The sequence below is a fragment of the Eleginops maclovinus genome, chromosome 4, assembly GCF_036324505.1.
Source record: "Eleginops maclovinus isolate JMC-PN-2008 ecotype Puerto Natales chromosome 4, JC_Emac_rtc_rv5, whole genome shotgun sequence".
NCBI lineage: Eukaryota > Metazoa > Chordata > Actinopteri > Perciformes > Eleginopidae > Eleginops > Eleginops maclovinus.
This window is the reverse complement of record NC_086352.1, coordinates 21,587,149-21,875,506: the sequence shown is the minus strand read 5'-3', so window position 1 is coordinate 21,875,506 and position 288,358 is coordinate 21,587,149. Positions and strand designations below refer to the sequence as shown.

Genomic DNA, 288,358 nt, shown 5'->3' with positions numbered 1-288,358 from the left:
TTGCGATAAAGCTCAGTTCACGGTGGTGAGCCACATATAGAGCTGTGTGTGTGGAAGAACATGTGGGATTCAGGCTGAGGTTACATTCAGCTCAGATACAACTTTCAGACTCCTGTGTTAATATTTCTTTTAGCGTTTATGAAACTTACTCTGAAACAGGAAGTAAAGTGTAGAGTCAACAGAAAAATACTTTTAAAGACTCGTTTAATTCATGACTCTTGACACCAGTCTGATTCAGTGAGATAAACTGAAAGACATTCAACAGCTTGTTAATAACAGCACAGTGCTGAGGCTCTTCACAGCAGCTGCACTTTTGTTGCTTAGATGAAAAATCACTGTTTAAAGGTATCTCTAAAATGCAGTTTAGTTCCCAATCTGCCACTTCAAGAAACAAAGATCTGACATGGGGGCAGAAAATCTAAGATGCAGTGCAAGTGAGGCTAGCACTTGTCTCCAAAACGTTTGAACAAAATTACTTTTCTTCCAAAATGAATGGAGTTTTATTTAATTGGTGGTGAAAGACTTCATATATCACCGTTTAGGCATGCAGCACTGATTAGAAGAGTTTAAATTGATACAGACACATGTTTAATTTTCTCAAATGTTCTTTTATCCCTTACCCCTCAGTAATAAAAGAAAATATGATTAAAAAGACTATTACAAATATGAGAGAGACACTAAAATGGAGGGTTTTTCAAATGTACTGAAAAGGGTTGAAAGGGTCTATCATCCTTGTTTGAGATTAAATTTAACTGATCCCCATGGGGAGTTTGGAATCTTGCAGCAGCAAAAGTGATTTATCAGGAAACAGAACAGATGTACACACACACACACACACACACACACACACACACACACACACACACACACACACACACACACACACACACACACACACACACACACACACATACAGTACAAACAGTATGAGAGTATTAACACTGCTATATATGATTATATTTGAAAGGAAAATAATGTTTTACATACAGATTAGAGCTATTTATAAAAAACTCCTCTCTCTCTAACAAAACATGCACCAACAGAGGAAATACACATTTTAGAAAAAGAAAAGTATGTTTAGGTTTAGGCCTGAAGCCAAATGAATACCAGTTTAACACTAAATTAATTCACTACCTAACATGCTGATAGAATATTATTCTCTGCAAGTTGTGATTTTTGGAGGTATGAAACATGTACAATCTAACATGTGCAAACTCTGAAATCAAATTAAATAATGTCAGTCTGTAAACTTTGGTATGAAGCAATACAGTGGGCGTATGTTCAGTGATACAGACGTTGTCATACGTGTACGAAACTGTGGGAAATTGTCTTCATAGCGGCATCCCTGGCTTTTAGGGAAAACAATCACTGGCTCTAGAGATGGCATTTTGAGCAAGTACCTTGCTTCTAGATCCCCGCAGGATCTCTGATATGCTTGGAAAGGGGTATTGAATTGGTTTAAATCTGGAACCTCACTACTATATGCCACTAAGTACACACTGGTCCCTTATCTGTTCATTTTAACATTCATTTGATGGATAAAAACTTTTATGCAGAAATATATCTAGGAAAGAAATGCAGCCGTAAATGATCAGAAACATATAGATGATTCCAGGGCCTGTTCAAGCAGAGATGCTAGGCAATCTCTGGTCAGGAGGGACAGCCTGCTTCTACACCTTCCCCGTTTGCAGATACAAAAGGGCCATTTAGAAATGAAAGTGTATGGTGGTGGGTGTAAAGCATGAGGACCAGGAGACCTTCATGCTGCCACCATGGGGTGTTTAAGCAGATGCTGAATATCACCATAGAAGCGGGGGGAAATGTTATCAAGGATGGAATTAGTTTTTGTTGTTTTTGTCTTGGTCTGCACTCTCCAGGTCTTCTGAGTTCAGATAATAGAACTTTTTCCCCCCTGAATTTCCCTGGAGATAAAGGTTGTACAAGATATTCATTGCAAGGTATTTGTCTCAGAAAGTATCACAGTTACAAGGTTTCTTTTTCAGGTTACTTTACTTAATCCTGTCACAGAGCATGTTAATAAACCACTTAATAAAAATTCCCAGCTTGGACTGGGAATCGTAGGGTCGCCGGTTCAAGTCCCCGAACAGACTTGAAAAATGGAAAGTGGACTGCTACTTGGAGAGGTCCCAGTTCACCTCCTAGGCCCTGCTGTGGTGCCCTTGAGCAAGGCACCGGACATCTCCAATCCCCCCCCTCCCCATTGCTCCCCGGGCGCTGCACGATAGCTGCCCACTGCTCCTAGTACTAGGATGGGTTAAATGCAGAGGACTAATTTCACTGTGTGTGCTCTGCTGTGTGCATGTATGTGACTAATAAAGAGGGTTTCATCCTCCGATTCTATCTTCTATCTAATACAAAATAACATCTGCTTCTCCAGTCTTCAACACACACACTCAAACATGTCAGTTTTTTTTATATCGTTGATAAGCAAATGTGGCGTCAAGCGTTAACTTAAAGGTCTCCTATTATGCTATATTTCAACAATATAAGGTAGGGCAATATCTATACAAAACTTGTCTCTGAGGTGTTTTGCTCAAAATAACAAACAGATCACACATTCTAGCAAGCCTCATCCCCCATATTTCAGCCCTGTTCCTGAAGTGCTGATTCTGTGAATTTTGCATAATAGAGGACCTTTAAATACCAGGTTTTAACACAATATTGGTATTCAACACAGCTGCACAGTTTGCTGGCCACCAGTGATAGAAGGTATAGTTTTGAGGAACAGTATCCTGCCACCTCTTGTTTTATTAGTCCTGTCTGGCCTGTTGTTGATATGCACCCCCAGGTACTTGTAGAATTGCACCATGTCCACCTCCTCAGCCTGTATTTTGACAGGTGCCGCTGACTTGCGCTCAGTAATAAGCAGTAAGGCCATTGTAAATGACAACCTTCATTCCATAAGGACAGATTCTCTCTTGATGAGGGGCCACTTCAGAGGTGAAAACTGCCCGAGAGAATGACTTGTCAGTGGATCGTTTCTGGAACACAAGAGTGACAGCCCATGTATGGCGGCGGTTTCATTCCCCATCTCAGTCCAAATGAACACTTGGCTGTGGATTTGTCAATTGTTTTTCAACACCACATAGCAAAACACCAGATATAATAATAGCTTGTGGAACAGTGGTGCTACATCCACCAGGCAGAAATCCAGACATTTGGTCAAAGAGAGCCACATTATAACTGCTCTGGTGGTTGGTAAAAGCTTGGCTGAATTGGTAATGTCATTTTTAATATTAATGTTGCTTCTATTTTTGATCTCATAAAATATAAAAACAATCATTAAAAGTAAAGAAAATTGTTCATTAATATTTATTTTACACTGGCAGCAGCAAGGACAAAATCAGATGAATCCAAATTAAACCTTTTACTAAAGCTGGACTTTTTTTGGGTGCAGTTTAGTAAAGAAGCAGGCAAAAACATATTTGTGTGTTTGTTCTTGCTTCCTTGGATACGATGAAAATTGTGTGGTTAGTTTAAACAGTAAATTAAACTTTGAGGATGCAGAATATGTAAATCCTGAACAGATGAGGATTGTGTCCAGGAAGTAAAATAATGTAAAAGTAAACTTAACAGCGAAGCAGCTGTCAAATAGCTTTCCAACTAAGGCCTGCAATAGCTTTAAGGCTACTTGAGGGCGATGACAGTTAATCACCAAATAAAGTTGATATTGAAACAACAACACATATGTGGAGGAATGCTTCAGGCGTAAATCCAGTATTTGTAACCTTTAAGCTGTTTCGGTCTAAACAAACTCCTCAGGGAAATATCTCTCTTTCTGAAATGCTTCACCATGGTCAACAACAAATCAATGACCTTGTTTATCTGCCATTTTGGGCTGGGCAGGTAGCGTAGTCAATTAATCAGACATCTAAAAATGAAGCAGATGGAAGCAGTAGAGTTGCAGATTGTGAAAGCAAATGAAATCAAAAAGTTAAAAGACGCTAACGACTCATGATCCTTTGGGTTGGTCTCTGGGAGTAATTTCTTTCACAGCACATCATCTGAACTATTGCTAACAGGATAGACAGGAGCAGATAGTGCTGTCAGTATGATAGCCCTGTATAGCATACATTATACAGAGGGGAATCCTAGCAGCTCTCTATGACAGCAGCTTTGTTGATGCTGTAGCTAAGTGTGTGTCATTTGTAGATACAGAAACCATATCAAACATGCTGCTAATAAGCATAATGGAATTGTTTTGATAGGATGTTTATTGTGTAGGTATACAACCATTTATTTCATTCTAAATTATGTGTAGTTTCATTTTTATATTACCAACAACTTATATATTTATCATCAAAACTTTAACAAGAAAGTGCTGTTACATGGAAAAAAATTGGATTCACTATATGTAAAAAGTTAAATGCTGATGAACATTGTGCACATAATATTCATTAGTGCAGAATCATAGCTGGGCAGAACTTTCATAGGTGGCAGAATTTGTTTTAAAATGTTGTTAAATTAAAAAGACATGGACTCTACATTGCATAACATTAGAGACATGAGAGTAGAGTCCCCCCGCATTCAGAAGTGTCTCTTAAAACAACAGGATTTAAGGTTGGATTTGGACTCGCTTAAAAAAACACTTGTACAGCAGTACAAGAACAACAGGGAGTGCAGATCGCTTGTGTAATGAGCGATGACCAATGAGAGTTCATGAATAAAACACATTGGTGTGTCTGAGGGAGTTAGAACAAACTGTTAAACAGTACAGCACACTGCATGCCGCCATTCGCATACAGATTATGTTTCCTTATTGCAGAGCTGACATGAATATTGTACATTAATTATAAGTGTTCATACATAAGAGAAACCTGTGTCTTGTGGAGGAATCCTAAGTCATTCGTTTCATTTTACATTCCAAGATTAACATGACAGGGCAACAGTAACATCAACTTTGTTAAATAAAATGATAGATGGGGATAATATATTTATTTCCAAGGCTAGATGATTATGACTGTGAATGAAGGCAGTTTTCTGTTATTGGGTCCATTTTTCATCAAGCATTTTTCTGAAGAATCTGGTAGTTATTGTTAAAAACACCAAAGCTGATATCATGCAAACAACATTATACACTGTTGCCCATAAATATTCTTTACCTCTTCTCATGAAATGATTGTGACAATGTGATTTATTCTTGATAGATAAAGTGTATATCTTCTCAAAAGGTGATTGATCAATCTCTTCCAAACATATCACAGTGATAATTACATAAGAATAAAAAGAGAAATGTGTCTGAAAACAAATTGATTCCAACTTTATGGGCAACAGTGTATTTCTAAGCACTATGGAATAACGCTTATGTTAGTTCAAAGTCAAACATTTGGCAGCTCTGCAACATTACTGGCATCTTCCTACTATGCAAAGAGATGTAAATGAGCCGCTCCAGGCTGTAAATGCTGATGGTACACAGGTTTGGGCTTCAGATCTCTGCTTTCTGGATTTTGGAAACATCCAGACTAACAATTACTGAATGGAAAGGACACGGGGGGAGAAAACTGATGATTTCTCATTAAATTGTAAACATGTTGTGGTCTATTAGTTTGCTGAGATAAGTAACTCTTTTAATCTACATGTCTGTCTACTCAGAGAAGTGACATCATGACAAAATCAAGTTGAATCTAACTGCCAGAAGGTAGTTTTCTTGAATGATTTAAGATACTTTATCATCATCTTGCTCTCAAAGAGTCCCAGGGATTTAAACACCTGCAGGTCGGTAACGCACACCATGTTGCGTTAGGGGTCGATGAGGTCTTAAGGGTAATTGATTTAAGGTTAACAAATTAAGTCATTCATTCAGTCACTTAGTTCATGTGACACCCATGCAGAGCTAGAAGAAGATGGTTTTCTCAAGAAAAATACAACAATATAAAAATACTTCAGTGTAAGATCACAAAACTATATAAAAAAAAAGAATGTTCCTAAAGTATCAAATGAGAAAGTGTACTTATTACTCAGAATGGTCCCTAACAGGGCATCACTACTGATTCATTGTACTTGACCATTGCTAAAATGACCACATTATTCACTAAAACAGGTTTGTGGCTAAACAAGAATACATTTGATACAAAGAAGTACCTTGAATTTAAAGTCAAAGAAGACATTATTCATATCCCCTCTTCTAGAGATGCATAAATGTATAAGATGCAATTAAATGTAGAAACTCTACAAGGTGAAGTTATATAAATACTTGATATACTGTTGGATTGTTGGAGTATTTATGAAAATACTCATATTTAAATTAACATTTATATAACGGGGAAAAAAAACATACTTTATATATTGGTGATGTCTTTTAATTGTCAAATCCTTTCCTACAAAGTAACTGTCCAATAATTGTAGTGGAATAAAAAGTATTTCCTCAGTACTGTGATACTCAATCACCCACAGAGGTTTAAATACCTGAGTCTACAACACCAGCCAAGAGCATCTCTAATGAAGCAGCTTGGATAAGTGGTGAATTATCCCCAAAACAGAACAGCGGATAGTTTATTTTCAACTTGGCAGTCTTCCAATCCATCATCTGAAAATTGCTTGTTTGGAAGAACGCTAACAATGCATACAACCCTTTTTGGATTAAATAAAGACTAATCTCCTGCTGAATGTACAACAAATTACTCTTATCCATAAAAGTGCTTCTTAACTCTGACATTTCAGTTCTTGCATTCCTCTGCATTCATAATCCTTAAGCACATATTAATGAGACATACTAATCATGCAGAAAAGAGGTGGGGTTAGGGAGGATATTAAACTCTTCTACAACATTTCCATCACTCAGTCACAGTGCAAACACAGCTCCTATACAGCCATAATCTACTGTTTCAAAATCTACAGCAACATCCTTTCTATTCAATAACCAAGATGATTGACAACTCTGTCCATAGCTACTGACAACATAAAAGCAAGCCTGCCAGTAAATCGGCCAACGCTCCTAACATCCGCACAACAACAATCAAGCATCCCTCCACATTGCCCTTCTAAATCAACCGCCAGAGGGGACTGCGTAGTGCATTACAGACAAAGCAAGTTTGGACACACAGCCTTCTCAATTAGAGCCACCAATTATTGGAATAGTCTGCCTTATAACTTTCAAAAGCAAACTCAAATTTTGGATTAGGGAAAATCCTATATCTGTAACCACATAGCAAATGCTTAAAGCCATGTAATGTTATTCTTCTCTTTCCCTCCTTTCTTTATTCATACTGTAACCTACTGTATGCTGTAATTTGTATGTGGAGGGTGTAGTGAGAGGCGTGCATTGTCTGTGTCTGTTTGAGGGTGTGTTTATTTGTTTTTAATTATGGTTTTATTTGTTATCAGTTTATGTATTTTTATATCTCAGGGTGCCTTTTAAAATCTGGCTAGGGCCAACAGATGGAAATTAGCATAGCAGCTAACTCTGGCTTATTTACAGCAACTTGTCTGTTAATCAATGAGCACTGTCCCTATCAACTGAATAAATAAATAAATGCCCGTCGTCCATCCCCCAGGATTGAGGCGGCCCTAATAACAAGCAAACCAAGGCCATGAGCCCCGCGATTATTCCATCCCTTAATTAGAATTCTCATTATTTACAGAGTGAAGGGAAATACTCTGCAGTCACATTCACATCAAAGGCGTCATCCGAAGGCAAAGATGATAATTAGATAGTCTAATCTGATCTCTGAAGTGTCTGTTCCAAATCAACATTTCTGGAGTGTTTGTTTTCCTCCCCCCCTCTGCCTTTGCTTTGCTAAGAGACTGATCAATTAAAAAAGATTCACTGGTGACTCATTTTCATTCTGCCATATGCAGCTCTTTTTCTTTGCGCCATTATAGCTGACGAATGTGATTTCTATGTGTCTCTCTCCCATTTGTTTTCAGAAAAGAGGCCTGAGAATAAATGAGCACTGTTGTGATATAGTAAAAAAAAAAATGATACGCGTGTGCCAGGTATGCACAAGCATAAGAAATACCCTTAAATTATTTTCTTTGCTCAATTGTATCTCCCCTCAACAATGTCAACAGATGGCACTGTTTCCCTGCTCAGAGAAACACCACTCTCTCTCTCTTCTACGTGCTCTTTTCTCTCCGTCTCTGCCTCTTTGTCTGTCTCATTCCCCTTTTCCCATTTACTTAAGTAGAATGAGGGCAGCGGAGAATCATTAAGTGTAACCGCTACCTAAGATTAGCGAGAAGGGCTCAAATCAAGTGTCACTAATATGAGGATTACAACAGCAAAGCCACCTGAAGTCCTACCGGACCTGCTTCTAAACATGAGGTAGAGAACGTGGTGGTGAGAGACGTGAGGAAAACATTTACAACACTTTTATATTTCGGAGAGATGACATTTACTTCCCGTTTGATTCTATATATTACATATAGTTACTGCATGGAGATCCATCACTTCAGATAATAAAATAGAAATATAACCAAAACTCGAAATAGGCATAAGCTTTCTGTGATACTATAGAAACACTGAGTTTAAAACACAATAACTTTGTGCATCTAATAAGGTTCTTTAATAACATTTGCTCTATTATTTCATCAAGATTTTAGGCTATAATTCATGATAAATGCTCCAACGTATTATTATATAGATATTCATATATTATTCATATGCATATTCATTCTTGACAAGCATTTCAATATGTATATGAAGGTAAAACAAAACAAATGTAGGTTTATAGATCTGTTACTGTGTTGGAGAAGCTACCGGATGTTAAACAACGCAGAAAAGTTGAAGGATGATCTCTTGGTTTAAGCAATGGGCACTGTAACGGTTCGCGTCACAGGTTACTTTGTGGTTCATGAACCAGTTATAACACTGCCAGTGATGTTAGTTAAAAACCAGAGGCTGCACTGAAGAGCACAGAACCCAAGATCTCCGTGGGATATACAACTGTTTTTGGCAACACACACACACCTGAGTCTGTTTGTTAAATTTTAATCATTGTGCATCTCAACGCACATGCACAAGCTTCATTTCCACACCAACATTTAGACATGAGTGGATGTCGAAACGTCTTTACACAGCCGTTTGCTCATTGACACTTGTGTCCGCTCCCCATCTCATTAGACCTGTCAACGAAAAATATGGCAAAGAAAGTCCAAATTCGCCGACTGCGTCACCTTATCGAGGTTCTTCAGCTACACCACACCAGGTGTCATTACGCACGGCTGTGGCTATTTGTGGCTTGCAAACCGCTAATTCCTCACATGTTTCTGCACACCATCATGGCAGTAAGATCTCAGTCATCAGTATTACGAAACGTCAGAAGGATGATCCATGATTCATTCATGTCACAGAGGTTGGAACTGACTACAAAGTGCTTCACAGTTCAGGATCAAATTAAATGATCATAAACAGGGCGATGACAGCTCAAATGTAAATAAATAAATAAAAAGAGTGATGAAAGTCTTCACCCATAAATACATTTAAATTAGATCTAAAAATTGACCTTTGAATGATTTTACGGGACGCTGTGTACCCCTGCAAAATCGACACGATCAGTGAAATTGGCAAACAACAAAATACATAGTTTTCTATCTCAATTTATGTTCAATCTCCTCATCATTACATCGCCCGCATAAATGTTTATATGTGGGAAAATATTATTTTTAATGGATACATATCAGTTATACATCTGGCCACTGGACTACTTTAATTAAATTGCTTTCTGCTCATCCCTTGTCCCATTGAACATGCTTTGGTAAATTTAGTCAGATTTCTATCATTATTTTGTTAAATACAGTGTTATTAAAATCTATGAACTAAAGAACAACAATCTTTTTAAAGCAATGAAATCCCTCTGCAGTGTGCATCTGGAATACTCTGTCCCCGAAGGCCCATGGCTTGACCTTCTACTCTTCTATTCCTGATGCAGCCCGTTCTGCAGATCTGTTACCTGTTTAGTATGTGTTCACGGGAAGCCATCACCAAGAAATCTCACCAAATCAATCAGTGGCAGTACTTTGCTGAGCACTGGGAAAATAAAAAGCAGTGAAAAGAAACGTGTTGTGACTAAACCGAAGTTCTTATTCTTAAATCATGAGCTCTTGTCCTTGCTTTGCTACGAGAGGGAATGCTTTAGTGAGATGATCAATAAGTGTAGGCTGCATCAGCTGGAGAGCACTAGAAAGAGAGATACAGAGACTTTGAGATCTTCAAAAACTAACCGAACACAATGTTTTATTTGCAAAGGATATTAAAAGAGAATTTTTGATGGCTGCACTCACACAACAGCCCTCTACGAGCCTGAATCCTCAGTTACTACAGTCCACATAACAGGGTATTGAGGGCTGACGATTCTGCTTTCAAGTGAATCAGGCCCAAGATTTCATCAAAACAGAGGACTTTTTCTAAATAATGATGCTGACTGAGGATTGGGAATTGTTCTTATTTTTCAGATTACTTTTGCTGCATTTTTTCCTTCATTAGCTGGAACACGGAGGAGAAAGACAGGACAGCCGTTTCCCCACCGTTCAAATTTAATGCAGCATGTTGTGGTTATGTGGTGTTTACTGTAGCAGTATGTGATACAACTGCACAAACATCCTTCTGTGAGATTTACAGTATACTGTATAAATATATATAACTGTGTATAACTCAGCATATATATATTCAGAAATATAATCATCTCAGAGTGATTCCTGCAAAGTCACTTCACACTGACAATGTCCAGCTTGCAGGTACATGAGAAAGGATCAAAGCCAACACGTATACGGTTTCTCCCTGAATACACTGATACTTTTACCATTTGCTTGCACAGGCACCGTCTCCCATGAAGCATTTGGGATCACCTATTCTCTTGCTCTTTCAATACTGTCTTTGCCATCTTTCTTTGGGTAGAACCTGTTCAAAGTGCTCATTGATTGAATGTATCAAAGGGAATTCCTCACATCAGGGAACATAAATAATGGAAAGGTGTGCAATGAATGGCTGGGAGGAATGTGAACTTTTCCCTGTGTCCAATTAATGTTTCAGCTGACTTCAGCTAGGGGCAGGTTCACACAATCAAGATAACAAGGCGTTCAACGGAAGAAGGGACAGCTGCATCGCACAGAGGGGAGCAGTCCCGGTAACAATAGGCAGTAGTTACATGGATGTTCTTTTGTGTATGTTCATGGAACTGAACAATCAATAAAATTATAGATTTCTATGAATGAGCATTTACTAGACATTGCACGGTACATTCAAATCTCAGCAAGGGTGTCTACAAAATGTATGGAGATGTTTCAAAATAATATATGAAATGGGCCATCAGATTATATTCAAGCAAAATCAAAGAATGTTTCTACAAAGATAAGCTTTCACTCTGGCCCGCTGTATAATGTACAGTATATCGTACAGAAATATTTGCATAACATACCTATTTACATGAGTCATTGTACTAGCCATTTATTTGAAGTTAAATATAACCTATTTATACGCTCATTTACACATAAGTTTGTTTTGTTTTGTTTATTCTAAATTGCAGACACATTAGAAAGGCTATGACAACAAAAGTACCCCAGTGCCATTAAACAAACTCTAATTGGGCAGTATAACACTTTCAGCAGTTGAGCTACTTTAGAGATACATCATACTTATAATACAAGAATTAGGGGAAAGTGAAAACAAAACAAAAAAACTGTTCTTCAAAGCTTATATTCAAACAGAAGCTTCCACATTTCTTTTTTAAAGTTATTTTTGGGGGCTTTTTGCCTTTAATCGGATAGGAGAGTGACCGGAAAGTGGGAGAGAGAGTCGGGGTGGAATCTGGAAAGGACCACAGGTCGGGAATCGAACCCGGGTCGCCGGCGTACGGTGCAGGTGCCCCAGCCAGTTGCGCCACAGCCGGGGCCAGCTTCCACATTTCTGAGTGCACTTTTTCAACACACTTGGCTGGTCCACAGTCTAGTGTCTAGTGGCTTACTCTAAATATTCTGGGCACCATAAAAGGTCCAGGTTTCCCTTTATCCATATTTATGGCATTGAAAACAAAAGTTCTAAAAAGAGATTGATAATATACCATGATGATTTCAAATACTAAAGGAAAACAACTTGGGTATTACTTTCCCACAACTGCTGATTGGTTCTGTTGGTTGTAACATTGTATTCACTTAGAAGTAGAAATGCAATGTTATGAATAAAAAATAGGTACATTAAGATGACAAGCATGATCCGTAAAATGATCATTCATGTTGCAAACAACACCTTAGCGCACCTGTAATTCACTAACCTGTTTGAATGCATGTGTTTGTGGCCCTGTTGGACTTTTTTTTCGTGAGACTGCTGCCTTGGAAGGTATTGTTTTAATGAAATTACCTAAATCATTTTGGTGTCCAGTGGAGATCCAAACAACGGTAAAGCACAACAATATCCATTTTTCTGGAGCTGCAAAACAAATAGACATGGATACTAAAAGTCATATCTCATAAAAGATTCATGTGACTGTCCTGCGATTAAGGCAAGAGAAATGGACTCAATTAATTTCATGTTCAATTAACTTTATTGCACATTCTAATGGTTTCGAGCACTGTGCTTCCTTTTATCTCATCCTTCTCCTACTAAGTCACAGACCTACAATAACACTGACTTTCATAAAGACACGCATGCACTCTCATACCCTTCATACATGTACAATGTTCTCATATTTACTTGCCTGGTTACGTACATTACAACATCAACACAAGCTATTTAAATTAGGCCTCATGAGACATCATCATTCCTTGGACGAGTAAAAGGGGGAAGATGCTCATGGAAATGTACACATGCAGATGGACTGCACATGTAAGTTGATTAATCATTAATGATGCAATTACAGCCTGTATTTTCCTTCACGTTTGTATGGAACTTTGTTTTGATCTTCTTGAATCAACATTCAGTCACTGACTGCTGATTGCAGGGAAAACAAACCCAATGCTCAGATGAATAGACGAAAGTTAATGTTGACACTTTCTGCCTGACTGTCATGATGTCATTTTCTTATGCTGCACCCTTAGTTTGAGGATTCAAAGTTTTGCAGGAGTCAATGCGCTGAATTAACCAGTGCACACAAAACACAACATCACATTTCAGATCATTTAGGCACAAAAATAGGTTCGAGTGGTTCCAGCAGTCGAAAATCTAGTTCCAGCTATCATAAACGTCCACATTGCTGTCAAGAAAACCTAGTTTCAAGTACTGAATCTACTAATCCCAAGTGGTTCAAAACTCATAACCAAGCACACAAGACAGAAGTAAGGTTAGCCTACAGGAACAACAAGTAGTATGTTCACATAAAGTTGATGCTACCCTCTGATTTAGGACAGACATTCATCTTTCAGGAACTGGTAGTAATTTATTGGGTATTATGGAAACTAAAACAAGGCGACAGCCACCTTTATTTTTTCCGGCTGCCACCATGTCTACTACTGCTATAAAACAACAACTGTAAAAAGAGACAGGCAGTTGTCACTTCTTCCAGCACGTCCGTGTAACGAGGCACAGATCAATGCTCGCATCAAATGGGCACAAAAGTCTTATAAAACTCTTACTGCTTCTCCCTCTTTCATCCCTGTGTAGGACATGCGCATGGACATGCTGTCAACTAAACACACTTTGAGTGGTTGTAATATTTACTGCTGGAAAAGCCAGTCTGAGAAAGCCTCTGGAGATTCAGCTGTGTCGTTTTGACAGAATTTATAGTGGTAGTATAATGGCTGTGATGACAAAGTAATGCCCTGCCTTAAGATTATCTTATTGCTATCATCCTTGGTTTGCAAGGGGCTAAAGAATTCTTTAAACGGTGCAACATCTATGAAAATGAATTCTATGCAAGAAGTGCTTTATAGTATCCATTTTCAATGAACCAAGTAAGAGTCAAAGCTGGACATATTTATTGTATGCAAAGTGAAACTTAGAGTGATCGCCTTAATCAGATTGTCTGTCACTCACTCACAACTTCACCTCCATTATTTTATATTCTTCAGACGTTCTTCAGGCATTTTATGGATATTGCCAGTGGATAGCCAACCTAATGTGCACTGCATCTAAAGCTGCGGCGCTTAGCTATGCTATGCTGAGAATTTATGTTTGAATGTTGTGTAGAAGTGTAACACATCTCTGCTTTTCCATGTGTGACAGCTTAAGGAGCACAATCATTATCCAAGACATTGCCTTTAACTGACAAAGAATCTGTAGCTGCCCTGCGCATAATAGAAATCAGTTTTAGCAATGGGGATGATGGTGGGCTGCTGCCTGATGAAAAAAAAAAAAAAAAAATCCAAGTTCATCATGCAAATTCATCCTCCCAACCGTGGCACATTCTTCAAACAGACACCTCCTCTGGAGAGAGGGAGACACAGTCTGATAAAGAGACAAATGAGCTAGTGATCTTCATACCAGCCTCCTTCCTTGTGTGCTCTATTCTCCCTGTGTGTGTGTGTGTGTGTGTGTGTGTGTGTGTGTGTGTGTGTGTGTGTGTGTGTGTGTGTGTGTGTGTGTGTGTGTGTGTGTGTGTGTGTGTGTGTGGGACAGAGGGGCGGTTTGGGGATTGCAGGGTGGGGGCTTCAATGACCTTTGCAATGATGACAAGCATGTCCAGGAACAGCACTGTGCATGCAGGCTCTATTTATCCTAAATGATTACTGATCTCTGCTGTATGGAAAGCCGAGTCCATAAATAGTTGTAGCTTCTCAAGAAAGGCAGCATCTACACCGGGTTACTGCAGCAAGAACCATAATTATATAATTACACATGATTATACATAATTACATGAGGGTATATTGCACAATACAACAGATGTAATTGTGACAAAAAAAACCTTCCTCTGCTGTTTGTATTCAACAACAACAACAACAACAACAACAACAACAACAACAACAACAACACAGCAATGTAGCTGGTAGGACTGCAATGTCTTTTAATTACTTATTAAGTGTAAATAAATGACAATCACAAGCTCAAGGGGCAGTCTTTTTCCATTCAACAGACATAGAGTATTTAATATACACTGTTTAATAACTAATATAAAATAGAGAAAAGGCGGCTAAACTCTCCTAGACTTAGCAAATGTGTATCATATACAGTTGTTTCTTTTAGTGGAGCTCCAGTACAGCAGTAATGATGACTAAACACCAACAATCCTATGTCTAACATGTGTCCTCCTCTCCTTTCCTCTCCTCTCAGCAGATAATGTATTCAGATATTCCAACAAGGTGATAACAAAATTGCCTGACATTTCCAGATTTATTGCTGTATTTTCTTATTATCGCCAAAGAAATATACGGAGATTCTGTCCCATAAATCATAGTGAGAGAGCAATGCAGACACTATTGTGTTTAGCCCATTTTTTGGATTAGAAATAAATTGCCGGCTCATTTTCACAAATGGAAAAGAAAAACCAGTGCTGGGGCCACAGCGTGACTTTCTCAAGAAAGTGTTTATCAATGGATGGATTTCCTGAGTGTTGGTGCTACGGGCGGATCAATTCTGATTAGCTCCTACTGGTGTTGACAATGCATTATGATACTTCTGCATTTTGTAATATGTGTTTCCTCTCTTCTCTCCCCTGCATTTGCCCGAGTACCACAGCCAGTGTTAGATTAGAATACACACATCTCGTAACAGAAAAATACACTTTCATGTATTATAGAAGAGGATTTATGTATACGTGTCATGACAACGGATGACATACATTTTGTGATGAATGTGCCAGAGTTGCAATAAACATTTCCATAGCCGCACAATCAATGCTCTGCGAGGGACTTCCCTATTTCTTTCCCTCCGTGTTGCTACTATACATACAAATGCATTATGTAGAATGTGAAACCTGGTTCGGATTTTCTAGGAAATCTGTAAAATAAATATTTCACGAATTAAACTCTGGCTGGTTTCATAATGCAGTTTGGCTTTCTGGCACAACATGATGATGATAACATTGCTCAAGCAGAGACATTACACACTATACACAAAGTGTAATTTTTGGTGTTAGAAAACAGATTCAGCCTGGATTGGGCTGTGACCTTTCCCAACGCTGTTGAGGGCAAAGGATCCGACACAGACTTTTTAAATATTTATAGGCTTTTTGATGCCATACAAGGTCAAAGCTGATTTTCTTCCTACACTACCCAGATAGTTCTCCCCTTTGAATCTGAGAAGATGTTTTCCTGTTTAGAAATCACTTTTTCAAGCTCAAAGTCAGCACATCACTGGGAAGGGTACTGAAAAGGATTTTAGGCAGTTTACTTTCAACTCGGGGACAAGGATGTTGGCCCAAAGTTTAGGATCTGCCTGCCTGGCTGCTCTGCTTTCCACAGCTCACATCTTATATTACCATTTTTTGCAAGGTTAAAAGCTTTTGTGCTCCTCAGACCAGAGCGTCAGTGACAGACTGGTGAACAGATCGGTGCAGCATTGCTAGAAATTCTCTGAATCTTTTGATTAAGTATTTTAAGAGTAACTGAGCACAGACAAGTGCCAATGCATTCTTCTAATTGTTCCTATTGAGAATGAACATAAACTTACTCACTTTCCATGCCATGAGGGATTCAATTCCTAATTATAAGGATAATTGAGTAAACGATTGTTTATATTTTTAACATAGACAACTCATAAAACATTTCAACTAAACCTACAATAGAATACTTTCTCATATCAAGCATTGCAGTTTCTAAAGTGATGTATGGCCATTGTGACGACTCAGCAAGGAAGTTGAGCCAAAATAATGTATGAGGAACAGAAGTCTGGACACATGTTCATTCATTTCCATTCATTGAACGTATCGAAGAATATAACATTTAAAACCACCTGGAAAATGAAATCTATGTAACAGGGAACGATGTTTCTCACACTCAGATGTATTCATGTTTAAAGGGAACATCTAAAATGACACCGCTCGCAAGGTAGTAAAGCAAAAAGGACTATAGAGGAGGACCTCAGTTTATGATGTAAACACAATACTATAATGAATGCAATAAAAAAAACACAGTAATGTAACACATAATATAAACATTAGGTTATACAGCCTCAGTACCTATTGAGCCAGGATATTACCTGCAGATACACTCGATTGAGTCCCTCAGTAAACATAAAGCACATTTCAATTACTTCATTTCCTCATGTTTACTTTTAAATTTATTCGGTCAAATAATGCTTCGGCTCAGTCAGAGTGGTATATACCATGCTCTGACTGAGCCACATCTTGGCAACATAACCAAAGGGAAGTGTTTTAAAAAATGCATACAATATCAGATCATTTATTTAGTCCACTCTCTCACAGTATGGAGGGTGGAATTAGAGTCTGGAAAGGTGGTCCTCATATTTCATTCAATGTTATACTTTATAAAATAATGATCAAGTATTTGATGATCCAATTATATTTTCAGGAATTATTCAAACAGAAAAAAGCAACATTCAAGATATTCCACAATTCAAGTCTTTAAAATGAGAGGATTTTTCTGGCTTTTTGAATTTGTGATTAACAAAAAGTGTCATAGACTAATCAGAATTTCAAATTGTCAGATATAGTCATAAAATGGAGGGAATAATGGTAACAAAACCACAAAATCTATAAAGTTCAAGTGTAGTGATACATTTGGGAAAAATACCTCAATAGCTTAACTTGGTAGGTGGTTCTTATTCCCAGCAAGTATCAACGTCATTAACTTTAGTTCTTTCTATCAATCTAGCAGCTGAATAATAACTAATCTTGCAAAGGAAAATGAACACAACCATAAAACAAACAAACACCCACTTTAGAGTACAGCAGGCAATATCACCTGTACACCTTCCTCTCTCTCTTCAATCTGATGTCTGCTCTCATAACTGTCTCCTAACCATATGCCAGCAATTTTCAACCACGCTGTGCAGTCACTATGGACTTAAGTATGATGTGTAAATGGGTTTGTCAGCGAGCCACATGTATCTACTTAACTCTTTTAATTCAATACTTTCTAGCTTGGAAAAAAACACTTGTTGTCTACTTTCACTAAAAGATCAACTGGAGCATTTGTTGAAATTCTTCCTTCCATTTACAACAGCAAAGAGGATTTAGTGTGCTAGGGCCCATATCAGATTTTGAGAAAGTATTGTGGCCACAGGTCACTGCCTGATGGCAAGGTGCCATGGCAAAAACAGTTTAAGATAAGATATAAATTCAGTTTGCAGAGATATTTGTTCCAGTTTTAAAAAGATGAACTCTGTGACAGCAACGACGGGGATTCTATCTTTCACCCTACTTAGCTTGAAGGTTTACTTACAGTAAGAGCTCTGACAAATTGTTAAAGGTATAAAATGAAACATGTTGAAATGTCTAAAAACGTCCAGACTTAGATTAGTATAGTATTTACAAACTGAATCAAGTCATCTGAACTAAGGTAGCGTTCATTTTCATTTGGTAGCCTATAATGGTGGCAAATCCCCTTTATGCATGCTTCATAATTACGGTTGTGTGCCCTGAGTTGTCGTACATATGATTTGAATCCAGTTTAAAGCCACATTTAACACTTTTTTGATCTTGGTTGTTTAAAACTCTAAACAAATCCATAATGTCATTAACTGACATCTTGATCTTGAGTTATGAGAAAAACAAGATGAACAAATGTTTGCTGCAGCTGAATTTATGTCAGGGGAACACACATTTTAACATGAAACTTCTCATTTAGTGTTTTAACTCGTTCTAATTTTGTTTTGGAGAGAAAGACATCTCTACTGATAATTCAGCTCCCAGTTTAATAAAAAAGGAACAACGAAGAGCCAAGAGAAGCTGACGGCAACAACAGCAGTCCCGGGGAATACAACAACTCATCTACTTTAAATGTCACACAACTTGTTATTGTTTTAATGGAGAGACATTTATTGGCAGAAAATGACATATTTAGAGTAAAAAAGGTGGGTCATTTAGCTCCCTTTCTGAGAAATAGATGAACAGATTGATACCACTCTCATGTTTGTCTGTAAATTATGAAGCTACTGCCAGCAGCTGCTTAGCTTGGCATAAAGACCCAAAATGTGAGTACATTCTAACTCTGTCCAAAAATAACACAATCTGTCTACCCGCTCAATAAATAACATGTTATATCTCATTGTTTATCTGTACAGATAATCTGCACAGGTTATCAGTCCAAATTCTTCTTGGCAGGGAGCCGTCACATTTATTTGAGTTCAGCGACTTTAACAAAGTTGCTTTAGAAGCGTACACTTTAATAATAGCCTTTCAGGTGATGGACAGGTGTAAATGGTATGCCCATTTCGTGCTGTCTCATTATTATTCTCTAACTTGCAGCCACAAAATGCAGACTGCATTACAGACTTTTCTTTGTTGAAGCTCTTTACCCTGCACTTCATTTAACATCTTTTAACTCCTTAAAAACCCTGGACTATTCACATCTGCAATTCATTGCTAGGAGGCATGATAGAACACAAGTGAAACTCAGGAAGAAGTTTCTTGTTTTATGCAGGAAACTAACAAATACAAAGAGTCATGTTTGCATGTATTGTTAGCATGCTGTCTCATATACTGTTCCATTTGAGGGTCAAGCATTTCTCTGAGAAAGCAGCCCTGTCTAGAGAGATAAGGTGTAATTGTTTTTGATGAATTCTGCCTCGCTTAGCATCAAACATACACACTGTAGAAAATAAACAATGCCTCTGTTGGAATTGTCTGGATGTTGAAAAGGAATACATTGCTTACTAGACTGTGTTCGCCACAAAGAAAAATCCCTGATTGAATACCCTGACTATCGCAAATTGGTGCCATGAAATAGTGTTAGACCATTCATGGCTGGATTGTTTCCTTTTAGAGACAAATTGCTCAACCGTTATTCAGATGATGGCTGACGTAACACAAGATGAGAGGTATTTGTTTGCATCGGGGGAATCTTACAGTTACCTCTGCTTGTTTATGAAATCTGACAGGCATTTTTAAGTCTTCTTTTTTGGATGTGTTATTGAACAAAAAGTGCCTTGTCTGCCTCTCAGCTATATCCATCTCTTGACTTTGTTTGTTTGACCCTGTGGTCTAAAGCAATAGAATACTAAAGGAGTATCATTGCAGATCACAATTTACATCGTCAGTTCAGAGAGGCACTTATCGTAAATTCACCTTTCCTCCATCAGTCTCTGTCCGATTGCGTCTCCCTTGTTGTCTCTAAAGTTATTTCTCTTCCACACTCTTGATATCTTTTCCCCCACAGCCCTTTTGTGTCTGCTGAAACCACAGAAAGAGGCACAAGAACTGAAGTCATGATACATCTGTCTTTCTTAAATAAGAATTGGGAAAATAAAATATTTAGACATTTAACAAGGGTTACTAGTTTGCATGTAGAAAATGCATTAGCTATGAACGTGTTGTCAAAAAGTGTTTGATGTAAAAATCTGGGGATCCACAAATAATTGATGCCCCTTTATCGCTGTCTGATACACATTTCCCTGAGTGGATGTCGGGTTTGAAGGGAATATGCGTTAAGAACGCTGATACAGCAGAGTATTTACAGAATGGTTTGTGGTTATTATTTTTAATTCATAAACTGTCACTCTGAGCACTGTGTAAATTCAGCCATAAAGCCTTTTGTTAACTCTGAAAATCTGATCGCCAAGGGGGACCAATCAATGAAGTCGCAGCATAATCAATACAACAAAAAAAAAAACAGGTCCAATTAAATAACATACTGCTGAGAGTTTGCTTCCTTTTTACCAGGCTAGTTGAAATGCTAGATGCTAAATCAAGCTTTGAAATCAAGAAATGGTGTATGTTATGTAGTAAAAAGAATTGGTTTTGGATCATATATCCCAGAAACAACGATTGTGAGAAGTGGAAGTTCTCTTTTTACACATTAGTAGCTGAAGCTGATGGAGCTTTACACAAAGATGTGTCAAGATCTAAACTCAGCTCGCTTGGTAACTCCCATGGTGAATTAAATGAACTCCCTTCCATAAAGTGAAAATAACAGTGATGGGTTATCAAACGTAGCCCAACCTGCAATAATAAGGTGTGTTTTAGGCCCACTAAGATATATAACATAATTCCTTTTTAGTAATCACAGGGTCACATGGCGAACATTTAGAGCACAATGGGGCCATTCATACACCAGGCAGTGAATAACATCAAGTTAATTGAAGTTTAATTAACTCAACAAAAATCCCTGAAAGAGACAGGTTGTGTTATCAAATGTCTGGTAGTCATGACTGTCCAAATGAAACCCAATTCTAGCCAAATTCAAATGAACTAGCTGTTACTGTACTTACAAAACAAGACAGTATTGGCGCATTTTTGTTATTATTTGTATCCTTTGAAAACGATGTATTCACATCCATGTCACACTCTATCAATCTGAGACATCATGACTAATAGCTGGGTTAATCTAATGAAAAAAAAGAAACAAAAAGCAAGTTATATTCATTAGTCCTTGGAGCACACTGTAATTGCTTTAGAGATACATTAGGGGCAGCATTTTAAGTCTTGGTGATGAAGTCCGGAGCAGCATCAGACATAATTGAGAAGCTGAAATAGTGTAATTGTGTCTGTGTCTCTAAAATAACTTCATTTTCAACAATATATCCATTTCAATGATGTCAGACCCCATCTAAATCAGTACAAATGTAAACGTGACCTAATCCATAATTCTTGAAGGCTACAGGTCATTTGCTGGAGCTCAAAAGTATCCTGGTGTGTGGGGGAGGACCATGATGACATGAGCTTGCAAGGCAAGGGTGAGTTATTGTCTCATTGAGGCCTTTAAACAACAAAAAAAGCATTCATACTTGTGTGTGTGTGTGTGTGATTCAGAGAGAGAAATATCTTTACTCAATTGGCCATAGAAATCTTTCTTCGAACATCCTCTACTGTAATCTTTATTAGATGTAAAATAAAATACTTCCAACAAGCGGAATTGTGACTGTCCTCCCTTGTGTAGAGAAAAAAATCTATGAGAAACTGGCAACATCTCAACCAAGAGTACTAAGAGTCTATTAAATGCAAAGCTCTATTAAGTAGTGCCATGAACCCTGATACAGACCCACTCTGTGAGCAGTCCGCAGCAATAATTGGAGGCGTGAATCATCCCACATACTGTAAACACAGTATATATCTCAAACACTGCACTTACAACCAGACATACTTTCAAATAATCCAACTCAGTAAAGACAACCTAAACAGGAGAAAACACTCCAATGCTTAGACAGCTTAGAAGATGTGTAAAAAACTGTAAACCAACAGGATCAGAGACAGATTTATTATAATTGCTTGTTTTTTTGTTCTTGTCTGAATAGCAGAATATGTGGCAATACGGGACAAATGTTACTCTGAACTTCCGAAATATATTCAATTAGTCCTCTCCATGTCATGCAACCTCTTGTAATACTCTGAAGAGAGAATATCGTGCGGCTTGACAGCTTGCTTCCTAAGCTTCAAGGTATAAATGTTTGTTTTTTTACTGTCACGTTTTTATTGTGTCAGTAGAGTACATGCCACAGATTTTTTTCAATTGGTACTTCAGAGGATTCTTGTCTGAATTTCTTGTTCCTTTTAATTCCCACATAAATAATAAACATACGGTAATATACCGGATTCTGATGCTTTGAAAATACACTGCAGGCTCTCTTTCATTAATACCAATAAAGTGTGATTCAGTTGCACTGAAATTAAATAAATGTCCTTATGTCCTGTCCATGACATCATGCACTCTTGATATCGACACCACATATTACAACTTTTAAAGGTTTGTAATATCACCTGTAAATGTGTACTTACTACTAGGTCTTTATTATAGTAACCATTTGTGTTACAGTAGTTTTAAAGACTTGTAATTATATGAAGGGGGTTTACTCACATAAAGTACGTTGTAATAATTATTCACTTGATTGGTTATGTATATTCTTGGATCTGTCATGTGTTTGCTACTGACAAATAATACATTCCCTCCATTCATTTATGCTTTTACATTTCTTTGCTACCCCCCATTTCATATACGTTTTTTTGTCAATCAAACAATGAGGAGAAGATGTATAAACAACCTGGATTGTTCGGACCCAGGCCTAAGTAGGGTTTGATAATGCCCTAAATGAAAAAGCAAACCAGCACAGCAGCTATACATGTTATGAGACCTCACCCCAAAAACCCAACTAAAACCTCATCAACAGGCACCCCTGTGGCTTGAAGGGTTTAATGTGCAGACCATAAATGCCCCTCGAGTCATAGCAAGGACCTTTGCATTTCATTCTCCATCTCTATCCCTCCCTTCATTTCCTGTCCTCTCTCCAGCTCTCTGATAAAGACTTTTAACATTCCCAAAAATATTTATTTTTAAAACCCTAATACTGATTAATACAGTGTCATAGTTATAGAGAGTCCAATTTCAAAGTACATAAAAAAATCATTGTACTTTATGGTTTAAGACAACTTTTACAAACATCAACGTATTGAGCCAATCTGATGTTTTCGCTCTGCTATCAGCCCTTTTTAGATGAGACTGTGGGGTAGTTAAGAGATTTTGGCTGGAGGACCTAAAGGGCCTAATGGTACTATAGGGTGCAGGTAGATCTGTATTGTTAAGAGATGCAGGACCACAAAGGGCTTTAAAAACAAATAATAAAACTTCAAAATTAATTCAATATTTAAAAAGGACCCATTGCGAGGGCAAGGATTGTGGTTTTATGTTCTGTTTTTATGGCTGGAGAATAATCTACCAGCAGCATATATTGGAGGCTGAAAACATCCGGGCAAATTCAGAATATAATGAAATGAAACGCTTCAGTCTGGAGGATATTGGTGCATGCATGATGACTCAAGGCCTGATGGGCAAGGAAGTGTCCAATTTAAAATATAATTCTACATTGAAAATGAATATCACTTTAAAGGTGTGAGCACTATCTGTTATCATTCACAGGTTCCTAGCATAGAGGCTGATGTATGAAGACATACATGCTGGAATATTATAACCTCTGTTGTTATATGTTGAACTCGTATAATTACCATTTATCTGGAGTAATGTTTTAGCCAAATCAGATTTTTGGGGAGTGAATTTGTAGCATTTGTAGATTTTGTAGCACGAAAACCATGTTACTATGTGACCAATTGTTAAGGGATCATATTGTATATAGGCACTGATTGTGGTATTGCCAATCATATTTCAGGGATTTTCATATCTGGTATGCACTAAACATTAACACATGGGATGACCACTGAGACAGGTTATCAGTAGAGACTGTGAAACCTTTTGCTGAGATACAGTTTCAAGCTGTGCCAGAAAAAACTGGGAAATGCCCAGAAGCAATCTTCAACATTATAGCTAATGCTGCAGTGAGGTCAAAGAAAAAGAGAAAAGTACAATCAACATCATCTGCTCCAAGGAAAAGGATGTCAGTTTTATTGTTGCCATACCTTTTTTTGTTGTTTCTATTTTCACAAACAAAACTAAATTATCACAGCTAGAAAAAAACATGTAGGGAAGTGGGGTTGAGTCTGGGTTTTCCAAGAACAAATAAGGCTTGGAAACATGGAAATGATAAAACTCTAACCAATGCCAAAATGTTTAAACTCATTGTTATTTGGTTGAGGATTAAAAACCTTTTCTTTTTCACATATTCAGTTAATTTTGGAAGTGAGTAAGAGCCCTATGCCCTCCCTGCTGGTAATGAGCATATTCGTACATGTAAAGTGCATGACATGCAGCTCTCCCCAGTGTGGCTTTGCATGATGCTTGAAAGGGAGGGAAGAGGGCAGAGAGATGGGAAAGGGAGTTTGTAGCATGCTGGGCTTTTGTGTATTACATTAATAGGCCTCTAATTCCTCTTTCTTTCGGCGTGGGTGGGCTGTTTTTTCCAAGTAAGCCATATATGGTTGTTAGTCTTCAGGGAAGTCGAGGCATTAATAGAACCCCTGACCTGCATGGATTTCTATCTCTTAATGAAATATATTGTGCACACAGTAGGGAATGCACTCAAGAGTGAAGTGGAACTTTCAGAATAAAGTGCACCCTTTGGCCAAATCTAAACTTTTTTTTTTCCATTAAGAGAATAGTCATTCACCAGTGGCAATTTAAAACTATTAATTTTGTTTAGATGTTCTGCAACTTGTGAAGAGTGACTTTTTGTTCCTCTGAGAAATAGTGGCAGGATATTATCTGCTGCTATCTGAGAAAACAGAGTCTGAAATATTTTCCTGTTGCTCTGTTTACTTAGAAAATTAGAAAAATGGCATTAAAATACTGATGGCTATTTCTTCTCGGTAATGTGGTTGATCTACAGTTATGTAGTTGCATGATCACTGTTGTGTTTCAGCAAAAACTAGTCTTTAAGCAGCATTTTCTTTAGGAGCCAGACTTACTCTGTTCTCCTCGTCTTTTCTTCTCGATCCTCCTCTTCTCACTTGTAATCTGTATTATTCTTCTTCTACAAACACCTCAATACCACCCACTGCTTGCTTTTATTAGCCATAAAATAAGCAAAGATAAGAAATCATGAAGATAATGTTTAATTATGTATTTCATATTAATGTTTTAGCTTTATTTGCATATTATAATATAACTTGTGTCAATAAGAATTTCAATAAGCTTTGACAATATGTATGTTTAAACCCATGAATACTAAGATGAATGCATGCAATGTACCATGAGAATAAATACATTCAATATATACATTACAATTTTAAATAGATTTATGTAACTTGTTTAAAAACACCCACAAAAAGAACTAATCCTTCGATGCTCAATAATTTTCTACACTTATAAACTCAGTATCTTATTATTTATTGGAGTTTCCAAATGTTAAAAAAAAAAATCAGATGGTCCTCTGAATAGTTAGTATAATTTGTGTGGGCGCAGTGAGACCTGAGTCCACTGATGTCACACTGAGTCATCCCGGACTCCCCACCTATTGTCTCTAATTTTATCCCACTACATGCGATAAAACAGATTATTATCCCAGATACTCATTTTTGTTCCTAACATCCAACGTCCATTGGATAACTGCTCTGATATTATGTAGGCTTGAGGGCACACCAGTGAAATAGGAAGGTCACCTTGATGTTTGAACAAAAAATAAATAAATAAAAATGTGTACTCCATGCTGTGTAAAATAATGAACTGCTACTGGGCTGATTTCTTCCTTAAAATGCCCAGTGCTATGGAACAGCATGTTACTCAATAATTTAGTTTGAAATCATGGCACGTGAAAATTACAATTTACATTTAATTTTACATACACAGTGAAGTATGTAAGTATATGCATGCCACTCGTCATGCCTTAAGGTGTGCCTTTAGACAGACAGACAGACAGACAGACAGACAGACAGACAGACAGACAGACAGACAGACAGACAGACAGACAGACAGACAGACAGAAAGACAGACAGACAGACAGACAGACAGACAGATCATTATTTCATGTATTCATTTTTAATTGCTTTCCAATAAGAATAAAACTGTCTCAGTTGAAGAGCTTTGAAACGTGAAGGAATAAAGTGCAAATCTCTCACATACACTGCAAAGTAAAAAAGCTTCACAGAACCATAGCAATTATTTGTCTTGGCCTTGGTAGTTTCACTAGGTATGCCCCCGTGAAATGGTGCTTTAAGATGTTGCAATAAAGGTCTTTTATTCTTCACACATGCCTACACCCCCAAGGTAGTTGCAGAAACACAAAAGGACAGCTGCTCCTCTATATGCTGATCAATCATAATGAAATATTGCAACAGTCCCTCTTACAATGCAAAATGCAAGCCAGTGCAAACAGGGCTTAGACATAGTTGTCAGATTCTTCCAACATTTGAAAAATAAGTATTAGACCTGAGACTAGAGAGTAGACATGTACCCGGGCTGTTCCTGTATAGCTTTCAAGTGCAATTTGGGGCACATTTCAATAGATTGGTGGTGCTGATCAGAAAACATCTCTTTCTTTGCTGTGCTCTTTGTTCTTTTCTTATATGACAGCAGGGCTCTGAATTGAGTTCAGACACTGAGGATGGCAAAATGAAGGGATAAGCTAAGTTCCTATATGCTAATCATCATTAGCATGTACTCTTGTCTTGTGAACGGCTGCTGCAATTTCTATCAGATGTGGAGGAGGCTGAAAACAATATCACCCTGAAGGCTACTCAGTGGGAAAATTGCATCAACAGCATTGTCCTCTGGCACTAAAATACTGGCTCATTGTCTCTGTAATTTGGTATTATATGTGATTGTTGCAATCTACTGTAGAACAGGATTGCATTGTGATACTTTTCGTTCGCTGCTAAAATCAGTATATTTATCAGTCAACAATATAGAGGATTAAATTAGTTCATAAAATGGTTCTCTATGGCACTATGTCGGTTTATGAAGTACAACTAGCTTACACCAATGCAGTTTAATACAACAGCCCTGCAATATCCTAGTGGCAGTGTTAGGAATGTGATTGTGAAATGATTGATACAGACAAATGTTTGTAATATGTTGTCCACCCTCATTGACATGTTTGAGCTTCTAATAATCTACAAATAGACATCATACAGAATAGGAGCAGCATATTAAACACAACTCATATTCCACAATGCATGTATCAAATACATGACTTACTACCATCTACTGTACATATATGCACCACATGCTGCTTATCAAGTTTCTATTGAAAAGTAATTACTCCGTGCCCTTGTGCTATTATTCCCTGCAAAGCGCTAAGTCACTTTGCTGTAAATGTTATTTCTTTATCAGCGTTTCTAATAGCTACACATATGCACTCATTTAAACAAAACAAGGAAACATTACATCAATTTGTTTACAATAAATGTGAAATTAGGGGATTGAAACTCGCCGGAAAAGATGGTGCATTAACTTATGCAGTAAAAAGCTAAACCACTTTAACACCGGAAAAAAAACCGCAACGTTTATGCAGAGTCGTAGCCGGCCATTTAGCCAACAGTAAAGCCACTGATCAGTGGACAGAGAAGAGAGGGATTGTTTGCGTCTCCGACCTGTGTTTGAAAAAGACGACATGGTGGCAAGGGGTTCAAAACATATATCATATAATTTCTCGCTGGACTTGAGGTTTTCCACAGAGGAGATTGCTGTTAATTTACGGTGATAAAAAGTGTAAATATTCGTATCACCAGTGCTTCTGTGTCCTCTTTTCCATCGTGTGCAGTCAGTCATCGGGTCAGTTTAAACGTATTCGCTTCCACCCATTGACTGTGAAAAGGCTTCCACCGCAGCGAGTTTAACTTTAAGCGCCAGATGTTGGTCTACCACACACTTCTCGCGTGACCTTGTGTGATATCGCGATAATATTAGTGTCACGAAAGGTAACTTGTAACAAGAGCTGGGAAGTCACTAAATACTGTACTTAAGCACAATTTTGAGGTACTTGTACTTTACTTGAGTATTTTCATGTAATGGTACTTTATACTTCTACTACATTACATTTAAAAGGGAAATAATGTAATTTCACTCCACTACATTTATTAAAATTATTAAGCTCCTTTCAACAAAATGCATCCCTAACATTTTAACTAGTGGACTATCTCTTTATGTCACAAAAGAGTTGAATTATTTAAATATTTTACAAAAATTCAATCATAACTGTGTTTATCTACAACAGTAGGCTATGCTTCTTGATGCAAAAATATTATCTAGAAATAGTACACATGTAAATAGAATTATATAAAAACATGAACTCCATTTTTCTGCACAAGGATTTCTTTACTTTTAATATTTCAATCACATTTTGCTGATAATACTTTTGGACTGTCAATCAAGAAATATTTTGAATGCAGAACTTTTACTTGTAATGAAGTATTCTGACAAAAATGTATTGGAACGTGATGCGATCACATTTTAAACCACCTAATTTTGGTAACATTTACCGCCCAGAGGACACGCTGTTTCGCTAATTGGAAAATAGTCATGGAAAAGTGGAGATCTACTTAACTGTGCAGATGCTAGGCTATATGACAATGTATGACGTTTTCACTCTTTTCCTGCCTGTGAGTACACTGAATACAGCTATCAACTTTTTCAATAATCCAAGACTGCAGTTCCATGAGGTAAAAATAAATCTTTATTAGCAAAGAAAACTTGAGATCATAAAACATGTTTGCAAATGTTGCACAACGCTACTAAAAATACTTCTGGGCAATTCTCACATTGTAAATGTCAAGAGCTATAAACCTTCAATTTATGTAAACACCTTCCGCCCACATATTTCAACAACTGGCACGCTGCAAGTTGGTGTCACTGGCATGGATTAATGTAACACAACTGTATCACAAAATCGACTCCAGCAATGTATTGCAACTGTATTTATCTTTTGGAGTTTAAGCTGTGCTGCTGCACCTCCATGAAACAAGATCGTCTACAAGTTAGTAACTGAGAAATGCATTTCAACTCAAGAGTGATGAACACTAAAAAGCCAGTGAATGTTTTTTCTCCACAACAGGGAGCCACCAGATCACAATTTATTTCTCCAGAGGCCTCGTTGAGCATATTTCAGGAGGCATGTTCGATAAGTACAGTATGTCATTGAAAAATGACCAAATGATCAAATAATAATAATAATAATTCATGATATTTATTTTTGAGCTTTTCCAAGTGCTCAAAGTGCTTTGCATTACATATTACATATAGACATGTAACACTCTGAATACCGTGGACAATTCCCACAGGAGCAATTTAGTGGGAAGTATCTTGTCCAAGGACTCAACAGCACGTTGACTGCAGTGGCGGTCAAGGTGGGATGAACCTGTCCCTGGTCCACTGATCTGAATATCGGCACACTAAATCACTGCGCCACAGCCAGACCTGAATCTGTCTTACTGCATTTCTTTTAGCCATGTAATTATTTTTCTTTTCTTTTTTGACTAAATTATGAATTTCTTTTGACAGTTTGGATATCCATCTTGACAGCTGTCACATACAGTACTTGATCATTTGTCACTTGACAAATATTGATTTTCTTTTTATAATTTCTGTCATTCCAGTTACAACAGTCTTGGCAGAGTCATGTATCCACAATGATTGATTGGGTGTGCAATTACTTTAAACATTAAATGTGACTTTCAAACTGAGATTTACATTTAATTACATAATTTGTTTTCATTCAACTTGAATATAATTTATTGCGTGTTGTTGATTCATGCATATTATGCATGAATCAACAACATGCATATTATGCTGCATAGTGTTTTTCATATTGATGATAAAGCAGTATAATTTTTTTCTGTGTAGAATTGTCTTGTTTTGGAAATCAGCAATGGTGCTACAATTGAAAATAATCTTTAAAATGTGAATACATAGGTTACAAAGCCCTGTTTTCCCCCTTCAAATTGCGGTTTCCCTTTCTTTCCGCAAGGCTGTAACCAACAGCTCATTGCTGAGTGTCCAGAGAAATGTCAGAATGCCGACAGGTTGTTATCATCAGTGCCCTTATCTTCTCCTTGCAGGTGCACCAGCACAGAAAAAACAGCCTGCACATCCCGACAGCTAAGGTTTTATGGTTACTGCAGCAGACGTGTAATTCTATCAGATGATCAACTTCACACTATATAAAATAGTAACATCTTGCATATTCCATGCTAAATTATAACATACTAACCGTTTTTCTCTTTACAAATGGGACACCATGGTTGTGGTAGGACACACGTGGTATAGAACTGGTCTAAATGGTATGTCATGGTGAGATTTTTGCAGGGAGTAAAACGTATTATTTGCTCATGACTGGAGAAATGTGTTTTACCCCACTAGTTTCACTCAAAGTCACCTCATACACGTCTGGGAAATTAATGTTTGTACAAAATTGCCATTAGAAGTTGAAATATTTCACTATATAAGAGAAAACTTTAAACTACTGGGAGCACTAAAGGGAATTTCAAGGGATCTCAAAGTCATTATAGGATTCGTCCTTGGGGGACCATGAATGTTTGCACAAATTTCAAAGAAATCTTTCCTGTAGTTGCTGAGACATTCAGTCTGTGAACAGTTTTCACAAGAATTTTTACTTTGTCACAAATGAAAAAAAACATTGTGTCTGGAAAATCATTCTGCTTACTGTTGATTATGTGTTATGTTGTTGTCTGAATGTTGTGAGCACCACACACCAAATTATTTTCGTCGTAAAATGTTTTGTAATATAGATGAACCAGATATTTTCAGCTGTATTATTTATAGTATTTCCAAATATCAGTCTAATTGGAAAGGAAAGCAAGGTCAGGCAAGTTTTGAAAATTGTAAAAACAAATATAAAAAACTTCTAGCGAGCCAGTACTCGGCCAAGGGACTCCACTTACATTTTAAGCATCCAAATCAAAGCATCATCATTTGTAAAAGAGATCAAGCAATGTTTCTGCATTAAAAATTAATTCAAACTTAATACAGGAAATGATGGGACCCTTTTCTCTTCTAAAGGTTTGTTTAATCTTCACACACATGCAAAAAGAATCTCTTTGATCCTCTTCTCCCCTTTAATCAGGGTACATGCTCTCATGCCCCCCTCTTTTTCAGTCTCTCATTCAGACTTGTTTCTCCTCAACCCGTCTGTCTCCTTGTACTGGTTTCATTCCTGTTGACAAAGCATTACCGAGCCCCCATGTCTTGTCTTGCCTAATTGGTCCATGTGGACTAATTTAGCATCTAATTACCAAGCTAGTTTTCATGCATCTGAATTTTCAGGGTCGTGTTTTGCCTTTAGATAACTTTCCTCCCCCTCAAGGCTATATTTGCTCACATTTCAATGAACCATATGAATAATTGTGTTTTGTGATATCAATAAAATGTTCAATACAATAATGTCCATGACTTGGGAGCAAGACCTAAATACACCCACAAGTAGCAACAGGGGGGATAAAGGGCATCTCTATCAAAAATCCCACCCATCTGAAGCTATAGGCTCGTCATTTCATCATTGTTTGGTTTAAAAAGGCCTCTCGGGTTCAAGGCAAATTTTAGTTGAACAAAATGTCAAATGTTGTAGAAAAGTAATTCAAATAAAGGGCTTATCTAACAAAACTAAAACTTCAACTGATACGTTCTTGCTTTAACAAAGAGTAAAGTTTTATTAAAGCTCAAATAAACAATAACAATAAACACACTTTTTTCAGTATTGGATATAAGTCCAATAGTGAAAAAAGTTTGAGCTTTAAATACTTGCATTTATGAATAGTAGGCTATTTACTTAACCAAATGAAGTTGTTTATCAGAAAGCCAAGTTGTTGTTATTCATGTAAGTACCCTGACTTAAATCAACATGACATTAAGAGCATATAAATACAATACAATAATTCCATTGCTTTAGGCAGGATTGGATAGGCTCAGAAATGCTTTCTTATTTTCCTTGTTTATACGTCGCTATTATATTTTCTGTTCAGCTGATTAGGCTGGTGTACGTTTAGGGATCATAGGGATGCGACCATCACTGAATGAATGCACCACCCGCACAGTGTGCTTAGTGACACAAATCAAACACCCCAAACACTGTGATTGACAACATGCTAAATGCTATATGTCCATGGCTGAACTGCACACAACCCTCCCGCGGCGGATTTCTGTTTAAACTGAGGCGGGGTTTGAGGCCTTTCTGCATTTTGACAATTGTTTAAGCAGCAGTACGATATCTTGAGTGGACCGGGAAGAGTATAATAGCAGAATAGTTTAACCTGGAGAGGATTTTGGAGGACGTCACAGTGCCAACACGAGGCAAAGTTCTGACTGGTGAGTAAAACTGATGACGGTCTGAATCTGTCGAGGGAAACCTAAAGAACGTATTGTGTGCATCTTATGGCGTGAACATTTTCAATAAAATACATGCAGTTGGGCTCTGACGCATATAGCCTACGTTAAAACGGTTTTAGTAGGCTACTGTACTTTGTTTGATACACCAACTGTGTTCTTTAACGCCAGGCACCTTTACTCTCATTTAACATAAATTCTTACTGAACTATTGTGAGTGCCAGGGATATGTGAGAATTTGTGGTAATGGTTTAGTAGTGGCTTTTTCGAGACGTGGGGTCCTCTAAGACTGACAACAAAAGCTAATTCTGATTTGTCCACTCTGGGGAGCATTTTTCTAAAAAGCAACACTAATGAGTAAACCGCTGGTCTGTGTGGACATAGCCTGAGGCTGGAACGTGTATATTGCTAACTGCAGCTTGTTCAAGAAAGGCAATATCTACTGTTGTTGCTATTGGTTCTTGTCCTCATTACTTGTCGTCATGGTTTCCAGCTGAACAGGAACTTAATGTCTTCCCAGAGTTGCTGCAATGCTAGGTTGTACTAGGTAATGTTATGATAATGCCAGTCTTTGGCCTGTGTATTGTATATTTTGTCTAGCTCGCAGTTCTATAGAAAGCCCCATGAGATGTGACATTTGAAAAGATGCAGAAGTTCAATAAGCCAGCAGGGAAGGCAAAAAGCAAAGGTGTGTGTGTGTGTGTGTGTGTGTGTGTGTGTGTGTGTGTGTGTGTGTGTGTGTGTGTGTGTGTGTGTGTGTGTGTGTGTGTGTGTTTGTGTTTGAATGAGCCAAAGTTATCTTTTGAATTAAGATTTTTGGAGCATTCCTTGAAGATTACAGTGTCGACTATCTGCAGTGGCTTCCAGTATTCAGCACTAGTACATACTTTTTCGCATTTTGAACTGAATTTCTGATTGTTTTTGCCATTTATCTACAGACAACACCAACAGAAAATAAACCTGCAGCAAAGTTAAAGATAAATAGATAGGAATACTAGATTTGTTGCCATAGAAACCATTTGTTAAATGTAGGGCACCTAGATGTGTTAAAAATGTCAATACTCTGAACCCAGCAGTTCATGTGTTATACCATCACACTGGGTAAATTAACACACTGAAGCCAGAAACCCGTTTTTACTGAATGTGGTTGTTCAGATTCATGGCACAAGTGTCTCCATCAAAACTCCATAAACTCTGATTTAGGGTGAGCCTGGATAAACTGTTGATGGTGCTAAAAATAGGACAAAAAGATTTTAAGAAAATATATTTAAAAAAATGCAAGGCAATTTAAAGAACAAAGTCTACAACAAAATAAAACCGAAGATACAATTACTCAAATAGTATAAACATTATAGGGAAACGTATAAATTTTCCCTCGATAAAATGCTAAATGTGTTGCATAAATGCTGCAACTCCGTCTGTTCAACACGTTTAAGCTCTTTATAACACAGCAGCAGATCAAAAATGTATGTTTGGCAAGGACCCCGTCTGTTTGTACGTCATTTCTTTTGATGGAGTGGCAGATCTGCTGGGTGTTGATTTAAAGGTCTCCTATTGTGCTGTTTTATGGCATATATTATATGTATCAAATATATATAAAAAGATGTCTCTGGTGTGTTTTGCTCACAATACCAAACAGATCATGCATTTTAGTATGTCAGCTATCCATCTGTTTCAGCCCGTTTTCGAAAGTGCTGATTCTGTGACTGTCGCTTTAAATTTGAGCTGTGCTGAAGTTGGCCACGCCCCTTTGGAGCGTCATGATCTCTCTATCTGAAGAGAGAAGTTTCTAATGGAGAAGCTCAGCTAAACGCTGCCGTGATTAAACGCCATGTTATGTTCCAAACCACATCAAGCATTATTTCTGAAACACTTCTCAGTTTTTACCTCTAGAACAGTGACATTATATGTATTATATATACAGCAACTCTAAGTCCCTCCTGCAGACATTCTGCTGAATACACAGACACACAGAGGTGCTGCAGAGGGGATTCAGCTGGACGATAGGTTGAGACGTGTCACGTGGGGGGGGGACGTTGCCAGGAGTTCAAAGTAAAGCCAGCCCACATTTCCGATATGACGTCAAAAGTGCATTTTGCATAATAGGGGACCTTTAAAAGCACCATATTCAAGATACGCCAACACAGCTTTGCGTCATCCATTATCAGAATTAATATCACAAATAACTTATTGATGCATGCGGGTAAATCTGGCAAATAATATCAGAAAGCTAAACATTGAAAATAATAAGCAAACTTGCAGAAGCCAACTGCAACAGGCTTACTGCATGGTTGCTGAGTTTGCACTCACATTCAGTCCCTCAATCCCTTATCTCAGTTTGTTAGATATATCCTTATAACGGGATGTAGGGAAAGACTGTTGAGTCAAGTTTATTCTGACCTTGCTGGCCTTATCAATCTGGCACATTTTTGCACTAGGGAGCTGTCCTCTCGTTTGTCGTCTTTGTTATCAGCCATGTTGGTGATACAGAATGTGTTTGGTTTGGGTGGCAGTGACCGGGGAATGAATTGAATGCCATCGTTCACCAGCATTTCCATTTTATCAGCCGATTCCAAGAGGGATGAGGCCTGGTAAAGGGGAGAGGAGACAGTGAAGGAAGGAGGAATTAGGCTCCTGATCCATGAGCTGGTTGTCAACATGCTGACATTTAAGACTGTGTTTTTTTTTTCTCATTGTAACAGAGGATGCTTTTTGTCAGGATGTATCATAGTTATTAGCCTGTCCGATGGGTGTCACAGACCAACCCAAATTCGTACCATCAGTAGTCTTAACTCCAGATCTGTTTGTGTGTAGGCCATCTGCCCTGAAGCCCGTGTCCCCAAAAGAGATTAAAGTTTTTAATGGAGTTTATCCCTCTCTAACCGAAGGCATTGCTTAGCCATGTGTTGAGTTCCTAAGCATGTGCTGAACCTGTCGATCCCTCTTTTAACTGCTAGCAGTGATCCACTAATAAACAAATGGGCTTCCAGTTTGGCAAGACAGTTAAACAGTTTAATGGTTTATTTCCAATTGCTCTCTGCAAACATTGTTGGCACCCACATGTAGAAGGATTTGATTAACTTTGTCCAGGGTGTTTGATAGGTCTGCCCTAGTGCTCCTCAAATGCATTACCAGGAGCCCAAAGACAGTGTGACGGAGTGTTCCGGTTTTTATAATACACATTACTTTGTTAAAATTAAGCTACCCTACCCTATAACTTTTCCTAAAATCTAGTTTTTGTTGCATTCTGAAGCCCAGAATTTATAAAAAAAATGTTCTATTTAATCTAATGTAATTCTTTTATAATACTTCAGGTCAGAGCTGCATCGTCAGGAACACAATCTCTGATTTGTACTGTATAGGCGTTTTTGTTTTGACAATAAAGTTTTAGATTAGGATTTAATCTACTTAGTTTTCCGACACATTTTCAACCTGCATTAGTATTTAACTAAACACAGGTTTACCACAGCAATTTGTAAGTGTATGTATTTATGTCTAGCAGCTTAGGTTTCCGATTGTGGTGCCCCCCTCCACAGTCACGGGTTAAGTCCCCTGTGGAGTAAAAGGGTGGTCCCTTTCACTCCACAGGGGACTTCTTTTTTTTGTTGGTCGGCTGGCACTCTTCATTATATTCCCATATTCAGAATTTATGAGTGTTCATCTCCACTTCTGTCTCCTTGAGATTTATTAATGGTTCAAACCTGTTTTCCAGGTGTAATGTCGGGGTTGATTGAGGTCTGTGTTTATGCACCTTTGGCTGTCTGCCAGATGTCTGCAGTCAAAGGGGGCTGAACTGAATTCTTCGTTTTGTCTAGTCAGTCTTTAGGTTTAGAACCATGATGTTCCCAGCAGATGGAAATCCCATTCACATCGCATGACTCCGCTAGTTTTGTTTCAGTGGGTCTTTGGAAGTTATAGTGTCATTTATAGATAGCTGTCCATTTAAATCTTGTTGGGTTGAATTCTGATGAACTGGCTCACCGTCAGAAGACATTGATGGAGTGTCCTGAAGTTCAGACGACTTCTCCAGCACGAATATCCAATCTTCTGTAACAATTTATGACAGTCTGTGCACTTCATCGATTCTGAGAAACAGAGTGGCATAGTTCAGGGCGCGAATCCTGTCAGCAGACTACTAAGTTACTGTTTGGGAATGTTAACATTGTGGGAAGCAGAAGACAGTTAAAAAGTAGATAATGCCAGATTTGTCATAAATAATTCTCCAAACAATTTAGTTGTTATTGAAAACTTCTAAATGCTTTGTGGTTTGAGACAAGAAGCAAAGAATAGGATAAAATAGAAACAAACGGAAGGAGTTTCTGCACTGTAGCAACATCAGCTCAAACTTGAAACAAAGAATATGCACTCATTGAGTGAAAGGTGACCTTAAAGAGGCCCTATTATTCTTTCGGGGTTTTTCCTTTTTCTTTATGTGTGTTATATAGGTTTTGTGCATGTAAATGGTCTGTAGGGCTCCCCCCCATGTTTATTTGCATAACATAGTGACATCAACATATAACACTCGGACTGGACTCTCGTTTTAGACAGAGGGTGAAAAGAAGTCTTCCAGCACAGGCAGTATGAGGAAAAATAAAGGATTAAACATTATAGCATGTACACTTGTCAGAGTTCAACAATGAAATACACATCTGAACCTGAAAATGAGCACCATATGTCCTTTTTAAAGCAACACATCTATTGTAAGGTAATGTAAGTGGTCATTTACTGCAGAATGGAACACAAGCTGTCATCTTCTCAATGTACTGTGTTCACAGGTGATACTTTGTAAAGGAAATGCCAGTGCTGCTTTATAAATGTATGCTGATTAACTAGTAATTGCCATTACATAAAAAGTTATTGGATGGCGGTAAGGCTTGGGCTCAGGCTGTTGGCAGGCCCCCGCTCTGCACAGAGTTAATAGCTCCACTAATGGTCGCGGTGTTTCAGAGCCAGCAGGACTCTCGCATGAGGACATACCATGTGCTATATATTACCGTCTTAGATGACACTTACTCTTCTTAATATAACACATAATGCTCCGAGTTCAGCTATATATGTTCTCACTAATTACTTTCATTGTTCTGATCAAAATATCATATTGTGCAACCATCTGGCCATGACTTATTTCTTAATTTCCAACATAATATTTAAACAAACTTCCAATGATGTTCATTTTATGGAATCCTATGGTGAGACCATCATGCAACCTCTTTGGGACTTTCATGTTGAAATTAATTTGAAGGCAGGAGTTTTTATCAAATACCTCATAAAGGACACAAATAAGCAGGAAGCAAGTTTTTAATTGAAAAAATAAAGTATTTTTAACTGCTAATATAGTTTCCTAATTTGGGTAAAATGTGGTAAAACCCTCCAAAACACCAACACAATTATTAAGGTAATTTAAATTATTTCTAAAAATAAATATTGATATTGATTTCTTTATTGACTGTGAAGCGATGTGAGGAAATGTTTTCTTTAAGATTTCAAAATTGCTTGGGAGTAAGAGATATTCAAATGCTCATTTTGTAAATGAAATATTCTTTTAAGTACCCTTTTTCAGCATTTCTGTCAGTTTATGTGAAATAGAAAGAAGTCAGTCAATACATTTACGAAGGATACATTATAGAAAAGAAATATGATATTTACTAAATCTTGAAAGAAACTTTTATACTACAATGTTATGGAAATTAATGAATTCAAACTCCACATCACCATCATCCATCCATCCATCATCCATCCATCCATCCATCCATCCATCCATCCATCCATCCATCATCCATCCATCCATCCATCCATCCATCCATCCATCCATCCATCCATCCATCCATCCATCCATCCATCCATCCATCCATCCATCCATCCATCCATCCATTCAAACATAGAAGAACAAATCACTTTGAAATAAAGGGATATGGATTAATCTCCACAACACATTCATAATGTTTGAGCAACTGCAATATATTCTTCATTTTTGTATTTAAAATGGGGCTGTTTAAAATCCTATATATCATTGACCAAAATAGTCTGTGCAGTCCACAAAAACCATTATGTTTTCTACCTGTTTAAATTAATCTCTTTGCATCAACTTGGCAACAAAACGGGTGGTTAAATGTTAAATAGAAGCTTTAACGCACATGTTCTTTTTGGCCTGCCTTCAGCTAGTTGCTGCTTCAATATTAGTTAAACTGCTCCCCACATACAGTTAATTAATAAGGGGATTAAATGCACCCGTGGGTGCAGTCGGTCAATATGGGAATGGGCTGAACTTCCTTTTTTCTATGGATTCAGGAGAATAGAGGAAATAAGGATATTGGTTTATCTCTAGCCGACCTAATGATTCACACCCCAGAGTTTGTTCATATTAAGGACAGCAGTTATCTGTGGTGTACTGATGCACTTGTGTTGTGATGTTGACAATTGGGCAATATATACTTTATTAAATCTACTGGGGAGTGGGTGGAAAAATAACATACAAAAACCAACCTACATGAATACGTATGTCAATGAATTGCCCAATGTCTTTTAGATAATGCATGCAATAAGAAGAGCATCAATCTCCAGGCTGCTGAGTTTGTTATAGGGGTAGCACAGTTATTTGGCCATTTCATAAAGTTGTGTGAATTATTATTTTCCCTAAGAGAATGGCAAAATGACATGCAAAACTCATGAATCAAACAGTCAAACAGTAGTTTGACAGTAAAATAAAGAAGGGTGAGAGGTAAGAGCATGAAACAATATCAGAATTATGTTCAGTGATGAAGATGCAAATCAAAATCATGGAGCTAAATGTAATAACCTTAAGAAAACATTGTAGTTTGGCCAAACATAGCTTTTACCAAGGTTTTGATTATCAACACATGAACTAAACTGCAAACAAAATAGTTTGAAGTGGCCTAGATGTCACACTTAGATTGGTTAGTTTATCCGTCAGTGTTTAAAAGTCATCACTTAATCTTAGATTTATAGAAACGTATGATCTTCACTTTATTCTTGTTTACAGTAACTGGACCACAAACACGGTACTGATCTAAACTGCACAATGTAAATTTAGAAATAAATCTGATGCAAGACAATGAAATGTTTATAAAAAAATAACCTTATTGAGGATCATGGCACACTGTGCTTCACACTGAACCATTGTCTGTTTTTTTCCCCTCCTCCTCGACATGATCTTCTACATTGAAAACGCAGAGTGTTTTGCACATTGTTTTAACGATGCTGTAGATTATTTTTAATGGAAATATTTCTTCATTCCAGGATCACATTGTTTTCCCCTACAGTTCTTTTCTCCCCTGTCTTTCCCTGCAGCCTTGTCGTTTAATTGTTTTGCCTGCATACTCCCTGGTGTAGCCTAGCACTGTCATATGCACTCATACAGAATTCTCCGTTTAGAGCTACACACACACACACTGACGAGCACACGCAAACACACAGTTTTTGATTTGATGACTGTGAGTATTATGATGTTGAAAATTAGAGGTACTTAAAGGCTCAATGGGAAACTGAATAGTTTCAGTGTTGAGCATGTTGATCACTGAACCCAATTTGAACACCTCCTCAGTTTGTTTTTTGATCAGACATTAGCATAGCGCTGTCGAGGTACTTAGTGTTTTTTAGTCAATTATCACTCATAAAGTTTTGTCAGTTGATCCATTTGTTGATTCAATCATTTTAACTTGGTTATCGTTGGCTGAGAAGAACAGTGCACAGACCGTACCAATGAGCACATGTCGGTTGGTCTATTAAGTTTTTTCTGTATCTTTGTAATATATCTTTCAGCCATATTATGACAACTTGCATTTGGCACTTTTTTAAAGTAAATATAACAAGGATACAGTTTTGAACGCTGTCTACTAGATCCTTGACTTATAATTTGCTGGAAAATACTTCTGTAAAATATACATTTATTTTTTAGAAGACAGTTTGCAGTTTGACATGATTATTATTTTTTATTTATAAATTGGCATCTTTGACTTATAATAATAGTGCTGGTCAACATTTTTGTCCCTTTTAGTGCATATAAGTTGGCAAAAAACATACTTTACGAGTACATCGTTTAATTAATTAATACAATTATAACCACAACGAAAGGTAAAAAATATATAGAATATATAGAAGATATTTATTCTTGATATATTTCTTTTCCCCATATATTTATCAACGCTAAAGCAAAGGAAAAATACAGAATGGAGTTTGACTGAGGCAGACTGTATGGTTACACACATACTCTAATACCGAACGGCATTGGATTTGATAAAAATGTAATTACAATTCTAAAAGACTTATTCAAATATCCTTCTGCATAATGAGATTAGATCAGGCACTAAACAAACATATTCACAGCTTCCCAAGGGCAATATAGGATCTCTTCCAAAACTGTGTAGTAATCGTGATGTAGGGGCGGTGGACAAAAAGAAACACAAGACTGCAGTTTACAATTTAAAATACTGATGAATTACAGGTCAACCACTCCTCAGTGATTGTATGTGTGGACAAACAGAGGGTAGAACAGGAGAACGGACAGGGGCAGTTGTGCTGTAGACCGTAATCTCTGCTTACCAGTGCAGCCCTCTGTGGCGGGGAGCAAATAAATCTGCCAAGCAGCAGCAGATTCATAAAATCCCTCTGGTGGCTCTGTTCATTTATCTACATTTGCCAGGGCTTCCAGCTGCCAAAAGCAGGTGGCACACTTTGGCTTGGAAATTGCCTGTTTTTAAGATGTAGAGCTCTTTAAAGGGGTGGGAGAGCAGATGTGGAGCGGCTGGTAGGGGTTTAAAGAGTCGTAGTGGGGTATAGGTGACAAGGTCGTGAGGTGAAGGTTATCAAGTGAGTGGAAGTTCTGTATTGTAGCCACGGAAGACCGTATATCAAAATTGTCTCTTTGGAAAGATAAATTGAAATGAAAATGCCCTCATTTCTAATTTCCTCCCTTCAAATTCAATTTCTAGATTGGTCGTACACCCAGGGAGTCAAATGCTTCGCCTGCAGGGGGGTAGCAATAGAGGAGAGGAGGAGACAACCCACACCACCAGATAAGAAATTATGGATGGAAATAATCTGGGGATCTATTTCCTCTCCTCCCCTCCCTGGCCTGCTGCAAAAATGATATGGCGAAGAGGGAAATTAAAAGTCACTATAATGCACCTCATTGCAGCTAGCACTTTTTGGGAACCAAGGTGCTTCTTGGGACTGCACTTGGGGCCCCAGACAGCTGCTAGCAAGCAAACACTGGCTGCTTATAAGTCATATTAATGCAATGCTACCTTAAAACGCACACTCACTTACACCGTTCTATCCTGCAGCCAACCATATATCTACTTTGGTAAAGTAAATGCATCAAGGACTCATTTTAATTAAAGTTCAATATATTTGTATATAAATACTCTGTTATCTTCGTCGAATAATAGTCAACTCGTCCGGCAAATCTTAGATTTTTGCTCTTTTATTAGGCCTAGTGGTCAGCAGCCGCTCTATAAGGATGTAATTACGCACGTTTTGTACTAAATTTAATGCTAATCCTTTGAATAGCTGTTGAAGTATTCCAGGCCTTGATTAATAGACATTGCGATCCTTAAGGCCACTGTGTCAGCATGTCAAATAATAATATTATTTATCAAAATTCACGATATGGTAATTTGTCATAAAGAAATTATAGTACATTGAAAGAAAAACAATATCACATCACAGGGTTTTTTCATTTGGAAATGTCACCCCGTTTTAGGGTGATCCTGTTCATTTAGCGAATTCCAGATCACATTTGATACAATGTCACTATTTCTCACTTTGAGAGTGTCTTTGCCATGACACAGGGAAGTCTGTAATGCATAAACATCCCCATAGTCATATTCTCCCCAAGTCTGTTTTTCATTTAATTGCATCTACATTTGAATTTATCTGCGGCAGTACTTTCCTTTGAGTTGCTTTGAAATGGAATAGGATACAAGGCGGAATGAAATCAGCATACGCAAACATGGATATGAGTTTTCAAACAGCCTTGCTCACTTTTTTTTTAAAAGAGCTTAAAGATTGACATGAATAATTTTGATGGTTTTCTCTCCATGCAAAAAATGATGGGATACACATAGCACATTAAGGAGAAACATCAATCACAGCCATTCATGCAATTTTCAACACACAGTATAGCATCAAATCATTAAGAAATTACGCTAATTCATGACCTCCTATTCAAATACCGAATGAAGTCAATGCTCTATTAATTGAGGTGTGAAAATATATCTTCTCTCACTTTCTTTGTTAAGCGAAGTAGAGTTTTACCATCTGCCTAAGACGTCCCTGGATATCAGTGGTGCTTGATGGGTTTTCTACCAACATTGAAGGCATTATGCAGGAAACCACTGTGATTACACATCATTAGAGGGGGGTGCAATGCTGCTGACTATATTTTTTTAAAGAGCAGGTCAGGGGTAAGAAACAAGGAGAAAAGTGCAGAGTGGCAGAATTCTCCCTATGCATGTGGTCAAGTCTTGCAGCATCACATCATGCCCACTTTGACACTGCTGCATTTTTACAGGAAATTGCCTTCAAAGCAGTATTATCACTTCAGGAGGAGGAGAGACTTTCCAAATAACTCACAGTAGCTTTTATACAACCTGCTGTAAAACATAAAGGATATTTAATAACTGCTTCATTTTCAATAATTTGTTTTCTTCCCATTGCAATGGTTTCTACTTAATCCACTTTCTTTGGATGATACGATAAGGAGGCTGAGCCAATGCTTTGATTGGCTGGCTGTAAAGCGAGTAAGGGTCACTACCTGTCTTTAGCCCCAATTACTTGTTTTGTCATGTGGGAAGCAGTGTCATTGCTCATGACTGAAAAGAAACAGCAACATTTCCATGGGCGCAAAGCTGGAGAGGACCCAGACAAATGGTCTTTTGTAAAATGTATTTTATTTTTGAAGTTCCAATTCAGAGAGTCTTATGAGGTTTTGGACACGTGGGGATTCTTTTAGCCTCAAAGGAACTGTTCGATATTTTAGGAAATATTTACTTTCTTTTCCAAAGGGTAGATTAGAAGATGAATTTATGTGAAGCTACAGCTAGTACCAGCTTAGCTTAGCACAAAAAAGAAAACGGCTACTGGCTGCATAATCACATTAAGCATACAGAGGGAAGCTTGGTATAATTGTTGGTGACAGCCTATATCCAAAGCATGCAACATGTCGACTTCAATAACTAAATAAAAGTAGCGTGTATGATATTGGATATGAGGTCTACAGTATTTGATCACAATTAGATATATATAACTGTTGTGTATTTCTGTCTCTGTATATGTTGTGTTGACCCACTTGTGATGGATATAAGGAGAGGCATATTTGTTTGCTCAAATTAGGATGGTCTGTGTTCTTTTGGGGGGTTTTAAAGGCCTTTTTAATGAATATTTGCATAGCTTCCTGTTGTTGTCCATGGCTCTGATCATGACATTCTGCCAGACACTGAGAGGACATGCTCAGGGCATCAAAGTCCCACCAAGACACTAAACCATGTGTTGCAATTTGGGAATAACAAATTATCTAGAAATGAAGCCATGTCCGTGTTAATGACCCTGTGGCTGCACGGCTGAAGAGAGAAATTAATTTACTCTAGTCTATTTTTAGTCCTGTCTACTGTTCCTTTTTCCATTAGACATTTCTTATAATAAGTTGAAATGTTCAGAGTTTTGATCTTTGTATTTTAGGAAACCTATTCTTAATAATTTTATTGTATTTGATATTTGTATGTTTAGTCTGTACTGTATAAATTCTCCTCATTATCATCCATATTATTATTATGAGAAATTGAAGGTTATGACTCAAAATCCATATTTTCAATTTCATCCCTTTTTTCTCGGAATGGCAGCACTGTAGAAAAATGCAGCATGCAGTGTGACAGAATTTCAGAAGGGAAACCGATTAAGCTAAATGACTGCCTTGGTGTCCATTTATTTTTTGAACCCTCAATCTCAGGGAGGAATTTGCAATATCACGCCTAGCTGTTAAAATATCTTGAACTGAGTTATTTATGAACTTGTGCTCTGACCTGCAGATTATTACATGGCATCCTGTGAGAAAAATGAAATAAACAGTTATGGAAGTCATCTGTTGAACACTCAATCTGCATCTTAAACATGCCTCCCAGGATATGAGTGAATGTAATTACACAGTGTATCGTGCAGGCTTTCCCGTTTGACTGGGCTGCTTCTCCATTCAAATACATGTATGACAGTATTATCATTTTTAGAGAAAAATGTGGGAATAAAACGACTGCAATACATAATAAAACTACAAGCCTGCTGTTGTGGTATAAAATAGTTTTCCACTCAGTAGATTAAGGTTATTCTAAAATAGGTTTATGAATATTGTTTGTTGGCTCCAAAATATTTCACCGTGGTTACTCATTTTCCAATTAATTCTCCCCTGCATGCACAAATGTTCCGATCCGTCATCATCAATCATAATGAGTTTTATAGTGTCTCCCATTGACCCCGTCATCTGGTCTACCTGCTGCCACCCTTTCATATTCTTTTCATCTCATTAATTTAACAAATTTCAATTGTGTACGTATTTGACAGGTTTCATTTTCTGTCTGAAATTTTAAACACTTTTTTTTTTTTTTATCAGTGTGGAATTAAGGACTGCCAGCTCATGCATATATGTAAGGCTGAGTAAACAATGCAAGGTTAATAACACTCATTCAGACATCTCTCTCACTCACATCCCCCCTCACACACCAGGAAAGACCAGGGTATTTAAAGAGGAATTAAGAAAAGAATAATGGAATAAAAAGGAAAGTGACATACAATTGTGGTCGACAGCGTTCCAGGCAAGGCAAACAAGTGAGAGCAACCGAGGTTTTGAACTATGCAAAGACGGATTAAGCACCTCTGTATGAGCACTACAATATGCCAGCCATCAATCAAGCCATGAAATTACCAACTGTGACAGCAATCTATTCTCCTGTTTAGCCCCCTTTGTATATATTAATCCTTGCGGTCAGACCACCTCCACTTCAATCTGCTCCACCACAGGAATCCATTTGAACATTAAAATAGCCTCAGGCAGTTATCCTTTTTACTGAAATGCCTTTTGAATACCTTCATTATGACTTAACTTTACATGGAGCATACACACGGTCCTTCCTCGCTAAATCTCTTTAGAATTAAGAAAGGATTTATACATTTTCTCTATCATACATCCTCTGAAATAAATACCAATATGAAGTTAAAAGCTTTAGGAAAAGAAAAGAAGCCACTGTGGGATGGACAGATGGGTGGGTGAACAATACAGTAAATGCAGTACACGTTAACCTAAGAGAGCCCTGTTTGTTTCTTAATTACCACAGAGAGACAGCGTTTCATTCCTACGATCTTTCCCCAAACTGGGTCATTGTTGTGTTGACACATTGTGTTTCAATTAAGCAGTCTTGGAGTCATTTGCCCTTGTTGTCAAATGGACAATAAAATGCTAAACATTTGGCTCTGAAATGAAAAAATGTGTTGGTGCAAGAACTAACCGAGGCACACACTCATTTTGCTTTTTAATGTCATCGAGTTATATTAAAAGCGATAAACACAAAACAAAAAAATGTGCTTTAGTGACTGTTACTCTTTCAGATGTCATAAAATGTGGTAAAGAGAGCGTAGGGTAAAGTCTTATTAGGGACTTGACTCGCACTTCATAGCCAAGACTTGTGACTTTCAAAACAATAACTCTGTTGCATCCGTTCAATATTCACAGGTTTTATTTGAAAATGCCCAATAGCTAGCGTAGTTGTTGGTAATGAAAATGTTATGTCTCAGGCTTCTCCAACATTGCAACATACAATAAATACAATATTCTTAAGACGTAAAAAGAAAAGAGACTTTGAATAGTGCAAGTGACACAATGGTGCAAGTTAAAATGCAGAAATAAATGAAAGTTTGACCTGTAAATGTTTGCATTTTTGAAAAAGTTTGCTCTGTTGCGTTCTAATTCATACCATTACTGGAAATAAAAATAATTTAGCCATTTTGTTTTCATTATCAACAGTCTTGACCAGTGTTGCCATCCAGTGGGTGAATCTTAAGCTGCCCAATTTGACCAATTAAACTGTTCCTCCACAGCCCTCACTGTAGTTACTTTTTGAGGAGCTGCACATCAGCGATAACACAGATTTCCCATGATGACATCACAAAGCGTTTTAGTACTTGTTTGATCCAATCAGAGGATTGTTATTAAGAGTATACAGTAGCTACAGCATCAATGAAAAATGTTGTAGTTGAATAATTTATGATTATTTTCTCCTGTATATCTCAGGATGGAAAAAATCAAATAGAACTTTTCTGATGGCCACAAATAGCTCATTTCTCTTATTCACAAGTAAACAAGTCGAATCCATTGATTTTCAAAGCAAACTGCTTGATTATGTCTTCATTTTTTAAGCATGGTTGATTTTTAAATGAGGAGAGGGAATTTGAAATACAAGAGGGAGTCTCTGCCTTGTCAAGGTTGCTTGCATGTACACATATATTTGCAGGCTGTGCTTAATGTGGCAAATGGCTTTTGATGCACATTTTGATTTACATAACTTCGGAGGAGGGATGCGGTAAAGGATTCCCTCAGCACCAAAGGACATGGAAGATATTGCGGTGTATTAATGACTCCTCTCCCCAGTGAAGAATCAAACAGAAATTTCAAGCAGGACACACAGAGAGTAAGGCCGGGCAGAGAGATCTGACTGATTCCAGCATCACACACAGTCTGCCATATTCTATTACTGAATGTGGATATGTACTACCATGACCTTCTTTTTCTCAGCTTCGTTCCCTTGTTCTCCTCACCCCCATCCCAAAACATCCACATCTGTGTACAAACACAGACGCATCCCAGCTTGTTTTTATCAGTAGAACATTTTTCTAGTATTTTAGAAAAAGTTATGGAGAACCCTGAACCTGCATCGGGTCTTTCAGGGTCAGACTGGGATTTTTTCTGTCACTGTCATGTATGCAGACTCTCGCCTCAGAACCACTCGGTGGATCAATAAGAAGTGTTTGCGTATTCACTCTCCCAGGCTTTAGCAGCACAAAGCCCATCATTTACCCAGACTGCATTAGCAGGGGGATAAAGGGCTATGTATTTTCTTGCATAGCCAATTGAAACACAAGGGGAATGTATTTATATTGCCCCCATTAATATCAAACATTACTAATGAGGTGTGATTATCCTGTGCGCTTATTGTGATAATGATCACGGATCACACACTAAGCGAGAAGGCTTGGTTTGCTTTTCGCCCAGTGTCATTCTTAGTTTGATTCTATTTCAATACCTGTGAGCATTTATAACTTCCATAAAGCAGTAAATCAACTGTAGTGCAGAGGAAAATCTACCAGGAAAATAGCTCCCACTGGAGAGTGCAGCCCAGACTTTGCAATGCTTTATGATAATGATGGGACTTATCTATCCACCTAACATAAACATGACACAGTCTCCATTATCTGCAATAAGGATCGTGCAGTACAAATGGCAGCATCCGAGTGTAATTAAAGTCTAATCATTTAGATGGCTCTCCACATGCAAGTGCACATTAATAACATGTTTTTCTTTTTTTCCCTTTTTGTCTGTTTCTCTGTCTCACTGCCTGTGGCATTTGGTGTATTCATGGGTTGCCATGCGTTACCAGACTTGGCTCAGCCTCCCTGCTCTTGTTTAAATGTGGTTCCAAATCTTGTTACCTATCCGGGTACCATTTCAAGTCTGTTTATACAGTATCAGGTTTGTGTTACAAATGTTTGTGGCTCTCATTTGGGTTTTGTGTAATTTCTTCTGTGTTCTTGTTGACCAAGCATTCCGTTTTGGTGAAACAAGTTTTGTAAAACTTGCCTTTATTCCACTGTTTTCATCTTTACTGGCCATCAGCAACAGCCATGGCCATTTTCTGTTTCTCTCTGCCACAGTCAGCTGGTTTGATGGTTTATTCAGCATCTTGCCTGCCATTCCTTTTGCGACTGATGAGGCCTTGACACTGGTCACAGCTCTGTTCACAGCTTTTCTGCACTTCACTGTCAATTTCAAGCATTTCAACCTTTTCATTTTTTTTTTTTTGCTTTCTTCTCCCGGCTTCTGTGGCAGGGCTAATATGATGGTGTTCCTTTTCGATTTAATTTTTACTAATGGTGAGATGTCTTCATAAGCTTTTTAAACAGATTAAGTATTAACAGTGTTTTTCATTGTTTTTGCAGTGATAGTGTCAGACAGACTAAGTGCCGTGCAGTCACACTGGGTTGCCTCGCATTTATCATCATTGTTATTGTGACCTTAATAATATCTCTGTGATTGTGTGCTGTGTAATGTGCTCAGTGATTAATAGCGTATGATTATCTGTTCACTCAGTCTTCGTCATGGCACAAAAAAAATGAGATTTGTTGAGATTGGAGTTGAGATGTGTCTCATTCTAGACATTTAAACACTTTGTATTCCAGATTTACAGAAACCTGGATGGATTTAGAATGAAAAGCTTTTTGTGTAAGTGCTTTTCAGAGATGTCTTGTATTTCTTCCAACTATCCACTTCTGGTTCAAACACAGGTACTCCTGCACTGAACAGCTATCAGTGGATAGACATGAAGAGATACTGAAGATGGACACATTTATAATGGACCTTGTTACAGTTTAGATGAAAGCACAGGATGAACACTCTGTCATATGAAATGATTTTGAAACAGGTTAGTTCCTGTGCTGGACTTTTATAAAATGGAGGGTGGCATAGTGGCCTTGATGTTCTCCTTCCCATGCAACCCTGTATTGTGTTTTGGCCTGTTCACTCCCCATGTATAGGTTCCCTATTAGTGTTATGTCTAAAGCTTTTCTTTCGGTATGTTTTAGTGTTGTTCCTGCTCTGGCCAACTGTCCTCTTTCAGGAACTCGGTCATGTCCTCAAGCAGTGTCCGAACTACGGGGGGACTCGGGGGATCCGAGACCCCCTGAAACTGACACGAGATCCCCCGAAAACATGATTTGGGAAATGTTGGGGGGTCTCTAAAATAGTGTTTTCGAGATCCGCGCTCTGAGTCAAGCGCAAGAGCAAGCGCTCCCCCCCCGAGAGAAAAATGGGACCCCCCGAAAATCTCGGCATAGTTCGAACACTGTCCTTAAGCACTGTATGACATTCACTTTGCATGTCAAACAAACAATGGGGGGTTTTGAAAGGATGTGAATTACTCCAATTGATGATATATCTAACAAGATTAGGCTAACCATTTTCTCTCCTTATCTTGTCAATCAATAGAACTCTGTGGTGCTTTTCATGGCCTTCGTTCCTCAGAATGCTATTTCATTGACTTCTTTTTTTCTGTGTACTTCTGTCAGCTAAATGGTATTGTGGCATGAGCAATCGCTTACGAGGAGGCTTACCGAACATCAGGCAGAGAGCGCATGCTGGAAAAAATCGTTCTATTAATTAATGGTGTAATTAAGGTTTTGTCATTGACATACCACTAGCTGACAGGGATGGATGGGGTACTTGGTCGTTCACCAGGCAGTCGCACATTCGATAATGAATGGCAGCTATTACCAGCACGTTTGGGCGGTGATGGGGCCACCTGCAAAGGCTCGGCTTCCCCACCTCCCCTTACTCTCTTTCCTCCCCGAGCCCTTTATCTGTTCCCAACACTTTGGTTTCCCATTTCTGACCTTATCCTCCATTTAGCATCCTCCTAATTTAACACGGTATCTCCTCCCGTTGTGCTCACACAGATTTGCTAGACCCTGCTGCCTGAAATTAATGAGGCAATTTAACCAGAGAAAATCTCCTTTTCCCCTAATATTTTTGTTGGCCATTATTGTCACCTTTCCACGTCCTTTACTTAATTCCACCTGGGAAAATGCTCATGTTGTGTTAATGTGTATTCTATCAGTTTAGTCGCTGTTCCTGATTAAGACAATCTATCCCATAGTTTACCACTAAAGTGTCCCATGAATAACATGCATTTGTTGTATATTTAACTTGATTAAACTTCTAAATTCAGTCCAGCTGCATCACTTAATTCTTCTATGGTTTCCTTGGGAGGTAAATACTATGGCAATTTCAGTCCTGGATGTTCGTATAATGCTCTCAGTTTGGGTCCAATTGGACAAAAAACACATGCTTAACTGAGTTAACAAGGCAACCACAAGGAACATTTTTGAAAGGCACAAAGCTTTGAGCTGTTGGGTCTGCAGCACTTCGACCAAGACAAGTTATTTTGTCCTTGTTTTACTGTGAACATGAATAGCTTGCTTAGGCACACTGTGGATTTTCAAAAGGATGCTTTGTGCTGAAGAGCAGAATATTTCTAAGATGAAATCACATTTAAAGTAATGAAAAGTAGTGCTTTTTACATGCAGCTGTTTTCCCTCCCCTCATATGCCATCTGAAAGCTTCTAATCAACATCAATGGTTCAGCCTTTAATTATTAAAACCAAAAGGATGGCATGTAATATTAAAATATCTTCAGGCACTCCACAGTTATGGGAAAGGAGGATGATGGGGGAGTGATGGGGGAGTAAATGTAAGTCTGAGATAAGGTGATATTTTCATTTCCTATCAGGAGTGAGATTGGATGGGTTTGGAGCTATATGTTTGAGGTCAGTGTCAAAAATGGCAGTTCTTGTGATTAACGATAAAGCTAATTTGATTGTTTCACTAATTAAGTTCTAAAGAGCACACAGTCTGAATCACCCCAGAATGTTTATCGAAGTCAACACAGATGAACACATTCACCCTCCCACAGAGCATAGAGTACAGAGCAGATATTTGTGCAGCGAGAAAACCAGAGCTTTTGGGGGACTAGCGCACAAACAGTGTGAGAAGATGCAAATGCCGCTCGGATAGACTTGACTATAAACTTGTGTTTTGAGGCAACCGTGAGATGTAGGAGGAAAATATTGAGAAAACCTACAGCCAAAGGTTGTATAACGTGCAAAAAATGAGATAGTTAAAAAAGAAGTCAGCTTTGTCTTAAAAAAATAACAAAGTATTCTGTACAGTCATAGGGTACACTGCATCCTGATGAAGGCTGCCATGCTCCAACACACTGCTGCAATAACCTTGCAGGATTCAATGGACAATTCAATAAAGGTTTTAAGAGCTTTCCTGAAATCGTCTTGGTTGGTTCTGAAATAGTGTTTGTTAACTAAAATATGATTATATGAGCAGTCTGCCTTTCATGAATATCAACACACAAAGCAGTTGTAATCCGTTTTTTTTTGGTTTTAAAGGAAATCTTTGTCTGAAAAATGGTGTGTAAATGATGAGACATGAACACAGAAATGAACATTTTAAATAAAAATGGTCTGGCATTTGAGAATTGTGCTTGCTAACTTGTAAGGATAAACACAAGTGTTAATAAGCTTTAGAGGTAGGTAGGCTGTTCCCTTTTGGCCGAAATAAGCTAGCTGTTACCCCATGTTTCCTGTCTTTACGCTAATCTTAATTAAACTAATCTGTGATAACTGGCTGCTGGCGGTATCTATTTATATTTATCAAACAGATCTGGGAACGGTATCCTTCTTTTCATCCAATTCCCCACAAGAAAGCTACTAAGCATATTCCTTAAACTATCAAACTATTCCTTTGGTTAATAAAATCCATAAACCACCAAGTTACTTTCAAGCCAACCAACATGTGCTGTTTACACGATGAGATTGAACTTCTTCTTGCTCCATGTTGTTGCATTCATCATTGTGTAACCGTTTCAACAGTATTTTATTACCTGGAAACATGCTTCAACCCTTTATCATGAAGTGTAGGAACAAAAATGCAAATCATTTGAGGAGACTGACAGTAAACTGCTCTTTGAGGAGAGACTGAGAGACACACTTGTCCTAGAGTAATTTAAGGTCTCGTTGCCCGGCCTTGGTGAAGGTTTATCAGTCATACAAGTGAATCTTTTCATCTCAGAGCCATCAGCAGCGTAAGGGGTATTCAGCTATATAGATCAGATTAGTCACATGCATGGCAAGGTACATTTTTCCCTCCTTGATCAGGCAGGGTTTTTGCATCAGATACTGTCTGCTTGTCAACATATATCCTTATTTTTTTATGTTCACGTATTCAAGGTTACCCCTTGCTTTAGATTCATGACAAGTTAACCTGCCATGTGACCTTTCCCTGCATCTTACCCTTCTCAAGTACCCAAATCTATCCGCTGTTATATCAACTCACTGATACCAGCTGCACAAAGGAAGTAAGTCATTTAAGGAAATCCTTCACCCTCATATATATTCCTTTATCAAGTTGACCTGTTTCCCGATGAAATGTTATAAGGAAGTGATAGGACTTTTGATTTCCTGCTCAAGGGCTTAGCTGTTTCCCTTTTTTGAAGGTTGAGCAAATTTGCTTATTTGGTTGGTTAGTTTGTTCAGCCTTCACATGATGCGCAGAATTTCATTTCACTCGAGATGTTGGATCATTTGAACAGCTTAAACATGCATTAAAATTGAAAGATGTGCAACTCAGAAAAAAAAATACCAAAGCTTTATGAAATATATTTGTGTGCTGCAAGTGGCTTTACCAAGCATAGCAGAAATGCACACTAAATGTTGATACGTTGATGTCAAAAATGAGTCAAACACAAGGCTAAAGCTGTTCAAATTTCAATTACCCTGTAGGAGGTAAGCGGAGAGGAAAGAAGGATGAAGAGGAATGAGAAAATGGAAGGGGGGGGGTTCACTGAAATGCGAGAGAAGCTATATCAGTCTGATCAGTCATCCGTCCTCCTCCAATCTCCTGATAAAGCAGGTACTGCAGGAGGTGAAACGACGTGTATCAAAACCTCATGAAGATCGATGGCATCCTTCTGCCAGCTTTGAGAGAGACAAAAGAGAATGAGTGCAAGAAATAAAAAAGAAACGAAGGGTATCTAAATTGGTCAACACAAAAGTGACAACAGTGGGGAGACGGATGAGATTGTGGGCTATTAAAAAGTAGAAGGAGGAAGAAAGCTTTATTTCTCTTCAGCCTGTTAACACAATGTCAGGAGAAATGGTAAATAAGTCCCAGAGAAATGAAAGAGGGCTGTAATCAGAATTCAGCGGGATCTTGAGCCAGTTGTGTTTATTTACACAGCGCAAACAGGCAAACAGCAGAGCGACAGGTGATATCAGCTTTAAGAGCTTAACAGGCCTACAGATGTAGAGGTCATGTCTCGGTTTCACAAACACACTCGAGCTATAAGAGAGCCACGATTTCCATTTATGTCCCTCCTTCATGCCATTATTACAGAATTTACTCAGCATCCTTCCATTAGACTCACAATGACGTTCACATCAGAGCACGGTTTGTAGAGTTTGAATTCTGAATGCAAGCTGACCAAATTGTAATGAATCAGACGATTTAAGAGCACCTCTAGTGAATTAAAATTCAGTTATTTGTGTAAGCCAGCAGAGGATTCATTAAATAACAAAATGCTATAATAAAAACACAAAAGAAAAACATGTAGAATATCTCCCAGGAAATTATTTCAATAAATGCAAATGAATCTATTTTAAGGGAACAGGCACTCGCATCTGGCACCACTGTAATCAAAAGCAAGAACAAAGAAAATGTGTTTTTTTTTTTAACATGTTAGGCCTTTAGGTTTTTCACATGTGGAAGGTTTTTAATAGATCACAACTAACTTTCATTGTACTCCCATCATTGCCTTCAAATGATTCTATTTCATTTACATTGTATATGTAGACACAGTGATTATTTATTCCCTCTTGAGAGTTTAAGGATCTGTAATTATTCCGCAGGGATAAACGTTTCACATGTTGTCACGCAGTGTGAAAGCAAATCCTATGTTTTCTGTACAATACAGAGACAAATGCATTGCAAACTGAGACAATTTGAGTAAACAAACAAACAAACAACAAGCCAACACAAGAAAAAATAATTATTTGTGAACCGATGACTTTGTAAGGTGCATTGTGATGACAAATATCAATAAAACCTTTGTTCGTGTTCAGATGCATCCACAACTTTGAGCTGTTATTGAACATTATGTTTTTATTCTCATAGCCTATGTCTGTAATGTCTCTGATTTCACTCCTAGGATGAAGTTACAATTAACTCAGTGGAAAATAGTCAAGTGTTCATCTTCTTGCTCTGTTACGCAAAGCTGAAAGTAAAAACCATCCAAAACTATAGCTGGCTTTACAGGGGGTGTGACAGTTTTGATTGACAGTTGTGATTGACAACTGCTCTGAATGCAGTAGTTTTGAAGCCGGAAGATCAGATATTGTGCCTGGAGTGGGATGGTTGAGAGAGGAAATTTACTTTTCAAGACTGGGATTCTGTTTTTAACACAGGCAGCATCTAACACTGTCACTGCCCATGTAGCACTATCTCCAAAATGAACTCATCTGAACATCATATACGTAATTACACAATATTTTTTATGAAGAACAGAACATGCACTTTCAGGGTGACCACAATCTCCAAACTTCTGAAAGTGTTGTGCTGCTGTTGAGAATAAGTGTTTTCTAAATGTGTTAAACCCATTTTTCAAACTTGTGAAAATATTTGAGAACACATTAAAAGGCAGAAGGAACAGTTGTACATTCTTTGGGTAAATCACTGGAACGCGTACTGTCATTTTGGCAGCATCCTCCCACACAATAAGGTTGTTAATTGTAATGTTTGCATTTTATGTACAACGGACTCCTGTGTCGTGTCTGTGATGACTGGAGGGCCGCCAAAACTGGGCCTGCCCACTCATCAAGTCGCTTCGCCGCAATGATGAGCACTCTTTTTTTACTTTGCTCACATGTTTGCTTATTTCCCCCTATCTTTAACATACCTCAGTTGCAGGTTTTTAATGGTGAATCCTGTGATCCAACAAACAAAATGTTAATTGTCTTTGCTCCATCCCTGCTGGCATGACTGACTGCAGGCAGGAGAAGTGGACACAGCATGAGCTGCACATTAGAGTTCATAAGGCGGAATTATCAGTAGCCCTGTCCAATAGTCGTTATGTGTGTGACATCATGTCCTTCCCTGCTGATATAGAGTGAACAAATGTGCAACTGACAGAAAAAAAATCTGTGGAAAGACGCACTGCTGATGTAAAGGGATTGTATGGCTTTGTACCGTAGAGCAGAATAACACAATTTTAATCAACAAGCTTTAATCGTCCCACAGAGGGTCAGGGACACCTCGGTAGCACTGAACCAGTGTCCTTCCAGTTCCCAAGCCAAGCCCCTATGGATAGATTTACCACAATATATTGTATATATTGTAACCCATCCTGTGCTTTATATAATAAGAATAATTGGATTGGAATAACAGTAATAGTAAACTTTAATTTTATCAAAATATTGAGGAATAATCCTTGCACTTATATAATGCATACAGTGACTAAGCTTATAACTCACAGACATTTCAACATCCTGTAGCTGACGGGACCGGCTGTTTAGTGCTCAGTGAAGCGCACTGCACAGCACATGTGATATCATATTAGACCAGAGCCTCGGCACATCATGCTGTTTGTTTATGCAGATGCACATTTGAGAATTTCACTTTGAATTCTAACGTTTAACGAATCTCATGATGTCAAATAAAGAAAAAACTGCACACAAGAGTTGATTATTATTTCAGAGGATGCCACATACATGTGCGGTGATTGCTGTCTACATGTCGGCCCGCGGATGCTTTGGCTGACATCTGCTATTACATACAGTAATCAGGCAATGATGGCATGTATCCCAGTTATGACATGAAAGGACCCCAGAATGAAATGACTCTGAGATATAAATAAAGGCCACATATACTGTATGTTGTAATGATTTAATAGATGAGACTTTAATATATCAATGTCTCTCAGGAATTATTAAGTAGTTACTTGCCCTAGGCTAAGTGATTGGAGTCCAATATTAAACTAGGGTAATATACACTCAACACATTCATCTCATGTTGCAAAGGAGGTTTGTAATAGTTTCCCTGCCAGAAATAAGTACATTAATCTTCTACTCAAGTAAACCAATACTACATGTGCAGATAATCTGTTAGAATCAAAGGTCCTTAACCTAAAATGTCTACTCAAGTGAAGTTATAACCAGCTAAATATACTTTAAGAAACAAAAGTAAACATGCTTATAATCTCAGAATGATGTTTATAGCATTTATATTTAAAATAAATGGGAATTTATAATACTGGATTAATGCAAAATCCTCTAGTTGAGTTAAATACAATTTCTGGATTGGAAATATAAAGTAGCAAAAAATGAAAATGCTGAAGTAAAGTAAGAATAACTCTAAATCATTCTTGCATAGTTGGTTACATGCAACTCTAATGTAATGGTAGTGGTGGAAAGTAACTAAGTACTAGTTAGTTTTCACCACTGGGATTCAATTTGAGTTTTATTTAAAAATAATCTTGCAGGTTCTAGACAAGTTTGCCTGGGCTAGTTGCCCAGTTAGGGCCTATGTATTGGAAACACTGATCTGGCATACACGATCTGTTTGGGTGGTTTCCAAGGCTCCTTGCAAACTTCACACCTTCATTCTGCTGCAGGGAAAGCCTCATCCAAAATGTTTTCCATACACAACAAAAGTGTGCATACCTATCGAGTTAATATATAATGCCACTTCTAATACCGTGTTACTCTACCCTCATTATTGTAAAATGAACAACCAAAGACAACATCTTAATTCAAAATACAATTTGACTTTATATATTCAATGGTGTCTCCTCAATTTCCTACTAATTTGCTACACCTACCATGTATTGCAGTACGTGTTCCATAATATCTGCTCTTTAGCTACTTAATCATGATTAACGTTTTCAATGTTATGTTTAAGCATCTTTAACCACTTGATCAAGGTTAGGACAAAATCTCCTACTTTTTCATCATGATTGTGATAGAAGAGGCATTAAGATTATTCCATCCAAAATATAGAAATATTCTGGTTCCCTAAAATTAAATTATACTTGGAGTTAACCTTTTCATCCGATCACCACAAACAAAACCGAATCCTCAATTGTAAGGCAGGATATCGCTGCAGTCTGAAACCTGCTGTGTACCAAGGAGATGAGAGGGGGGTGAGGGGAGGGCGGTGTTTGTCTGCTCAATATTGCAGCAGTCCACTCAGACACAACACAGATCTGTGTGCAAACAATTCTTTAATAAGACATTTGTATCTAAGTATACCTCAGCCTTTTCCAACAACAGCCTAATTTCATGGTGTGTCGTGTTTATTTTCCCAAGATGTTTGACCCCTAATGGAACAATTCAAATCTAATTTGTGGCAGAAAGATCCAAAACAGCACAGACAGAGTCACTGAGTTAAGCCTTCCACACATGGAAAATATAGCTGTGGGGGCACAGTGGTGTGATTTGTTGGAAAATATGTTTATTTAAAAGTGGATTTGTGCTGATCTGCACATAAACGCCAACAATAGAGGGGCTGTTATCCTATCATAGACCTTAGTACAATAATGTGTTTTTAATTACAGTATTGTGTCCCTCGTTGTATACACTATTTAATAGAAATTCACAAGAACAACTTGGCTTTACAGAGGTGAAACATGTTTTGTATTTGATCATTATCTACACTTGTGTATTCCACAATGAGGCATTAACACTTGATTAAAGTTACAATACCAACAGTTTAAACACAGTTGTGGGAGGCATTGACCAAAGTTTTCCCAGGCGTTTCATAAAGACACTTATATCAGAGATTTAAAGCTGCAATGACCCTTGGGTGTCTCACTGCACTTCTCATAATACCAGCACTGGTATGATCAATCATGCTGGGTTCCAGTGGTGAGACCCTGTATTAGTGTATTTCAGTGTACAATAAAATAAACAAAAAGTTTCTTAAAATGACACCTTTTCTCTCTGCAGTCTCAAACCTGAGTGGGAATCTTGGAGAGATTTGGCTCCTCAATATTGTCAGCAATAAGTGTTATCTCGTTGACCTCTTTATGCTGTATAGCAACTGTCATTAACATTTCCTAGGTGATTACATTGTGATTGGATAGTGCAAAACGAATAAAAGCCAGAAGGAAATGCTTCCAGGAGGCATTAAGACCTGTCTACCTAAGCACATTCTAGAAGTTCATTATGATGCAATCTTATACAGGAAAAAGCCTAAAAATGACAATAGACTTGAATCAACATTCAACCCGCACACACATGAATGAACATTGTGAGCTTTACAATGGAAAACCATTCCTTTTGTCACATGTGTTTACCAGATTGTAAAGGTGAAATCGTAAATGCTTTAATCAATGAGTCAATCCACACTAAACTCATCTGCCTTATTCTAAAAGGATTATTGGGAGGAAAATGCATTCTCGCATTTCAGTTCTCTTAATGTGAGGATTTGCTGCTTTTGAATGTCGTTTTTGTTTGGAATGACAAAACAATGGAATTAAAAAAACTTTCACTGCTTCTTCGTTTTTGTAATAGACATGTTTGACAATTCTTCTCCATCTTATACTACAGCTGATGTATAAGGAAAATGCTGTGTAGTGGAACTCGGTGTGATGTCACTAACTTATGCTCGACTAAACTTTAATTATTTTGACAACTACCTTTGTATTGTGTTTACCCTTTTATTATCATTATGCATAGAGGAAGATGCCCTGTGCTATACAAACATTCCCTCAAAGTAATACCAGGTATAAAGCTCCTGCCCCGAGGAGTCTTTGGAACAATTTAAATCATGAGCCACTCCTTGAGAATATCTTCAGCTGTTTTACATGACTTTCGATCTTGAGGCAGAGTGTATAATACACTATTTTTATTAAGGACATCACAGCATTCATATACCCTAGCTTGAAATGTGATATACTGTGTGGAGCACATTAGGGCTAGGTCACCAAAGTAGTAGTAAAAGAAGATAATCAAAAACGTTTCTAAAGATAAAAACAAACCATACACGGATCTACTCTGAATTGAGGATGCATGCATTATTTACAATAATTGACTATCCGACGAGTCGAACTGCCAGACAGCTGAACAAGCCAGAGTAATCAGTTCCTTATCAAGGTGAGGGAATGTTTTGAACGGTTCAGTCAGGAACACTCTTATTGTTTTTTTGCGGATCATTTAGCTGTGACAAAGTTGGCAGCAAAGACACAAACAGGAAGCCAGCCATATCAATGCTGCAAAGCTCCAATCATGATCAGAATTGCTCAGTAGACAAGTAGACAGGTCCTCATTGTACCTGTTTGCCATATGCTCCGCTTGATGGGCTTCTGCATTCCCCCTGCAAATGCTGCTTTCATCAATATCTCCTGTTTCACATGTCAGGGAGACTGGGTGTAAGCAGGTCAATTGAAGCGGACTTTAAACTCTTGCGTCTGGCTGCGGCTTTGATCATTTGCTGGGGTTACTTTTTCTGCAAAAGAAAGAACACATATTGTACCCAGATCTATTTTCAAAAACACTTCTTGAAAAGGCTTTGGTTTATAAAAACATATTTTTTGGGGTTCCTGAAACACTTAACTTCACTTCAATAGATTTGATGTTAGCAGGCCAAGATTAGGGTTTCATATTAGATGTTTTTGAAGAGCAGCTGTGAAGTGTGTTCCAGAGCAATAATAAAATAACTTCCATTCCTAATGTGATGACATTATAAAGGGACACGTGTTGGGTAGTGCACAGCTTGGCAGAATTAGCACATGTCCAAAACTTGGTGTGGTTAAGTCCCTACACTCTGCAGAAATTGGAGCAAACTGGGATAGCTACTGATTAAACCAACAGAACACAGTAATTACCAATTCAATTATGCAAAGCATTTTTAAAGGAGTGGGATGGAAACAAACGCCCTCTGAGAAACATTTATTCACACTGAGTGCTACACACTACAGCAGAAAAAAGTGCTCACCCACCTACTCCATCCTCCATCTATTCTTCCGTTTATCACTTTTAATTGACATGCTATATTTTTCTGGTTCAGGATTTCACTACAGTATTACACATTTTACTTGAAATACATCAAATTCAACGCTCATTTGTACCTAACATGAAATGGATTCCCTCTGCCAAAGACTGGCTGTATGCCTGCACAGTATGTCAGTCATACAGTAGATCATTATGTCCTTAAACTTTGTATAGCTGTGGGCTTGATAATGACACAAATCATTGCAGCTTTCCTAAGAGTATCTGATTGGTGTACAATCATACTGTAGAGAAAATTACAAGTGGTCATGTATAGTTGGGATTATTGGCTTGATTTAAACATGCAATAAGGCATGTTAAGCAAAATCTAAATGGTGAATGATTACATGATATCTTCGTTGTCCTTGCAAAAAGGTTCTCCATGTATAAGTAAAATGAGAGAGCGGATAAGAATGCATTTTGTATATTAATCAGAGGGAGGGGAGTGACAGATGTGTGGTTTGGAAGAATCCGGTGATTGTAATATATCACTTGTTTATCCCAATTTCAAAGTAATACAGTAATAATTCCGCAGGTAATTACTGTTACATGTTATGGCGTAAAACACTCCGATGTTATGTAACTGTGCAACTTACACAATAAAAAAGTATACAATTGATTTTAAAAAATGAAGTCAGTGACACACTTGTTAAAGAAGTAATACATTTTTTTAAAAGGTGGGAGTTTGCGAAACACTAGCATTGGGTTAACAGGAAATGGAAAGCATACTGTCTCCAGTTTTCTTCAAGCACTGAGCGTATGATCAAATTTAGCAAACGGACAATACATCTAATGGAGAAGCCACACACCACTCTGACAGGACAAGGAACTTTGACATCAAGAATAATAATAAAAACATGATGCAATAGCTGTCTCCTGGTGGAAACTAAGATACTGTAGTGTCCAGTACTGGCATTACTTATATAAATATCATGGGGAGCTCATGAACAGGCAGATACAAGATGGTTGTAAAACATTTTAAAACCAACAATTCAAACTAACAGCTGACGTTGTCTTTACAGTGCATCTTTTATGATAGCTTGTTTTATTTTTAGATTAATTCCTTTTATCATATGCTCTTGTTTTCTTCAGGTTGTCCTCCTAATGCTTGTCTTGACATCCTCTCCAAAGTAATTGAACAATCATAAAAAAACTGTTCATGTTCTTTAGAACTTCTAAAGTGTCAACTTTAAGGTTAAGGGAAATATTGGTCAGCCAGAGTCCTCTGTTGTTGTTTTTTAGCCTGAATTAATTGCTAGTGTATTTTCATTGTGGCCGTTTACACATGCCTGAAGTATTTATACCTGATAAAGAACTGCAGGCTGCAGACGGGCGGAAAACCAGCAGACTGACATCAAAGTGAAGGAACGGGAAATGTTTTATGGAGAGACAATTCATTAGTCAACACTTGTGGGTACATTTTGCTGATGTTGGTATGTGTAAACCATAGATCGTAATAAACAATGTGATCTTCAATTAGTGAGAAGAGGAAACTAATTAGCAAACAATTACAGTCATACATTCCTGTGTTTCCCTACAGAGCAGTCTCACTGGTTGTCCCAGGCTGCAGCATGAAAACCTGGAAGGCAACAACGTGAAAAGCATCCTTCCCACACCTGTGATTCTTCTTCCAGATGTCTCCAGCAGCTGCAGCCCCTTGAAGGCTGGAGGTAATAGTTGCATTTAAGTTTCTATTATGGTTAAAATAGCATACTGGTTTACAGTGAAAGGTACATGTTCAACCTGTCGCCACTTGAAATGGCGAAAAATGGATGGATGGATAGATGGATGGGAAATTCAGTCCTTTTTTTTGTATGTATGTATGTATGTATGTATGTACGTACGTACGTATGTATGTATGTATGTATGTATGTATGTATGTATGTAATGTATGTAATGTATGTAATGTATGTAATGTATGTAATGTATGTTATGTATGTAATGTATGTAATGTATGTAATGTATGCACAATGGATGATGAGTCCAATGTGCAGTACATGACAAGCTAGGCTTTTAGATAAAACAGCCATTAACCCTTGGGGGTCGATCCGGGCAGCGCAGCCAGAAAGAAGTTTTCCGCACTCTCGTGGGAATATCTCCGCAACGGAGCGAGCTTAAGTTTCGTAAATAAAAGGGCTCTGACCCCCAAAAGTGATGATGTGCTATTAAAAAAGTATGTACAGTGCCGCATCCTCCGGTTCTGAAAAGGCAAACAGAGGCTTAGTGTCTTTTAACTTGCATTCTTCTGAATATCCTGCACTGGTTGCAAAAGAAGTGTAGAAGTATATGAAAACAAAATACTCTACTTCTCACTTGATTTATCAAATTAGTACACATGTACCTGATGATTTTATGATCTCAACTGCTTTTTTCAAGTGATTTATCACACAGCAGGATGCTCATTTTGTAAATTGCATTTCCAGTAATTTAAAATATAGCAAGGAGCGTATGCTATGGGGATTTTGACATTGAGAGGTTGCTTCCACCTAGTGTTGTGGGTCTTTGTGCTCCCCTGTTTTAGACCTTCATAGTCTGTTTTCACATTTTGAAAGTTATGCAAACAAACCATTTTGTGCCTATGTCCACTACATTGTATATAAAGTCTTTGCTCCATACAATGTTTTGGCAGCATCTCAATATAAATCAATCCAACAACGTAATTTCAGACCTGCTCACAACACATGCCTGTCTGTAATCAGCTTTTCCCTCACATTTCCCTTACACCTGACTCATATTTATGGCTGATTGAGACATTAGAGATGATTCCTGAGTCACAAACAACTCTCAGGTCAAAGCACCAAAAGTGTTTACGTGTGAACATATGAATAAGCCTTTAAGTGCCCTTGAAGTGGTTGCTCACATGGCCTTCACTGTATTCATCATACAAAACAACATCATTTGCAGTACCTACTGTATATCCTGTAAGACCTCATACCGTACAAAATGAATGACAACAACACAGGACACATTTTCGGTAGCTGAGTCTGTGCTTGGATGGAGAGAGTGACATTTTCTATCCTGCTATTCATTTGCCTAACATAAATTGTACGTTGTCATTTGATAATACCTTATCATTCTGGGCAGTGGTTTGAATGATAAAAGTAAGTGTTGTCTGTGAAATTATGTGTTGAGTCACCCTGGCATTTCCTCAAAAATAGTAAATTACTGCTTTGCATAAGAAAACAGAAGACAGAGATTACCTGCATCTTTAACTGAAATATTCAACAAGCAGAGTTGATTTCTGGTCCTATATATTGTTTAATTGTTAATATTTAATGTATAACATCTAGCTTCATTCATCAAGTCAGCTACTACATAATTAAATGAAAAAAAAACTAAAACTTATTGGAATAAGTTGGAATAATAAGCATGGTGCCATTAAATTAAGCAGTAGTTGCCACACTTATTATTTAGCGCCAAGTCAGATAAATCAGCACATTCAGAACATACTAAATACCCTGTTGTAATCACCACTTCTTAAAGTATTTACCAGCTAGAATCTAGTGAATAATTTCCACATGATCTGGATTCATTGCTCTGAACAATGGGAGACTCAGTGTCAGGGACGTTGATGAGGAGCCTCATGCACATCAATGAAAAGGAAAGAGTGTCTTCAAATTTTTCCTCTGGCTTTCCAACAGCAGCTGTACTCAACATCAGAATCGCTTTTTCTAATTACAGGACACATATATGGTACCTTATTCAGAGGGACTGAGTCACTGTTAAACCAATGATTAAAACTGATATGTGGTGTATTTAACATAAAAGTAAAGCTGAAACAGAGATTGTACTCCTACGGAGTGAACTTAGTTTTGTGATGGTGTAATTCAGCAGAAGGCTCTTTGTTTTCTTTCTCCTGGTATTTTTGTTAAATGACTTGAAAAAGCATTTGGTAGTTATCTCATTTTATTCCACAATTGTGTTGTTACCTATATGCAGCCTTTGATTATTGTGTGTAGCCTGTGTTGTCATTCTCAGTATCAGTCCTTAACAAAGATGTCACAAAAAAGTTATTGCATTCATTAGAAAGATCGATGTTGCTTTTAACATATATTTTGCCTGAATGTACGCATATAAATCCTCAGTTAGGATGGGGTATGCGCAGGACAAAAGTGATATATCTGTTTTTAATTCCTCAAGATTTGCATTTTTTCAGTGTTTGAAAAGTGTTATGATTACATATGATAATGTGCATTTTCCAAAGGTCCTCAGACCCTGATAAATATTGTATGTACCTGCTTTATTGCATACTTCACATTGCACTGATTAAGAGGAGTCAATCCAGCCATAAACACTGAAATTAGGCATTTTCTAATTTAGATTTGGTGGCCCAGTTGATGCTGATAGCATTTCACAAAGATCTCCAACAGGAAGCGTGGCCATAAGAGTAATATCTAAAGTATTTAAATGCATTTTTTTCATTTGTCAGCTTTCAATTATGTGCAGTGAATCCCATTCTCAGTCATTTGCTTCTGTTAGAAAACAAGTATATGATCACTAAACAATGGAAAACTAGGAAGACTTCCTTGTATTTTTTTTGTACAGTTTTCTGCTGCAGAGACTAAGTAAAGGAGTCAGAAAATGACTCATTAGCCACATCCTCTAAGTTAATGTGAAGCTGCTTGGTTATTTCATGACAAAAAACTGCCATGTAGAAGAGTGACCTTTGGGACCGCACATTAAAGTCTCAGTATATATGTAGACATTTTCTTGCCATCTCCTCTCGTGCCACAAGCTGTGTTCACTGGCAGAGTCATAATTAGACTTATTTCCAGAAATACATGAATTAAATGTTCATTGCATTCACAGGACCATCAAGGCATTTGAACAAAGACATTGTTCTACTACAGACTTGTAGTGACATCGAGCACTGTATCGATTGACTAAACATCTCGCACTTGACTGGAGCCTGCTTTATAAGTATTAGAGTATGATAAAAGCTGTGTGCCACACCTGACGAAATGTTAACTAATTGCTTGTCAATTATTAAAATGGTAATCATTAGGGCACTGAAAAACAAACTCTGTGACTTGTTGGGGTACGTGCATTTGTCAACAAGTACACACTCATAACACTGAGCGAAAAGGAAAGGAGAAGAGAGATGCTGTAAGAAGAAATTATGTTAAACCAATCAGAAGTACCTAGGACTTACAGTACATGCATTTAAAAGTGTGTATTGAGCTGCTTTGAAGATGACCTTCAAGTACATGTATTCCAAGTTAAAAATATTCAACTCAGTTTAACAAGATATGAAAAAGTATTGGTGTTGGAGTGCATGTCAAGTATCTTGTAACTTGCTAACGCTTTATTCATACTGCACAAGGTCAGATGAGCCCCCGCACTGAGCTGAAAAAGGATCTTGCTCAACTTTCTTTCCCTGGTTCACGGCAGTCTTCACCAGGATTCATATCCGACTCTACAGGCAGGCTTCTGGCGTTAACGTCAGTAAGAAAAGAAAATGGGAGGGAATGTTTGACCTTTTTCAGTGAATAGGTTGGAAAGTGATATGTGATTCAAATGTGTCAGGGAGAAATAAAAAATGAAGAGAGACAGAAAGCAAAGGGAGAGTGCAAATTGTAGTCAGTGCTAAGGGATGAATACCGGGTTTCTTATAAGGGATATCTTGCACTTTTGGCACCTTGAAACTCTAATCCACCCAGGATATCTTCAGTAATCAAACTGCGTGTCAATCAATTTTCAAAGGATTACCATGAATGGCATTATACCTCTCAAATGCCAACCATCAGACTGTAAAGGATGTGCTGGCTGCATGAAAAAGGTCTTTACAATGTTTTTTCAATAATTAGGATTGCGCAGCATCAACCGGCTATGCTGTTGCTATATGATCAATCTATACATTACAGACTCGAACAAACATTTCCATTTCAGCACGTACAGGAAGCCCACAGCTGTTTAGCTCTGTCCGCTTAACATATCAAAGTATCTTCCTTTATACCGTTTCATGTTATATAAAATATGTTTCTCAAGGGAATTCAAAGTTTGGATTTGACTGAAATTCCTTTCATAGCAAATGAAAATCATTTTACACATTTTTAGTGCAATGCATCTAAACTTTTAAATTGGAGATGCCTGATTAAAAGCTTTGATTAGTATTCAGGGTCCACAGCATGTTTGATGCCAATTATCCGCTGGGTCATTACCACTCTTGACAGAAGTGGTGCAGGCAAAACGTTTTTAAGGGAAAAGGCCTACATTTTCATCAGCAGTTGCAGCGGCTCTTTGGTGGTAAAGGAGAGACAAATGAGCCCAATGCTAGAGTGAGCTAAAGCCTTGGAAATAGAAGATAGTTTTTGTATTTGCACATTGCCAAAAACATTAAAAGAATGTGAAGAAAAATTGAGTGTCATTGTCAGCATTGTACCCACCTGAAAATATAGCTAAAGTATATTCCTTTTAGGAAAGCTTTTTTTTTAAAACAACTCAAAAAAGATTTTATTATTGTCCAATTGTAAATGCTAACACTTGCTTTGCTGGCAGGTGGTACAATATCACAGGCAACAGGATTCAGCTCATGCGATTAGAGCCCCACTGATGTTTCTCTCTGTGAGAACGCTGATAGCAGGAACAGAGGTAGAAAGTAAAGAGAATAAATAAGTATTCATTATGCCTATTGTTTATTTAAAAAGGACATACTCAACGTTATTAAATCATTGTTCAAAATGACAAAGTATTTGGATAATTATTTTGCATTATTTTGAATGTACTCTAGCAAAACACACAGTACAGGAATACTGTAATATGGCCTCTGCTTTTCAATTGTTACTCTCACAGAGAACAACCACAATTATGTTCAAGCATAACAAGTGCAGGGTATGACACACACTTTAAAAAATAGAATTTGTGAAACTTGTTCTTACTCCAAAATAAAATGTGTTATATAAAATAACCCCATTAGAACTGAAAACAACATTTTCACAACCTTCATTTAGGTTGTTATTGAAGCACCATTTGGCAGTAATGTCAATATTCTCTCTTTGATTGTGTGGAAATGTTATATAAAGTTTCATAAGCAAAACAATAATAATCTGTATTGTAATGAAAACTTTTTTAAAAGGGTGGTCTTTTATTTATCAATACCACAACTGAAGACTGATCCACATTTACTGCTTCTTGGATACATATAACATTGGGACACAAACTGTTTCAATCTTCCAGCACCAGCTCTTAAGACCTTGTTCAAGTAAGAAAATACATAAATTACCTGTTTGACCTTGTTCTTTAATGGACAGGGAAGATAAACATATTTGTTCCTTGTATTATTCATGAAGCCGAATCAACAGCATCAACCAGTCAATAAGTCAGTGTGAGAATCAAACCAAGGTGAATGGTGTGATTGACTGCACCGGGTGTAAAGGGAATCATAAAGCCTTAGGTTTTAGAGCTTTCCCTTGGGCTCTCTCTTTGATATGAGATGTAGGAGGTATATAGCAGAAGACTTAGAAACTATTTTAGCATACTATATTTTTTTCACTTATATCACTTTTTAGTAAATTGACTGGCAGCAATATTAGTAATAGCTAGTTCAACATTGACAAAATGAGATGATGACAAACTTTGGGGAAAATTATGGATTTATACGTTGAGAAGTTGCTTATTTTAGCTGTGTTCTTTTTAATCCGTCATAAATAAGATTACACTGACCCATGATAGACCCAAAATAGCCAACATGTGGAGGTTTTGATACAGTATATACTGATCAACTCCAGTGGTTTACAATTACTGCAAATCATATTGGAAAAACTGGCTTTTAAAGTGTCCAATAATCCCAATCTCTGTGCAATACCTAATATGCTAACACACACAAACACCTTAGAGACATTGTAAAATTCCTATTATTTTCAAACACAATCCTTCTTTTGCTGCAATACACACACATATAGACGTACAGTACACAGACACACACTCACTCCCAGTGAAAAGTAAAGGCGAGCAATGAGTTCCTTATGACTCCAGCTGGCAGTAGAGCAAGAAAGTGTTTCACCACTGTAGATAGTTATGTTGTCACTTTTCCCTCCACGTCAGGGTGTCAGATTTTAAACTGAAGTGGCAGATCATTCCTTTAGCTGCTCACTCTCAATGGAAGGACACTGACGGCTGCATCCAGAGGCAAAAAGGTCAGGCCATCAGGTTGGTTGTGCTAATGGACTGCTGACCAGGCACTACGCCAGCCTCTCAGGAGACATTGGCAGCCTAGTTCTCACCTCTTCAGTGTGGGTTCCGTGTCTTTTACATCACTCTCATTAACCGTTTGCCAACAACAGGGCTTATTCTCACATCATGCTGTCCCTTTATTCACACTTTACTTCTTACTGAGCCACTCACTGGGTCATTAATTCTGTTATCACTTCAGGCGGCGACTGAAGAGCATGTACACCAAGTCTTGGTTAAAAATGGTGTAGTTTGTGGTTTCCTAGTGCTGTAGAGCTCACAGCATAGTTCAGGCATTTATATTAGAGCACCTCAAGATGGCAGTGTTCACCATGGCAGGTCTACTCAGCCTTAGCTCAACAGCTTGCCTTTCTCAGCAGCAGCATAACCAGAGTCTTGGATGAAATTGAGGGTTATCTACTGCATTGAAATTAAGTAATGATTGGATGGCAGTGTACATTTATGGATGGCTGTATAGTTGACTCTGATTTGCTATCTCATAAATCTACAGTTTTCGAATTGCATTGTGCCACTTCGGACATGTCATTTTGGGTGTTACTCTGTTCTGTTACACAGTTCAGTCTCCCCCTTTTTGCTTTTAAAACTTGTCAAGTAAGATCATCTGCTGTTATAGGCAATTCCAAAGTCGCACCACAGCTGCCTCAGATCGTCACAGCTCTAGCACGAGGCACTAAACTTAAAAGGAAATGAAATTCACCCATTAGGCAGTGATCTCGCACCACATGCTGTGTATAGCTTTGATGACTGGGATAACTGTCAAGGTTATTTCTTACGGACAAATGCTGATGAGTGGCTGCAGGATGCTGAGTGTGGCGGACAGAGCGTGAATATGCACCCCGTGCAAACATGGTACACAACGGCTTCTCTGTCTTGAGTGCAATTAGTGACTCATACACAAGGCTTCTATTGTCGCGTTTATGCTTGTGTTTATTCTTGGCAAGTCATATCCATAATAAACCGTTGCAGTTTGTGAATTATTTAATGGCTTCAATATTTTGGCTTTTTATGTCCATTGCAATAATTGCAGCCTACCTGACAACAGCCTAACAGGTTGGCTTATGCGTTTGATGCGTCCCTTTTAGAGCCAATGACGGCTATCTGCCTTTATATAATCATCAACAGTGCATAAGCATGAGAACAGACACTATTTTTCTCCATATTATCAGCAGCAGCACTAGCGGCTTCATCACCCTCATCGTCGTCATCATCATCCCCCTCCAGCCTCGGGCTTTTTGGGTAAGCGTCTCTGCAGCCTGCAGCATCTTCACAGAGCAACTCACCGCGGACTACCCTCCGGTCTGCATTAAGTGACGTGACTTTGGGCCAATCCTGTGGGCGCTCGGGTTGTCGACGCCACTGAGAGAAAGGGGCGGTGTCCAATGACGAGGGTCGGGGGGGTGGGGGGCGTCGGTGTGGTGTACTTCACCACCCCTCCTATGGGTTTACACAGAGTTAGTGCAAGATATTCTGCTCCGGGAGTGAGAGTGCAAGGATAAACGGCACATACACGCTGCGCATCGGTGCCACACTGAACAGCATTTATATAAAGGTTGGCATTTCCAAGTGGGATCGACTCTGAGATTTCGCTTTTTTCTTCATGATATCTTTTTAACCTTGTGGTTTTGTCGGCTGATTATTGATGGCTGCTCCATGAACTTGAAACATGACGGGACAGCAGTGTCTCCTCCTGTGTTCACCTCTTCGGCACCTTCACCTTAACAGGTAGCTAGGGGGAAAACGCCGATTTTTCTCGGGACGTGTACGGCAGATGAGCACTATTTTTGGGGGGACCGGTTCAAATGGAAGACAGCACCAAACAGTGATCACCTGGCTGTGACTGCTGGAGAGCGGCGCTGATCACCGCAATCACTGCAGGGCGCACAATTAGATCCTGTCCATTCCTGAAGTTAAATGGGGGAAACGGAACTGCGACATTTGCAGCATCTATTTTATCCCAGTTTGTGCGAACAGCTGATTTTACCAAACATTTCTTCTTGAGTCTGATTACTCCAGTGGGTCGAATATCTTATTCCTGGATCCAAAGCTTGATCTGACTGAGAAGGATATCTTTGCTCGAATAATCTCCCAGGTACACCGGAGGAGAAGACTATGAGCTGACACACTCCAGCTTTTCTCCTGCGCTGTAACGGATTTGGGTATGTACGATAAGAATAGGTCTCAGTTGCCCACTAAGAATTCAAAATCTGTCTGAGCTCATTTTGTACGCTTCATTCATGCACATTCATTCGTTTATAAGCCCGCACAAAGCTAAAGCTATTTAATTTCAGCAATTTAAGTTTAACATTAATTGTGTTTAATGTGTTGTGAAGTTTGGGCAATGGGGGTTTGAGTCGTTGAAAATTCTTTGTGACCGTAAAATGTGGATGATTTTAGAAAGGTAGCAAAATACATACAAGGATGGCTTAAGTGTTGCTTTTGATTTTTTTTCTTCTGTGAATTGTTGATAAAGGTCTATAAATTAATCGGGACTGTAAAAAAAAAAACAAGTGAACAAAACAGCTGACTTTGAGGTTAGGGGTTGTTGATTAAACTGAATTACTGTGCTTGTTGAAGTTATTTTCACTAAAGAGAAACTCTGTCATGTATTCATAGGTTGTCGCTGGAAGATTCCTGCCATCACATGCAAGGAGGCTCTGCCTGTAACAACATTGCATAGAAAAAACCTTTGATTTGTAAAGGCTGGAAACACATTTACGCTGTAATGGATCTAAAAGACTATTACCTGTTGGGTGCCCTGCTCGCCTGCATATGGCTTGATCCTTCAATAGCCCAAGAACTAATATACCCCATCAGAGAGGAGTTGCAAGAAAATGTGCTCATTGGAAACATACCAAAGGACCTAAACATTTCTCATACAAATGCTGCCACTGGAGCAAGTGCTAATCTTGTGTACCGGCTCGTCTCAAAAGCAGGAGATAACCCTCTGGTGCGTGTTCTGAGCAGCACTGGTGAGATATTCACAACATCAAACCGAATCGACAGGGAGAAGTTGTGCCCTGGTCCCTCGTTTGAGGACAGCGAGTGCTCCTTTGAAATTGAAGTGGTCATCCTCCCTAATGATTATTTCAGGCTGATTAAGATCAAAATAATTGTCAAAGACACAAATGATAATGCCCCCATGTTCCCATCCCCTGTGATCAACATCTCCATCCCAGAGAACACGCTCATTAACAGCCGATTTGCAATTCCTTCTGCCACTGACCCAGACACTGGCCCTAACAGTGTCCACAAATACGAGCTCATCAATGGGCAAAGTGCCTTTGGCTTAGACATAGTAGAAACGCCTGAGGGGGAGAAGTGGCCCCAGCTCATTGTGCAGCAGAATCTGGACAGAGAGCAGAAGGATACATATGTGATGAAGATCAAAGTGGAGGATGGTGGCAGTCCTCAGAAATCCAGCACTGCCATTCTCCAAGTTACAGTAACGGATGTCAATGATAACAGACCAGTTTTTAAAGAGGGTCAGATGGAAGTGCACATACCAGAAAACTCCGCTATTGGCACATCTGTTGTGCAGCTCCAGGCATCAGATGCAGACATAGGGGCAAATGCAGAAATACGTTATGTATTTGGGACTCAGGTGTCACCTGCTACGAAAAGACTCTTTGCATTAAATACAACATCTGGCCTAATTACAGTGCAGAGGCTTCTGGACAGAGAGGAGACTGCTATTCATAAGCTGTCTGTTTTAGCCAGTGATGGCAGCTCTAGTCCCGCCAGAGCTACTGTTACCATAAATGTGACTGATGTGAATGACAATCCACCTAATATAGACCTGAGATACATAATCAGTCCCATTAATGGCACTGTTTTCCTCTCTGAGAAGGATCCCATCAATACCAAGATAGCTCTCATCACAGTGTCGGACAAAGACACTGACATCAATGGCAAGGTCATTTGTTTCATTGAGAAAGATGTGCCCTTCCATCTGAAGGCTGTGTACGATAACCAGTATCTGTTAGAGACATCTGCTCTGCTTGACTATGAAGGCACTAAGGAGTACAACTTTAAAATCGTGGCCTCTGACTCTGGAAAACCCAGCCTGAATCAGACTGCCTTAGTAAGAGTGAGGCTGGAGGATGAAAATGACAACCCGCCTATTTTTACTCAGCCAGTTATTGAGCTAGCTGTTATGGAAAATAACAAGCGCGACCTGTTCCTCACAACTCTCAGTGCAACAGATGAGGACAGTGGGAAAAACGCAGAGATAGTTTACCAGCTGGGACCAAATGCATCCTTCTTTGATCTCGACCGCAAAACAGGGGTCCTGACTGCATCCAGGGTCTTTGACCGGGAGGATCAGGATAGGTTCCTCTTCACTATAACGGCAAGAGATAACGGGACACCCCCTTTGCAGACGCAGGCAGCTGTTATTGTAACTGTGCTGGATGAAAATGATAACAACCCAAAGTTCACACATAACCACTTTCAGTTCTTTGTGTCTGAGAATCTTCCAAAATACAGCACAGTTGGGGTGATAACTGTGACAGATTCAGATGCCGGAGAAAATGCTGCGGTTTCTCTTTCCATACTGAATGACAATGAGAACTTTATCCTGGATCCTTACTCTGGTGTGATTAAATCTAATGTGTCATTCGATAGGGAGCAACAGAGCTCCTACACTTTTGATGTCAGGGCTGTGGACAGTGGCAGGCCTCCTTGCTCCTCAGCCGCCAAGGTGACAATCAATGTCATCGATGTGAACGACAACACCCCCATCGTCATCTATCCCCCCTCCAACACGTCTTTCAAGCTCGTACCTCTCTCCTCTATCCCAGGATCTGTGGTAGCAGAAGTGTTTGCTGTAGATGGTGATACAGGAATGAATGCAGAACTGAAATACACCATTGTGAGTGGAAACAACAAAGGACTGTTCAGAATTGACCCTGTCACAGGCAATATTACTCTTGAGGAAAAACCAGCTGTGACTGACATAGGCTTACACAGATTAGTGGTCAATATCAGTGACCTGGGATATCCTAAATCTCTCCATACGCTTGTGCTGGTATTTCTGTATGTCAATGACACTGTGGGCAACTCAACTCTCATCTATGATCTCATCCGACGCACCATGGAGACCCCAATTGACCGTAACATTGGTGAAAGCAGTGAAACTTATCAAAGCGGTGACTATTTAACCATAATGATAGCCTTTGTTACTGGCGCATTGGTAGTGATTATTGTCATCTTTGTCACTGTGCTTCTGCGCTGCCGGCATGCTTCCAGGTTCAAAGCTGCACAGCGGAAAAAACAGGGGGCTGAGTGGATGTCACCCAACACAGAGAACAAGCAGAACAAGAAGAAAAAGCGCAAGAAAAGGAAATCCCCAAAAAGCTCTCTGCTCAACTTTGTCACCATTGAGGGAAACAAGCCTGACGATCCTGCTCACGAGCCAATCAACGGAACCATCAGCCTGCCCACCGAGCTAGAGGAGCAAGGGATTGGACGCTTTGATTGGAATGCCACACCCACAACAACCTTCAAACCCAGCAGCCCAGACCTGGCTCGGCACTACAAGTCAGCATCCCCGCAATCAGCCTTCCACCTCAAGGCCGACACGCCAGTCTCAGTGAAGAAGCATCACGTGATTCAGGAGCTCCCATTGGATAACACATTTGTAGGGGGCTGTGACACCCTTTCCAAGAGGTCCTCCACGAGCTCTGACCACTTCAGTGCCTCGGAGTGCAGCTCCCAAGGAGGGTTCAAGACGAAGGCGCCCATGCACACCAGACAGCAGGTAAAAGAGCACTTTTACTGGTCTATAAGTACTGCCTATAACTGCCCTGTTCCACAGTGCTGAAGTGCCAGTCTAGATTAGAGACTTGCTTACTGTGAAGCAACAGAAAAAAATACAGGAGACATACTGCTTCAGCAAGTTACACTATTTCTCAAACTTAAAAAAGAAAAAAAAGAGAAAAAAGTAACTTGAACAACTGCTAATTAATGGAGTTGATTATGGACTCACATGGATAATTCTTGGGGAATAATTATAGACTGATGTTTTGTCATTACTATATATTTAATTCATATTAAATGCAAAATGCACCTGGGTGAGTAATTGCCTTGCCTTATTTTGTCTATTCAGCACCCAGGTTAGATCACTGGTAAAATGTACCAACATAACATTAATTGTGACTCAATGTTCTCTGTGAAAGAAACATTTTTTTCTTGCCTATCTACTCAGATTATCATAGATAAATGCTGCACACATTCTTCCAATAAATTAGCTAACTTTTCACCTCTCTCCTCATAAAACTGAGTGTATTCATGTTTTTTTTTGTTTGTTTTTTTTGTTTTAATGTGTATTGTTAAATCACAAACGATTTTGTAACCTTTTCAACACCTGCAGCAATAACAACAGTCAATATTGAGTCTGCTCCAGTAGCATTGTGAATGTCACAGTAGGCTTTGCTACATCGTCTAAACTCGAATTAAATGCCTCTTCTCAAAGCACACAAGCAAACTGACTGAAGCTTGTCTGGAACTTGATACACATCCAATTCAAAAAGGATTAGCCAATAATGAGCCTCGAATTTCAACGTAATCCATGCTGCTTTTTATCAAAGCCTTATTAATTTTTCTGCTAATAAAGCAGCACTACACAACACACAGACCCGGAACACACGTGGAAAAACACAGTGAGCAGCAGAGAAGAGGGAGAAAGGGAGGCTGAGTGAGACTGTTGTCAGTGGGTCAGGCTTGACGGGTGGTGGTACTGAACCTTTAGGTGGCAGTGTTGAGCTGCATGGCACAGCCTGGCAATATGCCACCCTGCAGTGGACTTGTAAATGCAAGGGAGGAGAAGAACGAAGTAAAACCTACGTTGGTTTCTAAGTGAAATACTCTTGCCTAATGATGCACAGGGAAGATTGATAATGGTAGTTAAAGATGAGAGTGATAAGATCTATCCGGAAGAGAGAGTGGAATTACAGGGGTGACACTGTGCGACTCCTATCGATGCATACCTCCGGGTCACTGCATCTGGGGTTGCATTTAATGTGTTTCTGTGTGAGAGGTGGCAGTCAAAAGAGGCATTCAGTTTGGCATCATTTGCCAGGCGCTGTTGGTGTGTGTGGTTGAGATGTGTGTGAGAGACGAGACGAGACGAGGCGATGAAATGGGTGACGGTGTTAGTGGCGGTGGGGGTGAAATCAACCCTAGAGGAGGAAACATGAGATATGACACTATACTGTAAGCACAACTTCATTGATTCTCTCAGTCATCCAACAATACCACACAAGATTTATTGGAATCAATAATTCTGACAAATGATTCAAAGAAGCACACAAACAGAGCCAGCGTGTTGTATACAGCGCCATTGATAATATAAATGATTTACTGTTGCAGATACTTTTTGACACAAGCGTTCCCCTGAAATGCTGTGGAAATTTGATTCATATTTTTATATTTGTGTAGAGCATTTAATCCTTATAGAAAAGGATTGAAATGGACCTAAAAGTGTGCCTCAGTTAAAATTTCTTCTTTTCACAAAAAGCAGTTCAAATCTACCATCTTCATATTGTTTATTCTTAGAACTGGAAAATGAAATATAAGCATTACATTTTATAATCATATCATGTCATATCAAATTCAGTATTAAATCAGTATTTATTTATTGGTTAAACTATAACATGTAGATCCAGGCAGCATCAGTACCATTAAAAAAAGTCAAGGGGGAAGTAAGATATCATTTAGTAATACATTTTAAATTACTCAAATTAATATGCACTAATATACTTGACTGCACACAAGGGTACACTTTCTTATCTCCTTTCTTATTATAAGAATGAAAAGGTAATTTTCTACCTTTCAACTATTTGCTAATGTCTTTCTTTGGAGATTTGTAATGAAGACTATCTGACTGGTTCTTAATGATAATTATTCTACAATATCTCACTGATAAGAACCCCACTTCAGATTTGATTGCACTGACGTGTCTTACTGGATGAAGCAATGCTATTGATACATCGATATTGTTATTGATTTGCACAATGCAACTATTTGTAATGACTTGCGCATGTCATCTCTGTTTCATGAGTATTGACAAGAAGACGCTCACACAGAGAAGAGATTATTTGCAATTTGAAGAAAAAAAAGAAAACGCAAAAGCCAAAAAATAGCAATTACCTTTTTGAGTGAATCTTTAAACAGCAGTAAATCCAAAAGGTAATATCATAGGATTATCATATCATATTCCCCGGAGAGTAGAAGCGCTTTGGAAAAAGATAAGAACTGCATTATTAAAAGATTCCTTATATACACAAAGATGATAAAAAAAAAAAAAAAATGTCAATATCAATGTTATTATTCAGTTTAAAATGTGGTGTGATGCACTGCATCCAAAATTAGTCAAGTAGGGTGTTGAATTGTAACACCGAATAAAGCTTCAAAAAGGTATATGATAGAATGATGGAGTTTACATTAACGCTGTTGCCTTATGAGTAACAGCCATCATCAATCACCCATTGTTGCCTGAAATTGACACGAAATAAGCAATTACTTGAAAGAGGGTGTTCAAGAGAAACAAATGTGTATAGCTGTAGGGAGAGGCTTTTATAATTGACATTCTCTCTTAGAACTTCAAACGCCATTTTGTTCCAATTCTTAAGAGTCACTTCAATGCAACATCAGCACCGATCAATAAATAAATCAGGAAACCGAAAGGAAATTGATGAACAAGAAGGTGGGGAGAAAGGTTGACAACAACAGCAATGCCTGCATGTTTCAGCAGTGTCTTCGTCCCAGAGAATATAGAACATAAGGAATAGAATTTGCAGATATCCACTACAGTGTCATAAGAGCCTATTGCCTAGTGGAATCAGCTTTATAGAGGCCCCAAACTCTGCTTATAGCAAAAGAAAAATCTTTGCCTTCCCTTTCTTTTTTTCCCCCACTTATTATTTACCCTCCAGGGACCTACATTAGTGTAAACAACACTGAGGAAAAAAGCATGAAAACACTGTCCTAGTTTCTCAAGGCAACACAAGCATCTAAGAAACCAAGTATAATCATAGCCGTTTCGCCATCTCTTCCTTCCAGTAGTCTTACGGGGAGACATAGATGTGGCTCACTACATAACATGAGCCCAGTGGCTACGCATTAGCCATGTACTTCGCATCAGATCCTAAGGCCTATGTTGTGGACACATCAACATTTTTTTCAGTTTCAATGAGGTTGCGGGATTTCAAAGTAGTCAGTGAGATGATGTATGAAACATGCTTAATCGATTACTATCCACATTTTTAATGTGTCACTCTTAACTATTAACCTTAACTTAATCCCATGACGATTGTGAGTTTAAGGCTGTTAACTCTGCTGATTTAGCAAGCCTATGTGTACATGTGTACATTCTTGCAGATACACAAGATGCGTCCTCTTTCCCCCTGCTTTGTTATGGTAATATGCATTATATGCTTGGATTCACAATTATGGGCCTCCATATAGGGCTTTGAGTTGTGTGAAACCATGTGGCCTGAACACCCCATGTGCAAAAAGGCTTAATTGCTGTGGGTTATTAGTGTTTTTTATGCATGGCAGAAAAGATGCAAGCACTGAAAGAAAGTGTACATACTTCTTTCTTCTGCAGCACAAACCATGCTTTAGCTCTGGGGACACAGTACAGCAGCTCCCTTTTCGAACACATAGAACATCTGATAACATTTTGCACATTATATTACTTAATCCAAATCATTTTTGGGTGCTTTTGTTAGGAATGTTTGTCCAACGAGAATATTAAATCATCGTTGTGTCCACTACAATCAAAATTGAATAACAGGCAATTAGATTTTGGGTTGATATAATTCAGAAATCCCTGTGAGGAAAAGCTGGGAATCTTTTGCAGGGTAATCCTAAAGTTTCCCTGTCAGTACGTTTAATGAATGGACATTCTATGCAAACACGAGTTTGTACAGACCATTGTAATTATGGAGCCTTGGGGGAGTCGTCCTTCTTGTGCAGGTTCATTTGCCACATTAATAAGGGGATTAGTAGTACGAACGGGGGCTGATGGCAGCAAGAGAAGTTTGAGAAGATTAATGAACTATGACAATGTTGCACCTGAGGGGAAAAGTCTGTTGCAATATCTTCTGGGTTGTGCTGACACAGACTTTGGCAGTATGAAAGAGGAAGATGGAGAGTGGCTAGTGATTGTTGCCGACTGTGATCATACATCCTTCTCCTCAGCTTTCCTGTCACTTCTTCAGGATGCTGTGTTTGTGATCTTTTAAACTGTACATGTCCATGATACTTTTGACTGAAGATGTTCCAGTTGATTTAACATTTTCGTGAAAATAGCAACACCAACTTGTTATATCTGAGTTTTCTCCAGTTGGCTCTTTTGCAAATATCAGTTTAATGATTAATCAAAGTACCAATATATGCAGTATAAAACCCATTCTTCCTTGGAGTAAAATGTATCACATCCTCAAAACAAATGTAGCTATCAGGAGATCGTAAGCCTATAAGTCTGTAAGTGAAGTTTCTATCAAAGCTTTAAATCATCAGTAGAGCATTTGTAGAGCTCTTTACTGCAGACATCATTATATTTCTTTAAAAAACTTGTCATGGCTTCTCTGTCTAGGTGGGTAAAAGGAAATGAAATGGATTGTGGGCTATACTAAAGTAGTGGGTGTGAGTGCTACCAGAGTAGATTATTGCCCCGAGGGGGATCCAGTTTTGTCTGCACAAAACAACAAAATAAATCAAAGCTCCCTGTTGGTACATTGGCTGAACTGTGGAGTTCATTTATATGTTTTTATTTTCAACTGTTCAGAAAAATGAAGTTCTTCTGATTTTTAATATATTTATTTATAGCCTTTTTGTTTTTGTTGTTTTCAACTAGCAGGGAAAGTAGTGCCAAAACACAGATGATGGCAAATTACCAGGAATTGCATTTAATTTTTTGTGAACATCTATCAAATTTCATTTCTGTCTTAACCATTTTCATTCATGTTTAATTTTACACACATATGATTTATTATTTTAAACGTATCAAGAACTATTTTGATGAATGACAAACCCTGTCATTTATCAAAAGGTGTAGTGTGTGTGTGTGTGTGTGTGTGTGTGTGTGTGTGTGTGTGTGTGTGTGTGTGTGTGTGTGTGTGTGAGAGATTTTTCTTTCTTCCTTGGTTTGTTGTTTGTCCATCACATTTGGCTGGCAACCCATTTATCTCAAATTCATCATCCATTTGTGCAAGTTTCAAAGCAAATTGATTGATGATCAATCTTCAGGGGTTTTGCTTTGTTAAATTAATGTTTTGCATGCACAACAAACAAAGTCATTCTGGCTTTTGTGGGACTGCCATTACTTAATTCATCTCCATTTTCTCACTAATCCACAAAACACATTTCCCATTTTTCTAAGGCAATCAATCAAGTTGACATACTAGCTTCATATTTTTTTCTAACACTGCATGATGAGAAAAACAAACAGCAGCCTAACACACTTACAGTATCAACACCTCATCTGAATTCTCTCAAATTTACCTTAAATACAAGAGTAGACGGTGGAAGAAAATGTTTCTTGACTACTTGCTTGTCTAAAAAAAAGAAGAAAATGATACAAAAAGATGAAGTTATGATGCTAATTCATTGTTTGAATGCCCCCACCCCCACCCAAACAACCCATCTCTCCTTTCCACTCCTCACTTGGCCCCTCCACCCACTCCTTATCTTCCCCGTCTCCAGCCCACGCCTTTCACACATGTTTTATCGGGGTCAATGCAGTTACAAGCAATGCTAAATCACCAAGGGTTTGTTCACCTTTGTGTTCTGATCATTTGTGACACATGAGGGTGCTTTGTGTACATAGCCCCACTTTCTTTCTGTTACCATCCCCTCTCCTTTTATCATGAGAGAGATGGGCGTTTGTGTGTAAACGGTGGGCAAGGAGGTGCTGTATGTCCTGACATGACAAACCCAGTTGGAGACGCGTCCTTGTCATTGGTTTGTTTTGTCAAGTGACACACAGTCCGATGCTCTGTCACTAGCCAGTGCCAGTGTCTAGATTAATAGTTGTGATAATGGCATTGCCAGCCAAACCCCCCCCCCCTTAAGCTAAAAGCCACACTTGACTTGAAATGTGACTGCCATTGACTGCTTTGCCACTGGGCCCCATAGCTCACAAAGACTATGTAACCCTCATCAATGTAAATCTTTCTTGTATATATGAGATGTTTCATGTAAATTGAACTCCTGGTAATCTTGCCTAATGTGCTGTGTTAAACAATAATGGACTTGTTTAATTTTCTTTTGTTTTATTTATTTGATCTTTCTCCTTTTCCTTTTTTTCATTTGCTGGGTATACATATATTAAAGCTGAAATAAACTCTGCCGGGTATTAAATACACTGCAACGCCTTTTTCTGTTTTAAAAAGCTTAATTTGAACAGTGCTATTCTACCTTTATAATTTCATAATAAATGTTTCAAAGAGATCATTTCTTTCTTGTTTTTAATTTGTCCGTTTGTTCTGCTTTTGTGATGTTGTGATAAGACATTATGTGTAAACTGGGATATGTTTCTGTCAAGCTACTCCGTGTGAAGCAGTTCTAATCAGCATTTTCCGTAAACACGTGCCTCGGCTGATTATAATGCCAAGTTGTGTATTTTAAGAAGCAAACAGATTTTCTGCTTTGACTGAATCCAATATTTGAAAAGAGACACACAAAGTCACTGACACAGAGCCAATGCAATACAATGCTCTTACTGTGGAATTTTAATTCAAGTTAATCTAAAGAGGTAGTTTTGTTTGGGGTACTTCCCCTCCTGATAAGTCACAAGAGCACATCGATATCTGAATGTCTCGGTGTGCAGCTTGAAGGCATGCTGAATGCTGAGTACAGCCTTGCTGACCTAAATACATGAATGTCAATGGGATCAAGTAAGCAGCTGCTCTCAAACATCTGATGCTCAAGCTTTAATGCCTGCACTGGTTAGCCTGTAGCATTAAATGATAGTTTCAGGTTTTTCAAGTCTGTCTTCAAACAAAACTGACATGCTGATATGTTCTTTTACAGATTTATTGGCCACTCATGATTGGTTGTGAAGGGATCACTTCATCGCACAACTTCAATTTCAGTTCAGCAGAAGCTGAATGTCAAACTTAGACTTTCCCGTTGATATGTTCCAGTTACAGTTCCCCTTGTGCTATAGCCTCTCTGTTTGTTTTCCATGCCCTAAATTGAAGTTGTACTAAGAAGAGATCTCCTCTCAATGAGTCGGACATGTAAAAAACCAACAACTATTTAATTTTCTGTACGAAATTTGTTTACAGCATTAGTTTAGAACTCTTAAGATATAAAGAGTTCATGTTTTTACTGTTATGACGTTGCTGTGAGCATAATTGAGGATAAGGTTCAAGGTTCAAGGTTTTTATTTGTCATATGCACAGCAGATACAGCGTATATGTTGGCAATGAAAATCTTATGTCGCGTGCTCCTCCAACAACTCAACATACATGGTGCAAAAGATAAATAAAGTAGTGCAAAAAGAGAGAAGAATATTTACAATATTAACAATAAAGATTTGAGGATGTGAAATATATACATATGTGGAATACATTGAAAGTATTTAAATACTTTACACTGTTGAATGAGGAGGTATGGACAGATGCATATATTATGTATAGCAGATGTATATGGCAGATATGTACAATATATAGATATGTGTACTATAAACAGATATGTATGGCAGATGTGTATAATATATATGTATGTGTGTACTATAAACAGATGTGAGTAGACATTCACAGAGCTCAGGAGTTCAGTAGTCTTATAGCCTGTGGTATAAAACTGTCTCTGAGTCTGGTGGTCTTGGTCCGGATGCTGCGGTACCGTCTGCCAGACGGCAGCAGACAGAACAGATTGTTGCTGGGGTGATGGGGGTCCTTTAATATCCTACCGGCCTTCTTCCTACACCGCTGGGTGTAGAGGTCCTCCATGGATGGCAGCTCCGTCCTGGTGATGTGCTGAGCAGTTTTCACCACCCTCTGTAGAGTCTTACGGTTGAGGGCGGTGCAACTGCCATACCAGGCGGTGATGCAGCCAGTCAGGATACTCTCGATGGTGCACCTGTAGAAGTTGCAGAGTATCCTGGAGTCCATGTTGAACTTCCGCAGCCTGCGGAGGAAGAAGAGCCGCTGTCGAGCCGTCTTGGATATGACCCTGGTGTGATGTGTCCATGTCAGGTCCTCACTGATGTTTACCCCGAGGAACCTGAAGCTGCTGACTCTCTCCACAGGAGTCCCGTCGATGGTGATGGGTGTGTGTGCCTCTCTCTGCCTCTTCCTGTAGTCCACAATCAGCTCCTTTGTTTTGCTGACGTTGAGATGGAGGTTGTTGTCCTGGCACCAAGATGTCAGGGCTCTGACCTCCTCTCTGTACGCCGTCTCGTCGCCGTCTGTGATCAGGCCGATGACGGTCGTGTCGTCAGCAAACTTGATGATGGTGTTGGAGCTGTGTGTGGCCACGCAGTCGTGCGTGAACAGGGAGTAGAGGAGAGGGCTGAGCACACAACCCTGAGGGGCTCCGGTGTTGAGGGTCAAGGTGGAGGATGTGATGTTCCCCATCCGCACTGCCTGGGATCTGCCCGTCAGGAAGCTCATGATCCAGTCACAGAGGGCGCTGTTGAGCCCAAGGTCCCTGAGCTTAATGATGAGCTTGGAGGGCACAATGGTGTTGAATGCTGAACTGTAGTCAATGAACAGCATTCTCACATAAGTGTTCCTCTGGTCCAGGTGGGAGAGGGCAGTGTGGAGGGTGAGGGAGATGGCATCATCCGTGGACCTGTTTGCTCTGTAGGCAAACTGCAGGGGGTCCAGTGAGTCAGGGAGGGAGGAGGTGATAAAAGTTTTGACTAACCGCTCAAAGCACTTCATGATGATGGAGGTGAGTGCAACTGGGCGGTAGTCATTGAGGCAGATGGGTTTTGTCTTTTTGGGGACAGGGACAATGATGGACTCTTTAAAACATGTGGGGACTACAGACTGGAGCAGTGACCTATTGAAAATGTCTGTGAACACATCTGCCAGCTGAACTGCACACACCTTGAGAGCACGGCCAGGGATGCCATCAGGTCCTGGAGCCCTGTGTGTGTTGATCCTTTTCAGAGATCTACACACATCTGCACTGGTTAAAACCAGTGAGCAGGGATCCTGGGCCTTTTGTGCCTCCACAGCCGGGGGCTTCTCAAAGCGTGCATAAAATGTGTTCAGTTCATCTGGGAGAGATGCAGACACTTCCTCAGCACCACTCGTTGTCCTTTTGTAGTCTGTTATAGTTTTTAGTCCAGACCACATATTTCTGGCGTTGGAGCCCTTGTAGTTCGACTCCACCTTGTCCCTGTATTGTCTTTTCGCACTGCTAATATCACTGCAAAGAACATAAAAGAAGTAAGAATAATTACCCCCACATTTCTCTTTATGGTCAGTCCTTAAGAACTACTTTTCTGCACATTTTTTGTTGTGTCTCACTCAATCCAATTCGGATTTCCTTCTTAATAGTGGAGAAGCAGAGGCATGTGTAACTGAACAGCTCCTTATTGTATCAATTGTGCAAAAATGACACACATGTCAGTCTATAGTATATACAGTAATATCCAAAGTAAAGTTTGAAATATCCTAACCCTCATCTCCCATCATCACCATCAGCCTCATCATAACCATTATCTATAAAGTCTAAAGGAAAATAAACACAGTTGTAACAATGTTGCTTTTTTTTTTTCTTGCAAGACCTGCCTTTTTTTTGTGACATCTTCATATTTTTTAAAATCTCTGGGTACTTTCCAGGTTCAGAAGTAAAGATGTGTCACCTCTTAACTCGTTTTTGCAGAAAAAGAGAGGGGGGTGTGGATGGAAGTGCCACGCCAACACATCTATGGGAAGTAGACCTAACTCAGCTTAATCTGTCCACTCTGTTTGAAAGCCAGAGGCAGAGCTTAGTCTTCATTTGAATGAGGATAAATAAATATAGGCTTTAAAGTTTGACCTCATATATACGGACAATTTCAAAAAGCCTTGTGCACTTACTCACTGGTATTTGAAACCTAACTTCTGACCTAAGTATAATCATATCGTATTTCCTTTCCAGTGAAAGGGGAAAAATGGCAATGCTAGTATTGCATCTTTAAACCTTTTATCAGAATTGATTGTCAGTGGCCCAATCTCATGTGGCCAGATATCCACATTTGGTGGAATCTATGAGGGATGGCAAGACTGTAGATAACATGGTTATTAAAAATGCTATGCTATCATTGAATTTGCTGTATTTTAATGTGGCAGTGTTTTCTGCTCTTGCACAGAATATATTTGCAGGCATACAAAGTTAGAGATGGACTCAGACATGACCTTGTATATGCATAATTCTGCTTTGTGAAGAAGTATGAATAGTTACTCCAGCCTGCACAAAATGTACAGGCTTTTCATTTATAAATCTATGTGTATGCATTGCTATACATCTTTGTCATCCTGAAATTGAGCGCACATGACAGTGCATAACATCCACTCTAACAATTATCGTCACAGGAATGATGTCAGATGCCTTTTTAACCTTGTTTGGACAGAAACCAGATTAGTTCTGTCCTTGGTCGTCCACCAGCAGTGTCCTCAAAGCAAGTCCTTGTTTCATTATGCATAGCCATTACGCATTAGAACGTATTGTAAACCAATAATGCTGATGGATTGATGACCCACAGGTGGTCTAACATATGACTCCATTGTCTGTACTCAGATCCTCAACATGAGTTGAAAAAATACTCCATTACAAGTTAAAGTCCAGCGAAATGTTAAATAAACATGGCACACAATCTTCTAGTAAAGTATCATGTGAGTAATGACTATTCTGGAAGAAGTAAATCCTAAGGTCATTATATGGTTAGCATTTTTGAGTATTAATACGGATGCAATGATATGCATGTGGTTGGAGGTTAAGCTACTATCAACTATTTTACATAGGTCGTTTATTTTAAGGAAACGTATCACACTTTGTGAATTTGTAGAAGTAACTTGGGGTCAAAAAAAAGTAAGATGTTCCTTTGAAATATAGTGAAGTAAAAGTACTTGGAAACAGTTCTTGAGTAAATGAGTACATATACACTTGGAAGTATACCCACGTTACTGTATGTTTCGTGGGTGCAATATGTATGCTTCAAATATTCATTTGTAATTTAAAACATTTTGTAGACACAAGTAATTGTAAATGTGCACATATTACAAAACATTGAACTCTGCTGGGACATTGTAAAGACCTCCTAGTGCTAAATAAAAACATCCTTCTGACATGGTCCTCTTGTCTCTGCCCCCTCGTACATCACACTTTTTTCACTCAAGATCTGAGTTCATATGTTAGGAGTGAAATTTATTTTACAGTATGTGAATATTTGTTTGTTTGTGGCTTTACTTTTTCGTGTCCACTTAAGAGGTTAAGGGTGAGATTGAAAGGAGCAGTATTAATTGCAGTATCTTCTTCTTGTTAAAATAATATTATCATTACACCAAGTTTGAAGTTATACCTTACATGATCCAGGAATAGGAAGATATTTTTAAATATAGTTTTTTTTGCTAAGCATGGCATTCATAATAAATATTATATACAGACAGATAAAATATAGAAAAAAACCCCACAATTATAAAACAAATATCACTATTGCTTCAGTTAGTGTTTTTATTACATTAAGGCCAGGTTGTTTAACAGAGGAGAGATAAATGCAAGAATAAGCAGAACCACAGGAGATAAGGAGTCTCTAATGTGACATATCTGCTAAAGTAGGCTGCAGAGCTGACTTTAGTTTGTTAAAAAAATATATTTTGACTTCACTGAATATGCTTACACATGCTATATTCTCATATCTTTCCATGAATTGACAGATGCTTTTTTGAACATAAAGCGTTGGCCTGGAGCTTCAGTAAATGAGTCATCTGCCCGACGCACTTGCACTGAATTAAAATCAGGATCAGTCAGACACTTGAAGAGGGCCGAGCCTTGTTTTTTTCCCCTTTCTGCTGCTGATGCATTCATTTTGATATTTCCCACTAGTGACAGCGTGTAGTCCTGCTGATATACTCCTCTAGAGTAATCTTAACCAAAACTCACTCATGTTTGCTTGTGGTGAAGAAAAGGAAGAAAGGTGAGAGTATCCCTGAGTTTTAGTCCCCACATGTATTAAACTCAAGACAAAGAGATACACTTTTTCATTTTCAATCTTAACCGCCCAGAAAGTCCCTTCAGGACAGCAGTGAGTTGTTGCAGTGATGTCGCAGGGAGGGGAGAGCCATTCTACTGTTATGAATGTATAAGATCTTTATTGAAGGAAGGTGCAGTGGTCACACCTCCGGGAGCCTGAGGCAAATGTTAGTTTTCTATTTCCCCCTTGTTTCCATAGAAAGACTGACATATGCATGCAACTGCACACACAAAAAAGAAATAGTATGTGCCCTAAAGGTTGCACAAGTGAACTTTTGAACTGGAGGGATGCTGGGTCGATCCTTGGACAGGCAGGATAAATTAGACTGGGGATGAGAAACCTCTACTGGGGTGCCCTTAAGCAAGGCACTTAACCCCAACTTGCTCCAGAGGGGTCGCTCAGTAGATAACACTCAGTTGTACTGGGCAGCTTCCAGGTGTAGATGCATGAACTTGTGTTAGTGTTAAGCAGGATTTTGTACTGGGAGAATCTAACCTGTATGACTCATACGCAGAGGAAGATATCTTTATGCTTCTCCTCTGTCGTTCTCTTTTGACAGACGTTTGAAATTTAACTGCTACTTCTCTGCCCGTTAGGCAGATGAATGTGATATGTAGACACAGTCCTCTTAGGACTTGATAGTTGATTTTAAATGGATTCTTACAGGAAGCACATTAGACTTAGGAATAAAATCATACATTTGATTTTATGGGAGTTTTGAAGGATTTTCATTCAAGCACATGAGACACATGGAAATAAAAGGGACATTTCAACGTACATCATTGTTGTCTTTATGAGCATACACAGCTTGCTTCCAAAAGTATATTCTTAAATCATACTCTAAGCTTTTGCTATCGGGAGAGGTTTGATCTCTCTAAAATGTAGGAGAAAAAAACCCCTTGGTTCCCATGGTGAACCTAATGAAAAGCATTGATTAATTGGTGTTAAGACTAATTATATACTTCCTTAAATCTGTACTACATCATTAATAGATTCCCTTCATCACAACAACAAAGAGCAACAGCACTTACTGTGGATGGCATTTGATTTTCTTTGGCGGAGAGCACAATGAGAGATATGAGTGAATTGGTAGACATATAATGCTCTTCAGGGATCTAATTAGATAAGAAGTTGTGATGTATGGCTGCTCAAAGGATGTGTGTCAACCCACTCCTGTTCAATGTATAGACTGCAGATTTGTATTGATTGTATGCTTTGTCTTGTGCCTCAGGCATCAGCACGCTACAGTGTAAGCCGTGAGCCTTGCCTTTGTCTGGTGAGTTGAGAAGATAAGGGTTGTGATAAATCTGCCCGAGAATAAGCTGTCATAGAGGTGCCGCACCTGGGAATATTTAACGCAAACATAAAATATGGCTTGTCTGTTGTTTTATCGTCGAGGGTATAAGAAATGGCAGGGTTTTAAAATACTCTCACCTCCTTATTTTTGCACTTTTCTATCTCTACAGCCCTGGCATGCACAGCAGCCTACAGTCCTGCTCGCCTTTGTAAGGGCCATGGAGCGCACAGAAAAAAGCACAAAAAAAAGAGGTGCTTTGCGCGGAATGGTGAACCGGCGTCTTATCGCAACTCAGTAATATGCAGAGGTGTTAAACATTTGGCTAGCTTATTTAGATGAAATGATTTAGTCCTGGTTGTGCAGTGTTAGTGAGGGCTGAATCAAGTAGTGTGTTGGGGATGAACAGGGAGGAGGTGAAAATTGGTTTTCCCTATCTTACGCTGCACATAGAGACCCAGCCTGGTATCCTCTCTCTCCACAGACTCCCCTCTGAAGATAACGTGCCCTGATAATGGATATATGCACCCAGATTTATTTTCTATTTCCTGCCACAACTGCTTTTCCAGGAAACTTCTTTTTCTTAACGTATGTGCTTTATGGCTGCTTTCAGCTTTGACATTCAGAAAAGCAGAGCTCCAGAACCAGGGCAAAAAGGGAAGCATTTTCTATGCAAAACATAGGGGACAATGCTCTTTTCAGACCTGCTACTTTTACCGTAAGCTATACATGAAGGCGCTGATGCAAGCTCAGACACGCAGGAAAAGAAAGTTTATCCACTCTGATGATTTGTCTGCCCCAAATCTGTGCCCACTGACTTTTAATCCCATCTATTGCAGGAAACTAATATATAACACATAATTACAGTTTCCTCGTTGCTGAAGTGGACCTTGTCATAAGATTATTAAAGCAGTTTTGGAATTAAAATTTGTCATTACGTTATACATCAAAACTTGAAATTAAAGTTCAAGTCTGCGGAAGCATGTGAGACAGTGAGTGACTCACAGACATGACTTGATGTAACACGGCAGCCTCTCGTTTACCCCTTTTTGCCCCTTTCCCTCTAATCTTTAAAAAGCCATCCGTCTGTCATGTGCCATGTGACCCCGCTTCATGCTTGGTAGGGTGTCTCAGTGTCCCAGAAACCAGCCCGGCCTCTGTCCGGGGAACAATGAGGTTCCTTCACCGCCACACACTCAGGGCTGTGGTTGCCCCAGGTCATACATCACATGGAATCCCTCATGAATGGTGCACGTGTGTCTGAGTGTGTGTGTTTGTGTGTATTTTATGCGTGTATGTGTGTCATGTGGTGATGATAGAACTGTATTCCCTCAACGCTTATTCAACACTGCTCTAAGCTGTTCACCCATAGAGATCAGTGGCTGGCTTGTTCTGGTCCATATCTCCACAGTATGAAGTGTGTGTGTTTGTGTGTGTGTATGTGAGTCTGTGTATCTGTCCACTTATTAATAGCCCAGCCTCTGGGATGATATTCATAACCAGAGCAGGACAGAGGGGATTTAAAGAAACACACTGGGCAGATTGGACTGATTAATATCTTAGAGGAGCACGTCGTTTGATCTTGTGTTTATTTTGTGATTGGGAACACTCTCTGGAGCTATGTCTCTCCCATAGACAAAGAAGGACAGTATTGATTAGTAATCATTATGTGGGCTGTAATGCATCTATTATTCTGTCATGATGGTCTATATTTTAGTAGGACAACATACTACGTAATACATGCAGTATTTTATTTAAAAAAGCCAAGCCACTGTCCAGTTGCTTTATATTTTACCTGTTTATATATACATATATATTTTTTTTTCTAGAATCAATATGAATGATCTTGCTGCCATCACACTGATCTGCTTGGCTGTATTGGTTATTTCAGGATCGAGACGCAACTAACTCTGCATGAAACATAAGAGAACTGTTACGGTAATTAACTTGCCACACTGACAAAACGGGTCTGTTATTTTACAAACATTATTAAGGCCTATAGAATGTTGACGGCTCAGTGTGAGACCAAAAGAATAATTGAGACAGGTGTCTTTCGCACTGCAAGCCAGGGTTAGTTTGTCACCTGCCATGTTATGCTTGAGCAACACGCACGCACACACGCACACACTAACACACACACTTCTGTTATTAATATGTCTTTCCTACAGTCTTAAGTTGGCTCCCTCTAGTTATCAGACAGGCTGTTGTTCTCTGGTCATCCTATTCTCTGAGGCAGTTGCCTGACAGCTGTATTTCTAAAGTGCAAGTGACCCTAAACTGACCTGATTTCCAACATACAGACCAGAATATAGACTGCCATTCATACTATTGTGTCTAAACTCAGTGCCATTCTTTACAATAAGACCTTTCTAATGGAAAAAAAACTCAAAATACAAGCATATTTTGAGTTTCTCATTGGACACAGTATATCACATAACATGTTGTCACATGGACATGGTACGTGTAAAACGTTGCTGTTCATGTGTGGACATTTTGATTTGGGAATAGTTTATGTCTTGTCTGCTTAGATGGGAAGGTCGAGCTATCTGCCACATTGGTTCAGAGGATTAGAAATCAGTCTTCTATACAATTGAACTCCGACATTCAAACTCCCCAACGGATGAATCCTTCTGACTTTGGTCCCAAGGCCCTATCAGGCTTACATTTTTGCTTTTTACTGTAATTTTACACCTTTACAGCCGTGGGTTGGGTTGCCGTAAAACAGGATGAACATAAATTACTTAGGTGATTTTCTGCCCGTGCCACAATGCCATTGACATTTGTGGTTTGAAGTCCAGTGTCTTAACAAGTATTGGATGGATTGCGATGACATTTGGTTTTGGCTTTTATGATCCCTTCAGAATTCATTTGTAATCACTTTGATGATCCCCTGATGTTTCAGCGCGACCATCAGGTCAAATTCATATTTTGTTGTACCTTTATGTTTTAAGTGCTATTTACAATATGTTAGCATGCTAATGCTACATTTGATTTGTTGCCTTATGACTCTTTGCATTATGCTTTGAGCAGGGACATTTTAGCATGATAGCATGCCATTGTGAGTATGTTGACATCCGGATGTAAGCTTTCAGCTCAAGCGTTGCTCTGACTAACTAAACCGTCACAGAGATGCTGGCATGGCTCTGCATTCTATGTCTTGTTTGTAAAATAATCATCTTTCCATCACATGTAAGACTGAGTAACCATTTAGTTTCTGACACAAAGGACATCTTTACTCTAAAGTATTTATTGCTTTTTGTAAAATACAAAGATAACTACGAAATTATTTCTTAAGCATCCATATAATTAAAAATGTATTCCTGAATCTTTAAGACCATATTTGCTTAAAAGAACAAATATAAAGAATCATTTGATGTCACAGCGTCCTATTCTGCACCTGGCTGCCTGCATCAGGGCTTCATAAGAAGGAATCCTTTCTTCTTCACTCCGTGTGTGTGTGTGTGTCTGCTTGTGTTTGTGTGTGTGTGTGTGTGTGTGTGTGTGTCTGTGCGTGTGTATGCGTGCGTGTGGGGTGTGTAGAGGTCATTGCCTTAATTGAATAATTGACTGGACAACTCTTTCTTGCCAGAATTCATAGAGACGTAACGAAAAATAAATTCAATCGCTTACTTGAGAAACCTTTCAAATTGACAATAAAGCCTTAAGCTAAAGAGAAAACGCAATAAGTATTTGCTAATTAGATGTAGGCTTGTTCCAACATTCCTCATTGTGCAGATAGTTAAAACGCACACGGTTTTTGTTTTGTCTCTCAATTCCTTGGGCTTCACCAAATGCCATCTCTAATTTTTGACGAGGATCTGGCCTTGAAGGCCCTGGTAATATCAAGCACAAACAATCAATACCGGCCAATCTCTTGAGGCCTTAATGGACTTGGAAAGAATATTAAGAGGTTTTGTCTGTGGAGAAGGTTTTTGCCACAGCAGTCATCCCTCAGCTAATTTGTGTTTGGGTGCCAAGGGAGGCCACACACTGGGACTGCTGTAACAGGCTCTCAGTCCCACTTTCTGAGGAGCTGCTGCCAGGCCAACTAGCGCACACACAAACACACATACATGCAAATATGTGCTCCCACATAGACATAGAAAGACTGGTCAGGCTTCTTTCTGCAGTACCCAGTCAGTTTTCAGCCGGTAGCATACATTTCAACTGACTGTTGACACCAAGGGTATCATTCTTTTGTGTTTTGGTTTTAATCTTGGACTTCTGTGACAAACACAAGCCCATCAGTAATGCTTATTATCATCCTCAGTGTGGCTGAAAGTGTTTGTGCAAGAGAGACAGATAGAAAAAATGTGAGGGTGGCATTTGGGATGCCAGGCTGAATGTGGGGTAACCATGAGAATGTGGGAACAGTGCCCAATCCCTGTGTGGCGGTCCAGTAGTAAATCTGCCTGTTGTTGCCACACATTGCTAATGAAACTAAACAGCACCCCAGAAGTGTCACTACGTCTTAGCCTTACCTCCCTGTTTAGCATAAGAAAAACCAGCACTGAGAAATCTAATTAAAATAGGCTATTGTGGACCCCCTATCCTAGTTATAAGGTTTTCTAGGGAGCGCCTGTCTGTGTGGTGGTAGATGAGAGGGTTGGCTTAAGATTCTGACTTAATACCAGCCTGACATTTGTTTTTGTTTTTTTTCCTCTCTTCCCCTGCTCTTCTCTCTCTGTCAGTATTCATTTTCCCTCTCAGCTTGAGTGCAGGGACAAGTCCACAGGCTACCTCAGAGAAAAGCTCTTCTCTACATATATGTTTTTTTTGCAATTGGATGACGAAGAATAGGTTGTTTCACCTTATTTGATTTCAAATCTCTCTCCTTGTCCTTGTATCCTGTCCCTCTGTTCGTTTTCTTCTTTCTTGATTTCCAATTTTCATGCCTGCATTTTCATCCATTTCTTCCCTGCTGCGCCACTCATTCTATTCTCCTCGTGCATTTCACAATCTTCTGTCCTTCTGCATTTCATTCCTTCCTATGTATTCCTCATTTTGTTCTCTAATTTATTTCTCAATTTTCATCATTCACCATCTGCCTGTCAATTTGCTTTCACCTCACCCCTCACTCCATCCTATTGTTGGAAGGCACCGTTTCAGCATTCCAATTTAGCAGTGTTCCACATTTTATTCCCTTTTTTGTTTTCAATATGCACTCTCCCAAAGTGTACAACACATATAACTATTTGATTTTACCCACCTGAACCTCCCTGTCTAAGTGGCTGCTTAGCTGACTGCCAATTTAGAGTTTAACCCCAGGAGAGGAAGGCTTGTGCCAGAGAGGCAGATGGTCAGAGGCGAAGGCAAAAGATGCCGGGAAATTCTTCCTTTAACCTCTATTGCCCACTCTGTTATTCTGTCCGCCTTCTCTCTTTATTTCTGTGGGTGTATGGGTGAAAGAGAGGGAGAGACAGAGGGAGGAGAGCATGGGGGATATTTGGGTGTGTTTGCAGGGTGGTAGCAGCAGCAGCCTGTGCGCACTGAACCTACTTCACAACCTCCCTGCATATTTCAGAGCCCTCATGCAATATTGCTTCTCAGTCTTCTGCCGTTGTCTGTTGCCGCTCTCACCAATTTTCCACCTCATTGTCATTCATGTGCAATCTGTTTGTTTGGCCAACCGTCCTCGTATTCAGACCATCTCAGCTGAGCAACTTCATGTCCACGTGTCACTGAGTGTATTTCCTACTATCTTTTGTATAATCCGCATCGCCTTGGTGATTCATTCTATCACAAATGCGGCAGGACTTCTTTACAAACTCAAGGCTTTCACAGCTCTTTGAGGTGTAATACTGGAACAATCAAACCATTCAAGCAGTCTTACAATTGCACAATTGCTTTCGTTGCTTTGCCTCAGTAGGAGGATGCCTTTATAAAAGTGTTTAATACAGAGCAGATAACCTGCACTCTTGCTTCATGGAAAGATTTAATGTAGTGACCCCTACTGATACCTTTGTGCTGATTAAAGAAATGATTTATATCAGCTATTTCAATTACATATGACCCAGCAAGAAATACTCTTTATTGTACACCAAGCACACACAGCCATTCTCTAGAATCTTCTTTTTGTCATTAACATCTTACTGTTTCTAATTATGTGAATTTATCTCCATAAGCCGACTGCACTATTTTGGCGCTTTAACATCAGCAGGTGTTTCAAAGTAATATATGTGAACCTTGAAATGTTTCAGTGTTATTGCAATGAACACATATTAAGGTAATGTACAATAAATCAAAAAGAACAATTGGTTTGCACACAGCTCCTAATATTCCTGATGTGGCTGGTGTGTTGAAGCGGTACATTTCATCCTTTAAAACATTCACAGCATGAGGTAAGGAAAGCAAATTCTCTTTTATACAGTCTAAATGCGAGATTACAAATTCTGAGATATTATTTAGTTTATCAAACAATGAAGAAATACTGTGATTTTTCTACCGTGATTTGTTCTAAACATTTCTTCTCTTCAATAAAACATGAGTCAATTAACACCCTGGTGAGCATATGGTAAGATAAAAACGATTTTAGAACCATGCAGTACTTATTTACTGTCTTATTATAAATGCTACAGTAGCTCTGCTTTGCTTTTGCTGCTCATGTCAGGGCTTGTATGGTTTCCAATGGTAACCGGGCAGGATAAGAGGATGAAAGGCTCATTATAACCCCACTTGCCTTTTCTTCACTGGGCAGTCCTACATATCTGTTGTCATCATAATAGACCTCTTCTCTGTGAGTAGGGAGGGGGTCATTTTCACTCTCTATAGTTCTTATTCAGGCTGACAATGCTCAGTGTTCAAGAGTGCGCAGTCTGCATGTGAGTGTGTGTGTGTGTGGGTTGATTTCACTTCCTGCGTATGTATCTGGGTGCTTCTTTAATGATAAAGTATGATTTAACTGATGCGTTATTAAAATGCAAAGCTAACTGTGGCTGGGGAATTATGGGATGATCCCTCAACCCCTGCTGTTCGTATGCTAAACATCATTGACATCCTCTTTGCATTATGACCTTCACCTTTCTCAAACTGAACATCTTTTGTGATGGTTTTGTTGCGTAAGTTGGGGCTATATTGTGTTGATTTACTGTATGGAGTGTGAACTACTCCCGAAATGGAAAAAAATGATTTTATGTTATATTCTGTGGCTCACAAACTCATGAAAGAGCAAGCCTCCCCAGTTGAGTGTTGGAATAGGGTTCAATAGAAACCCAGTTAAACTCGCTCTTAAGCACTCTCACTACTGTGACAAAGTATTGGTTAAACACTGAATATTTTATTTTGTATGTATATTCTCTATGTACTTTTGCTTAGTACTTAGTGTTTAACATTTTTTCATTTAATTATTAGGAAGAATCAATCCTGTGATCCCCCTGCAAAATAATATCTCAAATCATTTTAATATGAATGTTTTGAAACTTTGTAAGAGATTAAGGACTGCTGATGACTGAGAGTCATCAATTGGCCATGGTTTGGAATTAAGAATAAAGTCCACTTGTAGACTGACTGGAGGCAAGTAATGTACCTCATTGCACAGACAGAGAGTCACAGTTCTCCATTTAAAGATCTCTATGTTTAATTTAGCCTTGCTAAGGGCAGGGTGATATACTTATTGATTGTTTGATTGTCTCCACAACACATTCTTCCTTGTTGCTGTCTTCTGTTCAATTTGAGATTAAAAGTAATACACTGAATGTCAGTTTTTGCACGAGACATCCATCTTATAAAATGGCTTTTATTATTATTCAGTGCTTGTTTCTTATCGTCCTTGTACAAAGGTTACTCGATGCTGATCCTTTTAGTACGCCATTTGTCCTGACATGCTTACTGCTCTTTGTTAGCTGTGATTATTTTCCACTCAGAATTTTGTAGAGAACTGTACCTGAAAGCATGAAATGTATATCATTTACTCCATACATAACTACACAGCTGCTTCCCTTCATTACCCTTATTGTCAATTTGGTAATTGTACCTTTTCATTAAATTTGCTTTTTCAGTACTCACCTTTGAGCAGTTTTTGAGAGAGTAGCTCGATGATAAGAGGCGGACACTGTAGTTGTGAATGCATTATTTGCCTGTTCCAAATCCCCATATGTTCCAAAATAGCATAAACACAGATATTCTAGTCAGTGATCTATGAACACAGTGTACAGGGAATACACACTCATAACAGCACCAGTCATTTTGAAGAAAAATACGTTTCAAAAGCACTTTACTGCAGATTCAAAATGTCTTAATTGCATACATCCTTAATATCCATTTGGAGAAAGTGCAACACCAATCTATTTCCTTCTAATACTGTTGGTTCTTCTTCACTGATTTAGTTTTCTATTTTAACGGTGCAATCACTAAGGCCGGTGCAAAGTGCTGCTAGGTCATGTGCGCAAGGTGAGACTATTTTGCTAAAAATAGGCACAGAGCACAACATGGTGGGGTTGTGAAGCGTAAGTTGGAAGGGTGGGGTGATTTATCATGTTGTCCTCACCCACTTACATGACTAGCAGTGGTGCTGTTAGGTTTGTAGAGGTAGGGGAGTGCAACGTTTACTTTAGTCAGTTTAAGTGCTACATGAAATGGACACCTTTTATGAAATATCAACATCTGCAATTGGCCCCAAAATACCAGTTAGTCAGACAGTGTGCATCCTGAACTATTACAACTCTGAGACTTATTTGCTGACTTTGTGTTCGCAAGTTTGGAGTTTCTGTGCTTGTTTGAGTGCCCTTTCTATAACTCTGCATAACTTGCACTTACTCTATACAGGAGATTATTTAGTTAAGTACCTTAAGTTGCAATCATGTATGTGCATACCAAAGTGTATTTATAAGACAGTTGAAATATAGTTGCAATTATAATAACATCACCTTTAGTTTGGTCAGGGATATTGTTTGGACAACAGCTGATAAATAAAAGGAAGTCTGTTTGTATTGGTATGCAGCAGCTGATGTATGTCAGGTGAATCCTTTTGGTTTGCTTATGTTCTGCAGAGAATCTACAGAGAGTTAGCAATTTGATAAATGTGGCTGGGACACTATTCATTCAATTTTTGTTTGGCTTTACAAATACATTCACATTTGATTAGGGGAGCACAGGACTAACATTTAACCATGAATTGGATCTAAAAGCACCAAATAATTTGAAATATTCTAAATTGCAGTACATTAAAAAACACTTTCTGTTTACCTTTCTGTAAATTGTTGTATACTTTGTTATTGTGGTTTTGTATAGCTGCGAAAGATACACTGCTATGTCTGAGCTTTTCTTTTGAAGCCATTTAAAACGTACAGCATGTTTGCTCGGAATATATTCATATTACAGTCAGTCCAAATGAATTGACTTCAGAAAATCCCACCGCAATTATACTTAATTCATAATTAATGCAGAGCAGACTGGGGACCTAATTTACACTTGCACATTGTCAGTTTCCCTGCATGTGCTTGTCATTCTGCATAAGAGTAAACACGGCTTGCTTTGGAAAGAGGGTGCATCTCCCCACCATTACATAGGCTCTGGGGAGTAGTGCACTGTGGCACACAATTGTGCCATTAGGTGATACAAACAACGGAAATGATCTGACTTTCCAGTTGCTCCAAACGAGAGCAGGTGTGTGAGGCTGTATTAACAACAGGGAGTAACCTTTTATTGTGTTGCAGGCAGCATTGTTTATTATTGAACACGCTCAGAAATATGACTGACACATTCACTTAAAGTTGATGGAAAACAAAACAAAGACTGTTCATCTGCAAGTCAGACCCTTAGAGCTGTTGATTATAACAAGACCTGAATACATCCCTACGTGTGTACACATTTGATAGTGGGTGTTCATGAGTGTGCATCTGCTCATGCATGAGTTGGGTCTGACTTTGTGCGTGTGTGCGTGTTTCAGAGAAAGAAAATGGGCATCTTCGAAGTCTTTAGGAGTGCCACATTGAGGAAGTGTGGCTCTTGATCTTTGTTGTTTGTGCTGTGGTGCTGTATAGTGCTGAGCTGTGCTTTGTTGTATAGAGTGGTATTTCTGATGAGGTTTGACGTGCTGCAGCCAATGTGCACAGACAGAGTATTAGTCCAATCACACCACTGGCAGTCAGGCTGACATCCTGAATTTGTTATTGTCACCTCTGTTGGATCTGACTGATACAGGCTCAGTGCCAGTCATGTACTGTATGTTTGCTCCAATACTACTCAGGTGCATTCAAAGACGGGTTGGGAAAATAAAAAAAAACAGTTTTGAAATGGAACTAGTTTCAAATGTTTAAGAAATGACGATTCGTAAAGAAATTCTGAACATTATGCATAATTTAAAAATGATTGCATTATTTACAATATTGCATACTGGAACTATAGCACATACGTGACTAAGCTCCGTAAACAACATATTGATGCAGTAAATAACTCACTGTTGGAGACCCATTTCATAGTTTAATATCCAACATCTAAGACCATCTTAAATGACAAGGTATTTACGTGAGTATAAGATAAACAATTGTTTTATGCCCCTTGTTTTAGTCAGCTTTATTCGTCAAGTAAAAAAGAAAAACAAGCATGACGTAGATGGAGATGTGTAAAGGTGTATGGCTAATCGAAGCTAAGACCTGCTAAAAATAAAGAGAACTTAATTTTAAATGTGTAACTAACACCTGGATCTTTAGCCAAAGTACTCACACGCAGAAACTGTGATATAAAAAGTTCTGCGTATTTTCCTTAAAAATGTAATTCGAAAAACATGTATTAGAAAAGCATAATTTTACTTTAAATGTTTGTTCATGATGGAAGTTTTAAATTGCTATTTGTAACAGTCTGTTTGGTTCTAATCAGAGGGTAGAGGCAGAGTCGTTTTAATTTCATTACCACTGTGGGGGTTATTTTTAGCTCGGTACGCTTGTGATCCTTCTTGTGCATTGTAAGAGTTTGACAAGTCCTATTATTCACACAGCCGCTCATCCTCTGAGCCTGCATTTTTCAAAGCAACCTCTCTGCTACTCATCAAACAGATTTTAAAGGCATGCATATAAAGGTTTCTAGTTGTTGTGATTTTACAAGTCAGTCCGTCTGCTGTGATTTTATAGAGGATGATCTCACCCAGAAGCAAATTATAAAAGAACATTTCTAAATGAAGTGGAAAATCTATAATGTTTTTTTTAATGATCTACTTTTACAGTGGATGGACCAAAATTAAATACAACATATAGAAAATGCGTATAATGTCCACCTTTTTATAAATTGTTCACCAAATGGCTTCTTGAATATTTGCAAAGGGAGAGGAAATTAAAATAAGAACTCAACATTTCTTGTATTTATATTTCTTCAACAGTTGAACGTTCAATTATTAAATTAAACTAGTATGGGTAAACGCCTTTGATCAAAATACATCACATGTCACTTGTGAGACGCTTTTATCCAAAGCGACTCACATACATTCCATGCTCTGGACAATCCCCAGAGGAGCAGTTTGGGGTGAAGTGTCTTGCTCAGGGACACAACAACATGACAACATGCTGTCTGCAGTGGGACTCAAACCTACTCTCCCCTGATCCGAAGATCAGCGCACTATTGCTAGTTATTGTATATTAGTCTACCAACAAGGTCTTCGAGTATTTCCTCAATATCACAGAAGTCTTGCCAAAGCATCTTTGTGGAAATGTTGGCGTAGAATTTGTGAGAATAACAGAATTGAACATCCACACTAATGCAAGCGCTCTGTTAACATTCAAATGTGTCCTGAGTGATTTCAGTTGATATGGCAACATTACAGACGCTAATGTAAACATGAAAACCCAGGAGGCTTTCATATTTATTAAATTCCCAAGCCAGCATTTAATTGACTTTATTTGGTATGTGTTTGTGTCTTTCTGTGTGACTCAATGTTTGCACTTTAGTTAATTTTGTTTGTCTCTCTAAATGCATGGCCAAGTACAGACACGAGCGAGTCACAGGTTGGAACACACATGCAAAGGGCACATGCGGAAAAGATCAGTGAGAAGGAGGGGAGCTGGGAAAAGAGGTGACCAAAGTGTCATCGATTGCTACAGGGATAGAGAGATGTGTCCCTCGCTGTGAGGCGAGTCAAGACAAGGCAAGGCTGCATGCCGCAGGCCCTTTCTGTGCCTGATGACTCGCAGCTGATGTCTTATCTTGGCCAGTCAACACTAAGGATGGAGTGTGTGCACAGGGAACAAAGAGGGGTGGGGAGAGGGTGGGGTGACAAAACATTAAAAAAAAATCACTTATATGGCTTGTGATATGACAGATGCTACAGATTTGTTGCAGAGCTTCAAGATGTTGCCTTGGTATCTCTAACCATTCAAGTTTAAGCTGTGATGGCGAGAGTGGCAGCCCTTACATGTTTTTTAATTTCTCAGGATTTCTATTTATCAAGTCTAACATATGTTTATCACACCAGTTAGTCACAGCTAAGTTCTTTCTGTACAAATGAAGATGGATCATAGATAATATTTTTATGAAGCGGCTGGCAGCTACATGTTTCTTCAATTTCACTTTTTCTACTCATGAATGTCCAGGTAAAGGAATATCAGGGGGTTTACTGGCCAATCACAACCAAGTTAGATTAACTTACAAATGATTTGCTCACATGAAAGGCTCCGCAGCAGCCTACTCTGTTTCTATTGTTGAGGATGGAAGCATGATTGTTTTGAGCATCACAACGCCGCGAAATGACTTGTTTCCCTTTTAAAATGTGTTTTATTCCATCCCATGACATCTGAAAAGTCTTCTTTCAATTGACTTATTTCATCCCTTTTAAGTTAGCAAAGGGCTAAGTCAAGTTCAGAAGTCAAATGTTAAGTTCCTAGGTATTTGATTAGAGACAGGAATATAAAGGGGCCCTCAATTACAGTGTCTGTGGTTCATTAGTTCCCACCCTGAAACAAACTGTTAAGTGAAATATACTTCCACACCAGACCAAAGTAACAGCCATCAGTAACTGCCTTTACACTAAAAACTGTGAGTAAAAAGTTCCCCCGCAGGAGCTCAATAATGAGGTATCAGTCATTCCCATTTTGACCTTTTCCTGCTAAACTGTGGTGGTGGTTATTTTCTTGCAGACTGTTGGAGTAAAGTTTAAGCAATATATTTAATGTAATTGGTTTTAATGTCAAACTCTCCTTCTGATGATGGTGCCAAAGTGATTCATGTCATCAGACTGTGATTTATTGATGGCTTTTCTTTGATGTTATACCAAATATACGTTAAAAAGTAGATTTGTATCTTTTTCTAATATTATAGCCTATGTGTTCTCATTGAGAGAACTGTAGCATCTTGTAAATGTAGCATACTGGGAAACTGGCCATCCCTTTGACTTAAGAAGCAGCTTTTATCCCAGTAAACTGTCAACCTTTAAGATCGATATGAACCACTCTTTATCTCCACTTACAGCGCGCTGTGATATAAGAACATAAAGGACAAGGAAGCACAGCAGTCGTCAAAGTTCAAATCTTCTTGAAATAAGAGCATCTTTCTGGATGATGGATGATGACAAGCTGAACCTATTACTTGAGAAATTGTCATATAATTTCCGCAAAGTCATTGTTTAGTGTTTGATTTTTGTACAAGTAGCTCACATGTAGCTCATCTTGCGTGTTATTGGTGTCTTGGTTTAATATCTTTTGATCATGCATCATAGCACTTTTTAATAATGACATTTTGGCCAACATCAAACTAAACTGCAATTAAACATCTAGAAATACTTGCCCCTGTGTTGGCTCTGCAGTAATAACACCTGTGATTCTGCACCTGCCCCTTTACTGTATGTGCAAATAAAATACACAGAATTAGCACTTCTTTAACACTCCTATACGGTCCTTATATTAAACATCCAAAGATCCAAGATCTAAGCTGACATATGCAGACATTAAGAACTACATGTAAATGCAAGGCCACGATCCGATTGTTCATTGTCCTTACAGATATCACAGATTCACATTACACTTTTATAGTATGTGTAAATAAAGCTGTAGTGCAGTCAGCATCAAAGTCAGCTAAACAACGCTACGCTCAGCATGAGTGCTAGAGCAAACGATGCCAGGGACACATGAATAAATGTTGTTTTGTCATCATGTAACGGTAGGTTGACCAACAAGCTAATCTCCCAAAAGTCAGTGTAGTCCATTAAGCAAAGCCTATTATCCATGACTGGCAAGGCTCATCAAATACTTAAATACAAAAATGCGTACACAGATAGGGACAGTTTTAATTCACTTGTTTCAAATGAGATATGTATACTTTGACGTGAAATAATCTGAAAAAAATAACAGCGGGGTAGATAATGAATAATAATCAAAGCAATAATTTAGACTGCTTTCATTGAAATTGACATATCTATATAGACAACTATTATCTATTGCCCTATTGTCACTTTATAAGTGCATGGGGCGATAAGTCTTTCTTTTGAATATACAGTATGGCTGAAAACTGTTATCTAGGTATACACAAATATAGTTAGATATCAAACATATATTGCATTTGAGCGACTTGATATCCTTGGATTAAGGATAGCGTTACATTCAAACTGAAATAACAATTCTTAAGCAATGCATGAATGAATGCATCCAATATAATGCAGCACACCATTCTACACTCACTGAGACGTACACATTTCTCTGTTTCACTTATTGCATCATTTGCATGTGTTACTGGCAGTTCTGCAAAAGGTTGACTATACAGCGAAAACAACCCCTGATTTAATTTAAGGACATGAGGTGGTTTCCATCCCAGCACCAATTCTTCCATTGCAGCTGTAAGACCACAATTGAAAAAAAGTGTTTGATATTTTGCAGTTTTAAGGAAAATGACTCATCCAGTAGTATATAACACATATGTGCTGGTGTTAATATTTGATACGGTCGATATATATAACCATACATCATACTTCTGGACATATGAATACTATGAATAAAGGTAATGAGTGTTTTTCTGTGAACTTGACTAAGATGCATAGAATGTTTGATGTTAGGGAAAATAAAAATACCAACAGGAATGACTGATATCTGTAAGCCAATACCTTTTAAAGAGGTTCACTATGACGCTACCTGTAAAAACCAGCATATGGAAAAGGATGAACCAGGGAATTATGAATAATCTTTTTAATCTTGGTGAGGCTTCAGCCTTTTATCATTTAAATCCAAAAGGGTGGGAATCCTTTGGTTTTTCTATTAAAGAAGCTAAATTGATTTGTATCCCAGTTTAAGGCGATTATTTAACAATGAGCCATTTTAATTTCAGTCGAATTTTCCATTTACATGCTTGCAGATATACTGTGTATAGAATGTTCAGTACAGTATTTAGTAGACAAACAGGAGAATTATATATTCTTAAGTGGAAATGTGAGAATGTTTGCTTTTATCCACCACTGAACCGGGTTCTTTAAGGGTTGAGCATAGAGGCGTTATTATAGGAATAGTGTCCAAAACAAAGGAAAATGGAAAAAATAAACGAGATTAAGCAAGCGGAAGTAATGTTGTGCATGAGTGAGCATGTATGAGAGCAGCATCTTAACACACGCACTCACAAAAACACACTAACACTTGTACACACACACTGTTCACCGTCTGAGTGTTTTTACTGCAGTAAATAGGCCGCACAATAAAAACCAAAAACCCACTGATATTCAATTTCACACTTAAACATTTTAGACATGTCTTTTAAAAAAAACATGAATCATGGATGGATTATCTTTCATTTTTATCTTGGCTCCTATCTAGCTTTACTTAAAATTAAGTAAAAATAAATATTGCAAGGAAAGACTAGACATAACACATACTGTAGACATGAAAAAATAAATAAACTGCAATAATGTCTTTTTAATATTTAACAATGATTTCTAGGTAATGTGGAAAATATCATGCCAGTGAATGATATTATGTCAATATTAGAAAGTAGAAACTAGTTGAATGAGTAATTTGGGATTTAGGTTGCAATGCTGACAAAGAAATTACATCTGAGATCGCTTTTTGGCAGGAGCAGCAGCACAACAGCTCTCTGGCTTGCGTATTCTGGTCTTTTCATTTGATTGACAGGTGTGTCATAGCCAGAGATGCATTTGGCAGACCCCCAATGCCGCTGCCTCTCCTGTCAGTGTGGCTGGTTTGAAGCCGTCTACATGGATTGTCTGGCCAACATGGAGAACATGGTGAATTAGAGAAGTTGACATGGTAAATCAGTGGAGTTGGCTGCGCAGTGCACTTCAGTGAGCATGCTTTGTATCACCACCATGACTGGTTTCAGGCTATGAGTCGTGCTTATCAACCAGCACATGCAAGTGAAGGTTTGTGAGTGTGTTTGTTGATGTTTTTTTGCATTTTAGGTTTCTTGTTGAGTGTTCTCAAAGATCAGAAGTATATACTGGGCAAAATATTATGAATCATCAGCCAAAACTAAACTAGTCATGATTCTAATTTGTTTATATATTTTGGTATGTTGAAGTGTGGGCACTGAAATTGGGATACATTGCAGTAAGTAGCATAGTTATATTTAGTTGTTCAGCTCTTTACTTATGGTGTCATTTTTCAAATTTCACATTCATCTGGAGTAAAAGTATCAGGATTGTGACGCTCCTAGATTTATATGATCTTTTAAGAGGTTTCACATTAAAAAAAGAAACATCATATTTTAAAGACAATATGGTGAGAGAAACAATATTTGCCTCTGAAATGTACCATAAAGCAGCATAATATGAACATAGTTAAGTAAATTAAGTTACACCAAACAACGTACTTAAAATAACGCACCATTTTGCTGTTTCAGATCTGTTATTCCCAAAGGCACAACTGAGGTAGAATATACCATATACATTATTAAAAATGCAAACATTTCAATTGGTAACCTCAGTAAAATTAGCTGGAGGGATTGTATAGTATTTTCAAAATACATTTTTAGTGCCACATTTCAAAAGTAGCTATAACACATGCATGGTTGAAATAAAATAAGATATTTTGTCCTTTTTTTTCATTTTTATCAACTGTTGCACAAGATAAGCTGTGAAAGAAGGCAGCCATGAGGGAGCAGCATTTTAAATTGCTTCAGTAACCTGTGGTCCAGTCCCCTCGAGATACGTTTCAGGTAGCATGGATGCCCTGTGTGGAGACTAATAGCATTATTGCTAGGAAGAAATAGACATATACAGTCCTGTAGGGTACGTATATGTGTGTGAATGAGCAGACGGAGGAAAAAGATACAGTAGTAACGCATATTCTTCGAAGGAGATAATAAGGTGCAGTGACACAGCTCAGAGAGAGAGAGAGAAAAAAAAGTGCAGCATTTTGATTAAAGTCACCTCATGCTCAGACCATGCAGACTAGAGATCTAAGCAAGGCGGTCTCTCAGTGGTCAGTCGCTCACTCCCTCCCTGACCTCCCTGTAGCCAGGAGCTCTAATCACTGTAAAACCGATTCATTAAGATCTGCTGTTAGTGAGAGGACACACACGCGGGTGAGCAAATGGACCACAGCCAATTATGTGATTCCCTGCCAGTTAGAAAGAGATTTAGGCTTTAAGTATCTCTGAGGAGGGAGACAGTGATCACTACAGCAGATCTGCACATTATTATAGGGTTTGAAGTGTGTGCCCATCATGTGTGTGTGTGTGTGTGTGTGAGCGTGTGTATTTCCCCCCCGCCCGCTAGAAGCAGCTGCAATATGTGGAGTATGAGGAAGGTCGACTCTAGCACACACTCAGCAGGAGTGATGAAACAGGAAAACTGCCTGAGAAATCACTGACAAAGAACAATTTACAAAGTCAAATCTAAGTACTACAAATAAAACAGCATAGAAGGCTCCTCACTTAAACATAAATGAGCACAGAGTTCAAAGAGAGCTAATACATAAGTGGATATATTGGTTACTGAAGGGTAGAGTTGTGATACAAACAGTAATCACACCTGAGAAGTTATCTTAAAATGTTGAATGTAGTTTGAGCCAGCATGTGGTTTCTGTTTGTTTCACTGCGGAAGAAGCATCCCCATGAAATATGCTTCTTTTATTTGTGTAGTACTACATTCTCCAATTTGATAAGACAGGCAAATTACTAAATAAAAGGCCTGTGCGCTGGTCCGATCCCCTGAAGAAACCAAAGAGAAAATGAAATCAGTCTTAGGTCTATGTCTGAGTTCCAGGGTTGGCACAACTGAAATGGTTAGATGTTTAAGAGAACAGTTTCAGCTATATTGTTCGTGTGCTGCACTGTGTTGAGTTTCTTTTTTCGAGCCCATTAGGGTTAAGGTTAGAAATAAAATCTCTTACTTTTCATAAGAAGGAATACCTAGTCTGTAATTTGAATTGTATGAAGTCCTTTATGGTTATAAGGAAACTTTTAAAAGTCTGAGAAAAAGAGCCCCATTATCTCTCTGATTAGTCCTTAGCCAGCTTCACAGAAAGCCTGATTCCCAAATTTAGGATGTTGAGCTCAAGAGTATGATGACAAAAGCTGTCAAATTATATTATTGGAAATAAGGTATGCAGTATTTTTGGAACTTGGCCCAAACCAGGGGCTAAAAGTGAGCATATTTCAGACTTTGGAATAGATTATAACCCTTCCTTGCCCCTGTAAAGTGTTTCTTGTAATCGAGGTTGTGTTTGTATCCTTATGTTTATCCTTTAGTGCATTTCCTTCCTTAAACACATTCAAAAAGCAGAATTTATTTTAAAGTATTTTAGATGCAGCACATTGTTTACATCCATCTTGATGCCAATTGATTTATTGCTGGAAAATGTCCACTTGTGCATGTGTCAGTTAGGTTTGAACCTGTTTTTTATGCACAGGACTGGTATGTGAAATGTTCGGATAAGCAAAGTAATTTTAAGAATGCATACCATTTTTAGTACTCTTTGGGTCCTCCTAACATCTGTAAAATCTTGCCACATTGAATTTTCCCTATTATTTTACATTGAAATACTCATGTCATTTTTGAGGGTTTAGAAGTTCTTCGTGTTCCACTTCACTCTACTGACATGTTACAAAGAATTTGGTATAGTTGAAAGTCATGCAATTAGAAGATTGGCAGCCCTTACAGCTTTTTACACTACATTTCATACGACTTTGCTCCAGGATTGGATTTCTTGGATAATATGCCGGATTGCACTAAGAAAACTGCTTTATGGCTCAGAACAGAAGCAGCGCCAGAGACCTGCAGCTTTCAGAATTTATTGCAAAAGCAGATTGTGGAACAAGTGAAAGGTTGATAGCAAAATCACAGCCAACCTTCCATCTAACAGGCTCTTTAAAGTCCAACTGAAACTTAATTTCTTCCCAAAGGCCTCAAAAACTTGGATCTGAGATTTCTTTCACTTTTATTTTGTCTTGTTACCTTTAGGGCATAAGACATTTGTCTAAAGTGTGAAACAGAATCAATACTGCAATATCAAGTGAACTCTGTTAAACATCTGACTGTATTTTCCCTGACCACCAATTCTGAGCTACACTGTGAGGAGTTGAAAAGAGATCAAGCTTTTGAAAGATACTGTGAACCCATTTACATTTGAACTTGTGTCCACAATTATTAGAGCATGAATATGACAGTATATTTACAAAAGTGTTGTTCGTACAACCGGTGGATAGTTGCCAATGTTCCGCCTTCCAAAACAACTTTAGAAATACAGTATCAAATAGCTTTTGTAGTTCTAACTCCATCAAAAACATGTTTTGCATCTTTCTTTTTACAGCAAAAAAATCACACTTACAGTACTAAAACTCTGCTCAAGGCATTCAACTACAGCACTGCTGACCTACTAAATCTTTTCTCTTGCTTCCATCTTTCCCTGTTCACCCTTGATCCTCAAAATCCTTCAGGTTTCCATTAACTGTACCTTGGTGACACTGACCTGAACCATTGGGCTAAAGTAGCTGACTTTAGCTGTGAGCCACATCAGCCTGGAGATAATTTATCTGGACCATTAGCTGCGCTGTAACACTTGACTTGATTTTGTTCACTGATATTAGAGATTGACCACGGCAGATAACGCCTGGTGTCTTTGTGTTATTAATTGTAGATTACTTTTTTGTGGAACTACTGTTGACTCATTTAAATCCACTCTAATGTTATTTCTTATCGCTTTGTGATTTATTACTGGCTGGTTTTGGCCCTCGGCTTAGGTTGATTTTTTTCAGGTTCACTGTTGATTTACATATTCATGAGGAGAAGGTTCACAGCAACCCACAGATGAAGCTGGCAGATGCTCCTTTGATAAAAGCAAGTGTTTTAATTACAGTAAATTAGGTATTTTTGACATTCAAACCTTAGAGGATGGTTAACAAGATACTTATCTGTGTTATGTAAAATCCTTCAATATCTTGAAGACTCTTCAAAGGTTAGCAAATGACTTTGCATATGCTCGTTGCACCGTTTTTCCTCTTCTGCTTTGTCATTGTTTAATTTTCTGCTTCACCATTTCTGTTATGATGACATTTGTTCATCTACTGATCTCTACCGTGCATCAAAATGAAAACTACTGTAGATCGTAGAACAAGTAAACATTTAGTACATGCACATGCACAACATAATCTTAGAACACATTACTGTAATTAGTACGTCATCTTGTGCTGATTTTGTCAGTTAGATAAACATTGTGATTCATGGAACCATGCAACTTATAAACATTTTATTGCACAGAATATCAAAATTCATAATGTTGACATTGTAATGATGAAGGTACAATATAATTGAATATCAGCCCAGTGAATAAGGTAACATGGCTATCAAATGACGCATGCAAACTCTGTTACTGGGCGAAATACCGTCACCTCAGCGTGACTAATAACTATTGCTTGAATTGTCTGCTTTTTAGCTAGCTGTTGCATGTTTCCTGTGCAAGTACTTGATTGACTGTTTCAGAATTGCATCATTTTCAGACACAAAAACACTGTGTGGAAGGAAATGCATTTCATGATAATAAAATAGACTTAATGATTCTTTCGAATGAAAGATTTTATTACAACTCTTTAAAAAAAATTGCAGGTCTAATTTGAGGTTTAATTTAGCTCAGAGATAGAAAACAATATCAATTGTGTTTAATACAATTCACCTAAAGCTGTTCTTAAGATACTGTGTTTGTGTCATTAGTGTGTATCTGCATGCAAACCATCATTTGAATAATTTGTAACGCTCTTCCGCTTGTTTATAATACATTAAAGGTGCAACAAATATTAAGATCAAATACAGTTCAAAGATGTTTTCCCATTAACTTGAGGTGCACTGGATGTTTACATGGCAAACGTTAGTTATAAATGTATAAAGTTATAGTCAATGATTTACTGTAACTCTAAAACCCTATGTTCAGTTACAGGTACAGTCTTTAGAGAGGCCGTTACATCAGCAAAGATAATGAACCCCTGAGTGTCTCAGTTGAATATAACAGCAAACACAATGTTGTTTAAAAATCTGTTGTTTAAAAGACCAATCCGAGTTATGTGGATCATTTCAGTACAAAATTAAAAACAGCCGCTAAAAAAACTGTTAAATCACCTCCGTATTTCTCTAAATTTACCTTGAAGCAAAACAGCAACATATTACAAACCCAAAATGAGAGTATAGTTTCAATCCTGATAACTTTTGCAAATTTCTCTCATGGGAACAAATAATCGCTTCTCACCGGTAGACAATTAGGCTTCCTGGTGAAAATACAGATAATATATTTTGTGAAGACCAACAAACACAGATATAAAGCTTTACACTCTCCAATAATCTTCACCGAGGCATTACGCTTTGTTTTGTTTCAAGATAATACAAATTATGAATACAATCCTCAGCACAAATAAACATTTTAGCTGACCCTTGGAGAAAAAAGGAACTGCATGTTTTGTGTTTTAGAAATAATTGTAGTACTATTTGAAAGGTTTGCAGCTTCAGCTTGATGAAGTGAAACACTGCTGGCTGTAATTATAAGCAGGTGACACATCTCAAGGCACATTAAACATCTTGAAAATGTCTTTTCATTCAATAAACATAATTATTTTAACCGGTGTACCTTATTCAAATGTAGATTTTGTTGGTAAATATACAGAAATAGGATGTTTTGATCACTGATTCTGAATGTTAAACTACTTGGAGTAAAATATTCAGTGCATACATTATTTTACCACCATGGGATTTCTTATTAGAGCAGAAACAACCTCATATGTGACCATCAAGACTTTTGGTAGCTCTGTTGTCAAATTCACTTCAAAAGTTTAAGGTCTCAGCCATTAAAGAGCAACTGGCTTCCACACCCAACAAACAAATCTCAAAATACTAAAATAAATTGCTGACAGATATGGGTCTTTTCTCACTATGTCAGCTGGTGCTCTTTGTCAAACAGCCTTTGACAAACTCACAGACATCTATGAATCTTTGTAACCACTTGATGATTTTTTAATCGACTATCATTGTTTCATCGTAAGGCTTTTTTTGTAACCATGTGGTTACTCGCTTTACTTTTTGGCACCCAACTGTGACTGCTAGTGTCTGGAAACAGAAAAAAAAAAAAAAAACTGCGAACAAGACAATTGCTTCCAGTTGCAATCCTCACAGTGATATTTTTAACATTTCATGATTTAGTACAGTTCTTATTGTAGACGGAGACAGAGGAGAACATTAATAGGAGTGACAAGCCTTGGTAGAAAGTCAGGGGGAGCAAACATGGCTGGAGTTCAGGGTCTGCAATAACGGCTACTTATGTTTATAAGGGATAGAGGACTGTTTGGTACATGTGCAGCATTGTATACATCCAGTAATGCACACATTATTTATTTGTGATTATTTTCACAGGGATGTTATTGTCCAAAGAACAACCTTTGGAGCATTGTGGAATATTTCGCTCAAAGATTACGGTCTGTTCGGTTCAATGCATGTCCTTATGGCAGACATAATGATAAGTGTAATGAATAAGTAGTTGAAGACACATTACATAAGGACATTTTCAAGAAGGTGCACGCGATTAACAGTGGTGTATTTTATGTTTTATCAGTTTAGTTAGTTAGCTTGTGAAGGCCTTGCTGCTCCTTACTTTCAACCGGATTAAAATGGTTTGAATGTACAATGCCATCCTTGGAGCCTTGCTCTCTTGCTAGTGTTGCTATAAATTTCCAAAAGTTGGCTCAGCAAAAGAGAAGATGCCATGCAGTTTCCATGTACACTGTGTCCTACCTGAAGGCTGTACGGTATTCAATATTGTGAGTCAGTATTTTTCAGAAATCTAAGAATCCAGGAAGGAAGTGATGTAATGCTCTCAGAGCAGGAGGTTAGGGTATAATGTCTCTCATTCCATATAGCTCACGCAGAATGGCAGGCAAAAGCCATTTGCTTTGTAACCCACAATCACAAATTGGATACCATGGATTTAGGCTACTTTAAATTCTTACAGCTACGCCACCCTTCATTGTCCAGTGTTATATTTAATAGGTTGGGGTAGAGTGGTTCTGAAGGTGGGCATATTCCTTGTAAATTGGACTTATATGGGTGAAAGCATTGCTTGGCCTCAAGGGGGAATGCTCAGTTGACTTAAACGCAGCACTTTTGCTGCAACTGCTTCTTCAATTCGCTGAGCTCTTTTGAAGCAGAGCAGCAGTTCCAGAATGAACAAAGAACTTCTGACTAGATGGAGAAACAAAGACAGACGCTGACAGATAGAGACATACAGGAGACAGACAGAAAATGTCTGTGTTGTGTAAGGATGGTCGTTGAGTTGTTTAAAAGCGATGTCACTTGCTTCTCTAACAAAGGAAGACAGTGTTACGTTTAAATCCCTGTCTCTCTTGTCATCTTGCTTCCCTTTTTATATTGAACTTTTTGAACATATGATTTTTACTTGTTATTAAATTATATTTCTTTTTACATATTTTTGTTTTGCAAATCCAACCGTTGGCCCCTCGCTAAATGTCCTTCCTTCTCTCTCCCTCTGTTCTGTCTATCTACAGCTGTCCTATCTGATACAGGCAAAAAAGAGCCAATAAATAAAACACTGGCAATGTCAATGTGACAGTAAGACAAGGGGATATACTCTTAAATGTTTATTTAGTCCATTAAATACATATTTTCCTTTGCAAGAGGGTCAGTTGATTAAGATAAAACTAATAGAATAATCTAAAGCATTGTTATTGCACACACCTAGACAATAAAATGATTGATACAAAGGTTTATGAAACAAAAACAGGCCATACAACGCCATTAAACATTTCAAACCTCACATGGAGAGTTTATCTATCCAGAAAGATGCTGCTGTCTCAAGAGGAAAGAGCAAGAAGTACTGTCTGTAAAGGAAAATGAAGGTCAGAAAAGTACACAACAGACTGACCACTAGAAACCATGCTGATCACAGGGAAAAGTGCTGCTCTACAACAACTTTTTCCTCCTTTTGTACATGACTCCTTTGGGAAAAATCCCTTGGTAGCAGTATTCTGAGGCCATAAGCACAGATAAAACCCCAGTGAGATGAAGTCTTACACTTTAAGGTTGAAAGACTCTCTTATAGAATAGATGAAGGGCAGGGGAGAAAGAAATGAGAACAAATTAAAGTTTTCTCACTGAACTTGAATATTACATGGTTGTTTAATAGGAAGAAAACAGCTTTTAAAAGAGATTAAATGTTTGTTCAGTCAGGTTACAATTATATCTATTGCAACCTGTTTCATCAGGAAATCTGACATCTCTGTTACCTCAATCTCCTCTCAGCTTCTCAGAACAGAAGAAGTTCCAACTGTGCAGTAATGATGGTGTATTGGTTTGTTAATGCATCCGCGCTGTTCTCTGGACGACCTGCAGCATTCAGCCTTCACGTCCCTGCCCTCCAAATTCATAAAATCTGCTTATTAGAATTCTCCCACAAGCCCGGCTGAATTCCTTGAAGCCATTAGCGGTGGTTGAGAATGGTTTGGGCTGGCCTCAGCATCGACTGTAATGACAAGGACAGGGTGCCAGGGGGAATCAATGCTTCTCTGTGGCTCAAGAATGGAACTGTAACAGCAAGACTGCCCCCATTGAGTGCTGGATGGCCGTCTTTTTCAACCACTTAATTGATCACGGCTTTATTTATCTTGTCACAAGACTTTAACCTAATTTGTTTTCCATTCGCTCACAAAGCACCTTCATTGAATAACCATGTTAACATTCCACAGTATTACATTTATTTTTTCTCCGTCTCCAAACACACCTTAGACGTTCTGTCTGTGCTAATTTACATGTAGCAGGGGCACTTTTAAACTTGTGTTATTAATTATCATATCAAACTAATGTTATTTTTTGAAGGCATGCACACATCCACTGTGTAGGCTTTTCATTAGAGAATATTCACATTGTATGTGTTTTAATGCAGCAGAGGGAGTGGAGGGGCGGAGGGCTGAGATGAATTCCTCTTCCTTTGTTCTTTCTCAACAAAGCAGAGGTGCATCATGCATACCCTCTTAACTCTGCAACTATGCAAAGATGTCCTTATAATTGGGTGATATTTTTTACAGCTATACGCGCAGCATTTCCATTACATTTCTGTCATAAAATACCCTCCTCACTGTCGTCAACTTAAATGAAATGTCAATACTTAGTGTGTGGAATAGCGAGCTTGGAAATGGGCTTAATACTGGGACCTATAAACATAAAGTTTAATGCCGCCACCAAAGGAAAGGCCAAGCACAGCATAGCTTTGCAAATCAAAGAATAATAATCAGAGATTTTTTCACCCAGCCATCTCAACAGCTTAATATGAATAAGTTAGTAGCACCCTCTTGTGCGCTCTCATATTCTAATCATCACCAATTTCCTTTGCCTGCATTTAATTTTCCTTTGCATTGAGCACTTTTCCCATTCAAACTACACAATCCTCCACCCCAAATTTGTTGTACATTCCTTTCATTTCTCTTTCAGGTTCAAATGTAAACTCACCAAACTGAACAGCAAGATCGAATTATTTCAGATCAAGTAGTTATTGAATTTGATAATAAGAGCAAATGCTACTCAGCTGATTCCCATCTGATGTCCAGACGAAGATTCTACCACACAGGATCTCTTTATGGGCTCATTTGGTATTACCAAGGCTCTGACAGTAAGTCAGGAGACAGCCCGCCTGCACAAGGCAGTTATTGCTTTAATATATTAACCCATGTTGGGCCATTTTCAGAGACAAGTCAGATGATGCTGTGATTGATTTTACTGTGCTTTAAGTGTTAACTATTAACACTACTAAAGGTTGAATATGGTCCTTGGTGTACATCGTTTGGTCAAAAGACTCTACTTAGTATGCTCTCTGTTCTACAGGTTTATAATTGCAAACCTGAAATTAATTTCATGAAAAACAAAGTAGTTAAGATTTTACATCATAACATACTAATTGTGTTAATATATTGATATGATTAGTTGCTTAACAAATAAATGAATAGCTTAGTAAATAGATAATGATTAAAGAGCTGAGATGAGTCATCCACAAAACACGGCATTGTATTTCCATCCAGAGTCTAACCACCAGTCACAAGTTAAGCATCATGTTCTTTCCTTAGCTGTAAACAACACTTGTTGAGAAACAAATGTTGTCCTGTGATATCAAGGAAACAGTGCATATAGTGGTATCTATAAGGTAATTAAACAGAACTAAAGGTCTGCTGTGACTGGGAGGGCTTGGCAGGCCTACACTAATGGTAAAGCTGATTAAAGTGTGTTATATCCCCCTAATGAAACTCATCTTCTCAGCCCATACAATACAGACAAGTTCAACAGAGTAGCATTACAGGCCCATGGAGACTTTCTCCGATATGCTGTTATACTTTAGCTTTATATGTTTATCGTAGAAGTTAATTTACTTAGGGTTAACAATATGATCAAAAAGCAACAATACTATTTTGTGATGCGGTTTCACTTCATGACTTTACAGCAAATGTAACAGGACCCATAACTATACTTAACGTATACTTTCATTCCCAAGATGTGTTGTTCAAAGCAGCTAACAGTGAGTGCATTTGACCTCTATAAGAACAACATGTAGATCTCATGAAAACACGTTTTAGAACTAGACTGTATTTGGCAAAAACACCCAGGGCTCTAATTTCATGAAGACACATGACTGAAGGTTTTGCTGACAAAGCCACAGGGTTGTGAAGAGTTTTCCTTATCGTGTCCATTTTGTATCTTTTGAATCACTATGAAATGTTCAATTTCAAAGGAGGGCACAGTACGTAGGAAGGTGGCATGGCAATAACAACTGTACATTCACAGCACTTAAGGTTCTGTGTTTGAATTAGTGTACATTTCACATGCTCCACTTTCCTACCACTCTTTAATGATTATCAGTTTAGCTTAACTGCAAATGCTAAATTGCCCCTAGACATGAAAAACATGGTCTATTGATGTGTGCCAGCCCTGCAACAGAATAGTGTCTTTCTTGTCGTATGCTAACTTTGCACATGTGAGGAAGGTATAAAAAGTTTTCTTGTAACAGGTCTTGTCCACAAAATGTGAAATATCTTTTTATATGTATTCATAAATGTGTTTGGGGCATTGTCATCCAGCAAAGATTGTGGACTAGGAGGTGTGAAATGAGAAACCAGGAAGTGTCAACACCCTCTGAATATGTCAGGAAATGGCTGGATGCCCCCCCTCCTATCTCTGCCCTCCACTACAGGTCCACCACCGGGTCTTTGTCTATTATAGTTCGACCTGTTGTTGAATTGGGCTACTGTTTTTCTAGGACATGAACAACATAGTAGGCAAATGTGTTACTTTCTATCCTCCCACACTCGTATAGAGTGCCATATATTCCCAGCCATGAAGCTGCATCTCCCTCAGAACAGAATCAGTTTATTTTTGGGAGAAGGGTTTTTGTCCGGCTGTTGTGTTGGAACTGGTCATGATGGATGCCATTACCCCCCCCTCACCCCCCCACACCATCTGAAAATGAATTTTCCAACACTATTCCACTCTAGCTAGGATGAGCAACATGCCCTGAGCCACAAAATTACCAAAAGTCAGTTGCCACAGGCTGCTGAGACTGCATTATGATGCGTTTCTGGTTTAATTTTGTTCTCATTTTGCTTTCCATTTGTAATGCAACTGTCCGCTCAAAGGCACAATACATTTCTAGAGTACTTTCAATGTGTGACTCTCCATCAGTCATGCCACCATAAGCAGTCCCTTCAGCCTCTCTATTGCTTCAATTACATTGGAAACCACATCAATTTTACCCCCAAACGACTGAATCACCTACGCAACAATTTAACATTTATCAGTTTGTCTTGGATAGAACTTTACATTATGTCTGTGTCAGGGTAATATCTTCCTGACATTTCAAATGAAGTCGTAATATCAATTTTAATGTTGATTTCAGGTAAATGAGGATGCAGCATGGGTATGCTACCAAACAGCAACAGTATATCAAATATAAACTCATTTGTTTGTGCTACAATTACTATATTTCTGTGTTTATCTTTGGGGCAGCATTTCAATCCAAATGTTCTACTTTTGCCATTTCAGCTAATGGAGAGTGTAGTAAGATTTCATGTCACTATCAGCACTCTCAATCTCAATAGTCTGTTTTATTAATGCACCTTATTTTTGTTATCAGCTTGACGGTTTCACATACTACAACCAAGGATTTAACAGGATCACTCTGGCGTTGTAGACGTAAAAATTATCAATTATAATGTTACAAACTCTCACTTCCCCTCTGTCTGTCACTTATCCCGCTGGTCATAAATGGCAGGTAGTAATAAATAATCTTGCATTCTGAGATGTATACAGAGAAGGACTGCCATTAATTAGAGTGACAGACAAGTAGAATGTATTAGGAAGATGTATAATGAGAAAAGGGGTTCTGAGTATTGCTCAACACCTTTTTTGTTTAGCAATTTTACTAATCTCACACCAATAATTGGAAGGATTTGTGAGGGTAAACTGTTGTGAGAAAACTTGGCTTAGCACATATAAAATGTTAGAATTTAACACTTAAAGTTAAAGAAACACCTGCTTCAAATTAAGAATTTCCCACCAGAATAATAGCAACTTAAATAAGAAACAAGGCTTGAATTGCATTCACACCATTTTGTCATGCTGTACAACATAGTTCACCACAGGGCTGGTAGGATTTCCTAATCAGAAATTCTAACAAAACCAACCTCTATTATTTCTTTTAAAAATATGTAAGTACAGTAAGATACATTGCAAGAAGCTCCTCCTCAGTTGACAATAATGTTCCGCCAAAGAATGAACCATTTTGCCTTTTATTATACTGTTGTATCTGGTTGAATTACACTGTCTACCATCCTGTCAATCCTGCATAGTACAGTATAAACCTAATAAGTAAGAGTAAACTGAGCCTGTGTACAGAGAAAAACATATTTATATCGTTCATATTCAAAATGTGTGAGTGCTGTGGTGGGGGTGGTAGCTGTTTATTTGTTTATGTTTGTGTGTGTGAGTCAGACCATGGAAACAGTTTCATGCCAATGACAGCAGACAGTCTGACAGAGTGATTGGCACATTGCCATTCAACATAGCTGAGCCTAACACAGCATCAATAAAAAGTCTCCACCTGTGTTGCGTATCTAAATAAAGCTGCTAGCAGTTAATATATTGGTAACCAAGCTGTAAACAGATAAATAGCCGAGAAAAGTGCGTCGACTTTATTTAGGAGACAGAAAAGGATAAGTAAGCAAGTTTGGCGAACAATGTGGCCTTTGCTGATACACACACGTTGGATGTTACATAGTGTTGCTACCAGAGATAAGCCAGTCCTTCGTTTCTCTTCTCTCTGCTCTGTGTTGTTGTTGGTCATCTGGAAGTCAGTTAAAGACAGTGATTTATGCCTGGGGCTTCATGCAGCATAGCCTCATTACACACAGCCATTTTGAGAATCAGCAGATAATTACAGTATACAGTGGGGCAAAAAAGTATTTAGTCAGCCACCAATTGTGCAAGTTCTCCCATTTAAAAAGATGAGAGAGGCCTGTAATTTTTATCATAGGTATACCTCAACTATGAGAGACAGAATGAGAAAAAAAATCCAGAAAATCACATTGTAGGATTTTTAAAGAATTTATTTTCAAATGATTGTGGAAAATAAGTATTTGGTCAATAACAAAAGTTCATCTCAATACTTTGTTGTATACCCTTTGTTGGCAATGACAGAGGTCAAACGTTTTCTGTAAGTCTTCACAAGGTTTTCACACACTGTTGCTGGTATTTTGGCCCATTCCTCCATGCAGATCTCCTCTAAAGCAGTGATGTTTTGGGGCTGTCGCTGGGCAACACGGACTTTCAACTCCCTCCAAAGATTTTCTATGGGGTTGAGATCTGGAGACTGGCTAGGCCACTCCAGGACCTTGAAATGCTTCTTACGAAGCCACTCCTTCGTTGTCCTGGCGGTGTGTTTGGGATCATGGTCATGCTGAAAGACCCAGCCACGCTTCATCTTCAGTGCCCTTGCTGATGGAAGGAGGTTTTCACTCAAAATCTCACGATACATGGCCCCATTCATTCTTTCCTTTACACGGATCAGTCGTCCTGGTCCCTTTGCAGAAAAACAGCCCCAAAGCATGATGTTTCCACCCCCATGCTTCACAGTAGGTATGGTGTTCTTTGGATGCAACTCTGCATTCTTTCTCTTCCAAACACGACGAGTTGAGTTTTTACCAAAAAGTTCTATTTTGGTTTCATCTGACCATATGACATTCTCCCAATCCTCTTCTGGATCATCCAAATGCCCTCTAGCAAACTTCAGACGGGCCTGGACATGTACTGGCTTAAGCAGGGGGACACGTCTGGAACTGCAGGATTTAAGTCCCTGGCGGCGTAGTGTGTTACTGATGGTAGCCTCTGTTACTTTGGTCCCAGCTCTCTGCAGGTCATTCACTAGGTCCCCCCGTGTGGTTCTGGGATTTTTGCTCAACGTTCTTGTGATCATTTTGACCCCACGGGGTGAGATCTTGCGTGGAGCCCCAGATCGAGGGAGATTAGCAGTGGTCTTGTATGTCTTCCATTTTCTAATAATTGCTCCCACAGTTGATTTCTTCACACCAAGCTGCTTACCTATTGCAGATTCAGTTTTCCCAGCCTGGTGCAGGTCTACAATTTAGTCTCTGGTCTCCTTTGACAGCTCTTTGGTCTTGGCCATAGTGGAGTTTGGAGTATGACTGTTTGAGGTTGTGGACAGGTGTCTTTTATACTGATAACGAGTTCAAAAAGGTGCCATTAATACAGGTAACGAGTGGAGGACAGAGGAGCCTCTTAAAGAAGAAGTTACAGGTCTGTGAGAGCCAGAAATCTTGCTTGTTTGTAGGTGACCAAATACTTATTTTACTGAGGAATTTACCAATTAATTCATTAAAAATCCTACAATGTGATTTCCTGGATTTTTTTTTCTCATTCTGTCTCTCATAGTTGAGGTATACCTATGATGAAAATTACAGGCCTCTCATCTTTTTAAATGGGAGAACTTGCACAATTGGTGGCTGACTAAATACTTTTTTGCCCCACTGTACATCATAGACCTCATGGGGCCCAGCAGATTCAGTCTACTGGCCTGTCACTTAGGCCATGAGGCCCCAGCAATGGAAAAGTGCATTCTTACCTCATTTTAAATATAATTTGCTTTTCATTTTACAGGAATTCTCCTTTGAAATTTGTTGAGGAATGTTGTATGGGCTTGTTTTTATTGCTCTGCTGTGAATAGTCATTATAGATAATGATTTTTTGCTAATGGTTTATCTTTATTCATTGAAAAGACAGTAAAGACAGTAGGCTCAACCTTATTTGAGGGTGGTAAAACAAATGATGACTTCAAATAAAAAAAGCATTTGCAATATATTTACTTTCCTTTGCTACGGAATGTAATATATTTGGTTTGTGAGCTCTTAAAACTGATGAGCCTTTTTCAACAAACCAAAGCTAAACAAGCAATTCTAACAGACTTTTTTTCAATCTTCTATAAAGGGAACATTAACTCGTGCCCGAACTGAACTGAACCCTGAATATCTGGACCTCCGTCCCAGAGCCGAGCTGAACCCTGAATATTGGACCCCTTGCACCCCTTTAGTGAGTACTAAATGTCACATTTTCACCAAAATATCACCATAGTTCACTTAACACAAATCTTTACTTTAAAATGAGCTCAATTATGTTTAAAAGTTATTTTACTTCACCACCCCACACGATGCCGTGTTAAGCTCAGTTACAGTTTGTTAGAGTCAGTGCACTTTACTTATATATGACTCCATCTACACTAAGGCATGCTTCTGTACACTGCACTGAAACATGCTCTGCCTTCTCCATATTTGTTCCTTCTTCCCTGTACAATGTTTAAGTATATTCTGCCTCTTAGTTACTATGACGTATTGTACTTACAACATCATTAAATACAAGGCCTAATGTGATGCTAATATTCATGCCATTTTTACTTGAGTAATGCGTATTTGTCTCATTACCTTCATGCTTAGAAAACACACTGCTTGATAGTTTCATGGAGGTTTGCCTATGTTGCTTTGCTTGCACACTGATGAATCTTAATGATGTCAGTTTTTCTTACTCTCTGTTATCCACTATATCAACATGGGGAGGGTTTCTCGTAAACTAGCAGTCTCACCATACAGTATTATGCTTCTTTTGTAAACGATACCCAGTTGTCATTTTGTTTCCCTTTCATTTTGATAGAACAACTGTGCTAAATGTATTGCTATCTATGTATCTATCCATCTATCCATCTATCCATCCATCCATCTATCCATCTATCCATCTATCCATCCATCCATCTATCCATCCATCCATCCATCCATCCATCCATCCATCCATCTATCCATCCATCCATCCATCCATCCATCCATCCATCCATCCATCCATCCATCCATCTATCTGTTCTCAAATATATCTGCATTGTGTGCATTTGCATTTTCATCTACAAAACTTGAACTGTGAGATTTATCCATCCGAGTTTAATGTTTTCGCTCAGATATTTGTAAATTCATAGCGGTATTCATAGTATTATGTTGTTGTCAATAGAGCCTCTCTGTTTCAGCCATTTTTGTCTCTACATTTTAGGTATTTTTTTCTGCCGCCCTCATGTTGTTGTTGTAAACTACAGCTGAGGGGTTGTGACATACAGAACAAATACGGGCACATTTCCTTAACCTCTCATATTATTTTAGCTTAAAGATGTAAAAACTATATATATCTATATATTCATTGACACATTGCAGAGTGAGGGCATTATCGATTTGATAATGTGTTTTTTAATAATGACTTAAACAGAAAACAGTTTTATAATGATCGCCTTTCCAAATCGTTGTCTTGTAGTTATATTCTCATTAGTTGTAGTCTCAGATTTCGCCACATTAATCATTCATCACCTGTTGTGCTCCCTTGGGTCCACCATGAGCAGAATGGAAATGCTAACAATCCAGAGGTATAGACGCAATGTAAACACAGGGAAGTGAGGTCCTTCATCCCCAAACTCCCTTGGGCTGGTACACACAGACTGAGAGGAAGACTCTAATGTCCATGTGTAGAAAGGCAAAACCTCTTCTTGTGTACATGCTTGCTGAGCAGCTTTATTTGAAATGAATCGACTGCCATGTTTGAATCCTCCATCCCTTGTTTAATCAGCCCATTGCTGCGAGCACTCGATGCCTTTTGACCCCTGTCTGCCATATTCTCCTGCCCCTCCACACAATCACACATACTGTCCTCAGGCCATGTTTAAATATATTAAAAACTTACAACTTGCAGTATACTGGGCACAAAGTGAATGCGAGTGGACAATCATACCATATTGTTACACTGCTACCCTCAGTGTTGGGAAACCAATGTCCTAAGACTCTCTTTCTTTCTCTACTCTGAACTCTGTTTTATTTATCTCTCCAGTCTTGCAAAATACATCAGCATTTTTATTGAAGGCCTACCGATGCAAAAGCAAGACATGTACATTTCCCAGGTGTCCCATAGGAACTCCTTTAATATCCACAAAGCTGCTTGTACACATTGATCCTAAATTGGTGCGATTTCCTGAAAATGTAAACCCCACTAGTGATTTAAATAAACATATAAAGTGAATTTTTGCAGTGCGCTGGTAACACAGCTTGTTGTCAGAATGTTATATTCTCTTCTTACTGAGACAACTTTCTTTTGTAAATCTGATACATATTCCCCAAATTTATAAATGCTTAAGGGACCTGTAATATGATATATGGGACGGTCTATGTTTTGTGTCTCCATAAAGCTTAGAAAGTCAATATTTAGACTTTAGCCTGATTTAATGAGTGGCATTACAGAGAGATCTTTCCCAAGCTGTATTCAACGACAGATCTCCCCGGCTTTGTTAAAGCTCTTTGCTGTTTGCTTATTGGGCCTCCCCGGACTAAAGATGCTCAAAGACAAACACATGCATGTGGGCACACACACACACATACACGAACATGCTCACACACCAACACCACAGAGGAGGCCCCTTTCTTCTACCCCAAGAGGGAATGATGACTCTCATTATCGCCTCAAAGCAAGATGGCCACAGTGCCCCCACTCAGCAGCCCTATTAAGTTACCAGACAGCTTCATTGTATTGGCGTTCAATAATTTCCTTTCCTCTGTCATTCGAAGTGCATCAGGGAGTTGTTGAATGGTGAGGGATGGGGTGTTTAAGTAGCAAGATCTTACGTGAAAAGGCACAGCTGGCTGAAATGATTCTGGGCTGTGTCCACACCTTCCCTTCATTAATTGTTTTAACTTATGCAAAATCATGTGAATTGGAACAGAAGTTTATTATGTATACACAACAAATTGCATCCCTCAGAGTATTTGTTTTGCGTCAAGATGAATATATTAAGAAACTGGAAAAAGTCACCTTGTAGACTGCATATGACCCACTGATTTATTGGGAGTTTTTCCCTCTGTGGTCCCCAGACTCGCAGAGATCAATATATGTACTGCCATGTATATTTATTACCAGTGTCTGGAACACTGGAGTTTCCAAATGTATTAAATTATTGGCGTGCGGTGGATCCAAAACAATCAAAGCTGTATGCCCACGAGGATTTTCTATATGCCAATATAATAAACCGTGATACGTGACATTTTGTTTTTTTATTCACAATGTCAAATTCATTTACATGACAATTCAGGAAGACATTAGTTTAACATGAGCTAATGTATTTAGTGTAAGGCAGATGTGAAGTAACAAGTGACCGACTTTTGGTTTCAAGGGGCACAGACCAACAATGAACAGTTTCTATTACTGGGAATGTGACCTTAATGCTTATTGACTATCAGCCTTTTCAGGACTGTAAAGCAGGTATTTCAGTTTAGAGGGAACATTTATAATTACTTCATTGTTGCTCAAGAGCACAACAGCGTCTCTGTGGTTTTATTTGGACAAATGTTGATGTTAAATAGTAACCCATCCTTTCACACGCTATAGTAGTATCCATTTATAGAAGTTTTATTTTTTTAGAACAGCTTTTCTCAAGCTTCCAAAATTCCAAAGATATACGAGGCGTGTTGTCCAAAACAATCTTTGTCGTTGTAACTAGGCGCTGATTTTTGAGCCAATGACGAAAACACTTATATAGTTTACACACAGGCTAAATGCAATACTTTCATAAATCTAATTATTTACCAAGTCATACAAATTATATTAGCTAAAATTATACAAACACTCCCAGCTATTAACATAAACAGTATGTGAAGCTTTGAATACACTTTGAGTCCTAAATCATGTTTGGGTATGAGCTGAGACGAGAAAGGAGAAGTTATGGGGTTTGGAGATTTGATAAATAGCCAGAAGTACAATTTCATACTAAACACATTTAAAACTTCACATCAGTAAATAAGCCACAATTTTGTTTACATTTTCTTACAGGAATTTCAGATTTACACTTGTGTTGATTAAGATTTGTGTGTCAAACCTTTCTGCTGTTTTATTTTTAACACAATGTACAACTTAAAGAAGTACAACTATGATTCAGTGTTTCAGAAATTTGGCCAAGCATAGGCATTGTCATGCAATACAATGCAACTAAATGTGAAACCCGTGTGATGTTGTCTGTTTGAAAAGGAACATCTTATGCATTATGGAAATGTTTTCTAGTGTTTAACATAATTAAAGGTCAATGTGTCAAATGCTAAAAGGCCATATTTGCTTCATCCCACATCTAAACTTGGCATCTTGCTACTGATTGTCCCATACGGCCTGTAAAGTCATAGAGTTTGGTTTGACAGGCTTTCTTGTGTTGTGATTTTTTAATCACTTTCATATCCATTGGGATTTGAATTTGAAGCTTTGGAAACAGAAGTAGTTGCAGCATTTTGTTTCTATATTGCTTTTTCCCAGCTTATTATTTTGCCATTTACCAATAACTGTTACAATCTAGAAAAATAAAGTTCTAATTAAAACCAGTTTGAAGCCCTATAATAAAATGATTCAAAAGAAACCAATGAAAACAGATTGTCACCTGATATTTTTTATTTACAAACGGTGGATCTTTCAGAAAATGCTTTTTATTGTTTCTTTATACCAAGACAAGTCCCTTACTCAGATTTGTGCCTTGCAGCACAGTATGCAACACGCCTATTTTAACATTTTGAATAGCCTACAGTGAATGAAGTAAAGGGAATCGCCATTCCAGACCCGGCAGCCTTTGTACAGGAATGTGATTTTCTACAACAAAGCTTTTTTGTCCACATTTTTAAGCTGCTGCATGTTTTACGGGCTTTGTTGACGGGAAAACTTTAAGGTTGAGATTCAACAGCGATCCAAAGAAAAGTGCAGTTGTCATTGTGTGTGTGTTTTCCTGAGACTATGTCGCAGAGTAAAAAATATGATAAAACCAGAGTAGAGGAAAGGCTGGGGGTTATATTATTGTATATGAAACTAGTTCTCCTCTATCCTAAAACTCACGATGATAATGCCTCTATGCTTGAGTCAGCATTCATGCTTTTTAAACACTGATGCTTTATTTGTAATGATAAACATTATAGTAATTTGCTGTTATGGTAAGGCACAAGCTTGCTAAAATAATTATAATTATTCCAAAAGTTTTTGCCTAGGGAAAGGTAAATGTGTTTACATTCATCACTTGCTAAATTATACAAGCTTCTGTATCTCGTTACTAGATAGTATTTCTGTTGTCCTTTCAATATCCCCTGTACAGCAAATTAAACATAAAACACACACACACACTTTCCTTTACTACGTGTTATACTCTTTCCTTCCCCTCATCTTCTACGTCGCCACTTATAGTACATGGATGATTTGAGTTGTCCAACACACACTGAGCGATCTATGCAATCCATGAGGGCGGACTCAAACACACTCTTGCTCCAACAGATTTATGTATTGTGGTAGTTACTGGAGACGGACAGATGTAGTGTCTGATCCTTGGATGCTTGCACTGTAATCAATCATCAGCTGGGTAAGTTGAAAACACATGTGATACGTTTCTTTAATAATACTGCTTTTTTGTAAACCCGTGTTTGGACTGACTGGGGGCTTTGGACCTCTTCATGAAATGATATTGCTCCAGGGGCTAATAAGACAGCAGATAATGTGGTGATTAAAATGAAAGCTTGCCAAAATGTAAAGATTTACAAGTGCAAGAATTATTAAAACATTAATATCATATATTTCAAACTGGTGGTACTTAAACACAATTATACATTTTATACTGAAACCAAACTCCCTGCCTAAAATCATAGGGCAGAAGTGAAGTCAAGAGTAATGGCAACGACCTGGATTTAGCCGCAGTGACTTTGTATGACACACTACTTACTCTTCTTACTGTTCGACTTTCTCTGAAGGTCAGTTTAGCCATTAGTTAGATCAGCCTAAAACTCTGTGCCCCACCTCTCCACTCCAATTCTTCTCATCTCCCCTCTCCTCACTTCTCCTCCCCTCTCCATGGTCGGAAGAGATATTTGATGGGGCTAAATTTATCTTCACACAAACCACAGCTAAGATGTTAAAAGAGAACACCTGCCAGCTTGCTAACCGACTGCTGACCGTGATCAACTTCACCTTCGCAATGTGTCGGTCAGAAAAACACGCACCCATTTCTCCTCTAGCCTTCATTCAATATTTCTTTCTATCCTCCTCTTCAACCCAATCCTCCCATACCCTGTTTTATTAACAAACGGAGCTGGTGGCTTGTGATAACTGGTCACTCCTCCAGGCGTTGAAAGGCAAGGACACTCTATTATCCTAGCTAGATGGATGGGTTGAAATATTGCCTGCAAGTGGTAGTGCCTGCCAAATCCTCGAGTCTTAAAACCCCTTTGTCTCTGACAAGGAGGAACATTAGTGTGAGGGCCAGGTTCTTGGATAGGGAAACGCTTCTGTGAATACAACATGGAGAGAGTAAAGCGGCAGCAGAAGAGCATATGTGTGGAAAGAAATCTAGAAATAACATGATGTCTTTGTGTCTCTATAAGTCACACAATCGTGTATTAAAATCTTCTTTTGCTGTGCGTAGCAACTGTATTGTATTTCTTATCTCTCTGTCCTCCCTCTCTCCCAATATGGGTGTGACATGTGTATGACAAAAGAGAGAGAGGAGGAGATAATACTTTGTATACATTACAATGATTAACATGGTGCAGGTAGACAGCTGGCCCGTCAGACAGCCGGGTCACATATTAATTAGTGTCCTAATTATCAGTGACCTTTACTGCAGTTGCAGACTTGTTTTACCCTCTTTGTCTCAGCCAATTCATTTAGGAATATGTAGCCTGCAACTGCAGCTGAAAGGTGTCATTACTTCAGGCATCCTAAAATAAGCTTTGAGAAACAGCTGTTGAGTTTCAGTGTGCTTCTAAACATTTTAATGATTTGGCAGTGCGGCTGTTTTTCTTTATGGATACAGAATAATGAGAAATAGCAACCGATAACAACCTTGTTCGCCTTATAGCCTTTCTCAGTAAAGTTTTGGAAAAACATTGGTGAGACATACGTTTTTCATTAAGTAGAGGCTAGTCTTCAGTGAACACATGAACAAAGAAGATGAAGAGGAATGACCCAATGCATTCCATTTTACTCAACTACTTGGACAGCATGAGGAATAATGCTTTAGCTGACAATTCTGCTGAATGCTAAATTACTATATTTAATCCATTATTTCCTGCATTTTCATCACCAACACTGTCTTATAATTGAAAAGGGGAAGTCATGCTCCTTGTCACCCGCTCTAAAAAAGCTCTCCGCTGGAAGGCTCTCCTTATTTGCTTTGCAGCGTGCACTCTCTCTTTTTAGTGCAGACAGCAATTTGAGGAGGATGAATTTTGTTTATAAATCAAGTGATTTATTAAGGGTACATAACATTGCATGTCATGTTCGGGGTCAGTATCGCAAAATAAATCTCAATAAATACCAGCGTTGGTTAAATGCCTAATACTTCTTCAAAAAGTTTCTTATATTTGCAATGTAAAGCAGTGTGACAGTGTTACACCGCAGGGAGTCAGGGTGGATGGATGGGCACATAAAGCACAGCCTGTGAAACAGCCATATGAAATTTTCAATTGAAGTTCTGTGATTGTGTCCTTGTATAAGTTAAGTAATCAAAAAGAACAATATTTTCCAGGAATGTCTGGATCGAATAGGCCAGGTTTACTGGTTTTCACTACAACTGTGTACACTTTGTACTAATAAAGCCAGGGGATTGAATGAACTTGTATACATTATTGTTAACAATATTGTGTTGGTTATCATCTGATTTATGCTTAGAAACAGCGCACACATTGAAATTGAAGTCCTTTTAAGAACAAATTGCCCCATTTTACTGTTAATATGTTTAAGACTCCAAGGACAAGATAAATAATAACAATCATATACAGAGTTTCAACATCCGCTGATTTTAATAGGTTAAAAACAACAAACAACACAAGACATTAACACCACAGAAACATATCATATGAGTGATTGTAACTTCCTTGTAATTAGGTTTGCATTAAGCAACATATAAAGGAGAGAATAGACCAAGCCACTTAAAGAATGGATCAAAGACTATTAGCTACACATGTGCTACGTATGTTGTAGATGAACAGTTATGAACAAGTAAAAAATGTGTACTAATGCATAAATCACAACAGTCCTTTTTTTTTTTTTACTGAAATGAAACACTAGTGGTTCTGAATTAGACTCCCCTTTATGCACACGAGTCGCATAAAATGTCCATCTGGCATCTGTTACAGAAATGTTCAGCTATGAATTTTTATCTCTGCCTCAAGGACCTCTTTTTACACGGCATGCTCATCTTCTATGCTTTTTTAATTGAATTAAGGAGCACTCAGTGTGGCATCGCTGTTATTGTTATGTTGTAGGTGTACAGGGTTATTAAAGAGGGAAGCATGTTAAGTCATTTGTTATCCCTGGCATTCTAATAAACATGTTGGCTTACGGCAAGGCCTGTAGGTTGTCTGTGCAACTCAGATTGATACTCCTGCCATATCTAGAGCTATACACCTCATTATCCTAAGAGGATGCTTAAGAGGAGATGAATCTGGGAGAGAGTGTGGAGGACAAAGTATGAGAGAGGTAGACTGCTCCTCATACTAGTGTTTTTTTCTTTTATAGGAAACAATCAGGAATGCATTTCAAACTATAGGATAACTGGAAATGATTTGGAAATGATCTTGTTTTGCCACTGGGTATTTAGAATTGGTGTGTAACAACAGTCAAAAGGGAATAAAAACACATTCAACAAAGACATTTAACTGCATCGCCCCAATTATTCCCATCTGATATCCATGCTTATTTTGCTAACTTCACCTCAAGCACTGGTTCTTGACACATATAACCCCATGGGTTTTGTGTCAGGCAGGGCTTGATTTTACTAATTGGTTCAAAAACTGTTAATTGGAGCTGTGGAAACAAGAAGCGGAGAATAGGAGGGAACTCTTTTGGGAAATATGTGCGTTCAACCTCATTTTCCACCTTTACTCACTGTTTTTTTTAAATCTTAACTGCAGAGGGAACATCAGTTTGTTTTCACAACAAAATGCCCAGTGGAGAATTACAATAGGAAAAACAAACATGTTACACACAAAACTGTATATAGTATATATATATATATACCATTGTACATGTATACATGTACATGTACAATATATATATATATATATATATATATATTGTACATGTACATGTATACATGTACAATGGTTTTGATGTATTTTGAAGGAATCCAAGGATTGTTTATTGTCATTATGTGACACAGGGTTTAATGAATTAATTATTCATAGGAAAAAAATGACAAAACCAAACATAATAAAAAGAGTTATGCATTCTTGTTGTTCAAATGTTTTTCAGGAGAAATGTTTAGACCAATGATAGTTTGTCAAAAGTCAAAGGTCTGGGCAGATAAAAAGAATGAAGGTTTTGTAATGCGGAACTCCACACCACAAGCCATAGAAACAACTAGGGCCTTCATGTGAAAATACAGTTTGCACCAAGCAGTAGTACTGTATGTGTAATAAATAGATCAATAGATACAAATGTTATTTGGTTGTTAGTGTCACAACATGGGATACAGTGAGCAGCTCAAACATCAAGGAATAACAAGAACTGTTGCAGTAGAGAGAAGGGATATCCTTCCCATTCCCAGTTGATACTTTTTTATGTTTTTGATGATGATTTCCCATGATAAATTGCACGTACTGTATTTCCCAAGGTGCACAGCATGAGGCTGCTGCAGAGTGACAGGGAGTTTAAAGCTGCTAATGTGGCTCACAATGGAACATCATTTGAGGGGATGACTGTTTAGCCTCTGAGAAGAGGCAACATGGGTAGAAAATATTAACAGAGTTGGATAAAACATTCACTAGAAGAGTTTGTGATTTTTTTTTCATAAGCATGTTATCTTTGTGCTCATGTGTTTCAGTGTTCCTAGCTATCTAACCGTCAACAGCGTCACCGCTCCACAGTTTATTCATACACTTTGCTGCTTTCCGTGATGCACAATAAACATCTGAGGCTAAAATCTGACTTGGGAATTTAATCCCGGACCATTTTTGTTTTAACTTAATCACAATATACGTTTGAGATGATCCACTCGATTTTAAAAGGGCTCCACGAGACTACTAATGTAGGTTGGATAATTTCCTGAACCCCAAAAGGAAGAATGTAATCCTTCGATTCATCAGAACATCGAAAAGCCTAATGAAGTTAGCCTTTGATAAAGACTGCAGCCCTTATAAGAGTTGTTGAAGTTGATTTACAGTAGTTAATTAAGAATAAAATATAGAAGATAATTAATTCATTTTAATATAATAAATCATATCGTAATATATGTATATGTAGTACTGAATCTTACCATACATTTTAAATTGAACTCTCCAGCTGTAGTTCAGCGTTTTCTCCAAAAAGTCTTTGTAAGCCTCTGAAAATGTAGGTAACCGCGAAGGCAACATGTTGGAAATAGTCCAGTGTGTTGGAGGATTTTTCAGTAATTCTACACTGAAAAATGTATTGCTACGCAGAATTATTCAGAATACATTTTATTTAATGAGTTGTTGTTGTTACGATCAGCTATTAACCAGCATTAACAGGCTGAAATATGAGACCTCTCCTTGACCACATGTATGCTTTATTCTTCTGAGTAAATATTTTATGAATAGTGGACCATAGAAATGATTGTGCATTATTAGTTAACCACAGTCTGGTACTCTTCTCCATCTGTTCTTTATTACAATAAGAAGAAGCTGTGAGTATAATGCGCCTACTGTATAGATACAGCGTTCAGTTCCCCAATTTCACATTATGCTCTGGTGTAATTGCAGTTTCTGTTTGCTTAGTGCATCTTTAAGCCAGTGTCAGCTGTATCGCAACCTGAAACACATAGAACATGCGTATGTTTAAGGAAAATTCTAAACCTGATGCAATAACAATAGTGTAACGCTTATGTGGTCATGTTGCAACTTCTGTGAATGTACTGCTTCCAAGTGTACTCCAAAAAAATGTTAAGATTTGATGTGATTTCAAATCTTTTGTATTTTTCAAGCAAAGGGCATTGATTGAAAGTCATCTTACTCTCCCCCCAATCCTTCACTCAAAAGTTAGTTCGGTAGAAGCTAGAAGTTCATTTCAATTCCTAAATATTCCCTTGAAAGACATCTGAGGTAGATAATATGCTGTGAATTGATAGAAACTGTCAGGAATTCCCCTGACTTGCATGGTTTATTGTTATTTTAGAGCTGAGGAATAGGCCGTATATTTAACACCTCCAGCGCTTAACAAATGGAGTCACAGAGCAGTGGTGTTTTCTATCAGTATCTTTACCTGAGGGGCAGGATTGTATTTGGGCATATAATGAGGAATTATACATCTTGTGTTTGTATGTGTTTTGTGCAAAAGGCCATTGCAACACCTAATCACATACATTCAATCAGGGCCCTCTCTCATATAAACATTCACATTAATATATGCAGCTGGATAAAAAAGCTCACAACTATCAGTAATCCTCAGCCGAACAGAGGCCCCTGAGACCTGCCAAACAAAATCAACTCACAATTTGAACAGAGTTTTGTGATGAATATTAAATGAAAAGGGTAAAGAATTAAGCTAAGGTGCGGGAGGTTAAATTAATAAATAAATGGGCTCATATATATTTATAAATATAGAAATAAAAAGTTGAATCTCCTGTGGTCAGCCTCTTTAGACCTAGTGGTCTTTGAAGGCATCATTAGCTAGTTTTATCAGCACATTGACCCTAAAACTAGTACCTGAGGGGCCTGACTGTAGTGGTGCAGGCGTGAACATACGAGTCTTGGATGGATGAAATAAGACTTTGAAGTGGATTTTCTATTTGAAGGATTATACATCAGGGATTTTGATTCATGCCCATTTTTTTTGTCCTGGGGGCTATGTACATGTGCGGGTGGAAAGAGTTATCGTTCAAAAAATGTATTAATGTTTTTGTTTTTTTTACCTAAACAATATAGTTAGTGGGTAAACAAAACAGAGTGGCCGTTGGAGCTTCTGAATCCTTTTTTTACTTTGATGACAACTGTTTCTAGGAGTGAACATGTAACTACTGTACTAGCGCAGGAATTTCTGAGATTTATTCCTCACTAGACTTGTTTATAATATTGATTTCTTTAATCTTTGACGGAAATAAAACAAAGATTGTAGGTCACAAGATAACAAGAGTGCCTGAAGCGCTGATGAATCTTGTTTTATTATAGTCCCTAAAGCCTCTCAACCAAACCAATTGTCTTATAATTCCCGATTGTTTTCCTTTTTTTGATTGTACAGTAAATTGGAAGTATAAATACCTTACAAAAAAAGATGGTTACTTCAATACAGATGACAATGTCATAACATAATCATTTCATATGGATTTTCCTAATCCTAGTGCATGTTATCATGACCTACTTTAAAATTGAAATTTACTGAATACCCTTTACTTGGTAATCCTAGTATGCTCCCTTTCAGCATTGATGACCTTGTTTAAGAAAACCTTTTTGAAGCAGTCCTCCAAGCCATGCAATCAATACTAGAAAGTATGTCAAACAGAATCCAGTACAATGTTAAAGTTTTATTACAAAATAGAAATTGCAGATTGTAGAACTGCTGAATATAAAGACACAAACAATCTAAACTGAATCAAATATATTGACACACTGTGTGAATTGTAGCCCCCCATGCTTGAGGGGAGATAGTCTTTCTCATATGGTAACACCTTAATTCCCCAGAATAATTTCCATGAAAATAGGGGTCTTTTGTATGGTTGCTCATTGTTTTGGTTTAGAGGGGTTATTGTTTCCAATATGTTAATTCAGTTTTTTCCTGCAGGAATACTGTCTTTGAAGTAATCTCTTTGAGTGTGTTTGGTTCAAGTACCAATCTCAAGGGAGGGGGGTGAACTTATAAAATGTAATTTATATTTTACCACCCTTGAACAGTCTTCGTGTGGCAGTTGTAACCTTGAGCCGTCAAAACAGATAAATCCTTGCAGATTGTATTCTGATTAGATTATCTGCTTAATCTGTAACACATGCATCGAACTGCAAGCAGTAAAAATGCCACTTGCAAGGCAGAGTTAATGCAATAATAGCTGGATGCTAATACTTGCTGGCAGATAGCGATGATACCAGGGGCAAACAATATTAATGGAGCCCTGATTCAACAGCTAACAATAACCCAATTTATCATAGAAAAACCTGACTTCCCTGCATGAGACCCAGAAAGCCCTTTTAACTATAGAAACATTTCTAGAAACTCAAGGAAGAGTTTGAGATAGTTCCAGTTTTAGTGGGGACATAGTACTGAACATCTCTAATTTGACGTAGATGACTGTACAGCGCTCATTGGTTTGCAAGCAACCTTAGTTAGCACTAATATCAACATTAGTGAGAAAAGAATTACATTTAATGTTGATAGTGTTTTAATTCCAGTTATACAGCCAACCATATACAAACAAAACAAACAAGATAAGGTTTTACCAGTAAGAGGGACACAGTAAGGGAACAAATTGAACTTGATTACCTAATTGTTTCATTATGTTGACATTTTACAGCAGATCTAAACAACAATCAGTATTTTCTTGATCAATTTGAGCAATGTTGCCTTTGTGCTGTAATCCCTTCTGAACACCTTTCCTTTTCTCTTTCGACATCAATTTAAACATTACAGCTGTGCAGTAATACATTTTATAAAAGCATGATTTGCACATTTAACACCTCTAGTTGGACATAGTTTGGCAGGATCAACAAGTGCTGGCTTGGGCTTTGTAGTACAAGTATTTGCTAGTAGCATTTACTTTATAGGAACATGTTCTCATAAATGAGGTGGACTTTATTTAGCTTTTAACAGGACCAGCCTATGGTGTATTAAATTTATCAGTATGTAGATAGTGTTTAATTCTGTGAACGCAAACTGTATGTGTACAAGTGTGTCTGCGTCTTCATTTTGGATTACATTGCTAGTTTGAGTGTGTTGTCAACGGCTGATAGATGTAATTCTGTTACTGTTCTGCAGGAAAACCCCTGCTTTTTTACATTTGATTAAGGTTCCCTGCAATATCATTCTGACACCTGCCGCTGTTCTGCACCACTCATGTCTGAAAAGTTCACTTGAAAACAGTGTTTTGATCCTAGATATGGCAGCTATTAGGGCTTGGAATGCTTGTCTCTGGTTGTTATTCATAACTTTTTCGGATTAATTGATCTTTGATGGATTTAAAGAAGGATTAATGAAAAAGGGTTTGATTTGCAATATTTATATTTTAGGGAGAATTGTCGTTTTGAATGAAACCGAATATACGTTTTGTTTCCTTCTTATTACTTTAGGAATCCGTTCATGGTTATACCAGTTTACCATCTTTTGGTAGTAGAAAGAATGTTGTTTAGCAGAAATAATTGGATAGGGCATGATGCGTGATTGGTGGGGTATTTGAAAGATTGCAATCCAATTATAATCTTGTTTGACTGGATTTCTGAAAGACCAATTGTAAGGCCAACTCCAAATCTTGTAAAGATTGTCCACTTCATGTTATTCAAAACACTGAAATGCTATTACCATGCCATTTCATTTTATCATCCACTTTCCACTGAGGAAAAAACCCAATACACAATACGTCCTCATCGCACTGTTAAAATCCCTATGCGAGGAATTGAATACACACACTTTAATTGTCACTACTAAGCCTGAATAGTGGAACATCTCAGGGCTGCGCTATAGGTAACCATGTTTGGCTTTGCATGTGGTCGAGTGTCCAACTGTTGTTAGTTCAATCTTTGTTCCAAGGCAAGGTTATGCTGTTCAACTTCACAGAGGTTGATTGGATGAGTGCTTTTTTGTTGAATGCAGTTTTTGACAAATACATTCCCAAGATGCCAATTCTAATGACTTTGTCTGACGATGATCTTCTAACTGAAGTCAATCCAGCTCGGTCCATTCTTTAAATCAAGAACTATCACTTAAGAAAAATAATTTTGTAGACTTTTTACTTTAAAACTAGGAAATATATTTCACTGCTCAGGCTTTGAGATTAATCATCCCAGCTTTCTGTTGGTCCTAATTCATTTGTGGCAATGCAATTCAGTTCACACTTTTTACAGATTTTCAATCATTATTGTTTGGAGGGTAGTGGTCATAAGCATGTTCTTTATTTCAGAAGAGAAGCTTTTCATAAACAGCTTGGTTTACCTTTGTGTAACAGTGACACTGATTTGAGAACAAATTTCATACTGTGCTAAACGAAAAAGTTAGGTTTATTTATTAACACAGCATCTATCTCTTTATATTTGGAGATGAAATGCTTTATTAATGACCTGTCTTGAGGAAACCAAACATTAAGAAGTAAATACGTACGTAAATGAAATGAAATGACTTGATCAAGTGAAACATTTTCACAAACAGGGTGATGCAAAGCCTGCAGTGTTGAAGCAACTTTTAGATACATATTTTTCTATACTTTAAAATGATAAAGCCATAATATTAAGCAAATCACACGTCCTTAATGTTAAATGAGTATCATGATGTGTTCAAATTAAAAGTTGTATTCTTTACTAAACAAAATACTGAATTGTTATCAATACCTCTTAACCTTTTTAGACACGCACAACACAAATGTGTATATTTAAAGGCAACAATGATTACAGTTGTTAGGTACTCATACTGCATATAAAAAAAGATGGATGATCAAACAACAGAGAAAAACATTTGTTTCAGTTATTTAAAGGTTTGCCGGTTATTTTAATCAAATAACGTATTTCCTTGATGCTAAACACTGTGGCTACAAATACACGTAATTTTATAAGTTCTGTGTCCCGCTAGGTATGAGACGATGACAAAGATGAATTTAGTAGAAACCTAATTAAATGTATTACTTTGACTGTATTGAGTAAATAACCAGACGTGAGGCCAATGAGGGTTTCTTCTTTTTCTACCTTCTGCGCCCTTCCTCTGTAACACCCATATCCTAACTCTGCCTTCATTTGACCACAACAACACACCTGTAAAGTTGTGTGACTGCATCTTCAACAGTTGTGACTATCCATCCATAGACAAAACCTGGCACATTTCTGAAAACAGCTTCTGTTTAGTTCCACAGTAAGTGTCTCCAACACCATGTTGCACATGTTGTGATGACACACACGGACACACCGACTCAAAAGGTGAAAACAAAACCAGCAACACGCTGCCACTGCTGGCAACCACACGCTGCCACTGCTGGTAATTAAGAACATCAGGCATAATTTTAGCATACTGATACTGTAGCAGAACGTGTTTCAAAATCCCTCAGTGCACCATGGTTTGACCTACTGTATGTATTGTGTACTATGATATTTGAAATGTGGAAGGGAATGGAGTCTGATTGAAAACAAATCAATATAACTTTAAGAATTGGAGCTACAGTGAGACATTTAAGGTTATTGAGTGGACATGAGGAACAGGACTTTAAACAACTTAAAACCATTTTGCTGTTACCGTTGTGCACTTTTCTCACAACCATATTATAGGTGATGTTGTAGGACAGAAGTACGACCACCTTGGGTAGGAACATTTTTACCCTTTCTTGGCTTAAAAAATGAATCAAACAATTAATCCTAATTTAGCATTTCCAGGTTTTACATGGAGCACTTTTCATTTTCAGAGACTAGCTTGCAAAAGTGGCTTTTGTCCGACATTATTTTCTGATGTGTGATTTTTCAAAAAGTGTAAAACTGACTGCAGTTTAATAGACGACAAAAGACTTGGGTTTTTAAAGTTTAATGAAAAATGTCAGATGCTGATTTAGCATCACACTTTTCGTAAAATTGAAAATGTCAAATTAATCCCAGCTATCAATTTCATATCTTAAGTGCAGATGTGAAAGGATTTACAGGACATGCTTATAATTGACCAAAGTTAGTGATGTACCTTGATCACTTTCATCCAGTCATCCATCCTAAAATGTCCACATTTTTCAGTTATACAATGTTTAAACAATCGTATAACTTCAATTTATTTCTCGATTTTGACATCACTGTGTGTATATTTAAGCACCAGCAGTAAGATTTCAATATTTGTCTATTTAAAGAGCACTTGAGCTCCATATTTCATTTATTCCTGCATATTGTTAATTGGATATGTGTAGTTAAGAGATACATTTGGTTGTGTCTGTCTTTCTGTGGGACTGCAGGCATTAATAATTGTCAGGGTTTCAATTATTGCAGTTAAATGGGGCATAGTTTGGATTAAACATACAGGCCATACAAAAACGGCTTTCTGCTTCCACATAATGGACTCTTTCCAATCTAACAGCTTTTGATTTTGACTCAAACAATAGGGCCAAAAACAGGAGGTAGAGTAGGTTTCTTTGACTCATACCTTTGTCTTCAAACATGCATACCTCAAATGATGTCAACTAAATACTGACCTTTCCAAGACTCTCACACAAAAAGCACCAGATCAAGGACAGAAAAGGAAGAAGACTCAGGTTTAGCAAACACCACTGTTGTCAAAAGGTTTTATTAGAATGCATTTATTGCATTCAGCATTTAGCATGCTGCTTTGAGTTGAAGGACACTCAGTGGAACATGGTTTTAAATACTGAACTCCTTGTTATTTACAAGAGTATTTATTTGAATACTCTAAATCTCTATTCAGAAAACATGACATTAAACAATGACATTAAGATTTTAGTGATCACCTTTGAAACATGTTTGGATAGTGCCTCAAGCTCCAACATATTACATACTTAGAGACCCAGTGTACGGTCTCAGACCCTCAGGCATAGTCCTTGCTACTCTAAAGACAAGGATGAAGACTTAAAAGCAATTATATTTCCCCCCACTTATGAGCCCCATGCCTCCTATTTCTCTTACCATTGGCAACAATAACATGTCGTTATATGCAGAGAAAATCAAAATGTTTATTGCAATAGCCATATTGTAGTTTTCTCACCTTCCATTACGGTAACTGAATGTGGCAGAAATGGCCCAGTGTTCAGAAATGGGGCGAAGCCTGCGAGTTAGTTCAGGCAGTCAACTCGAGCACCAATGATACATTTACACGTGAGAGGCCTCGTCCCTTTTACAACCAACCAAACACATTGTCCTAAACTTGCCACTCTATTTAAGCTGCCAGATCTGCCTATCTGTGCCTGGCTAATGCTGCCGCGTAACGTTGGTGCTTCCACCTGTAAGCTCGGGAGTTAGTTATCTAATCATGTTCTATGTAAATCTGTGGAGTGATGAGGCCCGAGCCTGGACGCCTAACTCAAACTTTATGTTGCTTCTAATGACCATATCAAGAACCACATGAGTTGACTAACTGAACTACTTTTAGACTTGAAAATCTTGATGTTAAGACTTTAGTTCTTAATGGCATGGCGGCTCAGTTTATTTGATTTCCATGTGTCCTGATGTTTTTTCGCTCTCAAAAAATGTAAAGATTTGTTTAGGATATATGTAGAGCTGCTGTACTCTGGCAACTTGTTCATGTTTTTTGAGCCTATTAGAATTAGTTCAGGCTCCTATTCTGTGCTTTCATTTAGTTCACAAGATATTTTCCATATCATTTTATTTTTTGACTGCAAACATCATTGTTTTGATAATGATATTAGATCTACCAGCTCTCACCACTTCTCATAAGAATTTAGTGTAATTTGCCAACTCTTTAGAGGCTTGAAGTTCAGAGTACTTATTGCCTCAAGCTACCTTCTTTTTTTTTCAAGCAAGGCAGAATATTCTGTCAAGCTGGTACACATTGGGCAGTCATTATAGAGTTATGATATTCATAAAACACAAAGGGATGAAGAGAAGAAATTGTGTGACAAACATTTGCTTTTAGTGTATTGTACATCAAAGCAACAATTGGTCAATCCTGCTTTTATTCAAAGTTTAATACATGGTGCTTTAATTCCTAAAAAGGTGCTTCATGAGTATCTTAAATACGGCGTTGTATGTTAGGTGTATAAGGGGTTATTAAGAATTCAGTAATTGAGGCCGTTATTTCTGTGGAATGAAAAAATTTAACCAACTTAACTCATATTGACACATTCATCCTTTAAACAGTGAAGAAAATGGAATCAGGTGTTGCAAAAAATCAAAAAAAGAAAAAGCAAACTTTTTAAAGTACTGAACGATTGCTTTTCTTCTATGCCTAGTAATTCTCATTACATACCACCCAGGGGGTGAAAAATCAGTTTGTGAAGCTTAAACACAAATGCATTTTCTTTGCAGTCCTTTTTAAATAAATAAACAAAATAAATAGAAATAGTTTAAATCACTCTTTGAATCATGTGGCCAATAAGTCAATCTGGTAATATTTGTCTTGAGGGGGTAGAACAAGACCTTCAGAATCCTTAAGGGCTTTTTATCACACATTTTTCTCACTTCTGTTTTTAACCTCGCTGATTGTACTACCTATTCAAAAGCCTGCCTCTCTGCTTCCCATTTATACAAGATATATCTGTAACAGATTGGTCATGGGAATTCCAATTCAGACATAAAATCCAGATAGAGAAAACCAACAAAGCCCTTCAGTATTTCATATCTGAAGTACAAAGTTGAACATGATGTCACTTGTCAAAAGGATTGTTTACACATCAAAATTTGAAATGGGACCAGAAGTCACTTCCTGCAATATCGATTCCATCCATAACAGATGCACTTCCTTACCCCCTGTGTCACCAAACCCCCCCCCCCCCCCCTCACACACACACACACACACACACACACACACACACACACACACACACACACTCACACACACACACACACACACACACACACACACACACACACACACACACACACACACACACACACACACAAACTACATGCTTGTTAGTTAAACAGTGCTGCTGCAGAGCTTTTGCGACTCAGGGTGGTCGGTATAGGCCCACCAACAGAGGTAAAATACAGCAGTACGTGAACCAACAGTAACACACCTCTATCATGGTAGAATGGTAGAGTAAGTGAACTGTAGCAAATAACTAGATTAGGCTAAAAAGGTAATTAGTATGAGTGCAAGCGCAAAGATGTGCATCAGAGAAAAAGTAATTAATAATGCACTGTTGTGGCATTTTTGCCAAAAAGCCTTCTCTAAATGGCAGATTAGTCAATATTGCTTCTCTACAATCTCACATTGCAAAACACAAGGATGTCATCAGAAATAGCTCTATGGCCTTATAAAAGCATGTGCTGATGCTACCTAAAAGGATCAACACACTTGCTTGTCAGATGGATATCTCACATTCAACATTTTTATTTCTCAACCATTTGTACCATGACAAAATTGATATTTTTGCACACCACTAGTGGATTGGCATTTGATATACAGTACATGCACCATTTGACTTGACAGTATGCACCAACATCATTCATTTTAGTTGCCTTCAATCCTCAAACTTCCTCAAATGTTTTTGGCCTCCACATCTCTGAAATATGCTCTTGCTCTTGATATACCTGATGATAGTTCATGATGGATCTACGTTTTAATGTCCTACTTTATGATAAAATGGGGACCTTTTTCATCTCTTTTATATAATTACTGTATATAGCTTGGCTTGATCTTTTTCATGATGCATCAAATACAAAGGCTGAAAATGATAAAGTAATGATAGCCTAACTCCATATATAAGTTTAACTGAAAACAGCCCTGATTAAGTTATGAATCATCGGATACAACTGACACATTTTCAATAATCAGGTTACTTGTGTGTACTGGATGTGTTTTGAAATTGTGTGACTTAAAAAGGATTATGTTCTTTAAACTGTGTTTCCTTGGGCACTGTGTGTGTGTGTGTGTGTGTGTGTGTGTGTGTGTGTGTGTGTGTGTGTGTGTGTGTGTGTGTGTGTGTGTGTGTGTGTGTGTGTGTGTGTGTGTGTGTGTGTGTGTGTGTGTGTGTGTGTGTGTGTGTGTGTGTGTTGTTATGATCATTTTCACATCACAATAGATGGCAACTCATTTGGTAATCATGTATCCAGGAAAATCTTGACAAAAGATTTTAGTTTAGTATGTTTATATATCTTATATATATCCTAATGATTTTGTATTGTGTCTTCATACGGGTTTCATTTGTAACTAATGGTCATATGCATTTGTATCATAGTACTGTATGTTAGTCTTTCCTCTGAGCGTTAGATTATGCTGCTGCTGAGGGGTCAGCAGGATGTAGCATTTAAGGAACTTGATGTCTGAGATCTGTTGGTTTGGTATAGTTAAATACATTGAGATCTAAGAAAATTATGCACTTTGCTTTTGTTCGTTCTCTCTATTCTGTGGGAAAGTTATACCATTCTTGTATATTTTTCTTTTTCTTTTCTTTATCCATTTTTTCCCCACAATTTAATACAAATTGTCTCTTCTAAAATTCCATTGCAGCTTACATTTAACCTTCTCAAAGGTTTCTGAATCCAAGCATTTTCTCTCTGATTTCAATGATTGACCACTGTTCAGCGCGGGTCAACTGTTTGTTTATGAATGTGCTCTATAAATAAAGTAAACTTGATAAAGTTGTTCCCGAAGACCAATGTAATTCATCTTGTTTGTAGTGTCTTAAAGCAAAGGGTTTGCACGTTGGTAACTAATTTGGTAAGGGCAAAAAAGAAAAGATCATGGTTTAAATATAAAGAGGCCGAAAGCCGCTTCCAACCGTATGCATGTATTTCACGCTTTGGGACTGAGACACACCTGCACATCACAATCCAAAAACCAGCAATTCATCTTGAAATATCCGCCCTTTTTACTCTTTCTTTCTCTTTGTATTCCATCCCTCTTTTATATTCTGTTTATGGTCTTCATCTCTCTTGTGTTCCATTTATACTTTCAACCTTTTTTTCTTCCTGTCTCTTTCCTTTGTTCCTGTACCTTTTTCTTCCTGCCTTGTGCCGTACTTACCTCATTCATACTGACGGCTGAATCTATAATAACTATTGAAAGATGGTCACAGTTGTCTCTTTTCTTCTTGACTTGTTTTTACCTCTGGGAGCTGATTAGGCCCACCACATGAGAGATGAATTGGGGATCAAATGCAAAAAAATATCCTCAGATTTTGTATTTCCCAACAGGAGAGGAGCAGGTATGTAGGGAAAAAAGTCACTTAGAATTGCCCTTGCAGTGCTTGAGGATGTCGGGAGACTTTAGGAGTTTCAGAGTTTTTTATTTGTGTATTTTGCCATCAAACAGCTTTGTGCATGCGTTTCCAAGAACCATTTAAATGAAGCGGAAGTATCAGTTAGTTAACCGCCATTGATATAGTATATTGTTGTTTGAACACTGGCCATTTGAGAATTCATACTGTAGATGTGTTCCCCTTCTGATGTGCGGTTTCATGTGATCACTTCCAAGTCCGTGTGATGTTCAGTCATGGGAAAAGGTCTTAAAGTTTTTTTTAAACAGTATCAAAAGGAGCAACACTGCTTGTGGCTATACAAGCTTAGCACCAATCATCTTGAGTGTTTCCTGTAACATTTACAGGAATTCAGCGTCTTTTCTTCTGTGCTGATCTGTGGGTCAGCCATCAAAATAGCTGTGAGTGGGAGAAAGCAAAGCATATGGCACACATACTATATAGCTTCAAATGTATCACAGTAAAATGTTAAATATGTTCCATACATGGCATGTCTACATTACATTTCACATGGATGGCACCATGTGTATAAATAAAGTATCCTAATGTGAGAATCTGTGTATGTCATGTACATCAGGGAAAGTTTCTCTTTGTATTTTGACCTCAAAAACTATAAAGGGACATCCGTCCCTCCATGATATCAGTGTGAGGATGACACAATGTTATTGCTTTTACTGCTTCTAAAGTATGTTGATTGTTTGAGAATGCAGGTGGTGTTATGGAAATATAACTTTTAAGCAACTGAAGTAAAATAGATTATTAAGCATTTTATATACATGTGCAGCCCTCATCTTTTTCTCCCAGCTTTGTCAGAAGGGCTGCTAGTTCTTGTTCTATAATTCTCACATTTTCTATGAATAATGGAGGAGACTTTCAGAGCGAAGGTGCATCCTGCACTCCTGAAGCCCAAGGTTCCCAATTAGAAGCATGAATTGGTGCCAGAGCACATGTTTCTCCACTGTATTTGTTGGCACTTTTGAGATATACCCTCCTGAAGAATTAATGAAACCAGCAAACAAAGCAGCGCTTGCCACAGATATTTCATGCTGCCTTCACAAATTTGCCACTGTGCAGCAAGAGATTGTCACATAGCAGGCCTGTGTACTGCTGTTCTTCTAAATGGCTGAGGGAGCACAACTACATTGCATTTGTAACTGTTTGTTGTGTGATAAGTGAACTACTTTATTCTGCAAGTCATCAACAGACATGTTAAGTGCACTGTAAGTCACAGGTCAAATTCACCTCAGGTGAGTTTTGTAGAAGCAAATCCTACCTTAATTTTTACAAGCAGTACTTTGAAACACTGTTTATATATATTTTTTTTATTTAAATCCAGCTATAGGTCTTGAAAAAAATGGTTTTTTTGAATTTTTGAATTGCTTTGTTATATTATTATATTAACTCTAGAGCTGTCCCTATGATGTTTCTTTTCTCAGCTTCACATTGTTAAAAGTCTCAGCCTGGCACAATTTAACTCAGAAATAAACCCTCAAAAAGTGTTCTGAAGATTCAAACTGCATGAGAGTTCAGTGAGGTCCTGTTCATATTATATTTATAAAGACAACATGACAACCGTTTCTTAAAGACATAAAGTATGACTTCTGTGGCTTGCTAGTGAGTATGTCGGTGTTCTTGTTTTTCCAAGAATACAGTCTCCCCTGGAGCACAGCAGAGACCTCTAAGACACACTGTGACAAAACTTTGGAAAATAAATTGGGTTTTGGGCAAGCGTTCCTTATACCAGCTGCCAGATAGTATCCTCTGTTTTGCAGTTGACATCATTATGGCATTATTTGAGTTTTTTCCCCTTTCCCTTATTTTGATTTTAATATTTCATGATGCCTCCTGTTGTTCAGCTCAGTAAAAGTACATCACCATTAAAAGCATTTGTGTGTTTATATGCCTTTTTACATTAATTTTTTAAATCTTCAAATCATTCATTAACAATTGAATGAAAAAAACACAACGACATACCAAACAAGTTCGTTGCTGCAAATACTTTAGCAAGTAATATGTGTTATGCTTTTAAAGGTATGGCAATTTTTTTATTATTTCAAAGAGCAACCTTGAGTAAATAAAGTGAAGAAAAAGTTAAATCTGTCAACTATTTCATAATAACAATTCATTTTTGGAAGGAATGTCATGTTGCCGGACAATGTGGATTTTCCTAAAATATTCTTCCATTGCAATTAAAGTATTGTTAAGGTTGGGCTTCTGAATTCACTGTTCAATTGGAAAGACATGCGTTCATGATAAGAAAATATATATTGAATGCTGACTGCTGGAAGTTGGGTGTTAAAACCAGTAGACAATCCCAGCATATTATCAGAACCTCTACATTCTTCTACAATTTAATTTTTATCACACTACATTCTGCATTTGCACTAAACTAGAAGAACATTGTTGCATGAATGTTATTGGTAAGGCTTGGCTTCAGACACACATATGCAAACACTCTGTGTACTTAGATCTACATATTCTCCACGAAGTCAATAGGACAATTAGTATGCCCTTTTAGACACACAAAGGGATACAGCAATACAATAGTGAAACAAAACGTCCTCTGATAATCTAATTATAATGTAGGAAGTCATTGGGCACATTATACATTTCTTTGTTAGTTGTTTTCTATAATAAAAAGGTTTAAGTAATCAGTCTCAAGTTGGCCATCAACCTCTGCTTCACAGTCATCATTGCATCAGTGACACCAGTTATTGCATTAGACTATGTTATAGGAAAAGACTACTGATGATCAAATGCTAGACTGTGTTGTTTGATCACATTTGTTTTTTGCCTTACCTTGCAATGATAATCTGCTTGTGTGAATTGATATGATGAATGTTGTTTCAATATACATGTTGTGGTTTCGACTTACAAGTGATACACTCAGCTATAGGTTTGATGGCTGGACTGTGCAATGTATCATGGTTGAGTGTTTGCGGCTGTGCGGATGTTCATTACGCCCCTTTCATGTGAAGGCTGTCCAGTGTCCTTGGGCCTCCACCAAAGGTCAGCTACCGAGCCACTGTATCACAGGTTTATCTTCTTATGTTTCCCTCCCTCACCTTCTCTCACTCTCTCCATCTCTCTCTCTCTTTTTCTTTGGCTGTCTCATTCAAAGGCCCGTGCTCACCTGCAACCAAGGCAAATAACTGCCGTCGCTTTTGTAGGTCGAGCAAATTACACAACGTGTCATGTTGGTCGTGTCGCAGGTAGCAGGGCCCATGGGAGATTTAGTGGCTTTAATTACATTTCTCTTGCTGGCCGTTGAGGAGAAAGGAATTAAATGGGACTGTTTTCTTAATCAGCTCTCGCTCGGTGGGTAACCACCCTAGCTTTCCAAATGAAAAAGTGCATTGAAGCGTAAAGTCTATGCTGCATCCATTCATGCTTATGTGGTAAACAATGGCGTTTATGTGTATGCGTGTGTACTTTTAGGCAGTGTGTTTTGGGTTTTGAGGGTGGACATTTATTGCCATTTCTATAGTCGGTTCAGTGTAGGCTATTCTTTGTCTGTAGAGTCAGATGGAAATACGTTTCCTTTGATTGCTCTCCTTGGAAAGTGAGGAGATGCTGGCGGTGCTGTTGAAATAGTCTCAGCATGAGGAACATGAACCTTTTGTGTGAACATAGATCTCATACTGCAGGGCTAGGCAGGACTAAGAGTGGCTTTAGGAAATGGAATGCATGATTCATTGGATGTCTAAAGCTTATTATAGAAATACAATAGATAATTGTAACAGTGAGAAAGCCAAGCAAATAAAAAACTGTTCATTCTAGCTGTTTCCCCATTTCCCCCCCACAGCTCGATGTATCTTGTATACTGCTGCTGATCACTGGGTCACCTTCAGCATCTCATACTATCCTCTGTAATTCTTGACTTTTTTCCCCCATTTGATTCTTTTTTTTCTTCTTCCATTTCACTCTTTCCCTGCTTTCAGCATCCATTTTTTTCTTCTGGATGCACTCCGAGATGGTCGAGCTGCAGCTGTGAATTTACTGCCCCATCAGGTGCTTCTAATGTATAAAGTAGAGCATATAATGGTTATTGAACAGGAGAGAGTTATGGTGCGTAGTATTTATATCCTTGGCCCCTGAGTCCGATAACATGATATTGAGATTGAGCTTGCCGCCAAGTGCAAGGTGATTCGAGGAATACAGGACACTCCACACACACAGTAAAGAGCAGAACAGGGAGTGGGGATCCTATAAATGAAATAGGGCCAGTGCAGTATAAGATAAGAAGAACCAGAGGTAAGGCATTAATCCTGATGTATTATGACATGGTAATCTCAGAGGTCAAGAAATATGTGAAGGGTGAAGTCATGACCTTTAATCTAAGGCTGGTGTTGAGGTTAAATTTGATGAGGCCTGACCTTGTTCCCAGAATAAAAAAGGCATAGAAGCCAATAAAAGTTAAACCTCTTGTGGTACTAAGCCAGAGAAGGACATTGTTTGTTTTCCTTTGGCATTTGTACATTGTGCATGTGTGTGTGTCCAGAAGCAGCAGTGGTGTGTTTGTAAACACAAGACAGAAACCTGAGAGGCCTATGATCCCATGTTCAGCCCTGACACTAAGAGAGGGGTGCCACAGTCTGGATCAATAGCACAAAGTGTTTGGTAAGAGACACAAACAGAGAGCAATATCTAAAGGCAAAAAAAGGGCAAAAAGTTAAAAACAGCTCCATGATGAATGATTTCAGAAGGTGATTGTGTCAGAAAAGAGAAAACAACACAGACTCTGTGTCAAAAAACAAATACTCTTGTACTGCAGTGCAGCATATTGTTGCCATTTTTATCAAATCTGTTGCTAACACAGGACTTGCAAACAACAGTTTGACCTTGCTTGAAAAATAAATGACACATGTCACCGGACATGTAGCATGATATCCGTCTTACAGTATGACAAAGGGTTGATTCTGACACCTTGAGGGTTATGTATTTTTTTTTGTTGGAAGATGTAAATTACTCTTCAAAAAAGACAGACAACGACAAATGAAAAGGGCACATTGTTAGTTGAGTGAGAAACCTAGGAAAAAGGATGTCACCAAAGTGAAATAGTAGGACGAAAGGAGCCACACTGACACTCATTTCCTTTTTCTGGCAAAATTAGAGTAGGCTGGCTTGATTCTGGGCTGTAATTCTTGGAATGCTCACAAACAAACAATTTTGGATTGCCAAGCTCACAGAGCAATGTGTCAGTAGTGTTTATCACTGGACAGAGGAATATTTGCTTCACAATATCTTTAGGAAAATAAATCCTTGCAGTCAGTCTTCCAGAAAAAAAATATGTAAACAGAAGATGTAATGGTTTATTGGTTGTGCTGAATAAAATAATACAACTATTATGTTAGCTTTAGCCCAACTGTTATGTATAGGGGCAGTGTATGCGAGTCTCAAGTGGAACAAAATCAGCAAAATAAAGAGCCTGTAGGCATTATCTTGAAACACAATCAGTCTATGCTTTTTATTATCCCTGTTGGTCTTTTGTTTGCATGTGATGTGGGCGTTTGTGCATTTCTGTTTGGTTGGTAGTGGTTTCATCAATGGGAATGGAATCAAGATTGCCCAGGCAGTGCCCAATTTCAATAATCCCCTGGTCAGTTATAGCTTCTAGAAAAAACGAAAATGCCTCCATTTTCAAAGAGATTTTCCCAGCATGTTCTCTTCTTTTCTGCACAGCTACTGGATTAGGTGGCGTGGGTTTATATTCTGCCTTTTTTTTACATTTCTGTTTTGTTTTATCCTCCCTACATCCGTCCAAATGACCTTGTGCCCTTACTTCCTTTTTTTTCTTACAAAACTCATGCCCCATTCAATCCTTTCAGCCATGCAGGGAGAGTTGACCCACTTGGACAAACAATAATACCATTAAATATGTGTTTGTATTTTCTAAAATCAGCAGACAACATATGGTAATAGTTTTATACAACATTTCCCATGCGATGTCTCTGTTTGACTTCTTTCCATTTATTTTAGTACAAATTCTAAAACGTATCATTGTGTTGATGTGCATCCAGATGTAACTGCACACTAACAGTATGTGTTGGCTCTGCAAAAATGATGGTTTAACATTAAAAGTACCACTCTTTCTCCTTGAAAAATTAATACATAGATCTGCTTTTATTAAATGAAATGTCAGGCTGTTTAGTAATTGCCAAGCCAAGTCATACAATTGTATGACCTGTACCATCTGCACAGAGAGTGGGAAAGCATATTGTGTGAGTCTCATTTATGTAGCAACTCCAACATTTAATTGTCTAAATTACATTGGGTCACGTCAAATTGTTATGTCAGTTATCACTGGACTGCAAGATATAAGTCAAATCTAAACTGTCAGCAGAGAAGGATTAGTTAGGTGTGCATGTAATTGTGTTAAAATCATTGTGTAACCACCCATGATCACGACTACTATTAACACTGTTTTGCCTCTCCACTTGAAGCACTTGTTTAAAAGTTTCTCAGCTTTGCATAATATGCTCAAGTTCTCTGCTTCCTCGTACATTTGGCCTCCACTTTGGTTCTGTCCCACTTGTTTTTCTCTCGTCCAATTGGATTTAATATGTATTCCTGAGTTAGAATTTGAAGAGCTAGGTCGACCGCGGAGGCCATTTTTGAGATGTGAGGCAGTGGACAATTATCATCACTTTTGAAACAACAAACAACTTCAACTTGAATGCATTCTGACCTGTGTGTGTATCTTGGATGCTGCTGCCCAGCGTTCCTAGAAAAGATCCTCCTACAGCTTCCATGCTCAGTCAGACTTGAATGTCATACTTTTGCTTAGCAATTAAACATGTTCCTTTGCCATCCTCTCTATGGGGAAGTTTGTTCCTGACTGTCCACCCGAGCTAGAGGGTAGGGGGGGTGTAGTACATTTTGAGTTTAGCCTGGTTTTGGTGGGAGATTTGCCCTGAGATTTAAAGGCATATTCTGTGTGTTGTCACAACTGGCTGTGAAACCTCAAGAAGACAAGCTTATCCTGGTTCCCGTAAGTCCCCTTAGACAGAAATCAATACTCTATCTTTCTTCACAATGCTGACCCAAATTAAATAGAAAATCCATACAGATGTAAAACAGAGGAAAACAAAAACATCCAAATGAACAAATTGATTCCAGAGTATATACGGCTGGACATATGATGGCACAAACATCATTATGGCCATCGGTAGATAAACACGTTCAATCAATTTGAGGTCAGCTCGGTGATTATAGATAAAATATAATTATAATTTCTGACCACAATGTTGAGTATTGAGAGCAGTGAACTTACAGAGAATGAAAGCAACTTTAGGTGAGTCAAGTTTCAAGGTTTCAAGGTTTCAAGGTTTTATTGGTCATATGCACAGCATATACAACGTATATGTTGGCAATGAAAATCTTATATCCCATTCTCCTCCAACAACTCAACATACATGGTGCAAATAAGATAAATAAAATAGTGCAAAAAGAGAGAAGAATATTTACAATAACAACAATAAAGATTTAAGGATGTGATATATTTACATATGTGGAATACATTGAAAGTATTTAAATACACTGTACAGTAATTTAACAACTTTACACTGTTGAATGAGGAGGTATGGACAGATGCATATATTACGTATAACAGATGTATATTGCAGATCTGTATAATATATAGATATGTGTACTATAAACAGATATGTATGGCAGATGTGTATATATATATATATATATGTATGTGTGTACTATAAACAGATGTGAGTAGACATTCACAGAGCTCAGGAGTTCAGCAGTCTTATAGCCTGTGGTATAAAACTGTCTCTGAGTCTGGTGGTCTTGGTCCGGATGCTGCGGTACCGTCTGCCAGACGGCAGCAGACAGAACAGATTGTTGCTGGGGGTCCTTTCATATCCTACCGGCCTTCTTCCTACACTGCTGGGTGTAGAGGTCCTCCATGGATGGCAGCTCCGTCCTGGTGATGTGCTGAGCAGTTTTCACCACCCTCTGTAGAGTCTTACGGTTGAGGGCAGTGCAACTGCCATACCAGGTGGTGATGCAGCCAGTCAGGATACTCTCGATGGTGCACCTATAGAAGTTGCACAGTATCCTGAAGTCATGTTGAACTTCCGCAGCCTGCGGAGGAAGAAGAGCCGCTGTCGAGCCGTCTTGGATATTACCCTGTTGTGATGTGTCCATGTCAGGTCCTCACTGATGTTTACCCCGAGGAACCTGAAGCTGCTGACTCTCTCCACAGGAGTCCCATCGATGGTGATGGGTGTGTGTGCCTCTCTCTGCCTCTTCCTGTAGTCCACAATCAGCTCCTATGTTTTGCTGGCGTTGAGATGGAGGTTGTTGTCCTGGAACCAAGATGTCAGGGCTCTGACCTCCTCTCTGTACGCCGTCTCGTCGCCGTCTGTGATCAGGCCGATGACGGTCGTGTTGTCAGCAAACTTGATGATGGTGTTGGAGCTGTGTGTGGCCACGCAGCCGTGCGTGAACAGGGAGTAGAGGAGAGGGCTGAGCACACAACCCTGAGGGGCTCCAGTGTTGAGGGTCAAGGTGGAGGATGTGATGTTCCCCATCCGCACTGCCTGGGATCTGCTCGTTAGGAAGCTCAAGATGAAACAGGTTATTTGTAGTTTTCTATACATCAAGCTGTTTTGTTTTAATGGTATTGTATTTGACAGAGAGAGAAATACATGTTAAATAAAGGATATATATGTGATTCTGTATCTTTGCCCATTCTCTGTTCCTGACCAAAGGCCAAAGTGTGTACAAGCGGAGTGTGTTAACTCTGTCTCTGTTTTCTGTCCACCAACACACTTGTTATTTCTCAAAGGTGTTGGTAGGCCACAGTAGCAATATGACAAAGACTAACAGGAACTATAATTACTCGCTTACTGGATGTCACTTCTATAGCGAATAGGCTTTCTAACACATTTCATCGTTGGCAATCTTCTTTAGCTCATTGTTGGACTCATTTCCCTTTTTCCCCTTTGTCCGTTTAAGATGAGGGCTTTGGATTACATGCTGGAAGTACTTTGATGAGCATGGCCAATCTGTGGCCATTTCTCTTTAGTGCGGGTTTATGGCTCCTACCATTACAAGCCAATACTCCTAAACTTACCTGGCTGATTAAGGTTTTAAGGTTAAGCAAACGGCTTTTAGCGTAGAGGGGGTTTATGTGTAGACAATGCTCTAAATTATGACCTGCATAAGGCAAAAGCTGCTTGTGTGTATTTTTGTTGTATCACCTATATCACCAGTTTATTTGCTGCCTGTAGCCACCATAAAAATGAATTTTCCTCATAATTAAATAGAAAAAAACAGGTGTTTGTTTATTTCATAGTAAATTGAACTTTATGGGCATTTTAAAAATATTTTTTATTAGTTCTCTATCATTTGTGTGGTGGATGGTTAACAAATAGACCTTCTGCCCTTCTGTTTATTTCATAAATATTGACAGTGCTAATGGAGACCCATGGCGCACAATAATATGAAAACATAGAATGGTGATATTGGCTGTAGCAAAATTATTGTTTGTCAGTGCATCCCTAAATGTTTGGGGTATAATATGCACCATGTCTACTGATCGAATATAGGAAATGTTGTTTCTTGTTTGGGGCATTCTATTAAGCAGCCTAACATTGCAATCAATCTATCTTAGTTGATATACCATCTTTTCAAACGATTTGCCCGGAATTACCATGAGATCAGGCTCTTAATTAAAATGCTGATGTAGGTAAGATTTACATCTATTCCATCTTGAGGGAACTACAGATACAGTACAGGCCAATCCTGGGCCACACACTTAGGAAACCATGTTTTGTTTTTCCTCTGGTTATTTTTGTAGAAAAGATAGATGCTGTATAAGTGACTTTTCAGATCTGAGAACCCATTTTGTTTCAGAGGTTTAATCATGCCATAGCTTCTTGCCTTAAAAAACAAACAATCAGCTTAAAGATTGTTTGAGACTAAGACTCAATTCCAGGCTGTAACTCATTGAAAATCAAGCATTCATTTGAAGTATGGCACCTGTTTAAAGTATAAAGTCACAAATGCAGTAATGATACATACTGCTTTTGATGTCAGAACGGATCCATTATGTCACACTATAAAAGAAATACATTGGTGTTTTAGGAAGGCATGGCTCATCCCATTCCTGGCGTGTCATAAAAACCAGACATCTTCATGAGACACTTGAAACTATCTTTGAATTGCTGACAGAATGAGGACCCGGTATAAATAATTAGCACATTTTTCAACATGTTTGTCATTAGAAGTGGAGGAAGCATGGCATACAAGGCTACAGATTAGTAGACATAAAGATGATTCCACTTGAAATAATGGACTGAACTGGAGCAGACATGAGTGCTTCATAGCAAAAACTGTGGAACATAGAAGTAATGCAGTCTCCCCACTCTGTGTGTCACTCTGGTTCTTTGAGTGGCATTGGCATATTATCGTGGTGTCAGAACAGAAATCCGTCGTCCCCCTTTCTCTCCCTCTAAAACTAGCACAGGTCCCTCGGGGGCATAAAGGAGATGGCTTCAAATTGATAATCACCAGTATTCATTATCGTGGTTCCTGGATTTACTCTTGAGTTCATTTCCTAATTACTTGATTATGTATCGAAAATTATTCATTAATGTTTTCCACTTGCAACAGTTTGCACAAGTCATTAATTACTTTAAGTGTCTCTCGATAAGTAATGATTGGATCCCTCTCTGATAAACCCCCCACTGCTGATCCCTTGTCACATACAGGCGCATTGTTGTACATCAAGCGTTGAAGTATTTGCCATCATATTGATGCAGTAAATGAATTTGATATGATGAAAACCCACCACATCAAGCTCACTCTCACAGTTTGACATGTGACACACAGACAAAGTGCTTTGTCACAGCAAGCCATTTTTGGCTTTGGCATATCTTTTTAGTCGTATCAAGTCAGCTTTGACTTTTGTCACATAAGTTACTTTGAGTACATCATCTAAAAGCGTGTTTATATTAAATGTTCAAATAGTTAAAGATGGCACATATATCAGTGCGTATCAGTACGTTGAGACTTTCCCATGATAACAATCTAGACACAAATCCCAACTCAAATGTTATAAACATAACATTTACAGGTTTGCTAACTAAGTCTCTAGCAAACGATATATGCTCTTTGTTTATGTTAATGGGTTTTTTTCTGCTTTGACATTAATTGTGTAATAGTAAAATATTCTCAGCTTCAGGGGAAACACAACAATACACTCTGTAACGCCCATGTCTTTAATGCATTTTCTTATGCTTATAGCTCTGTGTAATGCTAGTAATTAGCACTCATAAATGTTTCGTAACAAGATTATGATTATTTCACATTATAAATAATTTTATAATTCATTATAGACATAGGCATCATAAAAACTGAAATCACACATGCTTACTCCATGGCTTTATTGCTCATCCTTCAACTCCATGGTGCCATCCAATTACAAAATACTGGCGACAGTACTGAAACAAAATTAGCATCTAAAAATGTCCGACAGCATGTTGATCAATGTGGATGCAAACAGAACTAAAGGGAGACACAGAGAGAGTTGGCTTGTTTACCCACTAATGTCAGATCAAGTGAGCGGATTCCAACTAGGTAATTGTCTGTGATTAGTATCAAATCACAGTTTAGTTCACATTGAAATGTCAAATGATAAATGGATGGGGAATTTGAAATGTTGTAAATTAAAAGCCCATCTCTAGATAGTCTTTGTTTTGGCTCCAGTTGTTTTTTTTAATAATGGCCAAATGACTATTTTGATAACATTGAAATGTTGGTTATTTTAAAATGTATATTGATAAAAATACATATCTAAAATGTTACAAAGAAAATAGTAATTCCCTAGCAAAAAAAAAACCAAAAACAGCATGAGTTAAGTCACTTCACAAATGTCATCATATGACACCCTGTGCTTTTAAGGAATAATTACCATTCTTAATGTATCAATAATCCATTAGTTTTGTCATTTTCAACTCTATACTGCCTCTCGATCCTTTTTCCAGTAAAAAAAAGCAAAGCTGCGATGCCATTAGAATGCTCTTAGATTGATATTGAATTGCGTTACTTCCTCTTTAAGTGCATTTTGAAGTATGGCAGGCATCCTTTGGGAAAACACAGATGGACTGTTTACCATCCATGTCATTTCATATTTTCCTCATTTCACATGTTTAGTTTTGAATCTTCTCAGTTGGACATCTCTTCCCCCTTTTCCTTTTTTCATTATTTAGAAAATGATTCACCTCAGACATACTGCACATGACATTTTAGGGCACTGAGTAAGAGACACATCCAGGCCTTGCATGACATGTTGACAGTTCTTTAAAAGCTTTTATTCAGCAGAAATGAGGTTGTGTCTGGACAACATTATTTTTAGTTCTGATGATCAAATAGACCCTCAAAAATGTTCATGATGCGGATAATATAAGACTTTTTTTCATGTGGATTAATTATGACATATTTGTTTGGTATTATTTGGAATGCAAATACTTTTACATTATAGAGAGCAGACAGAATGAATGTAAACATCAAAGCAATCCAACTAAATGGCTTTTATACTTATACTACACTAAGCTACCAAGCTGGACTGTGTCACAATCTTTACATTTTGAGGAAAGTGGCCTGAGGGAGTGTGTGTGTGTGTGTTCTTGGTGTTAATCACTGTTTTAATGTGAAAGGCTGGGCACAAAACTATATCATGGTTGAATTGTTATATTTTAAGGATTGTGACACAAATTATGATTTAGATAAGGTTAGAGATTCAATCTGTGTTTGTCTTTTGTGTGTCCCCGCCTCATACTAAAATATTTATAACACTGTGCATTTTTGCCCATGGACATACACGTGTTGTCTATTTGGCTTTGTGTCTCTCAGGGCACGGGGGGTATTTTTTGTACTTAAAGTATGCATGCATTTTTGCATTGCTACCATTTTTTAGAATTAAGCAGTTAAGGAGAAGCAGAGGGAGGCAGAGACAACGGGAGGAAGCTGGGGAGGGTAAGTGGGTCCTCGGTGCATCTTGAGAAGATTTAAACAGGCACAGAACAAAAGGCCTGTGGAAGGAAACGTATGAGAAAGTGAGTGTATAGTCTAGCATACTATGACTCACCTTTCACCTTCTTTGTCTTAAAGTTGCATGCATTCATTCATTTTTTTGCTGTTCCTGTAGGTTGGGGCTCCCACCCTTCCACAAGTAATTGGAGATCACTGTTAAAGTCATTTTGAATTATTTGTAATTCAGAGTACTTCAGAGGCCCAAGACTGTGTAGTCAAAGCCCTAACTGAAATTAGACTCTGAAAGACTGCTTCCCTGAAAGTTAGGGTACATAACACGTATTATTTCTGCACCATTTGGCCAAGCTTCTTAGCATGCACATTTACAGATCCGCTGAGTAAACACGCCTGTCTGATGATGGACCCTGTAACTGGTTTTGACTGCGCTGTGCCCTTAAACGACAGTACTAAATAGCACCATGTAGCATATCAGCTTTATTATAGATTTATTTGTATGCTGATCTTAATATGGAAATCTAAATTCTAAAGTGGTTCCCATAACTTCAACATAAGTCATTAACATATTATTTAATGAAAGCCCTTGGTGTTGTTAAACTACGGATGATGATCTTTTAAAGCGGTCTAAAGATGTTAAGGTACAATGTTAAACTTGACAATGTCTCCTACACCTTATGTCCTAGTGGTACATTTTTATATCACTGTCACAAATTTGACTTGCCAAAAAGAAGACAAATGTCTTTCCCGAGGAGCAGTATGGGGAACTGCAATAATACAAATTCAGTGATATACAGTAGACCTGGAAAAAACTTGTGTGAGAAGTGGAGTTATTTTTTTCCACGTCACAGTATGTATTCATCAGGAGCCAAATTCAGGTCAGCAGTCTGTTCTGTCACCTTGTGTCCAGTCAGTTGAAACGCTGGTGTTTGTATGGCCACATAGTGTAACACACAGCGATAAAGCTAGCAAAGCTCTATGTCAGCTTTCTCTGGAGAGACTGAGGGGAGGGGAGCTGGTCTTAGAAGTCAGCGAAGGACAAAACATAAACACAGAATTATTTAGATTTTTTTAAAGCTATGTATCAAATTGTTTTTACTATAAAGTAAATGTGGATCATATTACCAGTAATCTGCTCACTAACATGGAGTCTGGCCTTACATCCTCTTCATTGGAGAAAGTTTATGCAGGTTTTCACAAAAACAATTTTTTTTATTTCCTCGTATGCCAGGAAAGTTTTGCATGTAGCATGACTGAGATTTTCCCATTGCTCATTGGCACTCATTGACATGCAGGCCTATGCTTCAGTGAGAGAAATGTTGTTTTCTACAAGGCTCTGTGTGCACCTGAGTCACTCGTCGAGCAGTTCCTTTATCAGAGCAAAGCAGCAGGATGGAAGAGCACATCTTGGGCTGATAGTGGCGCTGCCACTCCTGACTAATCCTGCTCACCGCCGGAGAATAAAAAAAATAAATAAATAACCACCGTCTTGAGAAAGGAATGAAGTGAAGAATTAAGTTGTATGGAGAGCAGTTCAAAGGCTTGCAGTCATATATACCGTAGAAGATCCTTACTGCTGATTTAGATAAATATGAGACTACTTTATTGGCTTGGAAAGACAGACAGACAGGCAGACTGAATGAAAGATTGTGTGTGTGTGTGTGTGTGTGTGTGTGTGTGTGTGTGTGTGTGTGTGTGTGTGTGTGTGTGTGTGTGTGTGTGTGTGTGTGTGTGTGTGTGTGTGTGTGTGTGTGTGTGTGTGTGTGTGTGTGTGTGTGTGTGTGTGTGTGTGTGTGTGTGTGTGTGTGTGTGATTTTACATTTAAAAACATCCTATTGATTTTCATAAATCAAGTTTTCAGGTTGGCACTGTAAGTAAATTAAACATGAGAAGGCTGTGTGTGTATTAAAAGAAGTACACTCAATTGTAATGGCTTCTACATCTGCCTCTGATGTACCTTTTATGGTGTCTGAGTTCAAAATCTGTTATTGCATTTCATACGAGCACACATTAGTGTGGGAGATGGAGGGGAAGAAGAAGGAATGCAGCCAGTTCGATCCTTTTCTGGGAGGTTTTTTTACTCACGATGTCCGGTATTGTAGGCTTGTTTGATTTGTTTTTTAGAATATGCAAATGAGAACATCTGTATAGATTTGCATTGAGAATATATCAGACCATGATCATTTTTTTTTTTAAACGGAGAGAGAAAACAATCATTCCTTGCTGGAATAAATGTTGGAGTAACAGCAGAACATACACAACAGTCAATGATGTATTACAAACAACATAAGTTACAGATACAACATAAAAAATAAATAAAAACACTGGCAGTGTTTAATAGTACATCTATATAAGCGTTAAACCTCTGAGTCTTTAAATTATGTGAAGTGGGCTATTGCTTCAATAATGTCAGGCACAAAGAAAACCTGGATCCAAAGTCATTAAAATGGTTCATTGCTCTATTTTTCTAATTCACTGAGATTAATAATAGGCGATGAAAAACATATACTCCAAGGAGTTATCTAATTTGCAGGAGTTAACAACAATACAATCCACAAGGAGACTCCCCAGTTAGTGTATAAAGCAAAGAAGCAAGATGAACAGAACTGAACACAAATTACAGCTTACAAAATAATAATATAAAGAAATAACCTGCTGTGATACAATTGCCGATACTAGAAAACTTGAAAACAAAAAGAATGACTAGGCATTCTCAGTAAATTCCAACATCTCCCTCACAAACAGATATAAAAGCATTTCAGAGCAAAAAACTGTGATTTATTTGCCAAAGGCACATAGATGTGCAACATAGACAGTTAGAGTGGAGTGACTGGAGCTATGGGAAGATTTTACTTCTTTGTAGTGTCTTTTCTCCACGATGTTTTCAATACTAAATAGATAATGTAGCAGTCTAGAGGCCCGGAAGTACCCCTACCCTCGCAGAGCGTGCTGAATAAGGGTGATGTTCTGCCCGAAGGCAAACTGTGGCAATAAAAAGCCTTTCAGGCGGACAGGTTGTCAGAACACGCTTCAGTTACTGATGGTGTGATTGCTGCTCACTCTGGATTCTTCAAGAATCTTTGAGAAAGATGGGTGAATCTACAACATCCAAAAAAGATCAGACTCGAAAGGTTTGCAGTGATCCTGTTTGCTGTACTAAAGCTGAAAGCACTGAGCATTTGTATTCAGGAATGAAATATATACTCTTTCTTAAATTACACATGCCAGCCTTTTTTCAAATTCACTGTTGTTCATACAGACCCAGATATACAGAAAGCAGTAGGCTCAAACTGCTTTGAACCCTTTACTGGAAGTGAATGAATTTGGCATAAGGAAGAACATTGCGAAATGTTCAAACTAATTAGTCATTTAAAAGCCTTGTCCTGGTTCATAGCATTTCTTTATCTTGACCTTTAATTACAACAAGTTGACACATTTACATCCCTACTTTGGCCTACATGCAAGGCCATCAGACAGACACAAGGCAACAAATCTGACATGTTTTGGCCTATGTGACTGTCGTGAAAAATGGCAAAATAAATATTTTGATACCTTGATGTTCATTGCTATTTTTTGCTTTATCTAAGATGCAAATAGACCCTTTGTCTCCTTCAAAGGGTCTAACTACAAATGAATATCTACCATCACCAGTCAAACATCTCAAAAGAAGAGCTTCAGAAATGACATGTTGAATTAACACCCAACTCAGCATTCCTACCATGCAGATTGAAATAGAAGCCCTGCATCTTCCCCTGGACTCTGGCAAAGCTCAGTGAAAGACATGGTACATGCACCCATTCCCCCTTGCTATCCTCTTCCTTTGAAAGGATGACAGCTACATCACAGTGAGTCAAAAAATTTGAAGCCAATACTTGGCAGCCCAGCAGTATTTTTTTTTCTTCCATTGAGCAGCGGAAATCAGGGATCCTACAGACATCACAGAATTCACTTTATTTCCCTTGTTGCCTGTGCTTCCTCTCCTGTTATCCTCTGAAGGCTCAGTATGACCCCCAAACACACCAGACACACTGTGTTGTTATTTTCAATATAAAATATCCATTCAGGGATTACTTGATGCTTCTCAGTGTTTATTCTCTACTCCGCCTACACGGTTCTCACTAAATGTTAGACAAATTGAGCATTTTCAAAACTGGCACTTCAGTTAAAGCATTTGTCAGTATCATGCCCAGTGTTAAAGCATGTCAAAGTTGATACAGCAAGTGTGCTTGACCATTGTGATTTGTTTAGGGCATATTTTAAGAAGAGCAATAACACTTTCTGTACATATGGTTGTTAACAATTCAATCAAGATTGATTAGTCAGGGAGGAAAGGAGGAAGACAGACTTGAATTGGAAGAAGCCAAAGGGCGATTGTCTTGGCCGACCAGTTAGTGTACAGTATAAGATGCAGCTGCAGTACATGCTTATGTTGTGTTATGCATCACTGATATCATCCTGCAGACTCACCCACTAAGCGGTGGTCGTGCTCACCATCTTCCTACATTTTTCACCAGCTCTCCCGATGGCTTTACTCCTGTGTGTTTCCTGGAAGCCAATCCAGTAAAACGCCACCTCAAACTACCCCATCTACACACACAAACTCTCTCACAGATTATCCCTCCAAATAAAATCTTCTTTCAAACTGCAATATCACTCGCATTGGCAGCAATGAATGAGTAAAATCATTTGACACAAGCCATAGCTGTGTAAAAAAAAACATGATCTAATGTGTTGTGTGTTTTGTGGCACCATTGTGAACCCACATTGCTGTTTATAATCAGACAGAATGCTTTACAGGACACTCACAAGGGTAAGGCCAGGGTTCTCAGAGGTGAGCACTGCTCCAGTGTTAGCCATTTATCACCAGCGCAGTGGGGATGGAAGAAACATGCTGTGAATGCAGAGTGGTATTATGGGATCCTGCTCTCTTGATGTTGCCAATGATAAACATTTTGTTTGAGGCCAAGTGCGTCTTCCGCCATTATTTAGAGGACTTTGAATTGGAATTCCTTCCCTGTAGGCTGACCAGGATTACTTAGTAAATGGGATGTTTACTAACAAGCACTCGTGTTTTTTTATGGGACAGATAAAGCATATGAGAAATACTGTTCCATTTATTGTTCACTAAACAATGTGTTCTTTGCTTAATTAAAGAATTGCTAAACTGTATTAGAAAGTTAAGACAATTTATACTGTTGAGATGATTATTTAAACAAAAAACTAATGATTTTGCACAATGTATTATATAAAACACACATCACTCATCATAATAATAAATGTTACCTTTTTCTAAGAAATGCTGTAAAGATCCATTAACTATCTCCCCCCCCTTCCGTACCCATGCCCATTTAACTCTCAAGAAGATAAATATCTTATCAACCATATTGCGTAATTTAGTCTGTTCATTTCAAATTGTTTCAACATATTGTAATGTTGAGGAACCTTTTACAGTAACCACTGTTTTTACCAGTTGCATTGTTTGAACATTTTATGTTTTTCGTGATAAAAAACAGATGCATTACAACAAGGCAATATTACAAAAAGATGAGGCAAAAACAAAGTGTGACCACCTGTTCACATGTGTACTATTGTAGATTGAAATGAGTTTAAAAGAGCATCTGTTGCCATGCTCTGAAGATGGAGAGGGTACTGCAGTGAATGAGGGCTGTTATGGAAAATGTGTCCTCTTCAGAGAATAGATTCAGCATTTGTTATCTGTTATCGGATCACAAATCCCACAAAGAGCTCTGAAATCAAGAACTATGTTAAAGCCCTAAATATGCACAAACTAGGCTCACATGAGATCTACTTTATGTATATAAAACCATTCATATATCACAATATGGTTGCTAGTTGTTGCAGCTTCGTCATGATGATTGGTTTGGACTCCTGGAAGAAAAAAAGTCTTTGATTCCTCTTTGAAATAAAACGATAGTAAACAATGTGTGTTGGAGCTGATTGGAAATCTTTTGGTCTTGTTCTTCAGCTTTTGTCACATATATCAAAAGGATACATTTGACTGCCTTGTAAACACCCCATTTCAAAGTTCCATTGCTGTTTCGAGTGGTAGGGCAAAGCAGAAACAATATCTATCCTTCAAATTCTGACAAAGTCTGTTCAGAAAAAAAAAAAAAAAAAAAAAAACGGGGGCAGTTTCATGATCATCTCTTACAAAATGACATGCTTTCATCGCTGCCACATCCTCCCTTGGTATGTCACTGTATCTATCTCAGTGTTCTTTTGCCCTCCTTTTTTGCTTTTGGCAGGAAAAGACAGGAGACATGAAACATTTCTCCCCTTTTTTATCTTTGACAAGGCTTGGGAAGACTTGTGAAGTTGGAGAGAGGAGGTGTGCCATTTTTCTCCAACCAACAAAATGTAACAGCTTCTCTGCAGTGGAGGGATCACCTTTCCCTCAAAGGCTCCAACGGCAGAAGCACCTTCTGTGAGACTCCAGGAATAATGTTGTGAAGGGACATCAAGAGCATATCCTGTACTGCGTACTCAAGCTGCAGCATCTTGCAGGCAGCAACTTGTTCTCCATGTCTGAAGTACACATTTTCCCCATTTTCGTTTCTTCTCTTTTGTAGTCATATATTTTAAGCTTTAGAAGAAATGTGACTGAAATGTTATCGTTATTTATATTATTTCCACAAAGAGATTTTGATCACATCGTGCTGGTGCCTTTTACCCACTTAAAACCTCCCGCTCACACATCCTGGTAATAGGCTTGTCTCAGACACAAAAGGCTGAACTTGACATGCACCTTGTGGTGTCAGTAGTTGCTGGCAGGTTGATAGACAGCCAGGAATGGCAGGGTTTCCCCCTCACTGGCTAATTAGCTCATAGAAGGAAATGAATGCAATTTCAGCAAGACTAGTGCTTATCAAAAAATTCAATCCCCCCAAAAATCATGATGATAGGCTTTTTTACACCAGGGTGGTGCTGAAGTCAGAAAAATTATCAGGAACTGGAGCTGTTTGAGTAGTCACATATATGGTATGAATAGGTTAGGCTACTTGAATTAAAAGATGTATGAGATGTTAATGGTATGCTAAATATTCAGAAAAAAAAAGTATATTACACATACTTTAGCTGGGAAAAGCCGTATTCAAGTTTGCAACATGTCCAGTGAAGAGATTAAAAGGGCAAAAAAATTGGGTTTCATGGGACTAAACGTTTATAGGCTCAGCCTCCCACAGAAGTGGAAGCCAGACGACCCCTGAAAAAGCTGCCAGCGTAGCACAGGGCAGAGCAGAGTCTGTTTTGTAATGGATGGAGGATTCTTTCTTTATACATTCAGTACACATAAACACATCAGAGCACACCTCGCTTGGGGGAGGCGACAGGGGCTGCAGAGAGAGTGTGTAGTGGCATAGAATTACCATGAATAATTAAAAGACTGGTGTGAGCATTCTGGTAGCTCTTTGATTGACTCTGAAAGCCCCAGGAAGAAATTGGCAGATGAGAGCAAACTGCAAAATGGCCAGCTCTTTGCTCTCAGCTCCCTGCTTAAGATTTGCTGGGCTAAAACCTTGATTCAGCAGTGTTATGGGAGGGCCTTTTTGTGTATGTCTGCCTTGCAGTCCAAATTCTACTCATCAAAAAACGAAAAAGGCGAGAAAAATAAAAGCAAAGGAACGTAAGTTGGCTTGTAGGCACTATGAGGTGACCTGCTTCTTTTCCCGGTTTCCTGTTTGTTCATTTACTCATCGATGAAAGGGAACGAGTGGCAAACTGTTGAAGATGTTGTTTTCCTAAACGACACCAGGAGGCCATTTCTTGCATTCAAGTCTCGTACTCATAGCATTCAGTCTCGTAACAGAATTACAAAAGAACAAAAATGGCTGACATGTGTCATTGCCGGGGAGAGTGGCCCTGGGGGTGTCGTCTGCAAATTTGCTGAGTGCACAGGAAGGAGAGGTCAACAGGGACTGGGGCTTGGCAGCAGCCCCTCACCTTCCATAGTGTCCGGATGTGGGCGGCATCCCATTACTCATCCATATCATTTTGCCAAGCCAGCACCAATGTCCTTAGATATGTGACATGAAGGCCATTCAGCTAAATGAAACCTGCAGGTGACTCATGTTGTGCTGTGATAAGCCACTCACAATCACCAAGATGCTTTAGTAACAATGGCTGAATTTTGCATGCTGTGTTTTATATTAAAGAAGTGACAATTTATATTTTTGGATATGGCAGTTTGACTGGTGCTGATATGCAACAGTTTAGGTTAGTTTAGGGAGTTGTTTTGTTTCATTTTACCTCAAATTGTTCAGAAATCTTTGTTTTTCTTTGCCCTGTTGTTATTAGTGTGCCATTATATCTGCTCAAGGTCATTACATATTTCCAATTCCACCAATTTTAGCAAGAGAAAAAGACCCTAGTATAATATGTGATGGGTTCACGGTCAGCAGGTTGCCATGGTTGGAGTAGGAGAACATCAGTGCCATATGCATTTTGTATGCATGACGAGAAGGATAATTGAAATCAGGGTGATAAAACTGACATGTCTTCTAAATGCGTACTGGATTTCCATTAGCTGAACATATTAAATATTTCTCTATTGGCATAATGTAAAGAACCACTAAATACTTGCAATATCAGCTCATACACAGATAATTAAATTGATATCATAGGGTAAATATTAGTCATATTGAAAACATACATTTATCTGCCCTGGGTTTTACTTTGGTTTGAAAATTCAACCTCATTTGGAAATTCTGACCAAATAATGGAATGTTTTATTAATCTTGATGTTAGGAAATGATGGCTCCTGTCCTATTAAATATGCATAGCACTCAATATCCTTTACTATAACTGCCAAAATGTGGAGAGGCTTTCATTTAACGAATCTAAAACATGTTCAGCTACAGTAAGCTTAAGTAACGGCGCGCAGCAGATATAACACAGATCTCCCTAACATGCCAGTCAACACAACTGCTCCATTCATTGACAAGCAGCTTTAATGAAATGTCAGTAGCTGCCTGTCTACCTCACTGCCTGACCTGAATTTGCCGTTTGATGCCCCTTTGTGTGCTTTGAAATAAGAAAAACTGGTTGCCATGAAAGATTGTTGCTAAAAAGGTGGAACAGTGAGACCCATTTTAGACTCCTTAAAGTGAACTTACTGTTTTCTGCATGTTATTTTGTCTTTTGTATTATGAAGTGGCATAAGCTATATTTTTTTGTCTTGATTAGCCTGGAGGCAAGTCCCCTTTTCCAGTGCTTATTTTTATCTAAAATATGTTAAACGTTATCTTTGGAGAGAAAAGGTTACAACAATTTTGTTCTATCACTGGTTATGTCAACAGTTTGTAAGTTGTTGGTGAAGAATATGCACCAAGAATATGTTGCCAATGTCCCTTCCATCCCCTCCCTTTAAACATCCAACCTTTAAGCTGTAGTCATCATTCATATGCACATTTCAAAGACTCAAAACCTCCAATATGAAGGCACATTTTGACCAAACGAAATACCAATATATATATATATATGTATATATACATATATATATATATAGTCATTTCCCCCCTTTTTGCAACAGAACGGACTATCAACATTGTTAGGCGACATTTGCTGTAATGGTTTGTAAACCGTCTGACTGTTTGTAAATAACTAGCAGTGAATCACATGCTCTGCTATAACAATGTCAGCCTATTTTCTTCCCTATAACAAAATGTAAACATGCGTCATCTTTAGCTGTTGCAGTCTCAAAGGTCAACTACACATCCATTATTGGAACACAGTAACTGAGAAAAGGATGCACAGTACATTTTACACAATAAAGTGAATACTGTACATTGTTCCTGTGAGTACCCAATTAAATGTAAAGATACAAGGGAAGGGGAATGTACCATTGTTCAATGTTTGGCAGTTTGGTCAGAGCTTGATATCTCTACTGCTTTCTTCTGAGGTGTGAAAGGTTTGACAGAATGATATAACAATAAAGAGAGTTGTGCTGATACGAAAGAAGGAAGTGTGAAATGCTATATGTCTCTGTCAGTCATACGTTATATTTTAACCTCTAGTATCTGATTGTGAGCATTGAAGCTATAGACGACCCACAATTTTCTACTCCCTTCCATATTACCCATGACCACAAAAAAGCCGCTGGCAAAATATACCTTGAAACTAGCTTTGGAGAGAATGGAAAATGTGTTGGTATGCGTGTGTGAGTGTTTGTGTGTGTTTGAGATAGAGGATGGGGTGATGGGAAATAAAAGAGAAGAAAGAGAGAGAGCACTGTAGGTAGGCAGTGAAAGTAATGGTGCTGTTTATGGATTGGGGCTATTTTGTACATCAAAGTACACAGAAAAGGAGAGGGAGACAGTGAGGGAGGGAGAGCGAGGGAGGGGGGAGTCTGCTGCAGGCCATTTGATTGTCATTGTTTCTCCTAGGTCATGTGGGAGTGCATACGCCTTGTTTTTTATTCTTTTGTTTTCCCTCCTCTGTTCTTGCTTTCTCCCCAGTAATATCAAGCAACACTGTTGAAAATGCTATTGACATAAGACAATAACAAGCGCAGCTAGCTCTTCTTTGTTGCTTCCATGGATCAAAAACTCCAGATTGCTCTGTGTCCTGCCTCTCTCGGTGTCTCTCTAATATGCTGTGTGTGACCTACCCTTCTAAGCCTTTCATAATCATTTTAAAGTAGTCAGTCTTAATCGCTTCATCCCTCTCCTTAATCTCATCATACGTATTCTTTAATCTCCTCAGAGAAATACTCTGTCTACATACACAGTTATTCTCAACGTAATCATAATGGATATATGGTCTTAATGTGCATGTTTGGTTTTTCTTTTGGGCTTCAGATTTAATTTTATTATTGCTCACTAATCTGGCTAACCACAAAACATCTGTGCAGGTATAAAAAAACAAAAACAGACACGCACGTACGCACGCGTGCACACACACACACACACACACACACACACACACAAATGCACAGATGTCCAACTGATTCCTGAAAGTGTGTGGGATATGCAGCTGACTGTCCATTTCACATAAAAGCTTCATTTATGTTACAGACATGATGGTTTCTAATCCAAATGGCAAGTGCAGAAAGTAAATGGAAATCAACCAGAGCAGGTCCGTCATGCTTTGAAATACATTTACACCCATGTTAATCATAAAGTCGCAAAATGGAGCCTCTTTCCTTTTTCTTGACACTCTGCAGAGTGTCCTTCAGGTCTCCTTCCAGCATCATGTGTGAGCCTGTCCAAAGAGATTTGACAAGGGCCCTGCAAGGAGAAGGAAATAAAACCCAGAGAGATGAGGCAAACATATTAATCTTGTTAAGTTAAACGTCGACCCCCACCTCCTCTTTCCGTGCTCCTCCGCTCTTCTTCTCTCCCCATTCCACACCAAGATAATGTGCAGTGCTCACAGTGAAAAATCAGCTAATTTCAGACCACGACTCAGTCTGGCTTACAGAGGCTCTTAGGGTGGTGCTGAGCTCTGTGCTACTCCTCCATTAGTCGCCCCCCAACACTGTCTCTGCCTTTGTGGCTGTTTCTGTGTCTGACTGTGTCTCTCTGGAACACACAGGCACACACATTCAATCTTCAGTCCCTGTCTCTCTCTCTCTCCGGGCACACTTACTGGAAAACACTCACGCACATTTATCTCGGCCCTTCATCCTCGGTCCATCCGTGACCTTGAGATGTATGATGGATGTGGGTCTTTGATGTAACCGAGTTTTAAGTTTTAGATTGACAGGGATGGAGCATATTGATTATGTTACTGGGAGAGCGAAAGAGTAGTGCTGGGTCGAAAGACAAACATAAAATCACACAAATGACAAAGTAAAAAAGAGAGGGAAAAAGAAAAGCTCCTGTAGAGTGTTTGGAGTTGATGGACAATGTTTCCCCCTTGTGGTTCTGGCAAGAAGGTAGGGTGTATTTGTAGTGTGTCTTTAAAAAAACAAGTGTAGCATAACAGGAAATGTGAGTTTGAGTTTGCAATGGGTTCAATTATTGCGTTACCCCTAGAAAAAGAGGGCATGGAAATTAATCCCTGTGTTTAACTGCAAGCTCTCTGTTGTTTTCTGTCCCCAGCCAACGTACTTCCCTTTCTCTCTCTTACTTCATCCTCATCCAAAAATCCAAATATCTTTAATTAGCAGGAAAAGAAACAGCAGTGTTACAGGTGTTATTCACACCAGACACAAGCTGCCTGTCAGAACATGCCTCATCCCTGTCTCAAACACACAAACACCTATCTCACAGCTGCACCATCTAGATGGCTCAACTTTAAATACATATGTGAGTTGATACTTTTCAACAAAAAATATGAAAAATAATAAGTTCAAAAAAATATATGACTGTTTATCTGTGTCTCAAGCAAGAAAAAAAAGGGAGTGAATCTGCCGGATATTTATTTTTTTCCTATCCCGTCAGTTGAGCAAATTGGGAAATCTTATCAGTCATCTCTGGCAGATGTTGTACAGCAAAAACGGAAAATGGCTTTTTGAATTTCACTTGAGTGACTATCTCTGCCTTTCCATGCTTTCTCTTGGTACAATATGTTGACTTCACTCAGTAATAAGATTATTCTTTAGCTTAAGTGACCAGAGAAAAGCCCACATCTCTGTTATATCCGGACAGATTTCCTTTTTACATCCTCTGGATCTTCTTGCTTCTGCAGGACAATGGATGTCAGCCCACTAATGCTGACCACTACTGTTCAGAGTGCAAAAGAGAAACACAGACAACGAGATGAAGAGAGACGCAACTTCAGGAGATGGTAGAGCACTGAGTATTGAACCCTTTGTCTCTGCACTTGTTGAAGTACCGTGCCATTAAAAGTCTGCCATATGGTTGAGTAGTTGTTTTATATATGTGAAGCTGAAATGCATAGAAACATTTTTAAAATTTAAACTATAATAATTGTTCAAGTTCCTCAGGTATATGGATTCATGGATTATGTTGGAAATGCATCCGAAGTGACTAACAGACGGAAGGGAGACACGTTAGAGCTGAACCTTGTGTGAGTTGGCTCTTAAGGGTTGCTGGTACAGTGTGTGTGTGCCTGAGTGCCTGTGTGTGTGCGTTCGTGGGGCTTCACCAAATGTACAAGCATATGGTCACCCTGTGACTGTAGAGAAGCCTTTAATGCTGCACGGCCCTGAGAGCTTATACTATGTGCGGCTTTCATGCGATGCCTTGATGGCACTGCCTGTCTCTACTATTATGCTACTGTTTTTTAAGCTCTTGATGACACTCTACCCCTAAAAGATGAAGATTATTCCTCAAACGTGCAACATAGATAGGGCAGATTATCTCTGCACAGATATCCCTACACTGCTGTAACTTAGTACCAATGCTCTCAGTTTCCCTGGCAGACTAATGTACTACTGCATGAAGCTGAAAGCTTTAGTTTATTCATGATATCAGAACGTGGCACTTTTCTGCAAGCTTTCTAAAAAAGAGTTACATAACAAAACAACTACAGTGCTAATGCTGCTAACATAAACACAAATGTTATTCGTTCAGATATTAAAGATACAGAGAGTTGACCTTATACGAGGATTATGTCTATATCTGGATGGAAAAAGAGAAACGCAGTTTTTTATAGGTGGCATAAAAGTGTCTTTCTTCCTGTTAATGTTTTAGTAAAATCAAGTGGAAACTGGTTAACAGAGAACTGGGGCTTTGAAATGGGGTTATCTATGTTTATAGTGCAGCTAATGCATAGGGCATGGCTTTTGTCTTAGCTGTATGATAGCATGAGAGGCTGTGTCCAACAGACATCCAAACTCTTATCTTTACTGGTGTATAAAACATATTCTCCCTTCATATTTGCCTTTTTTCTCACATTCTTTCAAATGTCTAGCTCCTTTTGATGACTATACAAATTAATGTTAGAATAACAACAAACACATTAATATTCAAGACACTGGATTTTGCAAGTATTGACTCTTTTATTACAAAGTATTCTTAGTCTTCAACGGTGACTCTGTAAGGATTCACACTTCCAGACTGGAACATCTTCTCCATCATAAACTGTTTGTATTCAAACAATTTCAGGACAAATGGCATTGGAATGTGGATTTGAAAATGGATGAGTTTGAAAAGAGTAACACTGAAAGGCCTCTGAGAGTCCCAGCAGAAATCACAAGGGGCATGACATTCTTTAGCTAAGAGAGAGGCAAGAACCCTTTCAAGAACAAGTACAGGAGAATAATTGGAGTACAAGTGCTAGACTCGCATTACCGGATCATGAGGGTAAGTGCTCGGGAGTTTGTGTGTGTGTGTGTGTGTGTGTGTGTGTGTGTGTGTGTGTGTGTGTGTGTGTGTGTGTGTGTGTGTGTGTGTGTGTGTGTGTGTGTGTGTGTGTGTGTGTGTGTGTGTGTGTGTGTGTGTGTGTGTGTGTGTGTGTGGATGTTGAGGGAGAGAATCCTAGGAGAGAGAGAGAGACAGACGGATGGAGATGGAGACACAAACCAAAACATAGATAGGCCTAAATGTTGGTGGATAGCCTACCTGGGGAGGTCAAAGCAAAGGCAGTAACTTGACCTGAAACCAATGGTTCAGAGAGAGAGAGAGAGAGAGAGAGAGAGAGAAGGGGGGGGACAAACCCTCATGAGATGTGTCATGTGTCTGAGGTTAACAGCCAGCTAAATGCCCAATGTGTGAGTGTCATTGAGACCATTTACCCTCTCATACCTCCCAGATCAATGGAATTGTTTTTGTTGTGCCACTCGTTGTGTTGGTAATAGTGCATCCTAACACAGCTTTCTGTAACATAAATATGAATTCTTCTTAAGGAGTGACAAGTAAGCTCTGATAAATCCTATAAAATCGCTTTGATAGTTTTCAGGAGGGACATGTTTTTTTGTGCTAAAGAACATAGGGGATATTTTTTGATGAAGCCAATACAACTCAACATCCTTATTCCGCTCTGAGGCAGTAAGAGTACTTTAACTTTCTTGTAGGGAACGTGACATTTATTCTCTGGTGATATTAAGATTTGTGTTTGTTCACAAAAGTGAAACAGATAATATGAGAGTGGAAAAAGTTTTTTTTTGCAGATGTGCGTTCATGAAAACATTTAACATAAAAAAAAACGTTTAAAATATAATTAACAAGGAAGTTGCGAAACAAGAGCAGAAACCTCTCTAGATAAAAATCAAGCCTTTATGATTTCTCTACTTCAGAGAATTCTAAACAGAAAGGATTTTACTTCTATAAACACAGCTTATTGAGGAATAAAGATTACTATTTTTTATGGGCTGAGGATTTCATCAAGTTTCAACCAAGGACAGGATAATCGATGACATAAACAAAAATAACATGTAGGTCCAACACTGACACCCAAACATTTAGTTTAAAAGCATTAATTAGCATCAGCAATACATTGTCAGATAGTGTGTATATTGCCAATGTCTGCAGACTCTTCACAGCCGCATTACAGGTGTGTTAAAATCACACTGTGAAGGTTGTTGAGTTTGAAAATGCTTGTTGAAAAGAGTGTTAGTTTCTCATTATCACATTGTTTTCGCATAGTCATTTCATTCTTTGTTATACGAGTGAATATCCATTCTAGTTGCTTTATGTATCATTAAACCTAACAGCATGTGAGCAATCTTTGTCACTCCTAGATTGTAATTGAAAGTTACCATGCAGCAATTACATTTCCCCCCAAAAATGATATATGAGAAATCCAAGGTATATCAACATATTGTGTAGGAGATAGGGTTGCATGTTGGAATGAATAGTGTGTTTTACAAGAACGACGGAAAGAAAAAGCTATTGTGAGCACAGATCCTGTAATCGAGTCCAGTGGAGCAGGGCCTTATGAACAGAACAAACCTCTGTTCTCTGAAGAAACCGAAACTGTCAAGTTCCCGTTCACATCAAACACTACTAACAAGGATGCTAATTTGTTGTAAAAGGCCACAAGGCTTGTTGAGTGTGAGAGAGGCAGACAGATAGAGTGGGGCAGACAAAGACAGATGGACTAGCCATTGCAAGGTGAAGGCACAGAAAGACATTACTGACACAAAAACTGTTCTTCTCATTTCGCTATTGAGGAAAGACACACTTACATTTTGCTAGCTTTTGAAAAATGTATAAAAATAAAACATGTTAGTCTGATGTGTCAGTATGTCATTACGGCTAACATTTCAACATTTCACCTTTTGAAGTGTTAATAGAGCTCAAGGTGTTTGTGATTAAGAGAAGAAGAGTATATTCCAAAATAGCATAAAATACAGGAGAACATCTACTGCATCTATATCTGTTGCAACCCAACTAATCCATACAGCATTGTACTCTGTTGCTTTACAGCGAATTTGAATAAATACATCTTATGGATTTATATATTGCTATGCAAGGACACAATTGATATTGACAGTTTTTGATTGATGCATATTTATACATTTTCTGTTCATAATTTTGAAATGTATTGTCCCATTATTTGTCTTGATCCTTTGTATGCTCTTTGGCATTGTTCAGTGGATCCCCTACCTGTCATGCCAATGTAGCAGATTTAAAGTGATCTGAATTGAGAGAGACAGAGATATAAAGAGACAGAGAGACAGGGAGATATTGATAGACTGATAGAGTAAGTGTGTGTGTGTGTGTGTGTGTGTGTGTGTGTGTGTGTGTGTGTGTGTGTGTGTGTGTGTGTGTGTGTGTGTGTGTGTGTGTGTGTGTGTGTCTCTCTCTCTCTCTCTCTCCCTCTCTCTGTCTCTGCATGCTGATCTTCATCATCTGACAGCTGCAGTGAAGGGTTATCATGATAACCAAGCGCTCCACACCTTGGAAAACAAAAGGATTGTACTCTTATACGGCTTACCTTTCTCGCTACATGCTCACAAAACACATGTGGAATTTCAGCTTTGCCTTTCTTCCCTGTGTGTTGCACAAATCGCTCTCTCTTCCCTTCCCTTCCTTTCTGTTACTTACCCCTTTTTTCCTTTTTTTCTCCCTATTATATCTGTTTGCTTAATTCCTTAATTGATTATACAATGGGATAATGAGAACAGAAACAGGGCCTATCAAACTAATGTTTAGGAGATCACTATTCACAGCTGTACTGCTAAGTACAACATTATTTCCCAAGACAAATTATTAAAAACTAAAACATTTTTATGTACTTGAGACAAATAGTATTTTAGGAGCCGTACTATTTAACTCCCTCTGTGGTTTGATAAAAGAGAGCACATACTTGAGATGATTAAAGACTGAGACCTGATGATTGATAGTTAGAAAGTGACCCTTAAGATGAAAGCCACTGATGAGTAAAGCACAAATATCCTCTAGGCTGTCCTCTACTCTGCAAAGGATTTACTTTGTCCTCAGCTCCAAAAAATATTTGGTTAGAGGTTCCTGAATCTTTGATTATTGGTTTTAGTATCTTAATTGTCTCGTCAGTCTTTGCCTTTCCATTGGGAAAATCATCTTGGATCTCTTTTGATAAGACCACTTTTTCAAATTATTTTGTATTTCATAACACACATTGTACAGATACAAAATAGGTGTATACAGGATGGTATGTACTCACACAGTCTCACACACAAGATGCAGGTTGCCTTTTTATGAGTGCAATAGCAGTGGGATTTAACAGTGCTGTATGTGGCTGTCATTTCATAATAAACAAACCAGAATGTAAATTGAAGAGTAGCTGTTGATGGCTAAAATTAATTGTTTCTCTGGTCAAGATTCGGTAATGAGTATAATAGATCAGAATAGAATACTTTATTGTCATTCTACTCGTACAGCGAAAAAAGAAGAGCAACTCCTTTTAAGGTGCCAAACATTCAGAAAAATCACAACAACAAAGACACACAGCATTCAAACATGTACAAAAATAAAGTGCAGGAATTATATTCAGTATTACAAAAGGCAGATTAGAAAGATCTTCTACACATTAAAAGCAATTTTTGTGATGAGTTTTTAGATTCAAAGTAGAGGTCTGAGTTTATTATTCTAGATCTCCACAGCGTAACAGCGAAACAATCTTTAGGGGGGAGATGATAAGCCCTCTATGGCCTGAGGTGTGGCAGTGACACCGATGAGGGTCAGCTCACAGACAAATGCATTGGCTTAACATGAAAGAAGGTTTTATTATATTCATGGCTGATGGGTGTCCATGTCCGTGTGGATGGATAGATGGAGGGATGTATAGATAGACAAATGAGAAATGGTGTATCTATCCTGAATGTTTGAGATTCTTGATTGGAATGAAACCCTCAGTAGGATAATTTCTCTTTTATTCTGTTTTCAAATACAATCAGAATGAATTAAGGTATACATCTGACTGTCTTTTGATTTGAATTATGATTAAAAATGTCCATCCGCAAAAGACAAAGAAGAGATTTTATCATCTATTTTCCAACATGAAATTAAAGGTCAGCTTGTTCTTTTGAACCGTTGTTGACCTGTCTTTTAATCAGAGTTTATGGAAAAAAGGCCCCATTGTGAGATAGAGATAGGCATGAGTCTCATGAATGTGTGTTTTCATATCAAGCCTGTTTGAGGACGTGGCTACTTGTCAGATCAGGTCACTTTAATTGATTTATCTGCTTGGCACAGCTTTGTGCGCACTACAATCTATCTTGTTTTAGAATGCAATTTGAATGGCTGCGTTACAATAGCTCTAAGACACTAAATCAATATACAGCATGCTGTATATATCTATGCATAGGTAAGTAGATAGATAGGTTGATAGGTAAGTACGTAGACAGGTAGGTATAGATCGATGGGTGGGTAGGTGGATGGGTGGATGGATGAAAAGTTAGATGTATGTTGATGGACAGATGAATGGATGGAAGGAAGGAAATATAGACATACGTCTTTACCGTGACTCATTTAAAGATCATAGCCTAGTCATACTGTAGTGGTGTAACCAATCTTTTTTATGGGGCTCTTTCCTTTTACTCTCTGACCTGCACACAGACCTGTTTTGCCCTTTCCTTCTCAATGTCAGACCATCTTTCTGCACTTTTACTTTTTATTTTCCTTTATCTTAGTCGTTCCTATCTAGTACTGAACCTGCCATGATGAGAATTATTATACACATCACTACCCCTCAAACACAGACAGGAGCAGAAAACTGTCTAGGTGCTGTAGAGAGACAGAGCTTCACACAATCCTATTCTGTCTCAGGAGAAAGTCATCTGAACTCTTCTGAACATGGATTTCTTTTTTTTGCGTCTTTTCTTACAGTGTGTCAGAGTACCAGTTTCCCAAGTGTCTGTGGGAATATGTATAATGCTTAATAGTTCTTAGAGTTCTGAATAGTTCTTTTTGTCACCTATGACTTATACTTACAATAAATGATTCAGAAACGTAAGGTAATTGGCTTGCTTGCTTCATAGATATTCTTGCAATTCTTGCTGAGTCTTTTACTCAGAAGTGGGGGAAAAGATATATTCAGATATTTAATTACATAAAAGTAACAAACTTAAAAAGCAGACATATTAGCATCTTTAAATAACTATATTATGGTGTCATTGTTCTATATTACATCCAACCTGGATTAGCATTTATTTAATGCTATGTATTGTTACTTGTCAAAACTGATATAAACAGAATAAAACAAATACATAAACTGTATCTGCTATAAGCTCAAATCAATGTAAAGATCTGGCCCTACTTTCATAAAGCACACTTTTATTCAATTCTGAATACTGATGCATGCATGGCAATCTTTTAGTTACATAGTATTGTCATTTTAAAGCACATATTTTGACTGCTCCCAGTTTGTAACATAAATACAGATTTGTGAATAAAATACTGTCTTAGGAAAATTCTTCATGTAACTAACCCTGAGTGCTACCAAATATTTTAAATCCATTGAAGTATACACATTAAAAACATCTAAGGAAAAGGAAATTGTGGCCATAATATAAACAATACATATATATATATAGTTTACATCTTTCATCTCCAATTGTACCTTGATCATTTTGAAAAAGTATAACATATCTGCAAGTACAGATCATTACAGAAACAAACATTGGAATTATCTTGAACTCCAGTACAGAAAAAGTTGTTTAATAAAAAATAAATAAAGCATTTTTACTGAACGGGGAATACCCCACCTAATCTCGCAGTCATATAAAACAATCCTGCAGTATCTTTCTTTCTGGCTGATGATGGGATCGATAAGATAATGGACATTACAAATTCAGCATGTAGAACAGATGAAAATGGAGAATCAGAGAACAGAAGATTCTTCTGTGTTTCAGTCCAATTTCTTAGCATGTATCTGTGTAATTTCCCTGGAGCTTAGTAGACCCGTCAGTGTCCAGCTTGCTCTCCCCTTCATTGCACTCACAGGGTGCTCTCTCCGTTGTTCCCCCATACACAATGGATAAGCTTCTGGCTTTGTCCCTCTGGGGCTTTTTGATTCACTTGAGGAGAGCCAGAACAGACACTGCCAGCCATGGCAGGGCATACAATGTCTGCGCAGACTAAAAACACTCTCTGCAGAAGTGATCTTTGTTTTAAATGATCAAACAGCTCAAAGGATGTAAGGCTGCTTATGAATATAATATAAGTCCAATATATGAATCTTTCTATGCGTTCAAATAAGAATTACAATGGTAAGTGATGCTGTTTAGATGCAGACCTGTTATTGACGTGGTCAAATATGTACTTTTCTCAGTTATTTGACAATGTAAGCCTGATTTGATTATACAAAAACACTACACTTTGGTTTAAGAGCTGCTGTGATGTTCTATACAGCAAATACACATTCAATGTATCAGTGTGCAGTATTTTAACTTTGCTGTGTTTTAAAACAAACACAAATGAAAGAAGGGAAACAACAGCTACAACATGAAAAACAGCTTTAAGAAATATGTCTTAATATAGCAATACATTGCAGTGGCTCACCAGCCAAAAGAACAAAAAAAACAGGCACTGGCTTGAAATTCCCCAGCTTGTTTGTCTGGCTGAGCGGCCTTAATTTGGTTGTATCGCATTCATGCCTCGTGGTTGATACTAAGCGAGATGAATCATTGTAAAATATGAGCTAGATCAGCCCCTTGTTTCCTGGAGGTAAAAGCTTGTAAGACCGCTGGTAAATACACCCAGAAGAGAGCATATCCTCTGAGACAAAGAGGAGTAAAAAGCAAGAGAAAATGATAGAGATGTTGGTAGGAGCCTTTTGTATATTCCTGTTAGCTTTTTTGATTCCTGATAGAAATGTCTGTGTGTTTGTGTGTGCGCATTTATGAATATAAGGATTCAGAAAAGCTTTTGTTAGAAGGTGACAAGTTGAACCTATAAGTGCAGATTAATAAAGCAAAGTAACCGTTTGGGATATTTTTCTTGTTACTTTGGACAGTATGTGATTAGCTATCTTTAGGACCTCACATTTTGTCAGCTTTTAATCTCCTGCCTGACATCTAGATCATCTAAAAGTGCTGAGAGGTTGACCCCCCCATCCGCAGTGTCAGAAATCAGAGCAAGATCTTTGCAGTTGTAGCACATTTCTGCGGCCAGCTAATACCCACTGTACAATCTGTGGGTTTCTGATAATGGCCTGTAAAATCTTTCATCTTGACATAAGCTGGTGTATGCTGAGTGGCACATGTTTATCTTAGGACAACAAAAGCAGGCCAAAACATGTAACGTAATCACTTCAAAGACCTCTACGCTTGACTCTAGTGTTAGATCTGTTTTCTTTCTAATCAGCCGTTGACCGTGTGGGCATTATGTGCATCTGAAATTAGTTGACAAGATGTTGCTACAGTATGGTGGGAGAAGCAAATTGGGTCTCTGCTCCTGAGAAATGTTGTGGATGAAAATAAGCTTTGTAAAGCAAACCATAAATTAGTCCAACCTTTGATGACCTTCCCTTGAATAGCCTGCTGAATACTGGCAGGAGTAATGACATGGGGATGAATGTAACATATCTGTCCACCACAAACTCACAGTTATTTTACAAGCCACAACTAAATGAAGGAAAAAGCTGCATGTTTGTGTGGACAGAGTTTGTAGATTACGTCTTTGCTTTCATCTTTCAACACTGAAAAAATGTTCTTATCTTAATATTGACCCACTTGCATCTGGATGTTAAAAGAGGATCACACTTTTTTCAAAGACAATTCTGTAAGCCAAGCTTTGGTTTGGCTGTCACCGGGCAAAAACTACAACTGATACTATTCCAGGAAATACAAAAAACCACCAGTGTCTTAAAAAACAAATTATCCTTTTCTGTAGCTCTTGGTAAGGTTCACATGAACAGAGCGGGGGACGGAAGACAGACAAATGTGACAGGGCATGAACCTCCCCTGTTGAGTAATGAAATTAAATGACAGCTCTTGAGCGAGGAAGGGATGCTGAGAGAGCGCGAGCAAGAGAGAGGAGTGGGGGGATTTTGTCCAGCCAGGAAATTGAAGCCATCACAAGCAAATTGAGTTCAGGTCCTTTTGGTGGGCAAGAGCAGACCAATCAATTTGGCCTACTACTCAGTGCCTGTCAGCCTCACAGAAGGACACCTTGGCATCCAATAATAAGAGCACAGTAAACAACTGAAGCACTGGCTCAGTGAGTCTCAGCTAACAGCAAGCTATCCATAGTCATTTTTCCTCAGGGGAAACAAATATATGACAGTAGTGTGCATTATTCTCATATGAGCTGAAGAAAAAGGTTGCGCTACAGTGTGTTTATGCGGACACAGGTTAATGGCTGCCAAGTTAAAGGCTGGACCACTTCCTTTAACTGTTGTTTCTGTTTAGGGTATCATTGAAGAGAACAATGCTTGTCACAAGACGAAAAAGTAGATCTTTGTATCCCTCGCCTCTCTAACGACACCAATACGTTAACGAAAACAAGACAACATATCTGTCTGTAAATAAATCCTATCAAGGTTGGAACCACATTTTAATGAGCCTTGTTTGGCCTTACCCCTTTGCTAATCGTTGGACAGTGACACAACATTTTTGCTAATTATCTCGATTACACAGCAGGAACACACTACATCACAGTTCTGAGGCAACATTTGACGAGGGGTGGGATCATACAACCCCAAAGGCCTAATTATCTCTGTTGGTTCCCAATTAATCCATTAAGTTGTTTTTGCTCAACTGCGAGACCTGAGGCACTATTTTATATACCATTACATTGCGCCATCACACATCCATGTTACGTGAGCTTTTGGTTTTGTAACAATTCACTGTTAAGACTAGAGTGCTTTGCCCTTTCTTTTACCTTCAAAGTGGCTTAACAGACATATCCGGGAGCCTACAATGAGTTCAATTCGTACCCTTTCCACAGTCAAATAATTAACATTTACGATAATCCCCAGTAACCCACATCCAAATGTAAGGACTCCACGGCTCATCAGAAAATGCCACTCCAGACTCTTTTATTCTCATTGTAGAACCTGGTGTATTTCTCGCCTCTCAGCTTCCTGCCTCTACTGGCTTACTATGATGAAGTTGCTGGGCTTACAATATGTAAAACTGCACTGATGGTATTGATGGCTTGCAAAGCACTCAATAATCGTTTATGTGATAAGCCACTGGACTTGTGGTTGAGGGTGAGAAAAGGCTTCGGGGCCAAGGCGGGTTATGAGATTCATGGTTATACAGGCTGCAGACATTAGGTTTGTTTACACACTGCCAGTGATCCGCTGAAGTCAGTTCTTGTGAATGATTGTTTGAATATTGCAGCTGTCTCTTTAAACTAATATTGTGAGTTTCATCTTATGCTTCTTTTTGTCTCTTAACCCTGTCCGTCATCCCTATTTTTTTCTCACACCAATATTTTCTTTTTCCTGTTGCTGCTCTGTCTTCATTTGGTAACAAGGTATGGTGAGAAGAAAGAACAACATGTGTATCACTTTTTTTTTATGATGCCTCTTCTGTGTCCCAGTTTGAATAGTATTTTGGGGGTTGTAAGACAGTCCCAAGGGTGCACATTCAAATTTACAAACACTTATATACCAGTTGTTCTTCTGAGTGTAAGCCATTCAGTTTTCTTTTATATGGATGTGGAAGAGAGGTACCCATCTTTACAAAAACAGCTGAGATTGTGTTACAGCTTATGTAACTGGCAGACATCCTTGTTGTTTTCTCTCTAGGGGTTTTATTACTAGATGTGTAATAAGTTATTGCTCTAGGGTATTTTTTTATAAAAGCCAACATTATTTTGAGTGTATATCCATGACTTGGAAAGCACATCTCTCTGCCAAACTGAACATATTACTGAGAAGGAGTGACACCTTCACATTATAGGGGGTGCGTGACAAGCCTGCAGCCTTAACCAGTAATGCTGCATCTGTCTTGCTCTGATTGTAGGATTTCTAAGCACTAAGTGATATGTTTTTAAATGGTTCCCTTTACTTTGTGACACAGTTAACAGTATGAATATTTGAGATCTTTTGAAACTCTAACACTAAAAATACATTTTTTTCTACCATGCTATCAATCTCATTTCTGACTTTAAGGGATAAGTGCTCAAAGCTGCCTTTCCTAAGATGGGATATTATACCTGTTCCATTACACCTTCCGAAATTGGGAAATATGAATTAACTCAGCCGGTTATTTCAGCTGCATTTAGGAAACCATGCAATTATAAGATTTTGGTCCTGGAAAAGGTCCACAGTTGGATACAAAACCAATATACACTTTTATGTTTTAGAAGAATTAAAGGTTGAACCTGATTTAAACCTTTCCTAGCAATGGTGTATTCAGATTAGGGTGATAATCCAATTAGTAACATCTACTGTTTCCTCTAGACCTCTCCTAATAGAGGAGACTACAAAGACTACATACTGTTGCATAATAATAATTAACCTCCAGAAAACATGATGTCATATACTAACTAACTACTAACATCGAGGAATATCTACTCTAAAATGTATTTTTATCGGCGTACATTATAACTTGTTATTATTAAAAGATCAAAGTCTTATTGATGCAATGTATTAAACTACATTTCTTTCCAAGAACAATGTTTTAATCTAAAAAAAAGTAATGTAAAAATGTAGTTATTAAATAAAAATTGTTAAAAAGTCTTTTTAAACATACATAGATATATTTATTTTTGTATTAAATGTTTTGTAGTAGGGAACTGGTTTGGAATGTATTCAAATATTTATTATCTTTAATGAATAACCCTCCAGGTAGACCGATAAGCAATCATTGCCTGTTGAGCTGACATGTTGACCACGTGGCAAAAATGGGCTGTAGGCTGTTAAGTTGACGGCTACAGAGTTGGAGAAAGGCTGCACTCCAATGATCTGTCATTCTTATTCACAAAGCTTTACTGACACTGCAATTCTGCGTTTTTCCCAGCTGGCTTGTCTAACCCACACTGTAGCTATCACATATGACTTCCAGCATCAAAGCCTTAATCAAGCAAGTCACCTTCCATGACTCGTTTTAAAAGATTACAATTAAATCAATCAAAGGTGAATTTCTGACTGAAGATAATGTAAAAAAATGAAAAAAAGGAATAGAGATTAGCATGCCATTCGGGATGATGGCTATAGAAGATCAGCAGTAGAATACATCAATCCATCTGCAAAACCTGACCACAGCTTTTAAAGGCACAAGTAAGCCTTTTTCCCGCTGTGGGAAATCAGGGCATCCTGCCTCGGGCTGTTAGTTTAAGTTCTTAGACTACAGAAGCTGTGGCTGAGCAGGTCACAAAAGAAGTGCAAAGAGAAAGAGAAAAGTGACAAAAGAACAAAACAAAATTGAAAGATGGAACACAGTCAATAGGGTCAAAGTGAGTTTGGTGCTGATAGTTAGGATGCAGTGCATGCTTTATTCCTTCCATGAGTGATTCTGAGGAACACCAGTGTCGTGGGCAATGTTGTGTGAAAGGATTGAGTTATTGAAACACTAGAGTTACAGATCTGTTTTGTTGAGGCTGTCGAACAGTTGTCTATATTTTCCTGGAGCAAAGGAAGAATCCGACATTGCTGCAACTGTACATTTTTTAATAGCGACCCTCCTGTGCAGCTCAGCCGGAAAAGGTGGGGATGCTCCAGATGAAAAAAAGACACAGTATTTCTCTTCAGGAGATTTTAAGAATGCCTGCAGCGTTGACCGTTCTGTATATTTAAAGACAACTGTCAAACCAGGATGCAACAGCATAGTTTAATGACTGAACCAGTGATGTCAAACCTAGAGGCCTGTCCTGCAGAAAAGATGGTTTCACAGATATGTATAGTTAAAATGTTTTAAGACATGTCCAGTTGGAAGGTGACTGCAGTCTCTGGTGTCATACAGTTATTTAGAAATTAAAAGACCACAACTGATAAAGCACTGTTACTGTCTTAGCGTTGTTTGCTTTGTCTCTGAGTTAGAAATGGATAAGTCAATTTCTCAGGGACTCTACTTGTTTCGGCAGCGAAGTTGTTACTGTGCGTCAGGTGAGGCTCATGGACTTATAGACTTACTCTACTAACAGTTACAATATAGAACCATATAATGTGTATAAACATTATATAGACATTATATATTTTGAACAATCTAAGATAAGCGATGATAGGATTACACTACACTGTTCATGATTTCTGCTGAATTACTTCTACTGCATTTATTCAGAGCGAGTGGGACATTGTTTTCACTGTATTACACACATACAGTATATAAGTACATGTTATAGTAGTATAAGTATTTATTAGTTTAAAATGCATTCTTATACTACCACAAATTCTGGTTGAGTTTATTTAGCGACATTGTTGTATGAAATGTATCTTCTTCAAAGATATATTTTAAGGCTGTTTTAAACCCAAATAAAGGATAACAAAATATATTTATGGGAGCAGTCAACCTCACGAAAACAGAAAATGTATTGACCCCTTCAAAATATATTGTGTGTTGTGGTCTTTTATATTTAGTACCTTTTGAATCTCTAAGTCTCTCGTGTTATCATGTGTTTTCTCCCTCTGTTTAATATCGAGTCTCAATCTGGCTGCATGTTTACAATAAAGGTCAAAATAAAACACATTATTTGTAGAAATACAACAGTCCTGAAAATTGACCCCCTCCTGATGTACATAAACATATAACGCTTCTTTGGTCTACATTTAGGTTGAATGGTTTTCCATCAGTGAAAACAACCACAAACACAGAGAGAAAAGTGTTCCCTTCTGCCCCAGTCTCTGAAAATGCAAACAGGCAGGCGATCACATACAAACAAAAACAAATTATGCACTGCGACACCCTATCCCCCACTATGCATTACGCTCGCGCCTTGCTTTCACTAGAAACCGTTGGAGGGAAATTGCTGGCTGCTTGGCAACAAAACAAATGGAAAAAGGTCTGGGTGGTTCTTATTTTCCACATGATTAGTTGCATCAGAAATAATTGTTCGTAAGATCTTTGACCAAAACATTAATTATTCAATCTCGAGCTCCCCTTTCTTTGTGACTGTCATTTAAAAAAAAGTTTGCATTTAAATGTCCCGATGCTTTTAATGTAAAAACAGCAGGTGTATATATTAGATGTTATACAAATCCAGTGTCATGTACAGTTTTTGTTTTCCTATACCTTCATTTAACGTAGAAAATGTATCCAAGGGTGCAATATGTTTTTATGCTTGAAGTTTGACAGCGTATCCAGGCATGAATTCCTTTGGCAGTCTTTTCCTAAAGCCAGAATAAAAACCCTTTTCATATTGTATTTAAACCGGGCACAAGCGCACACATTTTATTATACAGTCATTCAATTAAAAAGGTTTCTGACTAACTGTGAACACCCACTCATACCACATCCTTTGTCCTTTACTGTTCTTGCATACATTAAACACACCCATAGTGTGCTTACTTAAGTTCAAGCAAAGAACCCTAACTTTTTTTTTAACATATACTATAATTTGTAAGGCATTCAATTGTTTGTATTATTTGTTAGTCTACCTGAATGTATGCAAATGTACGGATTTAAAGTTGTACATAACCATGCAACTCATGTTAATATGTATCATGACTGGCACATATAAATGCAGAGAATCAATATGCTATGTTTGATGGCACTGTCAGCACATTGCCACGGTGACTGAGCATCAGACATCACTTATGTTATCACTTTTCTTCCCCATGTCCATTTGTCATCAACATCTGCTGCTTTTGCAAGAGGATACCTGTTGCCTTGTCAAGTGATAAAGCACAAGGGGATATGCAAAATATTCTCCTATTTTTACTATTTAATTAACAATCACATTTTGCAATGGAGTAACTTTCTTTTTAGTGTGGTCTACAATTCAACAAACCCTTTTAAACTAATTAGGGGCATAACTTTAAAAACGCTGGTTAGAGTTGTGAAAGAAATTGCTGTACAGTGCCTTTTATTGTTTCATTGTCTTTAAACAGCAGCTACTATGCATACAGATTACCTTTTATCTGCAGTGTAAGACTAATCAGTTGTTGCCCATGTCATTACGTTTTAGCACTTTAAAGCACATCGCTAATTTTCCACACAGTTGGATTCAGCTTTTAACAAGATATTGCGATAATGTAGATGCTTGCAAATTTACCTGTGGATTAGTTGCATCATTCTAACCTAAATGTATTAGATTAACACTCGTATAATACCTTATTTCCTTCAACAGATGGATAAATAAAATCCAGGGATAAGAACGATAAAGGGAAGTGCCAAGAGATATAACAAGAAGAAACTACTATCTGTTTTCAATATAAAGTTTAATAAATGCACTGGTCAGATTTTAATAGAGATGATTACCCACCAACATCGTGCTTTGTGAACATGTGAAAATACAGGCACAATCCTCCAAGGAATGTGTGTGTGTGTGTGTGTGTGTGTGTGTGTGTGTGTGTGTGTGTGTGTGTGTGTGTGTGTGTGTGTGTGTGTGTGTGTGTGTGTGTGTGTGTGTGTGTGTGTGTGTGTATGTCTTTAATGTGATGATTGTTTGATGCATTCAGAATAGACATTTAAGAAATTAAAGATGCTTTTCCGGATTTATCATTGTTATTTCGTGCCCTCAATTCATTATAGTTTTATTGACATATTAATGTCCGGTATATAGACTGGACTGACAAAGGTTATACTGTAATCCTTCAGCTCTTTACAACAAAAATATTTTGTTGTTTTCTGTTTTAGAAACCCTCATAAACAATCTCACGATTCTTAAATGCCATGAAAAAAATCAAAAAATAGACTGTTGACCAGACTTCCCTGCTGCATCGATTTACATTTGATCTCTCTGGATAATCATGGCTGTGTAAATAGCAATTATTTCCACAGGATAAACATGTATCAAACTAAACAAATATGTGCTTCTGTACCTGCTTGGTGTAATGAAATCACAAATAGGATTTAATAGCAGGTAATAGGGTGGTAGGTTATTATAAATCACAGATTACATTGTGATTATGCTTTCTTTTTTTTATTGGAGTACAAATAAACAGGTAGACTTAAGTCAACAGCAATGTCATTTATTTTAAATGTTTTATCTATTAATGTTTCTCATTCAGTTGTATGACACAAATTTATATCTCACAATCTCACAAGCATTTGTACTGAGTAAGCCAACAACCCCCATAGAGCTGCAAAACAGTGACTTCAGTGTACACTGTCTACAGCTTAGTGCGGCACCAAGATCACATGGACTGTAACTCATAAACACATCAAGCTTCCCCATTCAGTGCTCAGGGCCTAGTCCGCTCTGCTCTGTAGTTAACTGTCTCTGAGTGTCAAATCCTTCATCCTGATGCCAGAGACACACATGGAGAAGAATTCCTGTGTCTCATTTTATGGCTCTGGATGTCGGCAAAGGCAAGAACCTATGAGTGAGTCAGTAGCGGTTAACTTTGTAGCTAATGCTCTGTGGCAGTCGCACAGGTTTCTTCAGCTCTGCTTAAGGCACAGTGGGGAGCCGGTTGAACTACTCCTGTCTCAGAGTTCTCACTCAGCAAAGTCAGGTTATTTACCAGCACCTAAAGTTAGGATGAAGCATGAAGGAAGATGTAGAGAGAGAGGGGGGCGTGGATTCCATCAAACAAGGTAAGAGTTCACTGCAGGGTGGATAGGAAAAAAAACATAAGCATGACCAGATGTTGCCCCAGGAGCTGTGAGAAGTCATCAATCATAAATGCAATTTCATCCCTCTGAGATAGACAGTTTTCTGATAGTTTAGCTAACTACTGTGGAGATAACCAGGGAATATTTTCCCATCTGTGTGTCTAACTACTGTATATACAAGTTATATATTTATTTCATGTTTCCAGCTGTAGGCAGCCTGTGGTGTCAGACTAGGTTAGCTCAACCATCACCAAGCCTGTTAGCTGTTCAAGCCTAACTCGAGATACTAAAAGAACTACTCTGAAGTCAACAGAGATAATCCTAGAAGGTTTGTTCCTTAAAGATTTGTGGACTTTCAAGTAGAGATTGCAATTTTAGTAGGCTACAAACGCTCAAGTAATCATACCGGAATCATAAGCTCTTAACATAAATCTTGGATTTCAGCAATCTTCTCTCCAGTACACAATGTGTATTAATATTCTTGCATAACTTTCGAGTTATAATCTATGAGATTTTTATCAACCCCATTTTTGAAACTATTAAGGGCTGTTTTTGTCAGCAACCATCACAGGAAATGATTCAACATCATGTAATCACAAGTTTATCTTCTCAGATGATTTTGTTGACTGTCTTCTTTATTCTTCTTTGTTAAAATCACATGACCAGTTGAGTCATCTGAGACACCCACAGTGTTTTGTTGTTTTATCTAGCACATACCGAAATTTCTCTTTTTTTTCTTGCGTTTTATTTTTACTATGTAGTTGGCCAAGGCAACTTCTTTGCCTCATTGATGGAAATCTAGTTGACCTGTATTCAAATGCACTAAGTTTTAGCACAAGGAACTATATGTCAATTTACATTTTCTGAAAAATGGAAAACATTAGCTCCTTTGAAGTGGCAAACCCATTAGAAGTTATCACTCGACTCTGCAGATACCCTCAGCTCTAAAGAGAAGCATCTTTCAGCTCATTGTTTTGGTTTGACTGCCTGGTGTCTCACTGCTCCAATCAGTCATCCAATGACTAACAAACAAATTAAGCATTGTAATGAAGGAATACCAAAGCATTGAGAGGCAGAAGAGCAGAATTCTCAGGAAAGGGCGGTACAATTTTGCCTTACACTCACCAGGTGATCAGAAACGCAACAGCAAATGATTTCTAATGAGGCTGTTGTCTGTTTGATTACCTCATTTTACACATACATGACTAGCGCACAATTGGCTTACACAAATTCCATTTAATAAGCAAAAAGCAGTGGGTACTGGTGCTAATGCTCATGTATGAAAGTGGGATGAGATTTAATTAGACGGCTGTAGACAGATCGAAAGAAAACAAATTGGAGAAGTGGGAATTTGTCAGTACATGTCACACCCTGTCATCTGTGAAAGATGATAGGTGACTCTGGTGACGAACATACTGTATGACTACATGCTGTTTTATGCTTTTTTTATGGGAATAAATGTATTAGTATCTTCTATGTGGGTTAGACAATAAATGGTTGAAGGATAAATAAATAAACATGCTTGCAGTATACTGCATCCATAAATCTGCGCAAGATCTTTTCGCCCAGAAAGAGTCAAAATGATGGACTGCGTTGATAATCACATGCTAAGCAAGTGTTCTGTAAATGACTAACACAACTCACACTGCTGCTAGACATAACACATGAACCAAAACACACACACACACACACACACACACACACACACACACACACACACACACACACACAAACACACACTACATGTCCACTCTTCAAAGCTTGCAATTTAGGAAATGGGTCAAATGGGACTTAGATTTATGTATCGTTGTCTTTGTGTTTGTGTGTATGTGTCTTGTTGTGTTTCTAGTGAACCACAGTGTGAGGGAGTGACTGATGGAGCTTCATTGTGGATGTGGCAGAATGCAGATGTTTCTCAGAAGAGTCTAGCTATGATTTAATGATGAAAAGCAGAAGGCAGCAGACTTAGACTCTGGAGAGGCAGCAGGAGCAGACTACGTCAATATTAGAGTCAGAATCAAAGACGGGGGAGATGGTGATTTATTTGTCACTCTTTATTTAAGTGTTGCTTACAGAAACAAGTTTGGGAACTCTTTTCATCCCTGCATCTTTCATCTTTTTTAAGAAGTTTGAAAAGCTTGTTTTTGACTGTGTTTATGTCATCAAAATAGAGCCTTGCCTGACTGAGATTGTGAAGCGTTCTATCCCAAAGGATATCCGAATGTTATGTTGACAGGAGGCAGTGTCTATCATCTGCTAATGTTTCAATTGATTTGATGTTTTGTGGATTGTTACAGCTTGTCAGGGTTGTGGATACACACTGAGGGGAATAGAGTATGACACTAAAATGTACTTTCTCAAAAACATAATAAAAGATCAATCAAAGGACATGAATTATTCTGTTTAAGGGTTAACAGCATCGACTTACACAAGTATTGAAGTAGAGCAATAACAGTGAAAAGGTGCGAAACATCGAGGCAATGCCGGAAAAGAAACAAATCAATCTTCAGGACCAAACAATCTTTTATTGAAAGAAAAAATGTATTTTCCAAGGTGGCCAGCAGATGGCACAGCACCTTTGGTCTCTAAGGGAAAGAGAAAGCGTCAGAGGGAAAAAGAGAGAGATATCTTTTTGTGAGTTTTGTTTTCTTGGTTGACTGATCTCCCTCAGTGGTCTGATTGTGAGAACGGACTCGTGGGAAGTGTTCTCTCACCGCAGGTGTCAGACTGCTGTTAGATAAGATTATTTGTGGAGGTGAGGGGGTTGCATTATTTGTGTGTAAGAGTGTATGTTTGTTGCTGTGCACGTCTGCTCAGTGTGCACTTCCTCTCATTAAATGTCTTTCTGATAGAAATGTTTTGTTATATTGAGTTAATGTGGGAAACAACACAATAAGTTGTTTTTGACTTACACACTGTGCTCCATATGGTCACACTCAAGAGGAGAAAGAAAGGGAAGCAGAGAAAGAGCTTGTGCAGTCATAATCCAGTACCTATTTGTTTTCTGTCACGTAAAACCAAAGTCGTATCAGTTTTGTTTCCTATGAGATTGAGTCTGTACTGTGCAGTGAATCTATTTATGTCACCTTCTGATTGTGATTTTCCACCAAGAGGTTGACCTGAAGTGCTACAGCAGCACAGTGCTTTGCTGAAACACTTCTAATTAGTCAGTGACCATTGAAACAGGCACTTTGTATATAGTGTTACTGTATGTGTCACTTAATGCTTAAATTATATGCAGATTTTTCTTTTTTCATTTCTATCAATATTGAGTTTGAATAAGGTATTGGTTAGTCCTTAAAATGGGATGCAAGCCTAGATCAATATAACTACAGTAGTTGAAATACAGTGTGATACTGCTGCTTTTTACCTTTCCACCATTTTTGTACTTATACTCACACAGTGTGTAGAGCAATTGTATTTGTATGGAGCTTTTGTAAACCAAAAAAAACAACAATATTTAGCATTTACTCTCCCCTGTCAGATTTTATTTTCTTGACTTTGCTTTGTATTGTTTGTATTCTGGACCCAATGGCAAACACTTTCTGGATAATTTGCTGGCTTGCTGTTATTTGCTTTGTGTTTGTTAAACTGAGTGTGTTTGGTCAGGCAAATTATAAAAACAAGCGGATAATAAGGGTTAGCAGGCGCGATAAGCCATAATATCTTGTAAACTGGCAGCAGGGATAGTTTAAGCCGGTCTTATGCTAATGTTCCTACAAGTGACTGTCAGCAACAGAGAAATTCAAATATCTTCAAACATGCCTAAACCCACAAAACAACACATGTGCATTCAGAAAGCACACGAAGAACACATATTAATGAGGACAGCAGATGTTATTTAAAACTGAACATTTTTATTTAGTAATCAAGGACATTTTAATTGCTAAACTATACATTATTTAGCTTACAACGATCCAGTCTAGATTTATCAAGGAGGTTTACATCATTTTGGCTTGACTACATATTATAGTATATTCTTTCTAAAAAGCTTTACTGGAACCAACGCTAGAATAAAGTCTGACAGGACGCTGAGCAAGATTTCATTTTAGAGTCCCACCAGTCCTGCAGTGTTTGACAGCACAGCCTGAAACCCTTAACCCAATCAATAATGAGCCCTTTTTTCTTTTCCCTTGTAGAAGTCAAAATCAAAAAATATTACATATACTCAAGTATTATTGCCTCAATTATTGCCTGTACTTGTCATGTATATGAGAAGAACATTTAGTTATATTACATTTGTCAGGTCATATATTGTGATTAATTGAGAATTAGGATTGCTGTTCTTTTCCCTGGGCTTAAAGCAGTAGCAATCATTTTCCCACTGTCACACTGTCGACTGCATTTCCTTTTGTATTCACTCTCTTCATGTATTAATCAGAGTATTCTCATGAATGTCTTAGTATTATACTGAAGGGCATGTACTGATACAGTCATGTACTGATCATGAACCTTTTAAGAAAACCTTCACACAAGCAGAGGTGAATTATACATCACTGCCAATCCTATACCTTACTCAGTTTAATAACTTATCACCATCATCATGATACATTTTGATCATACAGTTTTAGCACATGTCCTTCAATAAACAATATATATTTGAGGTGTCCTACTAAGACTTAAATAGTACTTCTTCACACCTTCAGGGCAGTCAACAAATTGATGGCTAGCTTGCCTGAGATAAGGATACACTAAACATGTCAAACCTTTAAGGCTTGCCTCACCCTTAAGGTTGCCTGGGTTCATTTTCTCAATAAAATGTTTTTTAACTTACACTCATAATGCATGCCTCCTTGTGCGAACTTGTAGCGTTGCACTGAACTTTAACTGTCACACAAACAGAAAATGGAGGAAACCCTCTTAGAGAGGTTTTTATCACATCATGTCATCTTCATTTGAAATGCCACATCCGTTAATCTGCCTCTTTATAATTACTACCTGTGACATTTATCCAGATTCCTACTGTTTTACAAGACCTTTGCATTTAATTGTACTTGATTCTACACTTTTAGTTGCCCTTGAGGACTGAAAATCCTGATTTTAGGAATAATATTGGATTTGATTTTCTTAAAAATTACATATAATTTGTTTTAAAGGGCATGCACATCCACATAATCAATAATACTAAAACTATTTTTTCCTAATTTACAAGGATACAATTCACAAAAGCGGTCAGCCCCTAAATGTCATAAAACATTCTTTCTTGTCTATTCATTCATCCGTTTGTCAGCTGAGTGTCATTGCAACACCGCTGGGCATGTGAAGATTGACATCTTCCCCAAATGTTGTTATAGCTGTTTTGTAAAATTGGGGTTGCAGATTAAAAGTCTGTCTGTCTGTCTGTCTGTCTGTCTGTCTGTCTGTCTGTCTGTCTGTCTGTCTGTCTGTCTGTCTGTCTGTCTGTCTGTCTGTCTGTCTGTCTGTCTGTCTGTCTGTCTGTCTGTCTGTCTGTCTGTCTGTCTGTCTGTCTGTCAGCATTATCATCGTTACCATACCTTATAAAAATTCAACACCATGCATCGAAATCTGAATCAAGACCACCCACTCCCTCCCCTCCTAGCCTCCCTTCCCTCTTCCCTTCTTTATTTCCTCTTTTTTGGTTAATTGAATGTTGCATTTTTGGAGCCGTTCTCAGATATATAATGAGGTCATTTGCATTAGACTGCAGATTGGGTGACCTTTGCTTTTGCCAATAATTACTGTAAAACCCGTCTCTGTCTGTCATCACCAAGCACCAAGGATGTGGCAGGGACCTCTCTGTGCTCACGAAAGGTTAGCTTGAGGCTTGTGTCTGGACTTATGAAAAAGCCTGAGGAAAATGTCATTAGTGCAAGGGGAAAAGACACTTGGAATTAACAAATGGAAATTCAATCAGGATGGCTTTAAGGCTGGTGTGTATGTGCACGTGCGTGTGGGCTTGAATATCAACAGACTGGCTATACAGCTTGTCCTAGCAACACTTTAAGAGATTCCTCTCGTCAGTGAGACTGTGGAATATGGAAAGAGGGGCACCCCGGTGGCGTCTTCTGTTAACTCTGCTGGCCACTTTGACTTTGCCAACATGCAAACAAACTGACAAAACAAACTAAATAATCAGACTTTAAATGTCCCTGCAGCAGTCTTCACAAACATGATAATATCCTGCCACCAATATCTAGAAATTGTACGGCCTTGATTAATTATGCCTGACATTAATTACAATATGCATTTATAAAAGGCTCAAAAATGTTGCACTTCTCACCTTGCTGAATTTTTGTAACAGTGCGTGGTGTTTAATTTGCATGCTGTTATTGATTGTCATTGTGCAGTGAAACGTGACTGTATTTACCATGTGTTTACTCCCCTTCCCACAAATAACGCGGCCCGAGTCAAAATAGACTCAATTTTTATTCTATAATCATTATTTTGGAACTTAAAATGAATACTTCCATTCATCCCTGACTTCCTTACTTGTAAATGTTTAATACATTAACATTGTTCAAACAATCTCTCTAGGCTGCTTATTTCACACTGCAGTATTCATCAGTGTATCAAGCAGCATGCATGAGCCCCTCAGCTCAGTGTAAAATATCAGTGTAGGTAGGATAAAATTTTGAGGGTGCAGAGCAGAGCACTAACATCGTAGGCTCTGTTTTGTGCTCTTGGTTCTAGTCGCAGCGGCGTGTCACGTTTCACCTGCCGGATGGCTCTCAGGAGAGCTGCAGTGACAGCGGTCTGGGGGACCACGAGCCTGTTGGCAGTGGCTCCCTCCTCACACAACCTCTCCCTCTGGTGCAGGCGCAGGACGACTTCTACGAGCAGGCCTCCCCCGATAAGAGGACTGAAGCTGACGGCAACTCCGATCCCAACTCTGGTGAGTTGTAATTTATTGCATCTCCTGGCAGAGAATACTTTTTTTATTGCATGGTATTTACATTACTCTCTCTTTGTCTCTATTCTCTTTTACAAACTTTAAAGCCTCATTGCATCCATTTTAAACAACAGCAAATTGTTCACTCAGTGGGCATTGTCTTCAATTTGATTGGGTTCAAGTTGTTTTGTATTCAATTTTCTGCTCATCGTATGGAAAGCCAGTGAAATCGGAGCATGTTTCATCTAGTGTGTGGGTTAAAGCAAATCAATTCAGATTTCAGGGAATGACTAAAACTCCTTGAGCAGAGATGATAAATACTCATGAAAAACAACATCAGTCTTTATAAAGAACTCAATGTACCAAATACCATTTAATTTAGAGTCATTTGATTGCCCAAGTAGGTTTCTAGTGGATCCTAGAGCAGGTCATTCATTTCTCAGTTAATCATCCAGACTTGTTCATTTCTCCCAGGAGCAAACCTGGGCCTCCCATAGGCTCCTCACCTATTTGTGAAACTCATTTGATTTATTTAGAGATGATTTCCCAGTTGGAAGTCTTGGTGCTCAGCTGAAGATGTTAACTTCCCACTATTTCTGGTGGGAATGTACATCTCCGACCCAGTTTTCTCATTTTATCATTAAGAGGTGAAGCGTACGCCAAGATCAAGCGCATCGCCCCAAGGTCGATGCCAGCTTGACTGCTGAAGGTGGAGCAGCCAGCACCACATAAATACAAGTGCTGTGAGTAAACTGAGAGTGTGTATGATTTCATACAGACCCTAACTTAGCAGATGTACTCACAGTTGGCAGATGTACTCCGTGTAGGCCTACTGACTCAGAGTCTTCACAAATGAATGGTTCTGCACATGGACCAACCACGTGCGATGTTTGTACAGAAGTGGAAAAAAGGAAGTTTACAAGAATGGAAAAAGAACGTAGACTCTGCATGTTCGTCTATTCCAGCTCTTGCAGGCGACAGTTGTATGCTATACATGTGATACATTTAATAATGTACAATAAATACAAATATACGTAATTAGAATTGTTAAAATGTTAAAGGGAAAACATATTTTTGAATGCAGGATGTAGTGGAATATTCTTACTAAGTAGTTAATGGATTACGATGAGTACAAAGCCTGTGTTGTGTCAACTGCAACTATTAGTTTAGTTGCATTAAATTTAGAGAGAATATAGGTGTTGAGAAATACTACTGCATATACGAAAAAATACAAGTCCTCAAATGATTAGATTTACTTTCGGGCAAGTTTGATAATCATACAAATCTGTGGGTGTGGAGTAAAACAGAATTGAGACCTCTGTAGCCCGCTCCTCATCTCTGTATGAGACTGGAGACTGGAGGCTACATCACATGTTACTGGCAGAACAAACCCGAAACTCTGACCCAATTGTTCAGAGTCTAATTGCATTGTGGGCACTTTATGCTTCAGTTTTTGGGATAGATGAAAAATGCTAGGAATCAAAATTACACTTCATTCTTAATTTCTCATTAAAAGGAGAAATTGCTGAGCTAATGAAATAACTGACAATTAATGTTTGGCATATACTGTACTTGGATTATAAATATTTTAAATTGACAGTGAACATTCAGAAGATATATTCAATGAAAAAATCACGAGGTAAATATGTTGAGATAAAACATAATGCCGGGACATAGAAATGAATTTGATTGGAATCAGCCATGAAATGAAATATACCGGAAAATGATTTTCTTGAGACACAGTCCATCATTGCTTTGCAAGTGACAGACAGGCGATTGACGCCAAAAGGAATTAAAAATGTTACAATATATGAAAGCTGTAATTAAAGCGACTGCAATTATCGTCCAGTACTCATGATGTGCGTGCTGTGGTTCATAGCATGGTCCATTTATGCAAGATGTTTAATTGACATATGCAAATGTGCTACACATGTCAGAAAAGAGCTATGCTGTAACTGTGATGGCTATTAAAATGCATTAACAAATATGTTAGAGCCACTACAGATGTCATATCTGAGTATCGCAAAGCTTAGATAACTTACAGTGAATTTAAATGTACGGTATTCAATGTGTTGAAACAGTCCAATGACAAAAAAACTAAAACTGAAACAGCAACACATTTTAGATAGTCAAAACATTTCCTAGTTTAAATAACTGACCAGGTATCGCAAATTGACGCCTGACCCTGTAAAGATATTTAACCTCCATAGGATATGGATAGCACATTTTAAATTGTATAAACAACAATTCTCTTGAAATGCAAATAAACCTATGGATGTATACTATCTATATTGCATACAGAGAAATATATAAAGGTAGAACTCTATCAAATTGGGACCATTAAAACTATAAAATGCATCATTTAAAGAAGAAGAAACACAATTGCCCTATGCATGTGACATATTTTATTTCCAATAAACAGCCTTTCTTTTTCATTAACCATTGGCATTTTTTATTTTTTTACATTGTTTCCCAGTCAGCAAACACTTAACAGTGTTTTTTGATCATTGACCTGCTTCTTGGCAGGATAATGATTTTATGTCTCATGTATGAGGGATGTGTCACCTGCCGGTGGGTTTCTCAAATATGTGAACTCAGTGGTAACTAGTTTTGAGTAAGTCTCTGTCAGATTTGAAATGCCTCTGAACGGTATGAAATGACTCAGTCTTTTGACAAAGGCAAACAGGATCTGGAAGATATTTGACACTATTATGTTCAAATTTGAAGTTTAAAGAATCTTCTTCTAACACTGTTGGTAATAAAAACATTTGAGAAGAGGACCTTGGCAGTGGGTGTTCGTACCTCAATGCTAGTTCAAGGTTGAAAATAATATCACTTTTCCTGTTTTTGCCTTACATATTGAGACTGTTGCATAAACCGAAAAAGAAATCAACTTTCAAATGTTATTTTATTTTAATAAACTATTCGAGACTGCAGGCCTCATTTTTTGGAAGAATATTGAACAACATATTTACTTTATAGGGGGTCACTTGAGTTATTTGGTTGCAAACAGCAATGAAATGTACTGCACATGATACACTGAATAAAGTTGACTTCCGATGAGAGTGATCAGTATGTCACCACAGCAGCAACTATATATTAATAATTGTCCAGACAGCATCTGCGCACTGTACAGTACTGGGTTGAATAATAAACAAAGCACATGTGAAACACTTTAAACTGGTAATTTAATGGTGGGAGTAAAATTAAATTGGCTTTGGAACACTCCTTATCTGTTTTATGTTGAAAAAAGGGGGACTTACTAATGATCCTTTATGTAATACAGGAGAGGGGTTAGAGTTATGCGTAGGTTGTGTCTTTCATCTGCACTGAGGAAACATATAAGGTGTGGGAGTTGTGAAAGTCTGATGTCTACGTTGAGTTTTGATTGTTTTGTTATAATGGAGTAGAGAATTAATCGGAAAATATCCCTGAAGCTTTAGCACAATGACAAAAAAAAAGTATCAAAACAAGAAAAAAACCTGTTGAACATGAGATAGAGGAACGAACCATAACAGATGGATGGTAATCAGGGACTTAGCAGTTTCAGTCAACATTATGATGTAAAGAGAGAAATAAACTTCACCGTAATATATGAGCAGAGAGGTAAAATATCTTTCATGGATGGCCCGGTTCCCCAAGAATTATGGATTTCTCTACTTGAGTGTTTTCTATTTTTACAAAAGCTATTCATTTTTACACACAATTCCCAAAACAGCACTTTTAGCAAGAGCATGTGTAAACCCGTTAAGAGCTTCTTAATAGTTGCTGTCCATGGTGCTAGACACATGCATTAATTCATTTTCTTAAAATTATTATTTACTTTAAATGTATTTAAAGTAACTTGCTGCATGAAGTCCTCCATTAACCTTGGAAGGTATTAAAAAATGATGTAGAATAAAAGAGCATAAATGAAAATAATGACATATTAGATTAAATGAATCTTATGAATAAGCCTAATTTACATATAGCAGTAACAGCCTGCTTCCTCGCGTGTTTATTTTTCAATTCTATTTTCATTTCCCAAAACTCAAATTAAGCTAATATGTAAAATCAACATTTTACATCAATTTGCAATTGGTAATTCTCTTTCGACAAGATAAATAGCCAGACAACATAAACACTCCAGTCCAGTTAGACCACCCTGTGGTGTGGTTTTTAAAGAAAAGATCTTCAGTGTAGGCTACTCACTGTTTTAGATTGCAGAGGCAGGAATCACTCTTGGGTTTTTTTTTGTCTAACTTTTAGGGAAATGAATACCATTACTGAAAAAAAAAAGGCGGTGTGATCACCTGTCAGCCGGTTGAAAAACCTAGAATGAAACATAGCTGGCAGTGCCACACGCTCTACCGCGCCGACTGTGGCACACGTTACCAATATACCAAAGCAGCATAGCCAAGTAAATAATCTCAGTGTCCCAGGAAAATATTGGAAGATACTGTGTTCTGCTCCCTGCATTGAAAGGAAAATAGTGCTCAGAGACTTATAATACAACACATTGTATTGCAGTTATGGTTACTTTTACTGAAGAAAGTTAAATGTGTGAAGTGTGTGAGTGTCAATCAGGCTACCATGTAAGATACCACAATAATATGTCTAATATTTTTTCTCTGACTTGTTGTTCACTCTGCTGAGAACATATACAAACATGTCTTCAAAGCTTTTATCTTTATTAAGTCCCACTATTAAAAGACAAATCAATTAAATGGTAAGGAGGGAAGGAATAGTCAAAGGACAATCTTCACGGACTGCCGTACGCTCCACTGCAATTATGTGTGTGAAGTTATTCCTGACAGTTTTCAAAGAAATAACTGAATCAAATAAACAACCCAGTCACATATTTACCAAATAAATGCATATTTTGGATGAAACATAATCTGTCATGAAATACAAGCCTGAAAAAATATATTACAATTGATTACTTGGCTATAGAGATCTGTCAGATTGGTTGTGCATGGATGACAGTCCCTAGACTACAAAGAAGCAGAAATAATACATGACAGGCGAAGGCCAAGGATAAACAGAGAGGAGAGTGGGTGAGATAGGGAAGTCATGTTTATTTATAAAACATTTAAAACAACCATTACTGTCTAAAGTGCTGCATGAATGATTTAAAAACATGGCAGACAAGAAAACACTGGGCAGTAAGACAAAAGGATCACAAGCACGCAGATGCATAGACACGCGCAGAGAGTCGTAGGACAATAGCAATGGACTGTGAGCTGAAATTTGAATGAGTTGTTGGGGTGTTTGGAAATGATATAATGAGGAAGCCACATGCCTGATGACCTCAGAGTGTATGGGTCGGATGGGAACAAAACAAATAAACAGTTTAGCCTTATAAACAGCAACAGAATCTGAACACTATTTCTAGATTGTCCTTAGAGATAAATGAGGAGAGCCGTCAGTGAGTGAAGAGGTTACTATGGGATGCCAATTGGGCCATGATTTTCATTTTCCGAGTGTTTTCCTACAACTCAATTATTTGGATACATTTTTACTTTTCTAAGTGAGCCGTATTTTGTTCCCCAGTTTACACGCTAAAACACAATTGTAAATAAACACTTTATTTAACACACAAGCGAACCAACATGAAAACATTTTTTCTAAATAACTTCAAAATTAGATAATAATGATACTCTTAAAAATGGCTTTGAATGTCCTCTAAAAGCGAGTTGGATATTTTCAAACTCAGCAATTGCAGACCGATTATTAGCTTTTCAATTGACATTTGAGATGTGTTTTATTATTTTTTGTGGTGTGGTGTGTGATTTTCTTTTCATACGATAGACAATTTTATAGAAATGCACTCAGCATAAGCTTACCTTCAGGATATTAGATCAGTCACTTACTTTTAAACATTACAGTATATAATCCAATGTTGTTGTTTTTTAAAAACCTGACATTTGTTTAAGATGCTTATTCTTTGAACCCCTGCTTTTCTGTAGTCCTTACACCCTAAGTGTGAATAATATCCTATCATTAAATTTACTTTTGAGTGTTGTTGTGGCATCGTTAGAGCCACAAAATATCCAATATATAAAAGCAATGAGAAATGATTAGTTTGGAAATGGCAGGATGTGTGTTTCATGTTTTTGACATGCAATGACACTGATATGAATAGACAAAGGGATTTGCAACACGGGTAATCAAACAACAAGGCTACATAAGATGTTGAACTTGAAATTAAGAATGTTTGTCTTAGTTAACATGTTTACTAAACAACTTTCTGAGTTGTGTCCTGTTTGTGGCTGTAATCCCAGAAAATGTTCTCTGTGCAGGTGGTAAGAGAGGACAGGAGGGAACAGGAAGAAATAAATTGTGATTGAAGTGTCTGGCAATGTCCTAACGAGCAGAGCTGGTTATCCTGGAGCTGATTTGGCTCACTGTAGCACTGTTTTCATAGAGAGCTTGATACAAAAAGGATAGCCAAAAAAAAAAACCCAAATCCATCCTATATAGCTGTTTTGAGTCAGTTCTAAAATGTAATGTCATGAGCAGCACTTATTCATTTACAGACTGGTATTATACAAACGTAGTGCAATGTAAATGTGGGAGAGGATAAGTAAGATAGTAAGATAGAACCCCCTTTAAATTTTTTAATTTAAAAACTCAATGACAAATGAAGGGTTACAGCATATAATAATGAATGTCAATGGTAAAGAGTTGAAGCATCAACAACAATAACCTTGTGCTGAACTGTGTTGAGCCAAATCAGACCCCTTAGCCATGTAAACATAATTTCAATAATATAATCCAGTCAGCCATCTTTTAAGAAATATGTATAGACAAAGAACAATAGCCAGATCATATTGTGCACATGTGATAATCATGCAGTGAAATACAAAAGACACAATGATTTAGAATTATTTCCCTAAAAATGTTGGATACACCCCAAGTGTGAAGAACAGTTCAATTGTAATAATATGATTACATATAAGTTAAACTGATGTAGTTTACTTACATGTTCACAATTCATTAAACATGCATAGCGTAGACTAATACATGTCTTTCATGATTAACTATAAGATAGGAGACTAAAGTCAGCAACTGTTTTGCATGTTACTATGCCAGGGATTCCAGCAAGCACACAATGCAGATTTGTTTTATCTACGGGGACAAATTACCCACCTACTCCTTCATAATTAAATAACATTTGAGGTGAATAAGAGGTGAGTCAGCGCACTGCACTTCGGCACCTCATTTAGTCAAGACATACAGGAAAGAAATGATTCATGTTTTTTCCCTTTGTTGTTCTTTGTGTGTTATCAGGTTTTTTTTTCTCCTAAAAGGGACATTATTGTGGGTCATTGTACTGTAAATGCACCTGCAGCCCCTTTTTAACATTTATTTAAACAAAAATCTAAACAATCATTTAAAATGTGATTTTAAATAGCCATATGTTTTGGGTTTTTGCATTTAATATATGAGCCGGCAAATTAAAAATACCCTTTTTCAGCCTTCAGTATGCATTCAGTATGTTCTTGGCACATTGTTTATCATTGTGGCATGTAACAAGTGTTGTCCTCTCAAACTAAACAACAGTTTTGGTCATTTTATTACTTATATGTATTTTAAATGTTTTGTATGTTCCTAAACGGTAACCCGTATGATAACTGTCCTCTCCAGAAATAAACAGAATAGGTTAGGTTGCATGCTTAAACGGTAAATATTGACAGTATTGTTAGTAGACATTGCAACACTGTTGAGAAACCTCTCAGGGCAGAGGCCATAAAGGATATGATAATTATAAGTGTTAAGTGTTGAATTATTAGTACAGAATTGCAAGAGCTTTTTCTTTCTTTACAAAATGATTTTTTTCTTGTTATTTCAAGGTTCTTCTTCAGTATTTCCATCTCTTTTCTCTATCGCAGGGGTCTGGGTAGCAAGTCGAGCTACTTGAACCTTATATCTGTTTGAAGATGAGTTATGTTAATAGGAACACAGTTCACCGAAATGGTTGGTTGCACTATTTATGCTTAGGAACATGACCAGCTGACAGGAACAGCATGGGAGAAAGGGTGAGTGGACGAGGTACTTATTGAAATAGCACAATGTGACTGGGGAAGAGTAGCCATTAAGGGGCTTGAAGGAGAGGGACAAATGCTCAAATTCAAGATTGTTATATTCCCTACCATCAAATTCAAACCACTTTAGCCATTAATCATTGATGTGCAGGATATTATGGATAACTCCCCCTTTATTGAGGTATTGTTCAGTGCTGTGTCTGAAACATTAAATCATATTTTAAATTTTTGACTGCCAAGTTATAAAAAGTCACACACTGAAAAATATCACACACTGGTGGTGATCACTAACACATTGCTGGCCATTAGGACTAGGTCATAGTGTTGTCTCTGTATTTTGAGTGTTGGCTATTCATTTCTTCACAATATTTAGAAAATATGCTCGCAGGCAACAAGATGGTCACAGTGCCTTGTATTTATATTTTTTTGTGCCAGAATTCAAGTGCTATATTTCCCGGTGTGCCAATAGTCTCTCTGTGGCAGAGAAGATTGGCAGCTTCCTCACTGCATTTACCTTTGTGCCACCAAGCTTGTTGTCATTGCAAAAGTTGGATTACTGTGCCAGACAAAACAGGAACCTGTTTACTTTGCAACTCACTGTTAAGTATACAAGTTACTTGGTAGTTCCACTTTTTAAGGAAATATCCGCACCACAGCAATGACTCTAAACGGGTTATAAACACAACTCAGCAACGTAGATTATTTTAGGACTACCTGAAAAATACAGTATGGCGCAGAGCCTCCATTGTAATCATGGCAGTTGGAAAACGATTTCTTAATATTCACAAACCACAAATTGGCACCGTAAGGCCAAGAGTGTTTGTAGCACTCACAGCAGGAGGATTGATCCACCAAAAGCAAGGCAGAGCTCTGCAGACTCGGTATGTTTCAAACTGAAGACTGAATGGGCTTGAAAATATTCAGATGTATCTCGACACTACCACATATATATTTTATTATACCATTTTATTCAATGTATTTAGATCTCTCTAGGAGAGCAGAACAGATGCTGAAAAAAACTGAAAAAATAACATCTTTTTTTGTTTAGTTTCAGTTCTGTTGTAGGTTGTAGTTCAGATATTACTGCTTCTTATGTTGAGTATACTGTCGTCTTATCATCCATACTCTTCTTATATTAAGATCATACAACAGGCAACGTGAGCTAATCCCTTGCTTTTGCAAGGCTTAGCATAAACACGTAAACAATAGTGCTGGAGTTATTTTTCCTACCAGTAGGTGTATTTTACAATGTTCCACTGATCTACAGGTGGTAATAACATGCCAAGATATGCTGTGGTGCGCCAAAAACAGGCAGGGAAAAAGAACCCTCAATGCTAGTATACATGGGTGTTGAATTAACTGATTTAAATTACTCTGAAAGTATTTTATTCAGAAGAGAATTCACTCAACAAGTTTGTTTGACTTCAAAGATATACACAATGTATTTTTGTATGTTCACTAGAAAAACTCCACAACTCCGCAACTATAAGGTGATAGTCCAAATAGTCTGCTCAGAATGCCATTTTATATTATATGTGACTAAATACTTTATTTTGTTTGCACAGTGAGTTGCATATGACACTTTTTATATGTTCTTATTTGACCAAGAAGGTAGTTAAATATGAAATTAAGTTTTAATTAACCTACAGATAATATGCATTCAGTTTTCACTTCAGTCAGGGACATGTTCTTAAAGTGCGCAACAATGAGAGAGAGAGTTTAGAGATGGTTGGAGATTTGACGTAGAGAAGCAGGTAAAAAGTCGTAGAAAAGAGAATGAAGAGCGCAGAGCACAGGCTGGTGGGGAAAGTGGGCTTGGATTGTGTGCTGGAGGGGTGTACATTCACTCTTGAGCAATATCACTCTTCTGGATTCTGTACTGTTCTTTGTACAGTATATGCACAGTTGTTCGAATGTAGGCAGTGACGTAGGACACTTTTCACTTTGGCTGGGGAAGAAGCAGAGCTCAGCACCCTGTATGAGCTGCAGGGGGAAAAGTAAGCCCTTTAGTGTCACAGCCAAGAGCGTGTGCAGTAATCCAGATATAAGGTTGTGGCTCTGATGTGATCCTTCTGAAACAAAGTTGAATCTTGATGCCTATAGCAAACAAGAGGTAGTTTAAATACTCCTGCACCTCTGGTGGGTAGTAGGAAGTAAAAGTGAGATTTCTGTATAGCCTTTTACTCATGCTAGTGTTTAAAGATAAACACATCAGCAATGCTGAATATACACTGATATCTATGTATTAATTTGAATATTTACTGTAAAATATTCCCTTAACCTAGAGGGGGAAAAGACATATGAACAAGTTTTAAATCCCACCCTTAAGGTACTATGGCCAATCATTTTCTACGGCAATCCAGTATTCTCCAAATGTGTGTTACAGGAACACTCTGAAGTGACATGGAAACAGTGCAAATACTGTGCTGTCTGAAATGATAGCTTGTTAAAATGTCCTTAGTGCAGATGGTAAAAGAAGATTATGAGAGCTTTCATCAACAAAAAGCAGTGGAACCTGCTTTTGTTAAGCAGCTAATTAGGAGGCCGGCAGTAAATTAAGCATGTACGTTTCACATGAACTTCTATTAAAGTATAGCTATCCCAGCAACATAATGGGCCATGGTAAACAATAGCGGTCTAATTAACACAATATGTTTAATCTGCTGTCATAAAATCTAAAAAAAGTAATGAAACACTAAAAAAAGGTCATAAAAAAAGACAGGAACATCTTGGCCATGTGTTCGGTCTGATGTCACAGCTTGTGCTGCTGCTGCTGCTAACGCCCTGCACAAAGACACATCTTTAACTATCCTTAGGCTACCATGCATGTGTTTTGATTGCAATCATAAAACATATGTTACACAAGGTTGTTGCCAGCATTATAACTGTCTCATTTTATTGTGGCATATTCATCCACAGAAATACATGACATGATGGCTTTTATTGCCGAAATTAGGACAATTTAAAAGCATTTTCTACACTGAATAAGAGTAACAGACACGTCCAGTGATACACTGAACTCTGTGCCAGCAGCTTTGTTGTTTTTGTAGTACAGATGCCCAGCATTCAGGGTAAACAAATACCAGGCTGTCACTCAGTCTGGCAGCCATCCGACCACCTCAGTCACAGACAGCCAGTGAGATGGTGGGATGCCAAAACAATAGATGGATGTCACAGACTTGTATGCTGCACTGACAGACCCAGAGTACCTGTTTGCATTTGATTCAACTGTATACCATATGATAAATCAGTATGGAGTTCCTTGAACTATACATTGTCAAGTTTGTTTATGTCCAGGAGAAATTTTCCATCATAAAGTTTAGTTTTCATTCATTGTTGCTTTCTAACAGTTGTATGAGACGGCTTTACCATTGTCATTTCTGTGTACTGTCATGAGGGAAATTCTGAAGGATGATCCAAGCATATTCACAGTTTTAACTCCCCCTTAAACCCAGTTCTGCTGTATGTGGGGAAATGTGTGTTTGTATGTTTCTTCTGATACCTAAATCCTATTGTGTGAAGAGGAAGTAACAGGGTAGAGTAGCTCGGGCCCCTGACCAAGCCTGTAGGTGGGTGGCATGGATTCATAAATCAGGGAGCAGTGTTAATCTCTCTCAGGTATTGGAAAGCCAGCCCTCAGTAAATATGTTGCCCCAGGATAGAATGGGGTTTAAAGGATTTCTGTCTCCAAAGAGAAATTAGGCAGGAGCTTCAGAAGTGAGCTAAATGGAAATGCTTGCTGGAGCATACAGAGAAAGCAGGGTGCTGCTGTCAGCTAGTAAACATCGTCTCAGAGTAGCCTCAGTCATTATCGTGGCAGTCAGTGCCAACAGCCAGGGTGAGCAGACGGGTGGGCTGATGAAGAGCATCTTCTATGAGATAATAAGTCACAATAGGGTGGAGAAAAGTACCAGGACCATTGGATTACACTGTGGGGAATCTAAATTATTTGTGCTTTAAGTGTATTGGCTAATTACCATCAATTATAATTACAACCCACTCCACTAACTTTGTGCTATGGGATGTTTCGGAGAGGAATAGCCAAACAAATTAACTCAATCTTATCCAATTCATCATTAATTTTTGTTTAGGCTTGACATGTTTTATTTATTAAATGATCAACATGTGTGAGTGGAGAAACTGAGAAAAATACACATTTTCTTTAGCAGGTATTATATTTGTTGCAAGCACAATATTTTCGTCAAATAAATCTCTATCAATGTTTTGATTTGTTTTTAAAGTCAAAGAACTTACATTTTTCTATTTTAAACCGAAACCAAATCCTGAAGTACTACCACTATATATTGGCAATTAAAGGGGTCAGGAGAAGGTAATGAGATAGTATATCTATTTCATCCACTTACCATACCCGCTGATCCATATTAAGGATCAGTGAGGGGTCTTACTGTATATGAGTTTATCTCATAATCTCAGCATGCTCTGAGCAAGAGGCAGGCTGATCACAGGGGGACATAAAAAATATATGTTGACAGTAGCTGCAAATACAACACCACTGTGTAGGCTATGGGAGAAAACATGAAACTATACATACTGAAGTATAACCCCATTCATTGTTTTGTTTTCAATTATTTGTCCATTCAATATTGAAAAAAATTATTGTGGACTCAAAAAAGTAGAGTTTCTTCCAAACTACCAATCTAGTCATCTCAACTGATTGTAGTGTTATATACCTGCAGTGTTATATATCTGGTCAATTCCCTTGTGAAAAATGCTTGCAGATCTGCAAAGGGCATGTCATCATCAATTTGAGCAATTGCAGCTTTTGAGTTTATTTGTTTTCTTTGAACCATTCAGCTCACATTATCTATTAATACATACAGAAGTGCATATAACCTTATCTCTAATCTAAGGACTGATCTTGCTTGTCACATAATCCTACATTGTGTTTACAGCTGTAAGCTCAGGACTGTTAAATTACCAAAATAAACATCTTAATGCTTGATAGAAAATGATTAATTGTTTGATTAAAACATATTGAGTGATACTGGATTGTAAATAGGCAAATGCAGTATACAGCTTTCTCCATGATGGAGAAACATTCACTTCCATAATTTCTTTATTTGTTCTTGATAAGCTGTTAAACATTCATAAGGAACATGAAGCTTCAGACATAACCCTGGAAGCAGGTGAAGTAATGCTTTTAGTTTTGGGCAACGCAATGGACACTTCTGGATACTTTCTGTCAGAGGTATTGGCTACAGTAACGTCAGTTTTAATATTTGCTAATGGCAAGTCAAGTGAATAGGGAGCTACTATAGTCGGGGTATGATGAAAATGATGGTGAAAACATTGAAATATTTGTTATGATACTTTCATAAATCTGGGTATTATGGTTGGGATTTTGATTATTGAAATGGGTATTACAACATTTAGAGGAATGTAATCATGTGTTGTCTTAAGGGAGAAACAGATTAAAAGATTCATTCATATTTAATCACTTTCATGTTTGTCAATTGAACACGGATACATGTATAACTACACAACATCTATGTGAGTTTAATGTGTTGACCACTTAAACGAATCAAAGACTAATTAAGACTTCTGTCTGCTGATCAACAGCACAACACTTTGAGACTAATTTCCATTTGTATCCCCTGAACTAGGGACTGACACAGGACTATTCATTTCTCTAAATTGGCAAAAGTGGATGCCAGCGTTTTCATTGATGTAGGACATTTCAAACAGGAATCTTAAATCCTATTTAATCTGTGAACAAGGTCGTTTTTGCTCTCAGTCTTGCATCAGATGTTTGATCAACATCTTATATCCACATCTGGCAAATCTGTTGCCATGGCAAATAACATCAACTGTCAGAAAAACAGGCACAAATTATAATCTAAAGCATTTTATTCTCTGGTACTGCCCACTGCTTAAAAGAAAATCTATTTCTATCCAGGAATGGAAATACACATTTTAACAGGAGACCGTGTTGCTTATGGGTGTGACAAGCCTCACCGTCAAGAGGAAAAGGGAGGGTACAGCTGTGATTTCTTTTTCAATCTTGTTGTAAGAAAACCTTTCCAAACCTTCAATCTTAATGCAGAATAACCATAAATAACAATCACTGTTAAGCTGCTTTCACATGATAAGCAGCAGGTTCTGCGCTGAAAACAGTTTAATTCTCTGGTAATTTCCCCTGCTTGCCTTAGCCATTTCATACCACTTTTATCTCTTAATCTCTTCTGGTTGTGCTTTGAAAGGTCAGCAGCAATCAAAATCAAAGTTGACATAGTTGGAACTTTGAGCCCAGTGCTATAGGTGGCAAGCTGTGTGCGATGCAAGGGAAAGGCACTACTACCAAATAGGGAGGCACCAATCTCTCCATAGGAAAAGAATGGCACAGTCAGCACAGAGCAGTTTTACTGCTGATCATGTGAAAGCAGTTTTACAGCACATACCGTAACTTGAGAATGCATTGAACCAAACATGACACAAAGTGTTAATTAAGTAGTTTTAGATGTGTCAGTACATTAATTTTCAAGCCAAGCAAGCTGTCTTTTCCAAACTCAAGTCTACTGTTTGTCAAGCTAGACTACCCAAGCTTGAATCCTCAATGACAATACAATTTAAATGTATGTTTTCATTGCACTCAGAAAGAAAGGAAATACACATTATTTTCTAAAAACAATCCATGTAAAACATGTATTATACAGTGTACAGTAAGTGTTGTACAATTGGATTATCTTTGGACATTTCTGATTAATCTCTTTTTTTCACACCTCTCATTAGCTATTAGTTTAATACTCACGCTACCAGTGTTTTGGCAAATGACAAACATCATCATTCTCTGATTCAATGTCAAGCACCAATACAAACCTGCAGGCTCTGAAACTCAAAGGCAGAGAGATAGAGAGAGAGAGACAAAACGAGTGCAAGAGAGAGTATTTATCCTGACAGAGCGACTTAAATGGGTTATCATAGCATTAAAGTTCCACTCTCACTGGTCTCCTTTAACATGTCACTGTGAGAATTCTCACAATGAAAACGGTATCTTCAGAGAAAGCCGCACCTTAACCCTGGTGAACTGATCTGGGGGTAGTGAGCGCTGTGATAGGGACTAATCCCCTGCTGTGTGCTTTGAGCAGGACTCAGAGCAATACACCAGAGGAAACCACGAAGAAGCCTGGAACAAGCGCAAAGAAAGAGACTTCTGACAAACTGAAAAATGTGTTGAAGTTGTGTTGTCACCGTGATGAATCCTTTCAGACGTCATCTCAAAATGGGATGCAATCTTAATGCGCATGTGTGCATGAGTGTAAAGGGAGATTGTATTTGTGTGTGTGTCCGCACAGTGAATTTCTGAGTGAAGCATATGGCGTTTAGCTCATGTGAAAATCCACAAGGAACCAAGCTGATGCCTTCTGGTTAATTGCAGAAATTTACCAATTTAGAACTCAGAGTGAGACACTGAGAACTCCAGCAGATGTTTCGAAGGTCTCAGTTAAATAAAAAATGAGTGCCTTCTGGTTGCACGTGAGACTACAGGGTGTTAACATGTGAATCAAACAAAGGCTTGATTGCCAACATGTAAAGAGAATAATTATTTCTATAGGCCGAGGTATTCTGGTTAGTAATACATATGAATGTTTTTATGAAACATTTCCTTAATTGGCACACATAATACTTCATACACATCTTTCAGGACCAAGGACACAAATTAGACATTTTCACTGTGTTGGTTTGTGGATTACAGTTTTGAAGGTTTGAGTCTGGCATTTTGCCTAGTGTGGTTTTTGTGCTTAGGTTAGGTAGAGTAGACCCAAACACAGAAAAGGACATTTTTTAGACAACCAAATGTTATAAATAAAATTCATAAACACTGAAAATGCATAAGGGTTAAAGCTTAATGAAGAAAACACCATAAACGCTAAAACACTAATCATCCAGAGTAGGCAACACTATACCGTAGTAGCAACCTGTCAATCCCAAAAGCCCTTAAGTGAACACTGCTTTATTATGTATTTCACTATTTATGATGACTCTCTTTCATCTCTACTGACAACCCAGTGTGATTCACAACTAAAAGTAATAAACTTGCTAACACAAGAAAAAACGGCACGTTATTCGTTTACTCATCAGTGTGTCATACTCAATATCTCAGAGACTGTTGATTTGATTTTGACACTGCCTGGTCGAATGGTGCATCTCACTGCTGCATTCAAGTATTTAACATGACACTCAATAGCTGAAGGGGGATCAACTGATTAAGGGTCAACAAAGGTGACATATTTGTTAGTGACAGGCTGACAGGGACTTCACCCGACATAGAGGACAACATGTTTAGTGACGTTTTATACTGGATGTTACTGCCTTAACTTTTTTTCAACAAATAACTTTTTTCAAGGCCAAAGATCAACAGAATAGAAAGGGAGATGAGGAAAAAAACAATGCTGGCCGTAATCAGCATAAAACAAAAAGCTTTGATTGAATTAATTTTCAAAAGTATGTGTCATGATTGGTGTGCGTGTGTGTGTGTGTGTGTGTGTGTGTGTGTGTGTGTGTGTGTGTGTGTGTGTGTGTGTGTGTGTGTGTGTGTGTGTGTGTGTGTGTGTGTGTGTGTGTGTGTGTGTGTGTGTGTGTGTGACAGAAAAGGAGACAGAAAGACGGGTACTCATCAGAGACTTCAGATGGGCACAACTAATAAGAGGTGAGAAAGAAAACAGCACATTGAAAATAGATGGAGGGATGACAGGTGGAGTCAAGGTGAGCTGACAGGGTGAGAAGTAATCACTCCAAGAGTAGAATGCAAACTGATCCTGCAAGGGATAGAAGGGTATAGGGTCACAGACAAAATAAAGCAAGTTTGAAAGGAGAAATGGTGGCAAACACTTATAGGGTACCTTCTCTGTGGTGACGGCAGTGCTTTAAAAATAACGGGATAGAGTTTCCAGCAGGTTTGATGTTGAATGCTATTGGCTTGAGAGAAGGCAATTTTCATTATATAATTATGCCTGTTAATGATGTACTATGTGTAAAGCCCATCCAGGGTTGGATTCAAAGCCTTTATTTACAGAGAGATCATAAAAAACCTGCAGTTTTTTGCATGAGTGGTTCACTGCACCAAAGTATGATAACATGTATTGTGTGACATTTCTATCTGTGCATTTGACTGCTGAGTGTAAACAATGACATATCAATGAAAAAGGAAATGATAGAAAATGTTCATAAAAAATATAGAACAATGTATCATTTAGACAAACAGTTATGTTGGTATTTGGAGGAACAATACACTCAAGGTAAAAACACAGAAAACACATTTTTCATTTCATGAAACCTTTATGTGACACTTTAAAGGAATTGAACTTGAAGGATTGCTAAATTATGTTTTGCATCTTGAGATAGGTGCACATACACAATGTAAACACTCTCAGCTGTTAAACTAGCAGGAAAGAGAACAAGGGCACTGTGGCTATAACCGTTGTTGAGCTTAACATCTGTAGGGATCAAGGTTTTCATGAAATAGATTCAAATATAGACAGATTATTGGAACTCTTGCACATTAGAGGTGTAGAAAAGGAATTGCAGTTCACAAGCCATCATTTACATGCCAACGTTTAAATGTCATCTGTAGTTGCTCACTTCCATTGGAATGAAGGTTGATTGACAGTATTCTGATTCAGCTGGTGTCACGGCCGTTACGCCAACGCTCCCAGCTGAAGCATTCTGTAGATGAGCAGCAATATCCCCCCTATAGGCCTTCTTCTCTGTTACTTCTGTACAGCTACTGCTTCCTTTCATTTTCTTTTTCCACCTTTTCCCACTCTTTCTCTCTTACTTGCCCTCCTCTCTTTGCTTCATATAACCTCCTGGTGCACCTCTCCATGCATCACCCCCCAGACCATATTTCCATCTTCAGCTGTTTACTTTTTCTCTCTACATTCTGTGCTGTATCTGATATTGTGGCTTTGCATCAGGTTTTTTTTACCCTCTCTACCCTTCAAGCTGCTGAACTTAAGGCAAGATATCAAAATCAGAAGAAAGATGAGTTAGATTCCAATCAAGTGCGAGTCAGATCTTGACTAGAGGAGGAGGAAATGAAAATAGAAAGCTAAAAGAGGCAAAATAAAAAGTCTTATCTGCATTCAATTCCCTTACAAAAGAGAGAGAAAAATAAGGCATAGGTCCAGTCTCAGATATAGGCACACACAAACACGCGTTCAAGGAAATGAGTTACTAAAAATAAAGTCAGCATACACACAACCTCAATAAGTTAGGTTGTGTGCTCATTTGAAAAAGCAATGTTTTGACATTCCCATCTGTTCATTTTTTTGCATCTGGCAGGGGTTTTACAGCCCAGCTGAATGTATACCAGGTTTACTGTGGTAAGAGGCGACTCTTTCTTAATTGGTTGAATGTTTAGAATGTTTTTTATTAATATTTTTAGTTTATGTTGTTTAGAAAAAAGCAAGTAGCCTACTTTACACGCGGTAAAAAAATAAATATTAAAATCAAATGTATCTTTGTACGCGTGTAGGGTGGAGGGTGTTATGATATTCAGCAACTATCCCTCCTACTGGGCCCTGCCTCAACCCTTAACTTCATGAGCTAATCCCCAGAAATGTCACCCAGAGCTTGGCAAGTCATTTGTTGCTTACTGGTGTGGAATTTGCCACTAGGTGAGAGTGATTCCATTTAATCTGTCCCCCATTACAAGCTGGAATTTTGCATGGTAGACAGTATTACCCAGATAAACTCTTTAAAAGAGTAACACCATGATTTGCAGAGGGCAATCCTTAAGGGGCTCAACTCAAGCTCAAACTTTTTACTTAAAAAAAGTCAGCATATCCCTTGGAAATGCTAAAAAAACAGGAGTAGAAATATAGTACGGAATACATGTTTGCTAATTCCTTAGAACAATAACATTGTGTACAACATCTTGAGGAAAAGTTGTTTGTAAGATATCTTTGTAGCTGCATTCTAAGTGTATTTTGTCACATCTTAGGGCTAGAATAATGCATTTCATGGTTAATGTAAATTATAATTTAGCATAATTCCATGTCTATTAAAAAGAAGTCAGCATTACATGGATTGAAAAAACTCAATAATGGACCGTTTCCTTCTAAACAGTGGAAACTAGATACTCTAGAAAACTCTACCTCAATATATATAAATGATCATAAAAAATAACATTTTATTATACATTTGAAATGTATTTATCTTTTACATTATATAACAGACTCAACACTGGTTAACATTCTACCACATGAGAATCAGTACAATATTATAGGATGGCTAGCTAGATAAAGCTGATCACACATTATTACTGTGAGAGGATGGTTAATTATATATTGTTTACTTGATTGGAAATAAATCATCAACATTTTATTTGATAATGTTGACAGGTCATGACAAGTATTATTCTCCATTATTTACTGTTATTTGCAGGTCAATCTTATAACGTGAGATTGGCACAATTTTCACAAATTTCACATTTAAAAGATTTGAAGCCATTTTGTTCTTAACTCCCAATGCCTTCTTGCTCATATTACCAGTGTTCCATCCCTCCCTGAAATGTATCCTCCTCTTTAATATTTGACTTCGATGAAAACAATTTATAATCATAGACCCATCATTCAGCCACTACACAGTAGATTTGCTAGGGTTGAGAAGCATGTCGGAGGATTTATACCATGAGTGCTCCCTGCCAACCTTTAGCCATAACTTTCATTGTATAAGACATTCCTTAAAAAACATGGACCTTCTTCTCCCTCTGTGCCAAACTGTAATGCTACAGAGCAAGTCAGTATAGACAGCTGGCAGGAAAACTCATACCCATCTGTCTTCCCCCTACCTCACACTTTAGCCCTCTCCTTACGAGATCAGAGAGCTACCTGTGTGTCTCTGACTTTCTAATTCTCATGTGGAAGAGCTAAGCTGAACATGTCCGCTGGTACACCTGTTCAGTGCGGGCTCAATCACTTGAGGATTGTAATGTCTGTCTAATCCTTTCGCCACTGACAACGCTGTATCGTGTTGTAATATGGGATCGACACTTTGATCCTTCTGAGTTGTTAAGTAAGGGCTTACAGTATGTTGTTGCTGCATACGACATGTCTGTGCATAAGTGTGTGCGTGGTTGTGTGAAGTAAGAGAGAAACACAGCAAGACCTTCATGTCTTTGAATTATAAGTGAATAGTATGGTGCCATTTCAACTAAACTGTGTCCAGTTCACATCTGAAGAAATCCCACTCTGTGTTTTCTGTCTTGATCTGCACATCATTAAATTCCTGTTTCAATATTACCACCTCCTTCTTAATGTACTAGTACATACTAAGCAGCATGCAGTAACTATAAAAAAACATTGTTTGCAATAACACTGAGAGAGTGACAGTTGTTTTGTTGTAAACACATTGTTGTCCAGGTGGGAGGAAATGGGCAATGTCAAGATTCAGCCCACCTTTCCTTGCTACCTGTCACACACTGCCCACTCTTTTGTATTATGAAGTCGGACGGTGTGGGAGTGCAAAGCTGCAAAGGGTCCTCAAACCTGTCACACAGACACACTATTGATGCCCTGTTTCCACTCACTGACACTCTATAGTAAGAAGAACTGAGTATTGGTTAGTGGAAAGACTGGTAGAAATGGTCAATAGTTATCATTATGTCCTTAACATTTCATTTGATACCCTCCGAATGGCTTCTTGATTTTGTTTGCAACAATCCACTACTTTAATAAGAGATCTGAGACACTGACAAGCAACCAATATTCAGCAAACATTTAATTAAATTGGTTGGGGAAGAACTTTTTTACAAAGTTGCCAAAATACAGTATATGGTATGTCAGAAAACGTATTGCCTTCTCAAAGGGAGCCATCAGTTCTTTTTTAGTTTGGTGCACTCAAGTTATATTTATTTCCAACTTACACCCTCAATATCCGTGAAAATACGTTCACTTTAAAGTTAATGTTTGAAGTTCTAATGCATATTCTAAACCACATTACAAATCTGACCAGTTTCCTTTAATATGGCAGCAGCCAATAGGCAAAGAAGTTTCCACACACTACTTGGGTCCCTAGTGTGTTAATTAATATTTATATTTGTCCACTGCCTCAAACTCTGCCTTCAGGCATTTATTAAATTATCATGAGTTTGGGCTGAGGCATTACTGTGTGTGTTACTGAGAGCACTATGATGCTGTGTTAGTGTGTGTGCACAATCTGTGACACGACTGCTCCCTGATTTACCAATCAAAAGATTCCACCCAAATTAAAAAGGGGGCATTAATGGCAAACACTATCAACAGCAGCAGTAAAGTGGGGAAGGGGCATAAAACACTTGTTTGTTTACTCATTCATTTCCATAAGTCAGTGATGCAGAGAGTTTGCCTTTGGCCGTCTGAACCTAAACACCCATAGCTTTACAATCTCTACAATTAGAGCCAGTCCTGTGAGGTATCTGACAGCGTGACCAGGAGGTCCACGCTACCTAGTGCTGAACACAGTACTACTAAATGCAAGGCAGCAATGATAATTAGTGTTTCTAGCCAGGAGCTCCACACTGGCGTCTCACCCCCGCACTGACCCAGGGAGATTGGAAAGAGGCCCAGTGGCTCCCGAGAGACGGAGCCTGTCAGGTCCGTCACTTCTCCCACGACATAGTAGTGGGCGGAGGTGTTTTAAATGCCAAACAGAACACACTTGCCAGGCCTATCGGCTCTGCCTGAATACAAGGCCTGTCTGTATGTCTAGTGTCCCTACTCTGTAGACCCTGAAGCAGCGCTGAGGCTTGTTGTCTGGGGACAGTTAACCTGCTGGGAGGGAGGGAACAAATCCCAAAAAAGATGAAGTGACAGTGTTGGTGGTTGGTATGTTGTATAGTCCTGACACACAGAAATATATTTGTCCATAGCTACATTTTTAGCTGTGTTAGTGTATACTTTCTCTTTTTGTGAAGTGTAATGTTAGCAGGATGTCAGATCTTTTTGCTGTATTGTTTCTTTGCTTGCACTTATTTGAATGGATTTTTGAAAATCGAAGTATGTCAGAAAAAGAAGCAGTAAGTGGATAACATTGCGCAGGCATGCAGCCTGACTTGAGATCATAATAGTGGCTGCACGGAATGTGTGCTTAGCTGCATAATGATATTTGTTTCCAGTGTGTTTATTCTCCCTCAAAGCTCAAGTGATTAGATGCAAATGTCATGGTTGTACAAATGAGGGGGATCGTGCCTCAGATTTCTCTTGAGATAAATAAACAGTAAAAGCCCACACTTTAAGCACAGTAAAGAAAATAATTTAAGTATATATAACTAACCTATTGCACACATGTCACTGTATCACAAGTTCAAAGTCTATAGGAAAACATCCTTTACGGCTATAAAGACACTGAAACTTTATAAACTTCCTTCCACACGTTACACATTAGTATCCACAATACAGTGTATCAGATGTATCTGCCATGCAGACTAGCTACAGGCTACTTTGTGTTAAGAAGATTATACTATGGTTGTACTGCTCCAGTTGAGGCCATGACCGAATGACTTGTATTAATTGCCATATCGTATGAAGCTGTGTTGTACTGAGAAGAATGACACCTTAAGCGGCTTGGCTCATCTTATACCTCGCTGTGAAATCACCTTGAAATGGTGTTGCAAAGATGTCTATGTTTTTTTAACCTTTTTTCCATCATTATTTATGCTATAAAATCACTATTAGTGAGACTTGTTTAACGTACATTATATTATATTACGATAGGCATGAATGAGACCATCATTCAACTGCAGGGTTTTGACTGTTAAAAAATGCTGCTTTGGTTTGCAGTCAAAACAGTTTATGTAGACATGTGTCCCAGATCCTGTAAAAAATATTATGATGATCTGAGTCTGACAAAATCGCCTTAAACATTATACACAGAGGATTGTTTCCTCCATATTACAGAGGCAGACTTTACCAAAAAATAGGACAATTTTTACCATGTGCTCGGGGAATCTTAAAAGAATAAATATGTAACAAAAGCAAACAAACACCGGATGCCAATGTAGAGCGGGAGAACAACTGACCGCAACTGGCTTAATAGTGCGATAGGAATTGGCCAGGCAATAGTCAATCCATACCACTCCTCTGGATCACGCAGGTCAAAGTTCAATCAAACTGAATTTGATTTTGATCAATAAATGACCAGGAGGCAAATTCAGAACGTTTTGTCTCCTTCCTCACTGGAATTAATAGTGTGTGTATTTCAGTTCGACCTCACCTTTAGTAGTGAAGCGTAAAATCTCCTGTATGAAATATATTTACACATACACTCTATTTTGGTTAAACTCCTACTTCAGAACCTACGGTGCACACATAAAGCAAATGCAGGATTCAGAGAGAGTAGGCAACAGCAAAGCCCCTAGACAACAGCCAAGCACTAGATGTTTACTCGGAACAACTTCCTATGTCACTCACTCACTGGTGTACACCCACACACACATACAAAGCAAACGGTTTATTTGGAAAGTCCTTAATCACAGCTGAGGGCTACACAAACATGCTGGGCTCAAAAGGTTTCACAGTGCTTCCATTATAAAAACAATTAATGCTGGACAGCATTTAAAATAAAATATTAATAACAGAATTAAAAATAAACAGAATGGGAGCCCTTGATAGAAACGCTGAGACCAGGCTCAGGGCATCAAGGTCAACCTGGTCATTATCACCATCATCACCCCTTACCAATTCATGCTAAGGGTGTCCACATCCGTCATTCTAATAAAGGCTGAATTTGAATTTTTGTATTCTTATCCATCACATGGCTTATTTTAGCATTACCATTCAAGTATAACGATATATGGAGATGATGCAACTTGGACACATTTCAAAGTTTAAGTTTCTGTCCCCCTCATGCTATGCTTGGTCATCCACAGAAGTTACAGAAGTGTAAGCATAAAAGATGAAAATATTTACCTCCACTTGGTATTTGATTCTTCTTCATGGATTGCATCGACTATAAAATCCAGATCCATTTCCAATCCTTTGTTTGTTTGCTCTGGGGTCCTGCAGCTGTCAAAACCCGCAGAGCACACAGCATACAGCAGTTTCAGTTAATGGTCTGTCTGCATGCAATGCAGAAGAAGACAGAAGCTGGAAGGTTTGCCTCTATTTAATGTCTCTAAAGTTTCACAGGGCCTTGCTTTTGTAGCTAATCATTTGTCAAATACATTTTATTTATTTTGCAACTTTAATGTTGACCAGGTGAAGACTTGCTGTTATTCATATTTGCATTGAAATAAATAGGGAATTATAAGAGGTGTTTCAACTAAGTTATTAGGTTTAAAGCTCTCAATAAGAGACATACATTGAAGATGCAAGCTGATACTATAACCTAGCTTTTTACTCTTTTACACTTTTGGGTTTTGAATCTAAATGTTCACTTTACTGTAAAGCAAGCAGCGCTAATACAAACAGAAGCCATGAAGCTGTGAAAGTAGATGGCACTAATGACCATAGTTGGAATGGCGTCAGACATGATGTGGTTACTAATTTGCATATTTTAATTTTGAAACTAATTTGGAAGTAATGTAGTGTCACACAGTATGCTAATATCACATAATGAATTGAAACACATGATCTCTCCCTTTTGATGCCTGCCATTGTTTGCTGCATTGGAAGGTTTATGTTATGCATGCTAAACAATATGTGGGTCAGATTTAGGCTAAACATTTGCTAGGTAATGTGGCATAGAAAGTAGCTTTAATAATGATTCCTCTCTATGTTCCTTTCAAAAATATCACCTGTGCATGCAGCTGATTTTGATCTTGTACAGTTGGAAGCTTGTAATGCTCTGGCACTGCAATGTATTTAAATCATAACAAATATTCCCAAATATGTACAGAACTGCTATGATTTATTTTTATGGTTTTAAATAAACTGCATAATTGTATTTAGAATTAAATCCCAAACTCTACGAGCTTTCTTTAATAACCAATGAGGCTGCCCTGCCTCTTGGCTCAAATGTGACATAACCATTTTTTGCTAAAACATTCCTGTTTTTATTATCTAAAATACTGACTCTGCTCAAACACAATGACTGCTGAGAGGAAATGAAGTCTAAGTGTACAGAAAGACATGATGTAACAACAACAGCAGCAGATGGGTTTACAGAAGAGACAAAGAGTAAACCTATCCTATCAGGGGGGCCATATGTGCCTTGGATAGCATCCCAACTCTTGGTGCGTAAATGTTGCAGATGTTTGCTTCAGATTGCCACACTTTGAAAACAGCAACAGAAACTATAAAGTGGAAGAAGTCATACAGTATGGTGCAAAGCAGATAGCACATTGTAATTGTTAAAGTATTTTTTATGTCACATTTTATTACCTACAAATTTTAAAGCTGAATGATTGAAACAAAGAGGATGCCACCTTCCCATTTTATCTGCAGATCAGCTTGAGAGTTATAGTGTTTTGCAGAAGAAAGACATTTGATTAGTACTTCAGATGCATTCTTTATCACCTTTATTATTAATTACTATGATTTATTTTTTTCATAACTGTACTGATATCACAAAGCTTTCAATATTTAAAGTTATTTAAACATTATAGCCCCTGGTATCACATAAATATATTTTGTTGATACAGGCTAAGAGGACAGGGGTAGGACAGACTTGAAATTTACAGAATAAATGACAGGCACTCACTAATGTTGACAACTGCCAGTTACTGCCTGGGGTGTCACATGATCAGTGATGATGGGCCCTGATATGACTCACTTGGAGCTGAAGCCCTTAAAAATGGGCCGCTGTGACCTTTCCCTTGGGTACAAGAGCTGTCTGGAATAGAACAGCTGATGCAGCTGTTTGTACCGTAGCACTTTTGCCATTTGCACAACGTCTTCAACATTCATAACCTTTTCTGCCAAAAGCTCTGTTATTCACAGTCGTTTTTGATCAGAGCTGAAAGGCTAAGCATAGCAGACATTTAGGCGCAAGTAACCAAAATATCCTATTTTTTTTAATGTTCCCAGAATTTGGCCCACATCAAATTGTGTACATCAAGGACTTTTGTGATGTTGTTTTGGATATCAAAACTTCCGAAATCGGTTGATTAATTTACGCAAATCGGATCTAGATGATGTCAAACTGATGCAGCATCTTACAGTGGCTTTTCAATTGTTCACACTCTTCAAAGGCCTCCCTAACACCCTATGTGACTGTATGTGTAGTGAATTCTTTCCACACTACTCAGTATGCTGTCATACTTTATACTTTATTCTTTATACTTTATACTTTGTGTGTGTGAGTGAGTGAGTGAGTGCGTGAGTGAGTGAGTGAGTGAGTGGGCAAAAGAGAGAGAGGGAGAGAGTGAAAAGGAGAAAGAGAGATCTCTTTAAATCTGAAACCTTTGTCCATTCCCCTTGCCCTAGAATGGAAATTATATTGATATTTCATACTGTGGATGTAGATATATGTAAGATTACCCTTTGGGGACTTTGGCGCTCCTTTGAATTAGGACTCGGTATAATCAAATACGATGAATTTTTATTCTTCTTAATCATGCAAAGGCTATGTGGATACAGCGAAGCCAGTTGAGTTGATTAAAGTGAAGCTGAGATTCATTGAATCTGGCTCCAAGCTCAAAGGAGTGTTTTAAATAGGAGTCCATTTAACACAATGTTATGTTCTTAATGGGAAGGTAATAAGATGGTCTTTATCATCTATTGAAAAAAGTGGAGTCGTTTCACAGCAAGATGTATGCTTTAAAAGAGAAGTACTTTGAGCGAAGGAGGTGGAGAGGAGAGCTACAGATATCATGAAAGGAAGTGACTTTTGATCATGCGTTAAGTGTATGATGTATGACTAATTCCAAACTGCGGTTGCCTCGAGGGTTGGAGCATAAGAGGCTGTAGAGAGAACCGTAAATGACATTATCAAAGAAAGAAGTATTCTCTCATGCAGGTCGAGCCCAAAATCTAAAGAAAAGAGTTAATCGGACAAGTCAAGAAAATTCTCATCCAAGAAACGTGCCTTCTTAATAGAGATCCCCAAAGGTCGTGGTGTTTTTTTTTTTGTAATTTTCTTTGGGTTACCTTCCAACATGTTTTGCACTCCATGTGATTCTTAGGGAAAGACTGAACTATATTACTATGTTGTATTATGTATTATCATGTGGCATGCCACTGGTTGTGAAAACAGAGTGTGAGCTGTACCTGGCTCAGATGCAAGTCTATGCCATTGCAGCGAAATAACTGTCTAGTGGAGCTAGTTTTACTCCTTCAGAGGCTTATTGAGATTTTCTGTGATAACGACTATAGTAATGGCATTACATATCTTTTGCCATTGATGTGATGTAGCTATGGCCATGGCTATACTTTGACTGTTATGATACTTTGTAAACAATGACAACATGCAGATGTTTTAAGTGCATGCAAGGTGTTCGGGTAGCTGTGCTACCTGAGCATTGTATTAAAGCTACTGCAGCACCTGTGGTGTGTTAGTAACACAGCTGTCATCTCTCATAGAAGTAATATCATGGGTTCAAATTCTGTGTAGTTTAACAATGCTTTCTTGGCTAATGTTAACAGGAGCAGTAAAGAGCAGTCACAGTACAGCTACCGTAGCCATATCCATAGCATCATAGATGAGATTCAGAACCACAGCCAGGCAGAGTAGCAGCTGTTCTCACAGCCAGTGGCTCTACACTGTCAGAGCTCTGCCTTTTGAAAGGAGTAATGAGCTATAAATGCATAATGTAAAGTGTCTTCATCTCGTCTTTTTGATGTATCTGCAGAGCCTCTTCCTTAACTGGCAATGTAATACTATTAAACCATGCTGGTCCAACACACTGACCATATGGATTGGGTGGATGCAAAGAATATTTCAAGAGAAAATGTAACTTAATGCAAGGCAACATAAAGGTAGTTTGGTGATCACCAGCTTAAGATCAGTAATCAACTCCTACTTCATTTTAAGGCAGTTAATGCAATCAGATTAAAATGAAAACAGCAAGACACAATTTCTCCCCCAGAGCTAATATGTTAAAATTGCCTATTTTAATTGGAAGAAATTATGATAATTATCACATTAGAATGATTCGTCATGCTGCCAAAATTATGGAGAAGTTAATTAAATGTATCTCACTGCTTGGACATGTCATGGGACCCAATGGAATTCTGTCAGCATGTACTGGAAAGTTAAACATCAGTCAAAGACAGTAAAAGCTGAAAGACTTGATAAAAACATGCTTTTGTATGAAAATAATTATACATGGTATTTTTATAGTGCTAGTCAGGTGCAGAAAGAGTCTTAACAGTACATTACATCACATGTTACTATACATTTTTATTATATTATGTATAATATATGATAGAAACTATGAGTGACATTATATTGAATGAATAACTACTCACTTTAGGTAACTGCCGCTGATTAAATCTGAAATTCAAAACAACTAATTTGTAAACCCTATATATAAAGCACAGTAGAATGAGCATTGGGAAACAAAATGTGAGTTTCTCGTTTGTACAAGGAGCAAACAATTTCCACTGTTAAAGGAGCGATGTATTACAATATATCAATTACAGAAATAAAAAAAGGCCTATTAAGCTGAAGAAGGTTAAAAACTAAACAATAAAACGTGATAAAAATACTATTTATGATGGCTATAAAAGATCATTTGGACCCAGAATGTATTATATTCATTACATTAAAGTGAAATAAATAATAAAAACATGCACATATTGGAATCAAGTGAATACATTTAATCTTAAAATAAAGCCCATCTTGACAAGACATAAGAAAGAAAAGATGAAGGTGGATAAAAAAGTAATACATTCAGCTCTTGCGTAGATATTATACTGTGTATAATTAGTCAAATCACTTTGTAAAAATGTAATTAAGAAAATGCGGCCAAGCTTATTAAATTACACCATAAGACCTTATTCTGCTTTGAGTTCACGAGTCACGGAGCTTAGGACTGGACCTTTTAAGATTGTCATACACTCAAGATAAAATAGGAAAATAAGCATTGGGGGAAATTAAAAAAATAAAATGATGTTCTTTAAGACCCCTCACATGACATTGACACAAGATAAGCTTGATGTGATGTCAGCTCTAATCCTACTTAACATTTTCTTCTCCATATTTAAGAGTTTGATATTTCAACATCTATTACAATTTACTACATTATTTTCAAACAATATATATTCACTGGCACAATAAAGCTCTGTACTTTTGACTGCTGGACCTGCGGGTTTTAACCGTGTCAAGACCACGGCATGTACTGTATATCTTATGTCGATAGAATTATAGGAATAGGATATGGAATTCCCGGATGTTGTCAGGGGCTAATAATGCTGCTTACAATGTGTGTTATCCTGCTTTAATAGAATCTGTCCAGCACGTTGTGTATTGATGAATGAAATGGCTGAAATTATGCTGCGAGCAGGTTAATCTAGCAGGCCTTGTTGTGGTGGCATTAGATGAAGGGGAGGATTTAGACAGGGCTCTCCTTATGCCCCCTTGTGTGTGCTAATTAACTGCTACAGATTGTTCCTCTCACCCCACTGCCTCCTCACACACAACAGTCCACACCAACCCCTCCGCCCTCTTGCAAACACACAAAACCTTGTGTTCTTTAAAAACTCTTGACATTCATTGTTGGGTATACAGGCTGCTTCACCTTACAATGAATTTATCTTGGGAGCAAGAGGTCAAGTCTTTAAATAAATGCAATTAGAAGTGTCAAAGGCCTTGGCACAACCTTATGTTATAGTATTTACTCTTAATTACCCCTGCTTTTAACTGGTCAGGACATTATTCCTGTGACACGTTTAATCCTGACTTAAACTGTTCTTCCTTTGACCCATCTTCCACTATAATAAGAGGCATTAAGGACTGAATTCAATAATTCCCCACTTAATGATTTTGCGGGGGAAAACATATTTTCTGATTTAATTGTATTTTATTTTATCAAGAAACCTGTTATGTTGGTGAAACAGATTTTTTCTACCAGATCAAAACCATCTCAAGCACCATCAAGCAGTTCATATGTCATGGCCCAATTCTCTGACAACACTTGAATTGAACTACTCATGTGTCACTACACTGCTTATATGTTTGAAGAAATTCCTTTTTTATTTGTGCTTTAAGGTTTTGAGAGCACCTGTAGGCAGGTTGAGGAGGTGGATATCATTTAGTCATGTGTCATTCTGGGGGCAAACGGGGGTTGTGAGGTATCTTTTGAACAGATAAGTTTTTGCTCTTGATGAGTAACTCTGCTGTCCTGACTTGAGTGGGATGTTCATTCCACTCAAGAAGCAGAAGAGGAAAGAATCAAGCCCAGTTGATGAAGTAATGACAAGGGTAACACCAAGAATGGAGAGTGGTTGCTGGAGGCAGAGAAAAGAGCTGAAGGGATTTTTTTTTTGTATTCCTTTGATTATTATTTGAAGTGCCTGATTCAAGACCATGCACAGACTACTTGCAAGGCATGCATGCAAAAAGGGCACCTCTGCACCTTAAGTTATTTGCAAGTGTGTTGTTGTTAAGAATTAAAATACCTAAAAAGGAGTATCATCTTCCTTCAGATAGATTCTCCTCCCTCTGTCTTCCCTGCCCCCCCTCCCATCGCCTTCCATGTGTATCTGTGAAAGATGAAGTCTTTAAGACCTACACTAATCCTGTAATTATGCTGTCGTCTTCACTGGCATATGTTATCTTCTCACTTTCTTGGTTATCCTGTGGACTAAAGCAATTATTGCGCTGCAATTGAAACATCAAGTAATTAATTCATTTTCCATGTTGAGCATACTTGGTTTGATGCCATGCTTCAAGTGTGAGATGAGTCTGTTTATGGGTCAGCTGTAGTGAAGGGTAAGAATAGCAGTCAGGATTTTATGCATCTCTTGGCACATGGGACACCCACCCAAGGCCATGAAGTATATAAAATGCAGAGTAATGTCATTTAGACCTTGGCAAGCTTCTTGTGGCCCACTCAGGGGACTAGCTCGCCTCCACAGTGGTATCTCTCTCTTCCTCTCTGTTCCCTCATCGCCTCCTCTTTTCATCTGCTCAATTGCTGCTCGCCATATTGTTGTATTCTCTTTCTTCACTCTCTTCCTATTCTATATTTCCTTCTTTCACTTCTCATCACTCTTCTTACTATCTTTGCTTTTATCCTGATCTTCCACCCCTCACTCCATACATCCTCTGCCTCCTGGTGCATGCCCGTCAGCTGCGACCAGCCTGCCACAGAGCGCCGCAACACACTGGTGCCATGATCCAGAAACCTCACATTAACACTGGGATTTCACCCAGAGATTATTTAAGTGTGGCATGCCTGCCAGGCAGGGTTCTACTATGTAATCTCCATAGCCCCATGAATAGAGTAGGCCTGGGAAAGAGGGGATTTGGAGGATTTTGAGGGCTGATTGGGTTCTAGAATTGGTACAGTATGGGCTTTTAAGCATTCTCAATATTTCAGTTCCATATGGAGTTGGGTTTAGGAGGTGGGGGTGATAGCTCAATGTGTCACAGAGAAACTGAGGTTAAATCCCTGGCAGAATGATCGTCTTTTTCTTAGTTAGCTATGTATCCTTCAGAGGTTTGCAAAGTAATTTAATTTGAGGTAATTGTAGTGAGGATCCATAATTAAAAGGATTAAAATGCATGCCATTTATAGACGGGCTAAAGGAAATGAAATGATGAGGCCGCTGGCACCATTTCTCTTCGTGCCCCATACATGTATTTCCTTTCATCTCCACTCCTTTGTCTGTAAATTCAGATTTGCTTTTTCTAATTTATATAACAAGATTCACAGGATAAAAATAACAACTACAGACAAACACTATGGCTATAACACCACATGTTTAGCATGCAGCTTTATAATACTATCTTGTGTACATTTCATTTAATAAATTTTATTTTAAAATACGCTAGAAGCTGGCTCAAACTGTTTCACTTGTGTCTCAGGAAACGTGTCTGTATGTCTCTGTGTGATGACAGAGTGTGTCCTCCACTCAACATGGTCACCCTCTCACAGCAGCAGAGGTCTCTGACCCCATCAGAGAGTCAGAGTGCCTGCTGATTTTTTGACATTGAGAGGGGAACAGACAAAGCTACTCATCAAATGTCCGATGACTGAGAGGACTGCAGGAGGAATGAGTTCTGACAGAGTGCCATTTACAATTTACCAGCTAATCCACGCTACTCCAATTGCTTAAGGCTTTCCTGCTTTTTATTTATTTTTTGCTAAGAAACAATGTTGGCTCCATTTTTCTAGAGTTTGACAAAGTACACCTTAAACAATTGTTTTTTCCTCCTAATCAATGTTCTTTTATTGCAAAAATGCAGGAAAGTAAATCAAATATTATAAATATAGTTTAACCTTACTCCCAACTACGTAGTAACAATGTTGTCATTTAATCTCTCTACATATATACACACATATGTATATATACATGTTTCAATGTCAATACTACTGTATGAAGGTATGAGGACAGAAATGTACATAACTTTAAAACTAAGACCAGTGCAAACTCTACCACCATTTGTGTCTCATTGTCCAAACATATACCCAAGCATAAAATGTGAGGAAGATGTGGAAATTGTATGCAGTAGCGCATTTGATATAATTACCCACCTGGCAGTGCAAACAGCTGCCATTATAATATTTGCTTTAATTTGTGTTTTATTTTTTGTTAGGTAGGTAACCATTTTAAGAAACTGAAATAACTAAATTATTTTAGGCATGAAAATGCAATTTTGTAGATGCTCTAGGTTTATTCAGCCATCTGTCTTTGATAATGATAGGCAAAGGGCCAGCATTGCAAATGTATGCCAGTATACAACAACAAAAAGTGAAATGCTTATCACTTTCATCATGCCAGTATGTTGATTATTTGTCCCCTCTTTATTATTATTTGCTAAATATTAGTGTCTTAATTTTTAATGAAAGTTGATGTTCATCTGCCTTGTACTTTCATGTTCTGATGACATATGGAGGGGCAGAGACATGTGCTCCAAATGCACCTGAGTGTTTTGCAACTCTGCTTTCATCCCCATGTTCCATGTTCTACAGCCCCATGCTAGGAAGAGTCATTACAACAGCACTGGCAGGGGAGTGTCAAGGCAGATGTAAGGATTTACTAGCACATCGATGCTTAGCATTTATGCAAGGCAGAATAATAAACATCTTCTTATCATCCCTCCTTCAGAGAACCAATGAGAGAACATAATCCTTGAGATTAGTTTGATTGATTTGTTTCCTCCACACAGGATGACTCAAAATATCAAGGTCGTTATGATCTTTCTTTTTTATCAAGTGAAGTGGAAAAGGGAGTATACTGAAATCACAATTAATAGTTATGTTATTGTGCAACTGTCTCAATAACAGAAATGAAAAGGGGGCTTACACTACATAATGGGCCTACATTTTCTCATTTACTGAAGCAGGTACACAAAATGAGTTCATAAAGTAGTGGAATGTGACAATGGAAAAACTAGTATAAAAACACTACTGTTATTCAGCACAGTAAAACATCAAAGCCTTAAAAATAATCAAATTACAGTAAAACCTATTGGTATCAGTGACAGTATTATTTTTGGCTTAAATTGAATACACAAAGATTCATAATTTGGTATAGCCATGAAACTCAGACTGCTGAGACATGAAAGCACAGTGCTTTGTGGGAGTTCTTATGAATACTTTCATAAGTTCTGATGAATACTTTCATAAGAACTCCCAGATGGCTTTACTTTATCCAACTCATGAAACCCATAGTTTCCATTCCTCTTTGTTGATCAACCATACTAACACTTTTATTATGCTGGCTGTGCTTGCTGAACGCAAATCATTGTCCAGACAATGTATTAAAGGTAGATACATTTACTTCTTTAAATTGTTAAAAGGATTACAAGCTTGCAGCACTGAAATCAACGTCCTTGTGTGCTACTGCTTTTTAGGTATTTGATATTCATGTATTGTCAGAGGTTTTTATTATTTTGTCCATCCCCGTATGTGCTCTATCACTCTGAAAGCTGAGTGATTTGCCAAGGGAAGAGGGATGACTGCAGAGGAGCCTTCCAGTGTAGGTAACAGTTTAAATGTCCTTGACAAGTGCACAGTTTGCAAAGGAGCAAATTTAATTTCCATGGTTTGAAATTTCAAAGGTATCACCTGCTGTAATTGCTTGACGAAGGAATCCATAAATCATTGTTCAGTAAGGTCATCTTGTAATTTCTTCCCTAATGCTGGCATTTATTTTCCTAGCATCCACGCTTTCTTCTCATTTAATCTAGCCAGGTCATTTGAGAGATTAATTGCTGCCATCTTCAAAAACAACAAATTAGTTTCACACATGTGTCGACATTAAGACGGAGGGAGTCACCACACGTTTCAACACCTTGCCAGTCAAAAACAACTTGTATTACACTACAGCTGGATGGCACATGAGTTTGTCACTGTTACCATGCCATCATGATAAACGTAGTTCACATCAAGGATCACTTTTTCTCTCCATGAATTAGAAAGAACGATTTGCAGCCTGCACGTAGTTTAGGCTACAGCCAGTGTTTGAATTGTAATAAATCACCTTCACATAGTAATACGTTGTTCTTTTCCTTTTGACATCAAAGGTCAAAATCCAACACAATCAACTCCATTTTTATCATTTTAAGACTTAATGGTTGCTTTTAATTCCTCTGATTATATGCGAAAATAAAGCAGATGTTACTTTTTCTTCTCATTAGTGTTTAGTAACTAACTATTTACAGTTTGAGCCCTGGGGTCATTAACTGAGGGTTTGTTAATTACAGCACTGTTTTCTAATATGACAAACAAATTATTCATATGTTTACTTTTTTTACACGATTCCTATTTGTCGCTCTTTATTCCTTTAATCATTTACTTGAAAATGCTAAATGCTTAAAATATATAACATTGAAGTGTATATTCATTTTTCATACACATATTTGCAAATTATTAACTATTTTCCATGTGTTTGCTATGTGTGTTTCCCAACATATTTTCTATGTGTTGGTTTAGATACGCTGGTCATATGTAGGGCCATATTGTAACTCCAGTCCTCCTCACAGATGGAGATTGGAAGGGGCTTCTGGGTTGCACAGGCCTCCTGCAAGGATGTGATGGACACTTAATTACTTGGCTGACAGAAGTTATTCGCCACCTGCACACAACAGGGGTCTCTGCCAGGCCCTGACCCCTGCTTCCTCCCAGTGCACCCACCATCTCACAGAGCAGATTTATGCATATGGCTATCACTCATATTTCATGTTATTATTATCACGGTTTTCATTTCCTTTATACTCACGTTTTTTTAGTTTTTTTCAAAGCCATCCGATGCATTTAGTAGATTATGTGACTGACACATTTTTTAGGGATGTGGTAAATCTGTAAAATACATTATTACTTACTGATGTTTGACATTAAATATGCATCAATCACATTAGAAGTGGTATCCCCTTATCTGTGCGTGTGAGTAAAGGATGTTTATTTTACTTTATTTCAAAGAACAGATAATAGATTGTGCAGTAAAACCGGCTTTAATTTAACATGGATTTGTCTTTTTTATACTCTGCAAATCTCAAACACTCTGTACTATACTGGAATCACTGTTTTCCCACCAATTCATGTGATCCAGTGGCCTTATGTGTGTAATTGCCATTTTCTGTCAACACCTTAACAACACCTCAACCGAGCCAGACGGTTCTCGGAGTTGAAGAGGAGGCGCTAACTTTTCCCCTCACTACACTTGCACATTTTGACACATTTGCTTACTTCACGGGTAGACATGATTTCAAAGCACATGATACATTAAGCTGAGTTATGAGCTCATGTTTAGCAGCTAGAGACAAAAATATACGCCCAAGTTTCTAAGTCCAATTAATTCACAAAGAATTTACAGTTTCTCTGAACCTTATGTAAAGAGTATGGCATAGGATTTATGGAATATATATACATCTCTTCAATGACCTTGGAACACAGGAAGGAAAAGAAACCGTTTTGTTCAAAATCAATACTTACTGACCTTTTTTTTTTTCTTATATCCATTTAATTTAGTGCAGTTGTAATAGACAGTGCGGCACTATCCTTTCCCTCAGGTAATTATGAATAAATGTATATGTGTGCAGAGCATGCTCTGAAATTACAATTATTAACAGAGAGGAGATGTACCTCAACATTGCAATTACAGAGCTCTCTGGGGATTAACAATGTTCTGTTTTATTATCAAATTCCTTCAGGCTCAAGGTAATGATCAACACGGAAAATAACATGTCTCTCTGTCACTACTTCACTGTACAACTTATCGGCCTCTTAGTTATACCTCTCTTCCTTTCCTTTTCTCTTTCACCTCACACTGTTGTAGGTACCGTACTGCTTACTTTTGCAAGTAAGCAGTACGGTAACAGCAACCTGCGCGTCCCTTTCCTGTTTATACTAATTTGTTATGCATATGACTGTGTGCGTTGGCTATACTAGAAGAGCACATGTCTAAAAGTACTCTAAATATATTTCTGAATACCTTGCACATCTATTACACTATTGTTGCTGTACAACCCGTGATGCTCATTCTGACTCTGCAAGTCTTTGTTTATCGGTGTCAAGTGATTCCAGAAGAATGGCATTCGATGGCAGGACTGTTTGTTTAAAATTCAAAGAATCCAAGACACAATTTATACAAAAATTATGAAATTATCACATAACTCACAGTTTTTTTTCTCGGCACAAGCTGCTAATTCTATCCTCTGAGAGTTAATGAAAGTGCTGACGTTTAATGGAGAAAATGAATGTATGATAACACAAAAGGGCTTATGTCTTTTCTGGAATTAAAAAAGTAATCTATAACCCAGGGCAAGTTCAGAGGCTGTCGAGGCAGATTACTGTGACATTGCAAACTCAGATTTGTGGTCTTATACTGAGTCAATGTTAATAATTGTTATGGTAATAGTTGTCTTTCCTTAACTATGCTTTACTTACTGTAAGCGGACACAAACCCAATATTCAGTTTCAGATCCACACTTTAACATTAACAGTCTGGCTGCCTACACCTTAACTACTGGCTAGAGACATGAGGGATACATTAGTAATGTAAAGTATAATACGTTTCTCCATATTCAATTATACAAATCTTAATATAGCTGCCATTAAATTACCCCCATATATACTTTGTTAATCATGAAAGTGAAGTTGCTTTGAACACATTTCCAAGCTCATGTTCATCAGCTTACATAAAGCAAAGCTCCAACGCTACAATACCTGTGTTGTATCAAATAGTTATACTTGAAAGGGTTTTATAATAATTTGAGACAACTGCTTGGCTTTAATCAAGGGATTTATTCACTATGCCTAATTAGGTGTTGCATACTCTTAATTTCAGGGTATCTCTACAAAATGAAACTCGTCCTTAATTCTATGAAATACATAATAAAATAAGTTTACCAGATGCTGAAGAGAAAAAAAATGTATGACTTTTATTTAGATAATATATGTGTTACTGATATTTTAGGGTTTGTAGTAAACACGTCTATCATTGAGATTTTGCTAACAGTTATGAAAAGTGATAAGCACTTATCATGCACTTCAAAAGAACTTCACCAGGGACAATTTCTTATCTGCTAATTTCTTCCAGATTAAAATCAATACTCACTGCATACCACACATAATTTACTGTAATCAAAATAATAGCATAAACACACAGTGTAATACGGTAAACCTAAAGCAATTGGATTGAACCAAATCGAGCCACTGAGCATCATTGAGGCTTGCAGTCATTATTTTCTCAAATCTACATGGCTGCATTTTCTAGTGTCTTGTTCAATATATGAGGCAAAGTGAATTGTTGTCATGGTGCAACATTACTGTATTATGAGGTCAACATGATGATTATCTGTATCTGTTAAATTACTTTCACCGTCACAGCCACTGCATGCTCACAATGATTGAAAGATTATACCCTTGTATTGAATCTGAAATCTATTCCTCATAGTTAAAATGTCAGCTGGTAGTGATTGCCGTATATATGTGTGTTCTGGGCAAGGGGTTGGAGACATTAATTCCATGTTTTTAATTCAAAATAAAGACAAGGTCTGTCTGTTCAGACCTGTGTCCAGGTTTTGACATGATACTTGGCGTTGATGTTTATTGTCCTGAGAGGATGAATTGAGGCAAAATGTAGATTAAAGTGTACACTTGTCCAGCAAAAAGGTCCATAAATAAGGGGCAAGTTTAAAAACTGAATCAGTTATCACATGCAGTATCTGTCTGGTTGTTATCATCAGTTTTACTAAAGCTCTTTGACCAGAAATGCATTCGATCCACTGTTGAGATGAGCAGGCAGACTCACTGACTTAGAACAGAAATTAGATTAAAAGGTCGGTGGCTGGGTCTAATGCAGTGGAAGATTAGAGAGGGAGAAGAAATCATTTTTACATGGCTATTGTTGTCATGGGGACTGAGCACTTGCACTGAGCTGTGCAAAACTGCAATTCAAATTGTGTTTCGAAAAGCTGTGTTGCTACATAATAACACAAAATATTTGAGTTTAAAGGAAAGAAAATGACTATTTATTTTTCCAAGAATCTAAATTATTTTTACAGATAAAAGTAATTTAATTGTTATATCTTTGTTTTACGTTGTGTTTAAATAAATACAGTTTGGTGTGATTGTGCTATTGATCCAGCTCTTAATCTGATTAATGCAGTCCAAGAATTGTGCTTCCGTCATTTAGTTGCATTTAAGTATTCACACCTTCTAAAACGAAACGTGTTATAGTGCTGACTTTATTTATCCCCTCATGTAATGGATTTGTCCTTTCAATCATAAATCTCAGAAATGTTTAATAATAGCTCTATTCGATCCTCATTTTTACAGCTGCAATAATCGCTAAGTATTTGGTATTTCCATCTTTAAATATTCAATGCACATACACATACAAACTGCTTGGTTATCCACACTTCAGCTGTCATATGAGTTGTGTAGAAATACTTATTGAATTTTTGTCATTTACAGATGGTTAAATGCATGGACAATAACAATGGATGGGTGGATGAATAGAATTATTTTCAGGTCTGAATGCCATACTGTATCTTACTTGTATTAGGGATGGCAGCCCTGTAAAAACAGTCTTTCCAACAACTGTACTAAGAATATTCTCTTCATTCTTCTTTTGTTCTTAAGTTTCATTAAATAACCCAAGTTTTTCCGTAGTAATCACATAGCAAGTGTACAAACAGCTTTGTACAGTATATCCATTGAAAAGGTTCCCTATGCACTATATGATAGGGAACAAAAAATACATAAACCTCAGTGATTTCATTCCTTGCAATCCTTTTTGTAATGTTCAAGGACAGTTACAACACATAGAAGAATGGAATTTAGCAAAAATGCATGTGCATTATTTTCACAATAGCGCTGTTTTATCCAAATGTGAACAAGGTTGCATAGTTTCAGAAATAGTTCATTATATACAATCTAAAATTCTTTGGATTCTGTTGCACACTCACTGCCTCATTCTTTTCGTAGTTGTCTTGAGTTGCTTTGTAAACGTTGTACAATCTTCTAGCTGTAGGCTGTAAGTGTTGATGCTGAGAGGTGTGAAGATGTTCTCTACTGTTTCTTCTCATTACAGAGTAAGGTGTTTTCTCCAATAGGGTTTAATTTAGTCCTCATCATCCCCTTTGCTTGTGCCTCCAGGCCACACAGCACTGTTTCACCAGTGTGTTAATCGAGCTTACTTTTGGCATCTTTTTCCTCCGCACACCACCCCAAAGAACAGTGTTCTGGGCTCCTTAAATTGCTAGTGAATATCTGGTCTGTTACACCAGAGCCCCATGGGAACAATGTAATTGAACCTTCTTTGTACCATTTCTCAGTGTTATCAGTACAGTACAGTTGGTTCTTCTTATGAAAGTATAGGTACATTTACAACAGAAGCATTGCCACATTTATTATGATTATTTACACAGCGTAAGCTTATTGTTCTCTCACAAATAAATAATAAAAAAGTAGGTATGTCGGTAACTAGTATCTGGGATTGATTCAATCAATTATTCTGGATTGGTATAGGCCGAGTAAAGGCAATACATTGTGGATCCTTTGTTTGTTTACGCTGTAAAAATCTACCCATTGAGCCCATTTAAAACACTTGACCATTTCATAATTCATAGCATTGTGAGTTAGTGTGCTATGTCAGTGTGTGTAAGTGCTCCATTTAGCAGTCTTTGCTAAGTGCCGCTGTTGGTTAATTTACTTTTGAATTTAAGTATTTGCCTTGTTCCTGTCAGAGACTGTCCAAAACCATTCTGCTACAGATTGACACTCATCTCTCCAGAAAGATTTATCAAAACACCACATGATACAAATACGTTTGGAGACCCTCATGGGAAGCTGTGATGAAGGTTTAATTTTTTTATTACAGTATATGCATACTTGTTTGGCATTCATGCACTTTTAATGTGTCCTAATCAGATGTATCGGGACAAAACAAACTCGTCTAACAAAAATACAAATGGGTTCCATCTGGGCAAATATGCAATATAACTGTCAAGGACTGTTTGGAGTCCAAAAAAATGTGATGAGCAATGCACCTATAGCTTCACTTTTGGGCTGTTAAACTGATAGTTCCACTTTCTCCTCTGTCTTATCCACTCCAACCCACTGCTGCAGTGTAAAAAGCAAGAGTCACCTCAGAACTTCTGGAGGTGGCATGACCCAGAACTGCAAATGAAATTTTCGGTGTACAGTAGAAGATGAGCAGGAAAGGTCACCGTCTGTGCTGCAGCCTGCCTGATGCTGTTCTCTGCAGATTCTGCGGCATGTCTACAATACCTGATTTAGGACAACCTTAAGTTTCGTCCCAACACATGAAAGGCAAGGTCTTAATGGACTGTGGAACTTAGAAAGTAAGAACTGATCTGATTTATTCCGTATTAACTTGCATCTTTACCTTGTTGTCATTGACTTATCATTTATATATTGGAGCTACAAAATAGAAACAACAACACAACATCTACAGTCCCTGTAGAGATTACAGCAAGAATAAATGAATAAAGTTGGAGCAACATATATTGACCCATGAAACAACTGTTTAATTTTTAATGGTGCTTTAGCTAAAATTCAACAACTTTGATAGAATATTCCGCTTATAGTGGATGTGAAGTTAAACTCTAGAGGGGTGCAGTAGAGTTTAGAGGGAAACACTGAGTGAAGAGAGCAGTGGCAGAAAAGGGAAAGAAAGCAGTGCAAACGTGTCTTGAGTTACTTCTTGGATTGTCCCCCAAAATAAAAACAATTATTAGAATTAGTCCTTTTAGTGACAACGTGGCTAAATATATTAATATCCAAATTAGAATCAAGACTTATGGTTTAAGAGAATAAGGAAATGATTAATTATGTTTTATATGAATACTATTCACCAAATTATCTGATATATTTTGAGAAAACGACTAAAAACTGTGAGGGTCAGTGGCTGTCTGGGCTGTAGGAGCGCAATATTAAAGCGCTGTAGGGTATTTGAGAACAGACTGCTACTGTTAAATGACCAATTTAGAACCATTTTCAAATCATACATTATGACGCCAACCCTGCAGCCCATTAGTTCAGGGCAAATATTTGGAAATAACCTAAATCAAGGTGTTTTCCCAACAGTTCTGAATAACTGAGTAATGTAACATATACAATTCTGCTATTTTTAAGGGATTTTCAGTTGGCAGAATTTAGTACAGATATTGCATTGCCAAGTGCATATTTCTTAAATAACGCAATTCACTGACATGATAAGAGAACACAATTCCGATCACATTTGTTAACCTTCATTTCCAGCACACAAGCACCAGGCAATAAACAGTAGACTATTTTTATCAGGAAAAATGTGTTGATCTGATAGAGAGTACTTTGGGTTGAATATTTGAATTACAAATTGATCTGAGAATAGTTTTAAGTGAGGTCTAAACCAAAAATATTTATCAGGGATCATGGAAATTATGTAAATTACTGCAGTCTTTTTGACAGCCTTTGTTTTTTTGTTTTTTAGCTATTCTTCATTTTTACTTAACTTGTTTTCTGTTCCATCTTGCTCGATCCTCTTTTTCTATCTTTCTGACCATCCTTCACTTCCATTCTAAAGCTTTATCCGCTTTCTCTATTTTGCCTGTCTCGTGCCCTTCATCTCCTCTCGTGAGAAGCTGCTGCCTGGCCTCAAAGGAAGCGTTAGAAAGGATCCATCAGCCAGACTAGTATTCTCTTGAGGATGCATCCAGTGTGTTGCTCTGCTCTGCACACTATCATATCCATCCAACCCCAGATAGCCTTTGCTGTAGATCACAGGAACTGTTTCAAATGTGCTGTATGCAGCTGTAATTCTATGCTTGTCGGATACCAATCACCATACCCCTCACATGTTTTCCACAATGATTTAACATATATTTACTTTTGTTGAGAGTCGTCTTTATGAATACAGGCTATGGTTACAATACTGCATATCATCATATCCCTGGGTCTAAACAGTGATTGGTGGTATATGTATGTGTTTGGTATTGGAGGATGAAAGGGTCACAGCAACTTTAAAGCATAGAGAATGAATTTGCCTTATGCATCTTGTGGGTTTTCGAGCAGCAGCTGGAAGCAGCTCCGTGACACTTTGAGCTTCAATGCTGGACCAAAACAAAGCTTCATTCATCCCCAAATAACAACATCTGGGCATGTTTAACAGCATGGATAAATAAACAAGCCCTATGGACACTAAATCCCCCGCACTCAATCACTCTCACTCCCTCTCCATCCGTTCCCCCTTGCCATTCTGAAGGCTGTAGGTTGTTGGTGTGGGAATGGCACATCAGCACTGATAGTGTGCATCCAATTAATTAGCCAAACGTTATCTCATTAGAAATGGCCGGCAGACAAAAACAAGTATACTCCCTTATAGTTCCGAACACCCGCTGGCCAAAAATGAGGATGATTCTCTCGTGCTCCGTAACCTCTGTGATCTGTTGATGAGTAGGAGGACTGACAGAGAGGCAAGTGAACACTGTTTGGTCAAAGTGTTCATCGTTAAACAGCAATTGCTCATGGCTCACATTGATACAACAGCTTCTGCAGAATTAAACAGACCAGCCCCCAGCACATCCTAATGACTCCGTATCAGGAGGCAATCTAATGGTTTCTTTGTCTCTAAGTTATCTGTCTTTGTGGACATCTGCAACATTTGCACAGAGCTGTAAGCAAAAGTAAGCACCATCTGACACCGTTGTGAATCCCTTGCATTCCTTAACACCTGTGCCTCAATGTTATTTAAAGCACTCAGGGGCTCTGCACCAAACATCAGCCACTGGCTATTTGCTTGTGTGTGTGTAAGTGTGTGTCTGGTGGTGTATGTGCAAGGAGAAATTTGACTTCTTGAGCATAGAAACCATGGGCCACACGTTTTGTAAAGACAAAGTAGGAGTCAACAATGCAGAAGCCCTTTTGTGTTACTAGATAGCACTGCTTTATGTTGAAAAGCTGTGATTTTGAATATGCATAACGAGGCTGTCTATCCCGTATATATCAACACTTATAAAGTTGTGTGGTACCTTCACTAAAATAATTGAAATAAGTTCTTTAGCAGTAAAAATGTTGATATATAAGAAATAAGTGAGTGACATAGTGACAAAATGCATAAACTCATTCATCTTAAGGTGTGAAAAGATTAATGCAACACCTTATATGCTGTTTATTTGAAACAGTGCTTTGCAAATCTTCAAGCAGCTACAAGTTGCTTATTCAAACACTTTGTTGCTTATAACTTTGACTTTCAAATTCATTTTCACATACCATCTAAGGTACAGTAGAGCTACTGACTTGGCTCAAAGTCAGATATATTTCCTTTAAAATGTTTTTTTGTATAAATTGCATATATAATTATAGGCAACATGCATTAGTAATGAATGAACTGAATGTATATATTTCATTAGGCCGGACAGAATCTATTTCAGATTTACAAGCTTGTTTGTTGAGCTGCAGCACAATGGATTATATGCCCGGCAGCTTCTTATCTGCAGTTGTAGTGTCATGGTGTGCTGGTGCTTATCATCTGTCCACAGCTCTTCAAGGTGTCAGCAGGAGGGCTTTTCGAAGTCACATGGCTCTCAGCAGTGACAGATTTATGATTAATGCTATTTGCATGTACAGCTTTGTTACTTTGCATGAAACAACGTATGAATATAGTATGGAATCACAGTACAAATTTCTTGTCACTAACAATTGTCTCAATCTCCAAGCTGATCATAATTGGGTTACATGACGTGAGATGTCACTCTGATTATAGAGTTGGAGGTTGAATGCAATGGGGCAAACTAACTTACGCTGTGGCACCAGATAATCCGAAGACGCTAGCTGCGAGTAAGCCTTGTTGGTCATTTGTCTGTCAAGTGAAGTCAGAGGAAATCACAGAGGTCTGTTCACAGTGGGGATCATCACAAATAGTTATGCAGGGTTAACATGATACAAATAAGGATTTGTCTTTGTGTGTATTGAATACATAAATATGAAAATGCTGGACAATGGTAAGTTAGGCCACAAGAGAATTAAGTCAATGATACACTGCAATAAAAGTAAACAAAGAGAAGACAATGGATAATAAGGTGGGAGTTTAGGAACAGACTGTGCTTGATAAACAATACTGAATTGGAAAATCATTCTTTTAGAATGTCAAAAAGTCGCTTCCAGAGGGAAGTGGGTTGAAAGGGCCCTTTCAATTAAAAGGACCATCATATTCCTGCACACTGTTAAGAGTAGGGCTACATCTAAATATGCTTCAACAGGGAGCCAGCGAAGAGACATTTAGGCAAAATAATGTGTTGTGCTGTGGTTTGGTTTTGTTTGAAATATTTTGACTGCTGAGTTTTAGTCTTGAATAGGAAAATGTGGAGGCATGGAGAGTGATATAGTAAAGTACTCTACAATGCTGGGAACAAAATAATTGTCTGCCATTTTTGACTCGGGTGGTAAAGGGAAGATATGTCTTTATCCTGGAGATATGGTTGAATTGTAAATGTGCTTTCTGTACTCCATTAAGAAAATTCAAGGAAAGACTTAAACCTGGATTTTGATTGTTCATGCACAATGCTTTATTGAAAAAAAAATCAATTTATTTTAATTGGCTAGCTGATCATTTACAGTCTTTAGTAGCCTGTGACTATCCATGGTTATATTTCATGGGTTAACAGTATATCATACACATAATAATAAGGAATTTTTGTATCATATAGGGTTTCATTCTCCGGCATCAGCTCTATGCCTCAAGTGGTCTCTCCATCAGGGTTTGTCTCTGCATTTTCACAAACAGCAGGTATGCGCAAATTAGAATAGAAAATTGGTGATTTAAATTATCCTCTGCTGCCCACTTGGGCCACTGATTGTGCCAATCTACATGCAAATGGTCATGTTTATTACACCAGGGGAATAGAAAAACACAAAGTGCCCTTGATTAATGACTGACTCTGCTTTTGTTTCAAAAAATGAAATTTAAAGATCCAGTCACCTGATTCTGCTTTAAGTCATACACACACTGCTAATAAGTAGAGTAAAGTAGTAGAGTAAAGTATTGACAATACATAAAGATATACAGTACTTCACAAAATACTTAGGGTTTTCCTTTTTATAATATAATTATTTTTCAAGCACTTCAAAACATTTCAAAGAATTAACATAAAGGGGCAAAATTATCGTGCCTTCATTAAAGTACTTTTTCTCACAATACCAACACATCAACAATTATTTAACATGGCAGGGCTGTACATCGTTCCTCTGCTTACCATCCACAGTCCATTCCCTTTCTTCCATCTCTCTTCAGTAACAGCTCCCTAGATGTTTACTCACTTGTCTACAATCTCATTTAAGGAATTCATCTTGCTGTCTCCCGGGTACCATGTATTATGGCTCTCCGTGGTTCTTCATGCAACTATGATAATGTGTGTCTTGGTTAGACTCCTTACGCCAATTATGAGAGCCTGTTATTGTGATGGACTTTCTCGTCCCAGCTTTCCTCACGCTGTATGACTGAATGTGCTGTTGAAGCTAGAGCCCATGCAGGCTGCACCACTTAGTGGAAATTGAGGACATGTTCTTCATTGTCTTACAGATGAATAACCCACAAAGACCTTGTCAGAAATATGAATTTAGGCCAAAAGGTATAATACAATTGTTGGTCGTTTTTCTCCCCCACATTTATAATTGCCATTTAATTTGCTTCAAAAGACAAAAATAACCATAGGAAAGGTTAAGATTTCCTCTCCTGAAAAAGAAAAAAACTTTTAATTGCAACTTTAGCACATATTGGCTTTGTGGCTGTAATATTAAATATGCAAACATTTGCCACAAAAGAAGAAAAAATTGTACACCGGAAAAAATATATTCTCCCTATTATCGATTCAATCAGAGCACTGTTGGTAGATTAGGTCAATTTTTATGTTTATTATTATGTGTTAATAACTCGCTTTACAAACCAATTTATAACTGACGTTAAAGCTTGCTTTTTTATTACATTTTTCAATTTGCATTCACATCAGTCACTGTGTAGAGCAATAAAGTAAGGTTTTCAGCTGAGTTTTAAATCTTCATTCTAAAATATGTGATTAAAAGGAAGCAGGTTGAACTTTTGGAAGTAAATAAATATTTGCACACCAAAACAATTTAGGTCAATGTAGATGCAGCAAAGTTTCAAAGTAGTTATTGATTTTCAGTGAGGTCCTCACCATCAGGCCATTCACATAATCAACATTCCATTAATTTGCAATATAGTTTATAAATGTACACATATTGAAAGACTAGGGTATTATGATTAAGATACAGACTCAATATTAACCGGTGAGCTTCTACTACCCATTCTGCTCCTGTAATAAAATTGAGTTTCATAAAACAGACCCTCAAGTACATATTTTTTAACCATCAAGGACAAAAACAGGTCCTGGCAGGTGTTTAAAAAAAGGTCCCTGATACATTAGAGATATTTGCTGCCGACAATTAGCTATTTCGCAAAGCAAGGGGACAAATTAGGACAAATAGTTATCATTTTCTCTTTTAGGACAAAGCAGATGAATTCATTACCCTTTTAAGTTGATTTAAAAACTAGCAGATGGTTGATTGTTTAAAACAAGAGGTTGAAACCAACACAAAGAAAAAAAAAATCCTGAAACGGCAGAGCTGTATCATTTCCATGCATTATGCATGCTTTTCTATCAAATGAGATACAAGCAAATACCACCTGAAACACTGACTCGTTTGATTTGTTATGTTTGAATGGTGATGTATGTTCATCAGACGAGCCAGATGGTAGCAACGCGTTCGAGAGGAATGTCCTGCTGATGATTTGTTGTTTTGCAAAAGGACCTTCAACATTTTTTCATTTTTTCTCTGGTTCTATGGAAGAGGGTTAGAATAATTTCTACTCAGACATTTAAAAAAAAATTTTTAAGAGAGTAACATCCATTATTTTTTCTCAAGAAATAGTTAGGGTGCTGTTGTGCAGCTTTACCCCTGACAATACCGTTGGTCAAAATCGTAGATTTCCAATACGTTTCTGAAAATCTGTTGCTACTGAAAGGGCTTTCACTGGGCGTGTTTTTTTAACATTAGCAACTATATGGGATGTAGTTTAATCTATCTCTTTACTTATTTAAAACGGTGAGATTAAATGACAGAAGAGAAAAAGATATGAACAAGTTAGCTCGTATGTGTAGCCTAATTACTGATTGAATATCAGACAACATCACTACTGTAGTACCTTCTCTCAGGCTGTAACTCTATTTACAGTGCATTGTATATACGCCTTGTGAATGTCTCTATGGATTTAAAATGACAATGCTCAAAGACAACTCATTCTTCCTTTCATCCTCCTCAACATCTATGCCCCCCCCCTCCCCCACGCTCTCCAGCTCCCGAAAGCATGGCATACTCTTTTTCAGATTAATGGTGGGTCCACAGAATCTATCTCTCTGAACTCACATGCCCTATGTTCCTCATAGCTGGAGAGACTTAATTAACAGAGGAAACCAGCTGAATCCAGTTCCGATTTGAGCTTTGCTCTTCATTGAAATTAAATCTCTTATAGGGTTTGAAACATTGCAATAACCAAACACAACAGTCTATAGTTGTATTTTGATCTGACTGGGAGTACTCTTATTTCAACCTCTCCTGAACGGTATTTTATATTCTGCATATATATGATTTTAAGGTAGGATAACTTCTGCTTTAATTATCTTCACTGGCAAAGATTTATTTGAATGAAGTGATTTGTTTTTCTACCAAAAGAGGAGTTGATGGAGGTGATTGTTGAGCTCTTAATGGACTTTGACGCCAGCTAATGGGGTTTGTTTTGTTGTGGTTGTGCATTTACTCATCAATTACTCTGTAGTTCTTGATAGGAAAAGATTGTGGTTTTGGTTTGGTTTGGTTCACCTTTCTTATACATTGCTCTCAGAACTGTCTAAACTATTCATACAAGAGCATCACGCAGTTGCTAAAGATTTATCGGCTGCACATTAATGTGGAAATGTCCCATTCCACCTCATCCCAAAGGTGCTGTATTGAACTGTGATCTGTGGACTGTGGGGGCCTATGGAGTTCACTGAACTCATTGTCATGTTGGTGGAAGCAGTTTTAATGACATGTGCTTTTTGACACGGTACATTTTGATGCTCAATTGGTGTGAAAGGGCCTTATGTGTGCCAAGAAAAAATGTCACAGCACCAGGAGCATGAAGCTCTGACACAAGAAAGGATAGAAGAAGAACAAGAAGAAGGAGCCCTTAATCGCCCCATGTTCTGTTGGACAAATTCTGACCCTACCATCTGCACGTCATCAGCCAGAGCCTTTAAAATCTTTCTGTCCAGTTTTGGTGAGCCTGTACCAATTGTAGCCTCAGCTTCCTTTTCTCTGCCAACAACAATGGAACCCCTTGCGGTCCTTTGGTGCTGTGGCCAATCTACTTCAAGTTTCAACATGATTGTGTTCAGAGATGCTTCTCAACATAGCTCTAGTCATAGTTGTAAAGCGTGGTTACTGCGTCCGTCAGCCTAAACCAGTTTAAACATTTTCCTCTGAACTCGCTCATTAACAAGGCCTGCCCCCACAGAATCGCGCTCACAGGATGTTGTTTTTCACACCATGCTCTGTAAACTCTAGAGATTGTTGTTAGTGAAAATCCATGTAGCTCAGCAGTTTCTAAGATACTCAAAACACCCGTTGGGACCCAAACTATCTTTTCTCAGTCACAATCACTTAGTTCCCATTTCTTTCCCATCAGGTATTTGCTCTGAACAACAACTGGCTATGCTCCATGTTTTTATGCATTGAGTAACTCACATTATTGGCTGATATGATGTTTGCATTAACAAGCATGTGTACAGCTGTATCTAATACATTAATTAACATGTTGTATATACATCTTTTGTCTGAGGTGAATGTTTAAACCAATCCCACAATCGTTATATTATTATTATCCTTTTATATACCTGGTCTTAATTAATTTTAACATATTGTTGTTTGTTTCTTGTTCTCCTTTAGATGGCCCCCTGGGACCTCGTGGTCTAGTGGAAGCTACAGAGATGTGCACACAAGAATGCCTCGTCCTGGGACATTCAGACAACTGCTGGATGCCCCCGACGTTGGGAACATACCAGCAGCCAAAATCACCCGTGTCTAGCTTTGGGTCTCAGAAGGAGTGGGGTCCCAAGGACAAACTTCTCAATGGACACACTCTGACCAGAACCTGGAAAAATGATAGTGGGCGGTCAGATCCTTTTGGTGATAGGAAGCAGTTTGGGAGTGGAGAGGGACACTTCACTAGCGGTGGCATGGCTGATATTCCACTGGTGAGTCTGAAGTCCTGCCAGCCAGCTTCCTGCCCCGACAGCCCCAAGGACCAGCAGCTATAAGACAGACTTTGTTTCTGTGCTGTGAGATGTCCACATGAACTCCTGTCTCTTTTATTGTATTCTTTCTAGTTTCATCTCTTCCCACTTTAGTTGATGCTTCTGCAGTGTGATAGCCACATGTACTATGTAGGCCACAAAACTATAGTGCTTATGCTGTGTTCTCTACAATTCAACTTTACTATGGCTCTAGAGGAAACCTCATTTTTTATGAACATCCATGGATTTCTTCAACGTAACATTTTCTGTCCACTTCATGTGTGATTTGGACAAGTGGGTGAAGGACATGCGTTAAATGGAGAAAATGTAAACAAATTGCAAGAAAAAAAAAACTACCATGGCTGAAGTATATACAAATATTTGTGGTGTGGTTGTTATTGAGTTGTTCGGGACTATATTAATCAACACAATCAAAGAAAATGGAATTACATTTCAGAGTGTGTTGTTCTAATAACACTGTTAGTAGACACTCGTTTATTCTGTCATTGTCTGTGTGTTTGTAAATAAGACTTATTAACCACTATCATATACCCGTAATAACCACAGTGATTAGGACAGTTCTTGGCTCTTGTCATCATAATGGCTTGTCATGAGGATTTGGGATTTCAACTGGACAAAGATCTATAATGTGTCATAATGTACAACGAGAAAACATCTACCCAATTCTATAAAAAATCCAAAGGTTGATTTTGAAACAAATTTCCATCCCGTAATATACTCAAATGTTGCGACATATTTCATAATAATTTTCTTCAAGTACTGCAAAACCACAGGCAAACATTTTTTAAAAAAATCTTTTGTATAAAGGATGTCAGTGCTCAATATGTGCATTATAAAAATGAAAAGCTCTGAAAGCGCTCCTCTATAAACTGATTTTGAAAGTGTTCAGTACAATTAAATAGCAATATATTTGTAAATGGCTAAATGTTTTATCTAACGTTGATCTTATTACTGTATAGATTTTATTCAAATTGTGATTTAACTGGGTGCAATCCCCTCAGTAGTACCTGCAATTTATTGACATATGTATATATATTATTTGCACACAGACTATTGTTTCCATCCATAAGAAAACACAGGTTAAGATAACATTTAAACTAAAATTATGAAATTAAACCTTTAAATCTTGAATCTTGAATGAATCACTTTAATCACTGTGCCTTCATGGTGTTTCTTCAAACACTGAATTGTGCTTATTTAAATGACGAGAACATGTTGGCTACAAAGACTGTCCTGTCTGATAATCAAATGCCTTATGCATTGAATGTTTGTCAAATTTAGAGACACATTCACACAGGTGTTAAGTATGAAATCCAGTTCTTGGCACTTAAGAAAAACACAAAGGCATGTGCAGATAATGGGTCGACCATGAAAGATCATCTGTCATTCCACTGTCTGAAAAAGTTTGTTTTATTCCACAGCATGGAAGGCAAATTACACAATGGAAAAGCATGCTAAAAGATATAGCTTTTAAAAATTAACTTGATCATTTTTGTGTCATTTTATTTTGTTGGAATAGAGTTGATTTGTGCATTAAGGAGACCTTCAGTTTGTAAAGCACTTTCATATTTATGTCACAATATAAAGAAGTTAAATGGGTTGGAGTGATTTGCTTATCGCAGTATGTTCGTCAGTTGTAAGGGTGTTTGACATCACAGATACTGAAACAGTTAATCCTTGTTACTATACAGGTATACAGCTACTGCAATAAATGTTTTAATTATGTGTATGCTTATTATTGCGTAAGATGTTCACCTTAAGAGTGTCTGTTTTCTCCACAAATCACAATCACATGTTACAAAATCATATTGTAAATAAGACACAAATTTATTTCCAAACCACAACAAATCATGAGGTGCAATTGAGTTTTCTTAATGTTTGGACTCATTTTCTTTCTTTTATAACAGCCAGATTGCTCCCATTAATTTAATGGTAATTGAAGTAGACCCATATGCAGTACTTCACTGTACAATGGACAGAGCAAAAACATAGTTTTGCTTTGAAAAAAACAAAACATATTCACAAGAGTGTGTAAGCTTGAACAATATTTACTCCGACCATCAATTCAATTTACTTATTGTATCCCAACCAAAAGTATAAACCTCCCCTAAATCATTACTTCCAGGGTCACTCTGGCATGAAAGTCATCCATTACAATAACACTGCAAACCCTGAAAGAAGCAATTCTGCGAATATACAATTTCTGGAAGGGGGTTGCCATGGAAAAGCACAGTGTTGGGCAATTTCGAAGAAATCTCTCAATTTACTGGTAAGTTTAATCATAAGGTTATGAGCTTTGATTAGACGCTGATATAATAGGATTTCAAAGGGAGGGAGAAGAGGTCAGAGATCGGGACAATGAGTGTGAGCCATTACTGTTACTGGTTAGGCCAAAGCAATGCCCACTATGTCTTAACCAGTTCAGAGTAACGAAAAAAGAGGGGAGACTGCGATACGCATGGAATCATGGAGGGTTGTCTCAATGAAATGTTGTAGGTGGTAAAAGAGTTTCAGTTCCTTGAAGCCCCTAACAGTGTCCCGAATGACTCCACCTTTTACTAGTAAATAAATAGTTCAGACACTTTGTTTTACAATACAGAGTAAGTTGAAGTAATTATAATTTTGCTGTTAATCATAACATATATAACATTCCATGCACTGCAAACCTTAGCAAAAATGTGGGGTGGTGAAAGTAGGGATGTTTGGTTGAGTGTAGCTTTTAAAAATGTAACTTTACTCCACCTATATCAGGAAAATGTGTGAGTGTTTGTATGTGTGAGAGGGGTTTGTTCAGATTTGAGTGACAGTGTTCAGACAATCCATTTTCCGTAATCAGATTATGATTCAAAATTCCTTGAGGAAAGAATGAGAGAGCACAGAGAGATTTTTGGGGTAAAATAACTTGTTTTGTAGCATCACATCACTTATAGTAGGCAGCTGATTGGGTGAAAAAAACCATACACTGTCTGTATGAAGTATATATGTGTTTTATTATCTCTCCTGCTACACAAACATGTTTGGTACTATAACGCTCAACCCACCAACACTAATGCATATATACTTCACACAGTAAAGTCTCAGTCATGATGATAAGTTGACAATCATCTGCCAAGAGATAAACATCATTTTTCCACAGCTGACTGAATAAAACTGCAGCGTTTGTGTTCAGCGACTCGGCAATACATTTGCTTGCAACCACTGGCCGGTAATGAAGGGCCAGGCACCCAGCAGAACTTTTGAAGTAATTATATTTTCTTATTCTTTACGGTTTCTCTTACTTGCTGTAACCTCATTTGATATATTTATCAGCTGTCGTCCAATGGACCTGCTTAACTTCTTATTTGCCATGCTAGCTATCGACTTGGGCAAGAATAGTTTCTGAGAAGCTTCAAAGCTAATTGCCTTGGAAGTGTGAGGGGAAGTAAATTAGTGTCACGCCATAACCAAGAAAAAAGGTTCCCAATCGCATTTCCTTTTTATATGGCTTTGAGAATATTTTTTCTCAGGGAAGCCTCCGTGCACAAAGTGGAACAGAGTGAATGTTCAGCGGGGAATCAGTCACAGAAAAGGCATGCACTTCAGACAGAAGAAGAGCCAACTCTCCACAAAGATACAGTCGACCGAAGCAGCACCATCTACATATTTTGAAGGCCATATCTGAAGATAATAAGAGCACAAATTAATGTTGTCTGCCCCAAGCCTTCAGTTAGTTTCATTTCATCTAATGATTTTAGGAGAATTCGGTCTGGATTTCAACTTATCTTACAGACCCTGTGGCCTTGTGAATCTAAATATCTTCAGCCAGTAGGGAATCCTTTTTACTTCAATTGAAAAGGAGTTCGGTGGGAGGCCAAGATCTAACATTGGTTACAGTGGAGCTTTGAAATGACCCATTTTTTTTTGTAGACCACTGTCAAAAGAAGGTAAGTGATGTGCATCCTAGCTTTATAAACCAAGTTGTCTTCCTTGACCAGATAGTTCCCTCCTTTACTCACATAGTAGATATGTGCACTGTTAACAGTATGACACAACTAAGATAAACATTCAGAGGTCATTGCAAGGATCCAAGGCAAAGATTAAAAAAATAGATCAGTGTGCAAAATATAAGCACAAGCTGATTTTCATTATAGCTAAATTATCACTGTTAACTATGCATATAAACACATTTGGACAGCACCGAAATATTGCATGTATAGCAGTCTCACAAAGTCACAAAAGAGGAAAAGTTTGTTCTGGCTTTTAACACCAGATGACTGTGCAGTGCCATGGAAATCAGTTTAAAAGAGGAACATGAAAGTTGCAGTAATTATCTTTAGATATGGGTACATTGTCTTGTACAGAGCTGACAGCACAACCTTTACAGATGTCTGAGTGCATACAAAGAGAGCCTCCAAGACACAGTCAGAGACGAAGCCGAAGTCTATGTGTCTTCATCCAAAACTAAACAGCAGAACAATATATTAATATTACACGCCTTGAGGAAGAGGAGGCTGACCAAATGAAACATGAAGGTCAGCGGAGAAGATGATGAGAGAACATGAACTGCCATGCAATACCCACAGCAATAACTATGACGGATTAAGAGTCTGTCAGGAGAAATTGTACCTTGCGCAGCTCCTCTTACTATGACCTTATACTATGAATTTGAATCATTTGAGTTATTACATTCCCACAGGTCACTGAAATACTGTTGGTCAAAACAGCTGGGTGAATACTGAGCGCCTCTTACGGAGAAGCCTCAGAGCAACTAGTGTTTGTATCAGAAAACAAGAATTAGAGGCTTCTATGACAATTTGTTTATGTGAAATAGATAAATAACATGGGCTTAACTAAGTAAGTGACCCTGGTAAACATGACATGTTCAGCTTGATTATGTTAGCATTTGACATTAGCTTTCAGATTGTACATGACATTAATTCAATGTAAAACATTGATACTACATATATACTACCATGAAAAAGAAAACCCAAAGAGCCCAACAAAACTGCCAATACCAGTATTCAGGTTGTGCCTGTGTTCAAATCCTCCAGATTAAATTATATCTATGTTGTTTGTAATCTTCACGAGAATAATACATATTGCAGGAGCATTTTTGTGATCTGATGTGCACAGTGGTAGGACAGCTTTATTTGTCTGTGCCGTCAAAACACAAAAACAAATACATTTTCTGACCCGACACTGCTATGACAAATGACAGTTGAATTTATGAAAGGATGCTGGTTTAGGTTAAAACAACTATTTGGTTGAGGCCAAGTAGGAAAAAGGGCAGCAGTACATCTGTCTTTTCAAAGTCAAAGGGTTTCTTTACCCATATTCTACCTCCCTGACCCTCTTTGTGTTTGGATGCTCTTAATATTATTCCTTTTTTATAAAGAACTTTGAGTTTCCTTTTTTTGAAATGTGCTATAAACGTGCCTTGCCTTTAGAAGTTGAAGCTCTTGAACAGCCTCACATTACTTTCTCCTTTGCTCCCGACGGACAACAGACATGGATCGTAAAGCTACTCTTTCATCCTCTCTAAGTACCTGCTAGCTGCTTGATCTATGTTAATAGTGTCCTTGAATTTGGCCTCTTTTGTATATTTTGCATATGGATTATACTGAATATTTCCATTTGCATGTGGGACATGAACCTTAATAACAAGATTCACCAAGTTTAACAGTTTTCAAAGTGTGGTTTGGTAGAGCGAGGGGAGTCTGCAATGATCTCCCTAGCTCAGAGATCATTTCAAAAAGATTCCCATAGCAAGGATGGCTTTTAAAATTATTATATATTATTAGTATACATACAGTATATGTTTTTCTTTATTTTATTTCAGCATCAGATCATTTAGACTTATTATTTTGGTCAAAAAATCGCTCATTAGCCAACTAGTCAACATGTATCTTCTATATTGGATTTTAGATTGGATTTGGCTTCATACATTTCTTTCCCAGGTAAACACCATTAAAACAATACAGTCTACCTATTAAAGGAGTCACTCTGAAAACACTGTTAATCATGTTTTTTATTGTTTTTGTGAGAATTATTGCCAAATAAATGTGGCCTATCATTTACAATACAAAAGTATTCATGCTGTTGTATCATCACAGCCAACGACAGCCAAGTTTTAAGTCTCAGCTTTTAACACCACATACTGTATATCTTCCACCTTTTCACATTGGCCTCTTTCCTTGAGTACAGGTGAACTCATTCATCACCTTTGGAGTCATTTAACACACACTTGTCTTGATCCCGGTCATACTGTATGTCGGTATGATCTTGTCCATTGAATGCTGTTAAGAGACTTGAGCCACAAACACCAAGAAGCTAATTTTTGGTCTTTAAACTGATTGACACTAAAGGTGAACTGTGGTCTCATTTCATTATTACTGCAATTCTGAAAGCCCTTCTTGAAGTAAAAATATCTCTTTGTGGCCTCAGACCGTGTAAGTTATTATTTTGTTTCTGTTTTCTATGGTTATTATATTATATATTTTGCTATGTCCAACTGCTTTTGCAGAAGCATTAGAACATTTAAATTATAAACACTTGTTTAAATTTAAATAATTAATCATCTCTGTGCTTTCTATGTAATTGTGAAATGCAATGTAATTCATTTATTTCTATATTTCCATATTTGTTTTGCCAACGGGTTACAACACAGCTTGTAATTCATTATCTGTTTCAGAAGTCATTGCTGTTAGGACTTCTACTTGTGTAGAAAACCAGTTCATGAAACAGTCGATAGAAAGCCCGGCAGTTTCATCATGAGTCAATGCCAAGGTGAGGCTCGATGACCGTTAGCCATTCCCTGGACCCAAAGACCATTTAGAGAGAGATCTGATGACTTGAGAATGCCTTTGCCAATCCAGAAATCTGATCCACATGAGCACAACAGACATATCTGTATGGATTGCTCCCCCAAAGCCAATCAAGGAACAAACACTCTGCCAATATTCCCCCCAGATGAGGCCTGGTCCCATCTGGAGGGAGGAAAGAAGGAGAGCAGAGAAGGATTGTTGATTAACCTCTGTAGTTGGTTGTAAATCTGTACACAAGCACAGAGAAACCAAGGTGCCAGCACAAGACTCATACCTGTCCACCAAGGCAATCTCTAAAGGATTCTTGTCAACACCAGCTGTCTCTAAATACAGTCAGTTGGAAGAGGTTGTAGACCAGTTTGTTTCTCACCTGTGATTGCTTTCTCGGTGGTACCTTGTAATGACCAAGACTCCCCTCTCAGTACTTTGAAGGAAGTGAACAAAAATGTGTTTCTGTATATAAATATATTTATTATGATGGCAGGGGTGGAGGATACAATCAAAAAAAATTCTTGTTAAAAGAACCTGCAACTCTTAAGACTTACGCAATATTAGATCATTTTCAGATAGAAATACAACTAGTGAATGTTCATATTTATATTGTTTTAATAATAACAGCGGTTTTCTGTAAAAAAAACATCTATAGACACGGGATTAACAATGGCTAATTGACCTGAATTGATTTCGAGGCACTTTACCAATAACAATATTTACATTAACAATCATATGTGAAATACACGAGTAGAAAGGCATCTTTTAAATATTGAAGCATGCATTTTTTTTGGCTTATTTCATAAATATGTTAACCATATATTTCAGTATTCATCATATGATAATTTAAATCAATGAATACATGTGCTGTGGAGGTGTGCCACATCTGGTCATGGTCATGAAAAGGGGATGGAAGTGTAATCAAAGTAGTTTTAAAAGCATATGTATCATGAATCAGAAATAAGATAGACTGTATTCTTTTATTTTTTTAAATCAGTCAATAGACACACAAAAAGTTACATCATTGTTTTTTTGTTGTTTGTGTTATAAAGAAGGCTTGTTGATCTTAAATGAGTTGTTTAAGTTGAAATTAAATCAGTAGTTATGTGTTAATATTTTTATGCACATACAGAAAACCAGAAAGACATATTTTCTTTTGGTTGAAGCAGCAATTTGAGAAATGACTAAATCGATAAATTGATCAAGCAATCATGCAATTGTATTTTCACAAATGTTTAGTTATCATAAGGTACAATTCCAGTGAAAATGAATACCTAGTTCCTTTAATTTTTTTAATTTTTAATACGTTTGATAGGTCATTGCTCCACCCCCATGGTACACAACTTTTTATGAGCTTGAATTGAGATTTTCCCTTCAGATTCAACCCACATAATTGAAATCAAAATTTCTTTTTTTTTTACCAACTTCCAACATTTGAAATGTGCCCTGTCTCGTCACCTTTTGACTGAGTTAAAATGGAATTAGCTGTAATTGTGCTGGCTTTGGGGATTATTTTACTAACGCAAGGTCTTTTGAACACCTGAAAGACAGGGCCGAGATAACCGATTTCCATTAAAATTCTAATGAAAAGACTGCGGATGAGCATTACCAGAAATAAGAGCTTTTAGTCGTTCACGTGCTAATAATGGGACAAGGAATTTCCAAGTGACTTCCTCAGTGACATTTGATTTGGGGAAGATTGATAAATTAAGATGCAATACATGAGGAAGCCAAAGCATTGAATATGATTGATTACTGTTACATTTTAATTCATTGTCATGAGTGTGTCTGAATGTTAACATGTCGTTGCATTTATGTGTATAATAGGGAATGTTTTTAAACAAATCTAGTCATGCCATTTAGTTTGCCTGGGATATGTTTAATACTGAAACTAAATATAACTCAAAGGTATGGTAAGGAAATTATTCATTAATTCATTCATTAATCTCACCAAACCAAATGAATGAGCAAACGCTGCTTCCTTTTATATTATATGAAGGTAAGAGGGTAATGTGATTTTTGTAACATATAGATTTATGTCTCATTGCCATACACAGAATTATAACATACATTTCTCCCTCAGAAGAGTATATCTGTTTGCTGATTATTTTATCATACTAAAATCAGCCTTCTTGCCTACAAAAACACAAAAAATAATGTGGATGTTGCCGATGTTCAGAACCTACAATATCAACCTGAAAATGGATCTAAGTATATGAGATTGATCAAATATTTGCCTTGACACAATTAGTATGCGTAGAGAAATTCACATTTTGTTTGTAAAGCGTTTGTGGCATACATTTTATCCATCTCTTGTTATCTCTGACACACTCAAACACCCACATGCAAAGATTTCCAAACAAATGTATTTACTCAGAGTTTAATGTTAAATAGTTAGCAAACCACTTGAATACAATTATACAATGATTTCTGATTTGTACATCTCTCTGACCCAAAATCATCAAGCCATTGATTTGAGCCTATGAACAGCAAGAACTGTGTGGTGGTTATATTTATTAATGCTCAATACTACCATGACTCGAGGTTAACACATGCTGTTCTGTGTGCTTCACACTTTTTCTATTAATTTATAATCTTATGACTACTGCGGATGCAATTAAGCATTTTAGCAACTTTCGCAGATATTTTGACAGTGCACATTTATTTTTGTGTAGAATTAAGGGCTTGAATAATAATGGAATCTTCCTTTATAAACAACTTGGAAATGTCGGGGTGACAGGGGGATAGCATGAACTATTTTACTGACAGATGGTCCATTGTTGACAGTGTTTCTTTCTGTGGCCCCTTAGTGACCCGTTGAGGTCTCCTAAAACTCATTGGTGGGTCACAACCCACACTATTAAGCCACTGCTTTAGACTGTAAATCACCTGCATTCAGCCTTTCACACACACACACACACACACACACACACACACACACACACACACACACACACACACACACACACACACACACACACACACACACACACACACACACACAAACACACACACTGTAAGAAGGTGGAGCCCGATCATCCATGTAAGAATGCATACAGTGTACACCAAATATCTAAACGCATGCAAATACACGTTTCATTTATTCTTAATCCTAAAAGATATTTTATTTGAGAGTTTGTTTGTATAATGCAAGAACAAATATGTAAAAATGAGGAGCAGTAAGTATTGTCTTGATTTTCAATTATAGGGATGCCTTTGATAGACTGAGTCTTAAAAGAGTATGAGCATCAGAAAAACCAGAACTGTTGCTTTCCCTAAACTGTGAGATCATTATAATTCAGATAAATCAGGGTTAGTCATCAGTGGCCATTCAAAGAGGAAAGGGTTTACAAAGTCCAAATTAACTATTTTCCATTTGGCATGTTTTCATTAACATTATTAAGGTGTAACTCATTAATACTTACTCCTCTTCCTTTTATCCTATCTTTATACTTAGTCTGAAAAAACATAATCTCTGGGGAGAAGCAATGAGCATGAGTCGGTGAAGCATCAGCATCATCATCCTAATGGTATGCAAGGAACAGAAAGGGATTTTCCTGACCTTGTGCTTCGTTTGTAATCTCCTTTGTGGAAATTACACTCTCACTTTATGAATATATTGTAATTAGGCATATGTATTCTAACGGGCAGTAAGATATAGTTTCTGCCTAATCTCTCATTTATATGCAAAGGAGCGCCAGTTAAAGAGCTTAGACTTTCTTCCATCTTACTGATTCATTTTCCCCTAATCAAGTTACTTTTTTAAAATTTCTCTTTTCTAGGGGTGCTGTTTCATTTGCCTTTTTCGGGTCGAAGAACAGTAGTCCATTATCACTTCTTTGAGGTTGTGTAAGAAGAGTGTCTATGTTCTACAGTTCTAAAAGAAGGTCTGGAGGCATGGAAGTAATTACGTCTCAATAAAATGTTTACTTTGGCATGTTACTGTAACGAAAGCTGAACGTGCACTAATAAGCACTGAGGTAAATGATAAACCTGTGGTTATAAATATGTAATATTGTAATGTTAACAATCATGAGATAGACTTTATTTAGAATATTGGTTATTTGCCCACAAAGAAAAAAAAGATAATATATTTAAATGTTAAATATTCACAAGCAATGTTTGTAACTGTGGCTTTTATTTCCCAGATTTATAGAAAGTCACATGCAATCATGAGAAAACATGATGAATAAAACATGTGTTTTGATTTTATGTTAATGTACCCTTATAAATGCATTTTTTTCCCAAGATAACTATACTTCTGCCTCCAAAAAAAGTGAGTTACTCGATATTTTGTTCAAATCTGAATTCACTGAAAGGGCCCCAAAGGCAGCAGTCCAGTAGATATCTTGCTTTGATCAAAAACCATATGAGGGCTGAAATAAGAAAAACGGCATAACAAGCACGGATGATTGCTTTTAACATTACTTGAAATGATGAGCATGTTTCATTTTTAGATAATTTGAGAAAAACTCCAAAGTAGTTTTTTGCCTAATTGACTGCTAACCCTTAAAATAGCTCTTTAAAACATTTTCTGATTCTACAAATAGAGATTTCGTAGCTCAAAGCAACATAATGAAGAACACCCGAGATGGTGGTATTGGTAAAATGCCTCAAACTGAGCGTAAAATGTCAGATCAATTAAGGTTGATGAAATCTACATTAGAAGCACACAATAATGAAAGGGTTAAAGTGGTGGCAAGTATTGTTCAGCTGCAAAAAAAAAAACCTAACCTATTCTGTGGAACAGCGTTTCTATTTTGATTTTTGATTCCTTGTCAATGTGTAGAATATTTTGCCTGAAAAAAAAAAAACAGCCATAAAGATTTAATAGTTTATTATTAAAGAGAGGCCAAGGCCTTCCTCCAATGCCTAGCCATGAAATACATATCTCTAAAAGGAGGAAGGAAAATGCCCCACCTGTTTTCATGAATAACTTGATAGAAAGCCTTCAGCTGTTGGAAATTAAGCTCCAAACAAGTTCATTTACTCACAGACGTGATCAATTGATTTTGCACCTCAACTTCAAAGGGGTAGCAGTCAGCCTCTGTGGGGCCTGGCAGGAGAAGCAGAGGCCTCGGCTGGCTGGTTCTTCAGACTTGATCAAAACCCCAACTGTCGGCTATGCCACCTATCCCTGCAACCACAATTAGTATTCATGGAAATGCTATTGATTTATTAGACTATCTGGTAGCTACTTGAGGCATAGAAAATGTTGTAATTTGATTCAGCCTTTTATACCCTTCCACCACACGTACCGATGGAAAATGAGCAAACTGTCTTGCCTTAGGTGCTATTTACACTGGTAAAACATCAGGCAACGTATCAGCTTATGGCCAGAGAGATCATTGCAATTAGTATTGTAAAACCCCATTTAATTTGCTGTTTACACAACTCCTGAGAATATTAACGAGTAGTGAGTTCAGGCACTTCTTTAAAGGTCTCCTATTATGCTATATTTCAACAATATATTGTAGGCAATATCTATACAAAACATAGGCCCTATCTCTGAAGTGTTTTGCTCAAAATACCAAACATATCACCCTTTGTAGCAAGCCTCATACCCCTCTATTTCAGCCCTGTTTCCTGACATGCTGATTCTGTGACTGTCGCTTTAAATTTGAGCTGAGCTGAAGGGCCACGCCCTTTTGCAGCATCACGCAGCTCTCTCTCTGAAGAGACATTTCTAAAGGAGAAACTCAGCTAAACGCTGCCGTGATTAAACCCCATAATATGTTTCAAACCACATCAAGCATTATTTCTGAAACACTTCTCAGTGTTTACCTCTAGAACAGTGACATTATATTTATTATTTATACAACAACTCCAAGTCCCTCCTGCAGACATCCTGCTGAATACACAGACACACAGAGGTGCCGCAGAGGGGATTCAGCTCGCGACTGTATATTGCAGATGATAGGTTGGGAGGTGTCATGTGGGCGGGATGTTGCCAGGAGTTCAATATAAAGCCAGCCTACATTACATCATATCGTTGCAAATCTGGATCAGCTCGTTTGTACTCAATTTGTGAATCTTCTTACACACCGGCATAGGCGATGCGTGAGGCTCAGGTTTGGGAAGGCTAACCAACTTTTTTACCTGATGCTGCCCAGAGGACAACGTTATTAGTGCTGCTATATAGCCTCCACTATATAGGCTAGCCTCCACTATATAGCCTCCACTATATAGCGGACGCTATATAGTGGAGGCTATATAGCGGACGCTATATAGCAGCACTAATGTCAAAGACAAATTCATTATACATTATTTTAAATTGACCAGGATGCAGTGACAAAAATATTTGGGAAGGCCTACAGTACACCAGGAACACATATTTACGTATGTAAGATATCAAAAAGTGAATTTTGTTTACATTCTCATTCGTAAAAAGCAGCAGTAATATGTATAACTTTGGTACAAAGCCTTTATTTACTACCTTTTAGTTACATGTCCTGGTGATGAAATGAAAATCTATTTGTCCTTGACCGGTGTTAAGCAGAACTTCAGATAAAAATGAATACCTGGTATGACACTGTAAGACTGTTTGGACAGCTAACAGTTGACACTCAATAATTTTTCCAAGCCCTCAATTTTTTATAAAGAATTTAAGAGGAATCAGAATGGGCCTAACAAAGTGAAGCCACAAGGACAGTTACAAAGAAAAACATGCCATTATAGCACAGTGTTGTACAGCATGAAGCAAGGAAAGATGGGTTTAGAGTGTGTCACTATAACTCCTTTTTGTGACCCAACCTGTTTAGGATCACTTCTTGCCAATGTATAAAATAATAAATGGTTTGTAATAAATTCATAAGCAAATGGCCCAAATACATGTCATTCATGTGACAGTTTAAAAGGATTTATACATAGAGGGAAATAGGCCAGTCCAACTCTTTCTGTGTCATGTGCAAGAGTGTATACTGAAACATTTCCACTTCCATTTACTTGACAGATGTTGACATTCCTGAGTAGCCTAGCTTGTCCTTACAAGACAAAAAAAAAGAGAACTAAGTGAAAAGTAATTGTTCAAAGCTTTTATATATAATTTAATTGTTAATTTGATTTAACATTTCTGTGTTAACACAGAGAAACATTCTACATAAAACTCATATGGTCATTTACTCATAAATAACAAAGCCTTGAAGAATTAAAAACAGTTAATAAAAAACAATTAAACACTTACAAATAGTCAGATACCAGAATACACAGCTTGAGTACATGTATCTACAAAAAGGGAGATAATGAGGTACAGAGGTTAAAGTTTAGATGTATTGATTCGAAACACATTTATGGGAAACTTTCTCTTTTAAAGACAGTTTTCAGTTCAAGGTCAAAACTAAAGCGCTGTGGAGGTGAGATGCATGGGTGGTGGAAGATCCTCCAAATGATAAAACATGTTCTAATTATTGTAGTCTATAATTCTCTCAAGGTCCTGGGTTTTTTGTGTGCCCCACTCATTTGACATAGATTCAGAGAATGAAGTTCAAAACTCTTTGTGCCGGCTGATGAAACTCTGAATTGAAAATGTTATGTGACGGCGAAATGGCACACTTTTTACTGAACGTTTGTTTTTCACATTCTTTTCTCGTGTGGAGTCCTTGTGAAAACCAATTAAGGCCAATTAAATGTGAAACATATTCAGAGTCATCATGCAGCTTTATTTTAATTGTGATTGTGGATACTTTGAGATATCCACAGTCTCTAACGAGATTATACTTGTGTGCTCTATTCAAATGAAATACATTTAGGATAACTGCTTCTCTAAGTGAATTCAGCACTCAAACCCAATTTTGTCCTCACCTATAATATCCTGCAGGCTCATATTGCTGTTTGTAAACCTTCTGGAAGGCATAACCATGCAGGGGAAGATTACAGTGATGTTTTAAAGAAACCAGTATAGAAGGAAAACACGTTCTGCAGCCAACAAAACTCCACCCTACAACGAAGCCCTGGTAAATTGAGAACATTGTATATTTCAGATTTGATTTCTTCCTTAATTCATCTGTTTACAGCCTTGTTATATTACGTGTTTATATGAGTGACTGAAGTATTTCTGATTATGTGTGGAATTGTGATAAGTCACACTGTGGTTGAATTTAGCTTTGACCTTTACCACCATAGGCATGAGCACTCTCTATCAATGATCTTCCACACAAAATGTGGACCTCTGTGCATATCAAATCAAGCGTCCTTATCAGTTTGGGCAACATAGAAGGATTAGACAACTTCCACGGACAGCTTTTTACTGAACCTTTGGTTGCTACGGTGATTTAAAGCTGAACAATATCAATTCCCAAAATATTCATTAAGTACATGTATTGAGCACAAGCTATATCTAGAAATAAGTTGCAGCAAAATCTTATTCTATCAATATTAGTGTAGGCAGATTGATAGCCTTTTAACATGGTATGCTTTTTTTTACCTTTCGTACATTCAGTATAATTTTTTTTTAAATAATAAGATTTTGTATTTGAAATGAAAACACAACTATTTTAATAAAACTGCTGTATCTGTGCTGCATAACAGTTGTCCCGATTTCCAACGTATTGTGGCGTTCGCGGCTCCGCCGCACGGGTTCACTAGTTCAACGAGGAGGACACGAAGGTTTTAGTTGAACCGGTGAACCGGGTTTTATTACCCTACAACAGACTAAATCCGGGGTTGGAAGACTGCCCAAAACAATAAAGGCTAGATAAGGTAGGCGGCAAAACGTGCTTGTCCAATTGTCTTTTTCTCTCACTCTCCCGCTATCTCCCGCTCCGCCGCTCCACACTCTTTCCGGTCTCCTTTTTCCCACCCCCTTTTTCAACCTGACCTATCCGGCTCACTAGGGCAACGTCTTCCCCCCAACAATCCTTCCCCCCTTTGTGAGTCTCTCGCCTATCAGCACTGCAGGGTCGCTACAGTATGTTCTTGGTGGCAGACAGGAACTTATTTACATGTTTCGCTCTTTTTTGCTCTGTTTTGGAAAGACGCTTGCTCTTTGTTTATTTGAAGATGTTGTCGGGAACAAAAATGTGTCATATGGTTGCAATGGACTTTAGGAATGATTAAACCAAGGAGTCTCTGACAACATTAGGTTATGTTGTATATTATCTTTCAGGGTGCCTACAGGACTGAGGTGCATAGGGACGTGGACCTTCCAAATTCAGGTAAAATTGCAGAAAAAGTTGCAGATTTGGATAAACTGGTTCCCCTAGAAAATAGCCCCTTGCCTCGAGACCATCGGATAAAAACAAATCATTTCAAGATTGTTTTTTCATTAACATGGGTAAATATGCAGGCAATGCGGAAACATCCTAAATATATTCATGCTAGAAAATAGTCAAACATTTTGCACTTGGCAAACATCAGCTAAAAGTAGTATTTCCAAAAGTTGATTTAGATTAAACAAAATGCAAAAAGTGATTTAGGAAATCAGTTTTTGACATATTCCAAGAAATTCTGACCAATAAGGCTCAAGTGCTGTTCAGATTGACTTCTCGAGCATGTACTAAGTCTGCAGTGTGGTCTCAGAGAGATGCTATTCAGTGTAGATAAATGCCTGTCAGTTGCTTCTCTATAATGTTCATCTGCTTTGCACACTCGTGATTGAAGACGACACTGGAAACAATTTCCTGAGAACAGTCAAGGGAGATCATTTGACTCTAAGAAGACTGTGGTCTTGTTAAGCACATTGGCGTGACATTATTGAGCCTTTTACTGGGATGCCTGAAAGGATATGAGGTTGATTGTTAAAGTTTCATTGCTATTGCAACATTGCAACCCTTTCTTGAAATTCAAACCAGATATTTTACATTTTTGCTGAGCAAACACACACAGCTATGGATATTTTTACAATTTCTATATCACTTTCTATTCTACGTAATTTCCTTTGGTTATTTTGTTAAAATAAGCAAGGGAATAATTAAGGCATTTGTTCCATTAACCATGCCTAAATAGAGGATACAATTATTAGTGTAATCATGTGCTTTAAAAATTGGACATTGTAATGGCCAGACGTCTGAAATGTACACATGTTCAAGATTTGAATGTCCTTGCCAAATATGGCCTTGATTTCACAATTCATGTTTTTTAAAGTACAACACATTATTTTAAAACATATACTTTTTAACAGAAATTAGTGCAGTCTGAATCATTGTAAAGAGCGGCAACACACACACGTGTACACATATTCAGACAAAAGTCTGAAAACTGGCTAGGGTTGATTCATCATCGTCTGCGCAAAAACTGAAATGAATGCTGTTAAGACGTAAAGCGTCCTTGGACTTTTAATAAAGACAGCCGTTCTTCCAAAATCTTCAGAACTTTCACGGCACTTCTCTTTACTGTGTTGGTATTAAATGAAATCCTCTGAGTGAATACAATTATTCAAAAGCAGATGGTCTGACGCTAATCTGGATTCCATGTTAATGCTTCAAGTCACTAAGCAACGTATACAACAGAGAGAGTTTTTCTGACAAGTTGAAGAAAAATCTGTGGGTGACAGTAAAGATCCCTCTCGCTTAGTTCCTGTGCTTTCTGTCTTCCTCTCCATCTCTCTCGTTCTCCTTTTTTTCTCTCTAAATCAACTTCCACTGTCCTGAAATACGAGTTACCCTGAGGAGAAGGATAATTATTAACAATTAATATTCATAATGATGTCTCCGTCCCTGGACAGCCTTCAGAGAGTCTCAGTCAAATGGATTTAGAATTCAATTTTTATTTTACATAATCCAATCAAAAATGTGGATGCATCCTCAAACAGATCAGTCCCCTGGTGCTTGCAAAGCCGAGTCTGGTATTCTTACAGTTTAACATCCGTTGGGTTTATAACTTATATCCTGCACTACATATTAAAAGAGAAGCAAGGACAAAGAGAGTTCAGTTTGCAAGTATTTTAAGTGTATCATCATGATGTTTATTTACCTTTCAGGAAGGATGCTAACCTTGAGACCATTTATTGTTAATAGTTCATTTAAAGGGTTGGAAGGTCAAGGTGTAGTATAGGCTAAAGCATAACTGTCATTAAGCAGGCTTGACTCTCAGAAATTCATGGCCATGACTGCCGTACAGCTCTGGGAAGGTGCCGTGAAGCTTGCACTGCATATTTAAGGCAGCTTGTGTTAGAATCGGCAAACAAATTAACATCCTAGGCTAATGCTAGGCTAATGTATCTGTCAGTGACTGCCACTGTTTACTAATCACACTTTGCAAAGGACAGCTTAAAAATACAGTGCCAGAACTTTTGCAACTTGGAGCCATAAACAAGCTTCAGAGTTAAAGTGGAAAAGTAAATATTGTGATTAATTAAGAACCATAACCCGAGGAAAGTTTGAAAGGATTTAATGCAAGTTTGACTTTAAAAGTAGAAAAGGAAAGGATATTTTTCCTGAAAAAGATTTTGGGAGTCATGCAAGATGGGAGAGGTGGTACAACCAAATTCAAATACAAACAAATGTTGCACTGCTGTAGTTGAGTCAACACAGAGAGAGCAATCCAGGCGATGCGAACAGTTACTGCAGCGAATGTTTTCAGCATTAATACAGGATAATTTCAGGTTAATGCACAGGTGTAAATGCTTTGTCAAAAGAATGAAATCAAGGCGGTGCATTAGCAGTTCATTTGATGCACTCAGCCTGTTTCACGTTTTAAATAGTCTGCTCTTTTTCTATAAAATGTTGTCTACAACACCCTTTTTTTTCATTAGTAGCTGTATTTTGTTTTTGTATTTCACTGAGTTTTACAAGCACACCTCTAATATTGTGTCAACATTCTTTTTTTTGAGATACCAGAATTCAGATACTCTTTCGCTTCAGACCATTTCAACTAGGTTTTAATACAAAGGTGCTAATTGGTCCCTTCTCTTTAACAAGCGAGATCGCTTTCCACATACATTTTAAGAGCACTTAACTGATGGTAGACACGGAGCTCTACACAGTGTAGGCAATCTCCCGTGCTGGAATGTCTGTTTGATAAATAGCATGCATATCTTTTGCTGAAATGAGGCACATAAGGCTTAGTAAACCTGACCCTCAGTGTCATCCTTTTATGTAATACTTCTCCTAAGTTGTCAGTTTGGTGTCAAGATCATTCATTTACCGTCAATCTGAAACCCATTCCTGGGATTCCTGGACAACTAACAATGTCAAAGTAAATCCATACTCTTAAAACCCCAACGCTTCCTGTTTGAGCAAACCTGAAGTCCTTTGTCTCATGTCATCTCCTCCTCCCTCTCTGTCCTCATGTTTCCCATCACTCTGTCAAAACTATCCGAAAAAGGAAAAAGACCACAAAAAAAATCAGAATATCTGATAACAAGTTTTAATTTCACTACAGCTATTTTAAGGACAACTACGTAATGGCCACAATATAACTTGGTAGAAGCTTATTTTAAGTTGCCTTCTTCAGCAACTGCAAAAATAAACAATTATAACCTATATACGGGAAATGCATCATCGACGAGCTATTGTGATAATCCTTTTTTTTTAAGTCTTTGTCTCTTCATCTTATAACTTCCTTCATTTTTGTGTGTACTTCCTGGTCTACTATTTAAGACAAAATATTATAATTTTATCAAAGTGTTTTTGCTGCTGTGTTTTTGTGAACTCTCTCTTTCTGTTGTTATCGCCGCTCTCGCTCCGCTCTCGCTCCGCTCTCGCTACGCTCTTTGGGCTTGATTAGACAGGAGAGGGCAAAGTTTGAATATTCAGCATGCCTTTGTTATGTTTTGCATCAAACTTTTATCAAGACATAATTGTGATAAATGATGCATGTAATCAAGCATTAAATAATGCTAGAATATGCAACCTCCAAACTTAAACTGTGACCAGCATGTCTGTGTCCTCCGTCCCCAGTGGATAGGTACCATCTGGCCGCGGCCATTACCACTGACCTGAGTGCCAGACTCCTTGGTGTGCAAAGAAGCTCAACATCAACCGGTCAAGCCCTTGCTCACCTGACCACATGGATGCAACCTTGCCAGAAGTGTTAGGGGACAAATTACAGATTCAGGATGGCCATGTCCTAAAGGTTACACTGAATTGTATGTGAGGCCTCATCCATATGTACAGTGTTGCGCCCGTGATTAAACGCCTTTCATTGAAAACGTTGTAGTTAATCAAAGTTCACAGTTTATATTTGGTTGCTACTGTACATAGTAGTTGGTTTAAATGCTCTTAATGTCTTTCATTTTTATAAAGCACTTTAAAACTTGCCTTGCCTAACTATGACATACAGTGTTTACATAATCAAATTAAGTGAAGAAACTCTTTGCCTTATTACAATACCTCTGATCATCTCATTCTTCTTGCCTGAACAGAGTTCCTCGTGGTGCTGATGACTTCCCAGATTAAAAGTAAGCCAGTTGAAATGTAGTCTTTTAGTTATGATTGACTTTATTAACTCATTAACCTGGCACCCACGTTAGTATTGTGTGGTCTTCTCTGTATATTGTCGTGTCCCTTAGTTGGTCCTGTTGTTAATGTCACATCATTTAGATTAGCTGCGGGTCATGATGCTGTAGATAAGGTGTTCGTAATAAGGTCATTCTGAATATTTAACTTTGGGTTAAAGGTTTTTGCGACATTTCGTAAAGTTGATTGGCATATACAATTTGCATTTTAATCTATTGAAAGGTTAAAAAAAACAATTTTAGCAATAGTAAATGATATCATATTAAATCTCTTGTAGACAATTTTACTCCAGAATACGCATATTTCAAGACTTGCCACTGAGAAAAACATAATTATATGTAAGTCTTATGCATACAGTAGATGTTGTGCTTTATGCAGGGGTCTAACTTAGCCAAAGTCAAGGAAAAACTTGTTGACAAAGTGTATGTGGTAAGACTTTATAAACATGTGTTACAAGCATACAACCCAAAAGTAATTATGTATACTTACTGCATGTAGCCCTTACGGTTTTTGTTCTTTTTAAGTACTGTAGCGGGGTTTTTTTATCTAAGATGTATTTCCGTTAGTGGACCTTACAGTGACGGAAGGTTGTCTTTTCACTTCACAACACACAATTTCCTCTTGGACTCTCCTGGTCTTTTTGGTATGGCTGCCAAGTTCGTTTTACTCTCCCTTTTTAACCCGTCCACCTGCCTCTCTTCAAAGTGAGCCTTTGATTACTCGCAGCACAGTCTTGGAACAATGAGTGCTGTTACAGATAGGGCATTTGTAAAACCAAACTGATGGCAGCTGTGGATGCCACTCTTTCTTCTATGTCTTGTCTTTTACTTTGTTACCGTTGTTTAATCCTGTGAGTCTCCCTCCAGGCATCACTGTCTGCATGTGTTATGGTCAAAACAACAGCAGATTTGTGGTCCTCTGGTGGGATTGTGTAGTTTCTTAACTCCTCAGAGTTCTAGGGGATAGTAGGCTTGATCAAATACAATGGAAACAGGCAATATGTTTTCATTCTGGAAAAAGTATCTGCTTAAGTAACCACATTGTTTTAACCCACTTTTTTTTTTAGTAAGGTTGTCACTATTGTGATTAACCACTACATTTAGCTAACAAAGTTGTCTCCTGTGAAGACAATTGATTTACTTGAAAAGTAAGAGAGTTTTGTATGAACCTTATGAGAGGCTCTTGCTGTATTATCAGCATTTAAGGGAGTTTCCACTTTTTCTTTCTCAACTAATTCAGTTCACTAAAAGTTACCTGATATCAAGCCAAATTAAAAAGATGAAACACAACTAAAACTGTGCTGTTAAAACAAAGGTATATGTATGATAAAGTGCATATTGATTGTCCCAGAGTAATATGTATATAAACATGTGCCTTTTCTAATGTATCTGCTCAGTGGCAAAATAATACAACTTTAAAGCAAAAGTTAATCCATGAAGGCCAAATCATCTCTGCTCTCTTCACTATTATTACTCCCAAATCATTTAACAGATCTGTTTGTTTCAATCTTTTTCCTGAGGCCACCCAAATAAGCCATGGCTTCATTTTGAAATATTTATACACAAGAATAGCTGATTAAATACATTTATTTTCAGTTACACTGCGCATTGCTCCATCCCCATATCACCAGTCGTAAAAAATGTCACTGCTAAGCCGAGATTGATTTCAGCAATTTATCGATAATAAAAGATACATAATGTGAGTAAGCTAAACTCTGATTTACCAATACTGAGACAGTTCAAGTCCCTGACACTGTTACACTAACAGAGAGTGAGACTTTTCTTCTTTCGTTTTCTTGTAAAAATGAATGGAGCGAATAACAGGTAAAAATAGCAGTGGTTTCAAATAATTAACCCGCCTTGAAAGACTAATTAAGTAAAACATACTGTAATTGTAAAACTGCAGTAACAGCATCCTATCACAGCCACTTAATGTTCAATTAGTAACCAAATGAGTTAAATGCATCATGGGTTCTTTATGTGTTTAGCTATGTAAAGTACTAAGCAAAACAGTAATAGGAGAATTAAGTAGACCGTCAGCGCAGCATTGCTTTCTCTAAAACTCACCTGTGCACATACTCAAACATAAAAACAGTTCAACATAGACACAAAACAAACATCTTACACAATGGCATTTTTAATAATAACTGTATTATGTAATATTTTCCTTTATTAAACAAAACAATTAGAGTCTTTTGTCTTTATAACAAACAGTAACTGCAATGTTTGGAAATGAATATCTGCATCCAAGTTTAAAGAGCCTGCAGTTCCAGATAAGGCTTCACCTACAGGTTTATGTGTTTTGTAAGTATACAAAAAATAATTATAGTTGTTTTTTCTATATAGGCATACTTTATCTACAACTCCTGCGTTTATAACAAGGCTATAATGACTCTTTTGTTATAACAGATGGTGTCAAATGCATATAGATCAGTTTGGATTCACTAAGATATTCGCAGGGTTTACAGTTAGCTTCTATATCTTGCCTGTGCCAAGAGTGAGCTATCTGAACTGAAAGCTGCTTCATGCAGGTCAGTCAGCGTGCAACATCTCTACACTTAGGCTGGGAAAACTTCACCAAGACACCCTTAACAGCCAATCAATTTACACAAGATACTTTGTGACTGTGACATGAGTGTGGTAAGCCTGTGCTCTTCCCTAACATGACCATTATGTTAATTTTATTCTGAAGGATTGGGTGTATAAGACTGCTTTTGACAGGAAAGAGATCTCCATTCCAGCAATTTGTTTCTGAGCGTGCAAGTGCTCACACTATTTATTAATGGGAAATGCAACACTAAGAACAAAAGGACAAAGCTGCACAATGGGGTGCAGAGACAAAAAATTGACTTAAAAGAAGACACAATCTGCAGCGTTCTGTGAATATCTTTTGAGGGGAAATATGAATATGTCGCCATGTTTTCATGTTTTTAACCCACATTAGCATTAGCAGCATCCTGGTGAAGGATAGACACCATCTGTCTTTCTCTTTTTAGAATCTTCTAATGTTAGTGTTTCTATTGTTAAGATATTCTTGCTACCACAAACTGAACAGACATACAGAGATCATGCATTGTCCATCACAACAGTTCATCTGCAGTTTAAACATGTCATCACATAAATATAGTTAAACGTCAGACCTTTTATCATCATCAGCAATAGCAGGGCTTTGTAAGGGACTGGTTTCTCACAGTATCATTAACTATATTAGGCATCAGAATGACAAAGATCAGTTGTGATGGACTGTTGTATTGTTTGATAGTACAATTCACAGTATTACCTGGTTTTTATTTCAAACAAAAGGGGAGACTGTATTGGATTTTACATCAACACTCAATGTTAACAATTATGCAATTAATTAACATAAGCAATACGGTGGCAGATGGGCAAATGTCTATGATCTTATTTTTAATTTGTAATTTAAAGCGCATTTTGGAAGGCTTCACAAGACAGTGCTTTTTTGCCCATATACAGTGAATGTTAAATGTACAAGCTTTACAATATTTCCTTTCATTCACCCATTCACTTAAAAGCTGCGTTGGAAAGCTCTGCCCTGGCTTGTGGGAGCAATTTGGTGTCTGATCTTTGGGGTTTTCAATATGTGGACAGAAGGAGCGGTGAATCAAACCATCGGTTTAAGAAGGTATTTTTTTACCTCCTGAGAACAGCCTACCAAAGGGCATCAAATCGGAAACGACATATTCGGTGATTTAGTTTAAAAGATTTGTTGTTTAAGTACATTGTGTGTGCACTGTGTCTCTCTGCGTAGAGTTATAGGGTCTGCCAAACTTCTTTCTTAACGAATAGTTGGCACTTGCAGCACAGATCTTTGAAGATGCTGGCTTAAATCCATCACAACCATTTTTCATTGATTCCTGAGATTCAAAACGTTACAAAGAGTTTCTGCCTATAGTATGGATTCAAATGTAAATGTGAAATTAGCCAATGATACATGTGCATTACCTGCGACTAAAGCTTGACGCAATCTTATATGGCAACTCATTTCTGATGCAACAGGGATCCTCAGTGCAGCCCTGACATTACAGTCATTTGGACTTGGCATACATGTTAAAGACTAATTAGAGAGGAAAATACTGTCAAAATGCCATATGGTGGGAAAGACAAAGCAGCTTGCAGAGGTCTGGTGCCACCACACACTAAAGAAATGTAAATGGTTGGAAGACAGTCTGTGTCTAGCATCAAGGTACACCATATGCAAATGAGGTCAAATATATTCGAAATTTTGACATTTTTGTTTCACAATCACAGAGAGAGAGAGAGAGAGAGAGAGAGAGTGGGGAGTAGGGGGGTAGATCAATGGGCTTGGTGTGAATGCCTCCATTATGTGAGATATGAAACACATTTATTTTAAGCACCATCTACCATACATTAGAGCGAGAGAAATACCAATTCACATGCTCAATAATCTGAACCGTCAAAGCACACAGTCATTTCTCAAAACTGTTCTGTAGATGAGAGGGCACTGCATCGGGTCAGATGGATCTCAGGAGATTATGCTAATGTTGAAAGAAGGAACAGCGAGTCTTGTCCTCAGTCAGCTGAGACAAATCCTTGTGTGATGCCACATTATATAACTGTTCTTCCCTCTTTGACTTCCTCGATGATTGTCTTGTAAAATCATTGACAGAAATAGAAAAACAATGTTGAGATCTGAAAAAGGCAGTATTGTAAGCATAACACATTTAAATCACTTTCCCCAAAAGTGATTGTGACGGGGAAAATGCAAAGTTGGCATGAAGAGAATATCTTTATGTGTGTCACCCTTTCAGCTACTTACCCTGTTTCTCAATGGCATTTTGGATAAACCCAAGTAGAAATATCAGTTTGTTAATAATATGTGGTATCATTGAAATACAGAAACTTGAAATGGTGAATTGCACAATGGATTTCTGTTGACATATAGCTCGACCATAACTTGAATTAATGTTATATCCTGTCACTTACTATAAAGTCAAACTATTAAGAATTGATTAAATGTGTTAATCATTACACTTATCCTGAATGAACACTGCACTCTATTTAGGGTGCAAGTTTAATTAAAAGTATAATTTTAGTATAGATCATTAATGGTCGGAAATCTTTTTCATTAATTGTAACTTATTTTTAAAATAATCATCAGTTCAGCAAGTCATTTGTAGTAAAGTTGGTGCTTCATTTCTTGCAAGACGCTGCTGCTTTCACACTTTCTTATCCGTACTGAAGCTTATACCAACATGATAATAGCAATGTACAAGAAGTCAATCAGTCTTATCCAAGAAGGGATATATTTTGTGAGTTGTTGTGCTAAGTTAAGAATTATAAATATTTGGTAAAATGTTACCCATCCCAGTGTACATCCTGTTTGGTTTTATTTCACGAGTCACATATTGTTGTTGTACTAGCTTAGTATTATCATCAGTTTGTCAGATAGCCTCACTCCCAGTGTGAACAGATACTTAAAATAATGGTGGGAGAAACTTGAAAATAAAAAAATGATGTGCAAATGTATGATTGTTTTACAAAGAAACAACTTTTTTTTAGGGAAAAACATAGATTTCTCAATTCAAGTTTTTGGTTTTACTGCATTACCGTGTTAATTAATAATGAAATCTGCAATATAACATGTCACACTTACAGTATTCACATTCAATGTTATATGGGATTAACAATATTCCTTAACATAATAAATCCAATAGACGGTCTGCTAACAGTTACGTTCTTTTTAACGTACACTCCAATAAGAAACAACCTCTCAAATTACTTACTTTCAATAAGGGATATTGAAGTTTAAAACAATTTGGACAGCATTTATGACCTTTCAAAGTTAAACAAAAATAAAGATATGGAAGAAGCCGTTATCTTTCAACCCCCCGCCTCTCTTGCTCTGTGTACTGCTGGTCAGAGAGAGAAGGGAAAGACGATAGTAGAGAAGCATCATGCTGAGGGCTGAGATAATGACATGGATGAAGAGGGGACCCCCTGCAATAGTGGACTACATTGATGACAGGAGACACGAGAGAGGACCAGCAGGCCTTTCAACTTTTGAAGAGAGAGTTGATGCAGCTACTTGCTGTGGGCAATCGTACCATCCTTGAATCTCAGCTGCGCTGCACTTCCTCTTCTACATTCAGAGGAGGGAGGGTGCACTCATATCTACAAGAACTGTTTAGTTTGCCTTTGGAAATCTCCAATGCTATTTTATTTCTCCTCTAAACCCAGAGCACAAGCTTTCCTACCCTTTGGGTCAAGATCCCAAAGGGGGGTTCTTTGATATGAGGGTTGGCCACTTGAATAAACAACTACTCACATGTTTGAACTATGCAAACCTATTAATTTACTCTGCGAGTCCACAGAAGCAAATGTACAAGCAACGTAACATTACTATTTTATGCACAGTCTAGAACATTTTAATGGCATGCAACATATACAGTATATTGTGTGCTGGAATCGATGTGAATGCATTTCTTATTGTGTATATTGGTGCTTGAAGTAAGGATGAAAGTATCTCTAAAGTAAAAACTTGTGTAACTTTGAAAAGATGAAAGACGTTTCCTCAGCCAGAGGCAGGCAAAACTTTTTCACCACACAGAGGATCCTATAATAATTCAGCTGAAATTAAACATCAACCTGCTGTTACTTAGGAAGAATGCAGATCCGACCGAAACATCGCAGTGATCTTATAGTCAAGCATTGAAGAGGAATGATTAACCTTTACCTATAACTCCTTTATAACAATCTGAATTTTAAAGATACAGCACATGACATTTGAAAAGGATCTAATGACGTTTAGAAGAAGGGTCATTTTAATATTAGAATTAACAGAAGGAACCACTTTATACTTTTTGTACGGCTTTTTCTGTGGCTTCAGAAATACCTTATTCCTTTGCATGACATTGGACAGCTCTAAAAATGACCTGTTTTTAGGTTTATGATTGTAAATACAACCGTGAAAGATCCTGCTATGCAGCTGAAGGCATGCATGAGAGTTTATTTTAATAGTTTATTATTAAAATGTATGACTAGTGTTTGACAGCCATCAACAGAGTAGCAAGTATCAGTTTTAATCTATTCTGAAAAGAAAATATGTAGTATCGCAAAATCCACCTAAGACACAAAAGCTCAATCAATTTTTTCCTGATTGTTCACAACTTAATTGTGCATTGTTATTAACAATTGCATAATCAAGTCAAAAGGTTCTCTGCTGTAAAAACGTTCAGGAAATGTGTACATTTAATTAGTATAAGACACTGCCTGCTAAAAGGCTGGAAACATGTCTATTCAAACCATTCAAAGGTACCACAATAGCTTGTCAAATGAATAGAAGAGTCATTGTCCAATTTCAGCATTGACGTTTAATGAGCTGATTTGTGTGGCATTTTCAAAAACATCCCAAAACCTAGATGTATGGTTCCGCAAAATCTGTCCCAGTATTATAATAATATTTATTTAAACATGCTACAATGAAAGATATCATTTGGATATTCTGTAACCCAAAAAAATAAAAGGCAGAATCTGTTAGATATTCAGTATTCACATTGACCCTGATTTGGAACGCCGAAACTATTCATTTACATTCATAGATTTGTATTTTAGTTGGTAAAAAACAAGCCCATATTCATTTTGCGTATGCTGCACAAGAGCATGCTGTGTAAAGCAGGTCTTCTTTACAGAATTAAATACCTACACAATAATCCTTTGTGCAATATTTACAACATGCTCAGTCCTGCCATTTCAGTTTTTCAGATACATTCATTTTAAATTCATCAATTTCTAACATCATATAGCCTAATACGTTATGCCTGCAGACAAATCATTTGTGGATGTTCTTTTTCAATCCCTCTACTTTTGTTTCAGGGGAATGTTGCATTACTGTGATAAATGAGAAAAAGGACCCAGTGCTGGCAGTGCTCACCTATGGAAAAGAGAAAATTCTCCCTTGCTGGATACAACACATGCGATGTGTCACATGGCATTCATCAGGGTACATCGCACAAACAATGACTTAAAGGGCCCCTACAGTATAATGCTTATTTTCAGGTTCATATTTGTATTCTATGCATTTACTGTGACTTGTTTACATGCTTTTATGTTAAAAAAGGTCTTTATTTTTCTCATACTGCCTGCAGCACCTCTTTTCACCCTCCGTCTAAAACCAGAGCCCGATCTGCTTGGATTGTTTTAACCGGCCGACTCGGTTGTGATTGGTCATCTGCTTAGAGATGTGTCGGAAATGTTCTGTCCCTTAGCATATCACACACAATGTGTTGGAGCGCTATCAAATAGAAATGCAAGTGTTACAAAGTGATGGAATGGAAGTCCAATCGAGGCATTTCCGGCAGGGACTCCAGAGGGAGTTTCTCTCACACACACCTTGGTGTGAAATTTTGGTTTACAGAATGCGCTATATAAATTAAAGTTATAATTATTTGACTTTTATTTACTCTACAGACCATTTAAATTCAACAAAACCTATGAGAACTTGTTTATTTAATTAACACAATTTTTTGATATTCCATAACTGGTAAACTTATTACATTTCCTAATAATTTGTGGACACTAGTATGGCTTCTCTTACTTTATCCGGTTCATAACCCTTACTTAAATTAAGGGGCCAGTTAACTGATTAGCCTGAAAAAGATGATATCAAAGCATAGATGTCTGTGATCGCAAATGGTGTTAGCTCATACTGTACATTGGGAAGAAGGTACGATTGACTTTTGCCAACTTGAGGAAATAATCAGATAACAACATTCAAAAAGAAATCAACTTCTCAATTGTGTATTAATTTACATACGAATTACCTCATTACAATATATGTTTGAAAATGATTTTCAGGAAGGAAAGCAGGAAGTGATAATAACAGATATGTTCATGTTTAAAAAACATTGAGTTTAAACTTGCATAATGAGCAGCTGCTGTGTGAGCTGACATGTGAAATAGCAGATATCTGCTTTAAAACATAACTTTTCTTAGAAAAAGTTATTCATTGCATTTATTTTAACGCTTTATATGCATATATCCGACATGCAATAAATCACAGGAGCAATGTACATACTGTACAATAATGAATATCCATACAAACTGAAAGTTAGATGTTACGTATTTGAAATCATTTTTAGCAGCTGAAGCTGTCTGTAAAGCTCACTGTTTGGAATTCAGTGTTCAAACAATGATTTTATTTCCCTTAAAAAAATGGTATTCTTATAATGACTTTTCAATTGAGTCGTTATTATGGGTTGGAGAAGAGTAAGTTTGCCTGGATTGACCGATCACTAGGTCGTACGCACTGAGGTGGGGTTCTATGCTTGTGGTATAAAATATATTTGTTTTAAATGCCATACATGCCAAAACATTTTTGCAAAAAAAACGTTTAGCCATAGCATGTCTTTTGTTGCTTTTCATCTTTTTCAACAAAATGTAAACAACATTGAAATGAGAGGAATAAGTTGAAGCGTATGCGGCTATGTTTTTTTAAAGAGCTTTTTTGGCAGATTATTGGTTGCTTCTTGCCATAACTTCAGTTCAAGCGGCTGTCCAGAATCCCTACATAGACCGAAAGCTACTGTAACATACCTGACCTTAGAGTTATGATTCGTGTAGAGGGATCAGACGTTATCTGTTTGATGTATTAATTAGGACTCCACTAGTGAGCCATTTCACTAAAAATAAAATCCATAAAAGACTGGTGGAGAGTTTTATAGAAGAATGCAGAGAAGCATGTGCTTTTGTTCTGTTTCAATTATTCTTTACTGTGTCATGTTTCCAAAGAAACACATATCACATAAAGCATTCTGAAACTAAATACTTTGGGAATATTCATCCTGTGCATTCTCCTATTGATTTATAAGACAACAGAATAACGTCAAATGAATACCAAGTTACTCAACCTGAAAAATGCAAAGCACTCAAAATTAAGTTCTCTGACAGCACAGGGATCTGAATGAATCTGACCTGTTATGATTCATTTGAGTTGTAATGCCCCCTATTAACACATGAATATTAAAATGTTCATATTCCAAGACAGAGCTGAAATAGGGCTGAAAATAGCAGTGGCAAGAACATTTATATGGAGAAAGCTACACATTACAAAGACAAATTCAGGAAGAGACTAATTGAGGCAATGTAATTCGTCAATTAAGGATAATCTATTTTCCAAGTCAGCCCTGTCTTCCTCTGATTCAAATATAGTTCTTTATGATAAATTCAATCAAATGGTACTTTGCAGTTAAACACGAGATATAATGCTCTCATACAATATTTAAAAGACAGGAAAATTGTCATTTAAACATTCATCTAAGTGACCAAATATGGTTACACAATTAAGTTAAGCTGCAAGTGATTAATGAGACTCAGTGTAGCAGACAATTCACTATGCAGGAGGTGCTGTAGGTTCAGCAGCAGCGCCTAAAACAATAAGCCAACATGACACAATCCTAAATATGTCATTTTAGGGTCCAAATTACAGTTTGACCTTCCATCTACTACTTCCTTTGTGACAGATAGCAATTCATTATTTCTTTTAATCAACCAAGCATGCCAGTGCGCATGGCACAATGGGTTTGCTTGAAGGATTTAGTGGCATTAGAACAAAGGATCTCAGGTTTGGCAATGCAATGCTTCCACATCAAGTTAAATGCCAATGAGGCTCATGATATTTTTAATGCTGTGTCTTGCAGTGACATGTTCAGAGTGAAATCTTATAGTTTCTGCGACCGACTGTCAGAGGCAGATATCAGATGTCAGAAGCAGATGGCGAACCATCAGTGATTTATGTTAGCTGCTTGTCATTGCTTCAAGATATTTACCCTCACGAATAAATGATCAAGAATCTGCCATTATAAATCTACAACAAAACCTTAAAATGTGATCAAGATAGGCCTATCGCAATAGAAAGTGAACAACAGGGATAATTAATGTACTGAATGAAGTTTTTAGAGCCCACAAAATAAGCCTCTTATGTAAATGAACATGTCTCTCCTGCAGAGGATAGAGACTGACATTTTTCATTTCTGTTAGGCATTTAGGTTTATGGATGTATTATAGGCTAAAGTGTTTCGCGTCTATAACTCACATTCAAATGTTCAGTTTTAAAATATTCTCTAAAGTTGTAGAGCTTATCTGTAATGTGGAATAGCAGGTTCAAAAAAGTAATGAGAATTTCTGCATAAATTCGGTGGGTTTCTGTTAAGAACATTTTAGTGGAGGGCAAACATTTAGCTTTGGTTTTTTAAAAACGTTTTTTTGGTTTACTTAATTATAGTTGGCATGTTTGGGAGAAAAACTAAACGTTGGGTTGTTTTGGAGGGGGCAATAAAGTGAAAATACTCTTTTAGAGAAGAGAAGAAGCAATTGTTATGTGTGTGTAGACTAGAGTAAAGGAAACTCAGGGACATGGCATTGAGCCAGAGATCCTGAATGCTCCCTGTTGCATATCAACTTCCAAACCAGATCCCATTGGACAACAGTGATCCGACCGCAGAATGGTAACAAATCTGCTCATCTGGGATTCTGTCATGGTGACCTGTGAGCTAGGTCACTAACAGAGCTAATGGATCAAGGTCAAGAGAGAACACAAGGAATGGAAAAAGCAGGAAGGTTGGTATCTTGGTGCATGTGTCTGTTTATGAGTGAGATAGAAGGCCTGGAAGATAATTGAAAAACTGAAAACGTGACATTTTTTGATTTTGTAAATATATGATTTAAATAATGATCTTTATGATTTTACCATGCTGATGTTCAATGTTATTGTGTACACATTCAAATCTACTTTGTAAATAATGCCTGCTTGCAAATAATTGACTCAAGCATGGGTCTCAATACAACAATCTTATAAATGAAGTAGAATTATAAAAGTGACATTATGCAGTTGTGTCTTTACCTCTAATGTTATTTACACTAGGCCATTGCTGTATATAAAAATGATTAAACAAGGAAGTGAAGCAGACCTCAACAATGATTTGTCAATGTAGTTTTATAATTCAGAATTACAATGTGTTCATACAAACAGATGCTGCCCAACTCAAAACAATAAGAAAGTAACAAAATCCCAGGACTACGGATATATTCTTTTATTTGTTTGTGTAACTGTTCAACAACAGGTGCTCATTATCATAATGATTTTTTCTCTATGGTTTCTTATAGTAACTGAAAGAGGAGAGAAAAAAAAGTCTCCTTTCTTTTAGATATAATTTTATTATATATATATAATATAATTATATTATATATATATAATATAATTATATTATATATATATAATAAAATATAATTATATATATATATATATATAATATAATTATATTAAAATAATACATAATACAAGATTCACACAGGATGTACAAGATGTAAAGTACCAACAATTACCTCATGTGTCAGGATTTGACACACACACACACACACACACACACACACACACACACACACACACACACACACACACACACACACACACACACATACACACACACACACACACACACACACACACACACACACACACACACACACACACACACACACACACACACACACACAAACACACACACACACACACACACACACACACACACACACACACACACACAATACATAGAAAATAGTGAACATAGAATAAGAACAGAACAGGAACTTGATAACATTCCTCATGCGATATGTCAGAGCCTCTCACTTGACATGGGATGTTATTGCACTGTTGTTCTTAAGCTGCTTTCTCAATTCACACATTGATAAATGTGTGAATTAATAAATAAATTGTTACCATTTTGAAGCACGGTTCTATGATATATGGAACCAACTGAGCAAATATGTACTAGGCCTAGCCGGATAATCATCTACGTTTTTTCCCCAATTGTTTAGCAGTGTTCCTTCATACACATTTCCTGATGTGTGTTTCCCTATGTGTGTGCCCATGTCAGTTGTTCACAGGAAAATTGTGTTGCTCTTTTATTTTTTCACCTCCCTACAGACGACAAATAGGATCTTGGGTCTTGAATCATTGAATGACAAGACCAATCAGAATGGAAATGCTAAGATAGCCTAATGCCTTCCTCATTAGCATTGATAGTTTCACTGTAGATAGCATCAAAACAGCCAGAATGTTTTGGAAAAAGAGTAGTCAGTCTCATCAGGAATGGGAAAGCTTTGAATTAGCATTATGATGACACATGTGAAACTACAGTTCTAGTGCTTTCTTTCCCCCAAATTGTTATTACACTGTTTTCGTAACTGACGCCTGGCAAACCAGAAGAGCAGTTTCTCACATCTATGTCACAAAGTCACAAAGCCTATCGGTTCACTCCTACTTCAGTGCAGATCCTCAAGTACATATAAGGCTTCAGCATTATATCAGAGTCTGACATTTCCTATTGAACTGGTACAAATGGCATTTCCCTGGACAACTTGTTAACTTTTAAAGGTTGATAGATTCAATACACACCCGCCTCAAATAAGCAGTGGATCACTCTGAAAAACCATGCTTCGAGATTAGCTGCTGTCAACTTAAGGATGAGATGTGCAAGTTTGAGGAGCAAAATGTGAACACTATTTATAAGGTGACATGGAACATATTGATCCAGAAGCATTTATTGGAGAAAAGACTCTTTTTGTTGTTTTCCGCTACAGCTGTCTTTGTCCTGTGACTGCAATCTACAAGCACTTTGATATTCATGTTTTGACAAGTACATTTGAATAATGCAGTGACAATTAATGTACATTAGAGACTCTTTAAGAAATTGTCAGGGGTCAGAAAAAGGATGCAAAGATAAAGTTACACACTGGAAGGACACATTGCTTTAGTATATTGTTTCAATGATCAGCAATGAAATAATTTACCCTTCACGAATACATTAACCATGATTACAATTTTATGGTTGTACAGAGAGCAGTATCATTAGAGAGCCTTACTGAAAGTCATTCTTGCTGTGGTTCCAAGGTCATCCCGTGTACATTACCAGGTGAGCGCATGGCGGATATGTGCACAAAAATAATTGCAAACCCAAAGGTCAGAAAGGGGTCAACGGAAATTTCCTAAAGACAATTAACACTGAGTAGATTTACAAGGTAGACCATCCGCCTCTTTCAACTTCAGATTACAGTGCACTGGATATAATCATTAACTGTCTTTCAGGTCTTATCTTAAAGTAACCTACTCATAATCTTCAGCCCCATGTGTTCATGCAATCTGTTAAAGTTGAGGGGTAAAAGTCAAGGTCCAAAAATATATAAAATAATAATAGTTAATGACTAAATCCTTTAATTGTATGTGAAGTTTCTCAACAAGACTATATTGAATTCTAAAGATTTGATAAAGGACACAATTAATTAAAATATTATCTGATATATCGCAGATCTCAGGCTGCATTTGGGTCAATCCATTCTGACTCATTTGCTCTCCATTAAACTGTTCGCCTGCATTCAACAAAAACACGCTCAAAAGTGACTGGTCAATACTACATTGACTACAACGGGAAACAAAAATGTGTTCACAGAGAGATAAATAATATTGTTCGGATTCATTAAACAGCTTTATCTTTTACTTTAAAATAGTATGATGAAGAGCAATTCATCATATTATTTTGGGTATTGGAGATTATCTGTATAAGGAGAAAAATAACTACATATAGACTCTATACGAAAAGGCGAAAAAATGGAAATTCAAAACACAAAAAACTAAAACCTGGCACACCGCCAAATTACATCAGAATATTATTACAGAAAGTAGAGGCAGAACAGAAAACAAAATCACATCTTGTCTTCCTGATTCAAGGGCACCCCCGACAAATAAGGGTAAAATAAAAGTACAGGATGTCGCTGACATAAAAGGCCAGTTAAGGCATTCACTTCTTTCCATCAAAGTGCTGCGCACTCATCACTGTGATGGCTCTGCTCAGCATCACTGCTGACTAGGCAATGGCACCCAAGTGAGAGGATGGAGACATGGAGGAGGAGAAAGATGGCGACAGATTGGCAGATGTAATTCAGCAAAGAAGCACATAGCAGGGACCATTTGTGGCCACTCATGAATTTTACTGAGGATTCTTGGTAGCAGAAAATGTTTGCCCCTGTGAACTCCTGTCTTTTTACTATAGTAACATGTTAGGCTGTTTATTTTATGGTGCAGTTATAATCATCAACCGTGTCACATCCAATGCCACTTTAATTCAGCAGGGGCATTTGAGGTCACACTAAAGCTTTAGGCTATGATTTAAAAGGAAACAATCAAGAATGCGAAAGACGGGGGTTAGTGGTTTTTAAGATCAAAGATACAAGAATACACAAGGCACATATCAGCTAACTCAAGGCAGAAGAAAGGACACTCACAGTAGCAATACAGCAAATAGACTCACCAACCCAAGCCAATGTGACAGCGAAAGACAGAATAACAAATAAAAAAGGACAGCTTTATCGTGAATTGAAAGATTAAAACTGCAGAAGAAGTCACATATGTGTTAGCTAGGTGACTGGAGTTTTAGGTAGTCTTAAGAAGCTTAACAACATTTGTTTCAACCAAAACAATGCGAAAAAAGGTGAACTCTTCCTCAAGCATATACATGCCAAGTAAACACTAACCTACCATGAGTGATTGGATAAAACAATATTGTATAAGTAAGTGGGAATGCTTTTGTTTTAGTAGGAAGCTTTTGGCCAACTTAGAAAAAAATCATATGAGGAAATGTGTCACATAATTGTTGTTGCATTGATATTCAATTTACCATGAATTGTATTATTGGGTTTTTTATTTCTCTAGCCCAGTGATGTCTTCAAGATGGCAATTTTGCTTCATATCCCTTTGTATACAAACCTCATTGGTCCAATTGGAGGCTGCAGTGAATGTTTAGACACTGTTGAGGACAAAAAAAGGGAGTGGAAAGATGTGAATAGCTTGGAAATGGGGCATTAATGTTCCAATATTTAAACAGTGGCCTTAAGGTAATTGTTATGGTCATAAAGACACAATATAATCGATGCGTGGACAAAGAGCTGTTGAAGTATCTTAATCACTGGAAGCATCTGACTCCTACAGTTATATAAAAGGAGCTACCCTGTCACGTAAAAAAAGACCCTAACCAACTCTACCACAATTCCGAGGCTAAGTGTAAGGAAGCTATGTAAGTACTCTAAAATAAATACAAGGACACTGAAGTAAAATAAAAGGGCTTTAAAATGAAACATCACAAAGACTTAATCATGGGTTTCATATATATTCCTCCAAAATGATTGTATTCCTAATAAGCTCAGCTGTGACAATATCCCTAAAGGCATATTTAAACGTGTTTAACCTAAAACAACTTGACTCGCCTTTTACTTGAGATACTCACCGGTGCACCATTGTTGATACTGGCTGTCACACAGTGGGCTCTTATACACAGAGAGACATTCATTTTGCTCTCAAAAGGGAATAGACTAATTATTTTGATCACTAATTTAGCAGTCCTAGGGCCAATTTATCTCTTTTTTTATCCCAGCAGTTGAGCTCCTCTGCTCCGCTGATACACAGCTGGGAGTGAATTAAGAATCCGTGTCCTCGGAGCATCTGTTTAGTAAGGCAGATAATGTTTGTCCCCCCCTTAGTTCTGGAGTACTCACACGCTGTGCAGGAGATATCTTCACAAAATACATCAGACACTGAAACATAAAAAGCAGCAGTCTACCCTATGACAATGTAAGATGCATCATATTTTAATATATAACTAGAAATGTAGGTTTCTAAAGAGGCACTAAGGCTAATATGCAGAAACATCAAAAACTTAAATAAACTGTTTTTTCTTTGTGCTTTTTATCTCAAATGTGTGTACACTCAGCAGGCACAGTTGGTTGTATTGTCAGCTACAACACCTTCAAACACCTCAGTTGTAAAAATAAACCATAGGATACATAGATGTAATACCTGAGTTTGTTTCAGGTCACTTGGTAGTGCGTTTGGGATTGAATCTGTGTATTAAGAGTAGTAGTAGTAGTAGTAATCCGAAGAACAGGATGTGAAATCATCCTATTTGACAAGGTAAAAGTCAGCATTTTTCTACCAAAATACTAGACACACTTAAAATGGCACCAATATAACCATAGGATTTATACTACACTGGAATTGGTTTATCCCAAAAATAGCTGTCAGTTTTGTTACCTTTTTAGTCCTATTCTGGGTTAGAAGTCAGTCCTCTGGAGGAGAAGTTCAAAATAAACAGGTGAGGGATTTGAGGGGATTGGGATTCCAACAACAGGCTATTGTTTTATAACCAATAGAAAATTGTCTTTTTATATGATTTGAAAAAAGAAAAAAAAGTCTTATTTCTGATCTGAAATCCCTATGAAAATATCTGTAACTTTCCAATGTTTCAAATAAAAATAAATCAATAACATCTGTTTTCCATTCCGAGAACCAGCACCTTATCGTGGTGGAGACGTTTGTGTGCCCCGATGAACCTGGGGGCTGTGTTGTCTGGAACCTTGTGTTCCTGGTAGGGTCTCCCATGGCAAATTGGTCTCAGGTAAGGGGCCAGACTAAGATTGGTTCAAAAAGACTCCATGAATAACACACTGGAAGCGAGGATACCCGGCCCGGAGGAAGCCCGGGGTCCCCTTCTGGAGCCAGGCCCAGAAGGAGGACTCGTCAGCGAGCGTCTGGTGGCCGAGCTTGCCACGGAGCCTGGCCGGGCACAGCCCGAAAAAGCAACGTGGGCAACACCTCCGCTTCTCCGTCCCGCGGGCCCACCACCTACGGGAAACAACGATGGGGTCGGGTGCGCTGCCAGAAGGGTGGCAGTGAAAGCAGAGGGTCTTGACGGACCAGACTCAGGCGACAGAAGCTGACTTTGGGGACGTGGAATGTCACCTCTCTCGGGGGGAAGGAGCCGGAGCTTGTGCGGGAGGTGGAGCGTTACCAGTTGGATCTGGTGGGGCTCACCTCTACGCACAGCGTCGGCTCTGGAACCTTACTTCTGGATAAGGGTTGGACTCTATTCTTCTCCGGAGTTGCCCAAGGTGTGAGGCGCCGAGCGGGTGTGGGGATACTCACAAGCCCCCGGTTGAGTGCTGCTTTGTTGGAGTTTACCCCAGTGGACGAGAGGGTCGCCTCCCTACGCCTGCGGGTCATGGGGGGGAAAACTCTGACTGTTGTGTGTGCTTATGCACCAAACAGCAGTTCAGAGTATTCGGCCTTCTTGGAGACCCTGAAAGAAGTCCTGTATGGGGCTCCTGAAGGGGACTCCTTAGTCTTGCTGGGAGACTTCAACGCACACGTGGGCAATGATGGAGAAACTTGGAGGGGCGTGATTGGGAGGAACGGCCCCCCGGATCTGAACCGGAGTGGTGGTTTGCTACTGGACTTCTGTGCTAGTCATGGATTGGCCATAACAAACACCATGTTCGAACATAAGGTTGCTCATAAGTGTACGTGGTACCAGAGCACCCTAGGCAGAAGGTCATGATCGATTTTGTTATCGTATCATCGGACCTGAGGCCACATGTTTTGGACACTCGGGTGAAGAGAGGGGCGGAGTTGTCAACTGATCACCATCTCGTGGTGAGTTGGGACGAGTGGCGGGGGAAGCCTCTGGACAGACCTGGTAAGCCCAAACGTGTAGTGCGGGTGAACTGGGAACGTCTGGAGGAGTCCCAAGTGGAGGCTGGGGACATTGAACCAGAGTGGGCGGTGTTCAAAGCCTCTATTGCCGAAGCTGCGGCGGGGAGTTGTGGTCTCAAGGTCTTAGGTGCCTCAAGGGGCGATAACCCTCGAGCCTCGTGGTGGACACCGGTGGTCAGGGAAGCCGTCCGACTGAAGAAGGAGGCCTTCCGGGATATGTTATCCCTGGGTACTCCTGACGCAGTTGCAAGGTATCGACAGGCCCGAAGGGCAGCAGCCTCAGCCGTGGCCGAGGCAAAGCAGCGGGTGTGGGAGAAGTTCGGAGAAGCCATGGAGAAGGACTTTCGGTCGGGACCAAAGTTGTTCTGGAAAACCGTCCGACACCTCAGGAAGGGGAAGCAGGGAACCATCCAAGCTGTGTACAGTAAGGATGGGACGCTGTTGACCTCAACTGATAGTGTGTTAGGGCGGTGGAAGGAACACTTTGAGGAACTCCTGAATCCGACAACTCTGCACTGTATGCTAGAGGCGGAGCTGGAGTATGAAGGGGGATCAATTCCAATCTCACGGGGGGAAGTCACTGAGGTAGTTAAACAGCTCCACAGTGGCAAAGCCTGGATGAGATCCGCCCAGAAATGCTGAAGGCTCTGGGTGTTGAGGGACTGTCATGGTTGACAAGTCTCATCAACATTGCGTGGAAGTCCGAAACAGTACCGAAGGAGTGGCAGACCAGGGTGTTGGTTCCTCTTTTTAAAAAGGGGGATCAGAGGGTGTGTGCCAATTACAGAGGCATCACATTACTCAGCCTCCCTGGGAAAGTTTACTCTAAGGTGCTGGAAAGGAGGTTCCGGCCGATTGTCGAACCTCAGATTGAAGAGGAACAATGCGGTTTTCGTCCTGGTCGTGGAACGACGGACCAGCTTTTCACTCTCGCAAGGATCCTGGAGGGGGCCTGGGAGTACGGTCTACATGTGCTTTGTGGATTTGGAGAAGGTGTATGACCGGTTCCCAGGGAGATACTATGAGAGGTGCTGCGGGAGTATGGGGTGAGGGGGTCCTCTCAGGGCCATCAGGGCTCCTAACTAACATTAATCCTGAGGTTGGCTACTCGCCAGAGCGCTCAGTTTGGTCCCACCTGGTATGGGTGACAACAGCCACTTTAAAGGTATTAAAGTTGACAGTTACGTCAGCTAGGATGCACCACTAGCTTTATCACATTGTGCCATGGCTTCTTCATTGACCTTAGCAACATGAGGTTCGCGCTGTGAGCGGACTGGTGACCGATCCACCCTCCATCAGGCAGGTCTGAGTAGTAATCGTGGGTCTAGTCCACTCCAGGTGGGAATGGTTACCCATAAGGGTTCACTATTCGGGTTTTCTCACGGGTGACAACGGCGTGAAGTCGAAATCGACACACGTACTCTCGCTTACCCACTTTTGACACAAAGAGGTGTTCCTAAGGTTCAACATGCCTCACTGTTTATCCCATCTATTTCAATAACATTCCCCTAGGCTCATGGCAATGAGTCATACCTTTAAACGAATGACACCATCTATAGCGGCCTAATGGGATCTTCTCCCAGGTGCTCTTCCTTAGGATCAGTGAGTTCATCTCCGTAGCTCGGAGTAAAGCTCTTCGTCAAGGACAACATTGGGGTTGGGCCTATGACCAACCTGCAATCCTGTCATCTCAACACAACTAAGAGACCATAACCAGTGGTTCAGTCGGAAGGTGTATATCCCTTCTCGGCCTGAGCCCTTAACCACATCACACCTGTGATGGGGGAGGCAATCTTTGGAGCTAGTACCTCCACCTACGAAATAGCCGTGGGATTGGTTAGGAGACTACATGTTATATTTTTTTAGACAGCACAATACTCCCACGTTTAAGTCTAAGGTTGACGCGGGCTAAAATCTGTTCCTTTAACCGCAGTCCAGGCCCACTGTCATCCTTCACCTCTTCCAGATCTCCAGGCTCTAGACAAGAATGACAGTCTCCGTACACTTGATTCTGCTGAACGAATTGATAAACTCTTCCTCTAATGGCAATTTTGTAAATGGTTAAATCTGCATTAATCACCCCTGGATCACTCCGTTCTGTTGCCAAAATCCCTCCCCAAATTTTCAAAATCACATCAAACGCCTATTACTTCATGAGCATTGTTCACATCAGCAATACTATAACTGTTTTCGTCAATATTCTGCTTTACTCTGCATTAGAAGACCATGCCTCAAAGCACCGTTTTAGTCAACGCCTGTTGTTGTCTGGAGGCAAACCACAATTTAACTACTCATCACTGCATCTTGATCAATGGGTAAACAACGCTTCCTTTTTTATTGATGTATTTTGCTGTCTCTTTGTCCTTCATCCAATTTCACAGTCACTGCTGCAAGTCTGGAAGCACTACAACACACACCTCAAAATGCAGTCACTTTCATTTCCATTCCGGCCTTCAAACACTCCATCTCACACCATCTCACTGATCCCTGCAAGTGTTCCCCCCGTCTAATCCTTCAGCTCAGTCTCCCATTTGTGCACCTAGGCCCGCTGATTTAATGGTTTTAATGATTTAGTATAACCAATCCTTGTTTTCTATGTCTTTGTATGTTTTTTAAGTGTCACCTATTTTTGTTTTATGTCAGGCCATCTTTGTAAATAAGAACTTGTTCTTAATGATCTGCCTGGTAAAATAAAGGTAAAATAAATAAAAAAAATAAAATCCAATCTCTGTACTCTCAAAGCGAGAGCTGTGTCTGGGTCCTCGGCAGCACGTCGGACTGATTTCCGGTGAGGGTTGGCCTCCGCCAGGGCTGCGCTTTGTCACCAATCCTGTTTGTGATATTCATGGACAGGATTTCGAGGCGTAGTCGTGGGGGAGGGGGTCTGCAGTTCGGTGGGCTAAGGATTGCACCACTGCTTTTTGCAGATGATGTGGTCCTAATGGCTTCATCGGTCTGTGACCTTCAGCACTCACTGGATCGGTTCGCGGCGTGTGAAGCGGCTGGGATGAGGATCAGCACCTCCAAATCTGAGGCCATGGTTCTCAGCAGGAAACCGATGGACTGTCCACTACAGGTAGGGAATGAAGCCTTACCCCAAGTGAAGGAGTTCAAGTATCTCGGGGTTTTGTTCTCGAGTGAGGGAACAATGGAGTGTGAGATGGGCCGGAGAATCGGAGCAGCGGGAGCGGTACTGCGGTCGCTTTACCGCACCTTTTTGACGAAAAGAGAGCTGAGCCAGAAGGCAAAGCTCTCTGTCTACCGAGCCATCTTCGTTCCTACCCTCACCTATGGTCATGAAGGATGGGTCATGACCGAAAGAACGAGATCGCGGATACAAGCGGCCGAAATGGGATTTCTCCACAGGGTGGCTGGCATCTCCCTTAGGGATAAGGTGAGAAGTTCAGTCATCCGGGAGGGACTCGGAGTAGAACCGCTGCTCCTTCGCGTTGAAAGGAGCCAGTTGAGGTGGTTTGGGCACCTAGTGAGGATGCCACCTGGGCGCCTCCCTAGGGAGGTGTTCCAGGCACGTCCAGCTGGGAAGAGACCGAGGGGTAGACCTAGGACCAGGTGGAGGGATTATATCTCTTCTCTGGCCTGGGAGCGCCTTGGAATCCCCCAGTCAGAGCTGGTTGATGTGGCCAGGGAAAGGAAAGTTTGGGGCTCTCTGCTGGAGCTGTTACCTCCGCGACCCTGACGGAAAAGCGGGAGAAGATGGATGGATGGATGGACATCTGTTTTATGATCTTTTTTGAGAGGACAGCACAAACACCCACTCTGTTCATTAGAAGTGTCTGAAATGAGATTGCATCGCAGGGAAAATCATCGTCTTAACCGAGTCCAGGCTCCAATGTTGCATCCTAGATCAACCTCTTCCCAGATCCCAGGGCTCTGACAGGACAAGAGAAGGCAGAGTCTGTGTGAACTTAGATGATGCATGCATGCAATATGAAAGTTGATAAACAAGTCTTCCCCAATGTCAATTTTGAATGTTAAGATGCTGGCCATTATATCTCCCCTGGGAATTCACTCAGGTTTCTGTTGCCATTTTTGAAATCCTCCTGATGCAAATTTTAAAAAAGCACATCAGAAACGCACTATTATTTCAAGCAGCTTGCTTCAACACTCAGCAAACTATAACTGATTTTTGCTGTTTATTATATTTCTTTACTTGGCAAGTATGAAAGATATGCCCTGAAAGCAATGTGTTTGAGTAAGCGCATGTTGGTGTTAGCTTTGGAGAGTAGCAAACAACAAGAAATGGGTTTGAAGCTAACTCAATTCAATGCATCTTGGATGCAATGGCTAAAAGAACAACGGCTTTCCTTTTTTTTATTTGTGTACATTTTGTGTCTCTTTGTCCTTCAAATCCTAAACTTAGCATCTAATAATATTGTAATGAAGTCTTGTTTAAATTAGCATCACATTAGCATCCAAGCTTCCACCCAGATGCGAAAATGTCCACCAGACAGCCTGCCTTTGTTTAGTATTAACCATGGATTACACTTTCACCCTCCCATCTGGTCTTTTACTAAAGCTGTGTAATGAGAAACTATGTGTATCATTGTGAGGGATGTCCAGGCTCAGTTATGAGAGCTTCCGGTGCCTACAGTATGCCCCATGCCCCCTAATGTGTTTATGTTCCACTATCTTGAATCACCTGTTTTATTTTAAGCACAGTATGATGGTACAGTACTGGGTGATGTTCGTATTCAAGCCCCACCATATCCTGTGGATGGCAATCTGTAACACGAGATGAGAGTGTAGTAGGCTACCTGTGAGAGAGGCTCTCTTTGCTTTCTCCTCTAAACTGTCTTCTTCTCTGCTTTACAACATTCTTGCTGAATTAAAACCACTATAGACAAGTGTATTGCTGCCCAATCTCTTATAACACTGACATCCAATTGAAGCTGTATTTTATGTATTATGTATGTGTATACTTTTATGGGTATGTTTGCATTCTGTATCTGGATTATGTCTGAAAAGGATGATGAGAATAAAGCATCTGAATAAACAAAATGCGAAAAAGGGGTTGATTTAGAGGAAATCTGTTGATAATGAATTCTCAAAAAGCCTCCATAATTTTACAGCTCAATTGGCCTTGCAGCAGCTTGGGTTGTAGCATTTACTGGATCCACCAGATGGAGACCTAATGAGCCTTTTTTCAAAAGTAATACACAGATGGAGACAATATACTGTATGCATTCAAACTAGCATGTACTCATATCGACAGTAGAAGAATGTGACTTCTCTGCGTATGCAGCCCACCCAAAAACCATGGAACAGATTGAAGCACAAACACATGCCAACAACTTTTTTGTGCTAACCTGTTTGATATGTTGTTTCTCCCGAAAATACACTCAAGGAAAGAATGAGGAATCAGGCATGTTGTCGGTAACGAGTTAGCAATACATACAAATATAACTAGGCTATATTTTTTGAGATTGGATAGTTTTGGCGGATCTTATCCATAGGTGCTTTAATTGTTGGCACTAATTGACCTAAAGATGTTAGGTCTTGAATGACACAGAGGATGTAATTCCACAGTTTGGCCACTATAAAATGTAACTTTAATGCCTGGTGCTTTTCCTGGGGAATTGCTGGTTCCCCCCCGATTGTTTTGTTTGCACTGATATCACATTTAGCTGCCAGCCGCAGGGTCAACTGTGGACTTGTTAGCAGCTGTGTGGAGGGATTTTTTCTGTGTGCTGAATTGAAATGTGAGAACTTTTGACAATCTTTGCTGAAACCTGACCAAACACTTACCTCCATAGTTCATGTTAAGAAAATGCTTTTGTAAATAATAAAGTACATTCCTAAAAGAGAGCAATGAAACAGCATATTAACAATACAAATGTCTATAAAAAATGTCAGTGTTATTCAGTTTATAAACTAGATTTTTGGTGTATATATCTGCTCTGTTTGGTAAGATTTAGCTGTTTATAAGTTACTGTTAAACAGGATTGCTTTGTTTACACACTGATTTTTATTTTATTTTATTTTTTTAATGACTTTAAGCACTTGGTTTCTCCACCATAAATACATTTGTTAATGAGGAGACAACCTCTGCCTGCATGAATGCAACATAGCCTCATTAGTGGTATGGCAGTGGAGCTGTTTATGCATCTTGCATCACTGAGTAATCAACGCAATTACCTCCTTTTTAGAGTGTTATTGTTGTGTTTTTGTCAATAACTCTTAAAATGCTTTATATGTTAAAACAGTTCAATAGAAGTATACTTTACCAGATGTTGTTATCAGTCTCTTACAGGGCTAACTTCACACATTCGCAGTACGGCATAGCATGGCTGGGGTGAATGACACACAAAACAAGCTTTTCCTGACTTCACTGCGCTGACAAAAAACACTGCTGACAGGAAGTCAGCCGCACACAATACTGTTTCTACAGCTACCCTTTTTTAAACCTCCCCTGACATGGGATAATCCAGGAGCAAGTAAGAGCACAGACATAAAGTAAGTGGAATATCCTAAAATGTGCAATAGCGGCACTTAAGAAGGAGCCAGATGAGGGTTTATGTGGGAACACTTTCGAGTCTTTGTCTAAAAAAGTTGTTCTTGGTTAAAATGCTGATCTATGTAGGTCCGCACGGATATATATTTTTATTTAAATGTTTTAAATCCTGCAGTTTTCAATTAAATAATTCTGTTTTTTTTTCTCTTTCATATGCTTTTATTTCTTTATCGTGTAAAACAAGTTATGTCAGGTATTTCAAGAGCAACAACATTCAGGGGAATTGAATGCAAAAGGTCCTTGTTTGTTTTGAACTTTTTATTATCATTATACCACATTTAGGTCAACTTAAATTTAAAACACTGTTTAGCTTACCCCTGTGTTCATATGAAATGCCCCAGCATGGCACTTGGTATGGCCCTAGTAAACCCAACAATAATAGGTTTATTTTCAAAGCTTCCCAAACAGGCAGAGCTTGTTTATAATTATTGCAAATGCCATATACTGTAAAAAAAAAAAAAGAACTGTGCCACAGAGAGGTTAATCGCACAAAGTGGTTAGTAAATTAAGTGATTAAATGGCTAAATACAAATAAATTAATACATATAAATAAATAAATGAATACATATAAATCAATCAATAAATGAATAAATAAATAAAGTGTAAGCATGAGGACAACAGGCAAGAAAGGAGTATCATTTGTTTAATAATTTACTTGATTTCCAATGTTTTTACCATGTGTAACAGAATGCTGTGAAGCTAGAAATATTATATGAAAATCAGGGACCAAGAGGGGATGAAAAGTAACATGATGTTGAAATGAGATCATGTCAAACAGCAACATGTAAAATAAAAGGATGTATGTTAAACACTTGTTCAATAATCAGTAGCCGTGTTATGTAAGTATTTCATACCTACCCATCTTTCACCACATTACTATTTGTATGAATATTATGTGATTGACTGAGAATGTTTACAGTGTTTTTTTTCTGCAATGGAATTTCCATTCACCTCTTGGACTATTAATTTTCCTGCTCAATTGGACTGACCCAGAGTTGACTGGCTGATGGTGAGTGGGTGAGATTCTTTTTATTCATGCATATCATCGCATGCATAACATTGGCTGACTTAATCTTGGAGCACAGGATCACATCTGTATGATTAGAAACTTTGAGAACAACATTGATAGTGCATAAAGTTCAA

At 38.1% G+C, this 288,358-nt stretch overlaps 1 protein-coding gene across 3 annotated transcripts; it reads left to right on the top strand.

Moving 5' to 3' along the window:
* Nucleotides 1-70,231: 70,231 nt before the first annotated feature.
* LOC134863879 (protocadherin-9) lies at nt 70,232-243,557 on the top strand. 3 transcript variants are annotated; one of them, XM_063882633.1, is made up of 5 exons: nt 70,232-70,886; nt 71,344-74,488; nt 120,112-120,213; nt 191,958-192,033; nt 241,555-243,557. In XM_063882633.1, exons 2-5 carry the CDS (start codon nt 71,453-71,455, stop codon nt 241,923-241,925), a joined length of 3,585 nt encoding a protein of 1,194 aa, XP_063738703.1. In that variant the 5' UTR covers nt 70,232-70,886; nt 71,344-71,452; the 3' UTR covers nt 241,926-243,557. The 3 variants fall into 3 exon arrangements, with proteins under 3 accessions (XP_063738703.1, XP_063738701.1, XP_063738702.1); XM_063882631.1 differs by having other exon boundaries at nt 191,832-192,033; XM_063882632.1 differs by lacking the exon at nt 120,112-120,213 and having other exon boundaries at nt 191,832-192,033.
* Nucleotides 243,558-288,358: the final 44,801 nt, after the last annotated feature.

Coding starts and splice junctions, on each gene's coding strand:
- LOC134863879 (XM_063882631.1), top strand. CDS start 71,453: ATGGATCTAAAAGACTATTACCTGTTGGGTGCCCTGCTCGCCTGCATA. Junction 74,489..120,111: donor CCATGCACACCAGACAGCAG/GTAAAAGAGCAC, acceptor TCTTCTATAAAG/GGAACATTAACTCGTGCCCG. Junction 120,214..191,831: donor GGACCCCTTGCACCCCTTTA/GTGAGTACTAAA, acceptor TCTTGGTTCTAG/TCGCAGCGGCGTGTCACGTT.